Raw genomic sequence first — 202,298 nt, 5'->3', positions numbered from 1 at the left:
AGGTAATTTCCACTCACTTCCCATTGGCTGGAATTTAGCCGTATGGCCACGCCAAGCTGCAAGGGATTCTGGGAAATGTAGTTTTTTATTATATATTCAAAGGGCTCCCAACTATCGACTCATCCCCGAGATTTTGACATTGATGGGAATGCTGCCAGCAGGCCACGTTCTGTCTCACCGCCCATCTACTGAAGGCCAGGGTGTGCCCTTGTCTATTCTGGTCATGGGCTTCCTGGAGGAGGTAGTCTCTCTCACACATTAAGACTGAGGAAATCAAGAAGGTTTCGTGGTCCCTAGGGAGAGGGAATCCCAGGTAGCTGGGTTGCCTGAACAGGCATCTTGTGCCACATCTGGCCTCTGGAAGAAGAGTTGTCCCCATTCCCACTCCCCCACCCCCAGAGAGTGGGGAGCAGACATGGTATCAGCATCCTTATTTCTGCTCCAAGTGCATTCCTGTCCATGATCAAGTGAGCTCACGTTCTCTTCCTGGAAGCTTGTGCACCAGGGGCTGTTAAGACAAACAAGGGGCCACTAAGAAAGAATAACATGCCCCTAGGGAAGTCAGTGCCTGAGGGGAAGCAGTTCTCAAGTGGGCTAGTGACTCCCCTGGTATCCTGGTGGCAGATGGTGGGAGGAGCAAAGAGCCCACCACTCTGGGATTTGAGAAATGTGAAGAGAAGTGGGGAGTTGGCATAGGAGCTAACAGGTTGGGAAGAAATTGGAGGCCAGATGAGATTCATGTAGCTGTGGCTGGACCCTTCCGGTCCCAGGTCCTATACTTATTAGTGCCTGATTGCCAGGCTCTTCCTGGGAGACTATCAGGCATGTCCTCCCAATAAACGTCCATCCTGTGACATAACTGGAATGAGTCTCTTTCTTGCAAGCCAAACTGCTGTACTGGAACACAGAGGATTCGAATGTGAGTGGGGTTTATTCTGGGAGACCATCTGCTGGAGGTGGCATTGGGTGCAAATTATATGACCTTTACCACAAACTACCTTATGCTCAAGCAATTCGTGCCCCTTCCTTCTCCGTGAGGCTCTGGGCACTGCTCACCTCTGCTGCACACATGACCAGCACTGTGCTTGGCATGCAGTGGGTGAGCATTTAGTAAGCACTGGTTTTTCTACATTGCTCTCAAGTGGGAGGCTGGAAACTGTGGACTAAAACCAGAGATGGGACAAGGAGAGAGCAAGCTAGATGCAGCCGGATGTTTTGCAACTGTCTAAGGAAGAGAGGGTGATGGGAGGACCACGGGTAGCCACAGAAGGGATGGCTACTGGAGGATTTGGGAACATTTGACTTGGAGTCTTCATCTGCTTTTGTGCACCTCCAAGGAGACGTAGGTCCACCTGGGATTGGAGGGTTCTCAGAGGGGTTAGTTTCGTCCACCCCCAGTGGTCTGAGGCTCCTCAAGGCTTTTAAATAAACTTTTAATTCAAGGGTAGCACACATACAGGAAAGTGCACACATTTTAAGTGTACAGTTCAATGACTTTTCACAAAGTGCATATACCCATGTAACCAGCATCCCGATCAAGACACAGACCATTACCAGCCCCCAGAGTCTCCCTTGTGCCCCTCTCCCCAGTTGCAAGCCCCCAAAGGTAACTAGTATCCTGACTTCTAACACCATAGGTTTGATTTGTCTGTTTTTGAACTTTATGTGGGAACCATACAGAATGTATGACTTTGGAAAACTGTTTGACATTATCTATTAAAGTTAAAATACCCCTGTCCTATGACCCTGAAATTCTACCCCTGGGTATTTGCTCAAAAGGATTAAGGGCTTATATCCGCTGTGAGACTTGTACCAGAATGTTTATAGTCACCCTTTTCCAGGTCACTCTTCAGAATGAGTCCTGTTTACAGATGGTGGGTGTTGCCCATTACACAAACACTTCGAAGGCTTAACTCTCACTGGCTTTCTTCCCAGGACACTTCCAGATGCCCCTCTGGAGAGTGACACTAACACACCATCTGATAAATCATCTTTCCCACCGTGTCATTGGTCATGAACACCAAGCTGATGAGTGGCACTTCCAGGACCCATCTTCTTCAACTTTGGTCCAATGACCCCAGCCCCTCCTCTGCAACCTCCAAATGTAAACAAACAGTTGCTCTGAGATTTTAGCAGAAAATTCCTCTTACATGCTTGGACACAGCTTATCTGAGTTTGGGAGGCATCCACTTTGCAAGGACTCCAGTCCCTCTATGGCTTTTAAGCTACATGTCCCCCTCATTTTATTAGCACTGACTGTGTGCCAGGTCCTGTGCCAGGCAGTGAACATAGTCCCAGAGCCTACAGAACTTAAGGTCTGGAGGAGAGAGAGAAGGCAATGGGCAAGTGCATTGCTGTGTGAGATGTGGTGCAGTGAGGATAGTGCAGTTGACAGTGGCCGGCTTCGAGTCAGGGAGGGCCCCTGGACAAGAAGACACCAAGGCCACAGTCTGCAGTGTGAGTAGGAGTTAGCCAGTGCGCTGAAGCCTCCCCTCTGCCTTCAGAGTCTGGCTACCCTGGAGGTTGCTCTGCTTCCCTGGCCCCCAGGTCATGGGACTTGGGCCATCTCCGGGCCAGGGTGCACATTGGTGTTGTCCTGCCCCTGTGACCTCTGGAGCTTTCTTAGCCGCCCCTCTCTTCTTCCTCTTCAGGACTGTTTCCTTTACCATGGTTGGCACTTGTATCTTCCTACTTTGCCCTCTCTCAGGATCCACATTCTTTTTTGGAATCTCCAGTTGAGCTCCTGTTTCAAGACGGAAGCCTGGTCTCTCTGTTCACCAAAGCCTCTTCGAATGAGAAAAGAGATAGCAAAATGGACCAAGAGTGTGACAGGATGCCTTACTCTCTGCCTCCTGGTCATCCAGCAGGAATATCAGGAATTCTGTCCTGGAGGGGTGGTCTCTGCTGCTATCAGCCCCCAGGGCAAAAAGAGCCCCTCTCTTTTCCCATTCAGGGAGGATTTGGGGAAGAGTAGGGGTGGACAGAGAGACCCAGGCTCTTTCATCTTGAACCAGGAGCACAACCAGAGATTCCAAAAGAGAATGTGGATCCTGAGAGAAGGCAAATTAGGAAGATACACCTCCTCATCCACAGGGGGAGGGGTTGATGCCTTTCCAGCCTGTCTACACTGGAGCACCCAGCATGACCAAAGCCATCTATGTCTGTACCAGGTCTCGTTCCCCAAGGTTTCATGTGCAAGTGACCTATTAAGAACGTGTTCCCAGGATACACAAGGGGAGGATTAACCAAGATGGCGGAGTAGAAGGACGTGCTCTCACTCCCTCTTGTGAGAGCACCAGAATCACAACTGGCTGCTGGACAATCATTGACAGGAAGACCCTGGACTTCACCAAGGAGGATACCCCACGTCCAAGGACAGAGGTGAAGCCACAGTGAGACGGTAGGAGGGGCGCAATCACAGTAAAATCAAATCCCATAACTGCTGGGTGGGTGACTCACAGACTGGCGAACACTTATACCACAGAAGTCCACCCACTGGTGTGAAGGTTCTGAGCCCCACGTCAGGCTTCCCAACCTGGGGGGTCCGGCAACGGGAGGAGGAATTCCTAGAGAATCAGACTTTGAAGCCTAGTGGGAATTGATTGCAGGACTTCGACAGGACTGGGGGAAACAGAGACCCCACTCTTGGAGGGCACACACAAAGTAGTGTGCGCATCGGGACCCAGGGGAAGGAGCAGTGACCCTGGGGGAGACTGAACCAGACCTACCTGCTGGTGTTGGGGGGTCTCCTGCAGAGGCGGGGGGTGGCTCTGTTTCACCGTGGGGACAAGGACACTGGCAGCAGAGGTTCTGGGAAGTGCTCCTTGGCGTGAGCCCTCCCAGAGTCTGCCATTAACCCCACCAAAGAGCCCAGGTAGGCTCCAGTGTTGGGTTGCCTCAGGCAAAACAACCAACAGGGAGGGAACCCAGCCCCACCCATCAACAGTCAAGTGGATTAAAGTTTTACTGAGCTCTGACCGCCACAGCAACAGTCAGCTCTACCCACCACCAGAGCCTCCCATCAAGCCTCTTAGATAGCCTCAAGCACCAGAGAGCAGACAGCAGAAGCAAGAAAAACTACAATCCTGCAGCCTGTGGACCAAAAACCACAGTTACAGAAAGATAGACAAGATGAAAAGGCAGAGGGCTATGTACCAGATGAAGGAACAAGAAAAAACCCCAGAAAAACAACTAAATGAAGTGGAGATAGGCAACCTGCCAGAAAAAGAATTCAGAATAATGATAGTGAAGATGATCCAGGACCTCGGAATAAGAATGGAGGCAAAGATTGAGAAGATGCAAGAAATGATTAACAAAGACCTAGAAGAATTAAAGAACAAACAAACAGAGATGACCAATACAATAACTGAAATGAAAACTACACTAGAAGGAATCAATAGCAGAATAACTGAGGCAGAAGAACGGATAAGTGACCTGGAAGACAGAATGGTGGAATTCACTGCTGCGGAACAGACTAAAGAAAAAAGAATGAAAAGAAATGAAGACAGCCTAAGAGACCTCTGGGACAACATTAAACGCAACAACATTCGCATTATAGGGGTCCCAGAAGGAGAAGAGAGAGAGAAAGGACCAGAGAAAATATCTGAAGAGATTATAGTCGAAAACTTCCCTGACATGGGAAAGGAAATAGCCACCCAAGTCCAGGAAGCGCAGCGAGTCCCATACAGGATAAACCCAAGGAGAAACACACCGAGACACATAGTAATCAAAGTGGCAAAAATTAAAGACAAAGAAAAATTATTGAAAGCAGCAAGGGAAAAACGACAAATAACATACAAGGGAACTCCCATAAGGTTAACAGCTGACTTCTCAGCAGAAACTCTGCAAGCCAGAAGGGAGTGGCATGATATACTTAAAGTGATGAAAGGGAAGAACCTACAACCAAGATTACTCTACCCAGCAAGGATCTCATTTAGATTTGATGGAGAAATCAAAAGCTTTACAGACAAGCAAAAGCTACGAGAATTCAGCACCACCAAACCAGCTCTACAACAAATGCTAAAGGAACTTCTCTAAGTGGGAAACACAAGAGAAGAAAAGGACCTACAAAAACAAACCCAAAACAATTAAGAAAATGGTCATAGGAACATACATATCGATAATTACCTTAAACGTGAATGGATTAAATGCCCCAACCAAAAGACATAGACTGGCTGAATGGATACAAAAACAAGAGCCATATATATGCTGTCTACAAGAGACCCACTTTAGACCTAGGGACACATACAGGCTGAAAGTGAGGGGATGGAAAAAGATATTCCATGCAAATGGAAATCAGAAGAAAGCTGGAGTAGCTATACTCATATCAGATAAAATAGACTTTAAAATAAAGAATGTTACAAGAGACAAGGAAGGACACTACATAATGATCAAGGGATCAATCCAAGAAGAAGATATAACAATTATAAATATATATGCACCCAACATAGGAGCACCTCAATACATAACTAACAGCTATAAAAGAGGAAATCGACAGTAACACAATAATAGTGGGGGACTTTAACACCTCACTTACACCAATGGACAGATCATCCAAAATGAAAATAAATAAGGAAACAGAAGCTTTAAATGACACAATAGACCAGATAGATTTAATTGATATATATAGGACATTCCATCCCAAACCAGCAGATTACACGTTCTTCTCAAGTGCGCACGGAACATTTTCCAGGATAGATCACATCTTGGGTCACAAATCAAGCCTCAGTAAATTTAAGAAAATTGAAATCATATCAAGCATCTTTTCTGATCACAACGCTATGAGATTAGAAATGAATTACAGGGAAAAAAACGTAAAAAAGACAAACACATGGAGGCTAAACAATACGTTACTAAATAACCAAGAGATCACTGAAGAAATCAAAGAGGAAATCAAAAAATACCTAGAGACAAATGACAATGAAAACACGACGACCCAAAACCTATGGGATGCAGCAAAAGCAGTTCTAAGAGGGAAGTTTATAGCTATACAAGCCTACCTAAAGAAACAAGAAAAATCTCAAGTAAACAATCTAACCTTACACCTAAAGAAACTAGAGAAAGAAGAACAAACAAAACCCAAAGTTAGCAGAAGGAAAGAAATCATAAAGATCAGAGCAGAAATAAATGAAATAGAAACAAAGAAAACAATAGCAAAGATCAATAAAACTAAAAGCTGGTTCTTTGAGAAGATAAACAAAATTGATAAGCCATTAGCCAGACTCATCAAGAAAAAGAGGGAGAGGACTCAAATCAATAAAATCAGAAATGAAAAAGGAGAAGTTACAACAGACACCACAGAAATACAAAGCATCCTAAGAGACTACTACAAGCAACTTTATGCCAATAAAATGGACAACCTGGAAGAAATGGACAAATTTTTAGAAAGGTATAACCTTCCAAGACTGAACCAGGAAGAAACAGAAAATATGAACAGACCAATCACAAGTAATGAAATTGAAACTGTGATTAAAAATCTTCCAACAAACAAAAGTCCAGGACCAGATGGCTTCACAGGTGAATTCTATCAAACATTTAGAGAAGAGCTAACACCTATCCTTCTCAAACTCTTCCAAACAATTGCAGAGGAAGGAACACTCCCAAACTCATTCTATGAGGCCACCATCACCCTGATACCAAAACCAGACAAAGACACTACAAAAAAAGAAAATTACAGACCAATATCACTGATGAATATAGATGCAAAAATCCTCAACAAAATACTAGCAAACAGAATCCAACAACACATTAAAAGGATCATACACCACGATCAAGTGGGATTTATCCCAGGGATGCAAGGATTCTTCAATATACGCAAATCAATCAATGTGATACACCATATTAACAAATTGAAGAATAAAAACCATATGATCATCTCAATAGATGCCGAGAAAGCTTTTGACAAAATTCAACACCCATTTATGATTAAAACTCTCCAGAAAGTGGGCATAGAGGGAACCTACCTCAACATAATAAAGGCCATATATGACAAACCCACAGCAAACATCATTCTCAATGGTGAAAAACTGAAAGCATTTCCTCTAAGATCAGGAACGAGACAAGGATGTCCACTCTCACCACTATTATTCAACATAGTTGTGGAAGTCCTAGCCACGGCAATCAGAGAAGAAAAAGAAATAAAAGGAATACAAACTGGAAAAGAAGAAGTAAAACTGTCACTGTTTGCGGATGACATGATACTATACATAGAGAATCCTAAAGCTGCCACCAGAAAACTGCTAGAGCTAATTAATGAATATGGTAAAGTTGCAGGATACAAAACTAATGCACAGAAATCTCTTGCATTCCTATACACTAATGATGAAAAATCTGAAAAAGAAATTATGGAAACACTCCCATTTACCATTGCAACAAAAAGAATAAAATACCTAGGAATAAACCTACCTAGGGAGACAAAAGACCTGTATGCAGAAAACTATAAGACACTGATGAAAGAAATTAAAGATGATACTAACAGATGGAGAGATATACCATGTTCTTGGATTGGAAGAATCAACATTGTGAAAATGAGTATACTACCCAAAGCAATCTACAGATTCAATGCAATCCCTATCAAATTACCAATGACATTTTTTACGGAGCTAGAACAAATCATCTTAAAATTTGTATGGAGACACAAAAGACCCCGAATAGCCAAAGCAGTCTTGAGGGAAGAAAATGGAGCTGGAGGAATCAGACTCCCTGACTTCAGACTATACTACAAAGCTACAGTCATCAAGACAATATGGTACTGGCACAAAAACAGAAACATAGATCAATGGAACAAGATAGAAAGCCCAGAGATTAACCCACGCACCTATTGTCAACTAATCTATGACAAAGGAGGCAAGGATATACAATGGAGAAAAGACAGTCTCTTCAATAAGTGGTGCTGGGAAAACTGGACAGCTACATGTAAAAGAATGAAATTAGAATACTCCCTAACACCATACACAAAAATAAACTCAAAATGGATTAGAGACCTAAATATAAGACTGGACACTATAAAACTCTTAGAGGAAAACATAGGAAGAACACTCTTGGACATAAATCACAGCAAGATCTTTTTTGATCCACCTCCTAGAGTAATGGAAATAAAAACAAAAATAAACAAATGGGACCTAATGAAACTTCAAAGCTTTTGCACAGCAAAGGAAACCATAAACAAGACGAAAAGACAACCCTCAGAATGGGAGAAAATATTTGCAAACGAATCAACGGACAAAGGATTCATCTCCAAAATATATAAATAGGTCATTCAGCTCAATATTAAAGAAACAAACACCCCAATCCAAAAATGGGCAGAAGACCTAAATAGACATTTCTCCAAAGAAGACATACAGACAGCCATGAAGCACATGAAAAGATGCTCAACATCACTAATTATTAGAGAAATGCAAATCAAAACTACAATGAGGTATCACCTCACTCCTGTTAGAATGGGCATCATCAGAAAATCTACAAACAACAAACGCTGGAGAGGGTGTGGAGAAAAGGGAACCCTCTTGCACTGTTGGTGGGAATGGAAATTGATACAGCCACTATGGAGAACAGTATGGAGGTTCCTTAAAAAACTAAAAATAGAATTACCATATGACCCAGCAATCCCACTACTGGGCATATACCCAGAGAAAACCGTAATTCAAAAAGACACATGCACCCGAATGTTCATTGCAGCACTATTTACAATAGCCAGGTCATGGAAGCAACCTAAATGCCCATCAACAGACGAATGGATAAAGAAGATGTGGTACATATATACAATGGAATATTACTCAGCCATAAAAAGGAACGAAATTGAGTCATTTGTTAAGAAGTGGATGGATCTAGAGACTGTCATACAGAGTGAAGTAAGCCAGAAAGAGAAAAACAAATATCGTATATTAATGCATGTATGTGGAACCTAGAAAAATGGTACAGATGAGCCGGTTTGCAGGGCAGAAGTTGAGACACAGATGTAGAGAACGGACATATGGACACCAAGGGGGGAACACTGCGGTGGGCTGGGGATGGTGGTGTGCTGAATTGGGCGATTGGGATTGACATGTATACACTGATGTGTATACAATTGATGCCTAATAAGAACCTGCAGTATAAAAAAACAAATAAACAAAACAACTAATACTAAACTTTCATTGGGTTATTTGTATGGAAATATGTTAATATAAATGTTTCAGACATTACATGAAAAGAAAAAAAAAAAAAAAAAAAAAAGAACGTGTTCCCAGGGGAGACCAGTAAAGGGGTGGAGGAAGCAGGACAGGCAAAGGGAGGAAGCTAAGGACCCAAGCATATGAATGTCCACAGCAGCATTTTTTATAACATCTCAAAACTAAGAACCACTCAAAGCTCCAGCAACAGTTGTGTCAATGAAAGAAAAATGTGGTTATAGTCACACAATCAAATGTTACTCAGCAAAGAGTATAACTGAGATGAAGCCACAAACCACAGGCTGGATACATCTCACAAACTGGGGAAAATATTTGCAACTCCTACTCCAGACAAAGGGTTCATCTCCCTTATATATAGAGTTCCTTCAAGTTGTTAAGAGAAAGACCCAATAGAAAAATGAGCTGCGGATATGAACAGGCAATTCAGGGAAAAAGAAATACAAACGGCTCTTAAATGTTTGAACAAATATTCAACCTCACTCATAAGACAAAATGCAAATGGAGACTGCACTTTCACTTTCAGACTAGCAAATATTACGTTTTGATAACTGTGTTGGTAAGGTTGTGGGAAAATGAGCACTCCAGATATCGCTGGTACAACTGTGAACTGGCACAAATCAGAGGGCAATTTAACTCTATCTACCCAAATCACAAACACACATATCCTTTGACCCAGCAATCCTGCTTGTAGTATATCATCTCACAGATGAATTTGTGTATATAACTATCCATTACAGCATTGTTTGTAATAGCAAAGGGACTGGAAACCATTTATATGCCCAAGAGGAGACTATGAATAAATGATAGCATTCAGCTATTAAAAATGATGAGAATGCTGCATACCCATTAGAATGGCTAAAATTTTAAAGGTTGGGGACTTCCCTGGTGGTGCAGTGGTTGAGAATCCGCCTGCCAGTGCAGGGGATACAGGTTCGATCCCTGGTCCGGGAAGATCCCACATGCTGCGGAGCAACTAAGCCCGTGTGCCACAACTACTGAGTCTGCACTCTAGAGCCTGCGAGCCACAACTACTGAGCCCGTGCACCACAACTACTGAAGCCCGTGCGCCTAGAGCCCGTGCTCCACAACAAGAGAAGCCACCGCAATGAGAAGCCCACGCACCGCAGCGAAACGAAGAGTAGCCCCCGCTCGCTGCAACTAGAGAAAGCCTGTGTGCAGCAACGAAGACCCAACGCAGCCAAATAAATAAATAAATAAAAATAAAAGGTTGACAACACTAAAATGTTGGTGAGGATATGGAGAACTCTGACACATTGCTAGTGGGAATGTAAAATGGTACAGACACTTTGGAAAATAGTTTCTTTAAAAAATTAAACATGCCCTTTACTGTATGACCTTGCAATTCTACTTCTAGGTATTTACAGATGAGAAATGAAAACATGTTCATACAGATTTACGCAGCAATTTGTAGCAGCCATATTTAGAAGAGCCCAAACTGGAAAAGAACCCAAATGCCTAGCTGGAGAATAGAGAAACCGTGCTTCCCCCTTACCATGGAACATACTCAGCACTACAAAGGAGCAAATTACTGCTACGTGAAACAATGCAAATGAATCTCAAAAACAAAGAGGGAAGGAAACCAGACACAAAAGAGTACATGTTTTATGATTCTACTTGTATGAAGTTCTAGAACAGGCAAATCTTATCTATAGACAGAAAGTATATCAGTGGTTGCCTGGGGTTAGGAGTGAGAGAGATTGACTGGGAAGGGGCACAGGGGAACTATTTGGGGGTGATGGGAAGGTTCTATCTAGATTGTGGTGGTGATTACATAGGTGTATAAATTTATCAAAACTCATCTAACTGTACACTTAAAGTAAATGCATCTTATTGTAATTTTAAAATCTAAAGTAATCATAATAGAATAATAGTTATAAGAATAGTGTTGGGACTTCCCTGGTGGCACAGTGGATAAGACTCTGTGCTCCCAATGCAGGGGCCCAGGTTCGATCCCTGGTCAGGGAACTAGATCCCACACGCATGCTGCAACTGGGAGTTCGCATGCCACAACTAAGGAGCCCACCTGCTACAACAAAGACCTGGCACAACCAAATAAATAAAAATAAATAAATATTAAAAAAAATAATAATAGTGTTAATGTGGACTTCCCTGGTGGTCCAGTTGTTAAGACTCTGCACTTCCACTGCAGGGGGCAGGTTCAATCCCTGGTCAGGGGCATATGCTGCATGGCAAGGCCAAAAAAAGAAAGAAAAAGAAAAACAATAGTGTGTTAAGGAGACCACTGATAGGAAGGATCTCCAAGGGTATTAAGTGAAAAAAATCAAGGTACAGAAAAATGTTAAAAAGAGGGAAAAAAATGTTTGTATTGTCGTGGACATGCACGAAATAATCTAAAAGCCTATACAAGAAGCTAATAATAGCTTCCTGTTGGAGGGGCGTGGTCTGAGAGGATGGGATGTTCCCTATACCTCTCACGATACTTTTTGATGTTTGAATCAGGCCAACATAGGTTACCTTCCCCACTGCAACTCTTACTAACTGAATTGGGGCATTTTGAATTCTCATAAACAAATAGATTTGCTTAAATTTAACATCCCTCGCTATCGGAATACTTGCTATTAGCTATCCGAATTTACTACTCAGTACACAAACTTTTTAAAACAAGAAACAAAAGCCAAAAGGCTCCCGCATGTGTGGGAGTCTATGGCTTTGTGCCATTCCTCGCCCCACCCCCACCCCCGGCCACCACCAGGGACAAAGGGTTGCCCCCCTCTCCGCCCGCCCGCCTGTTCCACCGCCTCGCCTTTGCCGGGCAGGGAGCCCGCAGGGCCTCGGCCTCCGCTCGTCCTCCCGACCGACCCGCGCACCTCGGGCGCAGGGGCTGGCGGCCACCGCGGAACAGAGACTAGCTTGGGGCCGTGGCTGCACCTGCCTGTCGCGGTCGCCCGGGCCTCCCTTCTCCTAGGGCCCGCCAGTCTTTCACCCGGGCGACTCTGGGCGTGACTGGTGTCAAGGCGAGGACAAAGGTCCCATCCAGGAGACCATGGAGGGAGGCGCTTCCTGGGCAGACCGGAGCAGCAACAGGTGGCCCCCTAGCACTGTCCCCGCCTCCCCGCTCTGGTCCTCAAAGGCCCTTCCCGAGTGTCCCCGCCCCATCTCCACTTCCCACCCCCACGAATAGGGGGCCCTCTGAGACCTATGCGGCGGGTTGGCTCGGGAGGGTCTCCCGCCCCGCCGAGCTCTAGCCCCTAGACGCGGGAGGGTGGTCCCGGCTCCCCGAGGGCACACGCCGGCCGGGGTCAGGACTGATGGGCTGAAATGGTGTCGCGGGCAGGCGGGGCTCCGTGCGGGGTCGCGCGAGGAGGGGGTTGCGGGCCAGGAGGGGGGTGCGGGAGGGTCGGGAGGCGGCGGGCCGGCTGCAGAGGGCGTGGGTCGGCCGCGATCCAGCCGGGGCGGAGCCGAGAGCTGGGAGCCGCAGCTCAGACGCTAGGCGCTCACAGCTATGCGCCCGGGGTATCGGAGCGCTCGAGGGTCGCCGGCGTTGGGGCTGCTGCTGCTACTGCGACTACCGTGGCCGGTGTTGGGGGCTGAGGCGTTTCAAGGTGAGTGGGAGTGCGCCGCGATGTCGCTGTCGGGGATGGAGGGTCGGAAATCCCCGGGGGTCGCGCGGGCCAGGAGGACAGGGCATGGGGAGGGTTTGGGAGAGTCTCTGGGAATTGCCCAGGGACTCTCAACTGCAGTTGTGCTGGCCTCAGGGCCCAGACTTGCACACTGTGCCCAGATACCCTGTGCCAATGGCGAAGCAGAGTGGCAGGGCCCCTTCCCTTCAAGCAGCCGCTCAGCACCCCCAAACCCCTCTGGATTCTCTGCTGTGGCCCCATCCGCCAGTATGAAGGTTCCTGCACCTTCATCCCCTAGGGTTCAGCGGGCCTCCATCCTCCAGGAAGCCTCAGACCACCGGTGCCCTGGAGTCCCTGTTGCGCCCTCACACTAAGTGACTAGCTGTGGCCTCCACACTCATGCATCATTCCATGTTCACCCCCTCATCCCAGGGCCTTGGGGCAGTGTGTATATTGTTTATATTGTTGCCTTGTTTGGTTAGATAGAAACGGCTTCAAACAGAAGGTGCCTGTTTAGCAGGGCCCTGGGGGAAGACTGCAGCTCTGTCTCTTCTCGGTTTGACTTCTACAAACTCTCTGTGAGATGGGGCTGGTGAAAACCTCTCCCAAAGGGTGGGAGGATTGGCGGAGTCCTGTACATCCTGACAAGGCAGGCAGGAAGGGCTGGGCAGCCTGGGGACAGTGGGTTCCAGAGCACTGTTTGGGGGTGGGGGGGGCGGGTGGCAACAGGGATAGGGTCCTGCTCTGTTCTGGGGCGTGGAGGGGGAGGGACGACAGCCCTCATGCCTTTGGGGATGGTCCCCAGGCATTCCGCTGCTCCCTCCTCTTCAGCCTGGGGTCAGGGGAGGATGGAGGGACCCCTGGGAGGAATGGAGAGGGACTCTATGCTCCCCAACACCACACTGGCTCCTCAGTTTCCACTCCCATCCACCTAGTCACCACAGCTCCATCTCTGCCTCCTTGCCCCCATCAAGGTGCCAATGGCCAGCGTGTGTGCACAGGGCCAGGAGGAGAACCCACACTCACACATGCACACAGGCACACCTTCCCCTCTCCACCCTGGGAAGCCCAGGGCCAGCTGGACCTGGTGCTCCACACTGAGTTAAGTCCTCTCTGGCCTGAGACCGCCCACCCCCCCAATGCACTCAGACCCCTCCCTACACTGGCCCTTCAGCCTCAATTCCAAGGCCCTGCACCTCCCCACCCCCACCCCCATCTACCTGATGGAAACTACTGATCCAATCAAGGAGGGCTTCTTGGGAGAAGGGGACTTCCTGGAGCGGCTGCTATTCCAGGTCTTTGATGATGGGGTCTGGAGGAGGAGATGGAGAAGGAGAAAGGAATCAGCGTGGCCTGGCAGGAGTTGAGCCACTTCCATAGGCAGCCATCTCAGCCTGGGCAGGATGGGGGTTGGGGAGCTGTCAGTTCTGGGAGCTGGGCTTCCCCAGGGACCGAGGGAAGGCTGCCTGTAGGCTCTGGGCAGCCTGAGGTCTGATTCCTGCAGGGCGGGTGTGGTGAGAGTTTCCGGGGCCCACTTGTGGGGGCGGAGCTGGGAGCATTCCAGGGGAGCATTCCAGGCGCTTTCTGAGTAATGCTTCACTCTGGTATTCCTCCTGGAGCCCGCCTTAAGCATTCCCATCCTGGGAGCACTCAGGCTCTGTCTCCCAAACAACCCCCCACCCCTTGAAGACACGAGGAGGGGGCTTCTGGGCCAGTGTCCCTGGAAGCCCTGCCTCCAGCATGAAGCCCCCAGAGGGAGCTTTGGGTAACATCTGGCTGTTGTTTTTCTCAGATGGTGGGGGAGACACAGGCGTCCTGTCTTCACAGATCTCTCACCCTAAAAGCATCTGCTGCCCAGTCTAAAAATACCCAAAGCTGCCTCCCATTTCCTTTCCCCTCTGTATTAGGGGCCTTGGTCTCTTCCTTGTGATCTTTGACCCCATTCCCCCTCCCAAGGTCAGTGGGTCTCCCAAGTGCCCAGCTGAGCAGTTCTTCCCAGGCTCCTCTGTCTCTCTTCTGCCACCTCCCTGGTGGCTCCTCAGTTCCAAGGATGCCCCATGGGTGGCCACCCTTCTCCAGGCTAAACTTTTTTTTTTTTTTTTTTATTCATGTAATATTTTATTTACTCATCTCTCTGAAACATGCCAAAATTCATATGGCTAATGGAACTTTCCATGTTAAAACGCTGGTCAACACAACAAATTCCTAACAAAAAATATTTTAATGTAGGAATCAACATGTGAACATTATATTTAGGTGGTAAAACTCAGGTTACAAATATAAGATAAATATCAAATAATATCATACTTCTGGTTTAATGGAGAACAGTTGTGAGAGTCATGCTTAACACCTTGGTTAAGTAATGAGAGAAATGGGTGGGGGTGTCATGGAGGTATGAAAAAATTTAACAGTTCAAATAATCCTTAGCCCTTCTGAGAAAACATAGATGGCAAATATGTGGCAAATATTTCTGTAATATGGTGGTTTCAATCCATTAGTGAGCATTCTGTTCATGCATTTATAGTAACAGCAGATGTTTCTGAGCACTGAAAATTAGATTCAAAGTTAGTCTTTGCTCAACAAGTTAATGATACTATGAATCCCTTATATTTAAAAATATAGTTTAAATTTGTAAAGTTTAAGGTAAAGCATACTTGTTTTCATAGTTATTTTTAGATATAATTGAGACTACACTACCATATATAATCAGCTATACTGCTGTGCAGTTAATTCCAGTTACCATATTTTATATTTGCTGGTCATCAACAGCACAAAATTTATGCTCCACAAGAAATATATCAATCCAGCAAAATGGTTCCATTTAATTTTTCTTTTAAAGACAGATTAACTAAATTTAAGGAAGAATTGGCTTTTCTTGATATCTCATTTTCAAATTACTGATACAAACTTACCAGAGAGTAATTATTTATTTTGCCTAACATCAAACAATCTGCAAAGTTTCCAAGATAGAGCCATTCCTTGTTCCATTTCCAAAAATAAATAAAGGCTTTCTAACTGGAAGCGTTTACAGTCCTAGCTCTCTAAAGTAAACATTAAAAAACAAAGTACAAAAAATGATCTCTTGGCTTCTGAATAGCCCACTTAGTTACAGAAAGTATTTTCTGTCCCAACACTTTCTCAAATTCAAAAGATATTTACTTCCTAAGAACATGACAAACAGTCTTCATTTCAAACCATTCAGTCCGTTTCCATGGCAACACTGCGGGATTCCTTGGCCACCATAAGTCGCATTAGTTGACTGTGGAATTTCTCAATCTTCTTTACATCTTGAGCTTGGTCTGTTCTATATACCAAACAAACTAAATCATCTGTTACTTTAATACACAAACTCCCATCAGAATGCCTATATTTGAGAACCACACGTGCCTTCATAGGGTCTGCGAGGTAGAGCTTCTCCGCTGCGCGACTGAACTCCTCCCAGGTCTGGTACTGCGGCATCGTGGGCCTGCGGCAGAACAGGAGAGAGAGGCAAAGCTACGGACCTGAGGCGACGCGACGCGGCCCACCTACCTCCCTACCTCTCGCAGCCACCTACCGCGGCAGAGACCCAGCCGCTCAACGATGGTGGCGCCTTTTTTTTTTTTTTTCAGGCTAAACTTTTGAGTACTGAAGATGGAAGTACTGTTCCTGCCTGCTGACATCCTCTAACTCTATCCCTCTGTTGTCTCCAATTTCTCCATGTCCCTCAGGTTCCCCTCACCCTGTGCTCTGTCCTCTCCCCAGGAAACACCCCTGGAGAGCCAGTCATCCTGCACTGGGTTCTGGATGGACGACCCTGGCGCATGGTCACCCTGGAGCAGCCGGTCAGTGCCAGGTCATCCCTTACTCTGCAGAGGCCCAGGGTCTCTCAGCCCCTTTACCCCTCCCCAAATATCAGCGTGGCAGTTTCGCTGGGGTCCCTAGATCCCCAGAGTCCTTCAGGCCCCTCCCTGAAGGTTTGGCAGGGGCGGGTGGGAGACGTCTAGATGGAAGAGGCTGCACACATGGAAGTCATTTTCCAGTTTCCTCTCCCCCACCTCCTCCCTAACCATCTCTTCCCAGTGTTATTCAGGCCACCTCCACCCCATCAGGCAGAGGTGGGGCCAGAAGCTTTTCAAGAACCTCTTTAAGAAAACACCAAAATATCCTCCTTCTGCAAAGTTTACCAGAACATGTGACCCTGTGGATGCGTTGCTGTCCTCTCCAGGACCTTGCCATTTAGGGGCCTGAAACTTGTCTCACTGGCTCACGCCACTTCTGCCCAGTAGTCACTCTCCTAGTACCCCCAAATGCAAGCCCACCCTGTTTTGCTTATTCTGGATGCTCTGTCCCAGTCTCCTCCCAACAGCCATCCATCACACACTTTCAGAATAACCTTGCCCCCATCTGTATGTGCCACAAAGCTGTGCTGCATGGAGACCAACAGCCTTTGTATGCCCATTTCACAGAGGGGCAAACTGAAGCCCAGAGAGGCTGGAGAAACTGCCCAAGGTCACACAGCTCTTTAACCCAGAAGAAACCATTGGCCAATGTTCCCCAAGCCTAGAGCACCCTTTTCATCATGAATTTTCAGGGAAGAGAGGACAATCCACTGTCCAAGCCTGCAAGGAGGAAGGCAGGAGAGCACTGCCATGTAGGCCGGGGGGCCCCCACAGGCCCAGCAACTCTCAACCTAGGGCCCTCACTGGGTCCCCCAGACCCTCAGGGCCCCCATTCAAGTGATCAGCATGGTGCCAGCCCGAGCTTTGAGATTGTTCATCACCGGCATAGGGGAAGGGACATCACATGCTGAGACCACCCTGACTGTGGTCCTCCCTCTGGGCCTGGCCTGGGCTGTGACCAAACAGGAGGGGAGTGCCAGAGGGAATTTGCTTTCCTCATTTTTTCTGTCCCTGGGAAGCCTGCCAAAGATGAGGACAGCAGACAGAGTGGCAGGGAGTCCCGTCCCAGAGGCAGGAAACACCTACATTTTAGGTTGGAGATGGAGTGCATGGTGAAGGGCAGGGTCACCAGGAGGGCAAGAAATGAGGACAGCAGGGGCTGCAGAGGGACAGAGAGAGGGATGGGGGTGGGGCAAGGGGAAGCTTTCCATCTGGGCTGCCTCCTTTCCTCAGTGCAAACCTTTCTCCAATAAAACAAGTGACATTCCGGCCACGTGAGCTCATGCTTGGGGCCTAGGGCAGCCTTTGGCTGGGGGAGGGGACTATTTGCTCCCTACTTGCAGAGGAAGGCCCCCCCCCCCCACAAGACTCTGAGCCTCTTGGCCTGGGGCCCAGGCCAGTGCATTGTGGGATAAAAGGGAAGGGCCAGCAAGAGTGGGGGCCAGCATTCCAAAGATACAGCTGCTCTCCAGGAGGCTCCTGGCCCACTCCAGCTCTGGGCCCCCAGCCAGGGAGTGGACAAAGCGGGGAGATGGGGTATTCCCACAGGGTGGAAGTGGCAAAGAGGGTAGGGGAAGGAGAGGTGGGCAGGCTGGCCCAGGCCCACCCTCCTGACATCTAGCCAAGAAAACCAGAGTTTTTCTCTTGGCAAGGAGTGTGGGTCAGTGTTTACCTCACAGGCTCAGGGAAGCAGGTGTGGGGCGAGTCTGCTAGAGGCATAGGAAAATTTGGGGGGGGCAGCTAGTCAGCATTGGAGGTGGAGGTACTAAGTCTGAATTCTACAGGGAGTGGGGAACAGCAAGGTACAGAAAGGAGAGGTTGTGAGGAGGCCTGAGCTGTGGCTACCCCACTCTCCCACATCAATGTCTTCAGGACCCCACTCTCCTCCTGCTTAGAGGAAGCCTTCTGGGCATGAAAGAGGAGGGAAGACCAGAGGAAGAGCCCAGTAACCTTGGGCAAGGCATGGCATCTTTCTGAGACCACTTGCCTCTCCAGGGAGGATGTGGAGTGCACCTAGCAGGCTCTGTCAAATGGTTGCTGTCAGAACAAACATTCTTAGTTTGAGAGCATCTTTGCAAGTTCTCACCCCACACCCATCCACACCCACAATGGCAAGTGGGGGCCTTCTGCCCCGTGCCCCTGTGCTCTCCCCATGAACCCCCTCGCTAGTCAGCTCCACATCCTTCCTGCTTCCTGGCAGGCAGGGGACCTGGATGCCCGCCCTCTCAGCCCTACACTCCTTCTTGCCCAGGTCTCGAAGCTAGAAGTGGGGCTAGTGGCCTTGAAGGCTGAAGGCCAGGAGCTCCTGCTAGAGCTGGAGAAGAATCAGTGAGTACCAGGCCGGGGAAAGAGCTGGGAGCCAAGAACAGCCCCTCTCTCTGGGGAGGGATCAGTGCTGGGGACAGAGACTGATGGGAACCCCAGACGGAGGCTGGATGGGGTGAGAGCCCCAGAGGAGGAGGTGCAGGTGACAGGGTGAGTCATGCTAGCCCATGACTGGCTCCCTCGAGACTGAAGTGGGCTACTGAGGCTGAGTCAGCCCTGCTGTGGGGCACATCTCTCATCCTGGCCCCAGAAACATCTTGTCAGCTTCCTGCCAGGAATGAGTGAGCATCACCTGGTGGGTGCTCACAGGGTGTGCTGAGTCAAAAGAGAATCCAAGATGGATTCCAAAGATGGGCGGGTGCTCCAGGCTTCGGGAATGCCAGGGACAAAGGTACAGTGGCTACATAGGTCAAGGCACATTCAAGGGGGGGGTGGCAATTTGTCTGGCTTGCCTGGGGAGTCTCCATCTGAGGGAGGGGAGCAAGGGGAAACAAATTTGGGGAGTCCTAGCAGGGCCAGATCACAGAAGGCCATTTTGGTGCTAAGTGTCCAGGATGGTGCAAAGCCAAAGATTCTGAGCTGGTGAATGAGCAGGCAGAGCTGGGCTGGGTGAGGTGAATGTCTAAGATGGAACGTGGGTTCGTGAAACCATCTAGATTGTGTTATCAACAGCTATCATTTATCAAGTGATTACTTCATCGCAGGCACTGTTCTGAGCATTGTACACATGTTTTATTCTCCCCCATGCACTGGGAACAAACTCAGGTGGAACTCAGGTTCCGCCACGCCTAACCATAGCTTCTCTGGGGTTCAATGTCCCCATGTGTTAAAAAGGGTGATCACATCACCTCCTTCCTAAGGTTGAGTGTGTGGGTGGAGTGGGGGAGCAAAGCTGGAGGAGGAGGTAAGACTGCGAAGTGGAGAAGCAGGCATCACAAGTCTTTGGGGGCAGTCTGCGGGTAAAGAGGTCAAGGTGAGGTGGGGTGAAGGATTTTCTTTAAAGAAGAGAAATTGACTTATGGTTGATCCATCTTGGTGGGAAGGATCCTGATGAGATGGAGCCCAAAGATGAATTCAATTACTTGAGTGGGGTCTGAAGAAGGAGGGGAGGAGGATCCCTGCTCAGACGGGCAGGGCAGGAGCAGGTGTGGATTCTGTTTTCTCTGGAAGCAGGGGGTGAGCATCCGTGAAGGGCAGGTGGGGAGATATGTGGGATCTGGGGGCCTGAGGAGAAGATTTGAAGGAACTCTGAATGGGAGGAGGTGGGCTCGAGGGTTGTCCAGATGCCCAACAAGGGTAGGCAGCAGCCAGGGCCACCTAGGGAGTTCACACACTTCCTTGGCTCCAAGTCCCACCTCCTTGGCAGTGTCTCCTGACTCCTCTCCTCCTGCCCAGTCTCTTTCTAACGCCCCTGACCTGTGGATCCAGCTGCCTGCCACAGGCTCCAGGGGAACCACAAACTTTCCCGTGTTCCTGTTCTTCCCTGGTGCTTCCCACATGCCCATTTCCACTTCTAAGCCATCACCAAGGCTCCTTCCTGACCTTCACCTTGCTCACTCTAGCCCAAGATTTTTCTGAGCTGAGCAATGCACAGTCACTCCTGTCCCTTCCCTAAGACACACTTTGGCTGCTTCCTAAGTGCTAGCCCTGTGCCTCACTCATAGAGCTACTCAATTAGCAATCAGGGAGGAAGACCAGAGGGCATCCTGGAGGAGGCAGGGCTGGATTAAGTAATTTCTGCAACACCCCCTCCCAGCAGGCTGCTGGCTCCAGGATACACAGAAACCCACTACAGCCCAGATGGGCAGCCAGTAGTGCTGTTCCCCAACCACACGGTGAGATACTTCCATGGACTCTGAGGACAGGGTGAGGAGTGCTGGGATATGCACCCACCAAGGGCCTCTCCACCATTTCCCCCATTCTTCTCCTGTTCCTAAGGAGAAGCTGGAGCCAGTCCCCCACCATGCTTTCTTTCTTGCCCCTCCCACTTCAGTCCTGGCTGAGATTTGGGGCTGGGTCCTTTGCTCTCCAGGATCATTGCCACTACCATGGGCGTGTGAGGGGCTTCCTGGACTCCTGGGTAGTCCTCAGCATCTGCTCTGGGATGAGGTGAGGAGTTCTGGGGGGAGGGGCCTGGGCCGGGGGCTAGGGAAAGAGTTCCCTTACTGCCCACCCCTGTACCCCTTTGCACCCTAGGGGCCTGATCACACTCAGCAGCAATACCAGCTATTATGTGCATCCCTGGCCAGCTGGGGACTCCAAAGACTTCTTGACCCACAAGATCTTCCGGACGGAGCAGCTACTCAGCTGGAAAGGGGCCTGTGGCTACAGGGACCCAGGGGACAAAAGGGACATGGCCAGCCTTTCGTGTGACACCCAGATCAGGGTCAGGAGCACGGGCAGGGGTGGGGGTAGGAATGCAGTATACAGAGCCCTTTAAAATCAGAAGAGACAGGAATGTGCAGCCCCAATTCAGGGCCTCCTGTCCTGACATTTTTATTTGGAGGCTGAAGAAACAAGTTCTAGCAAAATTTTAAAGTTAACTTTGTGCTTTATGGGAATTGGGGTTGGTGGTCAGGGCTCAAGCCCAACAGCCTGCCACTCAGGGTCACCATTACCGCCTCCCCAGGAGAGGCGGGAGTCCCTGGGGAGCCCGAGGTATCTGGAGCTGTACATAGTGGCGGATCACACTCTGGTGAGAGAAGTCCCAAGGGGGTTGGCAGGCCTGGATGGGGTGAGCTCAGCCCGTCCTCACACGCGGTATTGCTTGCTGCTTTTCTAGTTCTTGACCCAGCACCGGAACTTGAACCACACCAAACAGCGTCTTCTGGAGGTCGCCAGCTATGTGGATCAGGTTGGGTCGGCGGGGGGGAAGAGCCCTTTTGGGGGTGACCACGATAGGGGCAGGCTTGGAGATGGGGAGAGGGAACGGAGGGGAGGAAAGAGGGGCGCTCCCATGGAGGAGCACGGGCACCGCGGCGGCCCCCCGCTTCAGCCCTGCCCCGCCGCGCCCGCAGATTCTCAGGACTCTGGACATTCAGGTGGCACTGACCGGCCTGGAAGTGTGGACCGAGGAGGACCAGAGCCGCGTCACGCCAGACGCGAACGCCACGCTCTGGGCCTTCCTGCAGTGGCGCCAGGGACTGTGGGCACGGCAGCCACACGACTCGGCTCAGCTGCTCACGTGGGTGCCTCCGACCCCTACGCGGTCCTGGCCGGGCGGCCCGGACTCCCGGCCCAACCGGTCAATACGCGCTCCTCCCTCAGGGGCCGCGCCTTCCAGGGCGCCACCGTGGGCCTGGCGCCCGTCGAGGGCATGTGCCGCGCGGAGAGCTCTGGAGGCGTGAGCACCGTGAGCGCCACCCGGGAAGGGAGGAGGAGGAGAGGTGCTGGGGGGTGGTCCCCGCAGCCCGCAGTGACCGTCCCCACGCCCTCCCAGGACCACTCGGAGCTCCCCATTGGTGCTGCAGCCACCATGGCCCACGAGATAGGCCACAGCCTCGGCCTCAGCCACGACCCCGACGGCTGCTGCGTGGAGGCAGCGGCGGAGCAGGGCGGCTGCGTGATGGCCGCAGCTACCCGGTACCCGCGCCGGGGCGGGGGCGGGGCTGCAGGACAGGCTCCGCGGGACCCGGGCCTTCCTCAGCTGCATTTCTTTGGGCGAAATGGTTATCCCTCAGTTTCTTCTTCTGTGAAATGGGGATGATGATAATAGTGCCTGCCCTGAGGTTGTTTATGAGGCTTAAGTGTAGGGAACGCAGGCAAAGTGGATTCTCATGATATGATAAATTATTTTCGGACAACCTTGCGAGGTGACTCCAACCCCGGGAGGAGCGGCGCTGGGTTGGGATTCGACCTTGGGTCCTGGGCTGCCCGCTCTTGGCGTCACACCCTCCTGCCTTGCGTTCGCCTTGTGACTTTGCGCGAGTTACTTACCCTCTCTGGGCTCTGCCTCTAGAGAATTCTAGCCGCCAGTTGCTCAGGCGGTGTTCGCGCATCTGGCGGCTGCGTAGCCAAGCACCTGTGTGCCGGGGGGAGGGGATTGGAGACGAGCAGGGGTTGACAGGGGGTGGTCCCCGCACGCCCGACGCCCTCCCCGGCCCGTAGGCACCCGTTCCCGCGAGTGTTTAGCGCCTGCAGCCGCCGCCAGCTGCGCGCCTTCTTCAGTAAGGGAGGAGGCGCGTGCCTCTCCAACGCGCCGGACTCCGGGCTCCTGGTGCCCCGGGCGTACTGCGGGAATGGCTTCGTGGAAGAGGGAGAGGAGTGCGACTGCGGCGCCGGCCAGGTCGGGTCCGCACGACCAGCCCCGGGGGACCAAGCTGGTCCCCGCCCGCCCCCTCCCCGGAGGTCTGGGCGCTGCACCCTCACCTGGTCCCTCCTCGCCTTTCCGGCTCCAGGAGTGCCCGGACTCCTGCTGCCTTGCCCACAACTGCTCGCTGCGTGCGGGGGCCCAGTGCACCCACGGGGACTGCTGCGCACACTGCCTGGTGAGGGTATGGGAGGCTCGGGGGTGAGGGTTGGGGGCACTTGGGAGCCGGCCTGTTGGTCTTGGCTAATCGGCGCCCTCCAGTCCCCCTTGCGGGTGCTGGCTCTGCTCTGTGAGTGGGTTCGCCTGGGCCTCCCTACAGGGCTCTCTCGTGTCCGATTGGCGCTCTCGAAGTGGATCTCTAACTGTTCGTTTTCTCTCTATGCCTCGCCACCTTCCCTCCACCCGGGTCACCTGCGTAGCTGAAGCCGGCGGGTGCGCCTTGCCGCCGGTCTGCGGGCGACTGTGACCTCCCTGAATTCTGCACGGGCGCCTCCCCCTATTGCCCCCCAGACATTTACCTACTGGACGGCTCGCCCTGCGCCAGAGGCCGCGGCTACTGCCGGGACGGCGCGTGTCCCACGCTGGAGCATCAGTGCCAGCAGCTCTGGGGGCCTGGTGAGACCAAGAGCGCCTCCTCCGCCCGCATCCCCTGGTCTGCTCAGCTTAATGATCTAGGGGGAGGTGGGCGGGGGAAAACTGAGGCAGAAGGGGCGTGGTTCCGGTCTGGGCTGCCACCCCCACCCCAGTCCCGCCCATGCTTCCTCAGGCTCCCGCCCAGCCCCGGAGGCCTGTTTCCAGGTAGTGAACTCTGCGGGAGACGCCCATGGGAACTGCGGCCAGCAGGGCGACAGCAGCTTCTTGCCCTGTGCGCAGAGGTGGGGAGCGGAGGGAGGGGAAGCTGGGGAAGAGGGTATGGAGAAACTCCACGCTGTTTGACTATCCTGCACTTCGTCCCTAGCGATGCGCAGTGTGGGAAACTGCAGTGCCAGGGCGGGGAGCAGAGCGCACTGGCGCCACACATGGTGCCGGTGGACTCCACCATACCCCTAGGCAGCCGCCAGGTGACCTGCAAGGGAGCCTTCGTGCTGCCCGGCACCCACCTGGACCTGCCTGATTTGGGCCTGGTTGAGTCAGGCACCCAGTGTGGACCTAGAATGGTGAGCCCTGCCCACCCAACCCCTCGCTGCCACTTGAGTCCCACAGGCCAAAGCATCACTCCCCCTCACTGCCCAGTGCACACACTGCCCATAGGTGTGCCAGGAAAGGCGCTGCCAGAACACTACCTTCCGAGAGCTGGACCTCTGCCTGACCGCCTGCCATGGTCACGGGGTGAGTTGCCTGAAAGGTGTGTGTGGGGTGACCTTGGAAGTCCCTGATCTCGTGGGACCCTCCTTTTCTCTTTTCCACTGCAGGTTTGCAATAGTAACCATAATTGCCACTGTGCTCTGGGCTGGGCTCCGCCTTCCTGTGACAAGCCAGGGTTTGGTGGTAGTGTGGACAGCGGTCCTATGCAGTCTGAAAGTGCGCCCATGGGGGGCAAGTGCGGAGGGCCCCTGTGATGCACCTCAGGACTCAGCCATACTCTGTCCTCCGCAGACCAGGACACCTTCACGCTGGCGGTGATCCTTAGTTTTCTGCTGCCTCTACTTCCTGGGGCTGGCCTGGCCTGGTGCTGCTGCCGGCACCCGGAACTCCGTCTCCAACAATGCCTTTGGGGCTCAAGGAGGGATGCCACGTGCAGTGGGTAGGCACTGAGGGCTAAGGTTCCTGCTCCTTGAGCCCACTCCTTTGGTTCCTGCTCCTCAGAGCTCTGCTGGAGCTGGGGCAGCTGGGGTGGGGTCCTCAGGCCTTGCCCCCAGGTGCAGAGAGGCAGGCAGAGGCAATGGAAAGAAGCATTGAGCAGAAGGCCCCAGTGGCCTTCCAGTGAAGCCAAAGGTGTGGATCCATGCAGGGCCCTCTACCCCACTGCTGGGGCCCGCACTGCTGTGACTCAGTACCTCTTGTCCATATCTTCTTTTCTCCCAAGAGGCTGTCTCATCCTTGACTTTGCCCTGTTTTTCCACCAGCTTATAATGCAATTCCTGCTCCAATGTACCCTTCAAGGCCTCTCCAGCTTCTCTCGCATGAGCTTTCAGCCTTCTGGCATTTCCTCTGCCTAAATCTCTGCTGTTACCCGCTTCAAGTTCCCAAATGCTGGGCCCAGCACATCTTTCCTTTCACTACCGCTGGGCAGCTATGGTGCTGGATGCCCTTGTGCCAAAGGCCTGCCCCTAACCCCGTTCTCCACGACCTGGGATGAGGGTCACATGATACCAAGCATGGTCAGTCTAGGGCTGCCCCTTCACGGGGCGCTGGGCAAGGCATGAGCCCTATGACCACATCTGACACAGCCTAGCCTTGGGAGTGTTCTGGGCAAGCTGAGGGAGAGGGCAAAGTTTGGGCTGGAGATGGAGGCAGAGGGCATCCCAAACAGGGGCAGGGCACCAGCTGAGAGGGCCTTGACACAATTAGTGTTGATTGTGGGTCTGTGAGCAGAGGATCAAGGTGGTCAGAGCTTGGTGTGTCATCACTGCGGGCTTACAGGGGGGGCAGCAAATGCATGTCATCAGCCAGGTGAAGTACTGAGGAAACTGTTTCAAAGAGACATCAAAGGAAGTGGTAAGGCCCTGGGAGGTGGGGTGTGAGCAGCCGAGCATAGCTTGGAGTCATCGAGGGCAGCAGGGCCACCCAATGACAAGGAGCACAAATACAGGTACCACTGGGGAAGGAAGTCTGCCCCTCTTTGGGACCTGAGTGACGCCAACATCTGGAGGATGCTGGGGTGGTTCCAGAGCTTAGGAGAAATATCAGGGCTGGAGAGAGGAAGTGTCAGAGGCCCTGGGAAAGCATGAGTCTCAACTGGAGCCTGGACCCCAAGGGCTCCTCTCAGGAGGGAGCAGGAAGTGAGCTGGACAGAATAACCTGGGTGCAAGCCTCTGGCTGCAGGAAAGAAGCCCCAGGGTGCCCTACTAACGGTCACTGTCTCAGTCTCCTGACCTCTTATCCACTGCTCAGACCCAAAGATGTCCCATGCAGGGGCCACCCCCTAGGCAGTGTTCACCCAATAGAGTTGGACCTGACAGCCACTGCAGAGCCCCGGCCCCTGGGTGCCTGAGGCACAGTGGGAGACGGGGAGGGAAGGAAAGGGACGGGCTCTTGTCTTCTGCCTCCTTCCAGATGGGCCCTCTCCTCTCCACTTAGCACCCAGCCACCTTGAGCCCCTGTGCCCCACCCCGCATCAAGGACTCTTGCCACCTATGTTCACAGCACTCTTCCCCCGCCTATTGCTCCGCAGACCTTGAGAACTCTGCCAGAGCCCAACAGCCACCTTGAGAAGCCTGTGCCCCATGGCCCTGCTTGTACCCCCAAGGTAGGTGGGGCCCTTCACTTCCCATTGCTCACCCATCCACCTCTTGCCCCTCATCTCACAGTCCCTTACTCTGAGTTTTTTTTTTTTTTTTTAATATTTATTTATTTGGCTGCGTTGGGTCTTAGTTGTGACACGCAGGATCTTTGTTGTGGCATGTGGGATCTTTAGTTGCAGCATGTGAACTCTTAGTTGCAGCATGCGAACTCTTAGTTGCGGCTTGTGGGATCTAGTTCCCCGAACAGGGAGCGAACCAGGGCCCCCTGCATTGGGAGTGCAGAGTCTTAGCCACTGGACCACCAGGGAAGTCCCACTCTGAGGTTTTTGAGACAGACCTCGTGGAGAAGCTGTTGTCTGGGGCCTGATACTGGAGGCCCCTGGGGCAGGGGAGGAAGAAGTTCTGGCTCTTCCTGGGTCACTGGTTTTCCCTGAGGGAGGACAGGGGCTCCCTGACACATGACTTGCAGCCTGGGGTCCCAGCCCTCAGGGGATGACCCACCCCCACGTCATTCTCAGCAGGTAGAGTCCAAAAGCCAAGATCCTGTCTCTGGTGAAAAGTGACTCCTGAGATGAGAAGACTTAAGGACAGGTGGCTACTGACAGCCACACCAAGAACTTGGACCCCGCCCCTCAGGGGCAGAGCCAGCGAGTCAGCAGACCTCTTGCACCTTCAGGCAGCTTCGAAATTTCTTCTCTGAGTTACCGCCACACCACCTACTCCAGGACCCTGGAGCCTCATCAAAATTTCCTCAGTGCTGTCCCCATTCCTTAGGGCTGCGGGATCCTGCTAGGGTACACCCTCCAGCTCAAGCGAGAATCCATCAGTCCCAGGAGGGAAGGTCATGTAGTCACTGACCTCCCGTCACTAGGGGGCGCTGGGTCATGCTGGGCACCCAGAGAGGCCTCTGTCCAGGCAGCCTAGGTGTGTCTGCTACACTCACTTTATTCGGACCTAGCTCTTTGGAGGGCAGTGACTGATGGGCCAGAAGCCTGGACTCCAGGGGCCCTACATTTCAGACTGAGTCTACTTCCCTGGAGCCTGGCCCCTGCAAAACAAACAAACGAAATCCTTGGGACCTTCCTTCCTGCCGTCTCCTACCCTCTCTTGTCCCTCAGATGCTTCCTTAGCCCCACCCCACTCCTAGTCCTTAGGTGAGGTTTCAGAGACGCATGGGGCCTGCTGCAGTCCCCTTACTTTGGACATTAATCAGCCTCTCCTCCATTCCATGGGAGGGGACAAAGGAAGCCATTTTGGAAAGGACACCAAAGTAGAAGTCAGAAGAAAGACATGTTGCCCTGGGACTTCTATCTTTTCTGTCTGTAAATTCAACACCATGGGGCTCCCTGAGGGTGACAAAGGGTGGTGGCTGGTGGGTGGAGCCTCAGATGACAGCCAGGCCCCGTATGTATCGGGGCATAGGATGGTGTTGCCTAGCTTGAATGTTCCCTTTGCTCCACCTTGCCTGCCTCCCCTGGACACTCAGCAGCCATTTACTCTCTCCCCTTGCTTCATGCAAAAGTTGCTGAGTGACCTCCTTTATCAGCTAGCTGTTGCTACATAACAAGACCACTCCAAAACTTAGTAGCTTAAAACAATAACCAATTCTGTGAATTGGCAAGTCAGCTGGTGGTTCGATTGGTCTCAGCTCAGCTCAGCTCACTTATACATTTGCAGTCAGCCGCTGGTCGCTGCTTCTGGGGTTGGCTGGCTGTTGGCTAGGGTGATGGGGATGAGCGGGCTAGCACAGGCCTGTTCACATAACAGTTGGGGAGGGTTCTAAGAGAGCAGGACTAGGATTAGAGTGAGACAAGGGAGGCATTCACCTTGGGCACAAAAAGTAATCAAGATAAGAGATATTTTAATGTAATATTTTTAAAGATAAAAATTAATACAAAAGTCCACGATGAACAAAATATCAAAAATTTAACTAAAGACAGGATCAGTTACCATACCAAGGCATTTATGGAGCCTGAGGAAGAAAGAAAAATCAGTAGTTGTGATCCTGAGGCAAGTACCTCACTCACCTCCTCTTGCAGAAGAGTATGTGGAAGCTTGTCAGGCTTCTTGAGAGTCCATGACTGGCACATTTTACTTCCATAACATTCTGTGGGCCCAAGCAAGTCACAGGGCCAGCCCAGGTTCCAGGGATTGGGAGGCAAACTCCACCTCCCCTCCAGGGAGGAGCAGCAAAATCATATTTCATAGGGTGTGAAGAACTGGGGAATTTTTGTAATCACCCACTGGCAGCAGAGAAGCAGCCCCAAGGCTCAGGCCTTGCTTTCACTCTACCAGCTGAAGGCGCTGAATGAGACTGTCTGCTAAAGCCCACTCCTGTGTTCACTGTGGGATTCTGATTTATAGAGATGACATAGCAATGAGACAGAGAAGTTAATGCCATTGAAAGAAGTTTTTACGGCTTGCATTTCCCTCGAGAGGGGGACTGCCCACCGTGCAGGGCCACATAGGGAAGCACCCAGTTTGCAAGGAAAGACTGAGGAACTACCACAGACTGGAAGAAACTAAGGTGACATGACGACTAAGTGCAATGTGGGATGCTGGATGGGATCCTGGAACAGAAAAAGGACATTAGTGGAAAGACTGGGGAAATTCAAAGTGGTCTATAGTTAAGTGTCTTGTACCAACATGAATTTCCTAGTTTTAATAATTGTACTATGGTCAGGTAAGATGTTGATGTTAGGGGAAACTGGGTGAGGGATATAAAGAGAACGCTAGCATTTTTGCAATGCTCTAACTTTTCTGCAAGTCTAAAATTAGCTAATAAAAAGTTAACAATAAAACTATAAAAGAAGGAAAAGAACAGTGTTGTTTCATAGAGTTAATGGTTTAGCGTGGGAGAGACAAGGTCTCCTTGGGTTGTTGTGTGGGCGTTGCTGTGTGTGTGTTGGGGGGTGTGGTGGGATCAATCTAGGCACATTCAGGCGCCGGACTCAGTGGCTCCCAGATCTGCATGAAGGCGCAGCCTGGGTGGGGACTCACTGGGGGCGGGGAGTCATTCCTGATGCAAAGGCTCCTCCCCCCAGAAGAGCACGTCAGCGCAGACACTTGGGTTTCCATCTCGTTATGGCTCAGGGGCGCTGGGAAGGAGGCACCTGTCTGACTGGGGCTCTGCCTCTGGTCGTCCTCTCCTCTGTTTGCTGCCCAGCATGGCCAGCTGCTTGGCACCCGCGTTGCTGCTACTACTGCTTCTAGGTGAGTGGCTGCCTCCTCCCCCAGACCTCTGAACCTCGGCTTCTCTGTCCCTGATCCTCTTCCCTCCTCAAGCACAAGGTGGGAGGGCAAGAAGGTGATTCTAGGAAAAGTTGAAATGCAGGAAGGGGCACCAATGAGACACCTGTGCTCGAGGTGTGGGGACACAGCACCCCGCCTCCAGTTTTTGGGTCCCACAGAGCCACGGCCTAAGTCTCCCAAGTCTCGTCTTGGTAGCTCTGCCCCAGGAACTTTCTTTTTCCTATTGCCTGCTCTCCCGCCTCTATTACCCTTCCCCCAGCCCCAGCCCTCCACCTTCAGTCTTGCAGCTTCACACTGATTCCTTGCCCTGCATCTTCAGTGTCTCCATGCCATGCATCTGCTGTTCCACCCGCTTGGACTACCCCTTCCCCACCTGGGTCATCATGGAGGGAGGGGTCACTTTACCAGGTGGTGTAGGTTGAGGAGAAAGGAATCTGGCAAACGTTTAAGGCAGAGGAGATCTTGGAGCTGAGATGTGCTGTTTTGAGGGTGAAGATGAAGTAAGGGTGCTCCTGGCGGAGGGAAACAGGTAAGCAAAGGAACAGAAGTGGGACCAAGATCTCAGGAGACACTAGGTGCTGTTGTGTGTGGCTGCGGCCTGGGGATGTGAGGGCTTGGCTGGGAGAGAAGGGCAAAGTTTGCCTGCTGCTCTGGAGTCCTGGAAGGGAGGGAAGGAGACTGGAGGGGAGGAAAGGAGAGAGAAAGGAAAGGCTTCCCCCTCTCCTGTCCATCCCATCCACTCACAGACCTATTCCAAGCCCTCAGTGTCTATTCTGCCTTCCTCCACAGCCACCCAAAAGAGATGGCCAGTGCCAGAGAGGGGCCCTGCTCCCAGCCCTGAGGCAGGAAATACCTACACACACACACACACACACACACACACACACACACACACACACACACACACACAGAGCGAGATGGGTGTTGAACCAGGCTGGGAAACGTCCCTCAAACTTTGGTGCCAGAAGGCTTCTCACCTGAGCAAGGTTCCTGGAGGCTGAGAGCACCGAGGGGCAGGGGTAGCCTGGTTTTGTGACTGAGGTCCTAGGAAGGGGCTGCCAAGTTCTGACCTCCAGAGACCCTAGCTTGGCTGGATTTAGATGTGGCCCATGGCACTTCTGCACAAAGCTCACCCTCTGCCCAACAGACCCCTGGTGTGTGACTGGGCTGTGCCAGACACACTCTCTGCCCCCAGTGGAGTGCCCTGTGGCTAAGGACAGAGCCCTGTGGCCTGCCATCTGGGACTTCTCTTGAATCCACACCCCGGCAGCCAGGCCTAAATTGCTCCAGTGCCCAGAGCCCTAGTGGGGAATCTCTCTTTTACCTGGCTGGTGGAGAGTGGAGAGCCCAGGGGGAAACCAGAGTCCATCCAGGTGGGGCAGCATCAGTTAGATCGGTGAGGAGGGAGCAGCAGAAGAGGATGGAGGGGGAAGACGCAGAGGTAGGGGGCAGGAGGAGGCGCAAGAGAAGGTCAAGAAGAAAGGAGAACCCGAAACCTATAGGCCACTCAAAGGGTCTCCAAGGGGGAGGGGGAAGGAGAGGAAAGGAAGAAAGGTCAGGCGTCCCGGCATGTCAGAGAGGAAGAGGAGCGGCCACTGTCCTCAGCACCATTTCTGATAAGTCTCCATGGGCCAGGTCCCCAGAAGCCTTGCTGTTTTCCGTGTCAGACGGGGCCCAGGAAAATGAGAGGAATCTCATGGACCCCTCTTTGGACGGGTGAGGGGTGGTACCTGCGGAGGGTGGGCCTCAGCTTCTGCGGGAGGCCAGGCCCAGCCTCGACGCGCCCCATCCACCCGAGACGTGATGCAGGAAATCCCTGACCCCGCCACTGCCCAACTCCACAACGGAGAGTCAGTCAGTACCAGTCGCTCACGCATTCGGGTCACATTCTGCCCACCTCGAGTTTTGAGCACCCCGCATCTTCGGAGGCCCTGACTGGGAGGCGGAGGTGAAGTGTGTGTGTGTAAGGAACGCCAACAACCGCAGCCTGCCCGCCGCTCCACCAGGGTCACCGACCAATGTCGCACCGAACCGATGCGTGGACGCGGCCGACGCGTGCACCGCGGATGCGCGATGCCAGCGGTTGCGCACCGCGTACGTGGTGCAGTGCCTGGGTCGGGCCGCGCCGGGGGGCTGCCCCCGCGCCCGCTGCCGCCGCGCCCTGCGCCGCTTCTTCGCCCGCGGGCCGCCCGAGCTTACCCACGCGCTGCTCTTCTGCCCGTGCGGCGGCCCCGCATGCGCCGAGCGCCGGCGCCAGACCTTCGTGCCCTCCTGCGCCTTCTCGGGGCCTGAACCGGCCCCGCCCTCCTGCCTCGCGCCCTTAGACGCCTGCGAGCACAGCCGGGTCTGCAGGTGCTGGACGAGGTGGAGTAGAGGGAGGGGGCGGGGCTCGCGGGCGGGGGGCGGGTCCCACTCACCTCCCACTCACCGTCTTCCGGCCGCTCCGTGCAGGCCCCGCCTCCTGGCCTTCCAAGCCTCCTGCGCGCCCGTCCCCAGCAACCCGGACGGCTGCCTTCGAGACCAGGTCCCCAGCTGCCTGCGCGCCTACGCCGGCCTCGTGGGTATGCACCGCCCGGATCCCTGCTGGGGCGGGGCCTCTCCTGGGAATGCCTCTGTCCGGGTGGGCAGATTATCCTGCTTTCGGGGTCTCGGCAGGCACCGCCGTCACCCCCAACTACGTGGACAACGGAAGCGCGCGCGTGGCGCCCTGGTGCGACTGCGGAGCCAGCGGAAACCGGCGCGAGGAGTGCGAAGTCTTCCGGGGGCTCTTTACAAGGAACCGCTGCTTGGGTGAGGGGCACGGGCGGGGCGGGAAGGGAGTCCAGTCGGGGCTTACTGCCCCCTCCCAAGCTGCCTAGCTGGCGGTGAGGAAACTGAGGCCCGCAGCGGCAGCCTTGTAGGCCCACTTACCCCCTCTGCTGTCGTCTTGCCCCTTGGGCAATCTGCGCCCAGCTGGTTCCGGAGACCAAGTCACAGACCAAAGTAGAATCCTAGGGTAGTCTAGGCTGGTGCCCCTGCGGGCAGGAAGTGGGGGCAGTTAAAACAAGTTTCCGAGGACCTGGAATGGAACAAGGCGAGATTCCTGCTTCCGCCACTTTTGAGGCGGTTCCATCCGCCACGCACAGACAACTCCCCCCATTAAAGATCTTGCCTTTCGGGTCTGAATAGCTGGGTGGTTCGCTGACCAGTTTGGGAGTTAGGGGGCCTGAGTTTGAAGGCTGACTCTGCCACTTACTTAGGTGAGAGTTAAACTCCTCTAAGCCTTTTTGTGTGTATCTGTAAAATGGGGATGATAATTGTCAGGCTCCTATGAGGATAGAAGACTACCGTATGTAAGGCACTCTTAACACAGTTGTCTTTATTTTGTTATTCCTCGCCCAGCACCTTCCATTCCAAAAGCCTTGCGGACGTCCTGTTTTCCCATTTCTGCCTGGGGAGGTCCCACGCAGGATGCCAAGGGTCTCAGTTTGTCCTTGAGGAGCTGGGCCCTGTGCTATGGTTTCTCAGCCAAGCCCATCCTGCACCCCTCCCTCCATAGATAGAGCCATACAGGCCTTTGACGGTGGGTGGCCCTCAGTCCTACACGACCAGCTGGACCCCCACCAGGACCCTGAGCACAGCCTCCTACAGGTAGGTTCAGGGAGGGGATGGTGAGGTGGCAGCTCCTGCACTGCCTCTTTCCACCCTTCCATGCCAGTTGGGCCTAGATGGAGGCATGAATGGCCTGGGATGGTGGGGGTGGCAGAGAGCAGAGCCAGGCTTCTGCCTCAAGTCCATACTCTGCTCTCATCTGCCAAGGTGTCCTCTGCAGATGCATCCCTGGAGGGGAGCTCCATGCTCTCCATGCTCCCTGTTCTGGCTCTCCAGCCCCTGCTCTGACTAGAACAGCAGACCTTGGACAACAGCCAACTGTCCCACCCTGCCTGGGATACTGGGCCTCATTGGTGACCTACTGCCCCACTGAAAAGGGACTGGCTTACCTCCCAAGCTGGCCCCAGTGCTCTTGCCCTACTGCCCTTTGCAGGTCTGGACACTTTTATCATGCTTTAAGGGTAGACTTAAACAGACTTGTAGGCAAAACTCCCTCTACTACTCCAGCTGTCATGGCATCCTCCCAGTTAGGCACCACCCATCATGATAGCCACCTGCACCCCATAACTAAGGTTGGCAAAGTGTTTCCTGTCCACGATATGCTGCTTGTTGGACACCACCTAGAGTGAGAATCCAGTTACCTACGTTGCACTGGCCATATGGCCATCTTCCCAATGGTTCAACCTGGCACTAGGAATGGCATCCATAACTCAATAAATCCATGTGCACTGAGACTGGCCTTGCTTTCATGTGATCTGTGTCCTGGGAGCCTGGAGACCAAGGTCAGCCACAGGGTGTGCCTCTGCTGGCCTCCATGAACTTGGGTGGCCTCAGAACCTCTCCAGGCCTCATCTTCTCACCTGTGGATGCTGAACTGAGTCACCTCTCAGGTCCTAGTGGCAGGGACTTTGGTTGCTTTTGTTTATTCTTTCATTCTCTGCTAGTAATCAGATAAACAAAGTACATGTCCCAGCGTCCCTTGCAGTTACGGGGTGTTCATGTGACACAGTTCTGGCCAGTGAGTGAAATTTACAGGTAAGGCTTCCAGGAGAGCTCTTTAAAAAGGAACAGACTTGCTGACTGGGCCCTTTAGCCTCTGGCCTCAACCCTCCCCTTTTCTTGCCCGGAACTTGGAGGCAATGCCTGGGAGCATGGGCACCATCTTGAAAGTGGAACCATACGACATTGTGGCTCACCAGCCCGTCTACCTTCCTCTGGACTTTATTATGTGAGAAAAATGATACCCCTAATTTGTTCAAGCCAGTTTCTCCCCAGGTGTCTGTTATTTGTAGCCAAACATAGGCCCTGATTGACACACTTCCACTTATGGGTTCCTGGGAGCCCCGGGATCACCCGCTGTGCTCACTTAGGGAAGCCCTACCTCAGTGCACACAGAGCCTTGCCCTGATAGACACTTGAAAGAAGGGGCGATTTTGTTTTTTGATTTCTGCATATCTGTTTCTGTCCACGTGGAGAGTCAAATTCTTTCCTGGAGCTGAGGGAAATTTATCATAAAGCTTTTTAGAAACACTGTGTGGCCAGTGTGGACCCAGAGAATGCCAAGGGCATCGTGTTAAATTGCAGTTCTGTGGAGGAGTTTTGGGCGGAGAGGGCAGAACAATGGGGGCAAGGTACTAAGCCTTCCTCAAAAGCTTGGGGACTCCTGATGAGTTACTGTGTCTCTGGGCTGCTCCTTCTCAAACTTGGTTGAGATTTGGCAGGGACTGTTGCCAAACCTTGGCTCCCTGTGCACCGATGCTGAATGGAAATACGGAGACAGAGATTTGGAAGATAAGAAATAGAGAGGCTTTTTTATTTTCTTTGCCAGGCAAAGGGAAGACACAGTAGGCCAGCGCCTCAAGAACTGTGCCCCACCTTCCTTGGGGAATTACAGGGATTCTTATAGGGGGAGTTCGCAGTCTGGAAGTGAGTGATAAGGATCAAAATGCTGAAGTTCTTGCATTCTTCTTCTTGCATTATTTCAAAACAGCCACTGCTGGCGTCAGGCAACCCAGTAATTGGGTCTATTAGTCTCTGGGTTATCAGCCTGCGACCTCCTTTCTGAAATGCAGACAGCTACAAGCGGTGATTTGCTACAAGGGAGTGCAGGATGTAATTCACATAGTGTTAAAGAGTGATAGGTTAGGACTTCCCTGGTGGCGCAGTGGCTAAGAATCTGCCTGCCAATGTAGGGGACACGGGTTCGAGCCCTGGTCCAGGAAGATCCCACATGCTGTGGAGCAACTAAGCCCGTGCGCCACAACTACTGAGCCTGTGCTCTAGAGCCCACGAGCCACAACTGCTGAGCCCGTGTGCCACAACTGTTGAAGCCTGTGCGCCTAGAGCCCGTGCTCCGCAACAAGAGAAGCTACCGCAGTGAGAAGCCCGCGCACCGCAACGAAGAGTAGCCCCCGCTCACAGCAACAAAGACCCAACACAGCCAAAAAAAAGAAAAAAAAAAAAAGTGATAGGTTAGCTTTGTGAAGTACAAATCTAGTTACAGACACTACAGATTAGTAACAGTTAAAATAAAACTAGGAGTGATTAACTCTTTCAGGCCAGGTTATGTTTCTTCTCTAGACTGTTCACTGTTCCCTTTATTTTCCTTGTTCTCAGGAGAGGGAAAACTTCATTTTTATTTTTGCTGCAACAGGACCACAAGACAGGTTGAAGTGGAGGCTTTTGGTGCCTTGCTGAGAACTCTCTGGGCTAGTGCAACCCATTCCCAAGCTGCTGGGGATGTTGGCTGCTAACACAGCTCACAGCTGACCCCTTTTCTAGAAGAAATGCCTATAAGGTTACACTCTGCTCCCAGAGGTGGCCAGTGGCCAGTGACTGACTGAGGCAGGAGTTCAGAGACTTGGCCTGCGTGCCTCAGGGGATAGCTCTGTGTGCCAGTCATGCTTCAGAGTTCCCTGTGGGATCAGGCTGAGGCTAGATCCCAGCTGAGACCACATCCTACTTTAGCTCCTTCCCCTGCCCACTCCTGCTTTCCTCACTTAGAGGTTCCCCTGAGGGCACTCCCTCCAATAAATCATGGTCTGAGAATCCCTGTCTTGGGCTCCACTTCTGGAGAACCCGACCTAAAACACAGGGGTTAGGTACAGACCACGCTGAAGCCCAGGCCTGGGGCTGTCCTGACCAGAAAAAGAGCCACTGGCTCTGAGACTGTGTAGTTAACAACTCATACCAAACCCACAGACACTGCACGGGGCAGCTGCCAACCAGCCTCCAGGTTCAGCCAGTACTCTCCTGATTGGAACCAAACACAGATAAAAGTGGCTTGGGCATGCATCTGAGCAATTTGGGCTTCAGGCACAGCTGTCTCTGGGGGTTCAAATGATGTTACCCCTGCTGGTCTGTGTTTCCCTCTGAGGCCAGATAGGCTCTCACCATAGGGTAGGTAAGGATGCTACCAGCAACCCCAGATATACAGTCTCTCCTTTAGCACTCTCAGCAGAGAAAGGCGCTTCTCTTTCCCAGGATTTGTGGCCTGGAGAGTGATGTCAGCCCACCAAGATCACGTGGAATGGAAAGGACAGTTTTCCAGTGGAAAAAGGAGGGGTGTTGGACAGAGCGAAGCTCAGAGTCTAACCTGTTCCCACTTCACAAAGGAGGAATGTTCTCAGCCACCTACACCTGTGTGGGAATGGACACCTGGAGCAGAGTGGGGGGGCAGGGGGGTGGTCAAGTGAAAGCATTGCCTTGCCCTGTTTACCACCATTGTGTGGTAGCCCAAGCACACAATGCTAAGTTATGTGCTTTATGTGAGAGTGTGTTAAACTCTACTACTTCCATTTTTTACTCAGAGTGAAATATAGGCATATGCCTTTCAAAAGATTGGTAAGATAAAAGTGAGTGGAACTTAATGGAAAATAGCAAAATTGTTCCATAGCTGCTGGCTGTCTTCCTTCAGTACTTCTCTCCAACTCAGGCATGGGGTTTAATCAAATGGAGCCTCTAACATCAGACAACGTGCAAGGAAAATAGGCTTCCTTGTTGGGTACAGGGGGAAAATGAAAGGTCACAGGGCCCCCGTGTCAGCCTGGCTCTCTGTTTTTTTCCCCAGAGTTTCCTGGGAGAAACATTTCCTGTGGGAGGCTTGAGGCTGTCTGGGGCATGGACCTAGCCAACTCTGGAGATAGAAGCCAAAAGGAGGGACAAGGCCCTGTGACATGCAGAGGCCATCGTCTTGCCACCTCTGGGACAGTCGACTTTTGTAGGGTTTTGTCGCTGTAATGGGCTGAATGGTGGCTCCAAAGATATGTCCTCACCCTAATCCCTGGAACCTGTGGATGTTACCTTATTTGTAGGCAAAAGAGTGAATATTACCTTCTATGGCAAAAGATGTGATTGAATTAAGGATCTTGAGAGGAGGCACTTATCCTGGATTATCAGAGGGAGCTGTAAATGCAGTCTTGTGCATCTTTGTTAAAGAGAGGCAGGGGGAGATTAGATACACACACAGAAGAGAGGGTGCTGTGAAGACACAGGCAGAGACAGGAGTGAAGTGGTCACAAGCCAAGGAACGTGGGCAGCCACCAAAGCTAGAAGAGGCCAGGAACGGATTCTCACCTAGAGCTTCTGCTCTGGGGGGAACGCAGCTCTGCTTACACCATGATTTTGGACTTTTGGCCTTTAGAACTGTGAGAATAAATTTCCATCATTTAAAGCCACCAAGGTTGGGTAATTTGTCACAGCAGCCTCGGGAAACTAACGGAGTTGTCTAAGGTGGTCGGAGTTTGGTTTCTGTCGCTTCCACGTAAAATGGTCCTGACTCGTAATGTGTAGGGTCTGGCCAAACACCTCAAAGCTGAGTCCAGTGGCCCCCACAACCATGAAAGGGTCCTGCCTTGCTCCACATCTGAGTATTGGCCTCTGTGTCCTGCCAGGTAGCCTGCTTGCTATCACTCTCTCACATGCATTCCGGGAAACTGTAGTCCTGGCCCTGGCCTCATCCCCGTGGCTGGGTCTCTGTTAGCTGTTGTCAACACTGAGCCTCTAGCTGGCAGGTGGCTGGGGATGGGGGCAGGCAGAAGGGCAGGTGCTGGAAACATCCATGGATTTATGAGTGGAAACTTCATGGTTCATGAATGCCAGCTCTGGCCTGGAGCCTGTTGTCTAAGGTGCAAGGTTGATACGAAGCTGCTCACTCCCCGCCTCCTCTCTCCACCCACCCCAGTTGAGTCAGGTGCGGCCAAACTCACAGAACTGGCTTATCTTTACAGGAATTGTGGACACTGGTGGGTGAAATTTCCAGAGAGGCAGAGGGAAGGGGCTATGCAGGGCTTCAGGAGAGGTCCCCAGCTGGATGGCAACTTGCCAGTGAGCTTGGCACGCATGTGAAAGGAGGCAGATATGTGGCCCTGCCTTGTTGGGTTGCAGGCCTGGGAGGGCCTGGGTTGAAGGATGTCTTGGGAAGCTGTTCTGCCAGGGACATGTCACCCCACACCCGAAGGAGCCTCCAGTCCAAGGCAGAAGATACAGAGGAAAATCAAGATGAGTATATGCACAAGAAGATAAAACATGTACAAAACCTCAGAACCTGAGCCCTCCAGGGACTAGGATTACGCAAATGAGGAGGAAAGACCTACAGGGTATGCAAACGGACCCCAGCAGCCAGGGTGGATCCCCAGGTCCCTGTGCAACATGCTTCATACAGTCATCAGGATCATCTAGTCTAGTCCCTTCCTCAGGTTGGGGACACAGGATGGAAGAGAATCCTTGCCAGGCATGTCTCACAGCTAGTAATACAGGGCTGCAGGGTGCATGTCTGTTCAGATGCAACCCACAGAGATGTGTGGGGTTGGGGACTCAGATACTAGGAGTGACACTGCAGTTGGTGACAGAATTTTTCAGGCCTACCAACTAAATCATAGTGGTGCCCCTCTGAACGCAATAATCAAATCGCCCCTCCTCTTTCCAGGATGTCCACTAGGGGAAGCCCTGTACCGCTGAGAACTACTGTCCTGCAGGACCTGGCTGGCCCCAACTCCTAACACTGCTCTTGGACCCATCTTGCCCCCACGGCCCCCATGCCGCTGCGCACACCCTGCAGGCACGCTGCCTCCTCAGGGCCTCTGTACCTGCTGCTCCCTCTACTTGGGGTACTCTTGTCCCAGGCGTCCATGTGCCAGCTCCCTCCTTCAGTGAGCTCTACCCCGCTGTCACCTTACCACAAGAGCCTTCCCCAGCCCCCCCAGCACACCCCCCAGCACTGTCTACCCCAACCCTACCCCATCCTTGCTTCACAGAAATTATTACCTGGCCTTGTCTTTATTTTTGTCTCTCCTACTAGATTGTAGACTCCATCAGGACAGGGATTTGGTCCACATTGTTCACTGTTAAGTCCCTGGACCCCAAACAGTGCCTGGCCGACACACAGCGGCCGGATGGGCAGGAGGAGGATGGCTGACACACTGCAATCACTGGCCTACAGGGACTTTGGAATCCTGCCGGGCCCTGCCTCGGGGTGGGGGAGGTTCCCGACCAGGCCCAAATCTGCTCTCTGGCCACATCTGAGGTGGCGTTGGGTGGTGGGCCCGCCTCGCACAGCTTTCACAACCATTTCCCGCCTGTGGGTGGTTCTAATTAAGACTCTCAATAGTCACAGGGTTGGTTGTTCTCATTTTTTTATGGTCAAGCTAATGGTTTTCTTGGCAACATAATTCCCTCAGAAACCTACGCTATTTATTTATTTACCAGGCAGGCCCAGGGTCAATGACAGTATTCCTGGTTCTTTCCTGGGCACAGTTCTCAGGTTCGCTTTATTTCTTTGCTTATCCACATGACTCCCCCTCAAGATGATGGCCTTGAGGTTATGAGGCTCAAGCAGGAAGACCACACCCTCTATGTGATTCTTACTCGGAGGCCAAGTCACTGTCTCCCTGGGCCTTTTTTTGCTCATAAGCATGTCTTACTGTTTGGAGACTGGAAGCAAGACTACTTGGCTTTTCCAACACTTCACAACCCTGGATTTCAGGATTCTCCACCCCCTTCACTTCTGCTTGTAAACTGGCTAATTTTTTTCTGGAACTCGACTCTCTTGCCAAGTAACAATCAACATATACCACATTCTGTTTTTTTTCCAGCTTCTTCCCCTTGAACAAAAAAACTCAGTAAACACGTAGTTTGCTTTAACAAGTTATCCAACATCATAGCCATACCAGATGTTTTGCCACCACCTGACAGGGATCCCCAGCTGTTCTGCCTGCTGTGTCTGTTTTCTCATTGCTGCCGCCTGACCACTAACTAAGCCAATGCCACATACCTTAGGCTTTGGTTATACTTGCCTTGTACTTCAAGGTGCCAGTTTGTGTATTAATAAGAGTAAGAAAAGCTACCTGTTGTAATAAAATGCCAAATCTCAGTGGGTCGGTAAAGTTTGCTTTTCAGATGCACAGGCCAGCACACAGCTCTTGCTGGTCAGGTGGTTTGCCTTTAAGTGGTGACTTGGACCCTTATTACCGCCAGCGTCTTTAACACGTGACCTCCAGGGAGTCCCATGTGGGAGCACGGTGTTTGTGCAAAGTTTGGAACTTGAATATATCACTTCTTCCAACATTTCTTGGCTAAAGCCCAGTTTATGGCCCCAACCTAACTGCAAGGGGGCTGGGAGATGCTGTTGATGCTGTAGCAAACTGCCCCAGTATCAATCACAGGTTTCTAGCCAGAGACACTTGATGGCTCCCACAACCCTCCCCGGAACAGTTTCAAGGTCCTCCCCAACCTGGCAGTGGCCTCTAGTTCAGTTCTTTTCCACCCTGGACGAGGCCCAAGCTCTGGTAGGCAGGCCTCCTCCAGCCTCCTGGCCTGGACCTGGTGCCTCACCCACCCTCCCCTGTATGAACCACAGCCCTTCCTTGTGCTTCTTCTGGACTTTCTCAACTTACTTTATGCCGATCTTATCCTTCTAGACCTTTTGCACTCTGTACCAGGGCGCTGAAATGCACTGTTCTGACCCTGTTCTGAGGGCAGGAGCCGCATAAAGTGGGGCTGGGCACGCAGAAGGCCTACAGACAAGACTTTGTGAATGGACATACAACTTCATCAAAATTCAAGACCAAGGACAATGCTGTGGCCATGGAGGACTAAATCTATCAGCATACCTGAGGTTTAGCAGGAGCCCATGAGAGTACGAGTAGCTGAATGACCAAGGGCAGCTGGCGAGGCACCGGCATGGGCGTGATGGTGCCCAGGCAGAGCTGTCCTGCACACGAGTCTTCTGTCCCCAGCACTGGTGTGTTGACGGCAATGTAGGCCACAGTGGGGATGTTGGGGAGTCTGCTCACAAGCTGCTCAGGGCTCCTCCCACACCCCAGGGCTCAGTTTTGTGCAGAGGTGTCTGAGGTGCCCACCCTGTTGGTTTACACCTCAGTCATGGACTGCCAAGTGCTTCCTCTGAGGCAGTCTGAAAACTGGTAAACTTTTTAAAACATGTTTTTCCCCTTTTCTTAAGGTTCTAATGACCAAATTGTAAAAATAATTGAAACAAAACAAAATCAAACACTTAGAACAAAACCCACATTTTTATCAGATCTACTTTTATTTCAGAAGGAAGTTTGTATTATAGTATTTACTTTTGTTTATATACAAGTTCTTCACATTTGTGTTTAAAATGCACAGACCTCCCTTAATTCTCTTGTTCCGGCTTAAATTAGCTGTTATTTTACAATACAAAAAATACCAAAAAATTGCAGTCCTTAATGTATGTATAACATCCACAATCCCCAGCAATGAAATAGTTTACAATACTTACTCCATATTTACATGAGTGCAACAGATGCTAAATTATACATATTAACAAACTAAACTTGAATCCAAACCAAAAAACCCCAAAACAAAACCGTAAATAACTATAAAACATTTCCAGAGCCAAAATTAGTTCAACAAAACAGGCTTCACTAGTGTTTAAAATGTTTTGTGCACAAATTCAGTCATTGAAAGTCAATTCCATTATTGCCTTTAAAAGAGAAGGTGCCAGTTTTCCTCTGCACTCCCAAATCGTCTCCCTGCAGGCGAGGGTGTTTATGAATTTGGACAACTCAGGGGAAATGTCTCTTGGTGGGCTTGGCTATCTACAAACCATCACGGTGATTTTTATGGTTTGAGCCATTTGGTAAATTGGGTAAACATTTCAGGCTGAGAGCCGGTGCATGGCCTGAGGCCAGACCCTCTGCTTTCCTGGGTCTATCCTCAGGTGGCCAATTCTCACAGAAACCACAAGGAAAGGTCTCCTGGGTTGACAGGTTTGAGGAGCTGGATTCTGTTGTAATTCTGAAGAGCAGCTTTTCCATCTCAGTCACTGCTCTAGTGTTAGCTTAGGTTGTTAGTAAGTACTTAGTGAATATTTGTTGAATGAATGGATGAATGAACGAAATGTAAGGATCAAAGGTGTTAATGAAAAGGATACCACCACCCAAGAAAGTGAATCACTCTCATCCCATCTCTAAATATACTCTATTAAATTGAAGGAGCAAGATTTGCACTGAAAGATAAAATGTATTTTTCTACAGATAGTGCCCTGGTCTTCCCATTTGCCCCGGATTTCCCGGTGCATCTCCAATCGTGCACCTCAGGCCTTCTGCTGACAGTCTCTGTCCAGGGCTGCTTTTCTTCCAGGTTAGCTCAGGGAGTATGTGGTTGCCTTCTCTGCACACCTCCTACCACACTTAGAGGTGATCCTCACAGGGAAGCACAGACCTCTCCCCAAACAGTGTGGGAAGGGGGCAGGAGGTGGACAGGAGGCCAGGGTGAGGTTCTCCATGAGGAGCTATTTATCAACAAAGCAGCCACGCCCACTCCCACTCCCAGTTTTCAGTATAGTAAACTATGGTCCTGGGAAATGGTCATTAAAAATTTAGACAAAACCACAACAAAATGCAGCCTGGAAAAGCCCTTTTTGGAAAATCTGACTAGATCTACAGGTACAGTCTTGGACTCTAAAGACTAAGAGGAGCGTTTCTCAGGACAAGATTGGTCTTCCCTGGGCACCTACAGCTCCGAGAAGCTGACAGGAGAGTTACAACGCACTCGCAGAGCCAATGACAGGGACAGAGACATTCCGGCTGCCTTCGAGTCTCTTCACACACTGCCCGCATTTTCATATGTGCACTGACAGACGATTCCTACTTTAGAAGCTATCCAATCAGTCCCAGATGCGTTTGAACACGTGGGCACAATGGGGATGCCTTTCGTGGCTTTGTTATCATTGTATCAGGGCATAACGAAAGGACTTCTCTGAACCTGGATATCCAATATATGGCACAAAAACATATTAGGTCAAACTCAGACATAATTATGTTTAATAAAAATACATTAAGATATTTTTCTGTTTTATGTACACTCCAAATGTCTGAACATTCAGACACTACTGTATAGTTATGTACAAGTACAATATCGATGTTTTCATAACCATTTTAATTTATATACAGGCTCTGAAGTTCCAGATGACTTCCTCTTGATAACTGACTCTAAGCTGAGTGCCTCCTTCTCCTGCCACCCCCTTCCTCTGGCCCAAGCCTGGAGGAAGCTGTTTGCTACTGGCTGCAAAGGAGAAGCAGGTGGATTCAGTTGTTTCTCCACTGTTGGAGCAGAATTAAACTTCACTTGCTCCTTCCTTCCTTTTAAAAAATAAACATTATCTTTTAGAAAAAAGAAAATAACCAGGTGGCTATGGGACACGGTGCTTATTATTTCAAGGCATGGGATTACCACGGGGAGGCGGCTTCTTTGCCAAGGAAACACCAGTCCTTTGAACAAACAAGGACTTCCCTTGTGGGAGGGTCCTCTCCAGTGGCCTTCTGGTAATCACAGGGGTGAAGGGCCAGTCCCCGGCAGGCTCTCTGCGGGTACTGTGATCTGGGGCAGGGACGTGGGGAGCTCGTAAGAGGAGGGGTCTTTTCCAGAACCATCTGCTCTTTAACAATAATGTGAAAAAGCAGCATTTTGAGAGGCAAGTCTCAAAGTAGAGGTGTTTTGTGCATCAGTGTTTTATGGTTCAACATCCTTGAAAACATCTTTCCAGGCAATTCTTCATGGGAGTGGGGTTAGTGTTGGGGAAGAGGTCATACTCCCTCTCTAGGCACTGCATATAAAGGTGAAATGCCGCAGTTTTTGCTCTTTTGAGTATTAATTTCTCCAAATTCACAAACTTGAGCACTGTTGTCTAAAGGTCTACGCCCTCAGGGTAATGCCATAGAACACTGGGTTTTGAAGCAGAAGAGAGATCTTGGGAGGCTGCTGCATAATGCCAGAATACAGAGCACCATGGACGGGGACAACACACCATCCAGGCAGTGCCCTGGGGAGAAGAGCAGGGACTGGCCTACTCCACTTCAATTTGGTCACTACTTCAATTTGGTCACTTTTCATTTGGCATAACTTTCTCCCCTTGTCCATTTTTCCCATGTGCTTTTCATCCTTATCAGCGTTCACTGCCCTCCCCACAGCTACCCGTTGGGTCTGGGAGGGAGCATGGGAGGCCTGAGCTCCTCCTGGGGAGGGGGGGAAAGAGGGCAAACAGCTTCAGGTCCTCCTCCAGGCTTTGGGCAGGTTCTGCCCGACAACAGGAGACCGACCCTCTCCTGGCACTCCACCTGAGCCTGAGAATGAAGAATGACCCACCAGCTCAAGCAGACTACAGGAACAAAGAGTTGCCCTTTGATTAAGGGGTCCCAAGTGCTGTCATGCTCTTTTCGGCTTAAGGGAGACATGTAACATGAGTGAGCCCCTCCCTCTGTGGTGCCTTGGCAGGAGCACCCAGAAGGCTGAAGCAAACATCAGGCCTAGAGTGACCTGGGGCAAGGAGGCACGTGGGAACATGCCTTATTTAGTGTCCTTTTTGATAACAAAAACAGGAGCTTTGACAGTTAGGTCATTTCTGTTTTCCTCTCAATCCCTGCTGCTACGTTAAATGTTTCTCGGGGTGAGAAAATTGTTTCCTGGCGGCAAATTAGGTTTTAGAAAAAGAGCAGATTGCCAATGATAGCTATTTAAGTTTTATAAGAATGTAGGAATGCAATTATGTAAAAACTTATGCTTACTAACTTTCCAATTGCTAGATCTATTTAAAGTCTAGGCACTTAGTGTGTGTGTGTGTGAGTGTATGAGTGTGTGTGTGTGAGAAAGAGAGAGAGAGAGACAAAGACAGAAACAGAGAGACAGAGAGGTAAAGAGGAAGAGAAGGAGAGAGAGGGAGGGAAAGAGAAAGAGAGGAGAGAGAGAGAGAACTTCAAATGGATTCAGACTAAATTAATCAAGTTGCTACAGAAAACTACCCATTATATCAGTTGACATTCCAACACTGCTGACCTTGACATTTAAAACAGCCTCTTCTATCTTATGATTCAAAAGAGATGGACCATTATTAATTCTCAACTAGAAAAAAAGTTACTCCCTGAAAGAGAGATATTTGCCTAAATCGTGCAAGAATAAATAGTACATCTTTTAAAAAAGATAGCAGGCTTCAGATGAAAACAAGTTAATTCATCTGACTAGTTTTTAAAAGACCATGTTCAAGAATGACTGATGACAAATGTCTACTTGTAAACACTACATCTTTGTTTTTTGCACTGTTGAAACAGTCCCAAGAACAGTTTTCCACACGTGAACCTGAGTGTCATTCCTAGCTCTCTCACTCGCTCTACACCGGCCTCCTCCAGCAACAACTGGATCACCCCTGGACCTGTAACTAAATCAATTATTTCCTATATGAAAGTAAAAGGTTAGATGCTGGAGCACAGATGGGAGAAACCGTCAAAGAAAGCTTGTGAACATGCAGATGAGGTGGATGTTTCGAGAGTTTCCAGTCTTCTGCCCTGCACAGTGTCTCCTTGCCTGCTCCCTCTCTGCAGACGGCTCTGGCACGCCACTCCTTGCTCACAGGGAGTTCTGGCCCCAGCATCAAATGCAGGTCCCAGGCTGTGCAGGGGGCTGCTGTTTCCGGTTTCTCACCGCTCCTGACTTCTCTTTGTATACTATTGGCATCTGCTGAGAAATGTCCACCAGGGCGCTGGCCACTGCGAGACCTTGGGAGAACCCACAGAGGGAACACATGTTAAGGAGCAGCTTGTTTTTATTAAAAAATAATTTAAAAAATTTCTTTTTACATTCACATGGTGCAATAAATAAATAAAGTACATACACGGGAAAAATCTTACCTCTAACCTGTGTCTCCCTCCATATTCCCCCCTTCCATCAGAGTAACTTCTTTCATTAGTTTGTATATATTCTTTCAGGGTTTATTTGTACAAGTACATATTCTCCTCCTCCCCCAATTTTACACAAAAGGAGTACCTTACTTTTCAGCAGATCTACCAAGCAAAGTGCTCTGCCTCGTGGTGGGAGCATCTAAATAAGATTGCAGACATGCTTTAAGCATTAAGTTTCTCCTGTCTTTTTCTCCAAGAAAAAGCTGCAGTCTTTATGATGAAATTAAGATTCATTCCACATTGCCAGCTAGCACTAGTTATTTTGATATCTACACCATGATAAGGGTTAGGATAGACTCTGGGGCCAGACTTTGGAATAAGCAAGGTTCTTTAACTTCCCTGTGCCTCAGTTTCCTCTTTTGTAAATGGTGAACAGCACAGGGCTTGTATGAGAAGTCAATGAGTGAACTGATGTAAAGTCTTAGAATGGTACCTGGCTTATCACCCCACCACCTCCGCTACCATCTTTGCTTTGGGGACTGGTGGGTCCATTCTCCTTTTTGTATTGGTAATTGATTAACTTGATGTTCATTAGGGAAGGCACAGTCCTGGGGGAGCTGGATTCCTATGCATGGGAAGAGGCCAGACAGGCTCAGAGCCCTGCTGAGGCCCCCAGGAGCCATGTTAGAGGAGCTTCTTACTCCACCTCACTAAGTCTATAAAATGGGGGAGGGGGGTAGCTTTTAAGTGCCAGGTTTAGTACCTGGCATGGAGTGGGGAATCCACACCAGTGACCACTGTTATAGCAAAGACAGAGCCAGGTGCTTCGGGAGTCCAGAGAAGGGCACCATTTAAAATGGGGGATAGATCCTAGTCACAGCAATCAGACGAGAAAAGGAAAGAAAAGGCATCCAAATTGGAAGGAAAGAAGTCAAACTGTCACTATTTGCACATGCCATGATACTATATATAGAAAACCCTAAAGTCTCCACCAAAAAACTATTAGAACTAATAAATGAATTCAGTAGTTGCAGGAGACAAGATTAATACACAGAAATCTGTTGCTTTTCTATACACTAATAATGAACTACCAGAAAGAGAAAGCAGGAAAATAATTCTGTTTAAAATCACATCAAAAAGAATAAAATACCTAGGAATAAACTTAACCAAAGAGGTAAAAGGGGCTTCCCTGGTGGTGCAGTGGTTAAGAATCAGCCTGCCAATGCAGGGGACATGGGTTCGAGCCCTGGTCTGGGAAGATCCTACATGCCGTGGAGCAACTAAGCCTGTGCGCCACAACTACCGAGCCTGTACTCTAGAGCCCATGAGCCATAACTACTGAGCCCACGCGCCACAACTACTGAAGCCTGTGTGCCTAGAGCCCGTGCTCTGCAACAACAGAAGACACTGCAATGAGAAGCCCATGCACTGTAATGAAGAGTAGCTCCCGCTCGCCGCAACTAGAGAAAGCCTGTGCGCAGCAACGAAGACCCAATGCAGCCAAAAATAAATAAATAAAATAAATAAAAATTTAAAAAAAATTTAAAAAGAGGTGAAAGACTTATAATCTGATAACTACAAAACAGTTATGAAGGAATTTGAAAATGATACAAAGAAATGGAAAGATATCCCGTGTTCTTGAATTGGAAGAACATTGTTAAAATGTCCATACTACCCAAAGCAATCTACAGAGTTAAGGCAATCCCTATCAAAATAACCATGACATTTCCCACAGAACTAGAACAAATAATACTAAAATTCATATGGAACCACAAAAGACCCTGAATCGCCAAAGCAATCTCGAGAAAAAAGAATGAAGCTGGAGATATCACGCTCCGTGACTTCAGACTATACTAAAAAGCTACTACAGTAATCAAAACATCATGGTTTTCCCACAAATACAGACACATAGATCAGTGGAACAAAATAGAGAGACCCGAAATAAACTCATGCACTTACGGTCAATTAATCTATGACAAAGGAGGCAAGAATATACAATGGAGAAAAGTCTCTTCAATAAGTGGTTCTGGGAAAACTGGACAGCTACATGTAAAAGAATGAGATTAGAACATTTCCTCACACCATATACATAAAGACCTAAGTCCAAGACTTGAAACCATAAAAATCCCAGAAGAGAACATAGGCAGAACACTCTTTGACATAAATCATAGCAAATATTTTTTTGGATCTGTCTCTTAAGGCAAAAAAAATAAAAGCAAAAATAAACAAATGTGACCTAACCAAACTTAAAAGTTTTTGCACAGCAAAGGAAATCCTGACAAAATGAAAAGACAACCTACTGAATGGGAGAAAATATTTGGAAATGATATGACCAATAAGGGGTTAATATAAAATATATAAATAGCTCATAAATTCAATATCAAAAAACCAAACAACCCGATTAAAAAATAGAAGACCTGAATAGACACTTTCCCAAAGAAGACATACAGGCACCATACAGATGGCCAACAGGCACATGAAAAGTTGCTCAACATCACTAATCATAAGGAAAATGCAAATCAAAACCACAAGGAGGTATCATCTCACACCTGTCAGAATGGCTATCATCAAAAAGATCACAAATAACAAGTGTCAGTGAGGATGTGGAGAAAGGGGAACTCTTGTATACTGTTGGTGGGAACGTAAATTGGTGAAGCCACTGTGGAAAACAGTATGGAGGTTCCTCAAAAAAATAAAAGTAGAACTACCATATAATCTAGCAATTCCCCTCCTGAGTATACTTCCAAAGAAAACAGAAATACTGATTTGAAAAGATACATGCACCCACAACGTTCATAGCAACGTTCACAGCATCATTTATAATAGCCAAGATATAGAAGCAACCTAAGTGTCCATTAACAGATGAATGGATAATGAACATGTTTTTTATACACACACACACACACACACACACACACACACACACACTGGAATACTACTCAATCATAAAAAATAATGACATTCTGCCATTTGCACCAATATGAATGAACCTAAAGATTATTACGCTTAGTGAGTAAGTCAGACAGAGAAAGATAAATACTCCATGTTATCACTTATATGTGGAATCTGAAAAAAGAGAACAAATGAATATATAAAATGAAACAGACTCACAGATACAGAGAACAAAGTGTTGGTTACCAGTGGTGAGAAGGAAGGCAGGAGGGGCAGGACAGGGGTATGGGATTAAGAGATACAAACTACTATGTATAAAATAAATAAGCAACAAGGATATATTGTACAGCACAGGGAAATATAACCATCATTTATTTATTTATTTACTTATTTAAAGAATGATTTTAACTGCAGGCGAATGGCTTGGATGGGGGTGTGGGAGGGGGTTGGGGCTGTGATTTTAGAGGTCAAGGGTAGAAGAAGCAGACTACAGGGGAGAGATGGCAGCTAAGGTTAGATGAGAGACGTGGTAGAGTAAATGAAACAAAGTGGAAGAATGAGACTCCAGATGTAGGACCAGCAGAACTCGCCCGTGAATTATACATAGAGAGGTGAGGACTGCCTAGGATGACTCTTGAGCTTCTGGCTTGAGAAACTGGCTGAATAATGAATTCCTTTACTGAGATGGAGATCAAAGGACCAACTGGTTGGAAAGAGGGCAAGCTCCATTTTGGACATTTTAGGTTTGATAAGACCTTCAGGCATCCAAGTAGACATTTCAAGTAGGCAATTGAATAACTGGGTGTGAAGCTTGGCAAGGAGGACAAGAATTAGAGATATTAACCTGGGAAAGACAGGGATTACTTAATTTTTGGGAATAATAAGCTCACAGTGAAAAAGAAAAAAGCCCAGGGTTTAGCAGGAGGAATCTTAAGGTGTAGAGACTGGAAAGCAGACTAGCCATTATTTTGTAATAACTTTAAAGGTAGTACAATCTATTATAAATATTGAATCACTATGTTGTACACCTGAACCTAATATAATACTGTAAATCAACTATACTTCAATAAAAATGAATGAATGAATGAATGAAATGGGGGCTAGAGAAGGGGTGGCAGGGATGGCCCCACCCTTGGGGTAGCTCTCAAGCAGTGAGCAGGTCTTCATCAGGAGTCCAGGGGGTTGGGGCACATCAGGCAAAGTCTGGAGGAGGAAAGGCCACAGTGTTGCAAGCCTGTCACCGCTCCCCTCCCACCCCTAGCCAGTATCTTGCCCTCAGGGAGCACCAGTCAATGTCTGCTGAGCTGGGCAGGAGACCAGGAGACACTGCTCCAGAGCGTCAGGTTAATGGGTCATTCTGCCCTCAACATGGACAAGGCCAAGTTAGGGGCTGAACTCACAGGAATCCCTAGATGAGGGCAAATCAAGCCATTTGCTTATGAAATGAAGACAATAAATCCTGACCTGGCCATGCCTAATGTCCTCCCTCATAAGAACACCACGGACCCAGACCTTCCGAAAGCTGAGTTGGAGTGGAGGCCTGCAGAATCATCTCAACTGAAAGTTGTCTAAAACATTCATATTGTCTGAGGCATCCCTCCAAAGTACTCCATGATTAATCAAAATACTTCCAAAACTATATTCCATATTTCCTTCGTGTTCAACAGTAAAAGAATGTTTATCTAAATTATGATTCAAGTATTTGATGGAGTAGTGTAAAAGATGGGTAAAACACTATACAGTAAGTTGTAAAAATGTTTATGATAGTTACATGAAAAAAGAAGAATAAAAATTAGTTATACAATCACTGCAACTAAATTGCTGATAAGGGCTGGAAAGGAAACAGAACAGTGAAAATTGGTGGGTGTTGGATGGTAGAATTGTGAATAAATTTTCAAAAACTTCCTTTAGGATGTTATAATTGTTGTTTGTGCCTTATACTTAGAGTGAAAAAGAAAAAGAAATACAGTAGTGTTAGAAATACCAATTTGAGAACCACTAGCTTGAGGGAGCTAGCTGGAAGCCATGAGAGCAAGTAAGATGACAGAGGAAGAGCATATGGAGTGAAGAGGGAGAAAGCCTACATTTAGAGGCAGAGCAAGGAAAAAGATAGTAAAGGAGCAACACAGACCTGGGGGACTGGAAACACTGGCGGCAAAGAAGGTTTGGCCAGAAGCACCAATACCACTGGCAGGCTGAGGCGGCTGGGGCAGTGCGGAGATCCAGATTTTTCCCAGGAAGGAATGGTGACCTCAGGTAAGATGGGTTAGGAATACAGTGGCGATGGGATCATCTCTCCAAATCCTCACAACGACATGAGGCAGGCACTACAGGTATACCCCATTTTATTGTGCCTCACAGATACTGTGTTGTTGTTGTTTTTTAACAAATTGAAGGTTTATGGCAACCCCGCATTGTCAGATAATAGTTAGCATTTTTAGCAATAAAGCATTTTTAAATTAAGGATGTACCTTGTCTTTTTAGACATGATGCTATTGCACCTTAACAGGCTACAGTATAATGTAGACATAACTTATATGCACTGGGAAACCAAAAAATTCATGTGACTCGCTTTATTGTGATATTTGCTTTATTGACGTTTTGTGGAACCGAACCTGCAATATCTCCGAGGTCTGCCTGAATGCAATATTGTTTTTATAACCAAGTTCTCTACGAAAGGGAAGGAGCCTTCACACATCTAAAACATAAACCTCATTTGTCAATGACCCTCATCTACTCACCCGATTGCCCAGGAGGAGGGATTCCACCGAGGCCTCGAGGGAGCCTCACAAACACAGAGAGGACAGCAGCTTTGTTGCCAAAACACGGCTCCAGGGCAATGGGCTTGGGAACAGTCTGGTGGAATAAAACAAAGAATTACCTAAAGCAGTGTTTCTGAAGAAACACCTTCACAGCCTTTAGAGGTGATTTTTAAAGATGCCCCTATTTCTATTGCTATGAAACAAATCACAAACTTCGGTGCTTAAAACAGCACCTATTTATTATCTCAATTCTGTAGGTCAGAAGTCCAGGCAAGAGCTCTGTAGGGCTCTCTGCTTAGGGATATAGGTCCTATTCGTGTCTTCTATCAGTTCTGGAAAAATTCTCAGCTCTATCTCACAAAGGTCTCAAGGGTCTCAGCTCTTGTCTTCAGAAGGTGGAAGTCAAGTTATCAGCTGGGTTCCACTCTTACCAGGAGGCACTGGGGAAGAACCTGCTTCAAAACTCATTCAAGTTGGCAGAATCCAGTTCTTTCCAGCTCTAGGTCTAAGGTCCCCATTTCCTTGCTAGCAATCAGCCAGGGGCCACTCTTCTCCTGGAGGCCACTCACATTTCCCCCTACCTGGTCCCTCCAGCTTGAAACCAGTGATGGTGCTCAAGTGCTTCTCATGCTTCCTCTTCTGCCACCAGCCAGAGAAAGCTCTCCTTTTATCTTAATATCAACTACCCTCAGACTTTAATTACTTCTGCAAAATCTCTTCATAGTAGAACCTGGAGTAGTGTTTGATTGAATATCCATGAGACAGGAATCTTGGGAGCCATCTTTAGGATTCTGCCATCAATTTCTTCAAATTGGTTGAAGAAAATCATTTCCAGAACCACTGTGTCTACAGCACAGGGGATGAATAGATGAGTGAAATGGTAGAAGTGGGGAAACCAGTTATGAGGCAACTGCAAAAACCTAGGTGGGAGAGGATAATGGCCTAGATCAAGGTGACAGGTAACAGTGGTGGAGGTGGTGCACAGTGGTCAGGAAATATTTTTGAAGATAAAGTCAAAAAGATTTGCTGATGGACTGGCTATCCAATGAGGATGAGAGCAAGGACGAGTCAAGGACGATTCTGGCCTGAGCAACTAGGATGATGAGTTGGGGAAGTTATGCCAGAGGAGCAGGTGTGGGGAACAGTATCTAGAACTCAGTTTTGAACATGTTAAATTTGTTAAGATGCTTATTAAGACATCCAAGTGGGAACACTGAGCAAGCAATTTGATACATGAGTTGGATACTCACAGGAGAGGTTTGAGGGGAGAGGTTTAAACATCATGGTGTTTAAATCCATGATGGATAAGATCATTGCTATGTTCTGAATATTTATGTACTCCCAAAATTCATATGCTAAATTTTTTTTTTTGGGCTGCACTGCGTCTTCGTTGCTGTGCATGGGCTTTCTCTAGTTGCGACGAACCGGGGCTATTCTTCATTGTGGTGCGTGGGCTTCTCATTACGGTGGCTTCTCTTGTTGCGGAGAATGGGCTCTAGGCGCGCGGGCTTCAGTAGTTGCAGCACGTGGGCTCAGTAGTTGCAGCATGCAGGCCCGAGAGCAGGCAGGCTGCAGTAGTTGCGGTACGTGGGCTCCACAGTTGTGGTGCACGGGCTTAGCTGCTCCGCGGCATGTGGGATCTTCCCGGGCCAGGGATCGAACCCGTGTCCCCTGCACTGGCAGGTGGATTCTTAACCACTGAGCCACCAGGGAAGTCCCATATGTTAAATTATAATACCCAATGTGATAATATTTGGAAGTAGGGCCTTTGGGAGATGATTAGGTCATGAGGGCACAGCCCTCATGAATGGCATTAGTGCCCTTAGAAAAGAGACCCTGAGAGCTCCCTCACCCCTCCTACCACGTAAAATTACAGCTAGAGGGAATTCCCTGGCAGTCCAGTGGTTAGGACTCTGCACTTTCACTGTCAAGGGCCCAGGTTCAATCCCTGATCGGGGAACTAAGATCCCATGGTGCAAGCTGCATGGTGTGGCCAAAAAAAAAAAAAAAAAGATTACAGCTAGAAGTCACTATCTATGAACCAGAAAGCAAGCCTTCCCCAGACACCTAATCTGCCAGCACCTTGATCTTGGATTTCCCAGCCTCCAGAACTGTGAGAAATTAATTTCCATTATTTATAAGCCACCCAGTCTCTGATACTTTTTATAGCAGCCTGAACAGACTAAGACAATCACCAATGGTGTAGGTGTAAAAGATGTGAGAAGAGGCGCAAAGACTGAGCCTGAGATGGCCACGAGCGTTAAAAGATGTTGGGAGATGAAGAGGGTTGAACGAAGAATACAGAGCACAGAACAGCCAGAAGGTGAGTGTGTGGTGTCCTGACAGGAAAGTCAAGACAGCATTTTAAGGAGCAGCCAGCTGTGCCGTATGCTGCTGACGTGTGACATGGGGTGTCACGTAGGCTTGTCTATTCTTCTCAATCCCACAAATTATCACTATTTTATCAGGGCAACGTTTGCTTAGATTTAGGCACATGTTCACCATCTGATTTATTCACTATTCCCTCTTATTCCACCCTCCTGGGGTAATTTCCCTCCTCTCTAGCACATCCTTTAGACATTTCTTTTATACACGTCTGTTGGTGGCAAGTGCTCGGTTTTTCCCATAATCTGAGGATATCTTTATTTTATCCTTGTTCTTGGGAGGTAGTTACTGGGTACACTATCCTAGGTTGGCAGTTCTTCTCTTTCAATACTTTGAAGACATTCTTCTTCTCTCTTGTAGCTCCTAAGAAGTCAGTCAGCTGTCACTCTGTCATTCCTTTGTAGGTGATCTGTTTTTTTTTTCCCCAGTTATTTTTTAATGTGGTAAAATGCACATAACAAAATTTACTATCTTAACCATTTTTAGGTATACAGTTCAATGGTATTAAGTACATTTATATTGTTGTGCAACCATCACCACCATCCGTCTCCAGAACTCCTTCATCTTGGAAAACTGAAACTCTATACCCATTAAACGGCAACTCCCCATTCCTTCCTCTCCCAAGACCCTGGCAACTACCATTCTATTTTCTGTCTCTATGAACTTGACTACTCAAGGTACCTTATATAAGTGAAATCATACAGTGTTTGTCTTTTTGTGACTGGCTTTCACTTAGCATAATGTCTTCAAGGTTCACCTATGTTCATCTATGTACATACATACATTGGTCAGACTTTCTTTCCTTTTTAAGGCTGAGTAATATTCCATTGTGTATATATACCACATTCTGTTTAACCATTCATACCTCAATGGTAGGTTGGTTCCAACTTCTAACTACTGTGAATAAAGCTGCTATGCACATGGTGTGCGAATATATCTTCAAGACCCTGCTTTCAAGTCTTTTGGGTATATACCCAGAAATAGAATTGCTAGATCATATAAAAATTCTATTTTTATTTTTTTGAGGAAGAGAAATACTGTTTTCCACAGCAGCTGCATCATTTTCATTCCCACTAACAGTACACAAGGGTTCCAATTTCTCCACGTTGTAGTGATCTTTTTTTGTTCTGGCTAATTTTAAGACATTCTGTTTGTCTTTGGAGTTCTACAGTTTCACTATGATAAACCCAACTGTAGTTTTCTTTCTCTCCTGCCTTCCCTCTGCTTCCTTTCCTTACTCCTGCTTACAATATGTTTTGCTAGAATCTGTATAATCATGTCTTCCATCAGTTTTGGAAAATTCTCAGCTCTTTGAATATTGCCTCTCCTCCATTCATTTGTTCTGGGACTGTGATAATATATATGTTAAGTCTTCTTATTCTATCCTCCATATTCTCATTATCTGTCATATTTTCCATCTCCTTGTCTCTCTGTTCTGCAGCCTGTGTAGTTTCTTCAGAGTCATCTTCCAGCTCAAAAGCTCTCTCCTTACTTGTGTCTGATGTGCTGTTTAACATGTAAACTGAATTATTTAAAAAATTTCAACTACTGTATTTTCCATTTCTAACAGTTCCATTTGGTTCTTTTTCAGGTGTGATTGGCCATTCTTGACTCTCATGGCTTCCTCATCTTTATGATTCTTTCGTTTCTTTAAACATTTCATACAGACCTATATTATATTCATTAGATGTCAATTCTGTTGTTTCTGCTGACTCTTATTCATGGCTTTTCTCTTTTGTCCTTGGTGATCACAGATTCCTTGGTCTTGATCCATGGGAGTCCTACATGGCTGAATTGGGTATGTTTTCCCTCAGACAGGCTCTACATCTACTTCAGCTGTGAGATGTGGTGTGTTACCAGTCTAGAACCACGTTAGACCACACATGGCTCTGGTTTTGGTTCATGGTTTGTTCTTTTTTGGAGGAGGGAAAGGAGAGCGGTCCCTGGAAATCTCACATACTTCCTGTAAGCTCAGTAATGCTTTAATAAGTATGTTAGGACATATAGGTTTTATATATATATATATATATATATATATATATATAATATATCTATACACATACATACACATATGTTTATATGTGTGTGTATAATATCTCCATGAACATATAGCTGTTTCCCAAGAGTATCTGAAATATTTCATCATTTTGTTAAAAGAGAAAGTCTTATCATTTTCTTCATCATGGTGGGGGGGGGTCAGAATTATTTATTTTGACTACAGAATTCATAGTCAATCATGATTTTTCCCCTTTTAAAAAATCCCCCAAAATACTTACAAGGAACAATGGTTCAATTTAGCTATTTTCAAGTTTTTAAGTATTACGCCACAGAAAACTTACAAGAATATCAGACAAGTTATTTACATTTTAAAATTCCCTGAATATGAGACTGCTTAACAACGTGAATCAAAGATTAGAAAATGAAAGCAAAAGAATACCTGACACTTTCAGTGTGTGGACTTACTGTTAAGAAGAAAGAGAGAGGATAACATAAGAGGCAACAGAATGAGGCTCTTGCTCTCTCTGGTTCCCCAGACTTAGAAGCATGAGTTTTGATAAGTTAAGTTACAGGGACTTTTGAAATACAATCTCACCTTTATACTCCCCCCAATAAGATCAGGAGGCTCTTCATCTGTTTCCAAGGCAACATTTACAGAAGCAAAGGGACGACTGGCCATCTGCTGCATCTCTCGAAGAAGTTGCTGATAAGTAATATAGCAATCATTAATGCAAAGAGCACTGAGGGGATTTTATTAGAGAATACTACATATTAAAAATACCTCATCCTCCCTGATTCAAACAAATCAAGTCCAAAATGATATTTTTGAGACAGCTGGGGAAAAGTGGACATGGACCAGGTATTAACATTTTAATTTTGTTGGCTGTGATGACAGTACTGTTATATTAAAGAAAAAGTCCTTATCTGTTAGAGATACATACTAATGTACTGATGGATATAATGCTATGATGCCTGCTTGTTAAACACATAAAATAAATTATCCTATCTCCTCATACTTTTATTACTAGATTAAAGCCAGGCTTTCTTTTTTCCTGCTGAAACTTGAACCAAGTATTTACACAGCAACAAAAACTATCCTTTGTTACACAGTAGATAGGAACTGAAAGAGCTCTTTGTTCAGAGAGGTGGTATAAGCTAAACACAAAAAACCATGAAGTTTTGCAGAGCAGAGGGACAACTAGGGGCTCTGGATTTAGGGAGGCTTGGCTATGAATACCTGCTTCAACACTCTCCAGCTGTGTGACTTTAAAAAAGGTGTTTAAAGTCTCTGGGCTTCAGTTCCCTCCTCTCTGAAATGGGTTTTTAATCCCATAAAAGTATCAGTAGGATTAAATGAGATGCTTTAACTAGCACAGTGCCTAGCACATGGCGTGTGGTCAATCATATATCATTAGGGATATCAGAAATCTGTGCATGTCACTGAAGCTCTGAGGTCATGCTGTGGAAGACAATGAGGCCCTACTTCAACCACTCCCTTGGAACTATTGTGGGAGACAGAATCTTGGGCTAGATAGATCATGGCTCTGTTTTAGAAGGGCATTTTTATATTAAACATTGTGTTAACATGTCAATAATCACATTCCTACATCTCACAAAGCTATTGGTCCATTTACTCAACAAATACACATAACAACAACCCTCCTCTGGGTTCTCTGCTATTCTAAGTGTGGAGTCACAGTGAGACAGAGTGCCTACCTGCCTCCAGTTCCCAGTCTAGTTCCTTTATGACAAGTGCAGGAGATAATGTGAGTAAAGGCACTTAAAACAGGGCCTGGTATGTAGCAACGATTTAAGCAGTATTAGCTGCTATTATTTTTGTTGTTATAAAAAATATCAAATCACTTTTCTACAGTTCTGAGAGGGCTAAATCATGAATGATATTTTAGAAAAGATAAAATATATTTTGAATGGTCAGGTTCACAGTAACAGAGAAATTTTAAGTCACAAAGGTAAAAGCTTAGTTTATTGGTTGATCAACTGTGTAATAAGCATACTTTTTTGGGGGAAAACCTCTTCTCTACCAGGTGTTCATCTTATTTTCTTTCATGTACACTGAAAATATTTTCCAGTTGGTTGTTTGTCTTCTATGTTATTCATTTGTTTATTTTTTATATACTTAAGCAGTAATTTTATGCAGGTAAATCTATATGATGTTTTAATCATCTTATATGAAAATAATAATTTTGTTCCCTTTCCAAAAGTAACAAAACTTCTTATTTCTCTTTCTCTTAGTTCAGAGTCTAGAATACCCAGAACAAAAGTAAGTGACTATGGGGACTACATTGTGATTAGAAACATGGTCTGTGAAAACAGAAGTTCTAAGTTTAAAGCCCAGTTTGGTGTCTTTATTGTAACTGTGTGGTGATGGGTAAGTTACTTTGCTTCTCTGAGCCTCAGTTCCTCTATTTGTGAAACAGGACTAGTGTCACTAACTATTTTATAGGGTTGTTGTGAGGATTAAATTAGTTAATCTATATAAAACCTCTTACAACAGTGCTTACAATTTAGAAATGCTCAAATGTCAGTTCTTAATATGACTAACTTGTCTGGATTTTATTGGGTACCTCTATATTTTTTCATCATGGGTGATGCTGGTTATTTGGTTATTCTTCAAAGTGTTGAGGACGTATTATTTTTGAGTTTACTAAGAGTTTTGTTTTTAAACTAGGAATGAGTGTTAATATCAATAAATGACTAAATGATTACTTGGCCACTACTGAAAATTTAGGTTTTATTTTTTTACCCACTAATATAACATATCCTAGTAGGTTTTCTGGTATGAAATGATCCCTTTTCTACACTGGTAAACTAGACTGCTGCACGTACAGTCATTATACAACTGGTCTTTACTTTTTGGTGCTACCTTTCTCAGGTTTTGGTTTCAAGGTTTCTAAGCATAAAATGTAGCAGGATTCTTTTAAGCTTCCCATCTTTTCCTTTACCCTGGAACCGTTTATATATTTTGGAAATAATTAATTCTCATAAGCATCCAAGAAGGAATAGACTATTATTATCTCCATAAGCTCATCTCAAATTGAAACTCCTTGGGTCTAATACACTTTGTGGAGAGAGTAATATTTTGACAAGTTTTTGATTCCTTCCTTGGTACTAGTTTATATGGCTTCTCACTTTTTTATTACACATTTGGATAACATATTTTTTCAGAATACTGTGCTATTTGTTGAGATTTTAAAATATCTTAGTAATAGAGCTATTAAAAAGAAAAATAACCTCTAAATATGTTATCCACTGAATTTTTAAAATCATAATAAAGAGGATGTAACACTACCTCTATGATAACATCACCTTTACATGGGTCAGAAAAGGTGTCACGGCCCCCAGGAAGAGGCTCATATCCTGAAGCCTATCTTAACCCCATTACAGACACTAATGTTCTATGAACAGTGCTGCACGTTTGTGAATTTTGATTTTAGATATTTCTGTTCTCTTCTAAATCTTGTCTATAGATCAAGTTTTATATAGAAAACCAAAGAGCACAAAGTCTAGATCTTAGTGCACTTCTATTTAGCAACAACGCAATAGACATGATGACTAAAAGGCAGAGTGAAAGTTGCAATAAACAGTTTTTGTGTTGTAATTTTTCATCAAGTTTATTTATTTGATTTGCCAATTATAAATATTTGCTGGACTTATTAATATTACTTTTGGAATGGAGCTCTGGAAATAAATCAACACTCATTAATAAATAAAACTCAAGCAAATACTTAATTAGACACACATTTATCATTCCTTGAATAATGAGAAATTTTTGAGATTTTACTCTCATCCTCATGAAAGGCTCCTGTAAAGGCTGTGCTACTAAGCCTTCAGATCTCCAGCCTGAGTTAAGGAACCAGCTTCTGGTAGGAAGGATAAAGTTGACACCTGTAAGTCAATATGATTCTTAAGTTTCCTTTTAGAAAGTTAAAACCATGTGGTACAGAATGAACTATAGCTTATATAGCGCTGATTGAAGTCTACTGACCATACATTACTCTCTCTATAGATATGTCCATCAATTATCACTAAATAGCAAAAATGACTTGCTTAAGGGAAATACAAAGGAAAAAGCTCTTACAGGGATTCATTAATCTTTAACCACTGAGGCTTACCTCTCTACGTCTGGAAGCCCAACAACTTTGTTTGATCTTCCAAACCACAGCAGCCACCAGGAGCAAAGAGAGGAAACAACTGTGAGAAAGGAAAGTACTGAGTTATTATCCCAACCCCCAGAATCAGCACACTGTCATCCACACCCCATGTCAGGCAGGGAAACAATCCCCCAAATACCAACTCCAAGCTCCTTTCTGATGAGTCATCACAACCATGTCCTGGTTCATAGGAAACAAAGTGTGAGAAGACTTTGATAAGCTGGGCTTCCCGACCCAACCACTAGACAATACTGTCTCCACAAGGTACTCTGAGAGGAGAGCCTTGATTTCCTGCCGGCCTTTATCAGAATGGTCCATCATGGTTTATCCCAAATAATAAAAACAATCCTATGATAATTATGACAAGTAACAAGCATGCTATTTAATCAAATTAGCAAAAATCTACTGGTAAAGTCTAAAAAAATGAGAAAAGTTAACAAAGTAACAACCAGCTTTTCATAAGGAACAATAAATGTATATTAGTAATATATACTCAAAGTAAATACCTATTTTTTAAATAAAATAAAACAACTAAATTCAAGCCAAAAACTTTCTTAAAAGTATTAGGAGAGACGAAGTCCCAGTGGTCTTATAACTGCAAATGATTTCAATGTTCTCTCAACATTCAATGCCTCTTAAACCAGGCACCGAATGGTTTGAAAAGCTACTGTGACAGCAAAGAGAATGACTGACTTCTGATTAAAAGGACTAATGAGCCTAACAAATAAACCTCTTAGTAACCGCTAAATAATTTTAAAACTGGCATTTTCACTCATTAACTTGTAAAAGGGGCTTGTTACAGAGTACTGTTCCAGAGTGTTACAAGCAGACACAAGGCTCTCTGCCCCTGTAGTTGGGTACTCTCTTGCTGAGCTCTGTGTTTGCAGGATGGGGTTGGCTTTACGAGAGGCAGCTTCAACGCACAGATCGCTGAAGACAGGCCTCCACAGCTGGCTGGTGACAGGCCCTCTAAGGTGCTAGGAGGACTGAGCTTCTGCCCTTTCAGAAACAGAAATTAAGCCTCCCTCAGCCCATTACTTCCCTAAGAGGCACAGAGTGCAGACCTCTCCAATGGGTCCCCTGACAGAAGAGAAGCTCCCCAGGTTCTCAGTGGAGAGTCTTCAGTTCCTATCTTGCTGGGCCTCCCGTCTGTCCTGACACTGATGATCCTTCCTCCTTTCTGACAGTTTCTATTTTTCTTTTTATCAGTACTTTATTGAGGCAGGTCCTGTTCTAGGCTCATGGAATACATCAATGAACAGAACAAAAGACCACTTTTCCCATGGAGTTTACATTTCAGCAGATGGAGGCAAACAGTAAACAAAATAAGTGAGCAAATTATAGAGCATGTCAGAAGGGAGTAAATACTACACAGATAAAAAGATGATAAGGGTAAAGAGGTTCAGGAGTGACAGTGGCACTCTAAAGCAGAATGGTCAGAGTGGGTGGGCCTTAATTCTTGAGAAGGCGACATCTGAGCTAAGACATAGAGGATGTGTGGGAGGAGGCTTGTGAAGGTCTGCAGAAACGCGCCTGGGCAACCAGGGTCAGCCAGTGCAAAGCCTGAGACAAGGATGTGCCTGGGATTTCTTGAGGAACCTCAGGAGGCCAGTGTGGCTGGAGTGGGGGCGGGGGTGAAGTTAGGCCAGGGATAAAAACATAGAGGTAAGAAGAGGGCAGATCATGAGGGCCCTACAGGCATTATAATGGTGTTGGATTTTACTGAGTGAGATGAGCCAGTGCAGGTTTTTGAGCAGAGAAGTGTCATGATTTAATTTATGCTGAGGAGACCATTAAAGTAGCAATGCAGAAATAGAAAGGAGTCTAGGTGAGAAATGAGGGCGGCTCAAACCAGGATGGTGGTAGCAGGGGTGTGAAAAGCACTTTGGAATCTGGACATGACTTGAAGGTCAAGGCAATAGGATTTCCTGATGGGCTGGATGTAGGGTATAAAAGAGAGAAGTCAGGGTCTGAGGAACTTGCCATCAAACCTGGACAGGGAAGGCTCTGGGGGGAGCAGGTGCGAGACAGCAGAGAGTTTAGTTTTAGACATGTTGAGTTCTAAGACATCTACCTGAAAGCTATGGGGAGATGTCGTGAGCAGATACATAAGCCTGGGGGCTGGTTGCCAGGTCTGGGCTGGAGACAGCATTTGAGAGTCATCAGCATATACATGGTATTTGAAGTAATGAAGTAATGAATCTGGATGAGGTCATCAAGGGGATGAATACAAATAGAGAAGAGTATCTTAGGGGCACCCCAACACTGAGAAGTTGGGGAGAATAGGAAGAAGCAGTAAGGGAGTCTGAGAAGAGTAACCTTCTTAGTCTTTCATGGTTTCTATGCATAATCCTGCTTCCCCCACCTCCCCCCCCCCCCCCCCGCATCAGCTTGCTTTCTGGTACTTTTATTCTAATAGATAAACACATGGTGGCAGCAAATCCACATGGAAGAACATGAAACAGATGAGTTGGTCAGGATGCTGCTGATGCAGCTGAATACAGGGCTGGCCTCAGAGGCAAGGAGTCTGGTGTCACTCAGAGGCCTCTCTTGGACTATCCTCAACACAGAACTGTGAAACAGTGCAGCTGAGAAGGTCTGTGCCCCTTATCCCTGAGGGGCTTCTGTCTTCAATGCAGACCTGTTAGAAACACCAACAATCCAGTTCCTTCCACCTGTTCCAGTTTTTCTGAGAGACACAAACAGCATACCGACATACAATGATAACACAACAATGAAGAATTTACTAGTTATTTCAAAAAAGGTGGCACTTCCTGATACCCCTCCCTTCTTTTTTTTCCTACCACTAATCTGGGTACAGGTGGGGCTGTGACTCAGTGTTCATCTTACTGCAGTTCCTCTTATCAATTGTTTTCTATAGTTTTAAATACAAATGTAATTTTTAAAAAAATCATGGAAATTTTCAAACATACACAAAAGAAGAGAGACTGATCCAGTGAATCTCTATATGTTCATTACTCAGCCTTGCAATTATTAACATTTTCCTATGGCATTCAAAGATCATTCTTAAAGAAGTGTATTTCTCTCTTTCAACACAGGGACACTGGCCCCAAGCTAAGGGTCTTTCACTTCTTTTCAGCTCTGTACCTAGGAAAAAACAAGAATCCTTTGTCCTTTTTTGTCCTAAACCTGTCCCTGCTTATCAGAGGCTTACACTTTCCTGAGACTATGCTCAGAAATCCATGTCTTGACTCTAGGTCTTTCTTTCCATCTTTTGTATCAATATATATCTTTGAAAACACAATATTTTCTGAGAGCTCTGTGTTTGGGGATGTTTTTCACCAGCTTAACTGTAATTGTGTAAGTAGAATGATACTTTTGAGAGTGTACTGAACTTTCCTTTTCCTGCCCTTACAAGTCTAGCCTTTCTAAAACTATATATTCGAGACTGCCCTGGTGGCCCCGTGGTTAAGAATCCGCCTTCCAATGCGGGGGACGTGGGTCCAATCCCTGGTCGGGGAACTAAGATCCCACATGTCACGAGGCAACTAAGTCCACGCACTGCAACAACTGAGCCCACGCCACAACTAGAGAGCCTGCACACCACAACTAAGACCCGTCTAAGCCAAAAATAAAAATAAATAAATAAATAAATAAAATAAAAACAAAAAAACTACATATTCATTTCTTGGCCTGGCCTTGACCTCCCAACCAGTCTAAACACAGAGACACTGCTGCTTCTTCCCAAGTTCCTGTGATGTGCACTTCACCATTCTGGTTTGAATTAGATCCAGAGTGGTAGGACCCCATATCACTTCCATCTTCTGGAAAATGAAATGATCAACAAGACATGGATGTGTCAAAATGTCTGCTGTCAATCTGGCAAGGACCTTAGCAGAAGTTCAGATAATTAAAAGTTTTACAAAAACATACCTTGCCAATATCAGAAATTCCCATTACAGTCCCTCCTATTGGTCAGTGCCTCCTATTGGACATCCCCTGCTTCTCCTTTTTATTCTCACCCAAATGCTATCCTCTAAGGCACCTCTAACTCCAGTCACACAGATTTTCACAGAGTGTTAGTCTGTCTCTCCCTCTTCTACTAATAATCATTATCCTGACCACACTACCACATCACTTCCAGATACAAAGCTCTTTCACATGCATCACCTCATTTGATTTTCAGAGAAAGCAAGCAAATGGGTCTTATTATTTCCCTCTTTATACACACAAGGCTCCTACTGGAGTCTGGGAGAGCATCTCATTAAGACACAAAGAGGGCTTAATGGATTTATCAGGATCTAGAGTTTACTATTCACTGGGCCCAAGGATTTATCAGGATCTAGAGTTTACTCTTCACTGTGCCCAAGTCTGGGAGTCCTTTTCTAACTTATCTCACACTGATATTTTCTCATTTGAATCACTGAGCTACCCCCTTCTACCCCCACCTCAACTCTAATTCTCTCTTCTGTATTCTATGAGCTATTCTTCAGAGTGCTTAGGATTATCTGTATACCTTTCCTTCTCTCCTTATGTTTCATGTATATCCTTTTGGACCTGGTTAACTTGCTCTGGGAAAATATTTTCTTCCTCATGCTCATGAAAAGGACTCCATTCTCAGCTAAAAGCTCATCATTTCTACTTCCTAAACAAAATCCAGAAAAACCAAAGTTCTGCATTCTTTTTTTTTTTTAATATTTAGCAAAAGTCCTTTATTTTATTGTCTTTGAACTCAATGGAAGCTTAATGGAAATTAAATTAAGTTTAATTTTTTAAAGTTAATTTTTATTGGAGTATAGTTGCTTTACAATGTTGTGTTAACTTCTACTGTACAGCAAAGTGAATCAGCTATGCGTATACATATATCCCCTCTTTTTTGTATTTCCTTCCCATTTAGGTCACCACAGAGCACTGAGTAGAGTTCCCTGAGCTATACAGTAGGTTCTCATTAGATACCAAAGTTCTGCATTCTTTTCCAAAGGTTCCCACATTCAAAAAAAGGGAGAAGTGATAAGAACACCATCTGTCCTTGTTTTCTACACAAGATTCTGTGGTCCCTGATCAATTCTGATGGTGTCATTCAGTCTTCCACCAATCAGCTGAGGTGACTAATCCTCACTGGGTTGGTACTTGGCAGCTGAGTCACCTCACTCTGTACACATGGTCCAAGAACATAACATACCTGCTAATTGGAGCTACCGAGTTAGCACACGACCTCTGCATTCCTATCAGCAGGACCACGAGCTTTTTTCCCCTCAGAGAGGTTGGTGTCTATGGTCCCTCATGGCTCTGCACTTCTCCTGAAGGTCTGCTTTACTTTCCACATATATTGGAGCATGACTCTGTGCTAGATGCTGAAAGTGTGTGTGTATAGAGGGGTAAACAAAAGAGACACTGTATCTGCTCTCCTGAAGCTTAGAGTCTAACTGTGGACACATAGTACGCAAGTACAGAACTGTGGTAAGTACCGTGATGAAAAATAATACAGTTCCATGGGAGGGTAGAACAAAAGGAGAGAATTTAGTTTGGGGGTTCATTGATGGAATCTTGGAGGAAGTGACACTGTGCCGAAATTTGAAGGATGAGTGTGGTATAGTAAGAAATATACATATGGTCTTTGTCCCGAATTCCTGGCACAGGGCTCCTAAAACCCTTGAAATCTCCTATGTGATAGGAGCATCCTCTCCCCTCTTTTTTACACAAATGTTCATAATGGCTTTATTTGTAATAGTCAAAAACTGGAAACAACCCAAATGTCTATCAGGAGGTGAGCAGATAAACAAATTGTGGTTTATCTTTACAGAGAATATTACTCAGCCTTAAAAAGGAAGAAACTATCTTTTAATTTTGATTTTAAAAATCTTTAAAATGTATCTTTACCAGTTTTCTACACAAAGTAATTTATATAATACAGAAGGGTATAAAAAAATGACAGTGGTTTTGAGTCTGAATTAACTATTTTTTATAACATGTTTATGGAGATGTAATTCAGGAGTGTCTTTTCTCCCCTCATGGGAGGGAAGGACCTAAATAGCTTCTGGACGGGGCTGGCCACCAGAAAAAATAATCATGTGATTAAAGGGTTAGACCATTCAGCCCCCCAGCGCACCTCCCCTCCACAGGAGGGTAGAGGGACTGGAGATTGAGTTCAATCACCAATGACCAGTGATTTCACCAATCATGCCTACTCAATGAAACCTTGAAAAAATGTGGAATGACGAGGTTTGGGGGGCTTTCAGGGTTGGTGAACACATCAAAGTGCTGGGAGCGTGTCATGCTCAGAAAGCATGGAAGCTCTGTGCTCTCCCTCTTGCCCTCATACCTTGCCCAATGCATCTCTGGGTTGTTGAACAACCACTGGGTTGTTCCTGAGTTGTATTCTTTATAATAAACCTGCAATTTTAAATATAGTGTTTTCCTGAGTTCTGTGAGGCAACAGCAAACTGTTGAATCTGAGAGGGGTCACAGGAACAACCCAAACTTGTATTTGCCAGGCAGAAGTATGGGTAGCCTTGGGACCCATTTGTGGTTGACGTCTGAAGTAGAAGCAGTCTTGTTGGACTGAGCCCTTAACCTGTGGGGTGTGCACTGATTCCACGTGGTTAGTGTCAGAACTGAATTGTAGGACAGTCAGTTGATGTCAGAGAATTGGTTTTTGTTTGGAAAAACAAAGCAATGGGTAAAAGTATACAGGTAAAGGGTAAGGAGAAGAGCGTTCCAGAAAGAAGGAAAAGTATGTGCAAATGCCATGAGGTGGGAAGGAGCTTGGTGCTTTCTAAGAAACAGAAGGAGGCTCATGTAATGGGAATGCAGAAGAGAGTAGCATAAGGTGAAGGTGGCGAGGTGAACAGAGGCCAGTTCATGCAGGACCCTGGTTTTTATTTTAGATACAATGCAGAGCCACTAGATATGAGATAAGTGGTTAGATACAAACTAATTCATGATTTTAAAGGTCTCCTCTGGACTTTTTGTGGGTTGTAAAGGAGCCAAAATCAACGGAAATAGTCCTGGCGAGATTGTGATGGTTAGGGCTCGGGTGGGGAGTAGAGGTAGGGCAGGTTGATAACTGTAACTGCTGGGATGTGGTGACGGAATGCCTGTTGGGTGTGAAAGGGAAAGAAGTGACTTGGAACCAGCAGCATGATTTGCCAATTAGTGATGTGGGGAAGACTGGTGAGGAAGGATCAGAAAGTTCATTTCTGGGCATGTTATGCTGCAGATGGGGATGGCAGACTTCAATCAGAGAACACAGAGTAAGGAGATGGCCAGGGTCAAGCTCTGGAAGAATAGCAACAATGAGAAGTTGAATAGAAAAGATAGTTCAGCAAGGAAGGCCAAGAAAGAGCAGCTTCAGGGCAGTATGGACTCACAAAAGGCAAGAAGAGTCTCACTGATGGGGTGATCAGTTGACTGATACTGTTGCAAAGCCAAAATGATAAGAACTAAAGACTAACTTTTGGATTTAGCAATAGAGATGTGCTAGCTTCCCTCAACAAAAAATAATTAGATGGGGTGTTGGGATGGAAGCCAGATTAGAGACAGCTAAAAAGTAAAAAAGGGGCTCCATTTTTAGGGTAGTAAAAATACTCTGATATTATGACAATGGATATGACATTATACATTTGTCCAAACCCCACAGATGTACAACACCAAGTGTGAACCCTAAGGTAAACTATGAACTTTGGATGATTATGATGTATCAGTGCAGGTTCATCTTTAGTAAAAAATGTATAATTCTGGCAAGTGATGTTGATAATGGGGGAGGCTATGCATGTGTGGAGGCAGGGGGTATATGGGAAATCTCTGTACCTTCCTCTCAATTTTGCTGTAAACCTAAAATTGCTTTAAACAAATAAAGTCTCTAAAAATTAAAAGAAAGGAAGGAAGAAAGGAGGGAAGGAGGGAAGGAGGGAAGGAGGGAGGGGGAGAGAGAGAGAGAGAAAGAGAGAGTGAGTGTATGAGAGAGGGAAAGGAAAGGGGGGGAGAGAGAGAAGGAAGGAAGGGAGGGAAGGAGGGAGGGACGGAGGGACGGAGGGAGGAAGGGAGGAAGGAAGGAAGAAGTCAGTCAGTCAGTCAGTCTAGAGTATATGGATACAAGGAGGGAGGGGGTTCTGGAGAACTGCCAGAGTGCTGGGGGGGAGCTGCATTCAGAGCGGCCACACCAGATGGCTTCTTCCCTCCTCCCTGCTTGTGCTGAGCAATGGAAGAGAGCAACTAAGGCAGTGAGCTCTGGTCCTGGGGCCAGAGAGGCCAGGCAGGATGGATACTCTCTCATACAGAAGACCAACTAACAATATACCTAACCCAGCAGCACACTCTGCCTCCATACTCCATACTCACTGGAGGCTGTGACAGACAGAAATGGCAACCATACACAGGTAAACACAGAATCTTCAACATAACCAAAAATCAGACATTTTGAGGAAAACCAGCATTGTGAAAGAGAGGTACCAAACAACAACAACAACAAACAGCATCTGAGGAGACAATTATTAATAGCATAAAATAAGACTTCAAAATAAAATAATAATATTTATTAATCTCACAAAGGAATATGAAACTAAACTGCATTCATAAAATTGAAAAAGGCTACAAGGAACATATATTAGAAATAAAATGCAAATGTTAAAATAAAAAAACCTAATCAGATGACTCAACAAAAGAAATGGACCCAACACTAGACTAAATTAATGAGCTGAGGAGCTCACCTAGAATGTAGTGCAAAGGAAAGTGAAAAAGAAATGAGAGTTCAGTTAAGAAATATGGAGGACAGATCCAAAGCTGTACTCATTCATCTACTAGAGAAGTCCAGAATGCAAGCAAATAGAATTAAAGGTGAGGAAACAAAGAAATAGAAGACAATGTTGCAAAACTCAAGACTCCAGTCTTCAGACTTTATAAAAGGTCCTCCCCAAGTATCAAATTCTTTCTCAGATCTTTTCTGAGAGAATGACTCTAGGATATAGTTCTGCGTAACAACAACATCCAACAAAGGACAAGACATGGGACACATTCAATGGTGCAAGAAAAAACCAGTAGAACTTAAAAAAACTGTTCCTATATTATATAAAATAATTACAGTCTAGAATTTAAATTCCAGATGACCCCTACCCAGGTGGTGGTCACTGGCTGGTGGTGGGGGAATAATTACAGGGCTCTCTCAGAGCCCTAAAGCCACCTGCTCTTGCAGGAACAGGAATCATGAAGCTGTCAGCTGAAGCCATGCTCACATCCTCTCAGTAGTTAATGATCTTCTTTTCCATCTGACCTCCTATGCTTTAGCTTGCATATGGATGGATGTAATACTGCCCCAGCCCCTGAATCCACACAACTTTCAGCTAACTCAGGGGTTTTTAATGCCAGCTGAACATAAGAATCACTGGAGAGCCTTTAAAATACCATGATGATCAGGTCCCATACCAGACCAATTAAATCAGCATCTCTGGGGGCAGGGCCCAGGCTGCTGCTTCTTTTTTAAGCTCCTCAGGTGAATTCTAAAGTATAGTTAGTGCTGAGAGTCATACGAGAACTGTTTCAGGCTCTCAGAACCCAATTTAAAACTTGTAGGAGAGGCCTCTAATTAGCCCTGTTCATCTTCGCATGTCAAATTACAGGTTCATTTGTATATAGGCTGCCCTTAAGTGCTAGACTGTTAAATAACTGCATTAAAGCGTGATTACGTGGTATAATAAAAACATGGGTAGGGTGGAGTCCAAGAAGACGTGGACTATGGGGTGAATGTGCCAGAAGAAGACTTCATAGAGCAGACAGGCTGGGTTCTGAAAGAGTAAGAATATGACAGGTCAGTGGGATCAGCTAAGTACCCCTGAGGCAAATGCAGAGGAGAACTATTTAAGTGTGTCACCCTCCCAAGCCCCACTGCTCACATGGCCAAAAAGGAAGGGGATGACAACTATCTTGGAGGGACTTATAATTTGGTGGAAGTCACAGTGCAAAGATTCAAGAAATATTGAATTTGCAAGAATATAGGAGGATTCATTGGTTCCACTCTGGAGGAACTGTGGAAGATGGTTGGTGTCAGTGAGTGAGCATAATAAAAAAATGTTGGGAGGGGTGGGAAAAGATTTTGAGATTTTAATTTTTCTGTGGTTAACACTAGAGAGGGCAATTTCCTTTTGAAATCTATATTTCTGTGGAAAGAAGATACCTCCTTGTGAATGGGAGAAAGTGTAATCACATTTCCAGCATTCCATATTGCTGGCATTGCATCATTTAGGACAGAGCTCCAATGAGCTAAGATGGGCATACTCTGAAAAATAAAACAGAGAGTGAATTCCTGGCCTAGTGGATGGTGTGGCTTTGGAGCTGAGGTAATTAATATCCTGCTTTCATTCATTGACAAGTTTCTGAAGCCTATCTATATGGAAATATAGTAAAGCTATAATTCAAGTAGATTCAAGATAGATAAAGGAACACCTAAAAATAAAAAAAAAATAACAATAGATAAAATGCTCATGAAGAAAATAAAGGAAAAAACTGACACATCTGCTTGGTGAAAAATACCATAAATAGGGTTAAAAGATGGTCCTAAACTTCATTAAGAAAAAGGTGAACATCCCAATAGAAATATGAGCAAAGGATACAAACAGATAATTCAAAACAAGAACTATAAGGTATAAGAGATTAGTAAATATCATTTATAAACAAATACAAATTAAAACAAGGTACCAATGACACCTCCCTGATTGGCAAAATTAAAAATAATGAAAAATAGTTAATGGTAGTAAGAGAAATAGGCAGAAATAGTAAGAGAAATTACATTCCTGCTGTAGAAGTGTAAATTCATGCAACTGTTCTGAGGGGCTATTTGGTAGTGTTTTTGCATTTTGATATAGCAATTTTAGGATAAAAATTATCCCAGAGGTATCACAGAAAAATGCAAAGACATTGGCAATACAAATTAAGGACCATCTGGGCTTCCCTGGTGGCACAGTGGTTAAGAATCCGCCTGCCAATGCAGGAGACACGGGTTCGAGCCCTGGTCCGGGAAGATCCCACATGCCTTAAATCTGTGGTTTTTTTCAATATTGAGCTGCACGAGCTGTTTGTATATTGTGGAGATTAATCCTTTGTCAGTTGCTTCGCTTCCAAATATTTTCTCCCATTCTGAGGGTTGTCTTTTAGTCTTGTTTATGGTTTCCTTTGCTGTGCAAAAGCTTTTAAGTTTCATTAGGTCCCATTTGTTTATTTGTTTTTATTTCCATTTCTCTAGGAGATGGGTCAAAAAGGACACTGGGTACTGGCAATACCCTAGGGGGAAAAAAACTCTTGTCCTGGGTAGTGGTTACATGAGCATGTTCAATTTGTGATAATTCACTGAGCTAGACATTAATGATTTCTAAGTGTTTCTGTAATTTTATATTATACTTCAATATATTTTTTTTAAAGAGAGAAGACAGATCCCATACAAGGAGTGGTTATTATAATGGCACTAACCTTCTGAATATTAATACTAGAAACAAGAAGAAACAGCAAAATGCCTTCTCAATACTTTTTTTTTTTTGGCCATGGTGCACAGCATGTGGAACTTCCCCAAACAGGGATTGAACCCATGCCCCCTGAACTGGAAGCGTGGAATCTGTTTTTTTTACAAGCTCATTCTTTTTTTTTAAAGGTGTAGGCTTATTTATTTATCTATTTTTGGTTGTGTTGGGTCTTCGTTTCTGTGCAAGGGCTTTCTCTAGTTGCAGCAAGTGGGGGCCACTCTTCATCGCGGTGCGCGGGCCTCTCACTATCGCGGCCTCACTTCTTGCGGAGCACAGGCTCCAGACGCACAGGCTCAGTAATTGTGGCTCACGGGCCCAGTTGCTCCGCGCCATGTGGGATCTTCCCAAACCAGGGCTTGAACCCATGTCCCCTGCATTGGCAGGCAGATTCTCAACCACTGCGCCACCAGGGAAGCCCAGAAGCGTGGAATCTTAACCACTGGACCATCAGGGAAGTCTGCGCCTTCTAAATTTTAATGGAAGATGTTTCTAACCTAGAATTCTGTATTCGAATTTTCAATCAAATGTGAGGGTAAAATTAAAACATTTTCAGACAGGGAAGGTCATAGAAAAGTTACCTCCACACGTACCTTTTCTTAGAAACTTCCTGGAGAATGTGCCCCAATATAAGGAGGGAATAAACAGGAAGACAAAGACATGGGATCGAGGAGACAGAGACTTTAATATAAGAGGAAGGCAAAAGAAATTCCCAAGACGACAGTTGTGCAGCAGGCCTCAAAAACAACTAGTGCACTTGGAAGCAGCAGGCTAGGGTTCTAGGGCAGAAATCTCCAAGAGAAACTAAAACCAGGAGAGTACTTGCTTGTGTTTGACCATACTGAGAGATTGTTCAATTCTGTCAGAGAATAGGGGTAAATCAGGGGTAGCTACATAGAAAACCAAACAATTAAAAACCCCAAATATGGCAAATATTACATTTAGGATAAGCAAAGAGTGATTCCCCCACCCAAAAAATGGGGAAGTATAATTATAGTTCAACTCAGCTGCAAACAGGTTTTTTATGATTATAACAACATAAATAGGGACTCCTGATTTAGCCAAACATTGTGATGTAACTATATTACAGGAGTGGGAGGAAGGGGAATTTCTATGTGTTTATAGTGTGTGGGGGGGTCCTGGCGGAGGTAACATAAGATAATAAACCTTTCTACAGTAGGACATCAAAAGATAACTGAATTGAAAAATCAAGAAAGAGTGTAAGCCACTGACACGGATGCCTCTAAAGGTTGAACATACTCAAAATCCATTAGGCAGAGCAAAACGTTAGGAAATTATGTTAATTAGGGTAAAACCTAGTGGGATTTGTCAGAAGATTGGGCAAAGAGTGGGTAAATTGAATAAGTTTACCCTATCTGTTCCAGCCATGAAAGAAAGTTATATTGTACCTAACTGTATAATTCCTTGTCTAATGTTGAAAATACTTTATAGTAATGACTATGATATTAAGTGGTGAAATAGAAAGGAATGCAATGCTTTAGATTAAAAAAAAAATCAGCATTGGATTTTGAAATATATTGAATATCCATTTTTGCATTTATCTAAATTAAATAATTTTTCTCCTTTGGAAAAAAAAAAGTGTAAGCATGGAGAAGTAAAAAACAATTAAAATAATTTAAATGGGGACAGTGAAGATGGGAAGGTGTGGGGCAGGATGCTGTCGCTTTCTCTTTGCACTGTAGCACTTTTTCAATTATGTGTAATAGTATTTTCTTAAAAATAAAATTAAACTGAAAAAAAAGTATAAAAACAAAAGAATCTCAGGGCCTAACACATCACTTTTAGCTTTAAAACTCTATAGATAATCACCTGAAACATCTCGTGAACAAGAAGAAGCATATATGTAGCACACACCAGTAATCATTATTAATTACATGTTATTTCAACCCCAAATCCTCCCCATATGAAGAACTAAATTACCTACATTTAGTATAGGGTACATGAAAAGCTGCCGCAAAAAGCCAGAACATACAAACCAAATGTCTTCATTTTATCAGATTAGATTGAATTTACAGTATTGTAACCGACATGTAACTTTTCAGGAATACATATAAAGTTAGTTTGATCTGTTGTGCAAACATAGGATTATTCATTTATCTTTTATGGGCTGATAATTAATGAAATTAAGTGCCTGAATCAAAAGAACAGATACAGTTTGTATAACTGAAATTACCTGAAGAAGGTCACGAAGAACTGTACCAGGTCCATAAAATTGCTGTGCTGGGAGAAGGCAATCTGTGACAGAAAAACACATAGAGTGATTGGGTTATAAGATAGCACCATTAACTCAGCCTTCTCGTTGAAGCAGAAAGACATTAACATTTCAGGAAGAGATTAATGAAATTTTTTCACTTGAGGAAAAGCACCTCATCCCTTTAGTTTTTCTTGCTTAATTGCCACACAAAAGTGATATTCTGAGACTCAACACAAACCCCTACAGTCCCCCTGCTCTTGACACCAGATCTCAGTTTTTAGTCTGACCTGGAAGACTTCTCAGACTCCTGGTAATGACCCCAATGACAAGCAAGTCAGGTTACTTGCTACCTCCTTGTGCCCTTTTCAAGACAAAATGCTCTCGTTTGCTTCAAATTCCAATTCTTGGATCTACCGTGAGGTGGGCAGCTTCCTTTTGTGCCCTTCATCCCTTTGACACTTAATGTACTCACTTCAAGATAAAGTCCTTTTTTTAAAAAAAAACCTTATCCCAAGTTTCACTACACTGAATATCATCTGACAATCAATATAACACCAATTTGAACTTAAATAATTTTATACCAAGAATATTATAAAATCCCTAACGTAGTTCATCAAATCTAAGACACCACTAAAAGAGGCATTATTTTGTGTACTATTAAGAAAACACTGTCAGTTACACTATGACACACTGCTTTTAAAATCATTGTAAGATGTATCATGATTTCAGAGATATTAGAGCATGAAAAAATGTGCACCTTAGAATTTATAAGTATGATAATTGTGTCCTTACTACCCTATGACACACATGGTACTAGCCAGATGTTATGGTGTGTTCTCTGCTTATTTTTAAGGGACCACAGCCCTCCTTGGGGAGATAATGGTACTATAAATGAAACAATTATTGAATAAGATGGTAATTATTGAAATGAAGGCAGTAAGTATGACAAGAGTCACGTAAGTAAATGATTAGCGTCTTCTTTTCCTAATCCCACCCTACCTCCCCCCCCACCTACTCTTGTCAACTCCCATCCTACAGCAATGCAAGGAAAGTGCTACAGCCTAGGCCCCAGCACAGTAACAATTCAGTGCTTTGCACTCCTTTCATAGACTCACAGAGGCAGAAGAGAGGAGAAGCTTCCACTGCTTTTCTTTTTGATGCTCTTATTTTCTTTTTGACATTTAAATAAAGGTCCAATATTACCTATTCAGGCCATAGAATATTATGGGGCATAGAATCTGAAGTTTTTGTATCCTCCCTCTAGCCACCATTTATAATCAGAAATACAAAGATACATAGATTTGATATCATAGACAAGGAGAAACCATATTCTTTGTTTCCTTCATTTATTATAGTAATCATCCTAAATAAGAAGGTTCCTTGAGAGAAGGAAAACTGCAGAATATGGCTACAGTCCTCATATAAAGGTTTTTAATAAGACTGGGGAAAAACAATTACATAAACGAGGTTACTCAGTCTTGAGGAATGAAGAGTCCAGGTTACAAGACATAAAGAAGGAGAAGTAAACAGATTTTAGTGCATCCAATTCTGTTTAGATTTTAATCTTTTAAAACATTAGTATGTCCTCAGTGTTTTAAAGAAATCCATGAGGTGATTTTATACTCACTGTAGGGTGCCAAAAAATTTGGATGCTAATGGCACCTTCTGAAGACCCATCAGGTGTCTGTGTGTCCTGTGCCACATAACACTCCTAAGGGCAGCTGGGATCCCAACCATTAGCCTGATTTCTTGCTAAAGTAGAGCCACACCACATTCACATACAATTTAAAATCATAAAGAATCTATATAGGGCTTTCCTGGTATCGCAGTGGTTAAGAATCCGCCTGCCAATGCAGGGGACACGGGTTCGAGCTCTGGTCCAGGAAGATCCTACGTGCTGCGGAGCAACTAAGCCCATGAGCCACAACTACTGAGCCTGCGCTCTAGAGCCCACGAGCCACAACTACTGAGCCCGTGTGCCACAACTACTGAAGCCTAGAGCCCATGCTCTGCAACGAGAAGCCACCGCAATGAGAAGCTCCCGCTCGCCGCAGCTAAAGAAGGCCTGCGCGCAGCAATGAAGACTCAACACAGCCAAAAATAAGATATAAATAAATAAATGTATTAAAAAAAAAAAAAAGAACCTATATAAACTTGCTGCCAGTGTGGCTGGTCCCCAAGACTCACACTACTCTAAAAGTGGTTTTCTTTTGTTGAATGTTTATCATGTAAGTCTCCAAAGTTATAAGGTTTCATAGAGAAGCAAAGGTTCTTTTTTTTTCCTTCAGAAAATGTCTGGAATTTATATAAGCTATATAATTTTACAGAGCGAGAGCAGTAGTTATAAGCTCTTTTCAAATCAAATCCCTGTCTTGGAGTATTTCTGCCAACATTTTTTTTCTACCCTCCCAGTGGAGAAAACCCCTCTGCTACTATGAAACTCCGACTGACGGTGACAAACGATCGCTCAGCACCATTCGATGAAAAGGTGGCCCTGGAATTCTTCTGGTTCCCTGTTTGGTTCTTGCTACCTTACACAGGACGGGAAGCCTTGCCCTACGTCCTGGGCACTGGGGTTGGTGTAATTAGGAAAACATAACTGGGTGTGGGAAAGCCAGGTGTGTTGTTTCCTTTAAATAAAGTTTGCTCCACAGTTGGGGCATCTTCACTTCCTCAAGGCAAAACAGCAGATGAACCCAAAGGGGAACAAGACGATGGCCAAGAAGATGCCCAGGAAGGTGAAGGAGTCCTCCAGAACCCCGAGCCTGCAGACAGGGCAGCCTCCAACGACAACGATGGAACTGGCAGGGTGCCGGGTGACATTCCGACTGTGGATGTTGTAGACCCTGGGGTGGTAGGTGGGTAACCCTGTGAGGAGGTAGGGGTAGGGCGGCGGCTGGGAGGGCGCCGTAGCGGTGTGGGCTATGCACAAAGTAGCCCTGGCTACCCTACAGGTTGTAGGCAGGAGGCTGCTCCTGCAGCAGGGGCTTGTGGTTCATGGCGGGCGGCGCCCACCGGGCCCAGCCTGGCTCCCGCTCGCGCCCCCGCTCCCTTTTGGACTCGGCTCCGGCTCGGACTCAGGGGGACTCCCAGACGCCCGGCGGCGGATCTTCCCCAGGGTGGGGTGTGGGGTGAGGAAGTGGCGGTATAGGAAGATGGCCTGGCCCAAACCTCAAAACCAGGAAATGGAAGGAAATGAAGGAAATGGAGAGGATGTTTTAGAGTTTTGAAAGTACAGAGAAATAAGGAGTAACTGCACAGTAGGCCTTGGTGAGGCTCTGAAGCACCAGCGATCATTCTGCACCCAAGCCTGTCACATATGGGAGTGAGGACAGCTGCCTTCAAACCTCATGGCCATGGGCCAGGGCACCAGGAGTAGCAGTCAGTGAATGAAAATCTCTGGACTCAGTTAAGCCCTGAGGTTTCTGCATGTCTCTGAGGGAAGGGGACGGGGCTCTGTGGATACAGGCTGAGAATGAATTTCATCAACTATGGTGGGTATAGGCTGAGCCCAAGCTTACTGTAAAAGTAAGAGAATATGACACTTATTATACTCAACTGCCACAAAACAATTTTTTTTTTAACACTGGTGTTTTGCATCTATACGTACAATCCACAAAGCAGTTACAAATGAATGAATGAATGAATAGGGAAAGATCACTGTTTAATATAGAAGGTCTGAAAAGGGAGAACCTCTAATTTGCTTTTATCTTCTCCACCAAGAACTATCTTCACTGTTACAAGCATTTAAGTCAGGGAGAGGATGGGAAAGGATAGCTGGCTGCTCTGCGAGGTGAAGTTTTCTAGCTTCAAGGCAGCACTCGTCAGGCTTTAAGAAAACCCAAGGTCTATATGCACATGGCAGCTGCCTTGGCCCCCTGAGGCCAGCGGCTCCACCAGGGCTCAGCTCCACCTGGCCAGGGAACCCTTCCTGACTATGGCCCATCTGCTCCTCAACTCTCCCCGAGAGGCCAGGCTCTGCAGATGCTGAAGACCCGACATTAGGACCAGAGAGGGCTTAAGTGGTCATGGCTGCCCTCTGGCTCCTGGCTCCTTGCCAATCTTGCCACATAACTCTGAACACTGCAAGGCCAGGAGAGGACTGATTCCTCCCATGAGAACTTAGGCCTGTTTACAAACAGCTTTCCAGTCTAGGCCACAGCTGTGCCAAGGATGGAAGATTCTATGACTACTGGCTGAGCATATCCTAACTTGAGTCTAGTGCTGCCACTGCCGTGAGTTTTGCTGTGACACAAAACAACTTTTTTTTTCTAAACCTAAGTTCTATATGGAACTCTATGTTGAGACCATAGGCCCTGGACTGGATCCCAGTGACCATCACCTGGCCTCACACACCACCCACCTAATGCTGGTTTGTGCAGGCACAGAAACTATATACCCAAGCTCTGGTCAGAGCCTCAAGACTGGGTAACACTACCAACCTGCTCATTCCTGACATGTAAGCTAACACTCACCGTCTGTCCACTGTCAACCTCTGGGCTCTCTTCCTCAAAGTTCCTTCCAGCCATTCATTTTCACCACTCTCCAGAATCCCTATTTCATTCTATCATGTTCATCAATAATTTAAAAACCATTAAGAACTACATATACCTGGTTGAAATATCAACAATGATTCCTCCCCACCCCCTCCTCTCTTTTTTTAAAAATTAATTAATATTTTTGGCTGCGTTGGGTCTTCGTTGCTGCGCACAGGCTTTCTCTAGTTGTGGTGAGTAGGGGCTACTTTTTGTTGCAGTGTGCGGGCTTCTCATTATGGTGGCTTCTCTTGTTGCAGAGCATGGGCTCTAGGCGCGCGGGCTTCAATAGTTGTGGCACGTGGGCTCAGCAGTTGTGGCTCACGGGCTCTAGAGTGCAGGCTCAGTAGTTGTGGCACACAGGCTTAGCTGCTCCGCAGCATGTGGGATCTTCCCGGACCAGGGCTCAAACCCGTGTCCCCTGTAGTGGCAGGCAGATTCTTAACTACTCTACCAACAGGGAAGCCCCTCTTCTTCTTCTTAAGGCTTCTCTCCAGAGGCCCTCACCTTTAATTAGATTTCTGTTCAGTTCTTCTGGGAGGTTATCTTTTTATCACTAATAAGTTGGGTTTTGTTTTGTTTCATTTTGTTTTTTGTTACTTCTTGATCTAGTTATTTTAGGCATCACTTACTAACTTCCTACTAGATTAGAAGGTGATTTAGGCCATCACCCCCCCACCCCCCAATCCCCCAGTAGAATTATATCACTATTTTTACTGCCTCTGTTATAATTTCTGTGTTGTTATCCTGAGGGTGATGGTGATGGAAAGATGCCAAAACAGACAGGAAATGGATATAATACCCTTGGATTCAGGGAGAGGATGTGCCTTGCACCCACAAAAGGCTGTAGGAGCAGAAGACAATATAGCCATGCCCACTGGAAAGCAGCTTCCCAAACCTCACAGGCCCATGGGGAGGAGCCCTCAGGCCTCTGATGCACCCCTGCTTGGGGGGTGGGGAGAAGTCAGTAGCTCTCAGGGAAGCTCCCTTTGCCATTTTCACTAGGGTGAAGTATGCTGGGCTGAGGGAGAGGAGGTTTTTCTCCTGCCCTCTGATTGTTCTAAAACTGCCCGACAGTGGCTAATAACTGGTAAAACTCTAGTACAGTGCTGTGTGCTTCCTGCAAAGGAGAACAGAATGTCAGTTCTGAGATATGTCCCAGCTGGCCTAGGCTGCAGGCCCAGCTGAGGCATATTCTTGCAGCTAGTTTTGGGAGGTTAAATAATATATTTGGACCTTTATTTCTTGTTCAATCATCTGTATTATCCCTAAAAAAATTTTTTTATTGTGGAAAATATTAAACTTTTTAACAAGTAGAGAGAATAGTATAATGAACCCCATGTGTTTATCACCCAGCTTTAATAATTACAGCTCACGGCCAATCTTATTTTATCCATCCATACTCTACCCATTTCCCCGTGATCATATTATTTTGAAGCAAATCCCAGACTTCCTATCATTTCATTCTTAAGTATTTCAATATAGCCAGTATTCCTTAACTACCCTCTTTGTAAAATTAGGGATGTTTGTGTACTCATCCTTCCCTTTTCTTCTACTTCTCAACTCTTTTGAGAGTTTGACAAGATTCCAACCTAGAACGATTCAATCTTCTAACACCACACTATGTAGACTGGGACAATAAATTCTTGGTCTCTAACCCCTGCTGGCTCTTCAGCACTGGTCAACAATCATGCTGACAATATCAGAAAAAAGCTGCCATTACCTATATAAATGTTACAAAAGTTGCCAAAAAACCCAAAGTTCTGATACCGAGAATAAAGCTCTCATCTACAACTATGCATTCATCTAGTGCACATTTATGGAGTGTCTACAGTTGATTAACACTATGCTATGACACTGAGGACACAGAAATATAAAAGAGCCCTTGCCCTTAAGGAAATCTTTGTAGAGTGAAAAACCAGACATGTCTATGACTGCAGAGGCACAGATGAGGAAAAGAAGCTGCTATGGGATATGCCGAAGGGTCATCAGAGGGACCTCTCCCCTGGGTTTCTAAGTAAGACTCCCCAATCCAGCCCTGGTCCTTCCAATCCATTTTTGTAACTGCTGCCAGAGGCATCTTTCTAAACACTGATCTTGGTCACCTCTTGGCTTAAAGCATTTCAATGACTCCCAGTGGTTTTCAGGCCACAGTGCAAATTCCTCAGCTGAAGCCCCAGTCTCTTCATGACAGCTTTGGTCTGCCCTACTCTCCAGCTCCTTGCTCACAGAACAGTCACTTCAGCTCTGCTAAACTCCTAGTAGTTCTGGAAAGTGACTGAACATGTCCCTTCCCCACCCAGAACACTGAACTCACGTTCCTTAGGGCTCAGCTCTGGTGTTGCCCCGCCTCATGCAGACTCAGGCACCACAGGGCACTCCCTTCTCCTCCCAGGGTGTCCAGGAGCACGGGGGCATCTCCCAGTATCTGGCATGGCTCCTGCTGTCCACTCATGGCTGCCTCTCTGGGTCAGAAAGTCAGCTAAGTGAGTGAATGTTAAAGGAAGTCTAGTGGGTCCTAGCTATGGAGATCACAGGAGAGAGTTCTACTAGAGAAAGATTTACCCATCCCAGACATAGGTGCTGTTCATAGATGGTGTGGATGGGACTATCCAGGGAAAAGGGCCCAGAGGAAACCCTAGGGAACAATGGCACTGAAGAACTGAGAAGAAACAGCCAAAGCCACAGCTGAAAAGTAGAAAAGAGGAGACTTTTAAGAAGGAATAATAAATAATGATCATGATGAAAACCATGAGGTTGTACAGGAAGTTTAAATGCCATCTGAAACTAAGACAGATTTATACTTTCTTATTTATTTTTTTTGGTTGCACCGTGAGGCATGTCGGATCTTAGTTCCCCAACCAGGGATCGAACCTGCACCCCCTGTGTTGGGAGCGTAGAGTCTTAACCCCTGGACTGCCAGGGAAGTCCAGATTTATACTTTAAGTAGTTTAGTTCTAAATGTATTTCGTGGCTTTATAATTTTTAAAATCCTTAAGGTACAGACATCTAATACCAGAAGCTATGTGTATACATTATTATCATAAAATAAATATAAACTTTAGAAGTATATCTGACTATTCATAACAGCTAAAGAGTAAAAACAACCCAAGTATCCATTAACAGATGAATGGATAAACAAAATGTGGTTTATCCATACAATAGAACATTATTCAGTCTTAAAAAGGAATGAAGTACTGAAACATACTAAATATGGTTGCACCTTGAAAACACTATGCTAAGTCAAAGAAGCCAGTCACAAAGGACCACCTATTACATGATTCAATTTATATAAAATGCCCAAAACAGGCAAATCCATAGAGAAAGAAAGTAGAGTGGTGGTTGCCAGGGGCTAGAGGAAGGAAGAAATGGGAAGGGACTGCATCTGGGTATGGGGTTTATTTTGGGGGTGATGAAAACATTCTAAAATATTCTGTGAACATATTAAAAACCACTAAATTGTACACTTTATATGGGTGAATTGTATGGTATGTGACTTATATCTCAATAAAGCTGTTACTAGAAAAAGTACATCTGAGTGAAGACAAACAAAAGTTTCATACATCCTTTGCTTAGTATCACAATCCTATTAGCATCCATAAACATAACTCTAATATCTAAATGAATGCCCAGTTCTCAATATAAATTCTGTGTTGCCTTCACTTATGAACACTAGCCTCTTACATAAACTAGCAAATGAAACACCCAGCATGGAGAGGACTTTAATATTAGTTCCACATTACAATAACAACCTCTGTTGCAGAGCCTGTAACAAGCCAGAATCCCAGCACCACCACCCATCTTCCCACCTCACACACAATGTCTACCTGTGCATTCTCTATCTTGAATACCTACCCTCCCAAACTATAGCCATGGCTGAAGCCAGGTGAGTCCTGCTGACTCGGGGGAACATCTAGAATCACGTTTTGAAAGCAGAGGCTGAGGGAGGGGCACTCACCAACAAGAGCAACCAACCAGAAACCAGGCACAACTGACCCAACACACCCACCACCCTCTGACACACGCCTTTTCAGTCTGGGTGGTTTCTTTTTACAATTTTAAACTGAATCTACAAAGATTTTTATAGTTACTTGCAAACTCCCTCAGTTAGCAGTTGTAGGTTTTGCTCTGTTCCTAATTATGGAAAAGAATCCTGGGGTCAGTTCAGAGTGAAAGAACTTGAGTTTACCATTACCATTTTTAAAACACTAATATTTACACGAATTTCTGAGTAGAGAATTAAATTGCCTCAGTTATTTTGCTTTAAAAAATGAGAATCAAAGACAAAAAAGGCTTTTGTCTGCATTGAAAGCCGTACTGAAATTTAACTGCATGACCTACACTGAACCATTTAGACATTTTCCTATTCTCTTCCTTAAATAAGTCTCTACATTTTAACTAAATCTATATGGTCTCTAAGTGTGTATTTAAAAGCTAACTACACCTAGAAAGACTAAGGCTCTGAGGAATATAAAGCAATACAGAAAGGTGCAGCCCCCTCTGTTGAGAACATGCCCACATCTGCCCAGGAAGATGCAAGCTCAGCCCTCCACACAGCACACACCCAGATACAGTCCCAAGTATAGAGAGAACCAGCATTGATCAGGTTCTTTTGAGAAGACACCAAGAATACATGATGCCAAGGGTCCAGTCACATTGTTCGTGAATACTGCAGCTATTTGTAACAAAGAGCAAAAAGACATATTTTCAACAGAACTTACCTGTTTTTTCAAGGGAAGCCTGGCAAACTAAATGGTGAGCATGCTATCATTTATTTTCAAAAGTGCTCCTGAATGCAGCTTTCATAAGTGGATCTTATTTCAAGTGAGTGATCCAGTCCAGGTAAAGAGGACCAAAAAATCAGGCAGAAAATCATCTCTTTGAGTCTTAAACTTGAAAAAAGTACTTTAAAAAAGTAAGTGTGGGGAAGAGATCCCTCCAGAAGGAAATGACCATTTCAGTGACTTTCAGAGGGTGGAGCAACAGGGCAATGGGAGGAAAAAAAAAACTAGAAGTCAGAATTGGCAACAGCAAAGCTATCTCTAGCACAAAAGCCTGTTTATATGCACAGAGCCCTCTTTCCAAATGGGAAAAACGCCAGCAATATAAGTCAAGGTTTCACTAAGAATCTTAAAAATATTAATCAGTTTTCAACTATAAGAAACAAAGCTTGAAGTTCAATCGGATTTGGAATATAATAAGGTATGTCAGTATGAAAACAACCTGAACTTAAAACAAGTCAGTAAATTATATTTTCTAGAACCCAAATAAAATATTTTACAATTGTATGTGATCTGTAACTTGGCAGTGTTAGCAGATGTTATCAAATTGAAATTGTGCTGACTAGAGCCTAGAGCTCAAATTCCCTGGGGTTAGAGAAACAACCTAACCCTGCTAGCCCCACTCCAAATATAGCCAGTGGCAGTGAAAATTCTAATATGGCTCCTAAGATTCCTACTATATTGATGTGCATATCCTGTATAATCCCCTCCCCTTGAGTGTGGGTAAGTCTGACCTAATCTAATGAACCCTTTGAAAAGAGGGTCAAGAAGAAGTCAGAGAAAGGTGAAGCTTCAGTAGGTCTGTTATCTATTTTTGGTCTAAAATTTTTATTTTCAAATGTTACATAAATGGAATTGTGCAGCATGTACATTTCTCAGATTTTTTTTCCACTCAGCAAAACTTCCTCAGATTCATCCAAGTTGTATCAATAGTTTGTTTCTTCTTATTGCTGAGCATTATTCCATGATATGTATGTAGCACAGTGTGTTTAACCATTCACCTGTTGAGAAATACTTGGGTTGTTTCCAGTTGGGGCTATTATGAATGAAGCTGCTAAATATTGCTGTACAGGCGCTATAAACATTGGTATACAGGTGTTTGTATGAACATCAGTTTTCATTTCTCTGGGATAAATGCCCAGGAATACAATTGCTGGGTTAAGTATAGTAAGTGCCAAACTATTTTCCAGACTGGCTGTGCCGTCTTATCAGCAATGTATGCATGATCCAATTTCTCTGCATTCTCTCTAGCATTTGGTGTTATCACTATTTTAAATTTTAGCCATTTGATAGGTGTGTAGTGATATCTCATTCTCACTGTGGGGTGTTTTTTTTTTTGGCCACGCCTCGTGGCTTGTGGGATCTCAGTTCCCCGACCAGGGATTGAACCAGGGCCCTCGGCAGTGGAAGTGTGGAGTCCTAACCACTGGACCACCAGGGAATTCCCTCTCATTGTGTTTTGTGTGTGTTTTTTTTTAATGAAGATGTTTACAATAGTTTATTTTAGGTTATTTCCAATTTTTCACCAGTTTAAAAAATTAACCAACTCAATGAAACCTTGTGAATACAACGTTCTCATTGTGGTTTTAATTTTCATTTCTTTAATGGCTTTTAATGCTGAACATCTTTCATGTGGTTATCTGCCATACTTATATCCTCTTTGGTAAAATGTTTGTTCATACTTTTTGTCCATTTTCTAATTGGATTGTTTATTTTTTTAATGTTGAGTTTTGAGAATTCTTTTTATATTCTAGATGCAAGTCCTTTGTCAGAAATGTTTTTTCCAAATATTTTCTCCCAGTATATAGCTTGTTTTCTTGCTTTTTTCTTTTTTTTGAAATTAATTAATTAACTTATTTATGGCTGCATTGGGTCTTCGCTGCTGCACGCAGGCTATCTCTAGTTGCGGCGAGCAGGGGCTACTCTTCATTGCGGTGTGCGGGCTTCTCATTGTGGTGGCTTCTCTTGTTGCGGAGCACGGGCTCTAGGCACGCAGGCTTCAGTAGCTGTGGCACGCGGGCTCAGCAGTTGTGGCTCACAGGCTCTAGAGCGCAGGCTCAGTAGTTGCGGTGCATGGGCTTAGCTGCTCCGCGGCATGTGGGATCTTCCTGGACCAGGGCTCGAACCTGTGTCCCCTGCATTAGCAGGCAGATTTTTAACCAATGCATCACCAGGGAAGCCCTATAGCTTGTTTTTTTCATCCTCTTACCAGGGTCTTTCAAAGAGCAAAAGCTTTTGATTTTGATGTGGGCAATTTATTAATTTTTTTCCATAGGTCATGTTTTTGTTGTCAAATCTGAAAATCTTCTGCCTAGCTTTAGGATATGAAGATTTTCTCCTATTTTTTTCCTAAAAGTTTTATAGTTTTGCATTTTACATTTAAACCTGTGATCCACATTGAATTAATTTTTGTGTAGGATGTGAAGTTTAGGTCAAAGTTCATTTACTTGCCTATGGTTGTCCAATTGTTCTAGCACTATTTGTTGAAAAGGCTATCTTTCTTCCACTGAATTGACTGCACCTCTGTCAAAAAACAGTTGGATGTTTTTATGTGGTTCTATTTCTGGGTTCTTTATTCTGTTCCATTGATCTATGTGTCTATCTCTCCAACAATAACCACAATGTCTTGATTACAGTAGCTAAATATGAAGTCTTATTAATATTTCATATAGTGATTCCTCCCACTTTATTCCTCTTTTCAAAACTGTTATAGCTATTCTAGAATCTTTGCTTTTTATATAAATATTAGAAGCAGCTTGTCATTGTCTAAAAAAAGGCTTGCTTTTTAAAAAATTTTTATTTATTTTTTTATACAGCAGGTTCTTATTAGTCATCAATTTTATACACATCAGTGTATACATGTCAATCCCAATTGCCCAATTCATCATCCCCCCACTACCGCGGCTTTCCCCCCTTGGTGTCCATACGTTTGTTCTCTACTTCTGTGTCTCAATTTCTGCCCTGCAAACCGGTTCATCTGTACCATTTTTCTAGGTTCCACATATATGCGTTAATATACGATATTTGTTTTTCTCTTTCTGACTTACTTCACTCTGTATGACAGTCTCTAGATCCATCCACGTCTCAACAAATGACCCAATTTCTTTCTTTTTTATGGCTGAGTAATATTCCATTGTATATATGCAGCACAACTTCTTTATCCATTCGTCTGCTGATGGGCATTTAGGTTGCTTCCATGACCTGGCTATTGTAAATAGTGCTGCAATGAACATTGGGGTGCATGTGCCTTTTTGAATTGTGGTTTTCTCTGGGTATATGCCCAGTAGTGGGATTACTGGATCATATGGTAATTCTATTTTTAGTTTTTTAAGGAACCTCCATACTGTTCTCCATAGTGGCTGTGTCAATTTACATTCCCACCAACAGTACAGGAGGGCTCCCTTTTCTGCACACCCTCTCCAGCATTTGTTGTTTGTAGATTTTCTGATGATGCCCATGCTAACTGGTGTGAGGTGATACCTCATTGTAGTTTTGATTTGCATTTCTCTAATAATTAGTGATGTTGAGCAGCTTTTCATGTGCCTCTTGGCCATCTGTATGTCTTCTTTGGAGAAATGTCTATTTAGGTCTTCTGCCCATTTTTGGATTGGGTTGTTTGTGTTTTTAATATTGAGCTGCATGAGCTGTTTATATATTTTGGAGATTAATCCTTTGTCCGTTGATTCATTTGCAAATATTTTCTCCCATTCTGAGGGTTGCCTTTTCATCTTGTTTTATGGTTTCCTTTACTGTGCAAAAGCTTTTAAGTTTCATTAGGTCCCATTTGTTCATTTTTGTTTTTATTTCCATTACTCTAGGAGGTGGATCAAAAAAGATCTTGCTGTGATTTATGTCCAAGAGTGTTCTTTCTATGTTTTCCTCTAAGAGCTTTATAGTGTCCGGTCTTACATTTAGGTCTCTAATCCATTTTGAGTTTATTTTTGTGTACGGTGTTAGGGGGTGTTCTAATTTCATTCATTTACATGTAGCTGTCCAGTTTTCCCAGCACCACTTGTTGAAGAGACTGTCTTTTCTCCATTGTATATCCTTGCCTCCTTTGTCATAGATTAGTTGACCATAGGTGCGTGGGTTTACCTCTGGGCTTTCGATCTTGTTCCATTGATCTATGTTTCTGTTTTTGTGCCAGTACCATATTGTTTTGATGACTGTAGCTTTGTAGTATAGTCTGAAGTCAGGGAGTCTGATTCCTCCAGCTCCGTTTTTTTCCCTCAAGACTGCTTTGGCTATTCGGGGTCTTTTGTGTCTCCATACAAATTTTAAGATTTTTTGTTCTAGTTCCGTAAAAAATGCCATTGGTAATTTGATAGGGATTGCATTGAATCTGTAGATTGCTTTGGGTAGTATAGTCATTTTCACAATATTGATTCTTCCAATCCAAGAACATGGTATATCTCTCCATCTGTTGGTATCATCTTTAATTTCTTTCATCAGTGTCTTATAGTTTTCTGCATACAGGTCTTTTGTCTCCCTAGGTAGGTTTATTTCTAGGTGTTTTATTCTTTTTGTTGCAATGGTAAATGGGAGTATTTCCTTAATTTCTCTTTCAGATTTTTCATCATTAGTGCATAGGAATGCAAGAGATTTCTGTGCATTAATTTTGTATCCTGCAACTTTACCAAATTCATTGATTACCTCTAGTAGTTTTCTGGTGGCATCTTTAGGATTCTCTATGTATAGTATCATGTCACCTGCAAACAGTGACAGTTTTACTTCTTCTTTTCTGATTTAGATTCCTTTTATTTCTTTTTCTTCTCTGATTGCCATGGCTAGGACTTCCAAAACTATGTTGAATAATAATGGTGAGAGTGGACATCCTTGTCTCGTTCCTGATCTTAGAGGAAATGCTTTCAGTTTTTCACCATTGAGAATGATGTTTGCTGTGGGTTTGTCGTATACGGCCTTTACTATGTTGAGGTAGGTTTCCTCTATGCCCACTTTCTGGAGAGTTTTTATCATAAATGGGTGTTGAATTTTGTCAAAAGCTTTTTCTGCATCTATTGAGATGATCGTAAGGTTTTTATTCTTCAATTTGTTAATATGGTGTATCACATTGATTGATTTGCGTATGTTGAAGAATCCTTGCATTCCTGGGATAAATCCCACTTGGTCATGGTGTATGATCCTTTAATGTGTTGTCGGATTCTGTTTGCTAGTATTTTGTTGAGGATTTTTGCATCTATATTCATCAGTGATATTGGTCTGTAATTTTCTTTTTTTGTAGTATCTTTGTCTGGTTTTGGTATCAGGGTGATGGTGGCCTCATAGAATGAGTTTGGGAGTGTTCCTTCCTCTGCAATTTTTTGAAAGAGTTTGAGAAGGATGGGTGTTAGCTGTTCTCTAAATGTTTGGTAGAATTCGCCTGTGAAGCCATCTGGTCCCGGGCTTTTGTTTGTTGGAAGATTTTTAATCACAGTTTCAATTTCATTACTTGTGATTGGTCTGTTCATATTTTCTATTTGTTCCTGCTTCAGTCTTGGAAGGTTATACCTTTCTAAGAATTTGTCCATTTCTTCCAGGTTGTCCATTTTATTGGGATAGAGTTGGTGGTAGTAGTCTCTTAGGATGCTTTGTATTTCTGTGGTGTCTGTTGTAACTTCTACTTTTTCATTTCTAATTTTACTGATTTGAGTCCTCTCCCTCTTTTTCTTGATGAGTCTGGCTAATGGTTTATCAATTTTGTTTATCTTCTCAAAGAACCAGCTTTTAGTTTTATTGATCTTTGCTATTGTTTTCTTTGTTTCTATTTCATTTATTTCTCCTCTGATCTTTATGATTTCTTTCCCTCTGCTAACTTTGGGTTTTGTTTGTTCTTCTTTCTCTAGTTCCTTTAGGTGTAAGGTTAGATTGTTTGAGATTTTTCTTGTTTCTTGAGGTAGGCTTGTATAACTATAAACTTCCCTCTTAGAACTGCTTTTGCTGCATCCCATAGGTTTTGGATTGTCGTACTTTCATTGTCATTTGTCTCTAGGTATTTTTTGATTTCCTCCTTGATTTCTTCAGTGATCTCTTGGTTATTTAGTAATGTAGTGTTTAGCCTCCATGTGTTTGTGTTTTTTACGTTTTTTCCCCCGTAATTCATTTCTAATCTCATAGCGTTGTGGTCAGAAACGATGCTTGATATGATTTCAATTTTCTTAAATTTACTGAGGGTTGATTTGTGACCCAAGATGTGATCTATCCTGGAGAATGTTCCGTGTGCACTTGAGAAGAAAGTGTAATCTGCTGTTTTTGGATGGAATGTCCTATAAATATCAATTAAATCCATCTGGTCTATTGTGTCATTTAAAGCTTCTGTTTCCTTATTTATTTTCATTTTGGATGATCTGTCCATCGGTGTAAGTGAGGTGTTAAAGTCCCCCACTATTATTGTGTTACTGTCGATTTCCTCTTTTACAGCTGTTAGCAGTTGCCTTACGTATTGAGGTGCTCCTATGTTGGGTGCATATATATTTATAATTGTTATATCTTCTTCTTGGATTGATCCCTTGATCATTATGTAGTGTTCTTCCTTGTCTCTTGTAACATTCTTTTTTTTTTTTTTTTAAACTTTTGGGTTTATTTATTTATTTATGGCTGTGTTGGGTCTTCGTTTCTGTGCGAGGGCTTTCTCCAGTTGCAGCAAGTGGGGGCCACTCTTCATCGCGGTGCGCGGGCCTTTCATTATCGCGGCCTCTCTTGTTGCGGAGCACAGGCTCCAGACGCGCAGGCTCAGTAATTGTGGCTCACGGGCCCAGTTGCTCCGCAGCATGTGGGATCTTCCCAAACCAGGGCTCTAACCCGTGTCCCCTGCATTAGCAGGCAGATTCTCAACCACTGCACCACCAGGGAAGCCCTCTTGTAACATTCTTTAATTTAAAGTCTATTTTATCTGATATGAGTATTGCTACTCCAGCTTTCTTTTGATTTCCATTTGCATGAAATATCTTTTTCCATCCCCTCACTTGCAGTCTGTATGTGTCCCAGGTCTGAAGTGGGTCTCTTGTAGACAGCATACATATGGGTCTTGTTTTTGTATCCATTCAGCAAGCCTGTGTCTTTTGGTTGGAGCATTTAATCCATTCACGTTTAAGGTAATTATCGATATGTATGTTCCTATGACCATTTTCTTAATTGCTTTGGGTTTGTTTTTGTAGGTCCTTTTCTTCTCTTGTGTTTCCCACTTAGAGAAGATCCTTTAGCATTTGTTGTAGCGCTGGTTTGGTGGTGCTGAATTCTCTTAGCTTTTGCTTGTCTGTAAAGCTTTTGATTTCTCCATTGAATCTGAATGAGATCCTTGCCGGGTAGAGTAATCTTGGTTGTAGGTTCTTCCCTTTCATCACTTTAAGTATATCATGCCACTCCCTTCTGGCCTGTAGAGTTTCTGCTGAGAAGTCAGCTGTTAACCTTATGGGAGTTCCCTTGTATGTTATTTGTTGTTTTTCCCTTGCTGCTTTCAGTAATTTTTCTTTGTCTTTAATTTTTGTCAATTTGATTACTATGTGTCTCAGTGTGTTTCTCCTTGGGTTTATCCTGTATGGGACTCGCTGCGCTTCCTGGACTTGGGTGGCTATTTCCTTTCCTATGTTAGGGAAGTTTTCGACTATAATCTCTTCAAATGTTTTCTCGGGTCCTTTCTCTCTCTCTTTTCCTTCTGGGACCCCTATAATGTGAATGTTGTTGTGTTTAATGTTGTCCCAGAGGTCTCTTAGGCTGTCTTCATTTCTTTTCATTCTTTTTTCTTTATTCTGTTCTGCAGCAGTGAATTCCACCATTCTGTCTTCCAGGTCACTTATCCGTTCTTCTGCCTCAGTTATTCTGCTACTGATTCCTTCTGGTGTAGTTTTCATTTCAGTTATTGTATTGTTCATCTCTGTTTGTTTGTTCTTTCATTCTTCTAGGTCTTTGTTAAACATTTCTTGCATCTTCTCGATCTTTGCCTCCATTCTTTTTCTGAGGTCCTGGATCATCTTCACTATCATTATTCGGAATTATTTTTCTTGAAGGTTGCCTATCTCCACATCATTTAGTTGTTTTTCTCGGGTTTTATCTTGTTCCTTCATCTGGTACATAGCCCTCTGCCTTTTCATCTTGCCTATCTTTCTGTGAATGTGGTTTTTGTTCCACAGGCTGCAGGATTGTAGTTCTTGCTTTTACTGTCTGCCCTCTGGTCTGTTTTTTTAAACTTTAAAAAATTGGGGTAAATATATATTAATATAAAATTTACCATTTTAACCATTTTTAAGTAAATGATTCAATACACTTAAGCACAGATGCTGCCAAGATTAGAAAAGAGGACAGTGTGAACAACTTTGTGTCAATACATTTGAAAACATATGAAATAAATTAACATCTAGAAAAAATTATCTTAAGTAATGCAAATAGAGAGAGAATATCCAAAACATCCCGTAACTATTAAAGAAGTTGAATCAGCAGTTAAAAAAGAAAACGAAACTCCACAAATAAAACACCAGAATCAAATGATTTTACAAGAGGGATCTATCAAGTATGCAAGGTTCATATAATTCTAATCTTATATAACCTCTTCCAGAAATGAGAAAGAGAGATAACTCCTCAATTTATAAATAAAGGTTTGTTTAACTTTGATATAAAAACCATAACAAAGACAGGAAAGGAAAATTACCGGACTTTCTCACTCATGAGATAGATACAAAATTCTAACCAAAATATTAGCAAACTGAGTCCAGCAACACATATAGTAAAAAATCATATATCATGCCAAGTCAGGTTTATTCCAGAAATGCAAATAATTTCCAGGGTCCTGGCTTATGCAATAGGACAAATAGTGGTGCCATTCACTAGAAAGGAAGCACAGGGTTTGGGGCTAAGATCACAAGAATGACTCCCTGAGTACAGGGAGCCTGTGAATGGCCAGGTAGAGATGCCTAGGCAGCAACCAAGAACACTGGTCTGGAGTTCAAGTGTAAGCAGGGCTGAAGACAGAGTACTGAGAATCACCAGTACAGGAGTAGTACAATAAGTCTTACAAGTGGGATAAAGACAGAGGAGAACCATGGCCTGAATCTCAGACAACCTCAGTGTTTAAGGAAGAAGATTCCTTAAAAAGACAGGCCAGAGAATCAGGGAAAGGACCAGGAAGGCAGGAAAGATACTGACTCAAATCATGCAATGAGAAGGAGAACGGGACTAAAGAATTCAGTTACTAGAGTCCACCGTGGCAGGCAGCTTCAGGATGTGGTGAAGGAGGAAGGCAGACTGTTGCAGGCTGATGGGTGAATGGATAAGAGGAAACAAACAGGGAGTGTGGTCAATGCTTACAAGAAGGCTAGCTGGGAAGGGAAGCAGAGAGTGTGCAAGAACAAAGGAAGAAGCAGATTAGAGGGTAAACAAATCTGTGGACCATCTAAATAGAAAAAGAGGGTGGTGAGAAAAAAATACAACACAGAGCCTGTCCTCCACATTCCAGAAAGGAAAAGAGTGACTGACTGCTCTTTAGTTACAGTCCCAAGGCATGAACACATACCCACCAGAACCAGATTTCAAGCCCATCCCAAATGATCAGTGGCGACCTGCTCCACTTGATCACGCTACTGAAAGTTGGCAAGCAGTCAGAGCCCCAGTCTAGTGACCACGTTTCCACGGCTAAAGGTGAACCAGTCGTTCCAAAGTCCACGCTTAGACACAGATGTAGAGAACAAACGTATGGACACCAAGGGGGGGAAAAGGGGGGTGGTGGTGGTGGGATGAAATGGGAGATTGGGATTGACATATATACACTAATATGTATAAAATAGATAACTAATAAGAACCTGCTATATAAAAAATAAATTAAACAAACAAACAAACAAAAGTCCACCCTTCCCGGAACTCCACACCTTTACCCAAAATGAAGGGGGTTAAAGCAGAAAGTGCTGAGGCAAGGCCTCAAAGACATAGTGGCAGATGCTTATAAAGAGCACAAATGGGGCCATGGGTCAAGCCTGGATAAGAGGGAGTGCACTGGTCCCCTGGGAACAGAGAAAAGGAGCAGGTTGATAGCAGCAGTAGCTGCAGCAGGCAACATGAACTCTTAGACCTACCCTTTCAGGTCACATGTACAAAGAATCTGAGTCGTGGAGAGGCTACAGGAATTGTACAAGAGCAAGCCAGGACTCAAACCTGCATCTGTCTGACTATAAGGCCTAAACCCTTAAGGCGACCTTATACTGTCCCCCACTATGTCTCCATTACCCTCCATCCTATGCTCCTTTAAAACCTGATAGCATTTTGGGGATCTTCTCATATGGCACTTTCCATACTCCAGCTTTCACTGGTTATGTGTGTTTGCTTCATTTATATACACCTTACTCATTCCAGAATTGAAGCTCTTTGTGTAGCTCTACAGGCTTTTTAGTGACAAGTCCTTAACGAAGAAATAAATACAGTTGTAATTACCAAATCTGTTATATATCAACTTGCTTTCAAAAGTGCTTACAGGGACTTCCCTGGTGGCACAGTGGTTAAGAATCCGCCTGCCAATGCAGGGGACACGGGTTTGATCCCTGGTCCAGGAAGATCCCACATGCCGCGGAGCAACTAGGCCCGTGAGCCACAACTACTGAGCCTGAGCTCTAGAGCCCACAAGCCACAACTACTGAGCCCACGTGCCACAACTACTGAAGCCCATGCACCTAGAGCCTGTGCCCCGCAACGAGAAGTCACCACAGTGAGAAGTACCACAACAAAGAGTAGCCCCCGCTCGCTGCAACTAGAGAAAGCCCGTGTGCAGCAACAAATACCCAACTCAGCCAAAAATAAATAAATAAAAATAAATTTATTTTTAAAAGTGCTTATAAATTTCCTTCATAAGTGATTTAAGGCAGCCCTACTACAATCTTCTTTTATGGTATGTGCTCAGCACTCCTTTACCACAGATATTACAAAGGCAAAACAATATTAATATTGTACATCTCATTTACTGCAAGTTACAGATTAGTGAATTTAGTTTCACTACAGACATTTCACCATCTTTGCAAGTATAAGACTAGAAAGCACTTCTTACCTGAATTTTGATGGGCCAGGTGAAATTACTGACATAAACAAAGAAAGTGATATTTGGGTGGTTGCGAAAATCAAACTTCTCATTAGAGAAACTATCTTTGTACTCCTTAATGTTTGTTTTTGAAACAACAGGCATCTCTTCTCCAGCCTGGGTTCCAGCTGTTAGGAAGAAAAGAATGAAATAAACAGACTTTTTTTTGGGGACCGAATCTGCCCTCACTAATAATAATGATAATAGTTAGCATTTATTAAACACTATGTTCCAGAAATGGCCTTTAAGAGCTCAATCTCATTTAATTCTAACAACTATTATCCTCATTTACACATCAGAAAACTCAGGTTCAGGAAAGTTAAGTAACTTGGCTCAGGTCACATAGCCAGGAAGTACAGTTGGGATTTGAAGCTAGGAGGGCTGATACACAAGCCTATGCCCTTAACCCAAATGGCTTTACCAGGATCCCCTACAACTCCTCCCACAGAAACAGGCTACATGTGGCTTTGAAAATCCAGATACCAGTAGAATCCTATTAACAAGCAATGGCATTCACTCTGCCCACAACACTTCCCTTGCTTTGCACTGCCCCCTTAAACCTGTTTGGCAGTGCTCTAGATCCCCCATACCAGGGACACGGATTCAGCCCTCACTTTTTAACTAGCAGTGACTGCAAGTCTCAACAGCAGCAGGGAGGAAGGAGCTCTAGCGGTCACTCAGTCCCTTCTGCTACCAGCTACAACTGACTCTAAATCCCCCCAATCTGATATAAACCTATCCTATTCCCAGGCAGTCCTTCAACATTCCACATTTTCCCTCAGCCAGGAATTCTAGTGTTTATAAAGATTCATGAAATAGGCTTTTCCCATGTCTGAGTTAAATCCTGTGACTGAAGCCAGACTGGCTGGTCCTCATTGAGACTGTCATTGTAAATCAATCACATACTCAGGGATGCCACCTTTCTCCAAACAAAGGCTCTGATAATTCAGACTTTTTCTTAAAGGCCTCTCTTCACTGCAAGTTTCTGAACCTTTTCTGAATTCTACACAATCTTTTAAGATATGATGAACACAAAGTGATGTGCAAAGTAATGTTTTTATTTTGTTTCAGTCTAATTGATTGTGTTTTGACCAAAGAACAGTATTGTGATAGTAATAATGATGATGAAATATAATTACCATTTGATGAGAATATCCCATGTTTCTAGCACTTACACTGAGTACTTCATTTATTATCCCATTTAATCCTCAGAACATTCTACATGGCTGGGTGTTTTTATTACACCATTTCATACCTGCGGAAACTGGCTCAGAAAACAAGTAACAGGGAGAATTCAAATCTAGGTCCGCTGAGCTACATTCTTAACCACTACATCAGGGCCACCCTTTTTTCTTTAGATTTTCTGCTCAGAAGATCTTTAGTAAATCACTGTAAGATAAACAAGACAGCAAAAGCTGTGCTCTTAGAGCTTTATTTAATTCCCAAAGTACATTTTCCCCTGTACCTACTAAAATCTCATTCTATTAAAAATGTTTCCATTTCTTGAAACTGAGTCAATTGCATTTTTCACTTCTGAAGCATGGATGGAGATGATGATGGCAGCGCCACAGCAGAGGCTGCAGCAATGGTATTAATGGTGGTAGTAGGGCAGGGGTCGTGAGCATGTACTGATCTTGATACCATGGCAGGCACTGACAGGTATAGCCAAATTTAATCTACAGTATAAGTATTATTACCTTCTCTTTAAGATGAATAACCCTAAGGGTCTAGAGAGAGATTTTAGACACTTGCTCAAGGTCTTCCAGCTAATAAGTGGCAAAAGTGGGTTTCAAACCCATCTGTCTGTCTCCAGAGCCCCTTTTCTCAACTCTTTCTCAATCAATTATCTCCACTTGGAAGGTCTTCTCTAGGTATGTCTTTACCTGAGAAGCTGGCAGCCCAGGTGATGTTGAGGTTGAAGTTTTTGGAGGCATTGATGAACATGTCCAAATCCCTATTTTGCTGATGAGATGTACAAATAATTAGAAAATGAATTATTGTAACAGTTTCCTGATTTTAAAAGAAAGCAGTAGTTAAATTTTACTACTCTCAACTTTCTTAATTACAAAAAGATATTTTAATGTCTTAAGAGAAACTCATGCTTATAGAATAGTTAGCAAAATTTCTAACCTTAACATAAGCAATATATCCAAAACAAATTTCATTTCCCTCCCATAAAAGTATATGGGATTTAGGGACTTCCCTGGTGGCACAGTGGTTAAGACTTTGTGCTCCCAATGCAGGGGCCCCGTGTTCAATCCCTGGTCAGGGAACTAGATCCCACATGCATGCCGCAACTAAGAGTTCTCATGCCACAACTAAGGAGCCTGCCTGCTGCAACCAAGACCCAGTGCAACCAAATAAATAAATAAATTAGTTAAATTAAAAAAAAAGTATACGGGATTTAATGCTTTATCGAATGCCTAACTCCATGGAAAAGTATCTTTTAAAAAGACCCTCATCAGAGCACAGTGACTTACATCCTGTGACCTATGTTAGGGAATCAGCCTCTTAAGGATCCTCTGGGCAGCCCTTTCCAAATGTCTGAAGAATAAAACACTTGGTCAAGTGTCTCAATTTATACTAACTTATAAATCAAACCTATGTACTTCTGAACCCATAGATTATATACAGTGTAAAGTTCTCCAAAATGGAAGTGGTTTTTAAGGAATAGCACATAAAGCTGAAATAAACTAAATTTAAAAACTTTTAATTGTCTTCACCCATGATTAAGAACATTTTTCTCTTACTAAAATTATTATTTCAAGAGAAATATGACAGAATATGTTTTATTACCTTTGAAAACTTTGTATACCACTTAGAGATACAGCAGTTTGAAGAGCTAGTTTAATTTATTGTGACTCTTGGTTTTAATGACTGAAAAAGGTATCTCTGAGGAATGTGTTGGGCCAGCTGGAAGAAGAGCACTGTCAGTTGTGTTGGGTAAATCATGATACTAATTTTTAGTTTTCCCTGAAATTTGGCTCATAAATCTCTTTCTTGGGGCCAAAAAATTGTTTTTCCAAATGAGTCAGATGTTGTGTTTTAAATTTTTGAATCCAATCCTGCTGAAATTCTTCACATTGAAAGATTTTTAAAACAGGTTAGAAAATTGAGATTTTAAAGAGCATTCTTTTGATAGTTTTTACAGCACAAAAATTACAACAATGGAAGCATTTCCAAACAGCTATTTCCAAAACGTGATCTCCAAACCAGAAGTTTCTCTCATAAAGCAGTTACCTTCTCATTTATTGATAAGGCCTCATCATTCTCTTAAAGGGACAGCTCAAGTGTTTATTTACTTATTTATTTATTTAGAGGCGTCACGGCATGTGGGATCTTAGTTCCCTGACCAAGGATCGAACCCGTGCCCCCTGCAGTTGGAAGCATGGAGTCCTAAACACTGGACCGCCAGGGAATTCCCTATTTTTTAATATTTGCTGGTAGCACATTACTAGCGATTACTTCTTTCCCTGGAAAGGATTAATAACCTTGAAATCTTGGTGCTTTTGTAAAAGACAGGACACATACATTGTGTAACTATTAAATATTCTGTCATAAGAGAAACAAGGCAGTAAATAAATTTCATGTGTGGTACTTTTGCTATAGCCTTATTCTAAAAAATTAAAAAAAAAATTCTGGTCAGTACAGCCACTGAAATGATATACCAACACAGTTTTTCCACAAAACATTTTCATTGAAAGTCATTTATTATTTTTACTTAAAAAGCTATTCACTCATGAGAATGTATCTTCTCTAGTACATCTCTTCTTAATTTTATCATTGAAGTGGAATACAAAAAACAAATCTTACTTTCATTTAATTGTAAACATCCCACACTGGACTCCATTTTACTACTGATTTATTTATTTCTTAAATCTAGCAGTGCTTGCTGATAACATCCGTTATCAAAGGAATATACTTTGGCTTATTATCATATTGTTTTCCATGTATTATTTGTTACATTTATTGTATTTTTGTAATGGTAAATGGCTTTGTGTATGTTGATGAAAAATAAGAAACCTCCAAGGAGGCTCCTAAATAATTTACCATCAGGTTTAGTAAAATTTCATTATGTACCAGAGGAGGTATTAAATGACTTTATATTTCACTGAAGAAATCATATAGGTGCATGTTCATACTCTAGATGCTTTACTTTTAAATATCATGCTGTGTTGGCTCCCTTTTACCTCTAGGTAATACCTTATGGCAGGCTGGGGTTTACCATTAACAACAGTAGATATAAAAATACATTTCAAATAGTTACCTTAGTAATTTCAATTATTTCTGGCTGACTTCTTCACTGTTTTTACCTCTTAATGAGGATAAGAACTCATTCTAGGAGCATAAGTGTCACCCCTGCCTTGCATCACTGGTATTAATTTCCATTCTGAGAGAGTAAATCTGGGTTCTGACACTGCCCCCCTAACAGGGAAGTTCCCCTTGCAGTCTCCTCTCCTTTCCTGTATGGGGCTGTGATGGGCTGATGGGCAAACCAAGTATGTGTGGAGTCAATGTCACTCTGTATATCAGATCATGGTAAATCTTAACAACATGGTAAATCTCACCTTTTAAATAGAAAGGAGATAAATGTAGATTCTAACATTTCTTTCCTGTACCTCTAAACATCATCCTGTGGACTCCACTCTGGAGACCGCCGCTAAGGCACTGCTTCTATCCATAGTGACCAAGAAAAAGTTCCACACAAATTCAAAACAAAGTAAGAAGACTTTTAAATCTTACTTCATCAGGTGTAGCCACAAAATTGATGGCTGTGTAATAGCGGTCATCTTCCTGGGATAGGCTAAAGGTGAACTGATAGTCAATAAGAAGAGTATCTATGGAAAGAAAGAAATATGTATTTAAAAACTGAAACGAAACAAAACAGAATAGGTCTCTAGAGATACAGATTGATTTTCTCATAAATATTCAACAGCCAGGAAAGCACTTTTGGCAAAGTCTGTGGGCAATGTCATTTTGTTTGAGTTAACCCACCAAAACCTCCTTGTATCATGACCCTGGTTGAGATTTTAGGCTCCAAGCTAACTTACCTACAAATATTAATTGAGCATCTATTTATGCTTAAAGATACAAAGCTATAAATTAATGGTATAAAAGAAACCAAGACTCCAAGTAAAAATGGTTGATTCCAGGTTTGGGGCAAGGAATATGTGCCTCAGTTATCTTATTCTAGAAAGCAAGAAAGCATTCAAAGACTAATGTAATGTAGCAAAAGAACATAGCTTGAAAAAGAGCCTACTGGCTAAAGATAGTATAATTTAATTCTAAGAAGTAATGTACAATTCAACAACCCGATTTAAAAATGGGCAAAGACTTAATAGATATTTCTCCAAAGAAGATATACAAATGGCCAATAAGCACATGAAAAGGTGCTCAACATCAATGATCATTAGGGAAATACAAATCAAAACCACAATGAGATAACACATCACCTGTAGTAGGATGGCTATCACCAAAAAAAGTGTTGGTGAGGATGTGGAGAAATTGGAATCCTTGTGCACTGCTGGTGGGAATGGTGCAGCTGCTGTGAAAAACAGTATGGCAGTTTCTCAAAAAATTAAAATAGAATTACCAAATGATCCAGCAATTCCACTTCTGAGTATATCCCAAAAGAACTGGAAGTAGGATCCTGAAGGGCTATTTGTACAACCATGTTCATAGCAGCCAAAGAGATCATAGCCCAATGGTGGAAGCAAACCAAGTGTCCATCAACAGATGAATGGATAAACAAAATGTGGTATATACATTCAATGGAATATCACTCAGTCTTAAAGAGAAAGGAAATTCTGACACATGCTACAACATGAATGAACCTTGAGGACATTATGCTAAATGAAATAAATGTATCACAAAAAGACAAATACTGTATATTTCCACTTATATGAGGTACCTAGAATAGTCAAAGTCATATAGACAAAGTAGAATGGTGGTTGTTAGAGGGTAGGGGAAGAGGGAAATGGGGAGTTGTTGGTAAGTTTATTTTTAACTGTTCAAAAAACTGCCAAATGATTTTCCAAAGTGGAAAACCATTTTATAGTCCCACAAAAAATTTATAAGGGTTTCACTTTCTCCACATCATTGCTAAAACTTGGTATTGGCTTTTATTTTTCAAGACAGAGAAATATAAGGTACCAGATTACAAAAAATTAATTGATATGGTTTCAGGTTTCACTTTATAAACTAACCTTTAAGAAATGACCAGTTGCCTGGTTTTGATATGGTATCAAAGGATAATACCCAGTTACCTGAAAAGGTTATTAAAACACTCCATCCTTTTCTAACTATATGTCTGGTGGGGCCAGGTTTTTTTTGTGTGTACTTTAACCAAAGAGACATAGTGCAACAGATTGAATGCAGAAGCATATATGAGAATCCAGTTGTCTTCTATTAAGCCACTGTATTGGCTTTTGATTCTAGTCATTCTACGGGTGTATCTCACTGTGTTTTTTTCGGCTCCGTTGGGTCTTTGTTGCCGCGTGCGGGCTTTCTCTAGTTGTGGCTAGTGGGGGCTACTCTTCGTTGCGGTGCATGGGCTTCTCATTGCGGTGGCTTCTTTTGTTGCAGAGCACGGGCTCTAGGCAGGCGGGCTTCAGTAGCTGTGGTGCGTGAGCTCAGTAGTTGTGGCTCACGGGCTCTAGAGCACGGGCTCAGTAGTTATGGCACATGGGCTTAGCTGCTCTGCGGCATGTAGGATCTTCCCGGACCAGGGCTCGAACCCGTGTCCCCTGCATTGGCAGGTGGATTCTTAACCGCTGCACCACCAGGAAAGCCCCCTCATTGTGGTTTTAATACACATATCCCAAATGTCTAACAATGTTACACATTTCTTCATGTGCTTATTGGCAATTCGTCTATCTTCTTTGGTGAAATGCCTATTCAAATCTTTGTTTTTAACTGAAATTGTCCCCTTATCCAGTTGTAAGAGTTCTTTATATATTCTGAATACAAACTCTTAATCAAAGATACGCTTTGTAAACATTTTCCTTAGTCTGTAGCTTGTTTTTTACTTTTTTTAAAATTAATTAATTAATTTATTTTTGGCTGCGTTGGGTCTTCATTGCTGCGCGTGAGCTTTCTCTAGTTGTGGTGAGTGGGGCCTCCTCTTCATTGCAGTGTGTGGGCTTCTCATTGTGGTGGCTTCTCTTGTTGTGGAGCATGGGCTCTAGGCGCGTGTGCTTCAGTAGTTGTGGCATGCAGGCTCAGCAGTTGTGGCTCGCGGGGTCTAGAGCACAGGCTCAGTAGTTGTGGTGCACGGGCTTAGTTGCTCTGTGGCATGTGGGATCTTCCTGGACCAGGGATTGAACCCGTGTCCCCTGAATTGACAGGCGGATTCTTAACCACTGCGCCACCAGGGAAGTCCCTTTTTACTTTTTAAACAGTATTTTTTAAAAACACAAGTTTTAAATTTGGTAAGTCCTAATAAACGAGTTTTTCTTTTATGAATTGTGCTTTTCGAATCACATCTAAGGACCTTTTCCCATATACAAGGTCATGAAGTTTTTCTCTTGTTTTTTTCTAGAAAAACACATTTATAGGTTCTAGCTGGACATGAATTTTGAGGGGACATTATTTAACCCAGAAAAGCCAGTATATAATTATAGCAGAATGTGAAAACATTAGCTCATTTTCCTCTGGTTCCATAATCTGACCTAGTATGTGGATTCTCCTACAAGAAGAAAATGCATTTACCCATAAGGACCTGGTCACCTTGCCAGATTTACCATTCACTGTAAGTCAGTCACTAGATATTTTATTTTACATATTAGTTCCTAGAGAGGTGGTTAACACAAATCAGTTTCAGAGAGGATAACTTCAACTATATTTTAAGAATTCTGTTTTTGATCGATCCTAAAATATGACATACAATGACCCCAACCAGATAATGGCAAATGAAATAAGGTTTCAAGAGAACGTAAATCAGGAGAGCCAGAGACGTGTATCTCTGTACTCTTCCCTGATATTTGCTATGGACATACTGATATAAACCACAACCAGAATTAAAGCAGCTTAAAATAGTATTTACATATGTATTAAATTTAATAGAATGTAACACATCAAATTAGGCAACACTTCTATGGGTGGTTACTATATTCCTATAGCACTTATCATTCTCAAACCATGTTAAAGAAAATAATGTTTTACTGAACTACTTTGCTTCTAGACAAATGAGAACTGCAAAAACACTTACAATAACATGTTCCTTTGAGAGGGTTTCCTTGGTATCGATTTTCTACTTCACATCTGGGGGAAAAAAATGAAAAAAATGAAGATTATTTTCTGTTGTTACTTAGAATCTACATTCACTTTAAAATCAAGTAGATCTTTTTATATAAACTACCAGTTTTTTTTGTTTTTAAAATTTATTTATTTATTTATTTATTTATTTTTGGCTGTGTTGGGTCTTCGTTTCTGTGCGAAGGCTTCCTCTAGTTGCAGCGAGCGGGGGCCACTCTTCATCGTGGTGCGCGGGCCTCTCACTATCGCGGCCTCTCTTGTTGCGGAGCATAGGCTCCAGACGCGCAGGCTCAGTAGTTGTGGCTCACGGGCCCAGTTACTCCGTGGCATGTGGGATCTTCCCAGACCAGGGCTCGAACCCGTGTCCCCTGCATTGGCAGGCAGATTCTCAACCACTGCACCACCAGGGAAGCCCAAACTACCAGTTTTTGAGTCAGTATAATTACATTCTTCACTGTTACTCAAATCAGATGGACTAACAAGACTTTGCATTCATTTTCAATGCTGACTGCCCAGCAGTTCACACCACCACCAACTGATAAACACTTGCCAAAGCACATGAGATAAATTCAAATAAAATAAAATTTAGATCCTATTTATTATCATGAAAAACACATGTTCACTTTTGTATGGACTAAATAGTCTTCTAAAAGTGCAGTTAAAACAGTTTTCAAATTGATTTACCTGTGGTTAGTTGCTAATAAAGTAGTAAGTTTTTATCCATTTTGGAATGTGTGGGTGTAGATGAGACTGTGGCAAAGGCAAACTGTTTAGATAAGATTATGCCACAAGATGTAAATGGTGGCTAAGTGGAAGAACGGCTATCTTACATGTGTTTTTCTCCTAGGGCCATCTAGCTGTCTGTTTTTATTACTGCAATAAAATCAGAGCTGTTATTGAAAAAGAATAAAAACATTTTTCATATATTCACTTTTCCTGGATAAATTGAACCTGTTCTTTAAATACAAGTGAGAGAAGGCTAAAAACCAAGAATCACTTAAAAAACAAAACACAAAAAACAACCCTTGGACATGGTTCATCAGTCTGGAGAAAAAAATAAGTTCTAGTAAAAAAGAATTATTAATTTCCTCATAAATATCATCTATGAACATCAGTAAAACCCAGGCTCCCACTTTACAAAGTGATTCAGGCAGGCACAATAGCTATGAACTGTGAGGAAAGAAGGGGAAAGCTTGGGTGAAGCACTTTTGCCAGATAAATAATACAAGGATGTTGTATCTTTTTATCTAGAGTGATTATCAGCACTTGTTTATATTTAAAATTTCCTAAAGAGAAAGTCTTTCACTAGATCTACACTTCATTTCTTTGTTGTATACCATTAACTGAAGGCAGGGGTTATTAATTTTGCTCTATTACATTTTTCTATTTACAGGAGCCTAGATTTAAAAATTAAATTGAGAGCTTATTTTATGAGGTTTTCTGGTGAGGCAGAGGGACCCTGGGGAACAATCTCTCTTGTTTCAACTCACCAGGACACTAAAAACAATTACCACTAGCCTCACTATTGATAGATGGGGAAAATGAGGCTTAACACAGTTAAGTGATTTGCCTCAACAGCACCCTACTCAGTGGAGGCACAGCCAGTGCTGAATCCCCACATCTGCCTGATGCTGTTTGCATCCTCATGGATGGGAACCCCAAACTCTTCCCCGGAAAATGTTTGACATACTTCACCAAGGAAAATGCTAGAACAGGGAGGGTGTGTTAAAGGCAAGATGACCTCTCTATTAGACAACCAAAATGCCAAATAAAATACTGTCCTGGAATACCAGCTCTTCTAACTCTATCTTTTAGGAAAATCTCCTGATATGACAAAAATCAAGTTGTTAGTGAAGTTAAAAGACTAATCCAAGTCAGCAAGCAAGGAACTGTCAGTGTCACTCAAACATAAAATTGTGATTTAAAGAGCCATTAAGGAATTACTGCTAAACTGACAACCTTCCCAGTATGGAGGGTGACTAAATTACACCTATCTGAAGGAGAAAGGGCAAAACTTCAAGTCAATCAACTTGGGATCCCTCAGAGCCCACGGCAACAAGGCCCAGAGAAAAGGGTGGCTCTTGGGGTTCAGGCAGTTTCACAGCCCCTTGGCCCTCCCTGATGAGGTATGGCCTGTGGCAGGAGTCCCAGGAGTGTGGTACTCACAGCTGGCACTCGTCCCCCTTGACACCCTTGGTGGTGCAGAAGCACTTGCCCGTGTTGGTATCGCACAGCGACGCGTGCCCATTGCACTTGCATGCTGGGGAGAAGGAAAAGGAAAGTGGGTGGTCACAACTGGCTTAAAAGATTACCACTATTAGAGACTTTTCCTAAAACAAATAATATTATCTCAACTGGATTCAACAGGAAAGCCAGGTAAAATAAATGCATTCATTTAAGGGGTACAATTCTTGTTTTTTAGCTAGTGATTTATCTCAAATAATGTCAAGGCAACATTAAAGAAGCCAAAGTCACAGGCCAGGAGGAAAGAGAAATATCAGTGTCTGCTGCCAATCTGAGGTCATCCCTCTGCAACAGACTTTGCAATAGACTTTGCAAAGATCTTTGCAATAGACTCCGTTTTTCACTATCACCATTCTCTCATTCACTCAATAAACATTTCTGAAGCATCTCCAGTGTGGCACACAGACACAGTCCCTGTCCTCATAGAGACCTCTGAGCGATGACTGCCCTCTGGGGGGAGGGTTGGTCTGGCTAAGCTCTGCCTTAGCTGAGGAGACTTCTCCACAATGGCCACGCTTCTGAGGCAGGATTCCAATGGCAGGTCAGTGTTTCAGCGGCCCTCTAGGATTCACACCCTTGCCTGCCTTCTTCTTCCTTAACAGCAGATGACTTGTCATCTCCCTCCTCTAGCCACTAACACATCTCCACCTTCTTTCATCCAACACATAAGTGTGAGTTATGACAAACTTTATACTCCAGGTGAAATAAATGAATCCTTTTGCTCAATACCTTTTCACTCTACAAACTGTTTTTCTGTGAATAAATTAAAAGTATTAGGCTGGAGATCGGTGTACTTTTAAAGGAAATCCGGTGGAGAAAAAAAATCCAAAGAAACCTATGAATAGAATAGTGCAGTGGCGAAGAAAATTTATGCTGGAGTGAGAAACACTAGGGTTCAACTCGGGGCTCTACTGAGGATGGAGAGAGGTGCAGTGTGCTAACAAAAGCAAAGGCCTAAAGTTCAGTTTGCCTGGGTTTGAATTCAGGTCCCTCCACTTAGCTCCCTTTCTAAGTCAGCCTCCTCATCCATGTGACAGGGATAATAACAGTGCCTATCCCGTAGGGTTTTGGGGAGGATTAAATGAGATAATACATGAATAAAACACAGTAAGCATTCAAAAACTCATCGTTGTTATCCATGGCTTAAGGACTATACAATTCTAAGAAGAAAACATTAAAGACTTGGTGTCACTCACAGTATTTTTTTTTTTTTCTTTTGGGCCCATCACCACCTGCTCATCTTTGAAGGTGAAGCACAGGCAGTGTTTTTCTTTTCTTTTTTAAAATTAATTAATTAATTAATTTATTTATTTTTGGCTGTGTTGGGTCTTCATTTCTGTGTGAGGGCTTTCTCTAGTTGCGGCAAGCGGGGGCCACTCTTCATCGCGGTGCGCGGGCCTCTCACTATCGTGGCCTCTCTTGTTGCGGAGCACAGGCTCCAGACGCACAGGCTCAGTAGTTGTGGCTCATGGGCCTAGTAGCTCCACGGCATGTGGGATCTTCCCAGACCAGGGCTCGAACCCGTGTCCCCTGCATTGGCAGGCAGATTCTCAACCACCACGCCACCAGGGAAGCCCACTCACAGTATTTTTAAATCATGCTTTCTATTATGGATTGTGACTCTAAAAAATAAAGCTAGCTCTGAGTTCTGAACAACTGTACTCAGGCCTCACAGATGCCACAGAGGAGAATGTAATTTTTCTAAGATGAGAGCTGAAGATATGGGGATGATGGCACCCTCACAGTGGCACAACCAGGCCCAACAGCTAAAGTCACACATCCTGGATATGGTTCTCAGCATGGCCAAATCTCACACTGAGACCTTGGGCAGACTACTTGATCCTGAGGATAATAAAAGCAGCACTGTCTCAGGTAGCTACCAGCACAATGCCTTATATATACTCACCACTCAATAATGTCAAGTACTCTGATCTCTGTCTAATGGATGAAATCTATTCACAAAGAGTGAAAAAACAGTTTTACTTAATACCTTTTAATCTGAGCAAGAAATTTTACTTAAGAGTGGTGAGAAAGGACATCAGAAGAGTAATAATAATTGCTCACATCTACCTGTTATGTCCTGCTGACTGCTTTCATTTCAACAACCACTCTACTATCCCCATTTTACAGATGAAGCAACTAAACCCCAGGGAGGTTCCACTAGGACACTAACTCTCTTCTGGATGCTCTGGGGTCAGATTCTCAAGAGCCATGCTAAGGAGTTTGGAGGTGGGATATGGCAAGTAGGTAGAGATTTTCCTTTCTTATGTATTTTCCTACTAAGACCTGACGGGTCTTTCCACTATAAACTAGAACAAACCAAAAAGTAGTTTATTGGTATCACTTGTCATTTTAAAAAATATAATTTGTGTACTAACAATAAAGTACCCTATTGCTTACAGGAATCTATTTGACATGTATGGGGAAACATGGGACTACTTAAATCTTTAAAAATAGTAGAAGTACTGAGGAGTCCAGCTCCTGGTTAAAAACCTACATGTGATTTTTGAGGCCGAACCATAGACAATGACAAAGGCTTTCCCTGGTGGGCCGTACCAGGAAAGCTGCCCTCCCCACACCAGCCTGGGTGGAAGTCTCTGAGGGGGGTTGAGTCAAGGTCTCAGGTCACCTGGCCGGCCACTCTCTTTCACATATTTGCATTCCTAGCTCAGGCACGTTCATTCCTAGGTCTCTTTATCTGAGGCCTTGGGCAGGGGTCTTCTTCAGTCACCTCTGCTGAGCTTCCATATGGAGGAGGAGGGGAACCTCAAAGAGGCTTTACCCACTCTCAGTCTCAGGTACTTTTCCACTCTTAGTCCTTCCCCTTCACCCTCCCTCCCGACCCCAGGGTCCATAAAAGGCTTTTTGCTGGGCCTCCCTCAACAACGAGTTGACCCCCAAGCCTATGCTGATCCACTTGACACTCAACCAGCGCACCATTCCAGGAGGGAAAGTGGAACAAGGGGAGTCAGTGCTTTCTCCAGTTTAAGCCTCTTGCTTATACCATCACAGTAAGTGATTAAAGGCTTAACTCCTTCATTTTTTTCTTTTTAATATTTATTTATTTGGCTGCGCCGGGTCTTAGTTGTGGCATGCAGGATCCTTGTTGCCGCACGGGGGATCTTTAGTTGTGGCATGCAGGCTCACAGTTGCGGCATGTGGGATCTAGTTCCCTAACCAAGGATCGAACCCGGGCCCCTTGCATTGAGCGTGCAGTCTTAACCACTGGACCACCAGGGAAGTCCTTCATTTTTGACTAGTTGCTTTAATGGCTACTCTGACACTAGGCAGCTCTGCTCTCTCTCCTCCAGCTCAGCTGAGCTCCTGACAAGTATAACTTAAGAAATGCAATATCTGAAACCAAGTGGCTTTTTTCCTCCAAGATATACAAGTCAAACAGACGCATTATGTGCCACCTGGTTTGCAATCAGTAACCCTGAAAAATTTGACTTACGTTGACATTTTCCCCCATTGGTCGGATCACCATAGAAGCCAGATATGCAGGTCTCACAATGCTTGCCCGTGGTCAGGTTCTCACACTTCTCACAGATACTCTGATTAATGCATTTGCTGTGGCCATTGCACTGGCAAGCTGAAAGAAAGAATTTTAAGGGGCTTTTCCTATGGTACAGCTGGGTGGAGTACGTTCCACAAGATTTATTTGCAATGATCTAAGTTCCTTATTGCTTCTAAATAATCATCAAAACTAGTTTGAGAAATAAGATCAAAACATCAAAAAAGAGCTAGTTCAGGAAAATCAGAAATATACCACAGCAAGGTGAAAGTCCAGAGCCATTAAAAAAAAAGTTTTTGTTGTTATTCATTGTAAAAATAATATATGCTCATGATAGTAAATTTGAAAAATACAAGGAAAGGGAAAAAAAAATCATACAATTTCACCACCCAGAGATCACTGTCCACATTTGGATCTTTCTTTCCAGTATTTTTTTCTATACAGTTTTACACAGTTGTGGTCATATTAATTTTCAATTTTGATTTTTTAAAATGTAGATCACAATTATTTTACCACATTATTTTATCTATCATAAACAAAACTTTAAATGGCAGAATGATTTCTATGAAGCCAAACAGTCACTTAACCATTACATTTTGATATTTAGTTTGCTTTCAATTTTTCATTTTTAGAAAAATAACCATGTTTATATGTAAACATTTCTATAAGTGGAATTACTGATTCCTGATGCATACAGGAGTTTACAACTAGAAAGGCATATGAGGCCTAGACCTCTCAGGGCTGCTCAGGACAGTTGTGCACTGCATACTTCAGGTGGGGTCACTCATGTAGTGCACAACCTGTAAGCAGACCTGTCTTTTTTTCTCCTTAGCTCTATTGAGATATAACTGACATATAACATTGTGTAAATCTAAAGTGCACATTTAAAGTATACAATGTGTTGATTTGATACACTTACTGCAAAATGATGACCACCATAGCTATACCTAACACCTGCATCATGTCACATAATTACCATTTCTTTTTTGTGGTGAAACATTTAAGATCTGCTCTTTTACAGATCTGTCTTGGTTGATCAATGTCATACAGTCTCCACCTTGACAACTTTCCATGGCCTTGCACCTGTTCTGTTTACCCACCTGCTTTCTACCCCATCCCTGTAGGTATTTGAGTTGTTTTAAATAGACTGCAACTGAAGAACTTAAAAATGACTACATCAAATATTCCACCAAAATTGCTTAAGATCTGTGGACTATACATGTTTTTCCTGTGAAGATGAGCAACTGTGCACATAGCAACAGGGCAAAGCACAACACCAGAAAAATGTAATACCTAAAATCATTTACCAAAATATCTGTATTCTGGTTCAAGATAAAAAGATTGAACAAATGCTTCTCTCTCTCTTCCTCTTCAAGATCTCACTGAAATTATAGAAGAAATGTAAAAACAAGGGTTTGGGATAAGAGGAAAAGGTGCTATGAGAAGTACTGAGAGATACTTCTGAAGCACTGAATTTCTAGCCAGAACGCCCCAAGTGGGGAGGCACGTGGCACAACCATGAACATGCCAAATGCATCCACACACCTGGTCCGTTGCTCCTTCCTTCCTCCACTGTGGAAGGAATGCAGACCATTCAACAACAGCCAGAGCAGACCAGAGCTGGAGAGCCCTGGTACTAGCTAGCCAGCCTCTCCCTTAGGACATCACATCACACCTTCATGACACCTCAGTTCACCCAGTACTCATAAGCTTAGACATTCAGTTATAAATACAAATCAACCTTGAGGAATCACTAGTATGAGAAAATCATCAACCTAAAAGCACCACCTAGATAAACACACAGAATGACTAACTCTGAAGGAAGGATTAATGCAAGAAACTTAAGAGAACGAAAAATACTAATTTTAGCAAATTCAAGGAGGCTTCAGAGATCATTGCATTCATAAAATAAGAAAGCAAGCTCTGGAAGAAACCCTCACAATATTTAGAGACCTTGCAAAATGAAAAGGATAAAACAAAATCAGACACAAAACAAAAACCCTTCAATAGATTAAACAGGAGAACACATATAGCCAAAAAGCTACTTGCCAGAAAATAACAGGAACAGCTGTATGCCAACAAATTTGATCACTTAGATGAAACAGAAAAATTCCTATAAAATACAGGTTACCCAAACTGACTCAAGCAGAAATAGAAAAGCTGCCTGTATTATACTTTACTTACCTATACTAAGAGACTGAATGAATAATCAAAACTCTTCCCACAAAGAAAAATCCAAGCCCAGATGGCTTCACTGGTGAATTCTACCAGTACTTAAAGAAGAATTAATACTAATACTTTTGCAAACTCTTTCAGTAAATACAAGAGGAGGGAATACTTCCCTACTCACTCTATGAAGCCAGTACTACCCTGGTACCAAAGTCAGACAGTCATCACAAGAAAGAAAACTATAGAACAGACCTATATCTCTCATGAAAACAGACACAAAATACCCAACTAGCAAACTAAATCCAGCAACACTGTAAAAAGGATTATGCATCATGAGCAAATGGGCTTTATCCCAGGAATGAATGACTGGTTTAATACCCTTAAATCAATTAGTATAACATAATATTAATAAACTAAAGAACAAAACCACATCATCATTGTGATACAGAAAAAGCATTTGACAAAATCCAGCACCCAATCACGACAAAAGCCCTCAAAAGTCTAGGAATAGAAGGAAAATTTCTCAACCTGATAAAGGACAAGTATGAAAAAACTAAGGCTAACATCATACATAATGGAAAAAGACTGAATTCTTTCCCTCTAAGATCAGGAACAAGAAAATGATGTCCACTCTCACCACTTTTATTCAACATTGTACTGGAATTTCTAGCCAGGCCAATTAGCCCCCCAAAATTTTTTTTTAAAAAGGTATCCAGATAGGAAAGACAGTAGAACTGTCTTTCTTAGTAAACAACACAACCCTGTATATAGAAAACCCTAATCCACTAAAAAACTAGTAGAAATAATGAGTTTAGCAAGGTTGCACGATACAAGATTAACATACAAAATCAACTGTATTTCTACATATTAACAATGAACAATCAGAAAACGAAATTAAGATAATTCCATTCACAATACCATGAAGAAGAATAAAATACTTTGTATAGTAAATTTAAGAAAATAAGCATAAGATATATACATTGAAAACTTTATAAAACATTGCTGAAAGAAAATAAAAAACTAAAGAAATAGAAAGACATTCCAGGTTCATAAACTAAAAGGCTTAATATTGTTAAGATGGTAATATACCCCCAGTTGGTCTATAGATTCAATGCAATCTCTATCAAATGTCAGCTGGCTTTCTGTTGATGTTACTGAAACTGACAAGTTCATCCTAAAATTCATATGGAAATTCAAAGAACCCAGAACAGCCATGACAATCTAGAAAAATAAGAACAAAGTTGGAGGACTCAGACTTCCCAATTTCAAAACTTACTACAAAGCTACAGAAATCAAGAGTGTGATACCAGCATAAGGACAGACATATAGGTCAATGCAATAGAAATGAGAGTCCAGAAATAAGTTCTTACATTCAACTGATTTTCAACAAATGTGCTCCCAAAATTCCATAGTAAAAAAACAGTCTTTTCAACAAATGGTGCAGGGACAACTGGTTAACTACATGCAAAAAGATAAATTTGGACCCCTACCTCACACCATATACAAAAATTAACTCAAAATGAATTACGGACCTAAATACAAAGAGATAAATCTATGTAACCTTAAAGAGAAAACACAGGAGTAATTGCGATTTTTGGGTTAGTTAGGCACTGACTTCTTAGATACAATACCAAAAGCACATGGGAAAAACGAAATCTTTTGTATTTCAAAAGATACCATAAGAAAGTAAAAAGAAACCCATGGAATGGGAGAAAATATTTGCAAACTGTATAACCAATAAGGGACTTGTATCTAGATTCATAAAGAACTCTTATACGTCAACAGTAAAAAGATAATGCAATTTAAAACTGGGCAAAGAATTTGAATAGACAGTTCTCCAAACACATACAAATGGCCAATAGGATGCTCAACTTCATTAGTCATTAGGGAAATGCAAGTCAAAACCACAGTGAGATACCATTTCTCATATACTAGAACAGCTACAATCAAACAGACAGACACAAGTATTGATAAGGATGTGGAGAAATCTGAACCTTTCTACACTGCTAGTGAGAATGAAAAATGGTACAGCTACTTTGGAAAACTTTGTGCCCATTATTCCCCATTTCTGCCCCCGGCCCTAAGCAACCAATAATCTACTTTTTGTCTCTATATATTTGCCCTTTTTTGGACATTCCATATAAGTGATATCATATAACATATAGCCTTTGTATCTGACTGCTTTTGCACAGCATATTTTCGAGGTTCATTCATGTTGTAGAATGTATCAGTACTTTATATTCCTTTTTATTGTCAAATAGTATTCCATTGTATGAATGTACCACATTTTGCTTATCCACTCGCTGGCTGACAGACATCTGGGTTGTTGCCACTTTTGTCTATTATGAATAATACTTCTATGAGCACTCAGTACAAGTTTTTTTTTTTTTTAATAAATTTATCTATTTATTTATTTTTATTTTTGGCTGCGTTGGGTCTTTGTTGCTGTGCGCGGGCTCTTCTCTAGTTGTGGCGAGTGGGGGCTACTCTTTCTTGCGGTGAGCAGGCTTCTCACTGCAGTGGCTTCTCTTGTTGCGGAGCACGGGCTTCAGTAGTTGTGGCTTGTGGGCTCTAAAGCGCAGACTCAGCAGTTGTGGCGCACCGGCTTAGCTGCTCTGTGGCATGTGGGATCTTCCCGGACCAGGGCTTGAACCCGTGTTTCCTGCATTGGCAGGCGGATTCTCAACCACTGCACCACCAGGGAAGCCCCTCAGTACAAGTTCTTGTGTGGACATATATTTTCAATTCTCTTGGGTATATACTGGGCTATATGATGGATCTATGTTTAACTTTTTGAGGAACTGCCAAATTGTTTTCCAAAGTGGCTACAGCATTTTACATTCCTACCAACAATTAATGAGAATTCCAGTTTCCTGAATGATGTTGAGTATCTTTTCATGTGCTTATTTGAGTTTAAAGAGTTCTTTATGTATTCTGGACATTAGCTTCTTAACAGACATAAAATTTGTAAATATTTTCCTATATCCTGTGTATTTTCATTTTACCTGATATATTCTTGATATTAGTGGAAAAGCACAGATTTAACTATTTCATTAATTAAACCACTAGTAGATTAGAAATGCAACTGTAGATCCTCCAAAATCTCAGGAAAAAAGGAACAAAGAGAATTTAATCCAGTTCTGTAGATAAAAAGCTGGTTTCTCATTTTATTTTGCATTTTCCTGCTCTACTTCCTTTTCTGAGAATGACTTTATATCCTTTTGATAGGAAGAGAATAAAGGGACAAAGTAGGTGATTAAACAGTTAATCCCACTAGGGGATTGTAAGTAGAAAAAAATATGGGAGACCCCTGTAAGTTAATGATCACTCAAGAAAGCAGGTTTGCTTAACCACAAAACTAAGCAGGCCTGCTTAGCAACAAAACCATGCAACAGAAGCATGAGACATGCCCCAAAACAATAAAACAATGGTGGCATGAGACCCACATCCTGCCCAGTGAGCTCAGTAAGTTAATGACCCCTAGGACATGCTCTCTGCACGCATAAAAAACAATAATTTATGGAAGGGTGACATTGAAAGTGAAAGACCCTTATTGTACTGAAACCTAAAATAATTTTTACATAATGTCGTGACAGTCCTGGCTTGACCATGCAGGGACAAGAAAACTCCCCTGCCCAACCTGGAGGAGGAGCTTATGATGGAAGCCTGATGTCTACTCAAGAATGAGGAAGAAGGTGGTCTTTTCCCCCACCCCATTTTTCCTTTGATCATAAAGCTGTAGCCCACTAAGTTCTCGGAGTGCGGCACCCTCTATCCTGCTCACTTGTAAGCCTCACAAGTGTTCTATTCTAATAAATCCCTTCTTATCTGTCACTTGGCACCTAGATGAATTCTTTCTGTGCTGAGACATAAAGGACTGGAGCTCCTTGGAGCACCATGGCGCCCACCCGCCAACCCCCGGGGTAAAGACACCTAGCGGTTTCACTTTGTCCACTTTTTCTGTTGGGTTGACATTCAGCTTTTTTTTTTTTTTTTTTTTCTGGAGGGTAGAGGTTTACATACTCTGGATGATAATCATTTGTTATATACCCTGCAGATATTTTCTTCCAGTCTGCCTGTGGCCCTTTATCTTTGTTTACAGTGGTCTTTCCCTTATAGAAGTCCTCACAAAGAACCCAGTGGTCAGGGGCAATGTCTGGCAGGCTCTTGGAGAAATTCTTATCCACTAATCTCTTGGGAGTCTTTGCACCTGCCTAGCATCTCCCAACTGCTCTGGAGGCCCATCAGTACATTCCTGAGATTTACTGAAAGTTTGAATCAAAGGCCAGTTTTTCAGGGTTAGTTTCTCAGGACAGCTACCATAGCAGGTCTAGGATCAAGCTTTAGGTCAACTCAAGGTCTGTTGTTTCTGGCATCAACCACTGGAAAGGATAGGAAGGAAGGGGAAGGAGAAGGAGAAGGGAAAGGACAGAGGGAAGGAGTGGAGAGGGGAAAAGAGGGCAAAGGGAGGGGAGGAGGGCGAGAGGGAAGCAGGCAGGCAGGCTGAATTTTTCCTTTTTTCTTCCTGTCAAAGGGAAAGAGATGGTTTTCCTTCTCCCTTTTCTTAGACCATTTCAGTAAGAAAACCTGTATTTAAAAACCCTTCCTGAAAAAAAAAAAAAAAAAAAAAGGTCATGAAGAACCTAGTGGCAAGATGGGAATAAAGACACAGACCTACTAGATAATGGACTTGAGGATATGGGGAGGGGAAAGGGCAAGCTGTGACAAAGTGAGAGAGTGGCATGGACATATATACACTACCAAACGTAAAATAGCTAGCTAGTGGGAAGCAACCGCATAGCACAGGGAGATCAGCTCGGTGCTTTGTGACCACCTAGAGGGGTGGGATAGGGAGGGTGGGAGGGAGGGAGATGCAAGAGGGAAGAGATATGGGAACATATCTATATGTATAAGTGATTCACTTTGTTATAAAGCAGAAACTAACACACCATTGTAAAGCAATTATACTCCAATAAAGATGTTAAAAAAAACACCTTCCTGTTCCTTTGATATGTATATTATGTAAATTTTTTAACCTAAATAAACTTCAAGTCAGCACTACAAAGCAGAGATGTCCTTCTTAAGTGCTTAAGAGCCATCTCTTTGAAATGTACACATCAAGGGAGCCAGCCCCCCTCCCCTTGCTGTGGGAATGGGTCCAAACTGTAACCACCTGCTTGCCTTAAAGATACAAGTTTGTTTTCTCCTTTGGGTAAAGGCAATTAACTAACCTAGGTGGCCTCCCCAATTACCAGGTAAATTCAGAATGAACTGTGAAAGAATGTAGAGCAAACAGTGCTGTCAAATCCTCACATGAAGACAAGTTATCTTCATTTCGAGAATATGTATATAATGGATTATATACGCTGGGATATTTAAAAGGGTAGAATTTCTCTCCGATTTTGCAATCTCATTAGTGGATTGCTGCAATGTGGGCCACAACCTGGTTTAATGCTTATTCAATAATAAAACTGTTTCTTGTCTACATCTGTGGAGAGGAATTTCTGGGTTGGCAGTAGATTTTATTTTTAATTTTTCCCCTAACAATTGTCACAATGTATTTTTAAGTAAAAAGCAAACCGTAGAACAATATATCATATGCATAGTGTATAGCATAGTATTTTTTATTTTAAAAACTATATATCTAGAGGTATCTATATTATACTGTTAAAAGTTTTTCCTTCTAGAGATGAGAAGAGGAATTCTAGTTTTTATTTTATCTACATCTGTAATAGTTAATTTTTTATAATGAACTTATTTCAATACTTTTGTAATGAAAGTTAGCAAGACAACTCACTTAAAGTCCTTAGTATTTTCATTAATTGACATTAAAAATATTTTTCACAAGAAACAAAGTTTCCTAAAACGATCTGTTATTTTTTTCTTAAAGAAATCCATATAAGTAATGTAGCTTTCAAGGTTTTATTCTTTGTAAATAGGTAGTGAAACACTTGATTTTGGATACACAAGACATCTTACCTGGACAATGAATGAAAGACCAGTTGTATCTGCTGTCCTCCAGACACATGCTGGAATTGAGAAGGGGCTGTGGATAGGAATTTCCTGTAGGGGCCTGAGAAGGCATTTTCACTGGTCCTTTATAGGAGCCCTCTGTGCATTTCCCTTTGCCAGTATTGCTGGGATCAGTACACCAGCCACAGCCTGGTTGCTCCAAGCAGTGACTACAGGTACAGTAGCCTGAACAATTTTCAGCTGTAAAAAAACATAAGTTACAATTCACTATCACATGTAGTCTTAAATCCACTGTATTTAAATTACCTTTTTCTTTAACAGACTATTCAACTTCTGTGAGTCAAAATTCCTATTCTATTGTGATTGTTTAAATGACATAATAAAATTTTAAAGAGCCCAATATTTTGTCCAACATATAATAGAGACTCCTCCCCTCCTCTCTCAATCCCAGGATGTTTAGAGATCATCTCCTGGAAAGCACTTCTTTATGAATTAGGAGATTAAGATGTGGAGATACTACATGGATTGAGCAATATGATACTGAGGTTGGGCAAATTATTTCTGTACTGTGATCTATCCTACAGTTGTTTACTTGTGTCATTGTTCTTGATTCTGTATGTGGGTTCACATCAGGCAGTCTCTGGACAGTCCTGAGCAGAAGGTCAAGTCTGGTCTCATCCCTAGAATTTTCAGAGTCTGACAGCACTGCCCTACACACAGGAGTTGTTACCCATACTGCCTAGAGCTCACTTTTCACTCACGGGGGCAGCTGCTCGTGGTATACCACTCCATACACTGGCCAAAAGGGAAGGAGGCCACGTAGGCATTGGAGTCCACGCACTGCTTCATGTTGCTGCACCACATGCACTCAGAGCTGCTGCTGGTACACTCCCCACATGCTGTCCGCAAGGCACACGGTGTCCGGCACTGCTTGGCACTGTGGTTCGCTGGAAAGTAAACCCAAGAGAGACACTTAGAGCTCCCACTATGTCAGCTAAGGTCAAAGGCTTTTCAATGTGGGTTGTGACCCACTAGTGTGTCATGTAATCAATTCAGTGGGTTACACTAAATGAAGAAGAAAATAGAAAGTCTTAGGTCATCAAGTACTATTTAGTCAAGTATATTTATACACTTGGGGGGAAAACAGTTTTTCTTTTCAAAGAGCATTAAGGACAGACATGAGGGAACAAGCTAATCTTTCCATAAGAGTAGAGGTTCTAAAGCTCCTTATGACATAGGAGACCCAGGATGAACTTCAGGGGTTTTACAATCCACCTGAATATGCAAAATTGCATCTTTGTATACTCTGGGGGAAAAAGAACCACAGCATTCATTAAATTCACCAAAGCACTCAGGATCCAAAATGGCTGAAAAGTTCCCCTAGATATTATACTTTAAGGTGACTCCTACAGTGCTATGAATTCTCTTCCATACCTCTGTATTCCTCAGACAAATGACAGTACCTTCCTAAAATAAGACATGATGTCAATGGAGTCCAGCCTCCCAAAAGCAGCCCCAGAATTCCAACTACTGCTTGTGAGTCCCTCTGCAGGAGGAGGACGCTGGTTTAGGGCTTGTCTGCGTGCTGCAAATGCCACCCCTGTGCCTGCCTTTAGGAAGCCTAAATGTGCCTAGAGAGCTTCAAGTCTGTGAAGCTACTCCAAGTGTCCGGTCCTTCAGCACTCTCCTGCAGCTTTAACATGCTGAAGGTTTGCTTCTGCTTCATGACACAGAGCTACTCCCATCATTTTTCTCCCCAGTGACACTATCTTTCTGTCCACTGTCCCTGCAGTGATCTGCTTGCTTTTCTGATCTTTTCTTTCGATTTTTTGTTCTTTCTTCCACAACATTTCCCTGCCAACACCAAGAAATTAGCCTTTCAGAGAAATTATCAATACTTTTTGTGGTCAACAAACCAATCAATCTCACAGTTAATCAGAATATTAGAGGTAGTTATTTTTGGTTTTGCTCATGGCTCACACTATTCAGAGCCAAACACTATTTCCTTCTGCTTTAAAAATTCTGTGTTACACTCTGCTTCATATGCTTGAAATCAATACTCCATCGGTTTTTCATGAAAATTTCGTGATACTTAACTATGCCTTCTATAGTTTCTCTTTCAATGAACTTCCAGTAACGCATAATTCACCCATATACTTACCAGGTCTTTCACAGACACTACCATTGAGTGGGTTGATGCAGGTTGCAGCCTTTAAGCCCCAAGTACTGGGTTCAGACAAAATTCCACAGAATCCAGCATCACTGGGCTCAGATGGCATCCACTGTAGCAAACTATTTGTGAATGGGGACATATCTTCCCAGCACCAGTAGGACACGTTGATCTTCCGAAGGCCAACCCACGGGGTTAAGGTGAGCTTGGACTGCAGGCAAAACAGGCACAGCTATGAATATAATCAATGTCTTGACCAAAACTGGTTCTAGACAAAAACCATTAAGTTACATATGTCCAAAAGATAAAGGAAAACCTCCCTCTCCCGATTCAGCCATGGTAGATTACTGCAGACCATCATTTTTATGTTACATATCATGCCTGGCACTTTAATATGGCCATTTTACAAAGGACAGAAATACAGCTCGGAGAAGACATCAAAATCAAAGTAATAGGGCTTCCCTGGTGGCGCAGTGGTTGAGGGTCTGCCTGCCAATGCAGGGGGCGCGGGTTCGAGCCCTGGTCTGGGAGGATCCCGCGTGCCGCGGAGCGACTGGGCCCGTGGGCCACAACTGCTGAGCCTGCGCGTCTGGAGCCTGTGCTCCGCAACAAGAGAGGCCGCGATGGTGAGAGGCCCGCGCACCGCGATGAAGAGTGGCCCCCGCTTGCCGCAACTAGAGAGGGCCCTCGCACAGAAACGAAGACCCAACACAGCCAAAAATAAATAAATAAATAAAATCAAAGTAATAATCAAGTTCCTGAATTTCTACATGCTATGACAAATGCTATGAAGAGATGACCAACCCCAACTTGGTTTAAATGTCTATTTATACGTGAAATCATCGTATCGATATTTATGAAATACTGGTTATATGCCTATCATTATCTAAGCCTGTTTTGGAAGCTCTGGTTAGTTCAGGCTTAGATAAACGATGATTAAAGATTCCCACCTTCAGCTGGGGAGGTGGGGGGTATTGGCTGTCACTGAATTTTATAGGGAAAATAGGACAATGAATTCCTGGGAAAGTCTGTCTCAGATGCCACATGTGGCCAAGACCCAGACCGCGCACTTCCTATGTCCTTCCCAAGGAAGTGCTGCCCATTCCTCCTACCTGCTTGACATTTCCCCCTAACTGCTCTATACCAAAGACAATGTTGTTGAAAGAGCGTTGTCTTGTGAGTATCTACTTGATTGAGGGTAGGACCACAGTTCTAGGACTCTGTACTAAAAAAGACAAAATGTGACTGTGGAGTATCAACTACAAGCTGCCTGAGAGCACTGGGTGGACAGGAAGAGAACTTGGGGACTTTCTGTGCTCAGAAACTCTTGATAAGAAGATGCCCTCTCCTTTTGGGTTGGTCAGATCTAAGAAAGACCCAAATGGATGTCCATTTCTTAGGATGATTAGCATTAAATCATATTACACACTGTAGTAAAACCTGAAATCTGAGAGACTCAGGTGGCTTAATTCAGCTCAGCTAATCAGTAATGGCATTCCCCTTCCCCACCCCAACAGAACCTAGGCATAAAACAGATATGAAATCATCTACTGATGTCACAGGATATGTGCATATGTAAACATGTTACTGTTCAATATGCATGTAATTATTGATATATCTTATAATTTAATGAAATATGACTAATAAAAATAAGGTGTTGGAAATTTCAAGATAAGAAAGAATTTATTAAAGGAAGAGAATTTGACAGTGCAGTTCCACAGTGTATTACACTGCACCTACTAGCATTCCTCTTCCTGCCAAGCACATAACAGGTAGGCTGTAGTCATGCCGTCAGTAGAAGGATGGATACTAGAAACTTAAGTTCCAAGGACTTTAACTCACCATGCTCTGCGATGACTGCATGATTCGCAGCTGCTTAAGGACAAATTCCACCTTCTTCTGGGTTGTAAGAGAAGCCAAAAAGGCATTGTGGTTCCTACAGGACAATTTTGCATTGTCATAATTCTCTTTGGCAGTAGTAATTTTCAAACATGAGTTTCCAACCAAATGCCAGCCAATGCCACAGATATTTTCTTTATTAAAGAGGGGAGAGAAAAACAAAGAGTTTTAGAAATCACACAAAACTACGTATATTAGCAGCTTGAACTGCTGAAAACCTAAATGGTTTTTGTGAGCTGAATTCTAGATACTTCATTCGGATGTGGTGAGTGCATCAGACACATTACTAAGGACCAAATACAGAATACACACAAGAATTTTTTAAATGTTTATCAGTCATATTTCCTGGATCTCAAGATGCATATTCTGAGGTCAACCCTCCTATGTCTTAGAGGAAAACATTTGTTTGATGCCACTGTTAAACTTATAAACCTCCTTTTGAAGAAAAATCAGAAACAAGGCTAAAATCCTAAGAGCAGAAAAATGAATATGCATTATTGGAAAGATGGGGTGGAAAACTGCAAGAACAGAAATGAGTTGGTGAGTGAGCAAGTCTACAAAAGCTGCACTGTTTTCACATCAAGTGAAACAAAACATCCCAAAAGTGAGGTGGAAAGAGCCTTTTTGGGAAATAAACCGAAGTGCTACAGTACACCAGGTAAGTTTGTAATCTACTACTGTGACCTCCCTGTACCCACCCAAAGAACTGCACAGAAGCTATGCATGCTTCCTGGAAGACAGTGCACGAGCAAAGCAACTTCACCAGAACCAAAGTCCCCTGGAGATGCCCTCAACAATGTTCATCAACAGCCAGTGAAATAAACGGAAGGTGCCACGGGAAAGGGATCATTTCAGAGCAGATAAAGACTTGCTCCTCAAAGTGTGGCATCAGTGTCATTGCTCGCTGAAATGCGGATTCTAGGGCCTCACCACAAATATGTGCCAGAATCTGGCTTCTAGCAAGACCCCCAGGTACTTTGCTATGCATTGAAATTTGAGATGCAATGAGGTAAAAGAACAAGAAGCCCACTCCAGCAAGCTGAATCAAGTACTTCCGAAGGACTTCAAGAGGGGCCCAGTAGACCCCAGCTACCCTGTACTTGTGTTGCACAGAGTCACAGAAGTCCCCTTCCTGGGCTTCCTGGTTGAGCAAATATATCATACAGTTTCAGCCATGGCTGGCTGGCTTCAGGCCCCCAACTTATCATCCTGAACCTCAGAAATGCTATAAACTGAGGTATCTGGGGCTGGGGTCATCCCAGGAGGTGCTGCTGACAGAGACATCTCTCCTTTCCTTCTTATCAGAAGGTGCTGAAAACCTGATCCCAGCGGTCAGTGAGAAGTACTCTTCATAAAGTGCCCAGCAGACTGGCTGCTGAGACTGCTGCTTTCTACTCCCAGGTTACCGTAGAGTGGGGCAGGGACAATGGAGAGTGGGGTAGGGACAACGGAGCAGGCTCAATGACACAGAGTCAAGCTGTCCTTGATTCTCGACAGCAGCAGATGACGTTTCACTTTCTTTCAAAGGATGGTAGAAGTAAATACTTAAGAACTGTATTTCTGCTTTAAAAAATAACAACCACAATAGTGGTGAGGGGGAATGAATGGATAAAATGAGTTCGCCCCTTTTGTGGGGTTCAATCTAGGCTGCACAGTATTGAGGGTGTGTGCGTGTGAAGTCTCTGGACCCACACACATCAAGATGCCCCTGGCAAGGCCTACCAGGCAGGGCGATGCACTCCTGATTCCGGGGCTCCCACTGGCAGTTCTGGTCCAGGGCACAGCTCCTGCAGCTGGTCTTCTTGTTACAGTAGTACGTGGGGTTATCCTTGGGGCAATGATCATACCTGGAAATGGAGATCTAGAATACAATGGACAAAAGCTTTTCTCTTATATCCACAAAGAGAACTCAGGGCAAGAACAAATAGGATACTAAAAACAACAGTCTAACTGAGGAAGCAAACTACAAATACATACATACATAAATAAATAAATAAGATGTTGATGAAGCAGCACTGCAGTGGAAACACTATAGTTAAATGTTCTGTTCAAGGACATGCCTTTACCTGGCAAGGAAGCAGTGCATTCTTTTAAGCACCATGCTTCAACTTGCTCATCTGTAGAATGGGAATGTTGAACTTGCTGCTTTTTAAATGTCTCCCAAACATTCTGAAAGTTTTTTATTTTATAAGCTGCTTTACAGACTGACAAAGAATGTCTTATAAACAGTCAAAAATTATAAAAGTTGAGTCATCATGTCTTTTTTTTGCCTTATAACCTAAATAAAAAATCATAAATGGTAAGCATAAATTATGCTGAGCCAAGATATAACATAAGACAAGGAGATTTTGCAAAGTCTATTATTTCCACAATTCAGTTTGGCTGCTACACACATGACTCACTTTCACTCTCAAGTCCTAAATTGCTCCCCAAACCTTGCATATGTAGAGGGAGCACACCATTACAAACTTCACGCCAAGAACCTAGTACTTAGCCACAGCCATGCATAGGGACTGGAGTGTATTCAGAATAATAATCTTGCTTTCTTCTAAAACACCACACATCAATCCTCGTGGCTAGCAGAACCTTTGGAATTAGGACATATAGAGCATCCCTTACTCAAAGAAACTTGAGCAATAATAAAATCCAAATCTACACTGAAGGTTTCAAAGATAACTCTGGGCTATACCATATGCTCTAAAATCTACACCTAATCCCACTCAGGATTTTTCTATCTTCTGAAATCCTTTAGAAACAGACTCTGACCTGGCCTTCTGTGCAGCTGTGGTTCATAGGGACACAATGGTCATGGCACCAGTGGCAGTCATTTGTGTTGGCCGTGCAGCTGTAACAATCCGTGTGCTGGTCACATCTGTCATGATCAAGTGCTGTGAAGAGAAGAAAAACTCATCAACTGTGACAGCTTCTCCTCAGAAATGTCACAGGCCATTACAACTGCTGTTGAGCAAAATATGACCCTGAGGCAAAAAAAATAAAATAAAATAAAATAACAAGCCTTGGGAAGTAAAATGAGGAGTGAAACTGGCAGGAAAATATATTGGTGTGTTCAGGTCAAAACAATATTTAGAAATAAGTAAACAATCTGAAGAAAAGCCATTTTGTACTCCACCCTCCTAACAAAAGTACACAGAAAGTGAAAAACAAAGATAGAATAATTCAACAATGAGATATAAAGGAAATAGGTCTGGTTCTTCGAATACTTTTCTTTTCAAGAAAGAAATCAACTAGCAGTTGAATAAACACCAAGAGCAGCCCAGGGGCCAAACAAAGAAATGTAGGAGACCAAGCCATTCCTCCCAGCTATAAATGCAAGGCTGCTCTGGGCACAGGAAGCAGGCAGCACCACAGAACCCCAAAGAAGGCAATACACATATATGTAAGTCCAAGAAATTCTGGGCTACTAGAGACCTGTTGATCTCCTACTGACCCTAGACAGGTCAAGGTCAGCAACGAAAGAGAAGCCGCACAACAGTGCTGCCTCATCTATTGAACCATTCATGGACATGGCACATGGTAGAATCCATGGACAAGAAAAGGCAGGGCCCACTCTCACAAAGACCCCAACAACCTGCTCCTTAGGCTGTTCTTCCTGCCCTGGTCATCACCCCACGGACTGGGCCCACAGAGAAAGCAGAGTGAACCAGGGAGGTGACATCTGAGATGAGTTCATAGCAAATGGGTTCATAATGAACCACCGAAGGTAATTAAATATTATTTCCTATAAACTTGCATATTTAATTTGAACTTTTTAAATGTGGTTAAAAAATAACTATTTCACTGATTTTATCCCTTTTAGGAGACAGTGACTAACCCTACCAAGTTCTGGTCATCTTAGTTCTCCAGCACTCACCAGCCCACCAATGAACCTGTAAAGCTGCCTGGGTGTTCTTACTGAGGATTTATGTTCAGCTTAATTTGGAGCATTCCAAGAGAGTGAACGCTGCCTCTATCCATCATAACTCTCATGGTAACTGCTACACCAACCCTAACAGTTAAGAAATTCAGTCAACATAGTTTAAATTAATTGAAGTAAAACAATATTTTTCAGAGACATTTTTCTTACTTTTTTTTTTTTTTTTAATTTATTTTATTTATTTATGGCTGTGTTGGGTCTTCGTTTCTGTGCGAGGGCTTTCTCTAGTTGTGGCAAGCGGGGGCCACTCTTCATCGTGCTGCGTGGGCCTCTCACTATCGTGGTGCGCGCGCCTCTCACTATCGCAGCCTCTCTTGTTGCGGAGCTCAGGCTCCAGACGCGCAGGCTCAGTAATTGTGGCTCATGGGCCTAGTTGCTCCGCGGCATGTGGGATCTTCCCAGACCAGGGCTCGAACCCGTGTCCCCTGCATTGGCAGGCAGATTCTCAACCACTGCGCCACCAGGGAAGCCCTTTTTCTTACTTTTAAAGGACTTTCTCACATATGACTTCATTGTATTGCACTGTGCGAATATGTCAGAGCAAAAGGGTAATAAGGAGCTGAGTAGGTAAGATGAAGAAAGCTTGGACAATATAAGGGGTGGTTCTAGAAGGAGGGATCACTGTTCATCCTCAGCAACTGTCTGCCTTGCTATCACTGCTGTGCCCAACTAGAGAAGCTAGAAAAGAATAATACCTCTATCCACTAGAACAATCTACTCCAACATAGCTTTTCTTTTCTTCTTTTTTTTTAAATTAATTTATTTATTTATTTTTGGCTGCACTGGGTCTTCCCCACTCTGCAAGTGACTTTCTCTAGTTGCTGCGAGCGGGGGCCCCTCATTGCCGGGGCTTCTCTTGTTGCGGAGCACGGGCTCTAGGCCCGCGGGCTTCAGTAGTTACGGCTCGCGGGCCCTAGAGCACAGGCTCAGTAGTTGTGGCGCACAGGCTTAGCTGCTCCGAGGCATGTGGGATCTTCCCGGACCCGGGCTCGAACCCATGTCCCCTGCATTGGCAGGCGGATTCCCAACCACTGCACCACCAGGGAAGTCCCAACATAGCTTTTCTGGATTGGCCCTCTTAATCTTATCCTTAATGTTAGAACTGCATAATCCAATATGGTAGCCACTAACCACATGTAGTTTTTATTTATTTATTTTTTTTGGCCATGCTGCGTGACATGTGGGATCTTAGTTCCCCGACCAGGGGTGGAACCCGTGCCCCCTGTGGTGGAAGCGCAGAGTCTTAACCATGGGACCGCTGGAGAAGTCCCCACATGTAGTTTTTAATTTAAATTAATTAAAATTTTAAAATTCAGTTCTTCACTCACACCAGTCTCATTCCAAGTGTCTGATAGCCACATATGGCTAGTAGCTAACATACTGGGACAGTGCAGATATAAAAAGTCCTACTGGATTGAAGTGCCTCAAAACAGCTGAAACTAGGTTCTGGAGTTGGTATACAAAGTCTATGCAATGCTAAAAGGTTTTGTCTTCATCATTAGCAAATAGCAGACGTGGCACGTTCCCATCCATTATAAAGATGTTTACAATCCAAATTTCAAACACCCATAAAGCATTTGCCTAAGTTATTACTGAATAATTTTGGATAATAAAATGAACATTAAAAGTACACATTGGATAAGTGACTTCACAATTCAGATAAAATGAGATCTCAAATTAATTAAATTTTAAGAAGAGAAAAAAACATACTTCTGTTAGAAAAACACTCTGATTTTAACTTTTCTTCTTGTGCTTCAGTCGCCAACTCCCAGGAGACACACTGAGATGACCCTGCGTCCCACACACACCGGATGCCAGGTCCTGCTGCTAGACAAGCAGCTTCACTCTGGTGTGCTTCACACTGTTCTGAAGTAAATACCAGGATGTCACTGAGGAGGAGACTATTGAAACCACCAAATACATACATGGTGCTAAAAGAAAAAAAAGAGAGAGAAAGAGTTCATTGAAAACTTACATAAACAAATGCATGATATACTTCTTATAATCTTTAGACGAATCTCACATATCAAAAGTCCTGTAGAAAAGTTATTTTTCAAGACCTCAAAAAACATTCTTATACCTTTACCTCCCAAATTCCAACCTTTCACAATGGCCTGTGACTACCCAGAATAGTTCCAATAATCTACCTCCTCTATACAGCTACTATATTAAAAAGTTCTCATGGTAAGTGAGTGACTTTTAACCAGGATTCTTCAAAATATTTTAGTGACAGGGCAAGCTAGCATATTTAAAAATTATACACATAATCCTACATCTACATGTTTTTAAATATTAAAAATAAGTACGTACAATTTAAGAAGTATAGATAAAGGCTCTCTGATCAAAACTGTGTAATGGGGGCTTCCCTGGTGGCGCAGTGGTTGAGAATCTGCCTGCCAATGCAGGGGACACGGGTTTGAGCCCTGGTCTGGGAAGATCCCACATGCCGCGGAGCAACTAAGCCCGTGAGCCACAACTACTGAGCCTGCGCGTCTGGAGCCTGTGCTCTGCAACGGGAGAGGCCGCAACAGTGATAGGCCCGCGCACCGCGATGAAGAGTGGCCCCCACTCGCCGCAACTGGAGAAAGCCCTCGCACAGAAACAAAGACCCAAAACAGCCAAAAATAAATAAATTAATTAATTAATTAAAAAAAAAAGCCAAAACTGTGTAATGAAAACATAGACCAATAAGAAAGAGATAAAAGTGCATATGAAAATTTAGAACACAGTACAAGTCACATTTTAATTAGTGGAACAGATGATTTCAAGGATTTCTTCCAACTCTGAGATCCTATAATCCACCAGGAAGTTTAGCACTAACCCACAATAAGGTATCAAATAATTCACTCTCACTGTGCCTCAATTTTCCTCAAATCGACAGAGGATAACTAAAGCGTAAAGATTCTGTGGCTGTATTTTTACTATATCTGAAAACTGACATATTTCAGTAACCAAAAATGAACACCAGGTTTAATTTTTAACTTCATATTGGTTTACTTAGTATCACATTACATAGTCTGGTTTCAGCTAGTCAATTTATTGCTTAAACAAAATAAGCTCCACCGGCCTCCCAGTACAGCTGGTATTCTTAGCAATTCTGAATTCATCTGGTCACATCAGCTATGCGAGGGTAGGCAAAGTCCTTCAAAGAGGCTTGGAGCAGGGAACTGAAAAGAAAAGCTGCATCTGCAGCAGTCTCAATGCCTCACAGGCCACTCTTCTTCCTGCCTCCCTCAAAAACCACAAGGACAACGACTAAGTGAAGCACAGCTGGCCCAATGCAGATGCTCGATTAAGGGAACCATCATTCAAAATGTGGAAATCATGTGAATCAAAGTTTCTCTTTAGGTAAATTACTTCACAAAATTAAACTAACCATTACAGCAGAAATTAACACAACACTGTAAATCAACTATACTTCAATTAAAAAAAATTGAAAAAACAATTAAACTAACCATGGTTTTTTACTACATGACCTCCCCTGTCATGCCCTGCCCCCCTCCAACCCTGGCCCATTCATACAGATACTCGCATATAGGCTCAAATACTCCACTGGAATTATACAAAAATAAGCACATTATTATAACTCAGGCAAGCCATTCCCAATTTTGATTCATGGTTAAATTACATCTTATGGTAAACTGTCAACTTCTCTGAGTTTATATAAAACCTCCAAAATGTTTTGATAGAAAATCCATTTATTTGCTAATTATCATTATGGTACTAACAGCCGCCATTTAGCAAATGCCTATTATGTGCCAAATCTTATGCTAGGAGAACACCATGAATATAAAGACGAACACAGCTGAGGCCAGGCACTCACAGGCAAGATGATGACAAAATGGACCCACTGTTTTTCAGATGAAGAACATCAAGAGGCACTTACTAGAAAACTTTAAGCGTTTTCCTTACTGAGGAAATATCAAATTACAATTTAAGATAACACTTCAGGGACTTCTCTGGTGGTCCAGTGGTTAAGAATCCGCCTTCCAATGCAGGAGACATGGGTTCGATCCCTGATCCGGGAACTAAGATCCCACATGCCATGGGGCAACTAAGCCCACGTGCTGCAACTACGGAGCACGCGAGCCACAACTAGAGAGCCCACGTGCCACAACAAAAAAAAGATCCTGCACGCCACAATGAAGATCCCACGTGCCGCAACTAAGAACCAATGCAGGCAAATAAATAAATAAATATTTTTTAAAAAGATAACACTTCAAATTAGTAGTCAAAAATCCTTCCATTTTAATCTATACCTATCAAATATTCCCATAGTAAAACCATATTTATTGCTAAATTTCAGCTGTTTACTTTGTGAAAGATGTCCCTTTTTCCAGTATCTAAGTGTTTGAATTCTGTCAATTCTTCCTTCACATCTCCAAGATAGGTTGCTTTCTTATCTTTCCTAATCCAAGGTGAATTACCTCATTTAACTTTCATTATCACAACAGAAATTTTGAAAATGTAGGGAATCCTAACATAATATACATAGGCATTATAGCATTTAAATAGTTTCAGGATTGATAAGGCCTAGAATTTTAAAAGGTGAAGTAAACAGTAATCAGAGAAGAAACAAAAATGAGAAAAAATTAACAACATGATTAGACTATTTTAACAAATAAAAAAATCGGTAAAGCACACTATAAGGTACAGGTCACATGGCCACTCTGGAGCTCCCTTATATTACAGATGCTTCTCCAGGGGCAGATTTGTGAAGAGCTCTATTAGTTTGGGCCAGGCACTTCTGAATGATGCAATGAAATGCAGTGCAGACTTCAGATTATCCAAAGACTTGATATATATGAAGCACCACAGACTTGACCTATATGAAGCATCAGAATCTCCCCACCTCTGTGCCCATATCTTATCCCTTATCTAAAGCGTCCTCTCTCCTTTTTTTTCAAATCTTTCTTCACCACTCAGACAAAAGCACCACAAACAATAGCAAATAGCAGAGGGCCTAAGACAGTAACTGCACACAACTTTTCTTGTCCCATGCACTCAGACAACACCAAACGTAGCTTACTCCGGCATGCTAACAAAATTACATCAACAAACATGGCATTAGAAGTAATTCAAATTCACATCAAATATTTTAAATATAAATCAGGAAATTCATACCTAACATAATTCTGTGAAAAACCAATGGGATAAGGTAATCCTATGTATAATATGTAAGTCCAATATCACTTCATATTTTACTTCATTTTCATTTTAAACACAAGAGAAAAGGAGCAAGCACTTCTTCAATTACCTGTTGTATAAGACTGCTGAATGGCCAAATCTGTTGACATCATGGTGGAGATCAGGTCTGGGAAGCACTGACCATCGGTCACAAGCTAGGAGCAAGAAAAACACATTTCAGAAGGGACTGTCATTCATAATCAATAGGGACTGGCATTTTCTTTGGGAAAGAAGACTGTAATAAACACAAACATATCTCAGTTTTTCTTAGTCACACCATTATTTCTGAAGTAAAATGCAGCAGCAACAGAACAGAAGGGCAAGGAAGAACGGTAGGACTCTATAGCAATTCTAATTAGTGAATGCACATTCACATCACTCACTCTGTTGCCTATCAATATTACCCACTAGAATGTTTTTTAACTTAAGCAAATTTTACATTTTTCAAAGCTTACATAAGTAAAACATGTGAATTCCATAATTATTTTCCACTCTACATTGCTTTGCCCAAACTCAGTAACTAAAATAGAAATGTACAGGTGGAAAATTAAAACTAAAAAAAAAAAAAAATCAAACTTTATCTAATTTTTAAAAGGTCCTTTCCTAGACCCCCTAGATCTACTAATTTTCCTTTGTTCTGATTCACGCTAGCAACTTCTCTTCTGGACCTCAATACCAACAGGTGCTGCTGAACCACACCAACCTCTGACTCACTGTCTTCTGTTCCCAGACACACAGACTTTCACACTCACTAGGCAAAGGTTCTTCCACTCAATCCGGACATTTATTCAACCCTGACAACAAAAGCTTTCACTTTCTTCTCCTACCCAGCCTAAACTCTGTGGTCTTCCTCACATGCAGAACAGAGGCCATCAACTCCCACAGCTTCCTGACCACCCACCTTGCTTCCTTCCCTAAAACCAGTGTGGCAGGAGCCCTTCCTCTTATCCCACCTGACTTTTACCGCAGTATTTAAATATGCCCAAGGAGGCACTCAACTTACCCCTTTTCTTCCCTTCACAGACAAGGGTTTTTGTTTTTTTTTTTAATTAAAACGGTCAACATTCACTGTGTACATCTCACTGTATATTACTTCTCAGCCTCCTGTAATCTGGATCATTCCTCCATGTCTAGAGGGTAATAAATGATCTCTTTGTTGCTAAATGTGAAAAACTCTCCAGTCCTTATTTTACTTAATCCCTCTGTAGCCGCTGTTAACTGCTACCTCTCAGGTCCCCAGTCTTGCCTCACTTTCCTCCTGTTCTCTGACATGCTTTTGCAGTCTCCATTCTCTTTAAGACTTCTTTATGTATCTATTCCCTGGCTCTTTGCTTGTCCCTGATGACACATGCTCCCTACAGAAGTTCACCCCCTCCTACAGCTCCCCACTGATCTCTGTACTGCTCTGTCCCACAGTCATCTCCAGCTGAACATGCCCCCAAATTCAATTTACTCACTTCCTCCCAGACCCTGTCCCTCTACTTCTATTTCCAGCCTAGGTAAAAAACACCATCTACTGTGGCCCACACCAGATACCAGATAAGGATGCTGTCACAGCTCTCAAAACACACTCGGGACAATCCTCGGGTTCCCAGTAATTCTCAAACACATTTGTCTCTTTATCCTCATTGCCACTTCCACAGTCTTGGCTCAAACCCTCCTCAGGACTTTATCAACAGCCTCCTAACTCCCATCTTGCCCCTTCCCAACTACTAATCACAATGCCACAAAGAGATCTTCCTAAGACACAAATACAATTCTATCACCTCTTCTGTAAGATTCTTCAAAAAGCCCAAACCCCTCAGCATGACATAACAGGTCCCTCAAGATCTGACCAGACAGCTGCTTGCTTCTAGTTCCACTTAGAGCCACTCTTCCCTGATGTGCTACTAGAATACAGCCAAAACTAATTACTCACAGGCCCCAAGTACGTGGCATGGTCTCTTTCCACCTCTGTGTCTCTAAACATGGGCTTCCTTTGCCTGAGAAGTCCTGCCTAACTTGGCCCAGCCAACTTCCCAGTGTTCCTAGGACCCAGCCTGGATGGCCCTCCTCAAGAAGGCTTTCCCTGACTGTACCCCTTACCCCTCATGAATTAAGGGATGCTCACAGGTGCTCTCATACGTTCTTCTCAGAGCAAGTAACACCCTGAATGCAATTATATTGTCTGCTCAGTTCTCTGCCTCCCCCACCATGAGGCCAAGGACTGTAACTTATTCCTCTTACGATCCCCAATGTATAAGTTCAGTGGCTGGCACATAAATGTCTGTTAAAGAACATCTGATGATATTTATATTTATATTTATATCATATGATATATGATAAATATTAAATAATTTCTAATATTTGTTTTGCATGAACCAATATTGCCCTCTTCTGGTCAGCACATTACCACACCAAATTCTTAAAAAAATCGCTGTCAAAGTATTACATCAAGAATGTGTGAAACCAGTTTCAAGGGAATAAGATAAAGTTAAACTTAAACCAACTTAACACAATGCTGGTGGTCACAACTACATAACACATATTACTATGTAAGGCTTTTATTTGTGACACAGGAGAGCCCAATCACCCCAACTCATCAAAGGAGGGACTTCAAAAAGTATTTAATATAGAAGTAATGCTTTTTAACAGATTACAATATCAGTCAAATTAACATAAAAAATTCCATTTGGACCTCTTTCAAATAGCCTGACCATTTTTAACTAGAAATATTTTCTGTTTCTTTTAAAACGTTGTTTACAGACAAAAAAGATTCTTAAAGCTAAAATGGCTTTGGGAAACTTACCAATGTCGTAAGCCATGAAATCTGAAGAGAAGCATTTGGCTCCATGGCTCATGGATGTGTCATTGTGTGTGTTTCCTCCAAACACCAGCATGGTTCCACTCACTATCACAGCTGTGTGCAAGTAACGGAAAAATCGGCTGTCCTTAAGAATAGTCCTTTTGAGTTTATTTAAAAATAATAAATACAAGGTTAGTTCTTTAGAATATTTATCATCTATTTGCTAATACAAACATAACCATTTTCTTAACTTCAGATCCAAGTGTGCAAATAATTCTAGATTTTTCTCTGTATATAAGTAACTTTCTCAACAATAAACATGTAAAATTGAAAGACGTATGAGAATTTTGATAAAATATGTTAAGAGCCTTAAAAATGTTCACACTCTATGTTCATACTCTATAATTCCAGTTTCTGAGTAGATATCATGTGAAATATGGATGGAAGCTTACATATGTTTTATTAATAAGACAAGAGCTAGAAACCAAAACTTCCAACTGTATGGGCTCAGGATACCCACAAGATGGAGTATTACACAGTCACTAAAAATGACAATTTTAATGACAATGTAAAATGGTATCCAGAGCATGGTCTCAAATATGTAAGGAAATATGAAAAGAAACCATTGCTTTATAATTATATTATTTCATAACTCAAATTTGCTTTATATTTTTTAAGATTAGTATACTTTATATAGACCAATATATAGTGGAGTGAGGACAGCTCTAATCTTTTAGGTACTGAGACCACCTCTGTTTGATGATTTCATGGAATGATGCCAGTAACTGACCCTAATGATAACACCTTGGTCAACAAGAAAAGGTTAAAAAGTGGATATATTCTACTTAAGTACAACAGTGTGCATAAACTCAGCTATGTAGAACAATTTATTCCTTAGGATTCTGAAGAGCTAAAATTTTACAGTGGTACTGAGTGTATGAAAATTGAAAAACAGTCAAAAAAAAAAAAACCAAAAAAACCCAAGGTTCTAATCAACCTACTACAAAATTATAGATACTACTACTTTATTACCTTCTGCTTATTTCACAATTTCTGTTTACAACGATGAAGAGAATTATCTGCAAGTCCTGAAAACAAAAATGTAGCACAATTTTCCCAGCAATTGCCAGAATTCCCACCTTAAAGTGAAAGCTCAAGAAAAAGCACCCACCACATCTGGGTGTCCACATTGTATCTGTAGAGATCATCTGCAAGCCGGTATTTATTGGCACTGAAAGCCTTGTAGCCTCCATGAATATACAGGGACCTGGTCCTGTGGTCATAGACACTGCTATGGCCATAGCCCCCTTGGACAAGGGCACCCTGGGTATGTAATATACTCCATGTGTTCTCACCTGGAAAGGGCAAACAGTTAAAGGCAAACGTTGCAGGCTCCTCCTAATACTTAAAATTACCAATTAGCTTAAGACAAGAGAAGAGATTTCAGGAGACTTGATACATGTAACTTTCTTTAACCATTTTATTTTTAAAGGAAGGCCATCTAAAACTTGTAACAAATCCAGGTGGCCAAACTTCAACCTGTTAAATGTTCTGAAGTTCTAATATGTAGGAAAAGAATTACATTAAATTTGAAAGACTCAGATCCCCCTCAATTGAACACTTAATTCCCCATGACCTTTACAGACCAATTTGCAGACGTACTTTACGGGCCTACTTTCTTAAAGTATCATCCACATCCACAAAAACAAATATAATAAAATTTAACCAAAGGAAAGATTATATACTAAGGGGAAATGATGCTCCATTAAACCAATCTCTAAAGGGCTTTTCAAATATTTTTTTTTTCTTCTGAGTATTTGTTGTTTCAAACCCTTTTTATTTATTTATTTTATTTTCAACACTCATAGCATTTAGTGCCATTTTTGGCTCCTTGCCAAACTGACAGTAACACATATATACCACATAGCAGCATCAATAATCTAAACTTCACTGGCAATTCATCAATGCTAACTGTATCTCAAGATCAAGTACTGGGTCAATGTTAGGTTGAATTTTGTTAAACAGTCATAATAATAAGAGTAAAATTTTAAATCTGACATTCAAAAACGATTCACTGAAAAAAATATACGTACCCAAGTCATACTCCTGCACATTGCTAATATATCCATAGAGAGGGCAGTGACCAAAGATAATCAGCATGACCACTCGGCCAGTTTTCAATGTGACAATGTGTGCTGAGTGCCCAACCACTGAATACTGCTCCTTTGCTTTAGGGGACAACAATACCCATGATTCATTATGAATATGAAACACTCTCAACTCGTTGGTCACATTCCCTGTTGAATCAATTTTTCCTCCATACATGTAAATTTTATCCTAGGGGAAAAATGTAAACAAAATGCTAAAAAACATCAAAAGGATAAAATCTAAACACAGAAAAAGGAACAGTTCAAAACCTCAATATTATTCTTAGCTTAAAAAGTGTTAGTGGGGCTTCCCTGGTGGCACAGTGGTTGAGAATCTGCCTGCTAATGCAGGGCACACGGGTTCGAGCCCTGGTCTGGGAAGATCCCACATGCCGCAGCGCGGCTAGGCCCGTGAGCCACAATTACTGAGCCTGCGCGTCTGGAGGCTGTGCTCCGCAACAGGAGAGGCCGCGATAATGAGAGGCCCGTGCACCGCGATGAAGAGTGGCCCCCACTCGCCACAACTAGAGAAAGCCCTCACACAGAAACGAAGACCCAACACAGCCGTAAATAAATTAAAAAAAAAAAAAAAAAAAAAGTGTTAGTGAAAAGCACCTTTCAGTGTATTATTAGGAAAAGGATGTAGAAAGAACAAAATAAAATAAATCTAACCTATATCCCTAATACTTTGCCACTTTTCTTGGACTTCCTCGCACAAAATCTTTTACAATATAAAATGGCTTGGAAAAATAAAGTTGAAATAAACTAAAAAACAGGGAAATGAAAATGATTACTCAGTTACATTGTAATGTCACTATTCTTGGCTAAACTTGCTAATGAACGTAAAAGCTAACCTACACTAGGTTAATTTTTAACCATTTAGTACCACAATCATAATATCCCAGTTTGAATATGAATCCATTTAAATCTCTCAGGTTAAAGTAGTTTCAATTTTAATTTCCACTTATAACTTAGCCAATTGTATACTCCCCACATTAGAAAGTTTCCCCCCAATTAAAAACCAACTCTGAAGTCAAAATCAGAGACAGAAAGTAGAATGGTGGTTGCCAGGGGCAGGCAGGAGGAGGGAATGGGGAATTATTGCTGAATGGGCATAGAGTTGCAGTTTTACAAGATCAAAAGAATTACAAAGATAAAAAAAAAACAAAGCAAAAAAATTAAAAAAGAATTACAAAGATGGATGGTGATGATGGCTGCACAACATTATGAGTGAAGTTACTATCACTGAATTGTACACTTAAAAATGGCTAAGTATGTTATACATACTTTACCGCAATAAAAAAGATTAGGAAGAAAATCCAACACTAAATAGCTATTTCAATCACATAATATGATAAAGTAACAGTGGAAGAGTTGAGTTTCTAGCTTAGTACAGAGTGGAGGCATTTTACCTTGTATAATGCTAAAGAATGACCATATCTAACAACCACATTGTTCACAGAACGGTTCAGCGCAAGCCACTCCCTAGAAGCAAGGTCATACCTACAAAACAAACAGATCATACTTTCACCCAAATGACAAAACAGAACATCTTGGAGTCTTTATTTGTGATCTAATCCACTTTGGAGATGCTCGTTAAATCTGCAATGGATATGGTGAGGTACCTGGGCAAACAAACCTAACATCTGGGCCTATGGGGCACATGAGAACTCAGGAAGCGGGAGCTGGGTTCCACAGCTCTGGGACGAGAAAGAAAATCTACTGGAACTTTCTAATGCTTCCTGAAAACCTCTTCTACACACTAAATCACTTGCAGGTTTGCATTATATTCAAGGGACTTTTATTACTATAACTTTTCTTTCATTTAACCATGCAAAAGTAAAGACACATACTGAAAAAGGGATGACAACTAAGTTTAAAAAAATTCCTAGCCTTTCTTTTTCTTTATCTAATTTATTTTAAAAAGTAATATTTTCAAAAAAACTAGAATATCATTATAGCATTTCAATTATACTATGAATATACTTAAAGACCTTTAAAATATAAAAAATGCCCAAAAGAAAATCATTTATACTCTTACATTGCAGCATTAATCACATTCAATATCTTAGAATATTAGTTTTGTTTTTGAGGAAAACATCATTCTATTGTTTTCATTAAAATTATACATACTCACTATAAAAAGTATAATCAATGCAAAAAAAATAAAGAGCCAAAAACTTAAATATGACCCCACATTCTGTCACCTAGAAATGAATATCATTAAATAAACATCATTCCAGACATTTTCTATGCATACATACAGATAGAAGAATAGACTGATAATATACATTTATACAAAGGGGATCCTAATATAGGTGAATTTTAATAAAGTGTTAATTTTAATTTTATATAATTTAATAGAAAAAAGAAACCAAAGGAAAACCAATACTACTGTTATATTTTAAATGTTTATTTATTTTCTATAAGTTTCCCTGAATACAAGATTTTTAAGTTATGAAAAACATTATGTAAACAAGAAGATGTAAGAAAGTTTTATCACAACATAATAGCAAAAAAGGGAAACAAATAAATATCCATCAATAGGAAATGGATTAATAAATTATAGATATCTATATAACATTTATAGAGTGAATATACTCAAGCAACGTATTATTAACATAAATCTTGAAACAATGTTAAGCTAAAAAAGCAAACTGCAGAATACTGTTCCTGTAAAGACTAAAATAAGAAAATTTATTAACTCTAAAAATGTTCATATATATTAAAAGTCTAAAGATAAGTATGTGAACAAATGATATCACAATATCAGGATATTGATTATCTCTGGGATTTTAGAGGGGCATGTGGGGTCTTAACTATATTAGCAATGTTTTATTTCCTAATCTGGATGACGAATGTATTAGCATTCATTATTTTTCTCTAAACCTTTCCCTTTGTCTTAAATATTTTATACATGATCTGAAGAAAACATAAAATGGTGACATTCATTAAATATGAATAACACTTAAATCAATACCAGCTATTCTTTTATGTATTTTTTTGAATATTCTACATTTTTAAAATACATGAAAAGTTAGAGAGTAAACTCCCTTTAGTTTTAAAATTACACATAATTTAATTTTGGACAGACTCCACTAACTTCCTACTTTGAAAGTTGAAAACATTAGCACCCACATTTCCTCCCATTTCTTCTCCCAATTTTTGTTATAATTTTTACATTGTCCAGGTTCAAAACATGCACATTCCATTCTATAATTTCATAGTTATTTAGTACTGGATCTATATTTTAGCTGAATCAGTCTCCTCACAGTCCTCTTACCACAACTTCTCCTTCTTGAGTCTTTAATTCTTAATTGGCTAGACTGCACTGTCAAGTGGTTATTCCTAGTGGAGATCATACGTGCTCCTCCCCCTAAATTCTTTCATGTTGAAGAATATCTGCTTGCTAGCTTTAGAGGTGAATGACATCTTGGCTGCATATAATACTCATGGGCCATCCTTCCTTTCCCACACAACTTTGCTGACGCTGCTCCCTTGAATGTTGCTGGTATTGAATGCTGCCAATGGAGGTCTGAGGCCAGTCTGATTTTTTTCCACTTTTGTGTGGTTTGCTTTTCTGCTTGGAAGTCAGAAGTCTCAATTATTCTCATTCTCTCCCCCTCCTTTCTTCCCTCCCTCTCTCTAAATAAATAAATATACATAAATATATATACGTATTATTTGTAAATATATATGTATTTCTCTCACTGTTTTTTAAAGACACAATATTGTACTTTACTTACGGTGGAAATAACTTAAATCCATCCAGATAAATGTTTTAACAAAATGGACTGCATACTACTGCAACTTTTATGGCATTCTGGAAAGTGTTTCCTAAGAAGAACTAGCATGGCTTCTGAAAAACACATATACACCTTATGTTCAAGCCAAAGGCCTGTTTCTTCAAGCTTGAAAGAAAGGAAAGAAACAGAGGGAGCACAGAAACAAGTCTCCACGTGACCCAATCCATATCTCTTTCAAGTGACATGAAAGGTGCTCAATCTGTATCTTAATGCATTTTACTCTTCCTCAATCAATAACATGTCAGCCCAAGAGCTGGTCAGAGACACTAGGTGCCGGCAGGTGCTCAAATCTGGTTAAGATGAACTGCCAAAAGACACTTACATAACAGGTTGTCACTCTTTTCACAATACAGAGAAGCAAACACAAGACAAGAACAATGTTGATGCAATAAAATGTAAGAAATGCCAAGTACCAAATAAACGCTCCTTCTTCTGGGAGCTGAGTCCAAGATAAAGGAATACTGAACAATTAGTTCTAAGACCCGGACATGCAGTTAAGCAAAGGCAAACCTCAGGAATTCAGAAGTAGGTGTCTTCCATAAAGGTGCAGCCACCTCTCTCACAAACTCCTCCTTGATGGCTGGTAACACAATGCCCATCATGCCACAGGGCACATCCTCTGCCCCTCACAGTGGCCTGGTATTCCAATTACAGTGTCTGGCCATCCAAAGACCACAGGAAAGGCTCTACAGAGATTGAACTTGACCCCAGCCAGCAGGAGTCAAGAACTATCTGAGGCTTCCCACCCAATAATTTGTCCTTTATCCTAAAAGTTCAATAATTTGATCAAATCAGGTCTTGTCACTGAACAACTATATTTTTCCTGAAACATCTTGTACTATTTCAATCCACTTGTTCTATTTGTTAGGTTCTTTTCTTCAGTGACAGCAATTATCTGTATTATATTGGACCTTCTGTCTCCCATGTCTTTGCTTTTTCTAATTATTTAACTTTTTCACCTGTATTCATTGGAATCACGTCTATCAAGCTGTCAGCAGTTCGATTTTCATTGTAGTTTCTGCTGTATGTAACTTATTTATATTTCTTTACATGTGTAATCTCCCATTTCATCTCATTGTTATTATCTTCTTGCTTTTCAGCTTGTTTTTCTGAATTCAAATTCTCATTATATTGATCCATAGCACAAAGCAGTTGGAAGGAATACTTTTCCTCTATCATCAGTTGTTGTCAGTTTTACACGCTGTGTTCTTTCCTCTTTACTTTTTCACCATAGATATTTGCATTTGCTACAATGTCACTTCTTTTGTCTTGCTTGTGGTTAGACATTGCTCTCCAGACATTACATTTGCAAACTGTGGGTGATTTCTTAATTCTTTTTCCACTGTATCTAAGACAAGTTTATCTTTCCATCCTAGCTTTAGTGTGAGAGTTGGCATTTTATGTTCTGCCCACTTTTCTGAAGTCTGAAGAAATGCTGGGGCTCAGGTGGGGGTGGGGGTGTGCAGTCTATTAGAATAAAGTATCCAGAGTCTATTCACCTCTGAGATTTTGTTTAAGTGTCCTATCCCAGGGTTCAAATTTTGGGATATCCAAATTACACAGAAGCCCTGACTTTTGGGCAGACTCAGCCACTTGATCAATTTCCCCCTTTTTCACTTGATCCTCCTTAGCAACTATTTCTTATACTATTCAGTTAAAAGGGCAAGAAAACAATGATACCCACTCAGTTTGCTTCTCTCTAGATTTGGGGCTATTAGTGAGGACTCTCAGAATTTCACTCATATGGTTTCTGTGGGGGCTTGCTGTTTCTGTGTGTCTGTTTTAAGTTTATCAGATTAGGTGATACTCCTTACCTTGTGTGGTTACCTGTTGCTCAATTTCTTATTATTTTTTTTTTAAGCTTAAAAAAAACGCTATTTTTTTGCTCAAGGGAAGGAAATTCAGTGACATTTCAATTGGAAATCTTAACCAGATGATCAAGACAATTAGTTTTGCAAGAGGACCCTTGGGTGACATAAAATGGGAACTGCTTTTTAATGCAACTTAAAAGTTTTGGGTTAACAGGGTCGTGGAGAAAATACAGAGTGAGGGCAATTCCTGCAATATGCTTATATGAGTATAGACGATGATAAAATTTATGATCTAAGTTCCAGAAATACTTCCTCTAAAAGGAGTCACTATATTCACTTTTCATGAGTTAGTAAAAATTTATTTGAAACTATATTAGTATTTACACAAAATACATAAAGCTGTAAAAATCATGTTTTGATCAAGTACAAGAAGAAAAATGTTAAAACCTAAAAAATAAATGTGGAGATACATTCGTTAGATTACTCCTTCCTGCATGTGGACGCCGCCGAGTAAGCATCGTTGACATCTTCCCTCTCCACTGCCGTCACGTCTAAGTCAGAGTCTCCCAAAGAGCCCAAACAACTGCGGAAGCTCTTCATCGGAGGTTTGAGCTTTGAAACAATCGATGCGAGTCTGAGGAGCCATTCTGAGCAATGGGGAATGCTCACAGACTGTGTGGCAATGAGGGATCCAAACACCAATCGCTCCAGAGGCTTCGGGTTTGTCACGTATGCCACTATGGAGGAGGTGGATGCAGCCATGAATGCAAGGCCACACAAGGTGGATGGAAGAGTTGTGGAACCAAAGAGGGCCGTCTCAAGAGAAGATTTTCAAAGACCTGGTGCCCACTTAACTACGAAGAAGATTTTTGTTAGTGGCATTAAAGAAGACACTGAAGAACATTATCTAAGAGATTATTTTGAACAGTATGGGAAAACTGAAGTGACTGAAATCATGACTGACTGAGGCAGTGGCAAAAAGAGAGGCTTTGCTTTCGTAACCTTTGATGACCATGACTCCATAGACAAGACTGTCATTCAGAAATACCATACAGTGAACGGCCACAACTGTCAAGTAAGGAAAGCCCTATCTAAGCAAGAGAAGGCTAGCGCTTCATGCAGCCAAAGAGGTCGAAGTGGTTCTGGAAACTTTCGTGGTGGTCGTGGAGGTGGTTTTGGTGGGAATGACAACCGTGGAGGAAACTTCAGTGGTCGAGGTGGCTTTGGTGGCAGTCGAGGTGGCTTTGGTGGCAGCCATGGTGGTGGTGGATATGGTGGCAGTGGGGATGGCTATAACGGATTTGGTAATGATGGAAGCAATTTTGGAGGTGGTTGAAGCTACAGTGATTTTGGCAATTACAACAATCAATCTTCAAATTTTGGACCCATGAAAGGAGGAAACTTGGAGGCAGAAGTTCTGGCCCTTATGGTGGTGGAGGCCAGTACTTTGCCAAACCACGAAATCAAGGTGGCTATGGCGGTTCCAGCAGCAGCAATAGCTATGGCAGTGGCAGAAGGTTTTAATTACTGCCAGGAAACAAAGCTTCGCAGGAGAGGAGAGCCAGAGAAGTGACAGGGAAGGTACACGTTACAACAGATTTGTGAACTCAGCCAAGCACAGTGGTGGCAGGGCCTAGCTGCTACAAAGAAGACATGTTTTAGACAATACTCCTGTGTATGGGCAAAAAAACCTCGAGGACTGTATTTGTGACTAACTATATAACAGGTTATTTTAGTTTCTATTCTGTGGAAAGTGTAAAGCATTCCAACAAAGGGTTTTAATGTAAATTTTTTTTTGCACCCATGCTGTTGATTGCTAAATATAATCGTCTGATCATGATGCTGAATTAATGCGCTTTTTTAAAAAACGTGCTCTGTAAAGTTAGTCTACTCTGAAGACATTCTGGTAAACGACTGCAACAGTGTGAAGTCAGAATTTCTTCAGGGTGATGCCAGGTTCCATTTGAAATTTATTCACAATCTGCTTGTGAATAAAGCCAACGTCTTCAGAAACTTGGTGTAGTTGAACTGACAGTTACTGTGTTGTGACCTGGAGTTCACCATTAAAAGGGTCACCCAAGCAAAGTCATGGAGTTTTTTGGTTATTAGTATGATTGTTGGCACATCCTATGCAATATATCTAAACAGAATTATGGTACAAGATAAAGTTACAGATGGGAATGAAGCTTGTTTATCACCCATTATCATAGGTAATCAATAAACTATTTAATACCCTCTTAAAAATAAATAAAATTAAAAAAATAAACATGGCTTACGAGGTACACCAAATAAAAGTAGTAGGTGACATCTATATTTCTAAGAACAAATATTTGTGAAAGAAATAGATAATTCATTTACTCTCTTATTCATTTGATAAATACTTATTTGAGCACATTCTATGAGCTAAGCCGAACTGAGTGAGTAAACAAGGTCTCTAACCTTGGAGAACATATAGTGGAAAAGGCAGAAAATGAGCAAGCACAACAATGGGCACAAGTAGAATAAAAATTATGAACACTGCTCTAAAGGAAATGAGAACTATGAAAAAAACCAGGGAGCACCTGTCTGAACTAGCTGATTGGGGAGGATCTCACTATGGGACAGTTAACGGACAGGATACATAAAGGAAGAAACCAGCCCTGAGGTACAACGGCAGGAACAGTCTAGACAGAGGGAAGAGCAAGCATAAGGAGTTTTAGGTAAGGAAAGAGGGCTGATGGGGCAGGAGGGGAGCAAGTTGAGTATGGGAAGGTAAGCAGCTGTCACATCAGGTAGGATCATTAAGTCCCATGGGAAGTCACTGAAGGGTTTTAAGAAGGTAGTAAATGATAAAATGTATACCCTAAAAAATCACCCCAGTTGATATTTAGAAAATGGATTAAGCGGAATGAATGGAAACAGACAGACTTTATAGGAACCTACTGCTGAATCCTAGAGAGATACTGGCAAGCTGGTCTTAAGAGAGAAAAGAATGAATATGACATGTATTTGGTGACAGAGTTGATGGGCTTGACATGAGATTATGATATGAGGAGGTACAGGAGAGGAAGTATAAAAATGACTCCCAGATTTCTTACTTCAAGGGAGGATGATGCCAGGTAGAAGTACAAAAATCACATAAATGGTAGAATATATGACTCATAATATCTAGTATAACAGTGGAAGGGACAATCACCTTCACACCTTTAATTTAACCTTTACTTCTCAGGGTGGCAGCATTAGAAGTAGTGAGAAGTGGTTAGATTAGGGATAGATTTAAAGGAAGAGCTAACAAGATCTGCTGACATATTGTGGCAGACAGACACTAGGGTGGTCTTCATGATCCCTGCCTCCTGGTGTTCATACCCATGTATATAATATCCTCCCCTCGAGTGTGAGCAGGATCTATGACTTGCTTCTAACCAACAGAATATGGCAAAAATAATGAGATGTCATTTCCATGACATCTATCCTGCTAACAGACTCAGGCCAGAGACTCTCCTTGTGGCCTGATAAGTAAGCAGCCATACTGGGGAAACCCTACTGATAAGGAACTCCGGGCAGCCTCCAGGAGTTGAGGTGGCCTCCAGTTGACAGATAGCAAGAAGCCAGGGCCCTTAGTCCTACAACCACCGGGAAATAGGTGAGCTTGGAAATGGATTCCTGCCCAGTTGAACCTCTAAATTAGAACACAGGCCAGGTAACACCTTGATTGCTGAGAACCCAGTTAAGCCATGCCTAGAACCCTGACCAGCAGACACTATGAGGTAATAAATGTGTGTTGTTTTAATCTGCTAAGTTGTGGTAATTTACACAGCAAGAGATAACTAATACATATACTGATATGGAGTGTGAAAAAACAAGAAGTCAAGGATGACTCTGAAATTTTTGGCTTACGTAAATAGAAGAATGGAGTGGTCGTTTACTGAGATAGGGACTTCTGGGGCAAGAACAGGCTTGGAGGAAAGATCAGTTTGGGACACATGGAGTTTTAGATGCCTATTGAGATGTCAAATAAAGAGGTGGGGATATGGGAACAGGTGTTAAGTCTAGGATGCAGATATAAATTTGGAAGTCACCAGCACAAAGGCCAAGATATTACATGAGATCACCAAGGGAGTGAATACACACTCTCACAGAAGGGGACCAAGGACTGAGCCCTGGGGCACATCATCATTCAGAAGTCAGTTAGCTGAAGAGGAACCAGCTAAGGAGCCTAAGAAGGAATGGGCAGTTAGAAAAAATGTCAAGGAAGTGTGGAGTCCTGGAAGCCAAGTGAAGAAACTGTTTAAAAGAGAAAGGAGAGACTGGTTGTATTGAATGTTTGTGAAAGATCAAGTAAGATGAGGAATAAGAACTGAAAATTTAAAATCCACTCAGTCATACTAGCCACATTTCAAGTGCTCAATAACCACATGTGGATAGTGACATGACATTGTAAACACAGAGCACTTCCATCATAACCAAAACAGAAACTGTCCACTGGACAGTTCTGATGTAAAGATACACAAGACAGAAAAATGAGCAATATGTAGGTAATTGCTAAATGTGGTGGTGGGAGTTTGTGGAAGTCCTCTTTTGATAACCTTTATCTTTCAAAACAGAAATGGGAAACAAGGCCACTAGCTGAGCAGGAAAACAGGAGAAAATGTGGTGGAGATCTAAAAAATGAAAAGACAGTATGACAGCTGAGCAGGGGAATGAGAGATGGAATAAGAAAGAATTAATGAAATGTAAAACTCCTGTGGGAGTTGGGATTGTTGGAGTTCACCCAATCTCTTGACTCTGTACATGCATATCTTTTGCCAAACTTGGGCACTTTTCAACTATTATTTCTTCAAATACTTTTTCATATACACCCTCTTCCTCCTCTTCTTCCAAGGCTCCTCTGGTGACAGAAATGTTAAGATTTTTTGTTACAGTCCACAGGTCTCTGAAACTCTGTTCATTTTTTAAATGTTTTATTTTCTCTGTGTTGTTCAGATTAAGGAATTTCTATTGTTCTATCTTCAAGTTCACTGATTCTCTCCTCTGTCCTCTCCATTCTGTTGTTGAGAGAACTGTTGAAGCATTTTTATAATGGCTGCTTTAAAATCTTTGTCAGATAACTCGAATATATGTGTCACCTTGGTGTCAGCATCTCTTGATTGCCTTTTCTCATTCAAGTTGAGATTTTCCTGGCTCTTACCATGACAAATGATTTTCAATTGAAATCTCAACATTTTGGGTATCATGACATGAGACTCTGGATCTTATTTAAATCTTCTGTTATAGCAGGCCTCCTCTGACACCACCCCAGTGGAGAGAGGGAAAGTCTACTTATTACTGCTGTTGCTGCCAGGCAGGGGTAGAAATCCAGGCTCCCCACAGTGTCTCCACTGATGTCACAGTGATGGGGGAGACCTCATTAATGCCTGGTGGAGAAGTAAGTCTCAGCTCCCTATATGGCCTTCTTTAACCCTACCCTGGTGGGATGGGGGGTGGTGGTTGGAGCACCTCACTTTATCCTGGCATAAGTGGAAATCTAGACTCTATTAGTATAGAGCTAGCAGGGGTGGGGGTGAAGCCACAGTTCTGTCTGTGCTGTTTGTCTAAGGTCGAGTGGTTATTGTCTAAAAGTTTTCTGTCTTGCTAAGCTGCCCCTTTCCTGGTCCTCGGGCTAGAGAAAACAGGGTCTTCTTGGGGCTTTTTCAGCTTATACCTATTAACGAAATCCAGACTGCTGATTTTTCCAACATCAAGTCTGCGATATATGAGACTAAAGGAAAACCCTTGGAACTTACCATTATGTCATTTTTTGGGTCTTGAGGTCCCTAATAAGACTGACTTCTTCAGAGTTTTCTTATGTTTGTTTTATATATAATGTCCAGGTTTTTTGTTTGTTTGGTTTTTTTACAGACAAAATCTCACACAGAAGCATACACATACACACTCACAAAAAGAGGAAAAAATAATATATCTTGCTCCCAAAGTCCACCTCATCAATTTGGGATGATTTGTTGTCTATTCAGGTATTCAACAGGTGCAGGTACATCTAGTTGTTTGTGGAGCTTTAATCCGCTGCTTCTGAGGCTGCTGGGAGAGATTTCCCTTTCTCTTCTTTGTTCGCACAGCTCCCAGGGTTCAGCTTTGGATTTGGACCCACCTCTCCGTGTAGGTCGCCTGAGGGCGCCTGTTCTTCGCTCAGACAGGACAGGGTTAAAGGAGCAGCTGATTCGGGGGCTCTGGCTCACTCAGGCCGGGGGGAGGGAGGGGTAGGATGTGGGGCGAGCCTGCGGTGGCAGATGTCCAGGTTTTTTTAACTGTACTTATCATACAAAGAATAGGGGAAAATGACCTTCATTTATTTATGATTTTTAAAAATTTCCTTTTTCATATTCTATTTCTTTTTTTTTTCATATTCTATTTCTAAAGGAGTATCTGTTGTGTTTATTTACTCTGTGTTCCTTCTAGGTTTGTCTTTAATTCTGAAATTATTTTAAAATTCCTCCCTAACTTCTATCATCTCATTTCCAAATTTTTCTAGTCCTGGTTATACTGTTCTTTCATGTCTTTTATCATTTTCTTATTGTATGTTTGCTTACTTTGGAATACTAAGTTATAATTTTTGTCAGTTTTGTGAACGTATTTTTCTATTATGCTTTCATGTTTGAAGGGGTATTATTCTACTTATTCTCTTCTTTTTTATAATAACTTTCTATGAGATTTGACCTTGATATTTTTTCTGTTGCTAAATTTTAATTTTAATTTTTTTAATTTAATTTTAATTTTTTTTAATTTTTAAAAAATTTTCCTGAACTCTTATAGGAGAGGCTTGATTCAGCTAGTTTTTCTAGTTTCTCAGCTCACTAGCTCCTCTTCTGTTGTAGTGTAGTGTCCAACTATTTGGCACCTTACTTGTTGAGATCTCCTGGCTCTGTTCCCCTCTCAGACTGTTATCTGGACTTTCTTTCTCTGCTGTCCCTGTCCTGTTCAATTTGAATTCTATTCCCAGCAGCTTTTCTTCAGTGTGGGACTTTCTCCTACAAAGAGTCTTTGGCTGTTTTTTTGAGAGCTAATACGGCACAAACTGTTCCAGCCCCTTCAGATCCTACTATAGATCCCTTGAGCTCATCCCCCCTACTAGAACATGCAAAATCTTCCCAATTCCAGCTGCTGTTCTCAAAGCAGCTTGCTGAGCTTTCCAGCGGGTCTTTGGGTTTACTGTTGGTGGGCCCACCGCTCCCCTTTTTTTACCCCTACATAGATACTGATAGCACACAGGTCTTATAGCTGTCAATGGTTTAACCCCACCTATTTGTGTAGATGCCTTCTGATCAAGTTTGTTATAGATGTTATCCATGTGTTTTTTATTTTGCTATCCTAGTTGTTCTCTGTGCTTTAATGACTATGTTTGGGGGACTCAGAAACTATACTATCACTGCCATATTTCCAGAATTCCTTAAAGAACAGATGCTGATTTTTGACAATCTTCATTAGTAGAAAATGTTTAGAAAAAATTTCCAGGGCACAAAATCAGCACAACAGTAGGTGTTCAAAAATTTCTCCCCAAAGTCAAACTCCATAGCTAATTCCACCGTGAAAATATACCCTCCCTTCAGGATGAGCAGCATGGAACCAGCAAAAGACCTTGAACCCTGGAAAGTATTAAAGAATGGCATAATTTCCACTAGCAAACTATAAATGCAAGCCGTTTAACCCATAGAAATGTTAATTAAATTAAGAGGCAAAGCAATCCCCTATTTATATAGAGCCTATTATATGTACCTAACACAAAATCTGAGAGACAGTGTCTGGAAAAGATGGATTATTCTTTATTACAGCAATGAATTCTTTGTGGCTTCCAATTTCAAAAACTAAGAATATGTCCCCAAAAGTCTAGAATACAACTACTAAAATACTAACAGAGATTTTCTTCAGGAATGCAATTACTAATGATTTCTTTTCTTTTTGCTTATCTCTACTTTAAATATTTTCAAAATGGAAAAGTAAGCTTCTTGTAAAAATTTTTAAAACAACTTACGCTAGAACCATGTTGTAATCTGAGTGGTTGAACATATATCCTCCAACAACCCACATTATATTTCCATTGACCACAGCTTTGTGAGAGGCTCTGGGGAGCTTTAGGTTAGAATATTCCTCTCGTGTCCAAAATGACTGGTTAGCTGGTACAGGAACTGAACATCCAGGACCTAATAAAACATAATAAATTAGCTTCACAAAATGCAGCTTTAAAATTATTGCAATTCAGGAATTCCCTGGCAGTTCAGTGGTCAGTGCTCTGCACTTCCACTGCAGGGGGCCTGGGTTCAATCCCTGGTCAGGGGAACTAAGATTTCCACATGCAGTTCAGCAAGGACAAAAAAAAAAAAGAGAAAACTACTGCATTTCAAGTTTTAATCATCTAAATACAACAAATTATCTAAAGAATACTTACAGTCTTTCCTTTAGCATCTAAATATCAGAGAAATCCCTTTAATTTGTGCTTTCAATTTACTCAAAGGTAGTGACCAAGAGTAATCTCTAATAAAATTCAAAATCACATACTTTCTAATGAAGACCTGACCATATCTAGGTTAGGATTTTTTAGTAATGAAATACTTGCTTAAGCAGCTCTCAGAGGAAAGAGTGGACAAAGGAATTATTAATTCAAATGAAAAACTTTAGGGACTTCCCTGGTGGTGCAGTGGTTAAGAATCCGCCTGCCAATGCAGGGGACACGGATTCGATCCCTGGTCCGGGAGGATCCCACATGCTGTGGAGCAACTAAGCTCGTGCGCCACAACTACTGAGCCCGCACACCTAGAGCCTGTGCTCCGCAACAAGAGAAGCCACTGCAATGAGAAAGCCTGCCCACCGCAACAAAGAGTAGCTCCCACTTGTCTCAACGAGACAAAGTCCACACACAGCAAGGAAGACCCAACGCAGCCAAAAATAAATAAATATTAAAAAAAAAACAAAAAAACTTTAGAGCTAAAATGTAAAGACTAGTCCTGGGAATATTAAAAACTATCCGTTTCCTGCAAAATCAAGAAACTCCTTTTTTGAGAGGTTTGGCTTCTGCTCCAACATTTGCAAAGTGGTAGGTAGTCAAATACTTCAATTATTTAACTGCTCAATGTCAGCCAAACCGAACAAACTAAAGCATCTAAACAAGCACATTTCTGGAAATTCAAGATAAATGTGTTCCGAGAAAGGGGTAAACGTTTTTAAAAAAACCCAAAAAACCAAATCAGTAACAGCTGTTATCACCCACCCCTTGAAGAATTTGCTAAAGGCTTCTTTAATAATCTGTATCTGCAGATAATTCCAATAACTGACTGCTTTAGGATTCTACTGTATAATCAACCCCAATTTTCTCTGAATTTATTGAAAGTTTCTGTGGAGAGACCATTATTGTCAACTCTTGTTCCACCTCCCAACTTGGTTCTCTGTGTCTTATGGCTGAGAGCAAGTTCTCTAAATTCATGAATGAACTGCAAAGAATGTTAAACTGCTCCACATCTCTAGAGACCACAACCATACATCTATGAAATTCAAAGATTTGTAAGAAGCTGAATAAAGAGATACGAAAACTTAAACTCTTCCTGATATTTGATTAACATAGACGGTACAGATATTAGGAATAAAGTCAATCTACAACTTATTAAACTAGAAACATTCTGTAAATTGAAAGAAAAAAAAAGAAAGAAAGAAGTTCCTACCCTGCCACTCTGAGAAGCAGGAGCATCCTCTGACATCACTTGAATTGCAGATGCCTCGATGAGGAAAACCACAGTTATTTACACAGTGAGGGATGTCACATGCTTCACCTTTCCAGTTTTCAGAACATTCACATTGAACAGTGTTGCTGTTATTACTGATCTTACATTCTCCTCGGTCTGAGCAATTATTCGGACACATGTCAAAACTATAAAAATAGTGGGGGAAAATTAAATCAACACAAAGCAACACTTCGATTAACTTAGCAGAACTTCCTCCTAAACAAGGCTTAAGAAATCTCACTGTCTAGCCAGTTCATTCACAAGCATAATTGCAGTACTTACCATTTAGCCTAAATGGGGTCACTCAACACTGCAGAACTAGGGCAAGTAATAAATCAAATTAAACCTGTTGGATTCTCATAAGAAGAGACAGTTAAAGAGATTACAAGAAGAGAAGAGATTCTTGCAAAATATCCAGGCTTAGCTCCTTAAGGACAGGATGACTATCCTAATTCTTGGTAGCCCACAAATGATGAGCATTATAAAATTGCCAAATGCATGCTAGCAAGTCTGGAGAAGAAAAGGATAAAACAAATTGCAAACAATACACTACCATTCTCATTCCTCTGGATAGTCTCTAAAAGTTTACAGAATTTGCTTAAGATTATTGCTCAGATTGGTGTGTATTAAATTCCTTAGCAAGTTTATCTACCCATCTCAGATGCAAGAAAAGGGAGGGATAGTTTAACTTAATACGTGAGTTTAACCATAAAGTGTTGCATAGTAACGTGACAATGATATTGACAACACTTTGAAAAGACATAATTCTGATTTTAAAAAGGGGGGATAACAGGATTAGCAAGATACTGTAAGAGTGTAAAGAAAACTAAAAAGGAATTTTGTAGCAAAGCATGCCAGAAAATCAGGAATCAGTTACAAAACAAGCTAATTAACATTCATGCCTACACCCTAACGTCAGTTCACGATACATTTATAATAAAATTTTATAAGTATGTATATATAGTATTTTTATAATCTGTGTTCTAATATAATATAATAAATGCATATGCCTACTTTTCAAACCAGGCTTGTGATGAGCTGCCCAGGTTGCTAAGTCACAAACCTTGGGTACCTGAAAAACTGAATCACCATACCAATCAAGATAAAGATGGCTTTAAATAGGGTTGAAAGACTACTGAGATCCTGAGAAAATGGGCAAGAAAAAGAACCCAGGATAAAGGTTACACATGGGGGTTACCAGCTATACCAAGAGTTGTCAAACGTATTGTGTAAAAGGCCAGATAATATATATTTTAGGTTTTGTGGGCCACAGAAGTTCTTTATCACAGACCCCCCTGCTTATGGCATTTTATGAATTTAACTACTTCTGAAAATAAACATTTTTTAGGAAAAAAAGGAAAAGACAGAAGTTAGCTTCTCTCCTACTGCAACAAATTCCAAAAGCTGCCCAGAGTCTGTCTGTCTACATTTCCTTTGTAACCTCAACTAAGCTGTCATCTATGGGCCAACTACTGAGTACATGAAAACTACTAATATTTGTTAAACTGTACTTAGCAAACTCCTCCAAAGTTTTTATCCATTGGCAGGAATGGATAATGCCCCTCTTTTCCAGGAGAAGCTCAACAGCAGCAAGACCTGGGTTGCAACTGTGGTCCCACTGCTTTGACAATTTACTTTACCTTTTCCTGCCACTTTCCTCATTTATAAAAGAAGTAGAAAAACAGTGCCTGTAACTGAGTTTTTAAAAGAACTTTAAATGAGAAAATTCATGCAAACTACTTAGCATAATGCCTGGCACATTGTAAACCCTCAATATGTTAGTCATTATTATTGTTAAAACAAAGTATACAGTCTTCTGAAAAAAAATCACAAATATTAGACTTAAATATCTTACTTGTAAGTGATATTAAATCCAGTCAAATTATAAGCAGCATCACTAAAAAAATGCAGCAGGGCATAACCTGATGTGGCAACGACCTCTGGGACAGTCTCGTTGCCATCTCTCTCAGGAACAATGAGGCCGCTGAAATGAAAACGCATGTCTTATAAAGAGAAGCATAATCACAGACACATCACATGGTGACAGAACACAAATTCAACTGGATTTCACCCTTGTAATTTAAAAAGCCACTTCTAGGAAGAGGGCCAAATTCCTGTGATAAATGCACAGGAACAGATCTGAATCTTTTGCTAGGCTCTTCTCTATTCTAGGTTATATTTTAAATGAAATTTGAAACCGATGACCTTATTCTTTTTTTTTTTAAGTAAAACATTTTATAATACTCCTTTGAAAAACTGAGTAAACCTCCACAATCACAGAAAGTAACAAACTTTATGAGTTGATGGATACCAAACATATACCATTGAAAGACATGAAAAGTAAAAATAGAAATAAAAGTTTGATATACAAACATCCATCATCCCAATACTATTAGCATTCTGATGTACTTTCTTTGTTTAATTGATACCATGTTACATATCATATTCTATTTTACAAGTAATATACCATAAGCATTTCTATGTCTCTAAGAGCTCCCTCAGAACTTTTAGAACCTTACTCAGAGCTCAGCCCACGATAGTATCTGTTGGGTATCTATAAAGAGAAAGAATTACCGAGTCAAAGGGTCTAAATGATGGCTTTAAGGCTCTTAATCCATATACCAATTTGCTTTCCAGAAGACGGATGCTGACTTGAAATCCCACCGACAGAGAATGAAAGGGTCCATCCCACCTAACCCTGCCAACAAGGAGAATTACCAGTCCTACTTTAGTTTTGCTAATTTAATATGTGAAAGTGATTTTTTTTAACCTGTGGTTTTGAGCTTCTCTTATACTCCTGAGGTTAATCATTTTTCCTATGTTTACTTGCATCTTTTGCTTTTCTTCATATGCTCCTATCTTTTGCCCAGTTATTGTTCAGTACCACCATCGTCTCATTCAGTTAAAGCCTAACTCCTTACCAGACCCTGTGCAATCTGTTCCACACACACAATCCCATCCGATGAACAAACATCTCATCTATTACAGATGGTCCCTGACTTACAATGGTTCGACTTACAATTGTTTGACTTACAGTTTTTTGACCTACAATTTTTCGACTTTACAATGGTGCAAAAGGGATACGCATTCAGTAGAAACTGTACTTAGAATTTTGAATTTTGACCTTTTCCCAGGCTAGTGATATGCTGTTAATACTCTCTCATGATGCTGGGCACCAGCACAAAGCTGTAGCTCCCAGTCAGCCACACGATCACAAGGGTAAAAAACCAATACATGTACAACCACTCTGTACCCAGACAACCATTCTGTTTTTCACTTTCAGTACAGTATTCAAAGTTACATGAGGTATTCAACATTATAAAATAGGCTTTGTGTTAGATGACTTTGCCCAACTGTAGGCTAATGTAAGTGTTCTGAGCACATTTAAGGTGGGCTAAGCTAAGCTATGATGTTCGATAGGTGAGGTGTATTAAATGCATTTCAACTTACAATATTTTCAACATACAATGGGTTTATCAGGACATAACCCCATCATAAGCCAAGGAAGATCTGTACTCTCTTCCTTTCACTCGCTCAACCCGAGCCACACGGGCCTCTTTTCTTTCCTAAAGCACATACTTTTGGGCTGATGACTATCTCAAATGCTCATTCATTATGACCTAGCAATTCTATTTCTTAGTATAAGAAACACTTGCTCACATACACAAATATATAAGAATCCTCACCGCAGCACTATTCAGAATGAGAACAGGTTGAAGACCACCTCAATGGTCATCTGGGAGCTGGATGAATAAGTCATTACATACGTTAGGTCTGCAGGACTAACAAGGCGCTCATCAAGGCATTCTGATGAGTAGGAAAAAAAACAAGCTGCAAGACGATGGGCCTAGTATATGTATACATTTATGTGTATTTATACAAGTGCATATAAAAATGAGTGGAAGAGCATATAAGCAGGGTGTGAGGAGGAAGAAGGGATGGAATTTTCATTCAACAAGTTTTTAATATGCAGGCAGAACTCTAGGAACCCAAGGACACTGAAGGTGCTCTAGGGGTTGCAAAACGGTGAAGCATTTTCTACTATGCATTCAACTAACAAATACTAAGTACTTACTACAAGTGAGGCACTGTTCTAGGTACCAGGAATACAACAGTGAAGACGTCTCTGCCCTTACTGGAGTTCATGTCAGAGAAAGAATAAGCCTAGATACGAACCCCCAACCCCTGGCCCACAGGTGTGTATATATAATACCAGGTAGAGGTAAATACTATGAAGGCAAATAAAACAGTAAAAGAACAGAAAGTGCTACTTTAGAAAGGGCATTTAGGGGCTTCCCTGGTGGTGCAGTGGTTGAGAATCTGCCTGCCAATGCAGGGCACACGGGTTCGAGTCCTGGTCTGGGAGGATCCCACATGCCACGGAGCAACTGGGCCCGTGAGCCACGACTACTGAGCCTGCGCGTCTGGAGCCTGTGCTCCGCAACAAGAGAGGCCGGCGATAGTGAGAGGCCCGCGCACCGCGATGAAGAGTGGCCCCCACTTGCCACAACTAGAGAGGGCCCTCGCACAGAAACGAAGACCCAACACAGCCATAAATAAAATAAATAATAAAATTTGAAAAAAGAAAATGCTCCCTATTAAAAAAAAAAAAAAATTCTCCTTTAAAAAAAAAAAAAAAAAGAAAGGGCATTTAGGGAAGGACTCTTGGAAGAAATGACATTTGATCACAGACCTAAATGAAGGTTTCAACCATCATCATGCTTTCATCAGTTTTACATACCAGAATCCCCTAAAATGCTGAGGGGTAAGTACTTGCAAGAGCAGGGCCACCTAGAAACACGTATGTCAAAACAATCTTGCCATAAGAAATACTGGCACAGGAAAGGACTGGGGGATTCAGTCACATGTAGGACACTCTTTGTTATCTTAGCATGAGCTTCAGGGTCAGAGATGTGAGCTCCGAGTCTTGTTCCACAAGCCTGTGCATGTCACTGACATCTCTGAGACTTAGCTTCCTCAAAAGCACAATGAAAGAAACCCTATCTACCTCACAGCAATGTAATGAGAATCAAACTGTTAAAGCATGTGAAGGGCTGAAATAGCATCTCACACCAGTAGGTGTTCAATAAGAGATGGCTAATGGTGTTTATTATTTATATGGTGGGGACATTTAAATGTATAGAACGAATGGCAGAATGGGTGGAGGGAGAAAGGATGGAGAGTCAGAAGGAGTGGGAGGGCCACCTGCACTAAATGACCACATTGCTGGAGAAAGGGGATCAGCTTCCCTACTGTCAGAGAGACTTAGGCATTTGCTTCTTTTCACTTCAAAAACTTGTGACAGCTTCGGAATGTGCTTTTTCCCAGTGTGAAAATAAAACAACTGGTTTATGACAAAAATAAACTTTGTACAGAATAAATGAATATAAACCTCAACCCAGTGTGCAAGGCAATAGAAAGTGTGTGGGTGAGAAAGTGATGCTGCAGGCTTGCCGTTCAACTGTCACCCTGAGCTGCCTCCACCTCCCTGTCCCCTGCCCCTAGGCAGGTAAATAAATGCAGGCTCAGCTTAGGCTGCAGCAAGCTGTTCAACTTGAGAAAATCAAGAACTGCTTGCCCTGGGGTTCTTCATAATCTTATACTGTAAACACCATTGTTTAGAACCATTTCTGAAATCGCTGAACTTTATAAAGGTATTGTCTTAATTCAACATAACTGTTCCAGACAGATATGGGCTCTCTGAACACACCTGGGGCACAGCCTGACTTTGCCAACTACACATGTAAGTTTACATAGTTGGCAAATCGTCAGTTTGACACACCTGTCTCCTTGCAAAACTATACACTCAAGGACAGGCAGATGTGGAAGGTAAGCCAGATTTTTAAAGTCAGGGTTAGGAGCCTGGGGATGGGTCCAGACAGCATGTATACTTCTGAGTGGTAAAGGAGGGTCCACAGCCACAAAAGAGGTGCCTGCCTTTGATTACCTGCCACAGACTGACCACGATTTCCATGGGGTGCCGGACAGGCTGACTCCCACTTTCACAAGACTTCCTCTAACAGCTCTGCATCACAGCCTAAACAACTGCCTCATCAATATTTGACTTTCTTAAAAATAACAACAACAAAAACCTCTAAAAGGAATAAGAATTTCCTCAGAGAGGAAAACTATTCTCCCTGCTCTATCACCACTACCACCTCTGCATCTCCCTACCAACAGATCTGAGCAGAGCGAGCAGGTGCTCCACAAAGGTGCTGCACTTATGCATTTGTTGAAGTGAATGCACCACAAAGTCATAATGTTGTGCAGCTGGAAGAGACTTGCTCTAGTGGTTCTCAAATTTGTCCAGTAATGGAACTCTGTTTGTTAAACAAATTTTATTCAGAATTTCAGCATATAAAAGATAATGTGATCAACCAGTTCAGAGTCAAATTAAACTTCATGGACTGCAATACACCCAGAGAAAACACAGTACAACACCTTCATTTTAGGCTTCAGAAGATGAGGACTAGAGTGCTTGAATGAACTATTCAGACTCATGCAGAGCCTTGGGCAGAACGCAGATTAAAAGTCCAAATCTTCTGAATCCTGTGTGGCTCTCTTTTTCTTTATTTGGCTGAACTATGTGCCGCCAGGCTCACTCCACTCTGGGCCCCCAGCACATCACCACTGGGTTGATTCCTCTATCCAAAGTCCTCCGGACCCAACAGCACTCCTCAGCTCCCCATCTTGTGACACTGCCTTATGACCTAAACAATTATTTTCAAATTCTTCTGCACATCAGTGCTTCAGGGGTTCTGTATTTCAGGTGAATTTCAATTATTAAACATACATTATCTCACTATGATTTTAGAAAATGCACACTCAATTATAAGTTAAATTTTAACACAATCAATGCATTAATTTATACATTTCAGTAAATAAACTTTTTTATAGAAGCTTAAAAATCCTCCTGTTGTCTGTACATATACTGTGGCTTCTCTCAAAAGTCACTGACTAAAACAGTTGTACCCTTTTGCTTGTTTTGTGGTTGCTGTTGGTTCACATGTCTGCTCATTAAATACACAGTCCAGGTGAACTACAGAGTTATGCATACCCTCTTGGCAGATGTTCCCACAGGGCTATTGGCAAGCTGATTCAAAGTGCCTGGCACATAAAGAGGGGACTCCAGGAGTTTTGATTAACAAATGCAGTTATCAAGTAAACCTCCAACAAGTACTATTATCATGATAACATCATACTACAGATAGTTTTTGTGCTGTGTTAAAGTTTGGGGTGCCTCTTGCTATAAGACAAGGAATGAGTCAAATTCTGGCATAAAGACGTATATGCCCAACATGTAGCCAATGACATTTTGATGCTTAGCATGGCCTATCCACCCTGTTCTTTGGCCCTCTAAGTGAATCTCTGAAACCCAGAAAATGGCCTTGGTTCTCAGTTCAAAGACATGTTGCAGAGATTTCTAAGCCAAAGGGAGTGGAGAAATACAAGGGCACATTGGTCCCCTGATCTCAGCTGTCCTTTGCCTCCTCATGTTATGTTCACTCTCTGTTATCTCCTCACCCACAAGAGACATCAACCAGCCCCATGTGAGGAATACAAAAAATATTTGTTAAACAGATTTCTTTTAAAGTCAGGGAAATCAAATATTTGAGGGAAAGAAATCCAGACAGTCAGCTGACAACTATGACTCTCTAAGGATATGCATTTTAGAAAAAATATATTTTAAAAATCCTCTATCAAGTAAAAGGAAGAAAAATAGAACAGTTTTGAATTCGCATGTGGTCAAAAATATAATAAACAACACAGCTACTTACTGTTAATAAAAAGTAAAATGTCAAAACAATTCAGAGCACCCCATGTATTTGGTGTTAAGCTGTTTAACAACAAACACAGAATATACTGTAGAAAAAAAATCACAACACGTAGCTGGAATGTTCCTCATTCTCTACAGGTAACCACTGTTTGTTTTATGTATACTCTTCCAAAACGTTTCCCTCACCCATATTAAGGTATATACATAATTACACATCACACACACCCACACACACACACACAGAGCTATATCTGAATTCAACAAATAACTCCTGAATGCCTATGCAATGAAGAACACAACAAGGATCAAGACGAACATGGTTCCTGATTTAATTTTTCACAGAAATATTATATTCGATATATTACTCACAAAACATTTTTAGATGTAAACTTCACCACCACCACAAGAAGTAGGTAAATTTGATACTACCATCACAATTTTATAGATCAGGAAACTAAAAAGTGAGGTCAAGTACTCTGCCCAAAAACTTACCCAGAAGCTACAGGAAACCAAGTTAGGACTAGCACAAAAGTGATAGGACTCCATAACTAGTACTCTTTCCATGAAGTAAATGTCTTAAGTGATAAAAAAGGTGAATCCAGTAAGAATACAATCTAGGAGATACATGAATTCAGAAATCAAACAATGGTTAACCAGTATTTATATGACTAAGCTTACCTAAAGGCAGCAACTAGGGGTGCGTAAATTGAGTCCCCATCATAAACATATAAATGGTCCCAACTACACTCTGTAGCAAAATGATTGAAACGAAGCCTCATTATTCTATTTGGCCTGAAAAGAACAGAAAAAAGTAATTTATAATAATCATAATCACTATAAAACATTTGAGAAAAAATATAGATTTTTAAAGAATTTATATAGAGAGAAGAAATTACTAGTATGTAATCAGTACTCCTTCACTTGTCAAAGATTTCCTTAGTACTTTCTATGTGCAAGAGACCACTAAATATGCAATGGTAAACAAAATAGACATGGTCTATGCATCTTTGGGCCTTATAGTCTATACAGTGGCCATTCTTTACCAATCCATTAGCCTTTCTTATTCAACTTAAGATTTCATACTACATCATTTTACAAACACACCTGCCAATCCTCTAAACTTGCCTGCCCCTCTGCCTTTTCATGGAACTCCCTGGAAGAAGTCCTGGTCTAGAGAACACCAGTTATCTGCTTTGACCTAGACTGAATCTAGAGAAAACTAAGCCATGCTGGAGAAAGTCACAACACTGGGTAGGCTGGTTCCAGTACTGGCGCTTCGATTCTGCCAGCAGTCCTACTACTAGTTCTCAATTTCTATTTCAGACCACCCAGTCCCATCTCCCTGCTTATGCTCAGCACTCAGACAAAAATTTCTCAAATACCCACTTTCTAAAATAGATACATTTACCTACTTTTCCTTCCATCTCTCAAATATTTAACATCTCCCTCTCATCTGAAACTTCCAAGTCCACACTTAAATCTCTTTAAGTATCACATATTTTACAAAAAACAACAAAACACAAAAAACTTTAAATCTGAACTCTCCTTCCAGCTACTATCAGACCTATCCCTTTCTCCTCTGAAACTCCACAGAAGACTTTGGTTTTCTCCATTTCCTCACATCCCACTCACCTTTTCACTCTCCAACCTGGCTTTAGCCCACAGACTCTACTCCAAAAGTTCTTGGTAAGATCAACACCATCTATATCCTGGTGATTCCTAACTATATGTCTCCAGCCTGAACCTTTCATCTACCCCATACTTCTTGTCTAACTAAAATCTCTAACCAAACAATTAAATAAATACATAAACAAGTTAACTCACATGGTGATGAATACTGGGAAGAAATTAAAGGAATGTGATGTAGTAGTACAACAGATGGTGGGGAGATACCCCAGAAAGTTTTGGAAAATATTAGAATGGTGAGAGATAAGCCATGTCAAAAGCCTGGGGGGACAATGTTTCAGGCAGAGAGAATAACAGTCTTAAAGTCTTAGACTTTAGAAGTTGATGTGTCCAAGCAACATGAAGAAAATCAGCATGTCTGAAACACAGCAAACAGAAGGAATAAGATAAGAAGTGAGTGAGTGGTGGGCAAGGGGCAAAGGTAAAAACTGGAGGTCAATTTCAAGGCTATTACAGTGGCCCAGGAAAGAGAGGATGGTTGGTGGTTCTTAAAGTAACTGTAGAGTTGAAGATGAAGAGGATTGGGGAGATATTCTAGAGGGGAAAACTGATAGAACTTACTGACAGGCTGAACATGTGGATAAGGAAACGGAGGATTTGAAGTTTTTTTCTTAGTTTTATGCTTAGGCTGAGGTGGAGCAACCACTGACAGCACATTCAGAGCAACAGTGGAGAAGGATATCAGATGGGAGTGAACTGGTAAAAAGGGCAAGAGCAGACAGCTCCTTAAAGCAGCAGTTCTCAGAGTATGGTCCACACAATGCCAGGGTCCCTGAGGCCCTTTTAGGAGGTCCGAGAGGTAAAAACTATGGTTATTTAGACTTGGATATCTGGTAGATATTTTCTTGAAAATGAACAAAGCAAGCCTGCATTTATTACCAAAGAAAATATAAGCTTTCAAGCAATAATGAGTTTTGGAAAATTTGTACCTACCACCCAGATACAACTTCCCAATACTTAAAAATTTCTGATGAGATTGATGGTGATTTTTAACTAAGGTGATGTTTTAAATTTCATATAATGAAATATATCGACACCTGGAAGACCTGCATAATTCAGTGAACCAATATTTTCCAAATGTTACAAAATCATGCATGGGTTCAAGATCTATTTAAAGTACAAGAAAACCAATTAAAAAATTTTATTTTATTTTTGGCCATGCCACACAGCATGTGGGATCTTAGTTCCCCGACCAGGGATCGAACCCATGCCCCCTGCAGTGGAAGCGTGGAGTCTTAACCACTGGACCGCCAGGGAAGTCCCATAGAAAACCAGTTTTAACTTAACAAGTTCTAAAAGTTCATTAGGATCATTTCAGATTCCACACTGCAATTTAGTTTTAAGAAATTACCATTTGTCCAGTTATGGTCCAGTCTTCTAAGACTGTCCACAATTATTTTAAAGGGTTATTAATGGTTGCAATGAGAGTGAATGCATGTGACACTTTCTGCAAGAAGCTTTTAAGAAGCAGGTCTGCTTTCTCCCGAACTTCCTCCTTCCCCTCCTGCTGGCTGCAGTTAGCCAACAGTGAAGCTAATGAATGAATGGCAGAGCCTGGGTCCTACTACCAAAGGGAAGAAAGCTGCCTGCTGACCAGGAACACCTGCCTTGGAACTGTTATGTGAGGAAGAAATAAACTTCCATATGTTAAATCACTAAAAATAATAAATAAATAAATAGGCCTATTAAAATCTCTTCCCTTCCCTACTACATATTCAAGTGAAGTCTAATTTTCTTCATATACCTCAACCATAATAAAATATTGTAACAGTTTTTTAACTATTACAACTGAAAATATACAAATTTCTGGTGTGTATAATTCATTTGCAAATCAACACAGAAGTCTTTTTCAATTAACGTTGAAGATTAAGAAAAATAAGAAAATCAAATTCACTTGTCAAAGTAAAGGTTACCAAATAAAAAATATTTTAAGTTGCCACAGATTGTTAATTTTACATGTAGGAAAAGTAATCTCACAATGAGCTCTATCCTGAAAAAAAAAAAAATTAAATTAGCCATTACTACTTACTGTCCTTCAATGAGCCATGTGCACTTTGTTTTATATTTATAATTTCCAGGTCCATCTGTTATAAACCCAGAAGATCCAGTTAGTCTGTAATTCAAAAAATAAAAAAATTTAAATCCATCAAAATTTCATATATTAATAATATCTTTCTTAACTCTCAATACAATCCAAGTGGGTACACTGATGCATGCTATGACCAGAAGAAAAAGACTGGATAGGTATACGCAGGTTACACAAATCTGGATGAAACAAATTCATGCCATATACTTAAGAAAAGGGGATACAAATATATTAAAACCAACAGGAATGAACAAAAACATACATCTTTCTAGCTGAGACGGGAAAATCACACTTTGTTTCCATAAAAATGGCCACAAGAAGTTACTTATAAATATCAGTTGGTTTTTAAAAAATAAGGCCACACAGTTACCATTACAAGTAAAATGTGCAAATGCAATAAATAATGCTGTGGCCAGCATAACTATGATGCGCAAGCACATCAATCCACAACACACAACAGACCCACCACAGCCATTTAGTTGCTTCTTCTGAAGTGGCAATCTACCACACTCTGCGAGCAGTGCACATCAGCACCTGACTTCCCACACACATGCCAAGCTTGAAGTTTATCAATATTTTTAGGTCTTGCCAATATGACAGGCACATCTTAGTATCTCATTAATATTTTTACCAGTACTAACCCTAATGTATGAAGATTCTCATGTGTTTTGGTCATTTGCATTTTCTCCTTTGCAAATTAAGACTCAATATTCTTTACCCACTTTGCTACCAAGTTATCTTTTTCAAAATAATGTTTAAGAGCTCTATTTATATTAAGAAGCTCCCATTTGTATGGTAAATGTACTATAAACATATTTTCTCAGTTTATGTCTAGTATATATTGTAGAAATATATACTATAAATGTAGAAATTTTTAATATTTAAGGATGCTATTTCTTTCCTCTTTGCTGTTTCCAGATCACTTTTCCTCCCTCTTCCATCAACAATGTCAGCCTGTCTGAAACAAATGCTCTCTTCTGGATCTGCCTCCCTTACTTTCTGAGTTATCTACTGACATCCCAATTACTCCTCTCCACCCACTCAAGATATCAACATCTAGCTCATTGCCTTCCATTCAGCCGCATCCAAGATGTTCCATCCAAAGCCCAGCCTCTCCATTTCTTAACTTCACCATTAACAATTTTTTCCTCTACCTCACTTTAGTTACCCAGTCTTTTCAGCCCTGCTGTTAGGAGTGAAAGCTCTACCATAAAATCTCCATTTAAAGCGACCTACACTCTGACCACCATCTCTGCTCTCTCTAGTTCATTTAGCCTAGCTCCCCCTCTCCAATGAATCTTCAGCCCCGACCTCCAATCCACACAACTATCACTTCTTTATGTTCATCACTCACACGTTCCACTTTCTCACTTACCTAGGTATGATTCCAGGGTCCATCACAATTATCATCCCCTGCAAATCTCTCGACTTCTTTGCATTCTCTCTCTCTCTACTGTACTTGCCTGATATAAATGTCTCTGTGTCTTACTCCCCAACATCCATTCCATTCCCAAAATATTAGTCTAAGCCAATCATGGTTTCCTGTGCCCCTTGCCAATTAGAAATGTGTATTAGTTAAGATTAAGTTCTAATGCAACTGACAGAAAAACCTAAATAGTAATGGCTCTAACCAAGATATAAAGCCCAAACATAAGCAACCTGGAGCACATAACACATTTCTATGATCATCAGGGAGCTAATTAATGTTCTGCTATCTTGTTGCTCTGTCATCCTCAACATGTGCTTCCACCTCATAATCCAAGATGGCTGCACAAACTCCAGTTATTATTTCCACATTCTACACAGCAGGAAAGAGTTGAAAGAAAACAAGGTACATACCCCTGCCCTCTAAGTCGAACTTGACAATTAAACTTACCCTCTAGCCAAAAATTAGACATACCTAAATGTACAGGGAGGCTGAGAAATACAGCCATCATCCCAGATGACCATATACTCAGTGAAAAATCAGGACTCTTTACCAGAGAAGAGAAGAAAAACTACTACTTCTGCCACAGCATGTAATCTAATCTTAGATGTGAGGGTAAGTCTGATGGAGGGTTTCTAGGAAATATTTCCTCATTCCTAACTACGACACCTAGATCTCCTCTTCAAGAAAAGACTTGTTGCCAGCTGCAGAAATGAGCGTGGTCAACAGACAGCATCCAGCTGTCAGTTCCATTGGAGCTGCCTTGTCCCAGGTCATATCCTTCCCAGCACAGCCCACACAGAGTGGGTATAATGGCTGGGCATTTTTCAGTCTAACATGGGACAACTCTGGCAGGCAATCCTTACTCCAGAACTCTCCTTTGCCAAGCCTGCATTGAAGCTCAACTTCTTCCTTTGCCCAGTTCTGCTTCCTGCCCCTTCCTCTCACAGATGTTATAACTAACTTTTACCCCAAACTCCATCGCAGAAAATGCTTCCAAGAAACCCAGCCTATGACAGACAGACATCCAAAGAGACCATCCTTCTTCCTCTGGACTTTGCTATGTTTGGATTTTACTTCAAACATCACGCTATGAGCCTATACACAAAACCAACACCAAGGATGACAAATCAAAGGAGTGCAAAGGTCCCTGAAGAGCCACACCAAACAACCACAGAGACCACCCCAGGTTTACAGGTAAATAAATTTCCCAGTAGTTCAAACAGTTTTGTGGCTTTCTACTATGCTTCTTTTGTTTCTAAGAGTTTTTACAGACTTCACATGGACATGTTCAGGTATTTGCAAATCTGCATCCCTTTTGGAGAAAATATAGGTCATTTTTATTTTGAATATTTACTTCATATCTTTAAACATACACATTTACATAATTTTACAGATAATGAATAGATATGATCAGACAGGCTTTTTTGGGGTCAATCAAAGGACAATTCTCCCTTTTTCACTGATCTCCCCAAGCACTCCACCCCTTCTCCCAAGATAAACATTTAACAGAATTTCCATCCTGTTCCACTGATCTATATTTCTGTTTTTGTGCCAATACCATACTGTTTTTTTTTTAATGGTAACTTTTTTATATACATATATATTTTTTAGTTTACTTATTTATTTTTGGCTGCGTTGGGTCTTTGTTGCTGTGTGCAGGCTTCTCATTGAGGTGGCTTCTCCTGCTGTGGAGACGGGTTCCAGGCACACAGGCTTCAATAGTTGTGGCACACGGGCTCAGCAGTTGTGGTTCACAGGCTCTAGAGCACAGGATCACTAGTTGTGGCGCACGGGCCCAGTTGCTCTGCAGCATGTGGGATCCTCCCGGACCAGGGCTCAAACCCGTGTCCCCTGCATTGGCAGGCGGATTCTTAACCACTGCGATACCAAGGAACTCCCCATACCGTTTTGATTACTGTAGCTTTGTCGTATAGTCAGAAGTCATGGAGCTTGATTCCTCCATCTCCATCTTTCTTTCTCAAGATTGCTTTGGCTATTTGGGGTCTTTTGTGTCTCCATACAAATTTTAAGATTTTTTGTTCTACTTCTGTGAAAAATGTCATTGGTAACTTGATAGGGATTGCATTGAATCTGTAGATCGCCTTGGGTAGTACAGTCATTTTGACAATATCAATTTTCCCAATCCAAGAACATGGTATATCTTTCTGTTTGTGTCATCTTTGATTTCTTTCTTCACTGTCTTATAGTTTTTGGAGTACAGGTCTTTTGCCTCCTTAGATAGGTTTATTCCTAGGTATTTTATACTTTTTGATGCAATGGTAAATAGGATTGTTTCTTTAATTTCTCTTTCTGGTCTTTCCTTGTTAGTGTATAGAAATGCAAGAGATTTCTGTGTATTAATTTTGCATCCTGCAACTTTACCAAATTCATTGATGAACTCTAGTAGTTTTCTGGTAGCATCTTTAGGGTTTTCTACGTATAGTATCATATCATCTGCAAACAGTGAGCTTTATTTTTTCTTTTCCAATTTGGATTCCCTTTATTTCTTTTTCTTCTGATCACTGTGGCTAGGACTTCCAAAACTATGTTGAATAAAAGTGGCAAGGGTGGACATCTTTGTCTTGTTCCTGATCTTAGAGGAAATGCTTTCACCTTTTCACCACTGAGTATGATGTTAGCTGTAGGTTTGTCATATATGGCCTTTATTATGTTGAGATATGTTCCCTCTATTACAACTTTCTGCAGAGTTTTTATCATAAATGGGTGTTGAATTTTGCCCAAACCTTTTTCTGCATCTACTGAGATGATCATATGGTTTTTATTCTTCAATTTGTTGATGTAATGTATCACACTGACTGATTTGTGGATATTGAAAAATCCTTGCATCCCTGGGCTAAATTCCACTTGATCATGGTGTATGATCATCTGAATGTACTGTTGGATTTGGTTTGCTTGTATTCTGTTGAGGATCTTTGCGTCTATGTTCAGCAGTGATATTGGCCTGTAATTTTTTGTGTGGTATCTTTGTCTGGTTTTGGTATCAGGGTGATGGTGGTCTCATAGAATGAATTTGGGAGTGTTCCTTCCTCTGTGATTTTTGGCAATAGTCTCAGAAGGATAGGTGTTAACTCTTCTCTAAATGTTTGATAGAATTTGCCTGTGAAGCCATCTGGTCATGGACTTTTGTTTGTTGGAAGTTTTGTTTGCTGGAAGTTTTTAAATCACAGTTTCAATTTCAGTACTTGTGATTGGTCTATTCATGTTTTCTATTTCTTCCATGTTCAGTCTTGGAAAATTATACCTTTCTAAGAATTTGTCCATTTCTAGGTTGTCCATTTTATTGGTTGCTTATGATCCTTTGTATTTCTGTGGTTTCATTTGTATTTGAGCCCTCTCCCTCTTTTTCTTGATGAGTCTGGCTAAAGGTTTATCAATTTTGTTTACCTTTTCAAAGAACCAACTTTTAGTTTCATTGATCTTTTCTACTGCTTTCTTCATCTCTATTTCATTTATTTCTGCTCTGATCTTTATGATTTCTTTCCTTCTACTAACTTTGGGTTTTGTTTGTTCTTCTTTCTCTATTTGCTTTAGGTATAAGGTTAGATTGTTTATTTAAGATTTTTCTTGTTTCCTGAAGTAACACTGTATTGCTATAAACTTGCCTCTTAGAACTGCTTTTGCTGCATCCCATAGGTTTTGGATCGTCCTGCTTTCATTTTCATTTGTCCCTAGGTATTTTTTGATTTACTCTCATTTCCTCAGTGATCCATTGGTTTTTTAGTAACACTCTTTAGCCTCCACGTGTTTGTGTTTTTTCGTTTTTCTTATGGTTGATTTCCACTCTCATAGTGTGTGGTCAGAAAAGATGTTTACTATGATTTCAATTTTCTTAAATTTACCAAGGTTCACTTTGTGGCCCAGCATGTGATCAATCCAGGTGAATGTTCCACGTGCACTTGAGAAGAATGTGTATTCTGCTGCTTTTGGATGGAATGCTCTATAAATATCAATTTAGTCCATCTGGTCTAATGTGTCATTTAAGGCCTGTGTTTCATTACTGATTTCCTGTCTGGATGATCTGTCCACTGATGAAACTGGGGTGTTAAAGTCCCCCACTATTATTGTATTACTATCGATTTCTCCTTTTGCGGATGTTAGTATTTGCCTTATATATTGAGGTGCTCTTATATTGGGTGCATATATATTTACAATTGTTATATCTTCTCCTTGGATCATTATATAGTGTCCTTTGCCTCTTGTAACATTATTTTAAAGTCTTTTGTCTGAAATGAGTATTGCTACTACAACTTTCGTTTCTGTTTGTGTGTAATACATTTTCCATCCCCTCACTTTAAGTCCATAGGTCTGAAATGGGTCTCTTGCAGACAGTAAAAGGGTCTTGTTTTTGTATCCATTCATCCAGTCTATGTCTTTTGGATGGAGCATTTAATCCGTTTACATTTAAGGTTATTATCAATATGTATGTTCTTACTGCCATTTTGTTAATTGTTTTGGGTTTGCTTTTGTAGGTCTTTTTTCTTCCCTTCCTCTCTTGTTCTCTTTGATTTGATGACTAACTTCAGTGTTGTGTTTAGATTCCTTTTTCTTTTTTGTGTGTGTATCTATTGTAGATTTTTGGTTTGTGGTTACCATGAGGTTTTGATATAGCAGTCTATATATAAATGAGATGTTTTAAGTTGCTAGTCTTTTAATTTCAAATGCATTTCCAGTATCCAGCATTTGTTCTCTCCTCTTCTCACAACTGCTGATTTTGATATCATATTTGTGTGCAGATGATTTCTTATCTTTATATATGTTTGCCTTTACCAGTAGGCTTTTCCATTTGTAATTTTCTTGTTTCTAGTTGTGGCCTATTCTTTTCCGCCTAGAGAAGTTCCTTTAGCATTTGTTGCAAAGCTGTTGTGGTGGTGCTGAATTCTCTTACCTTTTGGTTGTCTGTATGACAGCCTTGCTGGGTAGAGTAGTTGTAGGTTCTTCCCTTTCATCACTTCAAATATATCGTGCCACTCCCTTCTGGCCTGCAGAGTTTCTGCTGAGAAATCAGCTGATGACCTTATGGGAATTCCCTCGTACATTATTTGTTGCTTTTAATATTTTTTGTCTTTAATTCTTGTCAATTTGATTACTATGTGTCTCAGTGTGTTCCTCCTTGGGTTTATCCTGCCTGAGACACTATGTGCTTCCTGGACTTGGGTGACTATTTCCTTTCCCATGTTAGGGACGTTTTCAACTATTATCTCTTCAAATATTTTCTCAGGTCCTTTCTCTCTCTCTCTTCTCTTTCTGGGACCCCTATAATGAGAATGTTGGTCTGTTTAATGTTGTCCCAGAGGTCTCTTAGACTGTCCTCATTTCTTTTCATTCTTTTTTCTTTATTCTGTTCCATGGCAGTGATTTCCACCATTCTGTCTTCCAGCTCACTTATCCATTCTTCTGCCTCAGTTATTCTGCTATTGATTCCATCAAGTGTATTTTTCATTTCAGTTATTGTATTGTTCATCTGTTTGTATGTGTAGTTCTTCTAGGTTTTTGTTAAACATTTCTTGTATCTTCTCCATCTGTGTCTCCATTTTTTTCCCCACGGCCTTGGATCATCATTACTATCATTACTCCGAATTCTTTTTCAGGTAGATTGCCTACCTCTGCTTCACTTAGTTGTTCTTCTGGGCTTTCCTCTTGTTCCGTCACCTGGGATATACTCCTCTGCTGTCTCGTTTTGTGTAACTTTCTGTGATTGTGATTTCCATTCTGTAGACGGCAGAGTTGTAGTCTGCTGTCTGCCCCGTGGTGGATGACGCTAAGAGGCTTGTGCAGGTTTCTTGGTGGGAGGGACTGGTACCTGCCCAGTGGGTCTTGGGAGCTGGGTCTTGTCCCTCCAGTGGGCAAGGCTATGTCAGGGGGTGTGTTTACTGGGCAGCTGTTTATTCAGGAAGACTTTAAGCAACCTGTCTGCTGATGGGTGGGGCTGTGTTCCCACCTGTTGGTTGTTTGGCCTGAGGCATCCCAGTACTGGAGGCTACAGGCTATTGGGTGGGGCCAGGTCTTGGTGAGAAAACCGAAGTCTCCAAGAGGGTTCACGCCAATGAGTCCTAACCAGAGCTGCCGCTGCCAATGTTCTTGTCCTCTCAGCGAGTCACAGCCGTCCCCCGCCGCCTCTGCAGGAATCCCTCCAATACTGTCAGGTAAGTGTGGCCCAGTCTCTCATGAGGTCACTGCTTTTTTCCCTGGGTCCTGGTGTGCACCAGACCCTCTGTATGCCCTCCAAGTGTGGAGCTTCAGTTTCCCCCACTTCTGTGGAATTCCTGTGATCAAACCCCGCCGACCTTCAAAGCTAGATTCTCTGGGGGCTCCGCCTCCCGTTGCCAGGCTGCCAGGCTGGGGAGCCTGATGTGGGGCTCGGAACTTTCACCCCTGTGGTATAATTATTTTTATAATTATTTTCCAGTTTGTGGGTTGCCCACCTGGCATGTATGGGATTTGATTTTATCGTGATTGCATCCCTCCTACCATCTCGTTCTGGCTTCTTCTTTGTCTTTGGATGTAGGGTATCTTTTTTGATAGACTCCAGAATTTTTTTGTCGGTGGTTGTTCAGCAGTAAGCCGTGATTTTGGTTTTTCCATGAGAAGGAGGGAGGTCATGTCCTTCTACTCTGCCATAGGTCCTGGAAAGCACATGGCACACCTGGGGGCCACAGTGAGGTCAAGGGTAGAGAGCAAAAGTTTGTTTCTTCTAAACAGGACGTGGTTAGGTTTTGTTTCTCAACCTAGTCTGACAGTTTTACTGACACATATAATCTATTCACATTTAGTATAATGAGTGCTATACTGATTTGACTCCTTCCAACCAAATTTTTAAATCAACCTTAATGAGGAGTAATTTATATATAATAAAATGCAGTCATCATAAATGTACAATTTGGTAAGTTTTGACAAATTTATACACATATAAACCCCCCAAACAAGATATAAAACAGTTCTGTCACCCCCCCAAAGTTCCCTCAGACCTGTTTGCAGGTAATCCTTCTCAATGCTGATCTTGTTTCTATCATTGCAGACCTGATTTATGGAACCTGATTTTATAGAATCTGATTTAATGGAATCATGCAGAGACACTTTTGTGCCTTGCTTCTTTTGATCAGCATGTTTCTGAGTATAGTGTGTATCAATAGTTTGTTCCTTCCTATTGCTGTGTAGTATTCTACTGTATGAATATACCACAACATGTCTATCCATTTTCCTGTTGACAGACACTTGGATTATGTAGTTATAGACGCTTATGAACAAAGCTGCTAAGAACACTTGTGCACAAGCCTTTGTGTGGACATTTCTCTTGGATAAAAACATAAAAAAGGAATCATTGGATCAAAGTATAGATATACACGTAAATTTAAAGAAACTGCCAAATTGTTTCCTGAGTGGTTATACCATCTTACACTTCCATCATCTAGGTATAATTCTTCTCTGCCCTCAGGTCTCCCAGTATTCCCACAGCCTCAGCAATATACCCCTTCAGCAATATATTGGACTGTGGAAGTCAGGAAGACCTACTGCACTCCATGGATGCAGCATCTTACTTTCCAAATCTGCAGCTTTGTGGTCCTTGCACCTTGCTATACTGGCCCAGCTACACTGCTCTCTATGTCTAGAAGAATCACAACAGAATGTGGATGTTATAGTTTCCTATAGGTCCCCAAGCAAGCTGGCTCAAGAGAAGCAGGGAGCTTGCAGTTAGAAAAGCCAAGGAAGCAAGCCTCATTCAGGCTGCCATGTCCTTTCTCCCTATTGTCAAAGGCCATCTGAGTCTGGGTTTTCTTGTTGCTTCTAACTAAAAGCATCCCAACTACTTATTTCACCAACTCCAAGATGAACATGTTTTTCTTAACAGCTCAGAAATCAGGATGCATTGTAAAACCAATGGCAGGTCATAGTTTAAATGTTTTTTCTTTCTTAGAAGTACATAAGAGTGCATTTTACACTCAATGGTATCTTAATAAACTGCAGTTATACATATGGCAAACCCTAAACCTGACTGACTCCAACTCTCTGCTTACTCTGTATATGAAACCAAGCAGCTAAATAAGGCTAGTGACACAACACTGTGCTGACTGGTCTCACTTCACATTTATAAACACATATCTCAAGTAGGTTCCCAGCACTGTGGGACAATCAATCTTTTCATTTCCCTGGCCAATTCTCTGTTATACCTTATTATCTTTCACTTTTCCAAACCCTCTTCCCTCTCTTCAATTTTAGCTGATGATCAATTGATTACTTCACCTGTTTCACATCTATTTACCACCAGTGGAATGTAAATTTCATGACAGCAAGGACTTTTGTCTGTTTTGTTCATTATTTCTAGTGCCTAGAAGTGTGTCTGGCATCCTAATGACACAAAGTGAATAGCTGTGGAAAGAAGAAATAAATAAGGAGACCTATATTTTCTTACCATTACTAAATGCAGGTACTTTGCCTTCCCCCTAGTTACAATGGATAGGGTCACACCCTCTACCTGGGTGCAGAATTCTAAAACTCTACTCAATCAAGGGCCTCACCAGAACAAACCTAATTCTAAACCGCACGCTATACTTTTTCTATCTACTGGATCAGCATAAGACTGGCTGTTGGATTCCCTTCTTAAAAAACAAACTTCCTTCTCATGTTCTCAAGCTATTCCCTACTTTTTTTTTTTTTTTTTTTTTTTTAACTTTTACAACAAAGGTCTTCTTAAGAATTATCTACTGTTGGGAATTCCCTAAGGTCCACTGGTTAGGACTCCATGCTTTCACTGCCAAGGGTGTGGGTTCAACCCCTGGTATGGGAAATAAGATCCTGCAAGCTGCACAGTACAGCCAAAAAAACCCCAAACCAAAAAACAAACAAAGAAAAAACCACAAAGAATTATCTACTCTCGCTGACAATACTCTTACCTTGTAACTTCTTAACCCCATTCCAATGGGGTCTAACCCTCACCCCTCCTCTGAAATCCTTCTGTTAAGGTATAGAGGAGTAAATTCTCAGATCCCTTCTTATTTCATTCTCAGATCCCTTCTTACTTCACTCTCCTACACATCTGAAGTAGCTGATGACTCCCTCTTTATTTTTTTGTTTGCATTTAATCTTTTGTTTTCTTCCAATTTTATTGAGATACAATTGACATACAGCACTATATAAGTCTAAGGTGTATAGTATAATGATTTGACCTACATACTTCATGAAATGATTATCACAATAAATTTAGTGAACATTCATCATCTCATATAGATACAATATTAAAGAAACAGAAAACAAAGTTTTTCCTTGTGATGAGAACACTTAGGATTTAGTCTCTTAATAACTCTCATATATAACATACAGCAGTGTTAATTAAATGCATCATGTACATCCTTAGTACTTCCTTATCTTACAACTAGAATTTTGTACCTTTTGACTACTTTCATTCAATTCCCCCTCCCCCCACCCCCTGCCTCTGGTAACCACAAATCTGATCTCTTTTTCTGTTTGTTTCTGAAGTATAATCGACCTACAACACTATGTTAGTTCCTGTTACACAACACAGTGTTTTAATATTTCTATACATTTCAAAATTATCACAATGATAAGTCCAGGTACAATATGTCATCATACAAAGATATTACATAGTTACTGACTATAGTCACCACACTGTACATTTCATACTTGTGATTCATTCGCAACTCTAAGTTTGTGCCTCTTAATCTCCTTCACTTATTTCTCTCCTCCTCCACTCCCCTCCCCTCTAGCAACCACCTGTTTGTCCTCTGTATATACAACTCTATTTGTTTTGTTTTTTGTGTCATCTGTTTTGTTTTTTAGATTCCATATGTAAGTGAACTCATACAGTATTTGTCTTTCTTTTATTTCACTTAGCATAATATGCTCTAGGTCCATCCACGTTGTCACAAATGGCAAGATTTCATTCTTTTCACAGCTGAGTAATATTTGATTGCATATATACACCACACCTTTATCCATTCATCTATTGATGGGCACTTAGGTTGCTTCCATATATTGGCTATTGTAAATAATGCTGCAATGAACATAGGGATATATATATCTTTTCTAATTGGTGTTTTCTTTTCTTTGGATAAAATACCCAGAGAGGAATTGCTGGATCATATGGTGGCTCTTTTTAATTTTTGAGGAATCTTCATACTGTTTTCCATAGTGGCTGCACCAATTTACATTGCCACCGACAGCGCACAGGGTTCCCTTTTCTCCACATCCTCACCAATTCTTGTTATTTGTTGTCTTTTTGAAAATAGCCATTCTGAATGGTGTGAGGTGGCATCTCATTGTTATTCTGATTTGCATTTACCTGATGATTAGTGATGTTGAGCATCTTTTCATGTGCTGTTGGCCATCTGTATGTTTTCTTTGGAAAAATGTCTATTCAGATCCTCTGCCCATTTTTAGTCAGGTTGTTTGTTTTTTCATATTGAGTTGTATGAGTTCTTTGTATATTATGGATATTAACCCCATATTGAAAATACCATTTGTAAATACGTTCTCTCACTCAGTAGGTGGCCTTTTTGTTTTGTTGATAGTTTCCTTCACTGTGCAAAAGATATTTAGTTTGATGTAGTCCCATTTGTTTATTTTTGCTTTTGTTTCCCTTGCCTGAGGAGACATATCCAAAAAAACTAAGACTGATGTCAAAGAGCACACTGCCTATGTTTTCTTGTAGAAGTTTTATGGTTTCATGTCTTAAAGTCTTTAATCCATTTTGAATTTATTTTTGTGCATGGTGTGAGAGCAGTCCAGTTTCTTTTGCATGTAGCTGTCCAGTTTTCACAACACCATTTATTAAAGAGGCTGTCTTTTCCCCATTGTATATTCTTGCTTCCTTTATCATAGATAATTGCCCATATAAGTGTGAACTCATTTCTGGGCTCTCTATTCTGTTCCACTGATGTATATGTCTGTTTTTGTGCCAGTACCATACTGTTTTGATTACTGTAGCTTCGTAATACAGTTTGAAACCAGGGAGCCTCCCTCTTTCTTAAAACACTTTCTCCACTTGGTTTCCCAAACCCTACACTCTGGACTCACAGGCAGCTTCTTCTCAGTCCCCTTTGGTAATTCCAACTGCTTATCCCAATATCTAAATGTAGGAATGCCCCAAGGCTCCAACCTCAGTCTGCTTCTATACCTAAATTCTGGGTCACTGGGTAAGTGATCTCAAACTGTCTCAAAGCCTTAAGTACCAACTGCATATATTTTTTACAACAAAACTATCATCTCTATGATTGGAACACCATTCTCCTGGTTATCCCAGGCAAAAACTATGAACAATACAGGCATATTATCTGTAAAAAAAATTATATTTTCTCCTTTCTAACATTTTCATTATATTTTATTATCTTCTTGTCTTATTACAACTGGTTAAGATCTCCATTATTACACTGAAAAGAACTGGTAATGGTAAGTATCCCTGTTTTGTTCCCAATCTCAGGGGAAAGCTTTCAAAATTTCACCCTACAGTGTGATATTTACCCTAAATTCTTTGTATGAAGTCTTCACCAGATTAAGGAAGTAATTTTCTATTCTTTTTTTCTTTCTTTCTTTCTTTTTTTAAATTTATTTGGCTACACCGGGTCTTAGTTGCAGCATGTGGGATCTTCACTGCCACATGCTGGATCTTCGTTGCAGCATGTGGCATCTTTAGTTGTGGCATATGGCATCTTTTAGTTGCGGCATGCGGGATTTTTAGTTGCAGCATGTGGGATCTTTTAGTTGTGGCATGCGGGCTCTTAGTTGCAGCATGCAGGATCTAGTTCCCTGACCAGGGATCTCCCTGACCAGGGATCAAACCTGGGCCCCCTGCATTGGGAGTGCAGAATCTTAACCACCAGACCACCAGGGAAGTCCTTATTCTTTAAACTAAAGATTTTTTTTTTTACCACTAATGAGTACTGAACTCTATTTTCTTTTTAAAGAACTGTCCATCTAATGAAATGATCATTTGGTTTTTCTCCTTTATTCTGTTAAATCGACCTTGAATTTCTCAAATCCAAGAAACCCAAAGTTGGGTTCAATTTGGTCATTATTCTTTTTACATTTTGCTGGATACAGTTTGCAAATATTTTGTTTAATTTTTTTTAATATGTTTGTAAGTTAGACTGACCTGTTGCTTTCCTTCTTTGTCAGGTTTTGATAATAAACATATGCTGGCTGCATAAAAACAATGGATTTCACCTCTCTTCCTATGTTCTAGAAGAGTCTGTGTAAGACTGGTCCTATAAAAGTTTGCAAGAATTTACTATTGAAGCCATCTGGGCCTGGAGTTGTCTTTTTAGTAAATTAGTTTTACTAGAGTTTGCCATTCCATTTAAATTTTTCAAATTTATTGGAATAAACTTGTTAATAATATCCTCGTATGATTTTTCCAATGTCTGTAGGATCTATAGTGATGGCCCCTTTATCATCACTGATATCAGTAATTTCTGTTTCTTTTTCTCTTTATCAATCTCTCTAGCAGTTTATCAATTTTACTAGTCTTTTAACACTTACCTTTGTTAATCCTCTGTATTGTATAGGTTTTATATTAATTTTTCTCTTACCTATATTATTTCATTCCCATGACTTTAAGTATATTTTGTAGTGCTTTTTCTATTTTCTTGAGTTGATAACTTAGATCACTGATGCAATCTTTCTTCTTTTTTAATGTATGCATTTAAAGCTGTAACTTCCATTCTCAGCACGGCACTAGTGGTATCCCAAAGCTTTGAGATAAAATATTTTCATTACCATCTGGTTTGAAATATTTTCAAATTACTGGGGTGGTTTCTTCTTCGATTCATGAACATTAGAAGAGTACAGTAACTGTATAGTGCAGTATTCTCTGTATGTCAATTAGGCCAAGTGTTTTCAAATCTTTCTTCTGTTAGTTACTGAGAGAGGAGTATTTTTAACATCAATGGATGTAAAAAAGCAGGAAGAAAATCTGATGAGGAGCAGGATATGTGCATGGTCTTAAAGCATCTCCTCACATACTGCTTAACGGTTGCAAGGAGGAATTAGTGGAAAAATAAGACAATATCTCAAACAGGAAAATAAAATATAAAAAATAAGGGACAGATAGGCATTGTATGCCTCCACATGTGATACCGTGAGAAGGATACCTCCCCACCTAAGCAGCATCCCGGCCAAGGATGCATAACTTGAATCTAACCATGAGGAAACATGAAACAAAAGCAAAATTTTTAAAACTGAATTAAAACTGGGGGGCTGTATGTATGAAAAAATGCCAATATCATTAAAAACAACAAAGAAAGGCAGTAGAAATGTTTTAGATCAGGGGCTGGCTAACTATAGCCCTTGGGCAAAATCCAGCCTGCCATTCATTCATGAAAATCTTATTGGAACACAGCCACAATCTTTTGCACACTTACTGGCAATGGCTGTTCAGTGCTACAATAGCAGAAGTGAGCAGTTGTGATCGAGACAAAGCCAAAAATACTTACTATTTGGTCCTTTACAGAAAAGGTGTGCTGACCCCTGTTCCAGATTAAAGCAGGCTAAAGAGACATGACAATCAGATGCAATACCTAACCCTAGACTGGATCTTGTACTGGAGGCAGGGAAATGACAGAAAGGTCATTATTCGGTCAGTTGACAATGGGGAGTACAAACAGTAGATAAAAGCATTATATCAATGTCAGATTTACTGACGGTGAAAACTATACCTTAAGACTTAAGTCTCTTAATCACTATTCTTAGAAAATACATGCTAAAGTATTTTAAAGGGTCAAGAGCCATGATACATACACACACACACACACACACACACACACACATATACAGCTTATTCTCAAATGCTTCAAGGAAATAAACTGTGTATGGTAGTGTGTTTGTGTGTGAGACAGAGAGACACAGAGAGAGGGAATGATTAGGTATTTTCGTCCCTTTGTCTCTTTGTATTTCTGTCCAGTTATTTTATTCCAATATATTTTGCAATCCACTGATTCTCTCTTCATCTGTGTCTAAGGTTCCTAAAATCAGTAAATGTATTTTCAGTTTCCAGTAACTTCTTTTCTATACTTTCTAATTCTCTGATGAAATTGTTCATCTTGTCATTTAAATTCTTAAAGATAGTTATTATTTATCTCAAAGCCTGTTTCTAATCATTATGACTGCTGGCTTCCTGGTGTGTGTGTGCCTCCACTAATGTCCTTTTCCTCTTCCAAGAGCCAATCCAGAATCCTACACTGCATTTAGTTGTTATGTCTTCTTAGTCTCCCTGAGCCTCTTTTTTAATAATTTAAATTTTAGTTGAAATAATAGATTCACACGCAGCTATAAGAAAAAATACAGTGATTCCTTGTACACTTTAACCAGTTTCCTCGAATGGTAACACTTTTCCAAAACCACAGTATAATGTCACAACCATAATACTGACATTGATAAATCTTATTCAGATTTCCACAATTCTACTTATACTCATGTGTGTACGTGTGTTTGTGTATAAGTTCTGTACAATTTTGTCACCTGTGTAGATTCATGTATCCACCACCACAGTCAAGATATGCACAGTTCCAACAATACATGGATTCCTCATATTGCCCTTTAATAACCACACACACCTGCCTCCCACATCTTCCTCACACACTCGCTATCCTTAATCCCTGCCAATGTTTAATCTGTTAATTTTATCTTTATGCAATGTCTCTCTTTGTCTCTGGTAATTTTCCATACTCTAAAATCTAATCTATCAAATATTAATAGAGCCATTCCTGCTCTTTTTAAAAGTAATGTTTATATGGTATAATTTTTCCATTCTTTTACTTTCTACCTACTACATTGTTGAATTTGAAGTGACTTTCTCACAAGCAGCATATAACTTGGTCACGTTTTTTCATCACTACTGATATGTTAAGGCTTAAGTCTCCCACTCTATCTGATGTTTTATATTTTTTCTCTGGATCTCATTCTTCTGTTTCTCTCTTTTGCCTTCCTGTGAGTCATCTGAACATTTTAAAAGATTTTACCTTGATTTATGTATACAGTTTTTATCTTTTTGTATAGTTTTCTCAGTGGTTACTCTAGGTATTAGAATATACATATGTGATTTATAACAATCTTTTTTTTTAAAATAAATTTATTTATTTTATTTATTTTTGGCTGCATTGGGTCTTCATTGCTGCACACGGGTTTTCTATAGTTGTGGCAAGCGGGGGCTACTCTTCGTTGCGGTGCACGGGCTTCTCATCGCAGTGGTTTCTCATGTTGCGGAGCACAGGCTCTAGGCGCGTGGGCTTCAGTAGTTGTAGCATGCGGGCTCAGTAGTTGTGGCTCGTGGGCTCTAGAGCACAGGCTCAGTAGATGTGGCACACGGGCTTAGCTGCTCTGTGGCATGTGGGATCTTCCCAGACCAGGGCTCAAACCCATGTCCCCTGCACTGGCAGGCAGATTCTTAACCACTGCACCACCAGGGAAGCCCAAAAATCTTCTAGTAATAACGTTTTACCACTTTGAGTGGAGTATGGAAACCTCACTTCCATTTAGGTCCTTTATCTTTTCTATCATCATATTTAGTATCAAACGGTTTTATGTTTTTGATTCAATCATCAATGACTGATAAAATTCAGGAGGAAAAGGAGAGTCTATTATTGTATGCATCGATATTTCTACCCTCTCCATCATCTCTTTCCTGACGCTCCAAGATTCTTTCCTTTATTGTTTCTTTAGGTCTGCTAGCAACAACTTCTTTTAGTTTTTCATCACCTGAGAATGTTTTATTTCCCTTTAATTCCTGAGTGACAACTGTGCTAGATACAGAATTCACAATTGACAGTTCTTTTATTTCAGCACTTGAAATATTGTGCCACTTCCAATGGTACCCATGGTTTCAAATGAGAAATCTATTGTTATTTGAATTGGTATTCCCCATAGGTACTGCATCATTTCTATCTGGCTACTTTCAAGACTTTTTTTGTCTTTAGGTTTCTGGCCCTCTATTCTATTCCACTTATCTGTCTGTTCCTTCACCAATACCACAATGTCTTGTGGTACCATTGTAGCTTTATAGTAAGCCTTGCTGTCAGGTAGTGTCAGCCCTCAAACTTTGCCCTCCTCCTTCAATCTTATGCTGGCTATTCTGGTCTCTTGTCTCTCCATATAAACTTTAGCATCAGTTTGTCAATATCTGCAAAATAATCTGCTAAGATTCTGAATAGGATTACATTGAATTTATAGATCAAGTTGGGAAGAACTGATATCTTGACAACACTGAGTCTTTTGATCCATGAACAAGCAACATCTCTCCATTTATTTAGTTCTTCTTTGATTTTGTTCATCAGAGTTTTGCTGATTTCCTCATACAGATCTTATACATATTTTGTTAGACTTATCCCCAGTATTTCACTTTTGGGAGTGCTGATGTAAATGGCATTGTTCCTAAATTCAAATTCTACTTCCTCATTGCTGATACACAGGAAAGCAGTTGACTTCTGTGTATTAACCTTGTGTCCTGTGCCTTTAGATTTCAAGAGTTTAATTCAAGATGCATTTGGTGTAGATTTCCTTGGGTTTATCCTATATGGGACTTCCACAGTTTCTTGGGTCTGTAGATTTGTTTCTTTTGCCAAATTTGGTAAATTTTCAGCCATATTTCTTTCAAATACTCTTTCAGTCCCATTCTCTTTCTCTTTTCCTTCCGGGACTTCAGTTACACGAATGCTATATCGGTTGTCCTTCATAGATCATTTTTTCTAGTCGGTTTTCTGTTTAGATTGGGTGAATTCTATGGTTTTGTTCTCAGGTTTACTGATGCTACCATCTATTATTCATGGTCACTCTACTATTGAGCCCATCCAGCCACTTTTTTGTTGCTGTTGCTGCTACTGTGTTTTTCAATTCTAAAATTTCCATTTGGTTCTAATATCATTTTAAATTTGGTTCTAATTAATTTTATTTGGTTTGTTGCTAAGATTTTGGTTTTTTGTTTCAAGATATTTTAAATTGATTTTGAAGCATTTTTATAACAGCTAGTTTAAAATTCTGAGAAAATTCCAACATCTGATTCACCATGTGTTGGTGTCTGTTGCCTTTTCTAATTCAAGTTGCAGTTTCCTGTTATTGGTATGATGCGTGATTTTCTATTGTATCTTGAACATTTTGTCTATTATGTTAGAACATCACTAACATAGGGTCTTATTAAATCTTTTATTTTAGCAGGTTGTCACCCTGTTTAGTTTTAGCATGTGGATCTTGGCCTACTTTTCTGGGCTATTGTTCAAATGGCAGGTTAATTTTCAGAGCCTTTGTGGTCTTATTTGGCTTGCTTTGTTTATCTGGTGCCACTGGGCTCCTGCTGGTCCCTGCTAGTGCTGCCTGAGGGGGCAAAAGGAGTGTTGCCAAGTGTCTCTTGGTGGGGAAAGTCTGTGATGGCCCTAGGTTGCCCCTCAGTTTCCAAGTGTAGTAAAGGCAAGTCTTGAGCCCACAGAGACAAACAGGCTTCCCAGAATGTGCCCTTTGCTACAGCTGGACCCCTCTTGCCAGTTCCACCCATCTGCCCCTGTGTCTCTTGGGTAGGGGAGAAGCAGCTCAGGCCCACATAGCCAAAGAGACTTAGGACTAGGCCAGTTGTAGCTGTGTCCTTTTTGCCAGTAGTGCCCACCTTGGGGTCTTTGGGTTGGGGAGGAGAGTCTCAAGCCCTCAAGGAGAAAGACGCTTCTCAGACTAGAATGCTTACTGTAGCAGAGTCTCTCTTGTCAGTTCTGCCCACCTGCCTTGATATCTCTCAGCAGAAAAGGGAAATCTCAAGACAGGTGGGAAGGAGTATGCTTCTCCTCAGCACTCATATTCAGTGGGGGCTCATAGTTGATCCCCCTTGCCAATGGTATCGAATCTGCATGATGTTTTCAGAGGGACTCCCATTTGATTCAGGGGAGGCATGAACCTACCTGGACTGTGTTCTGTTGTTAGGTCAGGGTGGGGAGGTCAGGAAACACCAGAACTAGGTGGCCTTCTTCTGTTGGGGGAATGCAAAATGCTATGGCTATGCTGTTCTTTCAGTCCTATGGTCCCGAACCAGATCACCTTCCTAGAACCATTCACAGTTCTCCTTTGGTTGTCTTCTGCACAAATTCCAGGACTTATAGTTGGATTTAGCGGGGGAAAATGGGTATATACTATCTCATTTGTACTGGAAGTCTCCCTATGGGTCTTTTCAATTATCTATTTTCTCTCGATTTTCAGTCAGTTCTTTCATTTTTATATATATTTTTTTATTGAATGCCAGACTAAGTTTTATAAATATTTACCACATTATAAATATATACTCTAGTTACATATAAATATATCATATATTATTACTAAGTATATAAAAACTATACAGATAACCTGAATCAATGATTGATGACAGTGTCTTCCTCCAGAGAAGTTTTATATCTGCTTCTAGCAAGCAACAAAGCTAGGAACAGATCTTAATCCAATCAAGGATTGAGGTGATTTGAAAGCTTGGCTTCAGCTTTTTTTGAGAGCTGATCTATTTTGAGTTCACCCTTAAGCATAAAGTGTAGTCTATCCTTCAGGGTTCCCAGTTAAAAGCTTGGGGTGTTTTCCAGTATTCTTTGCAAGCTCTGAACTCCAATTCTGTCTCCCAATTCTGCATGACTACCAAAAACTCTGCTTAGTATCTCAGCCTCTCTGCCACCACTTTCTGCTCAACCTCTTAGCTACATGTTTCAAATCGGCCAATCACTCCATGGGGAAACCTATAGCAAAAGTTGGCCTCACCCCTCTGTGCTCTCCTTTTCTCCAAAATTTTGGCCTCTCAAGTCCTTGTTGTTTGCCTTGCTCACTCTCCAAAGCTTCCAAACAGACTTTTAAAAAATATTTTTCCAGCTTTTCTAGTTGTTCTCAGTTGGAGTGCTGCCTTAGAAAAAGCTATTCTACCATTGATAGAAACAGAAATCTCCCCAATAGCTTGTGATGTGATATGATAATATGTTCCAGGCTCATACTATAGATTTTCTGACTCCAACCTGAAATGTCATTTTTCCAAGGTACCCCAGGTTCCTTCTAGTGAGAATTATTTTTTAAGAGAACAAAGTCTGACACTAGAAGTGCTTAATGTCACTTAGCTTAATTTCTGAGATTTTTCAGCAGAGAGAATTAGGAAATACATTTTTAAAAGGGAAAAAATACATCATGAGCTCATACTGATATTTCCAACTCAAATTTAGGATCCTAGAATTCTTACCCAACTCTCTGATTATATCTCTTTTCCATTCAAAAATCTAGGGTCTCAATCCAATATAAGTATTCACTTGTTTACTTTATGATACACACCTCCAGAATAACAATACCAATATTACTACCAGTTATATGATTACTAAAATCAGTTTATGATATCTTTGCAGTTCCTTATCTTTGGGAGTATATACCACTAGAAACATCCAAATTACTATGCTTCAAGGTGACTTGAAATAGTCTCTATGTGCTTCAGCCTCAAACTTGATATACATTTAGGTTCACATTTCATTTTGCATTTGATTTTTAGGAATTACCTTTTTTCTCTAATTTTATTTCATTTTTGTTTTATAATATGGTAAGGCATTTGCATGATTCTAAAACCTAATCCACAAAGTACATTCAGAAGTCTAGGTTCTATACCTGTTTCTGCACCCCATTCCCTCCCTTTCCATAGAGTAATCATTTTTCTTAGTTTTTGGTTTATCATTCCCTTGTTTGGTCTATGTATATACACAACAATGTAGGTGTATATATTTGTATAGCCTCTTTATTTGAAAACTAGTAGCATACAATGCCATTGTTTTGCTCCTTGCTTTTTCCATTTAACAATATAGTCTTGAGATGACCACACAGCTGATATGTAGATTATCCTCATTCCTTTTTATAGCTACTCCATTGTGTGGACATACCATATTTTATTTAACTAGTCCTCTTAGTGATCTGAGCCCAGACTAACCTGCTACTGAATTTTGTTTCATAATTCAAGTTCACATAAAAATGCAAATAGTCTCAGGAGGACAGATCAACTAATCTGCTGGTATTCTGGCCTCTACTGTCACAGTATTAAGCAAAGAAGTTAACTATATAACCAAGAAACAAAATACACTAACAAATTTAGCCCCTGCCCAAATCCATGATATAGGGTTCTCAACTGGAGTATACAACAAAATCACCCACAGAGGCTTAAAAAACAAACAATAAATGATAGGGCCACAACACTAACCACTCTCAGTTGGGACCCAGCATTGCATTAGTGTCTTTAAAAGCTCCACAAATGATTCTAGTACATACTCCGAATTAAGAACAAATCTTCCACATACAATCTTGGAATTTCTAGGTGTTAAAGTAAGTGGCTGAATTTTTGACACCAATACTAAAAATACTTCTACATTCTAAACTTTCATTTTTAGTTAGAAATTTTTGACCTAATAATTCTTTAAAATCAACATACAATGAGAAAAGTTCATCATGAAAATTTATAGTAATAGCCCTAAAATGTAACAGATTAAACACATCCTAATTATTTAAAAATAATAAATCTATAACTATTATGAGTTCTATATGCTTTAATGTTTAGAATATCCTACTATAACCATCCATAATGATAATCAAAACTACCACAAAGTAATATGGATCCCTCACATTTGTAAAAAGTAATAAATCATCTACCTTGAAAGACTGCATAAAAGGGACAACTCCTTTGCTCAAATCCTGGGCTCTGTCCTTGGAGTTGCCCTGAATCCAGTTCTCTATGATCCCCCTAAATGCAATCCCATATGCATTCACAGCTTCCTCTAGCGTCTATATGATAATAACTGCCCAAACTATATTTCTAGCACAAAGCTAGACCCGTTTCAAACCAATATTTCCTATATTAAAAATTTAAGTAATTAAATCCACTTCTTTTTACCTCTTGGTTTTTCTTTTTTCCCCCCACAATTTTGTCATCATCCACCCTATCTTTCAAAACTTATCAACTCTTCCTTTACCTCACCCCATTCACTCAGCCTACAAAACCACTCCCATTTTTGTCCCTCTTCTCTCCTCATTTTGTCCCTCTTCTATCCCTAGGCCAATGATGCCCCAGATTAAATTCTCATCCAAGCTTATTCTCCTACAATAGCTCAGCCCAACTCCCTGATCTGGCCAGTTCTCTATAGAGACGGTCTTAAATTCTGTCCCCAAACATATCAGCATTTAAGGGTGAAGACAAAATAAAGACAATAGACAAAATGTGATACCCTTGCCAAAAAAAAACCTCATGAACAGAGATATAAAAACCCAAAACAAAATATTACCAAATCAAATCCAGAAAATCTATATTAAAAAATATATCATGGCCAAATTGAGTTCATTTCAGGGATATAAGGATGGTCAAACAATTAGGAAGTCTATCAGTGTAACTTAACACATTAACAGATTAAAGGACAAAAGCTATATGATCACTGGTCACCTACTATGTGCCAGGACCTATTCTAGAAGATTTCTTTGAAGTCAGAAACAAGACTGTTCAACAATGTCCTATAGACCTTAAACAATTCAATAATTAGACAAGAAAAAGAAGCACAGAGTATACAGATCAGAAATAAACTATTACGGGCTTCCCGGGTGGCGCAGTGGTTAAGAATCCGCCTGCCAATGCAGGGGACACAGGTTCGAGCCCTGGTCCGGGAAGATCCCACATGCTGAGGAGCAACTAAGCCCATGTGCCACAACTACTGAGCCTGCGCTCTAGAACCCACGAGCCACAACTACTGAGCCCACGTGCTACAACTACTGAAGCCCACACGCCTAGAGCCCGTGCTCTGCAACATGAGAAGCCACCGCGATGAGAAGCCTGTGCACCGCAACGAAGAGTAGCCCCCGCTCGTCACAACTAGAGAAAGTCTGCGTGCAGCAATGATGACCCAGTGCAGCCAAAAATAAATAAATAAAATAAATAAATGTATTTTAAAAAAAAGAAAGAAACTATTACAATTTATTGGCAGCATGATTATCAACATTGAAAACTTAGTAGAATTCACAAGCTCTAAGTACTGCAAGAATTTCAGAAGGTTTCCTAGATATAAGTTCAATATATAAGAAAATCAATTCTGCTTTTGCACTTCTACCATCACAATGATGGTAAGAATCAGACAGTTTCTGGTTCAAGGAGGATTAGAGAGTTTCGACACCCCATCCCTACCAGATAAGCCCAGCTAAGCTCCTGCCTAGACCCATACAGGTAAGCTCACTAGAGATCAGCCAAGTCACCCAGATAACCACAGAGACTTATGAGCTAAATATTGCTTACTGTTATAATGATAATACTGATAAAAATAAAAATCAAAAATTTCATTCCTATGTACTACAGTAATCAATTAGGTTTAGCAATAGCAACAAAATTATATATCTAGGGGTAAATCCAATAAAAGTATGTGAGACGATTTTGAAAAAAGTTATAAGAATTTACTTAAAGACATAAAAGATACCTATATAAATGGAAATATAAAGCATGTTCTAGATGAGAAGACTCTATTGATAAAGATGACGAACTTCTCCAGGCTAATCTCAATATCAGGTGAAATTCCAATCAAAAATCTCAACAAGGATTTTTGTTGAAATAAGAGGAACAAAGGGCTAAAAACAACCAAGAGAAATTTGAAGTTTTATGTAACTAAGGTGTATTTCAAATCTGTAGGGAGGAAAGTATACTATTATATAAATGGGACTGGGACGACTGCTTACCAAATAAAAATAACTAAATTAGGTCATTACAACAAACTATACATAAAAATAAATTACAGGCAGAAGAAAGATCAAAAAGTGAAAAAGCAAATATTTTTTAATGTTGAGGAAGAAATACAGGAGAATATCTTGACAAGGTGAGTAAAGGAAAGGAATTTTTTAATATAACAAAAAAAGCACAAGCCATAAAGGAAAAAAAGTGATAAAATTGACTACATTAAAATTTAAATTTCTGTTAAAAAGACACCATAAAGAAAGTTAAAGACAAGCCATAATTGCTGCTGGTAATGTAAGTTGGCTAAATCTCTATGGAAAGCTTTTTGGCAATACCTAACAAAATCTAAAATGCACATATCCCTCTGATAAAGCAATTTTGCTTCTGAGAACTAAACCTAAAGATACATCCAGAAATGTGTGAAATGACATGTGTACAAGGTCATTCAACACCTTTATATAAATTAAGACACAACCATACAATGGAATACCAAAGAATTTTTTTTTCAAATGTACTGGTATGAATCTCTAAGATATGCTGCTCAGTGAGGATGGAGAGGGAAAAGCAAAGTACAGATCATTGGGGAAATATGCCATTCTTATGTAAAAAGGAAGGAGGAAGAACATACAAAATATGCAATTGTTTATATATGCTGCTAACGTATCTGGAAAGCTACACAACTGATGACAGACTATTCCCAGAGAGGGAAAGGAAAACTTTCTACCATATACCCCTTTGTAGCTTTTGAATGCATTACCAATTTAAAAAAAGACCATATTTCATCTGTTCTAAGATATGCCTTTTTTTTCTCATTTAATATCTCTGAAATCAAGGTGCTTCTTAGAACTGATACCAATATCTTAATAATACTAGAAACATTTTTCTTAGTAGTACATAAAATAATGGTGTATCTTATAATTGATGGCATCTTAGATTCAACAAAATTAAGTAAAAAATTCTTAATAAATTTTTTTAAAATATAATTTTGGATTTACAGAAAAGTTGCAGAGATGATACAGTGAATTCCCAGACACCTCTTATCCAGTTTCACCTGATGATAACATATTAAATTACTATGATACATTTGCCAGACTAAGAAACCAATATTGGTACTTTTCTATTCCCTAAACGCCAGACTTTATTCCAAGTTCTCCAGTTTTTACACTAATATACTATTTTCTGTTCCAGGATACCACATTACATTTATTCATCATGTCTCCTTTGTCTCCCCTGGTCTATGACAGTTTCTTAGTGTTTCCTTGTTTTTCATGACCTTGACAGTTTTGAGATAGTGTACTATCAAGCATTTTGCGGAATGTCCCTCAATTTGTCTGATGTTTTTCTCATGATTACATTGGGGTTATGGGGCTTTTGGAAAAATGCCACAGAAGCAATATACCCTCCTAATCACATCATATCAGGGGGCACATGATATCAACACATTTTACCACAGCAATGTTAACCCTGGTCATTTGGTCAAGGTAGTGCTTGCCAAGTTTCTCCACTGTAAAGTTACTATTTTTCCCCTCTCCATATTCTACTCTTTGGATAAGATTCACTAAATACAGCCTATACTCAAGGAGGGCAGTGGAGAGAAATTAAGCTCCACATCCTAGACGGGGAAGTATCTGCTTATAATATTCAGAATTCTTCTGTAATATTTGTTCCTTCTTATCAATTATTTATCCAATCAATTATAGGTAAAATTTTTAAACTGTGAAATAAAATAAGCCATTTACTAAAAGAAGATCATTGCTGCATATATAATCCCACAATTAATATACAGAATATATGAAGAACTCCTATGAACTAATTTAAAAATCAACCCAAATGACAAATGGGCAAAAGGCAAGAAAAAGCAATTCAAATGAACATAAACCAAATATGGCCTTTAAACATATTGAAAGATAGTCACTCTTACTAGTAATCAAGAGAATGCAAAATAAAACCACCATATACAATTTCATACCCATCAGATTGGAGTGAAAAAAGAACTAGAACACCCAAACATGAACGAGTGAAATGAATCCCAACATGGGAGTAAAATCTAGACCAATCCCTTTTAAGAACAATTTAGTAATATCTAAAATTGAAGTGCTCTGACCCAGCAATTTTACTCCTATAATGACTAAGTAATAAATCCTTTTGAAAGTCAGGTGGTTTCCAATTTTTTGCTTACAACAAAACTGAAGGCAGATATAACTCAGCTGTTGCCTGGTACATACTTAAAACAAATTTTCGATGAAGGACTATCATTTGACTTTTGGCATATAATTTTAAAGGAGCTCAAACACTTGAGAGACCCTGCCACAACAAAGTTTCTTCCATTTAAAGATACTTATTTGGGACTTCCCTCGTGGTCCAGTGGTTAAGAATCCGTCTTGCAATGCAAGGGACACAGGTTCGATCCCTGGTCAGGGAACTAAGATCCCACATGCCACAGGGAAACTAAGCCTGTGCGCCACAACTAATGAAAGATCCCGCATGCCACAACTAAGGCCCATCACAGCCAAAAAATAAATAAATAAATATTTTAAAAAATAATAAAAAAAACTTATTTATGTTAACAAGATTTATTAGTTTTACATTTACCAAAGGGGAAAAAAGGGATTAATATTTACACTAAACTCTGTCTCATTCTAACAGTAAATTATTTCATCACAGATTTTTTTTTTTGGCTGCGTTGGGTCTTCATTGCTACGCGAGGGCTTTCTCCAGTTCCGGCGAGCGGGTGCTACTCCTCGTTGCGGTGCGCGGGCCTCTCATTGTGGTGGCTTCCCTTCTTGTGGAGCACAGGCTCTAGGCGTGCAGGCTCAGTAGTTGCGGTGCATGGGCTTAGTTGCTCTGCAGCATGTAGGATCCTCGCGGACCAGGGCTCAAACCCGTGTCCCTGCATTGGCAGGCGGATTCTCAACCACTGTGCCACCAGGGAAGTCCCTCATCGCAGATCTTTAAAAGTACTATCCATCTCAACAAGAGATGCTTTTCCAATAAAAAATGTTTAAAAGCTTTTTCAAAAAATGTGTATTAGATTTGTGTTGTTTGCTCAGCTGTATACTACAAATAACTGTAATAATTAGTTAATTCAGAAGAAAATCTTCAGCATGTAAAGTCTCATGGTCATAGAAAGCTGAAAAAAAAATCATTTATTTACAAATCCTTATTACAGAAAAGATAGGATACTCAAACTATCTTCAAGCATAGAACTATATTAGAATAAACTTCTATGGGGGAAATACACATACACACACAAATTAGTGCACATAAAACTGGTGAAATATGAATAAGGTTGATGGACTGTATCAATGCCAATATTCTGGTTGTGCTCTTGTACTATGGTTATGCAAGATGTTACTATTAAGAGAAACGGGTGACAGATGTAAGAAATCTATCATTTCTTAGAACTGTATATGGATCGACAATTATCTCAAAATAAAACTTTTTTAAAACTATATATGAGGATTTTGAAACTTATTACAGAACTACTTATTACAAACTAATCAGGATGGTCTGGTACTGACATAACAACAAACATATAGGTCAAGGGAACATAACTGAGAGTCTAGAAATAAACCCATTCATCTAGAGTTAACTGATTTTTGACATGGGTACCAGGACCATTCAATGGGGAAAAAACATTCTCTTCAATAAATGGTGCTGGAACAACTGGATATCCACACGCAAAAGAATGAAGTGGAACCACTACCTCACAGCACGTACAAAAATTAATTCAAAATGGATCAAAGACCAAAATGTAAAAGCTAACCCTATAAAACTCTTAAAAAGAAAACACAGATATAAATCTTCATGACCTTGGATTAGGAAATGGTTTCCTAGATAAGAAAGACACTTAAAGCACAAGCAAATGAACAAACAAACAAAAATAGAAAAATTAGACTTCATCAAAATTTTAAACTTTTATATGTAAAAAGCATTATCAAGGTTGTTCTTGTGAAAAACAACCAACAAAATGAGAGGAAATTATTTGCAAATCATATATCTGACAAGGGTCTAATATCCAGAGCATATAAAGAACTCTTACAACTCAACAATAAAAAGACAAATAATTTTTAAAATGGTCAAACGATTGGAGTAGACATTTTTCCAAAGGAGATATACAAATGGCCACACAGGCACATGAAAAGATACTAAAAACCAATAGTCATTAGGGAAATACAAATCAAGCCATAATGAGATACCAGTTTGTACTTACTAGGATGGCCATTCATTCATTTATTTATATAAATAATTTTATAACAATAAATGAATGGGACTTCCCTGGTGGTCCAGTGGTTAAGAATCTACCTTCCAATGCAGGGGACACAGGTTTGATCCCTGGTTGGGGAACTAAGATCCCACATGCCGTTGGGCAACTAAGCATGTGCGCACAACTAGAGAGCCCACGTGACGCAACTACCAAGCCTGCGCACCACAACTAGAGAGAAGTCCCCACGCCACAACAAGAGAGATGCCCGCGCACTGCAACGAAGAGCCCTCGCTCCGCAACGAAAGATTCCACATGCCGCAATGAAGATCCCGCGTGCTGCAACTAAGACCAATGCAACCAAATAAATATTTTTTAAAAAATAAATGAATGAATGAATAAATAAAACCTCAGAAAATAAGTATTGATGAGAACGTGGAGAAAATGCAACTCTCATACGCTGCTGGTAGGAATGTAAACTGGTACAGTTGCTGTGAAAAAGTTTGGCACTTCCTCAAAAAGTAAACATTGAGTTACCGTGGACCCATCAATTCTACTCCTAGGCAAACACCCAAGAGACATACCCATATGTCCACTCAAAAATTTGTACATGAATGTTCACAGCAGCATTATTCATAATAGGCAAAAGGTGGAAGCAACCCAAATGTCCATCAACTAATGGATGGATTAATAAGATGTGGTATATGTATACTATGGAATATTATTCAGCCATAAAAAGGAATGAAGTACTGATATATGATACAACATGGATGAATCTTGAAAACATTACACTAAGTAAAAGAAGTCAGTCACAAACGACCACAAATGCCTAGGATAGAAAATCCATCAGCAGAAAGTAGACTGTGGTTGTCAGGCACTGGGAGGAAGGAGGAATGGGGAGTGACTGCTAACAGGTACAGGGTTTCTGTTTGGCATAATGAAAATATTCTGGAATTAGATAGTGATGATGGTTGCACAACTTTATGAATACACTAAAAATCACGTAATTGTACACTTTAAAATGGTGAGTTTTATGTTATCTGACATCTAGATCAGTGGACAGAACTCATAACCCAGGGGGGAAAAATTGTACAGAGGAATTAGAATGAAAATAAGAATTTAGGCAAAAAAAAAAGGGACACTGCAAAAATTGACTGTCAAAGAAGACCCTAAATACGTATTTTTAAAGAGTGAGAATGGTTAACAAACTGCTATAAAATTTGCAGGTACCCAATAAATTTTGTAAAGTAATATCATGGGTTTTTTCAGTAACTCTATTTATAATACACCAGAAATGACATTCTTTGCAACTACATAAAGACATTTTTAAAAAATGGTGTATGTCAACTGCATGTCAACCTAAAAGTATTCAAGGAAGTAAATAGAATTTTTAAATATTTTGGAGGTGCTTCAAAAGTTTGAAGATCAAAGCCCTAGAGAAAAATCATACACAGGTACACAAAGAGATATGTAAAAATGTTAATTGTAGCACTATTCGTAACAGCACAAGCTGGAAAAATCTAAATGCCCAGCAGCAGAAAAATAGGTAAATAAATTGGAATTCTGTAATGAATATAGCTATGAAATCAACTAGCACTACATTTATCAACACAAACATCTCAAAAGCATAAAAAATTAGGTTCGGGAGTGGGGAAAATAACATGTTACAGAATGATTACTTTTTATAAAGTTTGAAAACATGATCTTGTTTTTGGAAACGACACTGTGTGTGTGTATCTGTAGTGAAATAGAAACATGCAAGAGAAATACTAAACATCAACTTCACCACACTAGTTACCTCTGGGGAGAGTTAAGGTAAACAGATTTAGGAAGGAGTAATATAGGAACCTTGGTGATATCTGGAATATCTTATATTACACAACTTATTATGTAGTAATAATAATATTAATATGAAGGAAATTCAGAAGAGCTAGGTTGCAGGTACACAGATGTTCATTTTATTATTCTTTGTATCTCTTCCACAAGCTTAAAATATTTCATGTTAAAAGGAAGTTAAAGTTAGTTCAGAGACTGAACCAGCACCAAATACACGCACCAAAGCAACCAGTTACTCGGTCAGGGTTTGTCAGTGTTTCTCAACCAGTAGTCCAAATGATGTTCCAATTAAAAGACAGTAATGGCATCTATTAAAAGAGATGCAAAAGACATGATATTTAAATACATGTTAGGGAAGGGCATGAAATGAATCTAATTCTGCAAATTTGCCTCAAGATCATCTTGCTAAACCTTCTGATTAAAATCCTTGTGTAACTTTGTAAGATGTCTCCAGTATTTCAAAAACCAATGTGAAAGGGGAAAATTAAGTGACAATTACAGCCAGTTTGGCCTTTTCATTCAATTTTGAAAAACCATCCACACCGGAAGTATGCTATTTGCAAAGGAATGCTTACAAACAGCTGAAAATTACTATCATTTTATCATTTAGAAACAAAACACAAAAAAATTCTAAGAAATAATTTTTAAAGCACAAATGCAGGAATAACAAACATGAGGACAGGAAAGTTGTCTACTTCTATAGTATAAAGCAGAGCCAAATACAATCTCTATTTTAATATATATTCGATTCCAAAACTAAATGTCACTTTTTATTTTGTATAAATATATGCTTCTCCTTACTCAATTAATTTAAAATACATTAAACATGTGCCCACATGTTAAAGAGTGAAAAGAAATTTTTCTTTTTATATTGTGAATATCATTACAAATTGTATTCAAAATGTATGTTATAATGTTTAATAGGAAATTACTTTTTACTATTTAAAATCACCATATCAAAAATAGGATACATTTTTTTAATGCGTAATTAAGATAGTCCACAAGATTATACATTTTTGTGAAAGGATTTGTGAATCAAAAAATATAGGAAACACTGGTCAAGAGGTTACTTTTGTGTCCCTTAACAGCACCTGACACAATTTCAGCCTCTAATGCTTACAGGCTTATTAATAAACAAATTAGAAAATTCTTAATTAGAATGCAAAAAGTACCAAGAGGAATTAATTGGAAAATTCATTCAACTTAATAACTGTACACTGTTAATGTCAAATTCTAAAAAAATAAAGAGGCAATTCAGCCATAACTAAAATTAACTTCTATAAGTGAAAGAGAATTCTAGATAAGTACACACGTAAATAAATAGCCTGAATTAAGGTTCACTCAAAATGTACTTGAAAAAACAGAAAACTTAAAGAATTAAAAACTGAAAGGATAAAATCGAACCAGGGTCTCACGTGTTAAAAGAAAAGCAGTTAAAGGGATATGACATCAATAAAATGAGGAGAAAGAAAAAAGCAAGGTAAATAAAAGAAAGTCACCCTAAGGAGGAAAAATTAGAAAAAGTCAGGCTAACAATAAAGGGCCAGTTTGAAAGTATAGGGAGAAAAGGAAAAATGGAAGGAAGAAAGTAACAAAACAAAGGATTACATTAGTATATAGTATATGAATAAGAGTCACTTTTGCCACAATGCATTTGGGAAATCACAGAAAATAGTAGAGTATAAATGAGAAACAAGTTTCATAATAGGTTAGTGGCTGATGAATTTCTAGATACAATCATTAGGGAAAGTACAACCACAGTTTCATTTCAGTTTTAGAAACAAGATTGTATTTAAAGAGAAAAACCAATATGATTTCTGTTCAACCACAGTAACAGGTACCTACTTCTATATTTAATTCTCAAGATAAAGATAACCTACAAATTTATTAAATAAGTTAATCACAATTAGTAAAAACTGTTTTGATTATAAACATACTCTGCTTTTTTCCTATATATTCATCTGTCTTCTATATTGTAGTAAATAAAATGCATTTGCCTATCTTGGGAACCTTTCACAGAGGTAAAGTTTAAATGTCAGATACCTGCTTTCAAACATATTAGGCAATTATATTAAGACATTCATGCTAAATTTTTTTTACTCAATAAACATATTTTTACCTTTTCATCTAAGTAAACTCTTCCAGGAATCCGCCAAAAACTTGAAAGGTCTATTATGTATTTTATATACAGTTTTCACCCAAAATAACATAAATTCACACAACATAAGCACATATTTTGTTGATTCCTCCCATAATCCTCTTTTTTCCCTGTCACAAAATCAAGGGATGAATAACTGCCATTCAATGACTTGGCTCTATTATCAATACACTTAATCTCAACACAGAACAGTCTTCACTGCAGTAACCTCAACATTCCACATAGTGGGTCCCTCATGGAGTGAATTTCTGATAAACTGGGGGACCAGCATCTCATTACATGATACGATATTTTCCAGACCATTCCCAATTGTCATCATCAACACTTACTGAGTATTCACCAAACAGCAGGTTCTAAGAATAGGCAGGGATGTCGCTGTCCTCACCTGCACGGTACTGGCCCCACTTTCTGGTGACAATAAGTGTGTTTTCCGTTTTCCTTCCCCTTTCTCAGTCCTGCCATCTATGGAGTTGGACCCTCATCCCCCAGCTCCAGAGAGGTACCCAACTCAGGTCTGATCAGTCAGAACATTCCCAGGACACTAGCCAGTGACTGCTTCAGTAAAGGACAAGGGACCAACCAGCGAGACTCTCACCCTTCCTTATCTGTTACACGCTCCTAAGGAAAAGTTACTCTTTTCCAGTTTGATTTAGCTCCTGGAGACATCACATGAAGAGAGCCTGCCTGAAAGTGAGGCCAGTAAAGAGAGAAGGAGAGAGACCAACTGGTCACCTGGATCTACCCACATATGAAGCCAACAATATCCCCTGGACTTTTCTGTCACATAAACCAATAAATCTCTCCCATCTTTTCCTCTTAAGCTTGTCTGGGTTGGGCATCTGTCACTAAAAGAACTTTGATAGAAATTGTATCCAATACAATTTACAAATAGAGTGACAATTAATGAGCCTCTGAATGTGAAACTAGATAAAAAGAGCTAAAGTACAGGGCAGTGAGAACAGCCTGATCCTGAGCTGGAAATTGGCAATCCCAGTTATGCGGTATCAAAGAAACAAGTTAAAACTACTGCCCGTGGTAACTCAGGGTTTGGATCATGTGCCCAACATGATTGGAACATTGGGAGATTCAGTATTAAAAAGTCAGTAATTTAGACCATGTTGTCAATTCCAAGAGGATAAGGCCCAGGTAGGGGTAAAATAGGTGAAGGGGATTAAGAGTTACAAACAACCAATTATAAAATAAATAAGCCACAGGGATGTAATATACAGCATAAGGAATATGGTCAATAATACTACAGTAACTGTGTATGGGAACAGATAGTTACTAAACTTATCATGGTGATCATTTCATAATGTATGCAAATGTCAGATCACTATGTAGTACACCTGAAACTAACATAACATTGTACATAAATTGTATTTCAATCAAAAAACAAAAACAGGGAATTCCCTGGTGGTCCGGTGGTTAGGACTCCGTGCTTTCAGGGCACGGGTTCGATCCCTGGTCAGGGAATTAAGATCCTGCAAGCCGGGCAGCACGGCCAAAATAAATAAATAAATAAAATAAAACAAAATAAAATAAAATACAAAAACAAAACAAGAGGATAAGGCCCAAACTCCTTGGTATGGAGTTTAATGATCTGGCCCTATGTCCCTCTGTATGTTAGGAAGGTTTCTGAGCAAGACAGTGATACATGTTCTCAGGGGATTATATGACACAGGGTAGAATGTATTCTGGAGGTGCAAGAAACCAGCCAGGGTGCAACAGAGGCAGGTCAGCAATGAGGTGAAGGGCCAGGTGCACTAGGATGGCAGCAGGAAGAACGGAAAGGAACACATTTCTAAGACTTTAGAGAAGGGAGAATAAACAGAAAGAGCAAAAGATTACTCCTAAGTTTTGACCTTTGGTTATCTAAAGTAGAATTTGCTACTGAAATAAGGAAGTACAAAGGAAAACACTATTTTTTTCAATGAGGATAAGAAGTTTGGTCTTCGATGTGGCTTAGTATGAGGTGGACAGCACAACATCCCAATAAAGATGCCCAGCAAACAGTGGAAGACAAGACAATGAAATTCAGGAGAAATAAAAGGACAAAAGACAAACACGGCAGTCATATAGGTACAGATAACTTTTTTTTAAGTCATAAAGAATATATAGCAGAACTTCATTCCTTCATTCAACAATAGTTATTGAGCACTATGTCTCAGCCACTGCTCTAGGCTCTGGGAATATAACAGTCAGCAAAACAGATAAAAATTCCTGCCTCTTGGAGCTTATATTCTACTGGGAAAAACAGACAAGTCTAAATTTGATTCATGAACACAAATTTAGGGCTTCAGGTTAATACTTCTTAGTAATTACTGTAAGCAAAATAAGTATTTATTTTACCTTATCAAATTTTATTTTCCAGAATTTTCACTTCACTAGTTAGAAAAGCATATTTATGTCCTCAGGCCAGTAGCCAGACAGATTCAAGTAAATTAAGATTTTTTTTTTAATGCTATTTTTCCTATTGTAACAAACCTATTTTCCCTCCTTTGTTTCTCAGAGTGTTGGGATTATGTCAGCCCTTCCAACTAATGTCCATAAAGGATGACTAGACTCAGAAAAAATGAGAGGCCAAATGGTACAATGGAAAGCGTATGTTTGAGAATTAGACAAGGCCTGAGTTCAAATCTCAATTTTTCACAAGTTGTGTAACCTTGGGCAAGTTACTCTGTATCTCCAAGCTTCAGTTTACCCAACTGTGAAATGGGAATAACTTCACTTTAAGGATTAAAAAGAATAATTTCTAAAAGGCCCTTGACACAACACCTGGAAAAAATGGAGAAATGCTAGAAAAATGGAAGCAGCTATGCTGCAACTATTACTACTACTATTACTGCAATGTGCTGGGCACAAAACAGATGCTCAATAAATGCCTTTCTTTTTCTTCTATAGACAGTATTAATATCATGGGTAACTATAAGGCTCTAATTCAGCAGGTTATTGTATTCTAACCTCCCAGAAGTTATATACAGGAACTTAAAAGAATTAAATGCATATTAATTCATAAATGAGCTTAACATCTTTATTTTCTAACTTAAACTATATTTATCCTCCAAAGAAAAATTTCGATGGTGATATCACAAGTAGAAAAACATGATTACTGAATCACATAAAAATGAATGGAAGTGGCATTGCTTTAGAAATCATCCACCAAAGATTTCATAGTTATTTTTATTAAACTGACACCATTAACCTTATCCTCTGTAATTAATCATTTCTATAGTATCTTACATTTGGAAAAAAAATTAAGTGATTTTCTAACTATGACCACACAATAATCCAAATTGTAAACACCACCCTCAGAGTTCTCCTGAAGATTAAATGGCACAATATACATGAAAATGCCTGACCGGGTCCGTGGCATGTAGTATGGACTCAGTATGATAACTTCAGTGAAATCTAACCCTCTTATTATCCTCCGTTCCTTTCAATTAATGAAAAGGACCTTATAACAGCAATTGTAACACAGGATTTATGGAACTAAAAGGCTTAAAAATCACACCAACCTAATGCTGACCCAAACCAGAAAGGTATTCATTCTAATGTCTCGAAGTTTAATAACAAAGAGGTTTGTAAGTTAAATCAAGACATATACCAACACATAATGAAAACCAACATTTCACTCTTCCCCTAAAAAATCCTACAACTAAAAATTTAATAAAAGGTTTTTTTTAAAGCCTAGAAATGTAAGTTCCTCTTACTTTCACTGTTTTTAATATTGTTTCTTTTTTTTTTAAGATTTATTATTTTTTATTTATTTATTTATCTTTGGCTGCATTGGGTCTTAGTTGCAGCATGCAGGATCTTCGTTGAGGCATGTGGGATCTTTTGTTGGGCGCGCAGGCTTCACTCTAGTTGTGGTGTGTGGGTTTTCTCTCTCTAGTTGTGGTGTGTGGGTTTTCTCCCTCTAGTTGTGGTGTGCAGGTTCCAGAGCGCGTGGGCTCTGTAGTTTGCGGCATGCGGGCTCTCTAGTTGAGGTGTGCGAGCTCAGTAGTTGCGGCATGCGGGCTTAGCTGCCCGCGGCATATGGGAATCTTAGTTCCCTGACCAGGGATCGAACCTGCGTCCCCTGCATTGGAAGGTAGATTCTTTAACACTGGACCACCAGCGAAGTCCTTACTTTCCTTTTTTTAAAATGCAAATTCCAGAAGCCCACAAAATATAATGAAATTATCAGACTAAAGGTCATAACTCTTTGCCCAGGAAAGAGCACTGACACCAGCTGGAACTGGCTCAAGTGGAGTGTCCACAACAACCAGGGGAGCCCCTTCACTCATGGATGACGCCATTTGAGACAACCAGTGTCAGGACCGGCTGTTCCCCCTAACAAGTAGATTTTCTCCAATCCTCTGGACTGTCCACATGGACACTTGGACCTGCTTTCTCTATATGTAGATGACTCCAATGCTTACACCTGTCCCACAAGGCAGAAACCCTGTAAACACTCCAATCTCAGTATGTGCAAAATTAAACATCTCAAATCTGCTCCTCCTGTGTCCCTATGTCTGTTAATGGTAACACCGTCCTCTCAATCACCTAAGATAGGATCTAGTTTTCTTTCCTTCACCATCCCCCTCTCTCTTCGCAAGAGCAAGCCAGTTTCAAAGAAAGATCTGTCATTCACCGAGCACCTAACCCTGCCTCCATTCCCACAGCTTATCTCAAGTTCTCATTACTGCTGTCCTGACCCATGTCAACAGTTCCAATCTAGTTGCCCACCATCTCTCATGCTTAAAGTGAGTCCACCTTCTCTGAACATTACAGACAGACTGATCTAGCTATAATATATCCCTCCCCACCCTGTGGGCCCCCACGGTCTACTAAGGCATCCCAGATTTTCAGAACTTGAAGAACTCTCCTCTGACCCAACCATCCATTCACTTGATCGTGGAAGTTCCTCAAATTCAAAATGCTCTGGCCCCATCTTCAAAGGCCATTCCTGCTCTGGCGCCAATCTAAAAGCCTGTAATGTCATGAAAACAAGATGAACTATGCTATTCTACTGCTCACAGGCTAAAGGTCAAAATTCTCAACCCAACCAACAGGGCTCCACAAGGCCTGGCTCCTGCCTATCTCTTCAGTCTTGCCATGCTCCCCTTTGCTCTCTCTGCTCCAGCCACCTGGCTTTCTATCCATCCTCCCTCTCATCTCCAAGCTTCTGTACGTACTGGCCCCTCAGCACCTCACCTCCCATGTAGGTGGTGGCATTTCACCCTTCAGATCTCAACTCAAAAGCCACTTATTCAGACACTAACCTTACCTTTCCAAACTAAATCAAGTCCTCCGTTTGCCCCCTCCTCTTCACTTCCATAGCTTTAAGAAAAATCATAAGAAATTGATTACTGTTCCCAAGCTAGAATGTAAGTTCCGTAAGAGCAGGACTGTGTCTGTCTTGTTAACCACTATAATCTCATAACCTAACCCAGAGTAGCCCTCAACAAGTTTGTATAGATTAATGTAGTTCATAAACCAGAACATTACCCAGAACCCTAATTAAAGGTACAAGGCTGGACCTACAGTACACTAGTCTTGAAATCACTCGCTTTCTCCACAATAACAAAGAGCTCAGCTCTTCAACGTTCTCCATGTTCCCCTGAAGATCTGACATTACGTGAGTCTATAATTCTATGGTTCCAAACCTCTCTCTCGCAATTCTCTTCTATATACCCTGGCACTAGCAATACTTTACTTTCTGGTCTCCACAATTCTGTTTGCATCCTTTGTTCCATCTGAAATTTTTTTCCCAGCGCCACACTTCCAAATCCTACTATCCTCAAGTGCTCAAATCCGACGTCACCTCCTCCTCAAAATATGCCTTGTATCCCCTCAGGTAGTCACACCCTCTCTGCCCCTGAATTCCCACAGGTTCTCCCTTGCCTCATTCAGGTTTCAGATCAAATGTCATTTCAAATGAGTGCCTTCTCCTAAAGTTACCAACTGGTTATAATTGTCTATCAGGCCATCCTGACTTACTTTCTTGACAGCACTTACCATTACCTAAAATTATTTGTTCTTTTCTTTCACTTATTTATTTACTTCTTAACTGTCTGTCTCCCCACTAGAATGTAAGATCTATGAGAGCAGGGACCCTGTCCGTCTTGTTCTTCATATTTCCCCACTCTTCCACATCTGACATCAAAAAAGTTCAGTAAATATCTGCCAAAAGCATGAATGACTCTGTAGCCCTTATGATTATGGTTATCTATGTACAAATCTTTCTCTAGCTATATTCCAAACTCCTTGTGGACTAGGCCAAAGTCTGGCTAATCTATTTGTTTGTATTTTCCAGAAATCCTTGCACAACTAAAGCAAATAATAGCTAACTACTAATTAATTAATGAATGATCTCTCCAAGAGGTACTACCCTGAACCAGGCCAACTCAGAACTCCATATCCTCCAGAAACCAGAGCAAACAGGAACCTCCTTCGATGCCCTCTCCATGACAGACCTTGTTCCAATCTGCCTCCTCCAGTGAGCTTCCAAAGGCTAGTTTCTTCACTTTCCTTTAGCCAGTAACCGCTGGTTCTTCTATCTCTAATATCTCACAATCCTACCCTTTTCCCTTCTATCTCCAGACAACGAATCTCTCCCAGGGCCCTGTTTCTTCGGAGTACCCCACATCTCCAATCAGTCCAGGAACTCATCAGGCTCTAGAGAACGAGGGAATGTTCAAAAGAAGTGTTTAAGGAAGACTGGCTCTCTCACCTTTTCTTTTATACCTCGTTTTTCCGAAAGAGGTCCAGTTTCAGAGACTGGCTTTGAAACTCTTCGGGATCCTAAGCTTTCGTCCCATGTAGTCCGCCGCGCCCAAACCCCTTTGGGGTGCCCCCACCCTTGCCTCGAACCTTTTCAACTTCTCTTACAGGAAGACCCCAGGCCAGAGACGATGATCTCCCCGGAAGCAAATGGTCCTCAAACACCATGGGGCGGCCCTATCCCCCCCACTTTCTGTCGGGCAGCCGCCTCCGGCCTGGGGCCGTCTCGAGCGGCCCTTAAGCCTTGGCCTCTGGCTGAGCCCTACCCTCCGACAACCCCCCCCCCACTCACCTGAAGCGGCCCCCGCAGTGCTGGCATTGCTCGCCCACCCAGCCGGCGGGGCAGACGCACTGGCCAGTGCCAGGATTGCAGCGGCCGCCGTTGACACAGGGCCGGTCGCATTCCTTGGCCTCGGCTGCGGCTGAGCCCGATACCGCCGTCGCTGCCGCCGCGGCCTCAGCCGCCCAGGGAAGCAGCAGCAGCGGCGGGAGCAGCAGCAACAGCAGCAGCCGCCGTCTCCGCCGTGGGAGGCGCAGCCGGGTCCCCAGCCCTGGCCTCCCAGCCCTGGTCGCGTCCCAGTCCCGGCACCGCCTGCTGTTCCTGCTCCCGGGCGCTGGCGTCGCCACCGTTCTCCTCCTCAGCCTCGCCTCAGTCGCCGCCGCCGCCGCCACCATCTTCCCGGGGCTGAGACGGTGCCCCACGAACACATACACACACACACACACACACACACACACACACACACACACACACAAACACACACGCGCGCGCGCGCGCGCGCACCCGCGCACACCACAGGGCACGACCGGCTCTCCTTCGCCTGGCCGTGCGGGGCGGGGCTGTGCGGACGGTGGCTCGGGCGGTCAATCCTGAGGGCGGGGCCAGAGCTGCGCGGGAGGCGGGGCCGGCGCATGCGTGCGTGGGCGGGGCACGCGCGGCCCTGGAGGCGGACCGCTAACGCGGATTCTGGGCTTAACCGAGGCCCTTCCGACCTCTATAACGAAGCGCCTTATTGCTCTAGTTTTATTCCTTCGCCCGGCGAGGCGGCCCCTGCGTAGCGGTCCTGAAGCACCCTATTC

General features: G+C 42.0%; 4 protein-coding genes and 2 pseudogenes across 20 annotated transcripts; 3 read left to right on the top strand and 3 right to left on the bottom strand.

Moving 5' to 3' along the window:
* Positions 1 to 12,545: 12,545 nt before the first annotated feature.
* Positions 12,546 to 27,473, top strand: ADAM33 (ADAM metallopeptidase domain 33). 9 transcript variants are annotated; one of them, XM_082359040.1, is made up of 20 exons: positions 12,546 to 12,754; positions 16,517 to 16,596; positions 18,905 to 18,981; positions 20,735 to 20,813; positions 21,011 to 21,087; positions 21,175 to 21,364; positions 21,608 to 21,673; positions 21,761 to 21,832; positions 21,996 to 22,162; positions 22,246 to 22,330; positions 22,418 to 22,560; positions 23,086 to 23,263; positions 23,376 to 23,465; positions 23,707 to 23,902; positions 24,054 to 24,162; positions 24,246 to 24,444; positions 24,539 to 24,616; positions 24,700 to 24,808; positions 24,884 to 25,031; positions 26,342 to 26,615. In XM_082359040.1, exons 1-20 carry the CDS (start codon positions 12,655 to 12,657, stop codon positions 26,439 to 26,441), a joined length of 2,343 nt encoding a protein of 780 aa, XP_082215166.1. In that variant the 5' UTR covers positions 12,546 to 12,654; the 3' UTR covers positions 26,442 to 26,615. The 9 variants fall into 9 exon arrangements, 6 of the variants coding, with proteins under 6 accessions (XP_082215166.1, XP_082215165.1, XP_082215163.1 ...); XR_014235376.1 differs by lacking the exon at positions 26,342 to 26,615 and adding an exon at positions 26,622 to 26,696 and having other exon boundaries at positions 12,547 to 12,754; positions 24,889 to 25,031; XM_082359035.1 differs by lacking the exon at positions 26,342 to 26,615 and adding an exon at positions 26,622 to 26,696 and having other exon boundaries at positions 12,548 to 12,754.
* On the bottom strand, positions 14,975 to 16,382 carry LOC309612893 (signal recognition particle 9 kDa protein). The gene has a single exon (XM_082359252.1). It carries the CDS (start codon positions 16,229 to 16,231, stop codon positions 15,971 to 15,973), a length of 261 nt encoding a protein of 86 aa, XP_082215378.1. The 5' UTR covers positions 16,232 to 16,382; the 3' UTR covers positions 14,975 to 15,970.
* Positions 27,474 to 29,804: 2,331 nt separating the features above from the next.
* Positions 29,805 to 34,268, top strand: GFRA4 (GDNF family receptor alpha 4). Its single transcript, XM_082359187.1, has 6 exons — positions 29,805 to 29,904; positions 31,950 to 32,295; positions 32,395 to 32,504; positions 32,599 to 32,733; positions 33,482 to 33,573; positions 33,742 to 34,268. The coding sequence occupies exons 1-6, from the start codon at positions 29,859 to 29,861 to the stop codon at positions 33,820 to 33,822; spliced, it is 810 nt and encodes a 269-aa protein (XP_082215313.1). The 5' UTR covers positions 29,805 to 29,858; the 3' UTR covers positions 33,823 to 34,268.
* A 7,790-nt stretch (positions 34,269 to 42,058) lies between these two features.
* On the bottom strand, positions 42,059 to 202,072 carry ATRN (attractin). 7 transcript variants are annotated; one of them, XM_082358973.1, is made up of 29 exons: positions 201,511 to 202,072; positions 162,071 to 162,154; positions 159,034 to 159,147; positions 152,434 to 152,562; positions 150,519 to 150,724; positions 148,838 to 149,006; positions 136,631 to 136,721; positions 135,165 to 135,408; positions 134,243 to 134,426; positions 133,075 to 133,229; positions 130,357 to 130,441; positions 126,810 to 127,030; positions 123,932 to 124,053; positions 122,888 to 123,026; positions 121,109 to 121,299; positions 119,258 to 119,477; positions 117,858 to 118,043; positions 117,103 to 117,336; positions 108,895 to 109,032; positions 105,363 to 105,456; positions 103,150 to 103,202; positions 99,684 to 99,778; positions 96,824 to 96,902; positions 94,911 to 95,068; positions 74,554 to 74,615; positions 60,856 to 60,934; positions 57,318 to 57,425; positions 52,315 to 52,433; positions 42,059 to 46,562 (listed from the first exon to the last, which is right to left on the bottom strand). In XM_082358973.1, the coding sequence occupies exons 1-29, from the start codon at positions 201,891 to 201,893 to the stop codon at positions 46,235 to 46,237; spliced, it is 4,470 nt and encodes a 1,489-aa protein (XP_082215099.1). In that variant the 5' UTR covers positions 201,894 to 202,072; the 3' UTR covers positions 42,059 to 46,234. The 7 variants fall into 7 exon arrangements, with proteins under 7 accessions (XP_082215099.1, XP_082215093.1, XP_082215094.1 ...); XM_082358967.1 differs by having other exon boundaries at positions 46,292 to 46,562; positions 52,319 to 52,433; XM_082358968.1 differs by having other exon boundaries at positions 46,292 to 46,562; positions 52,319 to 52,433; positions 60,856 to 60,880.
* Positions 74,626 to 79,230, bottom strand: LOC309612887 (membrane protein BRI3 pseudogene; annotated as a pseudogene). Its single transcript has one exon. The product of its transcript is annotated as a membrane protein BRI3 pseudogene (transcript).
* On the top strand, positions 136,730 to 148,831 carry LOC309612858 (heterogeneous nuclear ribonucleoprotein A1 pseudogene; annotated as a pseudogene). The gene has a single exon. The product of its transcript is annotated as a heterogeneous nuclear ribonucleoprotein A1 pseudogene (transcript).
* Positions 202,073 to 202,298: the final 226 nt, after the last annotated feature.

Source organism: Balaenoptera borealis (genome assembly GCF_965194805.1).
Source record: "Balaenoptera borealis genome assembly, chromosome: 16".
NCBI classification, from domain to species: Eukaryota; Metazoa; Chordata; class Mammalia; order Artiodactyla; family Balaenopteridae; genus Balaenoptera; species Balaenoptera borealis.
The sequence above is the reverse complement of the archived record's forward strand: the minus strand, read 5'-3'. Positions and strand labels throughout refer to the sequence as shown.

Coding starts and splice junctions, on each gene's coding strand:
- LOC309612893 (XM_082359252.1), bottom strand. CDS start 16,231: ATGCCGCAGTACCAGACCTGGGAGGAGTTCAGTCGCGCAGCGGAGAAG.
- ATRN (XM_082358973.1), bottom strand. CDS start 201,893: ATGGTGGCGGCGGCGGCGGCGACTGAGGCGAGGCTGAGGAGGAGAACG. Junction 124,054..126,809: donor AGAGTGTTTTTCTAACAGAA/GTATGTTTTTTT, acceptor TTCTCTTCACAG/CACTTGATCATGACAGATGT. Junction 117,337..117,857: donor TACCACGAGCAGCTGCCCCC/GTGAGTGAAAAG, acceptor GTTTTTTTACAG/CTGAAAATTGTTCAGGCTAC.
- ADAM33 (XM_082359040.1), top strand. CDS start 12,655: ATGCGCCCGGGGTATCGGAGCGCTCGAGGGTCGCCGGCGTTGGGGCTG. Junction 22,163..22,245: donor GACTCGGCTCAGCTGCTCAC/GTGGGTGCCTCC, acceptor CTCCTCCCTCAG/GGGCCGCGCCTTCCAGGGCG. Junction 24,445..24,538: donor CCCAGTGTGGACCTAGAATG/GTGAGCCCTGCC, acceptor CACTGCCCATAG/GTGTGCCAGGAAAGGCGCTG.
- GFRA4 (XM_082359187.1), top strand. CDS start 29,859: ATGGCCAGCTGCTTGGCACCCGCGTTGCTGCTACTACTGCTTCTAG. Junction 29,905..31,949: donor GCTGCTACTACTGCTTCTAG/GTGAGTGGCTGC, acceptor CCGCTCCACCAG/GGTCACCGACCAATGTCGCA. Junction 32,296..32,394: donor GAGCACAGCCGGGTCTGCAG/GTGCTGGACGAG, acceptor CGCTCCGTGCAG/GCCCCGCCTCCTGGCCTTCC.